We start from the raw sequence: 284,942 nt of genomic DNA, 5'->3' as shown, positions 1-284,942 counted from the left end.
TCCTGACTCATTACTCCACGGCCTCGGCCATAGCCTGTAACTGCTCAGCCCCGCAGCCTCCCTGACTGCAAAATGGGCCTGATGATCTGATATTGTGAGGATTCGTCCTTTTCCTCCCCGCTAGATGGCAACCTCTGCCTGGACAAGAAGCTCCCCTGTCGATCACAGTGACCTTTGTAGCCTCAGAGAATATGCTCAATGCTTGGACATCACAGGCAAAAATACATGTTGTCTAAATGACCAAATGACAGTGCCTTTACACACGAGGAAAGGGTGCGACTGTCCACTTTGGGGGAGATAATGCAGTGCCATTAGGATCTGGTAAAGGATAAACTAAGGCATACTAAAAATTTTAAGGGTTTATTTGAGCAAAATCAACTCGAATTGGGCAGCCTCGAACTGGAAGGGGTTAGGAGCGCTCAGCCGATTGGAGCCATGAGAAAACATAGAGAAGGTGCTGAAGGGAAGAAAGGAAAGTATTTAATTGGCTCCAGCTTCAAGCCTTCGTGGCCGTTTGTAATTGGTTGTCAGCCTGTTGATGTTGTAACCCTGAGGCATTTCCAGGTTTAGATTGTGGTGAGCTTACCTAGGCCTCGCGGGCCTTACAGCCACCTCAGTCTCCTGTTTACTTAATTTACCGCATCTGACCTGTGTCCTAACCACAGGCTCCTGAGAAGCCGGGCTGGCCTACCTGCCCTCGCCCACAGTAACGCAACTCCCCACGCTTCCCGCTCACTACTCCGTTGTCAACATGCCCTGAGCTCCTTCTGCAGCAGAAAAGGTGAGTCTTTCCACTAAATGGGAGCCAGGGCAGGATGGGGTAAAGGGTGGGCTTCGGGTCAGATCTGAACCCTTGCTCTGCCACTTTCTGGCTCTATGACCTTAGGTGGTTTCTTCCTGCTGCAAATTGCCACACGCTCAACAGCTTAAAACAACACCAGTTTGTTATCTTACAGTTCTGTGGGTTGGAAATACGGCACAGCTCTCTCTGGGCTCATACCAGCATGTTGGCACAGCTGTTCCTTCCTGAAGGTTCGAGGGGAAAACTCATTTCTGCTGAGGACTGAATGTCTATGTTTCTCAAAATTCACATGCATGTTGAAACCCAATCCCAATGTGATGGTATTTAGAAGTTGGCCCTTAGGGAGGTACTTTGGCCATGAAGGTGGAGCCCTCATGAATGGGATTAGTGTCCTTATAAAAGAGACCCCAAAAAGATCCCTTGTCCCTTCTACCAGGCTAAGTCACAGTAAGAAGGTGGCTGTCTGAGATCCAGGATGTAGGCCCTCACCAGACACCAAATCTGCCAGGGCCTTGATCTTGGATTTCCCAGCCTTTCAGAGTCAGGAGAAATAAATTTCTACCGCTTCCAAGCCACCCAGTTTATGGTATTTTGTTTTAGCAGCCCAAGCTGACTAAGACAGTTTCCTTTTTTGCCTTTTTCAGTTTCCAGAGGCTGCCCACATTCCTTTGCTCATGGCCCCTTTGCTTCATCCTCAAAGCCAACACTCTGATGTTCTTCTATAATCACATCTCCCTCTGAGTCACCCTTCTGCCTCAGTTTTCAATACCTTGTGGTTTTATTGGGCCTACCTGGATAATACAGAATAATCTCCCTATTTTAAAGTCAGGGATTAGTAACCATAGTTCCATCTGACACCTTGATTCACCTTTACCAGGTAACCTAACATATAAAATATATTCACAGTTTGCAGGAATTAGGATGTGGGCAGCTTTAGGGGGGCATTATGCCACCTACCACAGACCTAGAGTAATTATATCACTCCTAAGAATCCATTTCTTTATGAAGTGGAGTTCCTCCAATAGATGGAACAGAGATTAGAGATGGTAATTATATCAGTCATCTATTGCTATGTAACAAATTACGCCAAAACTTAGTGGCATAAAACAATATTATCTCACATTCTTTATGAGGGTCAGAAATTAGTGAGCAGCTGAGCTGAGTAGTCTACTGTGGGCTCTTTCATCAGGTTGCAGTCAAGACATCGGCCAAGGCTGCAGTCATCTGAAAGATTGGCTGGGGCTGAAAGCTTTTAAGACGGCTCCCTCAGTGGCTGTTGGAAGGATGCCTCAGCTCCTTGCATGTCGACCCTTCCAAAGGGCAGCTGGCTCACCCTAGATAGAGTGACCCAAGAGAGCAAACTAGATGCCTCAATGTCTTTTTTACCGAGCCCTTTGGAGCTATGCACCCATATTACCTATTTAAATAATTTTTCAAAATAAATAAAAATTACCCATAACATTACTTAGGTTGGTCTACTTCAGAAGTTTCCAAGCATTATCAGCAAAATCCTTTCCTGAAATAAAATTTTTCAGAGAATCACAGTATAGCTACCAGATACAACGGCAAGTGGCTCCAATGGGCGCAAGGCCTGAGGACCATCTCTGCACCTCTTCCTCCTCAGGGTATAAGCCTCTGGACTCAATCTTTTATCTGAGCAGGGACTTCCTGACTTTCCATAGCTGGAAATAAGAGCTTTTATGAGATTTAAAATGGTAAAGAGACTACTCTCCCTTCCTCCCAGAGTCCTTTCTTTTCAGTGTCCCTTCGTTAGGAAAACATTCAATTCTATAATTTTTTTAGTATGAAAGTTACAAACCTTCAAAGGAAGAAAGGAAAGATTAGTCATTTAATTTGAACAGTTTATTCCCAATCTTTATTCACTGTGCCCTTAAAACTGTGTACACAGAATGCTATGCAACCCGAGTGCCTAAAACAAGTGGGAGTCTTGTCCTATCCCCCCACCCTTCCCCTTCCTTCCCTATACACCCCCCACCCCACTCAGGATTAGCCTCAGAAGCCCTTTAGACAGAAGGTCAGCCCCACCTCTCAGTCTCAGGTTGCTGTAGCACTTACTATGCCCTGGTGGTCACCTACAATTTGCAGCCAGTCAGGCCTGGGTTTAGATCCCAGACCTACTACTTAATGATTGAATTTGCACAACTCACTTAACCTGTCTGAGCCTTGGTTTCTGCATCTGAAACTTGGGGACAGTGCCCTCACCATTGCTGGGCTGCAGTAAAGATGACATATGTAAAAACCCAGCACACAGAAGGGCCCCAATTAATGGCCTCTTGCCAATACAGGACTCCCGCCTTTACCTGCTTTTCCCAGGCTTCCTGGCCTGGGGCTCCTGGAACGTTAGCAGGATTCTGGTTGACAGCTTGCTTTTCAGAGTCTTTAATTTTTATATTTTTCAAAATAATTTTTTTAAATTTGGTTAAATGCCCTGGCAGGTTTGGCTCAGTAGTTGGAGCGTAGGCCTGCGGACTGAAGGGTCTCGGGTTCCATTCCTGGTCAAGGACACATACCCAGGTTGCAGGCTCAATCCCCAGCCCCAGTCAGAGCATGTGCCAGAGGCAACCAATCAATGCGTCTCTCTCTCATCGATGTTTCTCTCTGTCTCTCCCCCTCCCTTCTCTCCACTCTCAATTTAAAAAACAAAACAAAAAACAATGGAAAAAGATCCTCAAGTGAGGATTAATAAAAAACAACAAAAAAACTTAGTTAAGTTCATTTTTTTAAAAATTAGCAAAGGGAAAAAATTTCCCCACCATTGTGTTCACAGTCACTGAGGCTGTTCTGGGTACTCTGTCCCACCTCCCCAGGGCTCCGCTCACCTCACGTGCTGGGCAGATAAGGACTTTTAATCCGTTTTGCTTTGTTTTCCTGAAGATCGTTCCTGTAGGTACTTCAACAAGCCTCTGGTACCCTGTGAAATAGTAGAAAATATATATTGGCCTCTGCCCCCGGTTCCTGGCACAGAGCTCTGAAACCCTTGTAATATCCTAAGTGATAAGAGCACTAGGAGCATCTTTTGTTCTAATATTTGGCCTTTGACTCCTTCCTGACACACAGCTCCTAAGTCCCTTGGAATTTCCTGGGTGATAGGAGTGACTTTTGTTCTGAGGCAGCTCTGGCTGGGCTCCTGGTCACCCGAAAGACCAAGCCATGATGAGAAGCTTAGAATTTTCAGCTCTACCCCCGTCCTCCAGAGGCGGGGCTCGAAATGGAGTTAATAAGTGATCATACTTCTGTGAAAATCCCAATAGTATGGGGTTTGGAGAGCTTCCAGGTTGGTGAACTCAGGTGCGGGCAGAGTGGTGACCTGGAGAGGGCATGGGAGCGCCGAGCCCCTTCACACACACCTCGCCCTCTGTATCTTTTCCATCTGGTGGTTCGTCTGTATCCTTTATCTTATCCTTTTATAAGAAACTGGTAAATAGTAAGTAAACTGTTTTTCCTGAGTTCTAGGAGCCACTCTAGCAAATTAATGGAACCTGAGGAGGGGGTCATGGGAACCCCCAATTTCTAGCAGATGGGTGAGAATCACAGCTAGACTTGTGATTGGTGTGTGACCGGAGGGGGGGAGGGGGTCTTTTGGGACTGAGCCCTTAACCTGTGGGACCTGCTGCTTTCTCCAAGTAGATAGTGTCAGAATTCAGTTAAATTTTAGGCCTCCCCAAAGTGTCAGCAATGATATGTTCTGTGTGAGTAGTAAGGGAGAAACATTGGAGAGAAAGACTGGCTTTCAAATGCACACCCACAGAAAAAAGGAATACCCCCAAACCATCTCCCGCAGTCCCATCGCTTTCAGTAGCCCAGGACCCTGGGCAGTGGGCTGAGCCTGGGTGGAGCCTGTCTCCCAGGCTGCTGCGGTTTAGAACCGGCCTTCCTCCCTCATTACTAGCCCGGTGGTCCAGGTGCAGGGATCATCCGGGTCCACTGCTTTTTAAATGTCCTGGTTCCACAAAAAATCTATTTTACTTGGAGACTTGGACATAACAGTCCATCCAAGGGATGAAAGGATGTGTCCTTTTGACACCAAGGAACCTACAAAATGATAGAGAAACGAAACACATCCAGCATTAGGCCAGCGCCCCAAGGCCACTTCCCTATGTTGGAAGGTTTCCAAGAAATAGCAGGCAGAGACCCTCGGTGGCCACAGGAAGAGGTAGGGCGCAGGGGTATTGTGACATGCTCCGGGGAAGGGCAGCTTTCCCGCTTGGCCAAGGGAGGCCTGGGCTCAGAGGTGCAAGGGAGCCGGACCAGACATGGAGCCCCCCGGGGCGCCGCAGGACGGGCGGGCCCCGCCGCAGCCACAGGCGGCCACCCAGGCCATCGAGGGCCACGGCCAGGTGCTGCTGCTGGGCGAGCTCTGGCAGGACGCGCGCTTCCTGACCCTGCAGGACATTCTGGAGCAGACCCTGGCCAGCGGGCCCGCCGGGCCCTCCTCCACCCGGGCCGCCAGCGGTCACAGCAGCTCCAGCAAGGGCTCCAGGCGGTGTCTCAAGCGCCCCTGCGACAGCTCTTTGAAAGGCACCGACGGCCCCGCTGCCGGCCCCGCTGCGAAGTCCAAGCGCCCCGCCCAGAGGCCGCCTATCCACAGGCTCCAGGCTGAGGACCTGCGCGAGTGCGAGCCCGAGGCCGCGTGGGGCTCGGCCGGTGCGGCGGCGGAGGATCGCGCGGCGGGCTGCCCGGAGCCGCCGGCGGCGCGGGAGCGCGCGGAGCCGGGCGCGCGCCTGCTCCTGGTGCTGTGCCGCGCGTCGGTGCTGCGCTCGCAGCTGCCGCGCCTGCAGCTGCTCCTGCAGCAGGTGCACGCGCGGCACCGCCGCCCGCCCGCCGCGCTCGTGGGCATCGTGGTGCAGCCCGCGCGCGACGAGGAGGCGGAGGCGCGGCGCCGCATGGAGACCCTGCTCCGCAGCGCCTTCGCGCCGCGCGGCCGCGCCGTGGAGGTGCACACGGCCGTGTTCAGCCCCAGCCGGCCCGAGGGCACCCTGGACGTCCGGCGCGCAGCCAGCCGAGCGCACAGTGTCGCGGCGCGGGGCTGCGTCCCCCTCGTGGAGCGAGGGACTCAGACGGATGGTGAGGGGCCTGAAGGCGCGGGGTGGGAGCCCCAGGCTGCCACCGACGTCCCCAGGGTGGGAAACTCCAAATACAGAGGGAGGCCTGGGCCCTGACCCCGCTGGTCCCAGCAGTGGACAGGTCCCTAATGTCATGGTCCCTCTCCTGGCGCTTCCACACACTGTTTGGGTGAAGGTGAACTAGGTTTCTGTCCCCAGGGGTGCTGGCTGGGATAATTTTGGGTCAAAAGTGTTCGAATTCGTTTAATTTGTTGCTACACTTCCCACCCACCCACGTGCCCCTTTACCCCCTTGCTCAGGACTGGGAATCAGCCCTTGTAAGGGACAGATTTGGGAGTTTGCAGGCCCCAGGCCCAGCCCCTCCTCTCCAGGCCCACTTGGTCCTTGCTTGGTTCCCCAATCTCCTCCCCCAAGGGAGCCACAATTCCAGTGAAGCAGCCTCTGTGAGCCGGGCACTGTGCTAAGCTTTCACCTCTACTCCTCACAACCTCAGCAAGGTACTGGCTAAGAGCAGCTGGCAGACTGTACAATTCTTACAGCCCTCATGGCCCTTCCTGTCGAGGAATCCAGGCCTGTGGCCCCAGAGGGGTAACCTGTGGGCCTAAGGGCCCAGGGCAGCAGGCTCTTAAATGAGCACCAAGTGCCTTCTGTGGCCAGGAGCCCCTCGGGGCAGCGTGGGGAAGAAGGAAGTGCTCTGTGCAGGGTGGTCCCCTGGGTTACTGAAGGCTCTGCCACTGCCCTGCTGGAAGCCAGAGCTAGTTGTCCCCTCTGTGGGCTAGCTGCCCTCCTCACATGTGGGGGCCAAGGCCAGTGTCTGTGTTAACATCGAGTTCTCAGATGTTAGCTTCAAGACAAGTGTTGACTCGCCTGTTCTCAGATGTTAGCTTCAGGACAAGTGTTGACGCGCTTATTCTGGGTGCCCAGGATGCTCCCAGAAGGCCAGAACCACTAGGGACAGTCTGGTCAGGACCTTATGCTGATGACCTAACTTTGCATGCCCTTAGACTCTTCTCACTCTCCTAGATAATCCTCAAGATTTTCCCATGGTTGCCAAGCCTGGTTAGGGAAGCCTTTGACTATGGACTGTTCTAACTGCGATCCTCAGCCAAGGCCAGAAAACCCTAGACCACCTTTGAAAACAACCCCTTAGTAATGCAGTCTCTGAGGTGCCTTGTCCCCCATCATCCATGCCCACCCTGTGGTCAAACAGTTTCCCGCTTTCTTTGTCTGCTTTCTGCCCTCACCTTCGAGCAGCTTACATTGAGCTCTTTCTCTGGACATTGGCCCTTCGTAGTCTCCACAGTGTGGGAGTGGGGACCGCCAGAGAGGACAAGGGTAGACGCCCTTCTAACACCATGCAGAATGGGATCTGGGCTCTGAGAGGGAGAGGTGGCTTCCAGTTGGAGATCCTGAGAAAGGCTTTACGAGTTGATGGGTCCACTGGAGATGGATCTGGTTGATGGGAAGTGTCCTGACATGGAGGTGGGGGTGGGGGACTGCATGGAGGGGGAAGGGCTTCCACAATGCAGGGAAGTCACCAGATTTCCAGTGCTCATGGCTGGCTAGCTAGAGCTAGACTCGGCAGCATCAACCGGGGACAGTGGGCTGTGACTGTGCGATAAAGGAGTCAGGCTTCAGGCTAGGAAAGTGCTCCAGCCAGAAGGCAGAGAGCATGAGAGATGTCCTAGCAAAGAACTATGACAGTGCCATTCTTCATTGTCCTTCTGGCCCAACCTGGTACTCCACCAGTGCCCTCCCCTGCTTCTTCAGACCACCCTTACTAAGGAACCCACACATATTTTCTCTACTGCCATAGAAAAACTCCCACTCCTCCCAAAGCCTGGCCCTCTGTGTTTCTTCCATTGCTCTCCTGGGGAAGAGGGACCTGCTTTCTGTGCCCTTTTTGGCTCCTTGGTGTGAAATTAAATGCTTCTTTCATTCCTACCAGGACATTCTACCCCTGTGGGTCTACACCCATTTAATTAATTTAAACCAGTGGTTCTCAACCAGGGGCAATTCCCTCTCTCTCTCTCTCTCTCTCTCTCTCTCTCTCTCACACACACACACACACACACACACACTGACATTTACCAACATCTGTAGATATTTTTGGTTTCACAACTTGGAAGGAGCAGTAGTTGCCACTGGCATCTTGCGGGCAGAGGCCAGGGCTGTTGCTAAACTTCCTACAATGCTCAGGACAGCCCCACAACAAAGAACTATCTGGCCCAAATGTCAATAGGGCTGATTTAAACCAGGTTGAGTCCTGGCTGGTGTGGCTCAGTTGGTTGGGCGTTTTCCCATGCAGAGAGGTAGCCTGTTTGGTTCCCTTCAGGGCACATGCCCTGGTTGTGGGCTCAATCCCCACCCAGTAGGGGGCGTGCAGGAAGCAGCTGATCAATGTTCCTCTCCCTCTCTCTCTAAAATCAATAAAAACATATATATTAAATAAAACAAAAACGGGGGAAGAAAACAGGTTGAAACCCTCAGTCAAAATCCCGTTGGTGCCTGAAAATCCAGTTTTGTGGAGATAAATGCCTTAGGAGGTGTGACCTGTCTGCCAAATCTGGACAAGGTCCCTGACTGGGTTCCAGTCTCTGATTCTGAAGTGAGCCCCCGGAGGGATCCATTGCTCTTGACTTCAGGGAATTACCACCTTCTTGTAGCCTCACCTGCTCTCTGAATTTCCTCACACCCAGGTTCAACCCAATTCAACCCAGTGTATTGATCTGAGCTTCCCTTCGATGCCCCCGAGCTGTGTGACTTTGGAAAGTCATTTAACTTTGAACCTCAGCTTCTCTGCAGAAAGAGAATCAGCAAGGTCTTTTAGGCTCGAGAATCTCCAAAATATTTCCCGTCATTTCACAATTCACGTCAGGCCTGACCTTGTGTGGAGATTCCTCCTCGCCAGGTCTACCCTAAACCCTCTCCCAGGGCCGGGGTCACCCCTGACTCAGGGGCTGCCGGGGGAATACTCACCACCTCGCGGTGCACTGACGGCCGAAGCAGAGTCTCCTCACGTGAACAGATTTCATGTTGGAGTCAAAATGTGAAGCTTAAGGCTGTCTTTTTAAAATGCTTTTTTCTCTCCCACCCTAAAAGGAAAATCACACTGTTGACTTGGACAGACTCATAGTCTCCCAACTGAGCCAACGGTTTGGGGTTCGAAACGTAGTCTGCTGTGGCTGGCCTAATGAAACCGAGAAAAACGTGGTTTTCCAGACAGCCGTTTCATGGTTAGGGGAAATGCTTTTGCCAAATGCAAGGGTTCTTATTGAAGTTGAGGATCCCCAGCCCCTTCCCGCAGTGGGGGAAGGCAGGTTGGGGAAGAGGTGGAAGCTAGTCTCTGAAGGTAATCTGGGGGGAAAGCTGAGATGGTAAGAGGCCGTGGGCTTTCCATGGACCCCCAAGTCTTCAAGAAAGTTACCTAAAACACAAAATGCATGTAAAGCAGTGCTTTGGGTTTGGTTTTTGGCTTTCAGTTTTTCTGGTATGTGGAAACCAGTGACAGGGCTGAGCACCACAGCCAGGGTGTCTTAGAGCGAATGGATAGCTCTCGGGGGACCCAGGACACACCAGCAGGGAGGTGCCTGAAGGAGGCACTCCAGTTGCAGAATCGTGAGGGACCAGGTTGTCATGGGCTCCACGGCCAGGCTTAACCCAGGTTCTCCGGGGGGTCTGACAGCTGCCCCCTGCCCATCCCAGTAGCTAGGGAAGGAGGACAGCAGCCTGGGCAGAGAAGGCTGTCCCCGGGGCACTGCCATAGGAGCCACCCTGGCGTTTGTGACCTCACAGGAGGGGTGTGGGTGACCTTCCTTTGTGGTGCCTCGGTCCAGCCCAAGGCCAGAGCGCTCCCCCAGGACAGAGGCAAACGGCCCCTCCAGGAGGGAGCCGGGAGGTTAGGCAGCTCCATGTAGGGCCACATCTAGGGCGGGAGACCCACCATGAAGAAAGGCAAAAAGAAGAAGCCAGAGTCCAAACACCGGGGCTCCACCTCACGGCACTGTAGCTCTGAGTCCACCCCCCAACAGCAGCAGAGCTCTGAGTCCACCCCCCAGCAGCCCAGCTCGGGGTCCACCCCCCAGCAGCCCAGCTTAGAGTCCACCCCACAGCAACTACTGAGCTCTGAGTCCATCCCACAGCAGCCCAACTCGAGGTCCACCCCACAGCAGCCCAGCTCGGGGTCCGTCCCACAGCAGCCCAGCTCGGGGTCCGCCCCACAGCAGCCCAGCTTGAAGTCCACCCCACAACAGCCCAGCTCGGGGTCCATCGCACGGAGGCCTGTGCCCCCGGCCCTCCCAGCTCCCCAAGTCAGCCAGTCGGCTCAGGGCCTGCTGGCTCAGAACACCGGCACAAAAGCATCCCCTGGATCCAAGAAAGCAGGTGAGCAGGTTTCTAGCTCCACAGTCCTAGCCTTCCTGCTGCTGGAGCCCCAGGGTCACCCCGAAAGCTGGTTCTTACTGGGCAGTGACGCATGGTTAACGTGTATTCTGGAACTGTGCTTGCGGAGCGTGAGGATTTTCAGCTTTGTTTTTACCAGGAGACCAGGACTCCCAGGGGCTGTCGTTCCTCACCATCCTGAGGCTCACTGAAGAAGGCAGCCGCACATCCGTATTAACACCTAGCGTGGCTCTGTGGCATTTCTCGCTCATTAGAAATCAGGGTGATGTGTGTGGCTGCTCAAAAATAAAAACCAAGGATGCGTTGATAAAATTACATGGTTTGGGACCAGGGAGGTGGCCATTCTGCTCTACTCTGTCCTCATTAGGCTATCCTCGAATGCTATAAAAGATACCTACAATCTAATCCAAAGAAGAAAGGCCAGGTTGATGTGAGATGAGAGAAGCAGGGGGAGGCAAGAGCCACTTGGTGTTTGAGATTTGATAAGAGAAGTTGGAGGAAATCTGTCAGGGGGAAGATGTGAGTAGACTTTTTCCACATTGTCCTCAGATGTCTAAGGGCCCACGGAGAGAGTTGCCAGTAAAATACAGGACACCCAGTTAAATGTGAATTTCAGATAAACAACAAATAACTTTTTTAATTAAAAAAATTATTTTAGTGTTAGTGTGTCCCAAATATTGCAAGGGCATCCTGTGTTTTTATTTGCTAAATCTGGCAACCTTACCTATGGAAGACAGAGGGAGATTTCTCTCCTCAACATTAAAAAATCTCCAACAATCAGCTCTGTCTGACAAAGAAATGGCCGTCCAGGAAAAGTGGTCCCCCATCTTCTTGAGTAGCCAGAGTCTGAATGAGCATTGGATTGTGTAGAAGAAATTCAAGTGGAGTTCAAGAGGTGGGCTGGTTAAAACTACTACTAATAATAATGGTAATAGCTAACTAACATCATCACCAAGCATTTACTGTGGACCCAGCATTCAGCTCAGCCGTCTATGTTAATTTTCTCATTTAACAACTCTATGAAGGACATACTAGTATCACCATCTCCGTTTTATAGATGGGGAAACTGAGGCTCAAAGAAATCAAACAACTCACTCTCAAGCAGGCACTGGTAGCACTGAGGGGAACCTCAGTCTATTCTGACTCCACAATCCTTGCTCTTAACTGTAGCCCCAACCTTCTGATCCCAAGAGGTGTAGTGGTCTCCCCTGGAGGAAAACCACCCTTCTCTGAGCTTCTCCTGGATCTACCGTGAGCCAGTGTCCATGGCTCTGTGGTCCTGAGCAGGCCATACTCCCCAGGCCACAGCGTATCCCTTTGGGATAATGTGGACATAAAATAAACAAGAGGTGTGCGTATATCCAAGGTATCGCTGTGACATGATATTTCTGTGGGTAGGAATCAATCCGTTCTTAACATCTGAAAGCGGTTAAGATGTTAACCACTTATAATACATACAATTATACTAGGTATTGTATACATTATGATCATCCCCCACTGAGCTAAACATTTCTGGATTGTGGCCTTTAGAACTGATATCTGTAGAAAACAAAACTTGACATTCCCAAACCTTTTAATGAATGCATGTTACTCACCCCCATAGGGAGTTCTACTTATGGAGGTGGCAGAGCAGGAAATGGTGGTGGTTCTGCAGTGGTTCTGATGGACTCCTCCTCTCCTGCCAAAGGAATGTTCTCCCTTTGAGCCAGAATGGGAAGGAATGTTGGCTATTAGTGATAGGGGCCTTGAAATAAAGGATGCCATTTCCTACAATCCGAATCTTCTGTATGCAGAAAATACTGTAGCTCAAGAAAATACAAGTCCTCCACTATAATCAAAAGATGGACATTGACAAGTTTTGGTGAGGCTGTGGAGAAATCGGAAGCTTCGCACACCACTGGGGGGAGGTAAACGGTGCTGCTGCTGTGGGAAAGTCTGGCAGTTCCTTGAAGGGTTAACCACGAGGTTACCATAGGGCCCAGCAAGTCTGCTCCTGGGTAGATGCCCAAGAGAATTAAAAACATATGTCTACACAAAAACTTGTACATGAATGTTCACAGCAGCATTACTCAGGATAGCCCAAAAGCGGAGCCAACTCAATGTCCATCAGCTAGTGAGTGGATAAACAGCCATGCAATGAAATACTATTTGGCAATAAAAAGAGTCAATATGCTGATACATGCTACAACATGGACCGCCCTCAAAAACAGTAGGCTAAGTGAAAGAAGCCAGTCCCCAAAAGCCTACATGTTGTAGGATTCCATTTCTGAAATGTCCAGAATAAGCAAATCTATTGCCAGGACCTGGGAAGAGTGGGGTACAGGCAATGACTGCTAATGGGCATGGGGGTTTCCTCGGTGGGAAATGAATGTATTCTGGAATTAGATAGTGATGATAGTTGCACGCCTTTGTGAATATACTAAAAACCACTGAACACATTAAAGGGGCGAATTTTATGGTATGGGAATTATATGTCCTCTTCAAAAAAAAATTCAACTAGAAACAGGAAAAAAGATAAATTCTTGCCTTTAGAATCTCTTCCTTCCCCAGTCCAGGAAAAGTATCCATCGCGGGCAAATCTAGGCAAGAAGTGTGCTGAGACTGCCCAGGCTGACCACTGGCTTCATGGACCTTTGGTTGGAAGAATCCACAGTTCCCTCAGGAAGCCAAGGTGGAAGTAGCTGCGAGGGGAGGCAATTATGTGCCAGAAATCATCTTAAACAGCAGAGGGCTGTCTCTGAGTCCCGCTGGGATCCACTACACAGGACAGAAATGGAGATAAGTTAGGGAAAGTCTTCCAAGGACAGTAAACTGGAGCAGCAGTTGTCATCTGGATGAACCAGTGAACCCCACAAAAATGAGACGTGGCAGCTCCAAGTGCGGGAATCATGGTGCCACCTCCCTCGGCGGGGCAGTCATCTGCTGCCACCACTTCCTCCAAATTCCGCAGAGAGAGCACTGAACCGAGGGTTAGAAATCCTGAATTGAGGCCCACTTCTTTGATCGTAGGTCATGTCCTTCTGAGCCTCAGTTTCCTCATTTGTAAACTGAGAATAACAATATTCCGCCTCACAGGATTGTTCTCACAATTAAAGGAGACGCGTGAGATGTGAAGCTCAGAGCACCGTGAGGTGCAAAACCTCTGCATCATTGTTTTGATTGTGCCCAGGTCGCAGCAATCTGCGATACGCCAGTTTCCCACGCCCTTCGTTTCTCTCCGTGTCCTCCTGGCTGTCCCCGAGCCTCCTGGAGGCCGGGCGGGGGCAGAGGGGGTCCCTCACCTCTCTCTCTTTCTGTCCACCCAGGGCCTCCGACTCGGGCGGGCCCGCGCCCCTTCTGTTCCTGTACCACTTGCCCCGGCAGCTCTACCTGCTGGCGTCGCCTGGGCTTGTGCCACAGCCGCATCTTTGACGTCCTCCTGCCTCGGGTCTGGCTGACCGTGTCAGGGAGAGGATTCCCAAACCTCCTCACCTTCTACAGGTTCTGGAGCACGCGGAGGGCTGGGCCCGCGGGGCGTCCGGGTCCCAGGGCCAGGCTCTGCCCCGGATCCTTTTGCGGTCATGTGTAACTTCCTCTTGGGAATCCTAGGCCAAAAGGAAAGCCTCTCCCTCCGGTGGCCACAACCTAAGGTTTGGCACCAGCCCTTCCTGATCAGACCCATGGCACCCTCCTTTCTCAGAACACGGCCCCTCACAGCCCTTCATAAATGCCGCGTGACTCAGAGCTTTGTGACTAAATGTTCTGTTTGGGCGTCCGTCTCCTTCCGTGGCCCACACCCCAGCTGAGAGCTTTAGATTCTTTTCTTTTTAAAAAAACACACACATGTTTTTATTGATTTCAGAGAGAGGAAGGGAGAGGGAGAGAGAGAGAGAGATAGAAGCATCAATGATGAGAGAGTCCTTGATCGGCTGCCCTCTGCACACCTTCTCCTGGGGATCGAGCCCACAACCTGGGCATGTGCCCTGACCGGGAATCAAACCATGACCTCCTGGTTCATAGGTCGATGCTCAACCACTGAGCCACACCAGCTGGGCGAGCTTTAGGTTCTTGACCTGCATCTGAATTTCCCCTGGAATTTAGTCACAAATACTGACTGTAGCTCACATGCCCCTTTGGTAATAGCAAGACCTCGACCCATGCAGAGGATCTCAGGCTATTTCTAACAGCCCCAACAGGGAACAATACCCCCAGGCCGGTCTGTCCATGGCAGGGCACCCCCTGCCCCCAGCATCATCTGAAGTTCTGCCCTTCTTTGCCTTTTCCTAGAAACCACCAGGTGGAACCTTTTCCTGTGATGCCAGGCTGTGTTCCAGGGCTGGGAGAAGGGCCTCTGCCCACCCCTGGCTCTGGGCCCACTACAGCTCTGCTTGTACTCAGGGTCTTACAAATGCCCAGGGAAGAGGTCTTCCAATTGGTTATGTCATACCCCTGACCCAGGAACAGAGCCCACCCATCCCCTACCTTCCTCCTGCCCCTCTTCCCAGCCCCTCCCCCTCTCCTGCCCATCCTTGAAAAGCACCATCTCTTAGACCTATGAAGAGAAACAAACAGATACCCAGGTGTGTTGGAAAAACATGCCTAGAGCTAAAAAATACTCTATAACCTGGTAAGTCCCTGTCAAGGAAGGGCCTGCCCCCTCCCCCACACACACACACACTCATTAACTGTCTTCCAACACACTTAGTATTTCTGTCCACCTGGTGCCAAGTTGTGCCATGGATTCATATCACTTTAAAACCAACAAGTAGGAAAACCTAATCTGCACAGGATGCTAGGTACTAAGAGGGAAACCAGAACAGGGAACTTTATCCTTAAAAACTGTACAGCCTGCATGGTAAGCTAAGACATGCCCATTGAGAAACTAAGATGCGAGCCAGGTGATCTGTGTCCCATAGGAGATGTTCAAAGAACTTCAGGAAAAGAGATGCTCGCTCCTAAACTGGGGTCCAGGCAAACCATGTAGTGTCAATCATATCCGAGCTGAGTCTGAAAGGACCTTAAGATCCTCTATGGCTTATTTTAAAGGGAGAGCATTCTAGATGGAGGAAAAGGCAAGTGCAAGGCTCAGAATTAGGAGAGTGGAGGGGAAGGGGCAGGGATCCAGTCTGGCGGGGGTAAGACATATTCTGTGCCAATTTTAGCACCTGCTTCCATAATCTTTCCATTTCTCAGTGGAGCGGAATGCTGCCTCTCGGCTGCAAATACACATTCACGTTACATAAGAGCCGCTACTTGAATGGGATTTCTGTCGAAATGGTTATCGCATAGGTGAAAGCCTTCCTCACCATGGTTATCATGCTCATATGTCTTCCTTGCCTTCATGGTGGGTGTAATATGCGCTTCCTCGGATTCTTGGTCCCCAAATGAAGCTACCTGGTAGTACCTCCTCCACAGGGCCATTGTGAGGCTCGAGGAGACACGGGGTGTGAGGTGCTCAGCACAGGGCCTGGCACACGGGGGCTTTGACCAGCTTTGTGACCTGGCTCCCTGAGTGCCCCGGGGAGTTGGCGTCCCAGGCCAGCCCATCCTCAGATCCTTGGGTCCTGTGGTAGGGTGTTATTGGCAGGGGTGGGGGGAGTTGTGTTCCCTTGAGAGGAGGGTTGGTAACAGGGAGATGGGTATTCCTGCAATCCTGAGGGGACCCTCAATCTTCCCTTTCCCACAGACAGGCACTAGAGCCCAACTTTCTCCAACCTGTGGGCTTTCTACTTTGCTTCACAGACGATCTACCAGGAAACACTCCAGTCATCGTAATTCCCATGCTCCAAGCGCTCGGGACTGTGGCTGCAGCTCTGGGAGCCCTGGCAGCTGCCTACTTCGTCATTGAATCCTTGTGAACAAACCCCCAGGCTCATGGCCCAGCAGGTAAGTGGACCCTCCTGATGCCCACTGACCTTGGCAGAAGGAGCCCTTGGGCCGCCTGACTTGCCAGCCCTACGCACAGGGCTGATGGAGTGTCTGTCCCTTCTCTGGGGGGGCGGGGAGAGGTCTGTACTTTCTTCCTGCCTAGCAAGCTTTTTCCCTTTCCCTGTACCACACCCCACAGCCTCTCGCGGGGAGCTTGAGGACTGAGTGAGCTCTCCTGGACTCAGAGTGGTCTGACGTGGCTCTCTCAAGCAGCCCTCTGAATATTAGATTCATTATTGGGATTGTCAGGACAGAGTTCCCGCCCAGCTGGTGTGGCTCAGCAGCTGAGCGTCATCTCAAGCACCAAAGGTCACGGTTCCATTTTCCGCTCAGAGCACATGCCCAGGTTGCAGGCTCAGTCCCCAGCAGGGGGCATGCAGAGGCAGCTGATCCATGATTCTCTCTCATCATTGATGTTTCTATCTCGTTCTCCCTCTCCCTTCCTCTCTCTATAAAAAATCAATGCAAACATATATATTTTTTTTAAAAAAGGCAGAGTTCCCCAAACCCCCACTGATCTGGGATGGTTCTCCTAGTCACAGATACCAGACAGGAGGAAATTGAAGAGGTGAGGGCAGAGGTTCCCACCCTTCTTGGGGCCTTTCCTTGGAACTTGCTTCGTGCCTAGAAAGCTGTTTTCCTTTCCCAACATTTCAGGTCCTACCTGTCCTTCATGGCCTAGTCCTATTTCTTCCATAAAGCCTTCCTCCCACACTGCACCTCCAGTGATGTCTCCCACCTGTGTCATCACTGTCTCCAGCCCAGTCCATCCTGTACTGTGGATGATTGTTTTGTGTGTGTGTGTGTGTGATCTATCTCCACAACTATATTGCAAGATCCTTGAGGGCAGGGAGCATGCCTCACATGGCATCTTCAGTCCTCCCTGTTTCAGGCTGGGCTCCCTAGAGGCAGGGCCTGAGACAGGGTTTCGAGTGCACAAGATTTATTGAGGAAAAAGGGAGTGAGGGAAGCAAGAGAGGTCAAAGGAAGGAGCAGAGCAAGGACAAGGTCAGCTGAAGTCCAGCTTCAGCCTGAACCCACAGGTCTCTGGAGCATGAATTACGCCATAGAACTGGTCTCACCTTGAAGCAAGAGGCTTGGCTTTTTGTGCCCCTCTGTCACTCAGCCACTAGCAATAGGGGTGGGGGTGGGGAGTGCACGTCTTTGTGGAAAAACGCTCCCATTTGGCTGAACACAGTCCCTGGGGAAAGGGGCAGTTCTGAGTCCTTAGCAGCCAACATCCACAACTCACTGGAGCTGAACAAAGGGTGCACCAGTCCAGAAAGGGGATCTGGGCAGATGCCAAGAGCACCCACAGTTGTCCCCATTGTCAAGTCCACCCACAGGAAGTGCCTCATAAGTGATGATGGGGGGCAATAATGGCAGCCTTTCAACCACCCCCAGACCTCCACCAGCCACAGGAGTGGACAGGGAGTGGCCACAGTAGGGCACACGGTGTAGGGCACGCAGTGGGAGCAGATGAATATGTACCTCCCAGGGCGATGGCTGTGAGGATTAAATGAGGGATGTGCAGGCATGCGGAGCCTGGTCGCAAGGGTTCGGTGGACGGTGGCAAGTGGCGATGTGAGGACCGCACTTGAGGGCAAGCATTTTGTCCTAGAGTCTCCTTAAGGCAGAACCCACTGGTGCGAGTTCCGGCCTGGGAGCAGGCAGGCTTGGCCCATACCCCCCTTCAGCATTCAGGATTTCTGGGGCCTGGGCAGGTTCCAGAACTCGTGAACTGGTCGGTTTCCATGTGCAGAGAGGCATTTTAGATCGATTTAATAAGTGGATTATGAGTTTGATTACTTGGTGCACATTTCAGAAAACCTAATTGAAAATGGTAGTAAGGAGATTATCTCACACAACAATAGGACAGTTGGGAAGTGTCAGGGCTGGTTAAGTCAACAGTGTCATCTGAGAGTTGGGGAGGGACTTTTCCAGCTTTGGGCTCTGACACCCTCAGCAGGGGGCAGGCTAGTCTGTTCTGTGGGCAGATGGCTGGAGAAGCTTCCAGAATCACAGCCTCATAGCCTTGCGGCCAGAAGCAGGAAAAAGACTGCCTCCTCCTTGTGTCTCTTCTTGAGCTAAGAAGCTCTTCCCAAGAGTCCCCTTGCCCAGCATAATTGCCATCTCATTGGAGTGACATGCCCCTGAATTGGGCCTCATGTCTCTTCTCAAGCAAATTAATAGCATAGGGGCTGAATTATCATGGTTGGATTAGATCCACTTAGATCCATCCTCACTCTCTTCCCCTGGCCGGGGCTAGGGGTTGCTTCTGTCCAGGACAAGCCTGGGCAAAGGAGTGGAGCAGCGTAATAAAATGGGGCCCCTGCCAGGAAATAAGTGAGTGGACTGGGGGGGCAGCCAGCAGCAGCCTCTGCAACAGGAAAAAGCATTTTAGAAGGTGACATGGTAGCCAGTGTGAGATGAACCTCAATGTGCAGACCTGTTGGCTGACAGGCTGGAGACCTGTTGGCTTAGCCACTGAAGGTGCCCCTGAGGGCGCGAGAGTCTGTATGCATGGGGGTGGGGGTGCATGGTGGGGGTGCACTGTGAGTTCTGTAGGCTCAGCTCTTAGATCCTCAGGGAGGGAAACAGGTAGTTTGGTGTCCTTCTCAGTCCAGACAGTGAAAAACCATCTGATGACAGGGGCCAAGTCTACTCTCTGGGAAAAGATAGTTCTGGAATTTTCTTTCCTAAAGCTTGGTGCACCTACCTCTCAGCATCCCACCAGCAAAGGATGAGGCACTAAAACAGCAAGAGGCTGCTTCCTCTCTTCTTTTGAGCACTGAACACAGTAAAACTCCCCACCACAGCCAAGCTCTGGGGGAGCGAGGTTTCATCTTAGCTTCTGGGGGCCCTGGGGCGGGAGGAGGAACGGAAAGTGCCAGCACCTCTGAGTCAGGAGCAAGCCAGGCACTTTGCATAAGCTCATTATGGCCGAAGGGAAAAACGAAGTCTCGGGTGACTGTGTTTGGATGAAGGAAGAGTGCACACAGAAATGGGAGAAATGTGAATCCTAACTCATTTCTCTCCCCAGGAGGACCGTCGCTGCTGACCTCTCACCATGAGGCGGCAGAGCTGGAAAGCCACCAGCACTCCGGAGCCATGAAGCCCCTCGTAAGCTAAGGGCTCAGTTCTTGCTTTCCTTACAGGTCCAGCTTCCATCAGGGATCTCTCTTGTCACCAAAATAGAACAGTAAAAACATAAAAGAATTTTGTTTCTTGACTGTTTTACCCAGAGACACGAAAGTTGGGCTTGGCAAAGGACTTGGTAGGGAGGTAAGGGGGGGTGGGGGAGCGGCTTGGTGACTTCCTGAGGTAAACCAGGGTGGGATCCTGCCTTCCTGTTGGGGGCCACAGACCCAAGTGGAGGCAACTTTCTCTGCACGCTCACAGAGCAAACCGTTTCAGATTTTCCCACTCTAAAAGCAGGAGTTACACAACTTAATTCAATACCTAGCATAACTAGTCAACCCTACTTCTGTCCCGTGGTGATCCTGGTTAGTGGGGGCAGGAGGAATGTGCTGGCTCCTCTCCAGGCCTGCACCTGAAGAGGGGCCCTGTGCCAGGAATGCTCAGTGTCTGGGACTCGGCTTCATTCAGCCTCACCTGTGATGGGCAGGGGCAGGGGCAGGGCGAGGCCAGGCCTGCAGTCTGTAGTCTGTCCGGTGACTTGTCCTGCTGACTTCGCTGCACTCAGCCAGAGCCTGGATCCTGAGCAGCTAGGGCAGAAGTCTTAATTCAAGGTGATCCCAGGAAACACCAGTAAGGGAGAGGCATGTGAGACCGAAGAGGAAGATTCTTAATCCTGCTGGGGCAACTCTGGGAAACAGAACACACATCAGAGAGAAATTTCACCCGAGGAGATGGTTTATATACCTGTCCTGTCAGTCATCAGGAGGGAGGTGGTTAATTCCCCTGCACCTTGGGCCACTCTAGAGAGGAAGTCCCCAGGCAAAGAAATGCAGATGGTGGATATTGGAGGTCCAGAACCCTAGAGCAAAGGCCAGGGGATGTGAGGGGGGAGGGGGCGTGTAAGTGGGGGCAACCCTGAACTCGAGGAAGGGAGTGCACAGAGCCAGGCCTTGTGACCTGCTGCGCCTCTGTGAGCTGATCAGGCCAGGACCAGAAGGACAATCCTTGGGGGGGCAGAAGCAGCCCTTGGGGGTGTGACTGGGCAGGAGGCCAAGCCAGGTACGAAGATCCCAGAGCCCACTCACCACCTCCCAATCCCAAGATTTCCTTCCCTCACAGGCTCTGGTAGATTGGGAGAGGGTACCCCTGGAGTGAGTGACAGGAGGCCTTTCTGGGATGGCAGCCTCCCAAAGGAAAATGCTGACTTCCAAGTGGAGTGGGATCATGTTCTGGTTCCGTGTTGCAGGTAATGGTGGACGGGCCCCGGGGCTACTGCCTCTCATCAGCCTGGCTCCTCTCTGACCAAAGATACTCAGCTCCTTTTCCTGGCACATTAGTTACGTCCCCTTTTATTGTCAGTGTTGGACAGCCTACCCCAAACTGGTTTGAGCAAACGAGAATGTACTCACTCCTATGAAAGTCAAGAAAGAGTTCCAGATCAGTTGTGGCTTGTTCCAGGGGCGCAGACCATGACCCAGAACCATTTCTCTCTCTCTGCTTTTGCAGCCTTGGTTTCATGCTCAGGCCAGAAGGCTGGAGCAGCAACAGCCCCCAGCCTCTGAAGGTCAAGCCTGGCAGGGAAGGCAGCCTGTCTCCCAGCAGTGAAAGGCCTAGGACCAGGTTCTGAGTAGATCCTGGGTCCACCCTGGAACCCATGATCTGCTCAGGGGAATACAGTGCTCTGATTGACCAAGCTTGTCCTGCACAGCCAGCTTTGGAATTGAGGCTCAGGTCCATGGAAGGTATGAGGGCCGAGAGCAGGGAAAAGACAAAAACAGTAATTTTTGGTAATCTGTTCCCAAAAGAAATGGGAGTGAATGCTAGGCAGCTAAAAACAGCAGATATCTACTCCAAATGGGTTTGGGCCTGCGGCCAAGGCCCTGATACTCCCCTCCCTTCCCTCCCCACTACCACCATCACCACCGCTGGAGTGAAAGCCTGAGTAACCAGGAGCCAAGAATTCACAGCGGCCTGGAGCCGTGGGCCCCTGGTGGTTGGATTCCCCGCGGCAGCAGTGACCTGGGCAGTACTGCTTCCCCCCCCCAGAAGGAGGTGTAGGCAGTGCTGGTTATCACAGTTACTGGGGGATAGCACGGCTGTTAGTGGTGAATGCCTAGGACGGACCCCATGCTACAGATTTTTCCCACCCAAAATGCCCATAACATCCTCACTGGCAGCCACCACTGGGACTCACTTGTGGATACTCCCCTACACTGCCCTTGCATCGGTTCTCACAGTACTTGTCAAGGCAGGAGTTTAAAACTAGAAAGAGGAATGACCAAGTATATTCTGAACTCAGTGCAATAACCAAGGCTTCCATGGTTGTGAGTCTGGGGACAGCCTGGCTGAGGCGAAGCCTGTGGGCATCTTCACCAGGCTGGATTCAGACCTTGACTCTGAACATGGTCTCCAGACCACAGATTGGTTATTCTTGAGAAAATCGGATCTGTCTCAGTGGTCCATCCAAGGGTGGGAGAGATGCACAGGATGAGCCTGCAAGAAGGCAAAAGGCAGAGCCAAGTCGAGACGCCCAACCCTCCTGCAGCTGTCCATCTGGTCCACCAGGCTCATTGGCGCCAGGAGCCGAGGACCAGCTGGAAGGTCCTGAACTTTTGTGATACTACTGTGGTCTCCATTCTTTCCACCCCCACCTCCAGAGGACAACCACTCTCACACGGGCCGAGGAACCTGGTGGGCTACAGTAACCGGGATCTAGAGAACTGAACTGATAAATCCAGTCCTAGAACTCAGGTGAAACACCTAAGTGCAACCTCTTCCGTTTCTTACCTGGGTCCCAGGCACAGTGCCATGCAGGCCTGTAGTCACTGGTAACCCACAGGAGTTAGGACAGCTCTTTATGCTGCTGTTGCAAGGTTCAGCTTCACAGGAGACTCAATAAGACCCCCGTCCCTAAGCAACTCCTGCTCTGTATATACAGTGACAACAAATACATTAATAATATGTAGATTATATATGTTGTGAAGCCTCACACAGCCAGTCACAGAGACTCAGAACAGGAATTTGAACTGGCAAAGTGCCCTTGTCAGCAGTCCCAAGACGCATTCTTCGCCAAAGCCAGGAGAAATTGAGCTGTGAGCTGGCAAAAGGATTGGGACAGAGAAGGCTTGAGGCACCTCCTTGCTAGGAGTATAGCACCGTTTCCTGCCAAGAAGGAACAAATATATCTAAGGAAGAGAGCCAGTTGGTTCTAGCTACAGGGCTGAGGCAAGGAATCCAGGCTCAGACTCCAGGAGATTGAGAGCTAAAGAGTTCCTTTCAGATCTGGGGTGACTGATCCCAGTTAAGGAATGTGTAAAATAGGTGAATGGGAAAGCCCACTTCCACTGCATACAGGATGAAGGGTCTGGGTTGACCAGTTGACCAGCTCCACAAAAAAGCTGGTTCCCTAAATTATATATATATATATTTTTTTTTTCTTTCTTTTTACCCTTTCATTCTTTCTGCCCCAGTCCTTTTGCCTACCCACCTCCAATGTGCAAGATAAACTGCTTGTACCATGTTCTAAGGAATCTGGTTATACCCACAACGTTGATATTTGGACTGGAGAATGGCACTGGGGTTTGGTTTAGTTTTATCCTACGGTGCTCTATTCTGCAGGTATGGCAGGAGGTGCCTTTAATGCAGTGATAAGCCATCTTCAAAGAGGTGGCCTGCGTGGAATATTCCCAAGGCTACAATTGCTCAAAGAGCCCCAGGCTCCCAGGAGGCCCCTAGGTGAGGCCCTGGAGCTGGACAGAACTAAGGCACAATGGGTTGGAGGATTATTTAGGGTCTATTTTGCACTTTTGGTGATTACTATTTCATACATCTTTGGAGGTGTTGCTTTCTCTGTGGAAACAGCAAAAGGAAAGTCTTTTTGTTCTGATGGGATTAGGAATTGATTTGGAATAAGAAACTTCAACTTTCTTGCCCATTTCCCTTCATCTTACTTGGCAAAACCACAAGCTGGTTCGATCCAGTTTTCTGTCTCCTGTGCATGCGACTTGTGCAGCTGAACTTGGGGAGGCCCAGCCATGTGTGCCCCCAGATCACTCTCCATCCATGAGCTTAAACTCCAAGTGGGTTTCAATGCTGCCGGGGATCAAATCGCCTCACATTCCCCAAGGCTTTGTCTTGAAACCTCCCACACCCCTCCTGAGACTTCTAAGTTCCCCCCCAACCAGCCCCTATCTAGTCAATACCTGCACCCCTGCACCCGAGACAACGACTGGGTGAAGACAGACGCGCACCCTGCCTGTCCTGGAAACTCGCGTGAATGGAAGCGACCAGCACGCACTGTGTCCAGCTTCTTTTGTTCAACGTTGTGCTTTGAACCCAATTCATAGTCCTGTATGTGTTGACAATTTCTTTTTCTTCCTGAGTCATAGTTCCTGGGTGACCATATCAGTTGTATGTATCCACTTACCTGCTAATGGACATTCAGATTATTTCCAACTGGGGGATTTTAAAGTTGCTATGAGGATGTTTGTATAATTTTTTTTGCAGACTGAAGTTTTCATTTCTCTTTGGTAAATACCCAGGAATGAACTGCTGGGTCCTAAGGTTTACAGCTCGATATGAAGCTACCATGCTGGTTTTCGAAGTGGCTGCTCCATCTGATCCGTCTGCACCAGCGTGAGAGCGCTCCAGGCGCAGCACACAATCTGACCATTTAAAAGAGTAAATCGGAGCATGTCACCCTGCTGCAAAAAACCTCTAATGACCTAACAGCTGAAAATGTAAGGAACTATTATAAATTTTTAGGTGTGAAAATGTTATTATGGTTAGGCTTTAAAGTAGTTCTTATCATTCAGAGATACATGTGGGAATACTTATGGATGAACTGATGTGAGGTGAGGAAGGCAGGAGATGGGGTACAGATGAGACAGACTGGCCATGAATTGCTCGTTGTGGGACCTGGGTGATTGGTACACGCCTTCCTTTCTACTCTTAGGTTGTCAACACCAGAACCAGATGGAATTTAAGCAGTAGAGGCAAAATTCATTCAGGAACTGTTGCAATAGGGGGAGAGAGACCTCAGTGTAGCCCTGGGCTCCATTCCGAGTACAAGGACAAGCCGGGATATATAGCCAAGAAACAGGGTGGGGCCCCTGGATAGAAAATGACTGAGAGGAAACATGGGGGTAAGGGAGGGTCTGGCTAAAGCAACTCCACAGGACTCTTCACTGAGCAGTCAGGCTGAGGGGTGAGGAATCTGATCAGATACCGAGGGTGGTCAGATACCAAAGGTGGAGGATTCTGGCTAAACTGACCCAGCAGGATTCCCACAGAAACTGGACCAAACAGGCCAAGGGCGGAGACTGAGGTCAAGGCCCAGAAGAGCCTGTCAGATCAAGAGAGAATCTTCCTCAGCTTGCTCTTAAAGAAAGAGTTCTTTAAGACCCTCCAGGGGCTCTGCATCTCAGAGCAAAAGTTGGGTCTTTACAGGCCCCATCCTCTCTAACTGCATTTCCTGTGCCCCCGCCTACCCCACTCCAGCTGGGGAGGCCTCCCCGCTGGTTCTGGCCCGCGCCTGGCACCCTCCCCGCTGGCCCGCTGTGCTCGCCAGTCCTGCTCCTGGACACTGTTCCCAGATCTCCCGTGGCTACCTCAAGCTGAAGGCACTGAGACACAGCAGGTACAGGAGGAACTCAGTGCCCTTCCCCTGAAGCAGGCCATAGACCCTCATGTGAGAGGTGGCTCTGCACCCAGGGGAAAGGAGCAGCCTTATGTCCTGTTCCATTTTCTCACAACTTTTCAATCATCAAACTAGCACAAAAAGTAAATGCTCAGGTTTGTCTGCTTCCTCGGGCCTTCATTTCCTTATGAAGGCTCTGTGTTGCATAAAGCTTCTAGTAAATAAGTTTGTATGCTTTTCTCTTGTTAACCTGTCCTTTGTTACAGGGGCCCCAGGTGAGAACGTAGAAGGGTGGAAGGAAATGTTCTTTTTTCTCCCCTACATTGGCCTTCGACTCCTCATTCAAATGTTCTTTTCTCAGTGGGGTTCACCCTCACCACCCTGCTTAAAACCACACACCTCTCCCCCGTAGCCCTTGGTGCCTTCCATGTGTTGTAAAGTTTGCTTATTGCTTATGGTGATTATTTACTGCCTGTCTCCCTCCTCCAGCCTGTAAGCCCTGCTGGCCAGGGATCTCTTGGTGTATCATTCACTAAAACATTGCCAACTCCTAGAACAGTGCTGGCAGGTAGAAGGCAGTCTGTAATCCTTTGTTTGGGGTGCAAAGAAAGGAAGAGGGGCACAGAAGGAGAGAGGGAAAGGGAGGAAAAGGCAGAGGAAGAGACAAAGAATAGGGTATAGTGTGACATTTTTCCAAGGGAAGGAGGCGACATACAGAGGCATTTTGTTCTGCTCATTGGTTGTCCATTTTATGACCTTATTTGGTTATTTAAAATCAGAAATAAAATCAAGGGTAGTTTTTGGTCTAGTACATAAGCTGGTCTTAGAATAAACTCATCTGAAATGATGTCCCATGCATGCTGGTGGCTTCCCGGGGGCATCCTGAAGTTACACGTCTGGACCCCTCAGCTCTTTGGTCCCAGGTGCACGCATGAAACCTGCAGCAAGAATTGTGCCGTAGCCACCACAGGTCCCCACTGAAGTGAGAAGAGATGGAAAAGGAGCCCATCTGCTTGTGGGACTGAATCCCATACAAACACCAAACAGCCAGGCTCCACCCACCCCTCCCAACACTGCCCATTTGGCTACAAAGGTGCTCAGAACAGGCTCCCCAAGACGTGCCACTTGGCATGTGAATTCTTTTGAGCTGAAGGCAACCGAGACCATGCAGGTTCACTTAGAAACACTTACCTCTCCCTTAAAGAATTTAATGTGAGGCCTTGTCCATAATAACAGTTATTACCTAAAATAACTTTTTATAACCTTTTTTATAAGACAGGGCAAACTTCTAATTACTGAACATCTCTTCTTATTGTCCTTTGAATGAACTTCCTCCCCTCTGAAGTCCCAGGCGCCTGACCCCACCCCTAGATCAGAGTGTCATAGCTACTTCACGTTCCCTTTCTGTCTCTGAACCTCCCATGTCTGTGGGATCTCTGACTCTCATGCATGTGGGGTTCCCATCCGTACGTAGGTAATTAAATTTGGTCATTTTCTCTTGTTAACCTGTCTCATGCCTATTTGATTATCAGAACAGCCAGGAGAGCCTAGAAGAGTAGGGGAAAGTTTCTTCCTCCCCCACATCTACCCTGCCCCTTCCCGCAACACCACCTCCGTGAGGCGAGAGGAGGCCACAGAGCATGGAACAGCGGCCCTTGGTATCGGGAATCAGGATGCATGTTTACCTCATGCAAACCAGCTCCCTGGAAACCTGCAGGGGAGACTCAACACACACATCCCAGAATCCTCCCTGCCTCTTGGCAAATGTGCCTCCCCCCCCAGCAGCAGCTGCGGGGAATGCAATGAGCCTCCTTTCTTTTCTCCTGCACTGTTCACAGGGAGCAGCAAACACAGAAAGACTTCATTCATGGGCTCCATCGCTGGGCCTCTATTGAAAGTTTTCTGAAAATGCAAATTCCTCAGAAGTGGATTCTTTTAAAACACTTTAAAGTTGTGTATTCCCACTGAGAGCAGCTAAGCAGACCAAGACTTCCCTGGGCTGGAGGCTCCTTAAAGATAATATTTACATTCAAAGAAGAAACTCCAAACTGGCCAGAAAACAGAACTTCTGGCTGTGAAGTCAGGCTTGATGACTGCAAGGTGGGAATGTAGTTTCTAGGTCCTCACTCCATTGGGAATGCACTTGCATGAAGCCCGAATTTTTGTTCCCTGTGCCCCACCCCCACCTTGGCCTTGCCTCCTTCAACCTTTCTTTCATTCAGCACTGCCCAGCGCTGGTGCTCACATTAGTCCTGGAGGACTGGGCACTCAACAAGACAGAACTGTTGCCCACCAGACATTCAAATGCAGTGACCTGCACAAACCTCCACATGAGCCAACGCTCCCTTCTCCAGGGGCCCTGCGTCTGCCTGCTTCTTTCATCCCATAGGGCCAGGAGATTGTAGTTTCAGTCCCTCCTCAGAGGAATGGACCCCCACTGGGATGACTTGTGTGCATAAGCATTGGACATTTTAACACCTGTACTGGCTGAGGGGATTAGGGGCAGGGGGCCAATTCTCTGTTGTCAGAAACCTATACTCAGATCGTGCTTGAGACATCTCACACTGCTGACCCATCCTGGGCTGGGCAAGGATAGAGCAGGGGCTTAACCAGGGCCTGTGGCTCACAGCATTTCCTCCCTTCTTTACAAACCTTCATTAAACCTCTGAAGTTCAGGTAAAATTGAGATGCTTGACCCCCACAGGAACACCTACTGTCATGGAGATCTGCATTCCCAGTGCCCTGAGGGAAACCTGGTAGATAGCGAAGGGGAGCAGACTATCCCACCCCAAAATGTGTCACTTTAGCATCTGGACGACTTTGAGCCCAAAGCCGTCAAGACCCAGTAGACTCAGGAAAAAACTTTTTACCTCCCCCTTAACTGCCTAAAAGAATTTAGACAGGTGGCCTGTACCAGCAAGAGAGCTATTACCAGAGATACCTTTTTTTTTAAAATCTGAAAAACAATCTGCATGGCAGGGTGAATATCTGATTGCCAAACATCTTTCTCATCTGCCTGTGAGGGGCCCTCCTCCCCTGTGAAGCCCAAGTCCCCACCCCTGTCCTCAGCTCCGGATGGCTCATAGGCTTCAATGGCCTTTTGAGTCTCATCTCTTTGTGGGGCTCCTGCACATATGTAATTAAATTGGTTTTCCTCCTGTTAATTTCTCTTATGTCTTTTTGATTATTAGAACAGCTGAAGAACCTAGAAAGGAGAAAGAGACATTGTTTTCTGCCTCCACCTAGAGGAACTGAAGTCCTAGCATAGTGGGGCCCTATTTGGTTATCCAGCAGCTAGACACAGCCCGGGAGCCGCTTCACTGCCCAGCTCACAGCCCCTTGAGCCCTAAAACTTTCTGTCACACCTCCCCCACCCCAGCCTGGGGGCTCCCCCAATTTCCTTCCCCCGCAGGATCCCCCTCGCATTTAAGATCTCTCTCCCTCTATCTGGCTCCCCAGGAAGCCCATAAAATCTCCCCAAATGCCACATTTTTTTTGTAGCTCCCAAAACAATTGCCTTAAGAGAGAAGAGAGGGTGTGGAGGGAGAAAAGAAAAGAAGGAAAGAAGAAAAGTGATGGAAAAAGGGAAAGTCAAAGGTGGGGACAAGGGAAGGGGAGGGGAGGGGAGGGGAGGGGAGGGGAGGGGAGGGGAGGGGAGGGGAGGGGAGGGGAGGGGAGGGGAGGGGAGGGGAGGGGAGGGGAGGGGAGGGGAGGGGAGGGGAGGGGAGGGGAGGGGAGGGGAGGGGAGGAAGGAAAGGGGGAGACTGGGAAGGGGAAGGGGAAGGGGAAGGAAGAAGGAAAGCAGAAGATGAAAGAGGGAGAGGAAAGAGAGAGGAGGTACCACCACGGGACCGAGGCTATTCCTTGTTTTCCAAATCAGTACTTTCCCTACCAAGCACTGCTTGAGTGAGCATGAAAAGCAAATTGGTTCAGAAATCCTAGTTTCACTTTATATCTTGGTTGAAAACCAGAGAAATCAGCAAAGGCCTATTTGTTTTTTGATATTTTCTAGGGCATGGACAGCGAGGAGGAAGAAATAGTCTTGGCATAGGGCCTTTTTTTTTTTTTTTTTTTTTTTTTTAGGCCTTTGTAGATCCTGTTAATTTAATACCTGAACCTTCACCATGTAAACAGCTCGGGTGAAGATAAACTTCGCTGGCCCTGGACTCTGCCCTTAGTTCAGCACCCAGCCCCCGTCTGATCCATCCTCTGTCGCATCACTGGGAAGGTTGGAGTTGTTAACCTGTAGCCTTGGAGCCAGAGAATGAAGAGACAGGGCGTGTGGGTTTGAGACAAGCCTTGCAAGAAAGAACAAAAATAGCAGCACCTCTGAGAGCTCTTCCCTGGTTAGCGGCTGGCTTCCTCTCTTCCTCAAAGGGGTGGCTTCCACGGGTCAATTCCCTTTCCTTTCGCTTGGTAGGATTCCCAGGCTCTGCCACCCTCTGCCCACCCAGACTGTGCTTTGCTGGCACTGCCCTGCACCATTTCCTTAGACACGCATCATTTAAACAAGTGATTTAATCCATCTACTCACTTTTTTTTTTTTTTAATCTTCCCCCAAGGATTTTTTTTCATTGCTTTTCAGAGAGAGTGGAAGGGAGGGAGAGAGAGAGAAACATCGATGTGGGAGAGACACACCGATTGCTTGCCTCCTGCACACGCCCCAACCAGGGCCGGGGATCAAACCGGAGACCCTTCGGTCCTCCGGCTTATACTCTAAGCACTGAGCAAACCGGCCAGGGCTCTCCTCACTATTGTCCAGCACCCTACAGTATTTATTTCTCCATGTTGGAGCACTTTCTCTAACAGTGTTTTCAAGGGGGGCTCTGTGACAAACCTCCCACCCTCTGAATACCTGACAATTTAGCTAGAACTCAAAACCCAACTTCAAAGTTCTTTCTCTCTGATTCTTTACAAATATTATTCAGCTATCTTGTTACAGTCCAGTGTTGCTGATAGGAAATCCCAAGTCAATCCGATTTTTGTTCCTTCCTCGGCCCTCTGCCATCCAGCAGCCTGGAATACAGATGTGGTGCTCAGAAAATGCAGGTTGAGCGACGGAACCACTGAGCAGGTCCTGGAACCCCTCCCTCCCCGATTCCAACCCAGGCTTCTTGCTTCAGCCCCAGCTTTTCCGCCCTGGGCAAAGTCGGTACCCAGAGGCAAGAGGACATATTAACTAGAACCCCAACAAAGATATGGGGCCCTTCCCCCAAACATTGGCTGAAAACAACTGCCGGATGATCAGACTTAGGGCAAGGTTGCTAGTGCATCTTTGTATCCCCGCTGTTTGCACACAGTAGGTGCTCAAAAAAGGTTTGCTTTATTGAATGGGCATATGAACTCTCCAAGAGGAGATGGTTCAGCATAACTATAGAGGGCAAGACACAGGGTAACTAGAAGAGCAGATTGGGAGTTTTATGGTAAAGGCAAGAGCTGACTATTAACATGTTTTTGACCCAAAGGGCCTTGGGTCTATACTGTGTAATAGAAGGGAAGTGGCTGCTTCCAATGATGCAGCCACTAACCACACGCAGCTAATTCACATTTAATGCAAATGAAATAAAATGTAAAACTCAGTTCCTCAGGTGCACTAGCCAGAGTTCAAGCCCTCAATAACAGCCACACGTGGCCCGTGGCTACTGCTCTGGACAGTACAGAGAATATAGAGCACTTCGGTCATCACAGAATTTCTACTGCACAAAGCTGACCTAGACCCTTAGAACGAAAGGAAATGCATTCCTGCTGCTGGCCTGGCCAACTGGCATGCTGCTGACCCCTTCCTCCCCCAACGGAGATCGGAGCACCATCAGGCGCTGCTGCTTTAGGGGAGCAGAAGCAGAGCACTGCTCCCCTCTGCCTGTTTGGTTTACACCCGCCAGTGCCCAGGGCAGTGCCCTGCCAGTAGTAAGCATTTGTTGAAATAATGAGCCCTCAGTTCATTTTAGTTAAATACCAAAGGCCCAAAAGGTGAGTTAGGTGACGGAAGTCATGAAGAAACCCCTGCCTCCTCGCTCTGCTCACCCCCTTACCCCTCCTCGGGTGCCCACCACCACTCCAAAGCGGCGCAGGAGGCGCAGGCCTGACTCTAAACGCTCCTGTCCCAAAACCATGTGGACTCCACAGACGCATCCGCTCCAGGTCTCAAAACGACCTAACTTCTGAGAGTGTATTTGTTCACGTGATAATTTTCTGTCTTCCCCTCTGCGCTACCCTGAACCTAGTAGGCGCTTTTATTAAGTATTTGTTGGACGGATGGACAGATGGCTGGATGGGCGAACGCGCGGCCCAGATTGCCCGGTTCCCCAGCCCGGTCCGCCCCCGGCGCTGCGGGAGGCGCCACCCCCGCGGGGCTGGGGGGCGGGGAGGCCCCTGCGCGCGGCCCCCTCCGGGCGGGGGTCGCGCCCGCCGCAGCCCCGGGGGCGTGTCCTCCCGGGGCGGGGCGCCACCGTGCGGAGAGGCCCGCGACGGCCGCGGCGGGCGCACAGGACCGGCGCGGCGAGCATGGAGCGCGAGCTGGAGGCGCTGGCGGCGCGGCCTCCCTTCCAGGCGCTGGTGGAGGCGGCGGGCGGGCGCGGGCAGGTGCTGCTGGTGGGCGAGCTCTGGGAGCGCGAGCAGAGCCGCGCGCTGCTGCGGGACTTCGCCCGGGCGCTGTTCCCGCCGGAGCCGGCCGCCTGCAAGCCGGGCGAGGCGGCGGCCGAGGGCGCGCGGCCCGGGGCGCGGGGGGCGCGGGGGGCGCGCGGGCCAGCCAGGGCGCGCGCCATCCGCTCCGCGCTCGTCTTCGTGCTGTGCCGCGCGTCGTCGCTGGCCGCCGGGGAGTCGCGGCGCCGCCTGCGCGAGATGCTGCGGGACGTGCGGGAGCGGCGGGCGGCCGGCGCGGCGCTGGTCGGGGTGCTGGTGGCCGAAGCCGGGCCCGAGGACGCGGCGGCGCCGGCGCTGCGGCTCCTGGAGGCGCTGCTGCGCACGGTGTTCGGCCGCCAGGCGGGAGGCCCGGTGCAGGCGGTCGCCTACTGCCCCGGCCACCCCGCCTCCAGCCTGGCCGTCCAGGCGGCCGCCAGCAGGGCCCTGCAAGCGGCCGGGCCCGCGCGAACGGGTGAGCGGGCGCCGGGCCCGGGAGGGCGCGGAGGGCGGGGGGAGACCAGCGCCCTCCAGGTGCCCCGAGGTAAACGGAGGCCCGGAGCGGGGAGGTGCCCGGCACTGGTCCTCCCAGCCAGCGCGGTGCAGGCCTGGGCCAGGGGCCGAGTCTGTCCCGCAGGACCCTGAATGCGCCGGGGGCACGGCTTAGGAAAGCCGACGGGGCGCGCAGAAGGCGGGGCAGCTGGCGTCCGGAGAGGCTCGTGCTGGGCTGGTCAGAGAGCTGGGCGCTGGGGGGAGGGAGGCGGGGCGGGAGATGGGAAAGCCTCGGGCTTTGCGAGTTTCCCGGAGGGGTCAGGATGGACCTGGGCCTGGAGGGAGGGGGTCGGCAGTGCCAGGAGCCCCTGGGGCGCTGCGCAGCGAAGGATGCGGGGGTGGAGGCTGTGTGCGCGCAGCCGGGCACTGGAAGAAGGCAGAGCAGATGCCGGACTTGGAGGTGTGGGGAAAGGGTGCCAGGCACTGACTGAGGGCACAGGACTCTGTAGTCCGTCTTGACTACCCACCCTGGGTGTGCCTCCCTCCCTTCCCCTCACACTCCCCTGAAAGCTTGGGGAGGAGAGTGAGGGTCTTTTTCTGCTGCCATCTGCAGAAGGAACAGAATCTCCTCCACCCTGGTACACAAGGTTTTCCAGGAGCTTTCCAGTGTCCTCGGATTAAAATACAGACGTTAAGTACAGCTGGATCTGGCAAAGCTGGGAGACCTGGGAGCATTCTTTGCACTCCCTCCCCCCCCCCCCCCCCCCCAGAGCAGCACCTGCTCTTCTCCAAGCCCTTCAGCTTCCCTCCAGCCCCTGCCAAGCTTTCCTGTGGAGACAGAGGCTGTGCTCTGCCTCCCTGGGCACTGCTGTGGTAATCAGCAGGCCAGACTTGCAGGGGGGCCTTGTCCAGCAAGGAGACCTGGTACCTCTGATGTCACAAATGTCACAGACCTACCTGCCAGCCTGGCCTGCCAGGGTGAAGGCCATGCATCTCAGCTTTGAGCCTGCCCTAACCTTCCCCGCCCCACCTCCCATGCCCACAACCCCTCTCTGCTGAGTCTGTGGGGAAGTTGGCTAAATTTGAAACTCCACAACCTGCATCCTGAAAGATATGGGGGTGTCCTGAGGTGGATTGTCATTCTGATCATTGATACTTGGCCCCATGGGGGCGGGGGTGGGAATTTTTTACCCCCCATAATGAGCTGGTGCCTGGAAATTCTTTGAGCCCTTAGGTTCTTCGCCTCTCCCATTCCCAAGGAGTAGCTTTTAATTCCCCAGAGCCAGGCTTGCTCTGGCCTCCTAAGCTTTTGTACACACCTTGCAGTTGCCTGGAATGAAAAGCCGTAAAAGCTTCTTTGTCCATTCCACCTCTTCGCCTGACCAACCCCATCTCGTCATTCAGAACTGTACTTCCTCCTCCAGGAAGTCTTCCCTGACCTCCCTTTCTCCTTTGCAAGTTCAAAAGTGAAATCCCAAAACCCACCTCCGCTCTCTAATCTCTTACATGGTTTTGACACCTTCCCTTGTGTGTTTCATCACCACTGTATTCCCAGCCCCAGCCCCTGCCTGGCATACAGAGTCCTTGCCTCTTTTTTAGACACTGAATTCATCTCTACTGCTGTAAACTCACTTCTACTTTTATAAAAACGTACTAAACAGTATGAAACCTTTCGCTAATGACTAAAGGTCGTGAGTGTGATTATAACTCCCTGTCCACTAACTTCTTCCCGGCTTTGGCAGCGGGCCGCACCACACGTTCATGCTGCTAAGGCTTTGCTAGCAGTTGCATCTGGCTTTTTCAGGTCTCCCAGTCGCCCTCCTCACTGCCTCATGACTCTTCTTATACTTTTAGGTTGCCTGCCTCTTGGCATGCCCTTTTACTCAATTTATGCCTGATCCAGCTGCCTTTGGATTGAAAAACTACAAATCCAGTCTTGTTAGAACTGGGTGCAAATTAAGAGTAAATAAGCCTCAAGTAAAGAAAAATGAATAAGGATTTTCTGTGTTTTGGCTGCCTGGAGTCTTTTTTTAAAAAAAAAAACAAAAAACTGCATTACAGTTACCTTGCTCCAGATGGTTGGGTCTCTCAGGTGACCCCCAGAAAACTTAGGTGGTACTATAATAAGGAAACTAGAATCGACTTGCAGTATAAGTGTTTTATGTGTGATTATCAAAAAATATTAGATCTATTTCATTCAAACCAGAAGTCGAACCGGAAACCTTTTGGTGTACAGGAGGATGCTCCAGCCAACTGAGGGCCCTGTTTTTGTTTTTGTTTATTAAGTACAAAAACTCCGCCCCTTTTGCAAATCAGAATCCTTGTTTATAATCAGACAGTTGAAACTAGGGCAGTTGACAGTTGAAGCCCTTGGTTTGCTGAACAGAAAATCTCTCAGTCTTGTCAAGCACCATGTGACCTGCTGCCTCTGGGACTTTGTGTTTCTTCTAGGGGAAGGAGCCTGGGAGAGACCCGGCCTCCCAGCGCTGCTGGCGTGCTTCTCCTGGGGTCCCTGGAGCCGGGGGAAGGACCCATATGCCACTGCCCCCAGTGGCCCAGCTCAGGGTGAGTGTGTTGCTTCCTGCTCCTGGACCCTTGAGGGCCGGGTGCTTGGGATTATGGGAGTGGTCACATGCACAGGGACCTCAGGGAGAGAGAGGACCAACATGCGTGGAGCGCTGGCCATGTGTGCAAGGTGGGGGTGAGCAGTGTGAGCTGCTCCAGCCACCAGGAGCCAGCACACAGGCTCAACCAACAGGTCTCTAGCCCAGGAGTCTCCGCCTAGTGGAGGGGATGTGGGCCATGTGCGTAGTGAGACACATGGAGCTAGACGCATGGTCTCACGGAGCAAGCGACATTTGAGTGGGGGCCGGGGGATATTCTTGGGCAAGAATGGGAAGATTTGAAGAGGGAGCATCGTGAACAAAGGCTTAACAGAGCTGGGACCAAATGGGAACCCTGGGCCTGAGTCTCAGGAGTAGTGAGCCACTGGTGACTCCTGAGCAAGGGTGTTGAGACTAGGGATGTGTTTAGAGATGTTACTGGACTGGAGGAGCAGGGAGCCACCAGAGGCAGACTCAGCTAGGAGGGGACTGCATAGACCCAGGAGGGACCACGAGCGGCCGGGGCCCAACGGGAGCAGCGCTGGAATGGAGAGGAAGGAGCTCACCAGCCCGGGAGCCATTTCTAGGGTAGAATCATCAGGCTGCTAAAAGAAGGGGAGAGAGAAGAGAGAAAGATAGCGAGGTCTACAGAGGCGCTCCATAGGCTGAGAGTGTCGCAACCCAGGTAGGACTAGAGTCATTTGCTGCTTAACCACAAGAAAACATTCTGAGAAATGCATCTCGGGTGATTGCGTCGCTGTGCGAACATCGCGGAGTGCACTTACCCAGGCCTAGACGGGCTAGCCTACTGCGCGCCTGGGCTGCCTGGGACAGCCTGTCGACCTCAGGCCTTGAGCCTGTGCAGCGTGTTACTGTATGGAACAACTCAGGATTAAATCAAGCGCAAGAGCAAATGATGCAAGCGGAAAGAATATGCCCTAAAATAACGATACATAGTATAGTCAATATATAAACCGGGAACACAGTCGTTTATTATTATCATCAAGTATTATGTACTATACATATCTGTATGTGCTACACTGAGACAACTGGCAGCCAGTAGGTTTGTTTACACCAGAATCACCACCAGGCCATAGGAATTTTTCAGCTCCATTGCAACCTCATAGGACCACCATCGGATATGCGGTCCATTCCTGACCGAAATGGGGCGCTTGACTGTCCTCAGGGGAGCAGGTTAAAACCAGTTGAATGTACATGACCCCACCCCCAGAGTGCACTGAACAGTATAGCTGTTATAGAAAAAGTGAGTAGTACTTCAAAATGAACTTTTATTGTCTTTTTGTTTTGTAATCATTAGCTGATGTTATCAGTCTCCTATTGCCTCATAACAAATAACCACAAATTTAGCAGCTTAAAACAATGCCCATTTATTCCCTCAGACTTTCCAAGTGTCAGGAGTCTGGGCACAGCTTAGCCGGGCCTTCTGTTCAGGGCCTCGCAAAGCTGCCTCAAGATGGGCCCAGTTGCCTTCCTTTCTGGAGCCTGGGTCCTCCTTCCAGCTCACCTGGCTCTTGGCAGAATTCATTTGGTTGTCACTGTAGGACTGAGGTCCCTGCGGTCTTGCTGACTGTCAGCTCCGAGGGGCCCCGCAGTTCCCTCTTCTCCTTCGTCCTACGGGACTCCCCAGGCTCCTCTCACGAGAGTGACTCTCCATCACGTCTGTCAAATGAGGCGCCCAAACCAAGGGAGTGACTATCCTATCATAGTCACAGGTCTCACCCACGCTCGAGGGATGGCATTATGCAGGATGAGCACCCCAATGGGTGGGAATCTTTAAGGTCATCTTAGAAAGCTCAGCAAGTACAACAGAAGGAACACAAATATTAAAAAATCATTCATTGAATTCCATCACTCAAAGGTAAATACAAATCCATACTTGGGGTAGACCATTTGGTCCATCTATCTGTCTATATATCTTCGTAATATTTAAATTTTAATAAATTTGCTTCTATATAATATATAGATAATCTGCATCTGATATTTAAAATATTTAATTGCAGAAATGTTAACTTTGACTTTTCTATCATCATTTTGGGATATTGACATTGAAACAACCCACAGATCTTGATATTCATGTTTCCCCAATTTCACTTATAGTTATGTGTGTGTGTGTGTGTGTGTGTTTAGTTCTGCAGAACTATAGACGTCCTTCTGAATGCCCGAATCCCAGTATGTGGCGGAGCCACTTAATTCATCCAATCCTTTTGTTGGACTTCAAATCAGTTAGGATGTAACTGATTACAGTTACAGGTAAAGAAACCATGACTCAAACTAGCATAAGCAGCAAGGGCATTATCTGGCCTAAAAGAACGTCTAGGTGGATCCAGCATCAGGGCTGATTGACTCAGGGGCCCAGTGACCCCATCGAGGACTCAGGTTCTTCTCTTCGCGAGGCCATCCTCGTGTCGATTCATCCTTAGTCTGGTAGCAAGATCACTGCAGCATTTCCACTATTTATTCCTAATTATTTCCTTAGGATAAAATCCTAGAAGTGGAATTGCTGGGTCAAAGGGTATGTACGTTTTTAAGGTTTTTGATACGTATTTTGTTGTGTGTGTGTTTTTTAAGTAGATAGTCACTGGGGCCAATTTCCTCCCTTTCATTCCTAGCTTACTCACTCATAGACTTTACCTTCTGGTTGGGTGATTCCCTGTCTTGTGTTGCAGGTAACTCTCAGAAGCCTGAGGAGGAACTGGCGCTGACAGTCATACTTCCCATTGGAGACGGTGAGAACCCTGGAAAGGGGCCGGGAGCCTGTGACGGAGCCGTCCACACTCCCGCAGAGCCCGCTGGAGACTCGAGATGAAGCCTGGACCCCTGGGCTGCCCCAGCTCTGACCGGCAGAGTGGGGGCCGGCTCCTCCTCGCTGGGCCCCCAGGCCTCCACATTGACCTTGGAGTGGCGGTCATATGAAGGCCTCACCTTCCAGGGGGGTGCGCATGGAGGTTACCAGCAAGGCAGTGGGACTTACTAAGCTAAGCTGGACCTAGGAAAACGTATCCTCTGGGAACTTGCCCCCACCTGGCATTTGGTCACTGTAGTCACAGTGAGGTGGTTTTTTCTATGCCTTGGTTTCTCTGGGCCACTGAGACAGACGGCTGCCTGCTTTGAGGCTTGCGGTGCTGTGGTCTCCCGTGGCTGTGTGCACGAGCACCCATCATTTCGAAAGCTGCTGAAAAGAACTCTGGACCAGCAGTCATCAGATGAGGGTGGGCAGGAGCTCTGAGACCTGTCGCTCAACCAGCAGCACTGGAACTGTGTGCGTGTGTGCGTGTGGCGCGAGGGTCACTGTGACTGTGGGTCACCCCTGCATTTAGTGGGCACCTCACACTGTGTAGGACAATCTCCAACGGCACAGAATTGTTCCACTCAAAATGCCAACCTGGCACCTTCTCTTCTCCCTGTCAAATTCTAGGAAGAGTCCCCCGGAGCAGAGAGGGTTGGGCTTCCTGGGACCTTGGCTCCTGAGCAAGCCAGAATAAAGATTGCACTGCCACCTGGGGGCCTCGGGGACAGAGCCAAGATGCTCGGCGTGCTGCTGGCCCAGGACAGAAATAGCCTTGTGCGCCCTGAGAAGAAAGGGCCCTCTTTCTTCCTCATACTCACATTGACTTTCTGTGCCAAGCTCCTCTGAGAATACAATGCTGGGAACTGTCCATGGCACCAAACAGAAGGAAAGTTAGGTTATGAATTAATACAAGGGCATAGGGCTTGCTCTCAATCTCAGGTCCTAGTCCAAGGCCAAAGCCGACCCAGAGGTGCCGAGTGCCTGAATCCTTTTTTCTGTTTGTGAGTCAGACAGGGTCAGTGATGCTCCCTTAAAAGCCAGGAAGGCCATCTGTTCACTTTAGAGGGACCTCTGCATCACCTCCCTTGTCTTCCTCACCTACCCCTGGAGAAATCCAGTCTTTGGATTGGCAAAGACAGCTCCTGATTTCCCCTAGTAGGAAGTACTATCTAAGGGAAGTCGCGAAATTCATTCATTCCTGCCCGATTCACTCGGCAGACGTGCAGCTGTGCCTACTATCTGCCCAGCATCTGCCAGGTGCTGCCTGACTTCCTTGAGTTGTTTCTGCGCTCTCTGCGATGGTGCCAAATGTGGAATGGCAAACCTCCTGTGGCTCAGGGCTCTGCGATGTTGAGGAGGACCCTCGCTGCTCTATGCCTCCATTTCTTCTCTACAATGGGGAGCCTAGTCCCTATTGGAGTGAGGGCAGGTAGGATGACATCTTATCTGGGGTGGGTTGACAGCATGTGCCATTTTAATAATGCAGAACTATCTCGCCCATAGAAGGACCCAGCTGACTTCCTTCTGCACAAGAATGAACTCAATGGATTACTGTTGATTTTGTTTTAAAATAGGGGGACTGGTATTGTTGAAGCTGCTATATTTTTCTATTTATCCATTAATTTCTTTGTAATGATTTGGTTAGAATTTTATTATTTGGTTGTGGGAGGGAACTTTTCTTAAGGTAGAAAATTGTCTAAGGCAGAAATAACAGGCAGCAGCCTCTGCCGCATTGAAAAACTCAGGAGTTCATTGCCAATATTTGAAAATTTGCACATAAAAAAGCTTGTTTTCTGGGGAGAGGATGGGCATGCCATCATCTCTGTCTTGCTGTAATTCCACCCCGCACACTTGAGCCCCTCTCCCTCCCTCCCACCCCACCCCTCTACTGCTCTTCAGTCATACGTGCCCCCTGCCTGGTCCTGGCCCTGGTCCTGGCCCTGGTCCTGGTCCTGGTCCTGGTCCTGGTCCTGGTCCTGGTCCTGGCCCTGGTCCTGGTCCTGGTCCTGGCGGGCATTTGAGTTTGCAAGAGTCTGGTGTAAAGGGTGGTTTGCCTGTTTTTTCATTACCTTCAGTATTTCCTGTGAACAGTTGGAGAGAGAGCATCTTTCTTGACTGAGATTTGGGTTCTGCCTTCCAACTGACAAAGACAGGACCGAGATCCTTCCAGGCCCATCTCGGCTTCCATGACACAGGGCTAAGACAAGCACCATTCTTTAGGAGCCGTCTAGTTGCTCTTTTCTAGCAACTCGGTGCTGGGAGGGACCTTGATGGTGGGCCTCCTCCCCCAGGGCTATTTCAAGGCCTGAAAGTTGGGGTGGGCCTGTCTGAGAGTAGAGGCCCCAAATTAGGTCAGTGGTACCAGAAGCCATTGATGAGGGGCCTCTATCTGGTCACAGTCTGGGCTCTTGGGTACTAATCTTTCTAACAGGGCAGTTGTACCACTTCTGACTTGAATCGATGATTCCTTAAATCTAATAAAACCAAACAGTACCTCACTGTTGTCTAATCAAAAACACAGTGGATCTTCCCTTTATTGTCTTGAGGTGTTCCTCCTAGGAGCCCTGAGAGCAGGGCTTCTGGGCAAATGGTGGGAACCTCTGGGATAGTTTGGCCTGAAAGTCCCCCAGTCCACCCTGAGTGACATATCCACAACTTTATTGGCTGGGGTCAGAAAGTAAATATTTTAAAAGAGATTGTTTAAAATGGGTGGGGAACGTCCGGCCTGAGGGCCGTATACAGAATCATTTGGTCTCGCCCTGCCAAGACAACCATAGGCAGGACTCGAAATTCAATAAATGTAGGAGCTTTTCTCATAGCTAATTTTTAAGTTGATAATTTTGTATGGCCCAAGAGTGGTGTTATAAATACCCAAATGGCCCATGGCAGAAAATGTTTCCCCACCCCGGTTAAAAAGATAGCATTTAGCTTGGTATTTAATAGGGACATAGGTTTCATATGCACACGCACATGTTTCACATGATAAAATGGCCTTCACTAAGATTCAGTCCTTTTATAATATTTGTGTCAGTTTCTCTCCTCTCAAAGTATTTGTCTCCAAGATCAACCACACAAGAGGAGTTCCCAGGTTTCAAGCCAAAACCATGGCAAACCTGAGAAGGGGCCAGTGACTGTGGCCCCCAACCCTGTGGTCTAAACAAACCCCTTACCCCAGACAGAGAACCAGGACCCTCATTTTGAGTCCCAGTTGTAGAAATTGGGTCTCAGTCTTCTCACCCTGAGTTCCTTCTCTCCCTCAGTGGTCACTGAGGTCTTCTCAGAGTGGGGCTGGTCATTACTCCAACCCCACACTACTCTTACCCTGACCACCTACCATCCCAGGTCTACTGCCTGCTCCAGAAGTCCTGGCCACCAGGGCAGCCTCTCCCAGCCCCTTGCTCCCTGACAGGAGCAGGTCTCACCCCCAGCCTCTGGGCCTGGCCTGGTCTGGTCTGGACACGTGCCAGAACCAAAGAGCAGGCAAGACCCAGAAGCAGGTAACAGGGCCGGGGCCAAGTGGGATGTCGGAAGGAATTAGACCTTGGACGAGCCTAGACCAGCCCTGCCCAAGAGAAATCTAGGGCCAGGCACATAGGTAGCTTTAGATTTTCTAGTAGCCACGTTGGAAAAACAAAAAGAAACAAGTGAAATTAATTTTAATAATATATTTTATTTAGCCCAATATATCCAAAATAGTATCATTTCATCTGTAAATATTAAAAAATGAGACATTTGCATCTTCAAAAATCCTGTAAGAATTTTACACCTACCACCCAATTCAGATATTAATTTTTTATGTGAAATACTTGGTCTGTCTTTAGATTTTGTTAAATATGCAGTTGAGAAAATAGATTCACATCCTCAATTTGTTTCAAATATACTTAAAAGTTCTCCTATAACTGAATGGGTATCAGTCTTTAAGTTTCAGTGACAGAAAGTTAAATTGAAAATAAGTTCCCGAGTTGCACTAGCTGCATTTCACGTTCTCCATGGCACCCAGGGCTAGTGGCAAAGGGGTGGGATAGTAAGGGTCCCAAACACCAGGAACCTGCAGAAGACCTGCCTTGGAGGTCCTTTGTGGCTCCTCCCCCCCTGGCTGCGTACCCAGACCTGGCTAGTCATCCCAGACACCGGGCAAGCGGATGACAGTGGCTTCCAGGATCAACTCATTCCGGCCAACCTTCCAGTTGCCCAAGGTAGGAGTTGCCCTCACAGACACCATCATTAGAGGAGGGGAAGCCCAGCATCTCCCATGGCTTCCTTGGTCCCTTTGTGCCTCAGTGCACCCAGGCCAATTCCAGCCCTGGCCAGGCATTTCCCTCCCACCCAGCACCCACCCACGGGAGGGAGGGAGGGAGGCCTCTGCCTCTGGCTGCATTTCACATTTCTGCTCCCATGAGTAAATGTTTTTACCCTAAAAGCATGGGCCACCGGCCTCCTGGCCAGCCCCAGTGACGTAAGATCTGAGGTTTATTGAGCGCTGCTCTATGCCAGACCCTTGAAGAGAGCACTTCCCCTCACAGCAGCCTTGCCAGGAGGTGCCCTACCCGCCCCCCCCTCCCTCCGTGGCAGGGCTCAGCTGACCACGCGGCCACAGCGCTGCCAAGTGGCAGAGCAGGGACTTGATCTCGGTCCCCTGGCGCCGACGCCTGCTCTTTCCACCTGATCGCACTGTAGCTCAAAAAGCAATTGAGCCCGGTTCTTGACAGTTGGGCAGAGGGTGCCTAAGACCGAGGATTTCAATGCCAGGAGGCTGGGAGGCTAGGGTACAGGGGTAGGCGGTGGGTCGCCAGGTGCACGTCCCGTCCCGCGTCGCTCGCCGCCTGCGGAGCGCTGTGGCCGCTAGAGGGCGCGCGGGTCCGGAGATGCTCGGGCGCAGCCTCGGGCTGGACCCCGCCGACGGCGCGCACGCGGCACCGAGAGCGCCCCCTCCGGTTCCCTCCATCCCCCGACGGAGGCCCCGGCCACGCCCCGCCCCGCGTGAGCCCGCCGCTGGCCTGCTTGGGCTCTGGGACGTTTTGTGTCGCTCTTAAAATTGGAGGAAGGTAGTTGTTTATAAACAGAGCCCTCAGTAAGAATTCTTTCTGTGATTTTAGCGTGTCCTAAACCTTCTCTGAAAGTAAAGACAGCTTGTTTTAGGGTCTTGGAGACGGCAGGGGCTTCTGAGACAGAGGTCTGAGTTCTAGCCTGATGCCAATAGCTAACTGACACTGAGATGATTGAGTTGAGATGGGGCCGTGCCCTTCAGTACTTCCTTGCTCAGTTGGGACATGGGAAAAGAGATAAGACTATAGCTGTAGTGGGGTAAAGGCTGTAAGGGGACCTGTGGTGGAGTAGTCAAGGAGGGCTTCCTGAAGGAGGTGCTGCTTGGCTGGGACTCAAGCAAGTCATGTGAGACAGAGGTGAGGGGGAGAGAGCCTTGAAGACAGAAGGAAGAGCAGATACCAGAAGGTCAGACGCAAAGTACAGAGCCTCATGGCCACTCTGGGAGTCGCAGGAGTTCTCGATGGCTGGAGCGTGGCATGCCAGGGCAGAGGGGTGGGACATGAAGATGGGGGGTAAGCAGGGTTGGGTGAAAGCCCCAGAGGAGCTTGGAGAAGAGAGGCCTTGGCTTCCTTGTTCCCGCTAGTGCTTCTAGCTGGCCGTGCAGAATGGACTGGAGAATTGTGCGATGGTAGACAGGCAGTCAAGGCTGTTGGAAGCTGTCGCAGCTGGAAAAGGAGAGGGGAAGCCAAGAGTGAGTAATAGAACGACATGGGAACTGGGCTGGTGTGAGCGGAATTAAGACCGGATCTGCTGCAGACCTGGTCAAGGGTGCCTCCCAGGGTCCTGCTCCAATCGCTGATGGATGCCCCTCATCACAGTGAGATCAAGCAGGAGACACGGGGGGGGGGGGGGGATGGACAAGTGTGTGCAGCTCCGAGATGAAGCAGAGATGTCTGGTAGGTGTGGGAGTCCAGTGCTCTGGAGGGAGGGGAGGCTGCAGGGTACATTTCAGGAGTCACCCCCTTGTCCATGGCAATAGAAAGCATCGCTCTCTCACAGGGAGAACAGGGGGTGAGAAGATGGCTGTGGACGGAAACACGGAAGAATGAAGCATAAGAACAAAGCCCAAGATGGGGCTCAAGGTTTCGAGGAGCAGAGGCAGTGGTCGGAGTTGAGTTTTGAAAGTATTTCACTGATTAAATGGGATGGAGAGGGAGAAGCCACAGGCGCGGGGCGGCAGTCCAGGTGGGAGAGCAGCATCCCCGAGGAGAGGGGGGCCTCTCCCAAGGTTGCCGTGGGGCTCAGATGAGGTTGTGGCGATCACAAGCACAGCATCCAGCCAGAGATATGATTGTGCTCCCTTAGAAAAGGTCTTCTCTTTGAAGAGCGGAGGTGGCAAAGTGGCCACCTCTCCATTTTAAAACATTTGGAACTAGTCGCCAACATATTTTTTTAATTGAGTATAATTGGCATGAAACATCGTGTTAGTTTTTGGTATACAACATAGGGATTATATTGCAAAATGATTACCACAGTAAGTTAGTTGATGTCCATCACTGCACACAGTTACAATCGTTTTTTCTTGTGGTCAGAACTTTTCATTTTTACTCTCATAGCGACTTTCAAATATACAATACAGTATTGTTAACTACAGTCACGGGGCTGTACATTACATCTCTAGGACTTGTAACTGGAACTTTGTAACTTTCGGTCACCTTCACCCATTTTGCTAAAGTTGCCAACATTGGAAATTCAGAAGATTTCACATGACATTCTGATTTTTGGCTTTTCTTGGAAGAACCATAAGCTCTTATAGCAACAGCCCTGCATTTTCGCACAGCAACACTGCAGGAGCCGAATAGCCACTGCCCTCTCCATGGGGCATTCACTCTTCATTTTGCCACAGTCACCACCACCCCCTACTGTCTCCCCAGGTGTCCGTTGCAACTCACCATCCTGCTGAGCTAGCACTTTCTTACTCTGCACCTGCTTCACTCATTTCCACTACCTGTTGGTATTTGTTTGTGATTCCTCTAGGAATTTGGGGACCAGGAGTGTCTATGCGAGGGATTGGCCAAAGTGCCTCTGTAAAATGATCCTCAAAAACATCCACTCTTAAAGAGAAGTGCCTTTCTATCTCAGCTACGGGCTCTTCAAAGGTGTTTAATAATTACATTTAATATATTTTAACAACCACAGCTTAAGAATACTAACTTTTTAAAAATTCACACATACATTCAAAGGTGTTATCAACCAAGTTTTAACTGAACCACAAAACACTGGCTGTGCCACTAGGTTGCAGTGTTTTGAGAACTAAGCTTTAGCAGCTGCTGTCCAATTAAATGCAAGGCTAGTGGCTTTAAAATGCCATCATTGGCCACTAGTATTTGTCAGTGCTTTTTTAGAACTGTTGAGGTAAGTTGGCTATTAAAGCTGGTCTAAGACTGCACGTGGCAATCACAACTGCCATTTCAAATTTCTAAAGATGTGTTAAAAATCAAGAACCCGTAGCTACGGGGGGGGGGGGGGGGGGGGGGGGGGGGGGGGGGAAGCAACCGGGCAGATGGAAAGCAAAACTGGATATTTTCCCCCCTTTTGAAACTTTTCACTGTATATCTTTTAATACTTAACGATTTTTCAAACCATGTAAATGTACAGGATTAACTATTTCAAACATAAAAACTGTCACTGTTCAACTTTATAATAAAGTAATAATAGATTCTTTATTACAATAAAGCATTTCTGTGAGGGTTTCTTTTGAAGACGGGCTCTGCTTTTAAAATTTTTTTGATTATCACTTTTTTAGAAAACGGTCTTTGCCGCGTCCTTAGCACCCAAAGGCTTGGCTGGGTGGGCGCTGCTGCAGCGAGACCTCCCAGGCAGCAGGTGGCGCGGCACGCCCAGCTCGCACTTCCCCTCAAAGCCCTTTCTCAGCAATGGCGGGTGACGGGAGCGGGGGGGTCCTCTTTCTAGGGGTAGCCGTTCTGAAGCCTGATCCCAGGTGCAGACGAGTGTCCCCATCACTTGGGAACTCTGACCCCGAGGAGGGCTAGAGAAAACAGTGGAGCTCTCTGTGCATCCTCCCGCGAGGGCCGGGGCGGCGGTGGTGGAGCGGAAGACGTAGGGCCGGGGAGAACTCGTGCCAGGCGGCAGGCGGGGCGGTGGACAGCCCCGGGGCTGGCGGGGTCCTGAGCGAGAAGTGAGCCGGCGGCCCGAGGAGGCGACTGACTGAGCGGCGCACCGGGGTAGTGAGAGGCGCGGCGGAGCGTGCGGGTCCTGAGCTGACAGATACACTGCGGGGCCCGGACGGCGAGCGAACAGGCGGGCTAGTGCAGGGCGCAGCCATGATCACCTCAGCCGGTGAGTGCGACCGCAGCGGGCGCCAAAAGGGAGGAGCCGCCGCGCCGGCTTTTAGCTGAGTCAGGGCGGGTGACTGGGCACCTCCCGGCGGAGCGCCGGCCTGTGCGGCCGCTCGCTGCCCAAGGCCCACTCCCGGGCCGGGAGCTGGCAGTCCAGCCGGGCCTCTTTGCGGGCCCAGGACCCCCTCAGGCCCGGGGGGGGTGGGGATCGCGCCAGGTCGCCGGCCTCGGCATCCCTCCCGCCACACCCCCGTGCCCGGACCCGAGGGGCTTCCGGGGCCCTTCTCCTACCCCGAGGAGTTTTCCCTATTAATCCCCAGCCTCCCGAGATGGACCACGTGGGGGACCCCAGCCCCTACTCGCAGACGGTTGGGGTGGACGGCCCCCCCCGGGTGGCGGGGTCGTTAGGCAGCCTGACTCCTACCTAACGAACGCTTCTGGACCTGGCCCGGCTCCGTTCGCCTTAGAGTGAAACCTGGCGTTAGATTGGAGGCGGGTCGGTGCTGGGCCTCCCGCGAGCGTGTTCAGTGACAGCACCCGGAGGACTCCTGTGTTCGGCGAAGGCGGCTTTATCCTGAGAAGCAAGCTGCGGGGTTTTTGAGGCTAGGTGCTCAGTAAATACTCCGCATTGGAGAAAGAGCCCAAAGGTGTGCGGGGCAGGTGCGCTTACCTGAGCGCCGCATCCACGGATTGGTGTGGCGCTGGAGACTGGGACAAGTGGTGGCTTTTAAGCGCCCTCACTACCCATCGATTCGCTTAGAGCTGTCCGCAGCCTTGGTGCTTTTTCCTTGCCTGCCCGCCCCTTTTCTCGTCCTGTTTTATTCTACACTCGTCCCCCGAGTACTTTGTTGTAAACAGCCGGTGATCAGAAGACAGTAACTTGTCTTTGGATGGAGCTCAAACCCCCGTTTTTGTGAGGGTTGCCTAAAGAAATTGGTGGAGATGCTGGGAGGTGTCAGTCATTTTGAAAGATTTGAAGAGCTGCCACCTGTCCTTGGAATTAAGCATTTGTCTCCAAGAGATACAGATGGCTGGGAGATGAATTTTAGTTTAATAAGAGGAAGAGCTTTACCAGTCAGCGCTCTCTAAAGGTAAAATAAGCACTAAGTATCCAGCCACCTGTAAACGACGGCCTCGTTCTGTTTCATATGTATCCATTACCAGTTCTCGGCGGGCCTTCCCTCTTCCCTGGCCGCCCGTGACTGTAACAGCCTCAGGACTGTTTTTCCACCATTACTTCCCAACTGTCCATTCTTGTAGTGGTCAGAATATTCCTTTTAAAACTTGAATGACTTAATAGCAGTACTTTGCTTTAAATCCTCCAGTGCTTTCCATTGTGTTTAAAGTAAAACCCAGGCCCTTAACCAAAGGCCTCGCGGTGTGATTTCTGCCTTGTCTTGTGCCACTCTCTTCCTCGCTCGGGGCCCCCTAGTCGTACTGGCCGCTTCAGTTTCTCTCCTACCTCAGGGCCCCTGCACATTCTGTTCCTTCTTCCCAGGCTCCTCGACCTCAAGTTTTCTCTTAGCGTCTCAATCTGTAGTCTCAGCTCAAATGTTAGTATTTCCTGGTCACTTTATTAAAACATGCCACCCCTCTACCCCTTAGCTGTCCCCTCCCTTCATCACAGCCCTGTTATTACTTTGTTTACTTGTCTGACTACTGTCTTTCTCTCTGGTAGAATTTTGGGTAGGAAACATTTTTATAATCCTTAGAACATTACCTAGCCGATGGCCAAAGTTCAAAAGTATGTCTTGAATGAAGAAATCAGTCCCTGAGTGTTTGAAAGTAGAGGCTGAAAGAGCATTGGTGGGAATATAATACAGATAATTTAAACCTATCCAGCGTGGCAGGAGTAATGATTTTTAGGTCTCCTACCCTGAGACTTCTGATGATAGTATAGGGTGTATTTGTTACTATTATTTGTTACGGTTACTGGATTACATATCAGCTTCTGCTCCAAACCTTTTGTCACCTGTTTCCTGTCCTTTGGCTCACTTTGGCTTAGGATCGGCCCCAGGTGCTACACAGGCTAGCAACATGGTTCTGGTGTGGAGCAGTCCGTTTATGTGTTCATTTTATCCACGAGGCACTGAAAACACAATAGTGAGTAAGAGGTCAACATATATGTTAAGTTTTCCAAGAGGCTTGACAAAGAGGGAGTGGAGAGATAGAAACAGGTGTTTCCTGGAGGGGGATGAGAGACTGAATGGGGTTTGAGGTGTGTTTTTTCTTTTTTAACAACATAGGCATATAAAAGAAAATTATGCTAAAAAGCTTTAAAACCATAGTCTCCCACTTCTCTTTCCCCTTCCTCATCCCCAGAGGCAACCATTTTCAACTTTTAAGCAGTTTCTTCTGGAACATACCATCATATTTATAAATAATGTCCAAATATTGCTATAAATTGATGCAACAATTTTAAATACTATCTGCTGATTTCCTATTACGAGATTTTTTAGGGCCCGTAACCTTTCCCATTCCCTGTTCTTCCTACCCCACTCTAAAGGAGAGCTGTTTTGTTTTTAAGATGGGAAATATTCATGTATGGAATGTAGAATAGTTGATTTAGTTGTGTTTGGGGGACAATGGCTTTATTTCTAAGCCAGGACAACTGTGTAACAAATTAATCAGAAGTGAAACCAAACAGGAGAATATAGAAAAATCTATCACCTCTTTTGGTGAAAGCAATTTATAACACACTCTTGGTTGCTGATAGGGAATGGGGTAGCCTTTTTAGTATTTTGATGAAGTATTAGCTATTCTACATCACGAGTTTGCAGTCCTCCCTCCCAACACACACACACACACTCTCTCTCTCTCTCTCTCTCTCTCTCGATTGCATTCTTTAATTTGTCTTCTTTCCATGCTGTCAGTTCAGTCTCTATTCTGGATTTGTCATACCAACCTAGAAGTTCTTTTTATCTGCTTTTATGCTTTTAGAATAATAGTATGCCCTAACTGGCACCATGGCATAGTTTTGTTTGCTAAATTTTGTACCTTTTACTGTATGACTCTCTAAAGACTGCTGAATCTGTTTGGCAAACCTATACTTATCAGTTAGTAATGGTTATATTTCCTAAGTAAAGTTGCCTTGACACTTTTTAATCAAATCACAATTTCAACTCAGTGTTCTAGAATGATTTTAAGACCTACATGGTATATGAGAGACAGTGTGGTTTCCTTTTCTTTTATGGCCTAAGGACAATTCCCATATCTTTATTCTAATATTCCCTTTAGCATATGACTATATTTGAAGGTGTGTTTTTTGAAGAGGACAGTTGTTTCCTTTACTCTCCAGTGTTAGTGCTAACCCCTCAAGGCCACATGGGGAACACTGTGCTTGCGCACTTCAAGTCAGAATAAGTAAGATTGCTCATCATTTAGCAAAGCCTAGGTTACTTGTGATACGAAGGTGATGCCTTTATATCGGCATCTTGAAATAATTAAAATCTTGTATCCTGATGAGTCAGTGACTAAATATTCCCTTCTTTTGTGTATAATTGTATAACTGTTTGGTGTATTTTGTGAATAATTTTATTCTAAAATTGTATGGGAAAGCTTCCTGTTTTGGTCAGTAAATTAGGCTTTTGATTTTCAAACTAAGGCGAGCATCAGTATCACAAGGAAGGCTTGTGACCCCTTTGGTGGACCCCATCCCTACAATTTCTGATTCAGTAGATCTGGGATGGGGCCAAAAATTTACATTTTTAACCAATTCCCAAGTAATGCTAATGCTATTGTTCCAGGGATCATACTTTGAAAACCACCGAATTAGGAAAACAATGTGATATATGTAGTGTTATGAGGGTTTGATAACAGTTAATTCTTAAACTTCGAAATATAAACCTTTATAATTTTAAAGAAAAATAATCATTCCTCTAGTGAAGTCACCCCTCAGAAAATACTTATTTTTTCCAATAATCATATTTTTTACTAAGTTTCTGTCTTAGCATATATTTTATAATCATTATGTCTTTTGTCTTATAGCTGGGATTATTTCTCTTCTGGATGAAGAAGAACCACAGCTTAAGGTATGAGTTGAAGGAAAATTAATTGGGCTAAGTATGAATACTGTGAAACTCTTTAAATTTAGTGGTATCTGTATATCTTCCATCATTTAAAATAGCCATCCTGGCCAGCCCTTACCCAGTCATTGAAAGCTAGCCCCAGAGGACAGTGCTTTTTGAGAACAGCAGTGGGTTTTCCCTAAGTTTAACAAAGCTAAGGCAAATAAACCTCAACATAGCACTTGAGCACCTCCCACACACCTCTCAGTTTATCAACAGCACAAAAAATTTCTTCTGTGTCACATAGTTTAAAATTATTTTCATTTGATAAAAATTTGGAATATACTTTAAGTGGCTCTAGACTCCTGAATTCATTTACGTATAGTCAAACTAGCAACTGAAGTCAAACTTGTATGTTCAAAGAAAAAGAGTTCATTAAATTAAGGAATGACATTATATGGTAGCCTGACGTTTGATGATTGAAAACAGAAAGGAATTGTGTAAACTGAAGAGGAAATATAAGTCAGTTGGTAAATTTTTATATTTGTCACAGATTAAAAGTTTTAGTAAATGTGAGAATTTGGCCATCAATTCATTGGAAACTATTTTTTAAGGAAGTGTAATGGTGAATCTGTCTCAAAATTGAATCTTGGTTTTATCTTCTACAGGAATTTGCACTACAGAAATTGAATGCAGTTGTCAATGACTTCTGGGCAGAAATTTCTGAGTCTGTAGACAAAATGTGAGCATTACTTTATTTCTATAAATTGGGATAAAGTAGACCAACTTAACTTATCTATAGATGTGGGTCTTGTGGTTTATAAATTCATTTAGAAATTTGCTGCTACTGAATTGTGGCTTGAATATTTAGATTGGGGATTTTTAAGGAAAACCAGACTTTGAACTAGGCCTATACTTCCTATTCTTTCAGAGAAGTTTTGTATGAAGATGAAGGTTTCCGGAGTCGGCAGTTTGCAGCCTTAGTGGCGTCTAAAGTATTTTATCACCTTGGGGCTTTTGAAGAGTCTTTGAATTATGCACTTGGAGCAGGTGACCTCTTCAATGTCAATGATAACTCTGAATATGTGGAGACTATTATAGGTAATTATCTTCCATCTGCTAAAGCTTTATCTTGTCAGCTTCTTTCTTTCTTTAGTGTGTATAGCATTTTTTTTTCGGAATTACTTTTTGATGTTGCCACATTTTGTTTTAATTGGAAGTTCATCTTTCCACAATAATTTTATGCAGACTGAGTTTTTAGATCTAATTTTCAATTCTGTGCTTTATTATTTTTTATCATAATGAACAGTAATAATGATGCTTTATTATTTTTGTCATAGTGAACAATAAATTAATAACAGTAATAATAAAGACACCTCACAAAACATTTTAAGAATGAATCTAAGAAATGATTCTGAAACAGCTAACTTAATAAACACAAAGATAGATATCTCAGTGATTATGGTTCTCTCTAGCCCAATGAGCATAGTGTTATGAAAAAATTAAATCAGATTATTATCAGTAACAAGTTAAATGATAGTAATTTATAGAGTTGCTTCTAATACAGGAAACCATTATTGAGTATCTCCATTGTGCTAGGCACTGGGCCAGTAATGCTTCATACTATGATTTATTCCACAGCTGCTCTGTGAGGAAGGATCTAGCCCTGTTTTACAAATGAGAAAACTTGAGTTTCAATATGATAAGTACACATGGCTATTAAATAGGAGGGTCAGAATTTAAAACCCAGGCTTACTTCAGAACCCATACTGTTTCTACTAGTAACCATTGATTTCTCGTTTGCTTCTTTATTTTTGAAATGAGGGGATAGCACACAGGCAAGGCTTCTGGTTTTCTGTCTCAGCATTTTCAACCTTTTTTATCTCATGGCACACATAAACTACTAAAGTTCTGTGACACACCAGAAAATGTATTTTTTGCTGATCTGACCAAAAAAACAGGTATAATTTTTATTGATTTACAAAAAAAAATAATAATAGTAATTACCTTCCCTTTTTGCTCCAGAGTAACTTTAAAAAATCAGGTGCCTGTACTTGTATATAAGGATTTCTGGTACCAAGAATTAACCAATCAGACACAACCTTATTATGCAAAGTGACTAATAAGATACAACTCTATTATATAACCTATATATTTATGGTTCAAGACAGGATATTCACACCAGACGGCTATTGTTTTGTTGGCTGTTTTCATTTTTTTATTTGACAATCTAAGGGAAAAGAGGTCAGTGCTTCTGACTAAATAGTCAGGTATTGCATGTTTTAAAAAATTCTTGTAGTACACCAGTTGCAAATCGCTGCTATATCTTGTAAGTTGATCCAACTATTTAAGATTTTGTTCAAAGATTTTGTAGTTTTAAAAAGTATTTGGAAACTTCTGATCTAGTAGATGAAAGAAGAGACTGCATACCCTTCAGATACGTCTTTATGAAGAGCAAGCTTTAGATCATAGTTACAGAGAGCCCGAGGGTATGTTGTCTGAGTACAGTATGACTATTTTTTTAATTCCTGATTAAGAGGAATTGCATTATCTACCCGAACCCTTAAAAGGAGAGAGTTGGTATTCTTTCAGAAGTTGGGAAATGCTGCACAAGGTGGTCCAAAGGGGTGCTTTCAAATGTCCCTGAAGTTCTAAGTAGGATTCTGTTTTCATATTTTTAAAGTTTTTGCTTTGATGGTGTGAAAAAGGTTGCAAGTAACTTTACTGCTGTTAGATGCTCATTGAATTGGAGTTTTCATTTGTGGATCCTGTGGAAAGAACAGATGGTTTTATTTTATTTATTTTACTTTTAACCCTCACCCAAAGACATGTGTTTTTTTAATTGACTTTTAGAGAGAGAGGAAGAGACATGGATCAGTTGCCTTCCATGTGCACTCCGACTGGGGATTGAACCAGCAACCCTTTGTTGCACAGGACTGCGCACAAACCAGCTGAGCCACTCAGCCAGGGCAAGAACAAATGGTTTTAAAGAATAGATCATATATATAATTTGAAACTAGGGCACTTTTCCTACATTAAGTTATATGTGAGGAGTTGCACTTATCTCTTTTCTCTTATTTGAAGGATTTTTTTGATGAATGTTGATAATTCTTTCCAACAGTGATCAAGTGCTTGTAGTGGTGTTATTTTAAAATTATGCTCTATAAAAATTTTCTTTTTTATATATTTTTATTGATTATAAATTATGCTTTTAAACAGGACTGTTGGTCTGTATAGGGCTGTGAGGTGGTAGATGCCCTCTCTGTCTCTAAAACACTATTTATCATCTTTGCTTGTAGGAGGTGATTGTTGATCAACAGGTGTGTTCTGTTTGCTTTTCTTTATGTGGAAGTAGGGCTCACCCTTCTAGTGTTTTGTTTTGTTTTTAATCCTCCTCTGAGGATATTTTTTCCACTGCTTTTCAGAGAGAGTGAGAGAGAGGAAGAGAGAGACACATCAATTGTTTGTTTCCTGCACGTACCCCAACTGGGGCTGGGGATCATTGCCTGCCACCCAGCTGGCTGCATGCCCTGGCCACAATCAAACCCGAGACCCTTCAGTCCTCAGGCCGACGCTCTAACCACTGAACAAAACTGCCTAGGGCACACCCTTCTAGTTTTATGACAGTCAGAACAGATATTTTTTAAATATCAGAGGAAGTTGTGAGAGGTTATACAAAATAAAAATTGGGAAAGGTTTCCTGTTGTCTTAATATCATAAACAGTGTACATCCAGAAAATTAAGGACTAGTAAGTCTTCTCCCAGTTCTGATAAGACTTCTGCTGGGAATGATTCTGGGATATAGTTATGATATAAACCTGCTAAGTGAGAGCACAGATATAAAACTGGTACTTACCTTTTTTCTTCTCAGTGATAATCTAAGGAAAACTCCCTAAATTCTTTACTTCTGAGGTTCCTTTTTAATGCGTAGAGGTAATATTTTTCTTATTTAACTACATTTGGTTCAAAAAGCTTATATTAGGGCCTGGTAAAGATATTCTGCGACCAGAATTGTTTAAGGTCTGCTTTGTTACTGCCACTTTGTCTTATTAACCATATCTGAACCTGTATAGTTCTACCCGAGTGGACCTTGAATGTCATACATTTCAGTTTTTAAAAGTCCTTTGCTTCCCCCAAAGTATAGATCTATTATGGGCCATCTAATGGACAGCAGTTCTTTATGCTAGTTCAAATCATTTCTGTTTCCTGGGGCTATATTTTGCAACTGTCTTTGTACCCTTTCTTCTTTTTAAAGGAAAGAACAACAAGCCAGTGGATTATAGAGAGGATACTATTGTATATGGCATTCAAAATGGGTAGCTATTTATCTTCCATATGAAGGTGGAAGAAGGCTTAGGGAAATTTCCTTTTTTGTTTTTTCCTAAAAAGTTCAAAGTGTGATTGCAAAGTACTATAAATTGTAAACAAATTTAAGTGTTTTTTTAATCAAGTGCACTATTGGCACCCTTCAATATGTGGCCCCCTCCTCCCCTTCCACCCAAGTAATTGTGAATGTGAAAGCCAACTTGTGCACGTACACCATTGCATGAATTTTTAGACTCCTGCGGGGAGGCAGTGAATAGCTTCCACCCATCTCACACTGAAGCAATGACTATTTCAGTTGATGTACTACAATTACTGGAAAGGTTTTTGGAAATCTTTGGAATTGCCTTTAGAACCTGTGACACATTTGAGGTCATTTCACCATTATTGTACAAAGATGATTTAGACATAGTCCCTTCTGTGAAGGAGCTAATAGTTTCATTAATGTGAGGGAGTCTAATAATTTATTGCCATGTGATAATTGCTACAATAGTCTTTTTTAATATCAATAATAGCAAGTGTCTGTTTTTTTAAAGTGAAACAGCAACTATTTGTAGCCAACTCTGTTGAATAAGCAGCTTAGTTGAGTGATATAATTTTGGTCAAAATAAAGTAACAAGATAGAAATGTTTTCAGTACTATGGGCCTTGTTGGAATTAGTGTGTAGCCCTCCAGTGTAACTGTTATGAAGGGAAGAGTATTAATTTGAATGTATAACTTCTAGCATTTAAAAATTTTGAAATGTGCTCGTTACTCTATAGTCAACCCATAAGTTTTTATGATTATAAGTGTTGGCATTGTCCTTTCTAGTAGTTTGGTCCAATCAGAGTTATTTTATTTTCTTCATAGCAAAATGCATTGATCACTACACCAAACAGTGTGTAGAAAATGCAGATTTACCTGAAGGAGAAAGAAAACCAATTGACCAGAGGTTGGAAGGCATTGTGAATAAAATGTTCCAGCGATGTCTAGATGATCACAAATATAAGCAGGCTATCGGTATTGCTCTGGAGACACGAAGACTGGATATCTTTGAGAAGACTATACTGGAGTCGGTAGGTAGATGATGTGATTTTAGAGATTGTTTTTAAAATAAATTATAAAAACAGAATCTCGTAGGTAGTGAAAAGAAAATCTGGTTTAGAAATAATAAGGTGCTCTTTTGCCTAATGCTTTATTTTATAATTTATATAAGAACCTTGGCTGTGTTTTGTGTTCATTCAATATCTGCTTTGGTCTTACTGCATTTATTCCTTTGAAGTCTTGTGTGGGGAAATTGAATTAATTACCCTGACCTTTTTAAGAAGACTGTATTGATAAACTGCTGTATTATTGTACTTATGGCAAAAACTATAAACTGGATTCCTGGTTTGGGAATATTTTGCAATAATTATGACAACTGTAAATCACCAACCAAAATGGTCAGAAAGGTTCAAGACTGAGTTAGTTGGACATTGATCTGTATGCCATTTGCTGTTCTCCATTAGCTAGCTCTCTGCACTCCAGCCATTTTGACCTCCTCTCAGGTCCTAAATGTACCCTGCCTTGTTCCCCTTGCCAAAAATACTGCCTCATCCAAAATTATTTTTCTTTTTCTTTACCTGCTTTATTTCTGTTCAAGATCCAGAGTTCAGTTTAACTGTCACTTGTTTACAGATCCTTAAATCAATCCCTGCCACCCATACTCTCCTCAACGCCTGCTGCAAAGACTAGCTCCGATTCATTTGTTAATCTCTTGGAGCCCTGTATTTTTTTCATAGTGCTTACCACTATATTAATTGATCAATTGTATTACTAGGCAGTTAATATCTGTCTTTACCACCAGATTGTAACCTCTGTAAGGACAGGTATTTTGTGCCTTGTTCACCACTGCATCCCCAAAGCCCCAGGGCAGTGTGAGAAGCAGTGGTAAGATTCTTTTAAGTGAGTAAGGGAATGAACCACCCACTGTGATAAAATGGCCCGTTTTATACTGTTTTCATTTTTGTGTTGTAGTCTCTCCTTGTCTTCATGAGAATAGAATGAAAATACTTGTTTTCATTTGGTCAACAAAGACTTTTTTATTTTTGAGTGCCTACTATGTAGCAGACTATTCTAGGCATTGGAGATATCAATACCAATAAAGTTCCCGCCCGGATGAAACAGTCCATTGGAGGAATCGGCATCCAGGCAAATAATTACATGGGTAGACGAAGTAGGTTTACAGTTGTTAAATTACCACCCATCATTACCTAAAAGATAAATCATAAGTAAGGATATGTAATAATAATAATAATAATAATAATAAAAAGAAGACAAATAATAAAAGTAAATAATGTAGTAATTACTACTTTAATAATACAGAATAAACTGTTCGTGTATTTACAACTGTAAACCTTTTGCCCACCCCTGCATATAAGGTAAAGGGATGATAAATGTTTAAAAAAAGAATAAAGCAGAATAAGAAATGCATCTTACTTGGCATCCCAGTATACAGCTTTATATAGATATAACTTGTTTTATGAAACAGTACCTACTTTTATTGCTTATAATATAACTGATATTTTTAATTCGTATTTCATTTTAAAAAAATAACAAAAACACTAGTTTCATTAAGTTGATTTCATGAGACACTGATGAGTCATATCTCACTATTTGAGAAATACCCCTGTAGCTCTTCAGTATGCTTATTTATGTCGAAGGACTTTTATAGGTTGGTACCACAAATATTGGGCATGCTTTGGAGAATCAGAAGGAAAATGTACATAGTCTGGAGTTGAAATTTGCACCAGCCAGATGTGACAGCTCTCAAAACTTGAGTCACTTAGAGCTCAATAACAGTTCTGTCACATTTATGTTCCTGGCCAAGACTATAAGCAGTAAGTCATGGAAGAGTCTAGCAGCAAGATTGGAGACAGAAAGACTTGAGTAGACACAATTGAAAAAACATAATGACTCAGTATACAGACAGTTATATGTATCTTTTTAGAATAATTAATAGCCTTACTCTGTTATAGCGCCCTATACTCACGTAGTCCTAGATGATCCTGGATGACCACTATATGTATTAAATTGTTTTCCATTCATTTTTTCATGAAGACAGGGAAATATGTAACTTCCTTTTAAGATTGATATCTAAAAGGGTTTAAATCTTTGGCTGCCTAGAATTAGTAAAGAACATAGATTAAATAATTGATTTTTAAATAGGATGCTTCAGTAATCAGATAATGATGTATCTTTAAATTATTTCTTTCAGAATGATGTCTCAGGAATGCTAGCTTATAGCCTCAAGCTCTGCATGTCTTTAATGCAGAATAAACAGTTTCGGAATAAAGTACTAAGAGTTCTAGTTAAAATCTACATGAACTTGGAGAAACCCGATTTTATCAATGTTTGTCAGGTAATTACATTATGTTACATTACTTTACACTGTACTGCTGGGCTGTGCCTCACTACATTACATAATACTGTGTTTGATTACATTACAGTACTGTAATGGTTTCATATATGTATCTCAGTTGATCTTCACAACAGCCCTGTGAAGATAAAGTATGTAGTTTATATTCCTTTTTACTTATAAGAAACTGAGTCTCACAAAACTAAAAGCTTATTTTGTTAAAATCTATTCTTTCTATTCTTCCCCCCCCCCCTTTTATTGAATTTATTGGAGTGACACTGGTGGTTAACAAAATGATACAGGTTTCAGGTACACAATTCTACAACACATCATCTGTACACTATCGTGTGTTCACCGCCGCAAGTCAAGTCTTTGTCTATCATCTTTTATATCCTGCCCGTATTTTTTTTTTATATTTTGAAAATAATCCAAGCATTTAAGGAAATTTTGGAAACGAAGAAGGTTAAAAAAAGTAAAAGGTAGAAGAAAACATAAAAATAGTACCTATGTTATATCACTCTAGAAAGAATTTCAGGTGTAAAAATTATGTTTGGTTTCATTACCCAAACACAACCAAAACACATTTATGTATATATTTATCTCTTTTCATGTATGAATTTGCTTACACCTTTTTTAAAAATTCAGTGTAAAAAATCTATAAAATTAAAAGTGTATCTTTTCCTTTGTTTGGATCTTTTCTCAGAGGTGATGCATACGTATTTGTCCTTCACTTATTAGCACAGTGCAGCTGCTTCATTCTTTTCGGTGGCTATATTGTATTTTATTGGCTGGAGGTGCAAAGCAAGTTAGAAACAAAAAAACTGGAAAAGTTCCACATTTATATCACCCTAAGTCAGCTTAACATTTTAGTGTATTTCAGTTTTCTCCATATAGGTTTTTGGAGTTTTATTTGCTTTTAAGTAGTATTTAATAATTTTTAAATAGTTTTTTTAAATTTCTATAAAAAACAGTTGTCCTCTGCCTTCTTCCTCTGTGTATTTCAGTTTTATTCCTCAGAGAGAATTTTATTTCTTTTAGCTCTTATTCCTTGTGCCTTTAAAACTTTTTAAATTTATATTTTTAAAATATATTTTTGAACAGGTAATAATACATTCACGTGATTTCAAAATTCAAAAAGAACCAAAGGGTATGCAGTGAAAAGTCTTCTTTTCCACTCATCCTAGCTCCCAAGTTCCCTTCCCTGGAAGCGAACAGTATCAATTAGACATGTCCTTCAATTTAACATTGTTTTATGTTCTAACTCTTGTTCTCTTTCTTGACTATAGTAGTCATTTAGTGGGTGTACCTTGCCTTACTTAGCCAGTCCCATTACTTGCTACTTATTTTGTTTCCATTCTTTTCTGTTCTTAATTTGTACTAACTTTGATTATGTGTTCATTTTAAAATTGAGTTATTTGCTACTGAAGGGAACAAGAAAAGTTTAAATTAATTTTTAAAAGAAAAATTCTAACATTATTGGATAATTTTGTTAAAACATATGGCAGGTCATAAGAATAGTTAGAGAAATGTTTCAAAGTGGTCATTTTAGTTGCACCTTGTCCTGGCCCGGTACAGTACAATGTGTGTTAAATGAATGACTGACTGCTACAACTTATGGTAAAGCAGAAATTACAAGTTAAGGAGCACTTAAATGTAAATTATGGATAAGATTTAAAGAAGCCAAGATTTATTCACCAGCCAGTTACCGAAAACCGCTAATTGCCGGGCATGATATTCGGAGCTCTGAGTATAATTTGTACGGATTATCTTATGGAAGGCAGATTCTATTTTCAGGAAAACTTTATCTAGTGCCAGAATCAGAAGTAGAGTGCTAGATTAGATGGTTAGTCTGCCCCAGCTTGCCTATGCTTATATTTTAAGTTTTCCTATATGTTGACTGTTTGTCACTCTAAGTATCTTGTAGACAGTTTCCGATTATTGTGTAATTGTTCTTTATCTGCATTTCAGTGCTTAATTTTCTTAGATGACCCCCAGGCTGTGAGTGATATCTTAGAAAAACTGGTGAAGGAAGACAACCTCCTGATGGCTTATCAGATTTGTTTTGATTTGTATGAAAGTGCTAGCCAGCAGTTTTTGTCATCTGTAATCCAGAATCTTCGAACTGTTGGCACCCCTATTCCTGCTGTGCCTGGATCCACCAATACGGGTACTGTTCCGGGATCAGAGAAAGACAGGTATAAGAATCTTTTTCTGCATCAGAACTGAACAACCTTTATTTTATTTTGGGAATGTTCATAGTCTGCATATTTTAAGAATAAATTTTACCGTTAGCTTTCATAGATTGTAAAGTTTTATTAAAGCTGTTCTGTTTTGCACTGTGCTGGGCACATTAAGGAAAACCAGAGAAATGGACCTTTCTGGAAAGAAGTAAAAGTGATTTTATGACAGGGAGGGCCTGCCGGACAGCATGTGTACCATATAATCCAGTCAGTTACAAACCTCAGGACAGGCAGGTAGACTAAATTTCAGAAATTTAAGTTAATTAGAAATAAGAAACAGTCTCAGCTTTTTGTGCTTTCATTAGAACTAAATATGTATATGTCTTAGACTGCTACAGTATTAGATTTTATTTTCCTATATTTTGGTACACATTTAGGCCACTTATTAAAAATGTTTAAGTGTGTGTTTGCTGTCACCTGCTTCTTTTGACTGTTGTAAGCCTTTTTGCATTTCTGTATCAGCTTGGGATTGTGTTGAATCTCTTCAGTTTGGAGCAAACTGAAACCCTAACTTTATTGTCTTGTAATCCATAAACATGGTATTCTTCATTGTTTAGATTTTCTTTAGTTTTTCTCAGCAGTGTTTTTTAGATTATAATGCAGAGATTTTGCACATATTTCCCTAAATTTATTCCTAAGTATATTATGATTTTTGAAGCTGTTATAAGTGGTATGTTTTAAAGTTCAATTTCCAATTATTTGTTGTTAATATATAGAAATACAATTGATTTTTGTATATTAATGTTGAGTTCCATAACCTTGCTTAAATCAGTAGGTCTAATAAAATTTTTTATAGATCCTTTCATTGGACTTTCTACATAGGAATCATGTCATTTGTGACTAGATAGAAATTTTACTTCTTCCTTTATAACTTTTATACCTTTTCTCCCTTGTCCTGCATTGTCTAGAGTTTCCAGTACATTATTAGGTAGATGTGATGAGAGTGAACATCTTTACCTTGTTCCGATCTTAGTGGGTTAGTGATTAGTTTGTTTCTTTTTGACTTAAAATTTTTTCTCCTTACTGTCTCTTTTTCCTGTGCCGTAGTTATTTGTTCTCGTGTTCCTTCTGAATTAATCTTCATTTCTGAAATGATCATTTTTCCTCTTTCATTTCTGATTTTACCAAATTCTATTTCATTTCTGAGCTTTTCTAATTCTGATATATAATATTTTATACCTTGTGTAATTTTTTTAATGTCTCACCTTCTCTGAAAATTTTTTTCTTATAACATTTTATGGGATTTTACTTTGACCCTCTTCTGTAGCTTATCTTCCCTGAAATTAGTTTTCCTAAATTTTTACAAAGGAGGTTCATTTAAGAGAGGTTTTATAATTTCACTGCCCTCTAGAACTTCCTCTTCTGTTGTGTTGTGAAGTATTGAACAAATGGTGTCTTAAAGTTCTGAGGTCTCCTGGCTCTGCTTCCTTTCCCACTCTTGCTTGGGCCTCTTTTTCCTTCTGATTTGGATCCTGTGCTCAGCATTTCCTCCTCAGAGCACAGTGCTTGACTCAGAAGGGAGTAGTGGCTGGTAAGTTATAAGTTGTTGCAGCCCAACTGCTTCACGTCAAACTGGTCTTGTAAGCTGTTGGTGATATATCTCCACTTGACTGTGTTTTGGGAACTTGGGCTATACTTTGTCACCTGGTTTTGTTATATTTATAGCTCATGCATTTTGCTAACCTAGTTCATTGCTTTGTGTATTTTAATGAATATATTTGGAGGAAATTCAATATCTGTACCACCTCCATCTTATTAGACTTTTTAGTTTCTTAACAACAATATTTATTAATTTGGACATAGTTCAGATCTTCAATTTGATAACATCACCCACACATACTATTCAGAAAAGATTTATCAGATTAGTAACTGTTGGTTCTTTACGTTTTAGTGAGTCAATGGAAACAGAAGAAAAGACAGGTAGTGTGCTTGTAGGAAAGACACCAGAAGTGGTAAGTGTGCTTTTTGAAGTTGTGGTTGCTGTTTAACATATGGCACAGTACATTGTAAATTATTTTAAAATGTTACATACCTGTTTTTATGGAGGTTTATAATTAGGTTTTATACTGAAGTCATTTTATTTAATTTATCTTTTCTTTATCTTTATTATTGTTGAAAGTTTTACAGATGTCCTCCCTTTTCCCCCCATTGACCTCCTACACCCTACTCCTGCCCCCACCCCGGGCTTTCACCACATTATTGTCTGTGTCCATTTGCATATAAGTTCTTTGGTTATCTCTTCCCACTTCCCCCTTTCCCTTTATTATACATCAGTCTGTTGCATGCTTCAGTGTCTCTGGGTCTATTTTGTTCATCAGTTTATTTTGTTCATTAGATTCCGAGATCATGTGATACCAAAGTCATTTTATAAAACTGGATTTTCTGTAAAAAGTACAATTTTAAAGACTGATCCCAGGGAGCACCTAACTTAGGTGAAATCAATCTTTAGATTCTTACCAATGAGTGAACTCTTCAGAATAACTGAATTGCCTGTCATGGGGAAAGAAAAAGGTATCGCCTCTATATAAATGGCAACTGATTGTAGAGGGGCCAGTTTAGTTCTCTTTGTTTTTTTGTTTTTTAGTATTCATGGTGTATAGAAGAGTTGGCTAAATATTAGAGCAGCAATATGAATGGATATAAGTTTTTCCTTCATCAGGACTTTTGGTTTCTGATGCTCAGGTATATAAACTTCAACTGTTCTTCAACTGGATAGATAGTTTTGTTGATTGATGGCTTTGTAGTTCATGAGATCATATAGATGTGTTGATTAAAGGTGCTTTTGATTTTGTCAGTTTGGATTAGGTAGTTCCTCACCTAAAGTATAAGCTGGCTCTGTATAAAAGTTTTCCTTACATATCATCAGTAATTAGTTATTCTTTTACAGCTTGTTTTTGTTTTGTTTTGTTTTAAAATATTTTACATTGGAAGCTCATTCAGAATGAATTGCATTCTTCCATCAGGCTGGTATCATATCTCAGTGGTATCTAATAAATAAATTATACATGAGTTTTTTTAGATCTTACTGTTAAATAAGTTGTATGTATGAACTATGAATTTCACTGGTTATGGGCTGTTAAAATAAAGTGGCCTTAGTGGATTTCAGTAATATATTTTCATTCTTTCTTTGTTTGTTTTGGCAGAGTCCAGAGCCCAAGGATCAGACTTTAAAAATGATTAAAATTTTAAGTGGTGAAATGGCTATTGAGTTACATCTGCAGTTTTTAATACGAAATAACAACACAGATCTCATGATTCTAAAAAGCACAAAGGTAGGAAATTATAATGGAGGCTTTTTTTATATTTCTTTGTTGAATATAAGTACTTATATTTATTTCTTTTGTTGCGTTTTATTCCTGATTAAGGATGTAAGTTTTTGTAAAAATAACAATGGGAGAAACTCTTAAACTTGTTGAAAAAGAAAGAGAATTAATATTGATTGAGCTCCTATTTTTTTGCTAATCATTAAGAAGTTCATTGGATTCTCTTTTTTTTCTTTTCATTTTCTTTAGCTAACTTTTTAATGTATTTTAATATATACATGTAGCATTTGGATAAAAGGCATCATCAGCATATTGATAAAGAGTTTATGTGTCTGTTTTCCCACTGAACTGCAAACTTGAGAGCAGAGGTTTTTACCATATCATTGTAACTCTTGTTGGGATACTGCTCACAACAGTTATTAACATTAGTTTTAATTGTTGAACAGATAATATATTCTCCTGCTACAAAAAATGGTTGTGTGTTCATGGGTGAGCTTGCAAATTGTATGAATACTCTGCCAATGATAAAAACCTGTTTGTTTTTCTAAGGATGCAGTGCGGAATTCTGTGTGTCACACAGCAACCGTTATAGCAAACTCTTTTATGCATTGTGGAACTACCAGTGACCAGTTTCTTAGGTAAATATACTTGAAAGTTTCCACTTTGTACAGTCATCTTTAACAGAGACTTTGTTGACATTGTTACATGGATATGGAGAATTTCCCCTGCCTGCCAGCCCTGGATTTTAAATTTTATTTTTGCTATATTATATATTTTTTTGCATATGCCTACTTGTTTTTGTTTTTTAATTGAGGCTTTTTCTTTCATTTGTTTTTTAATTTAGCAATTTGAGGGAGAGGAAGGAGGAGAGAGAGCGACATCAATTTGTTGTTCCACTTAGATATGCATTCATGGATTGTTCCTTGTATGTGCCCTGACTAGGGATCGAACCTGCAACGTTGGTGTATCGGGACAACCCTCTAACCAACTGAGCTGCCTGGCCAGGGCCCTATTTATTTTAAGGCAAAATTAATTCTCTTCATTAGTTGGCCTGAGTATCAGCTTTTGGATGAAATATATTAAGCTCAGAAATTTAGTATAGTTTTGTTTTTGTTCATAGTGGAATTACATATTATTCCTTTTTAAAAAGTCCTCAAAACATTAAGAACAACTTAAGAGGTAAAAAAGAATCAGCAGTAATTTGCGTCCCATACCGTGAAATGATTTATAATAGTTCAAGGAAATTTTTTAATACTTTGAAGTCAAAATATTATAAAAAGCTTTATGGAATTTGTTTCAGTAATTTTCTTTTCTTACAGAGATAACTTGGAATGGTTGGCCAGGGCTACTAACTGGGCAAAATTTACAGCTACAGCCAGTTTGGGTGTAATTCACAAGGTAATAATACACTGATCAATGTGAGCAGGCATCAGCACAGAGTAGTTTTTCTGGAGTTAATAAAATATAGAAGTTTACTATAATTCATTCACAAGTGCATTTTGCTGGATCAGCCCTCTTATAGGGAAGGATAAATTAATATATTAAAGTACATATATATGTGTTTGTTTTTTAAAAAAGTGGAAATCCTTTTCCTATGAAGACTAAGCTATTTCTCAAAGGATGAATTGAAATAAGTTACTTGTATAGTCTAAGATGAATATGGGGAAATGTTATAAAATGGAGAAATTGAAGCATTTGTTTCTAAGGATGTGACTGGGTCTCTTAAAGGCTTTTCTCTCATTCAAGTGATAAAGTTGTGTAAGAGAGAGCCCCACTTCCTTCCTTCTCTCTTAGCAAGCGAGCATGCTGGAGAAAAGCAGTAATCATAGAAAATGTTAGCTCTTTTTCTTACTTTCTCTTACTGACACCTTTGTTGTGGCTCAAATTTACAGGGTCATGAGAAGGAAGCATTACAGTTAATGGCAACATATCTTCCCAAGGACACCTCTCCGGGATCAGCCTATCAGGAAGGTGGAGGTCTCTATGCATTAGGTCTCATTCATGCCAATCATGGTGGTGATATAATTGACTATCTGCTTAACCAGCTTAAGAATGCCAGCAATGATGTAAGTGTTAGATTGGAAAACTAAACTTTCATTTGTTAAGAGTCCAGAAAAACATATTTGCCAAATTATTTTAACAAATAGAAATTTTGTTATATTTGGGAATTCCCAAAACAGTGCTGTTCTCATAGAAAAATTTTTTTTAATTTCCTTTCCTTCTCTTTAAGCTAAAATTATGCTGCTCAGTCCTTTAAACCTTATGACAAGCAAAATAAAGTACCCGGTATTTGCAAAACACACGTTGCATTCCCACGCTTTAGAGGTTTATAATGTTACATAGGTGACCTTAGTGATCATTTAGTCTAATCCTATCATTTTACAGAAAGCTAAGGCCCAAAGATATTGCATATACTCTCGGGAATCAGAGTTCTTGCTTGTTTTGATCTTTGATAAGTTTTAAAATGTAAACTTTTGGAAAAACTTAAGTAGCCCTGCCTTATTTTAAGGTACCTTGAAACAGGATTTTAGACTTTAATGTTTATATTAGAGTAGACTTGTTTATTAGAATGCTTTTAGGAGAGTAGCTGAGTCAGCCAAAAAACTTTGTCTCCTTACTTCAGTGAAAAGATTGAGGCCAATAGAAACATCTGTCCTGGCTAGTAAACCCCCTATCCACAGATCTTATCTGCATTTACACATACCTTTACCTCATTTCCTCTGGTCTCAGGTAAAAACTTTCTTACCAGACAAAGCTTTTTGGTTGCCAACAACAGAAACCACCTCTGACTAACTTAAACAATGTTTATTGGAAGTAGTTTCTGTAATTAAAGACGTTGATGAACCAGTTCCCACGAAGATTAAGAACCAGGGCAGCTTTAGGGATCTAGATTACAGGAGCTAATGAAGTTGTCTCTTCAGGGCCCTCTGTCAGGATGAATGAGCTTGAATGTTTTTAGTCCTTGGGTCATTCCACTTAAGAAAGATTAAAATTCTAGAGGAGCATCCACTTGGCCTATCTTGGGTTATACATAGTCCAACACTTTAGCTAGAGGAAGATGGGAACTTCTTATGATAGTCCCACCAAGACTAATCAATGGGGGAGGAGGAGTCTTCAAGCAAGATTGGGATGCTATCACCAATACAGAGATGCTATGCACTCAAAAATGACAGGAGACAAAGTGTCCCTCTTCAAGTAAAGACCAACTCTTGCTCTTGATTCCATTTTCTCCCACTTTATTCACAGCTTTTTCCCATTAGATACCTTTTTCTCCTGTTCAGCCTCCCTCTATGCTGCCTTTCCTCCCAGCCCAGAAGCATATTCATGTCTCACCCACCCTAACAAAAACTTCCTTGGGCACTTGCTTCTTCCTCTTGTTGTCATCTTTCCCTTCCTCTTACATAAATGTATTGAAATAGAGTTGTAGTCTCACTCCACTTTTTTTTTCTAATTCACTTCTCAACCTATGGTGTCAGCAAGCACCATTCTTTTGAAACTGAAATTTCTGAGGTTACCACTGGCCGCCTGATTTTCAAATCCTTTGATCGTTCTAATTAGGCCGACTGCTCTACGTATTTATATCAAAATATATTTTGAAATTAGAATAAAAGCTTGGATTTTAAGTACAATGTACCACATCAATGGAGCCCATGCTTTTTCTCTAGATCGTTCGACACGGTGGCAGTCTGGGCCTTGGTTTGGCTGCCATGGGGACTGCACGCCAGGATGTGTATGATTTGCTAAAAACAAACCTTTATCAGGATGATGCTGTGACAGGTGAGTGATTCTTTCTAAACAAATTTTAGGATTACTTAATGTAACTATAATATTTGTTTTCTACTTATAATTTGTAGCCTCTTAAAAATCTAACGATTTCTGTACTTGAAGAGGGAGTGGATTTTTTCCGCATTTGTCAAACTCATAAAAATATGTTTTATGATATATAGGCTTTTAAAAATAGGATAGCCTGTGTGTCTCTCTGTATAACTGACTTTTGAAATACACATTTATTAGAATGATCTACTTGTATCATAGGACTATATACTGCTTGGTGATAATGTAGAAAAAATGTCATAATGTCTCCTTTGAAATCACTATGGTGCCTTCAGTTAAGATTTTAAAAGAAAATAGCTATAAATATACATCCACATAAAATATCCTCTTTTTTTTCAGATGGTTTGGAAAACTGCACTCAGAAACTAATGGTTGTTTTGATAGTTGATGCTAATTGCCACTTGCAGTAGGATATGTTGTACTGAGTTTATGTACTTTAATTTTTTGCTCACTAGGGGAGGCAGCTGGCCTGGCCCTAGGTTTGGTTATGCTGGGCTCTAAAAATGCCCAGGCTATTGAGGATATGGTCGGCTACGCACAAGAAACTCAGCATGAGAAGATCCTGCGTGGCCTTGCCGTTGGCATTGCCCTGGTGATGTACGGAAGGATGGAGGAGGCCGACGCGCTCATCGAGTCTCTCTGCCGCGATAAGGTGAACCCACTGCACCGGTCCTCATCTCCCCGCACTCCCTTACCGCCCAGTTAGCTCCACCATTCATGAAACACTCAGCTTCACTGGAACTTCCTCTGTTCCCTTCAGAACACCTAGCGACATTTGTTAATAAAACCTTTCACAAGATATATAAAACCCAATAGAATTTAGAAAAGAAAAACACTGATTAGAAGATGTGAACTGGAGTATTTTTAGGATTTTAAATTTAATGAAGATTTCAGATCAATGATTTTCAGATAAAGAAATCCAAAGTTTTTTAGAAATTTACAGGTTGATTCATTTTACTTCATTGTTTTTCATCAAAAAATAGTGCCAGTCTCTACTTACTTATTTGGATGAGGTTTTTCCCACTGCCTTTGTTTGATTTTCACAGTGGTATTGGTTATTATAAGTGGTCAGCAGTAATACTGTCCTCTTTAATCTGATTAAAAGAACCACTGCTATAATTTACAATAAAACTATTTTGCTCAACTATCAGACCTCCATGTCTCTTTTACTCAGCAATCAGTGCCCAAGAATTAAATGATAAAGCAAGTTAGAATGTGGAATAGAAGCAGGCTTCTCTGTTGTTCATTTGATAAATGGAAGTTGAGGGTCACAGGGCAGTAAGTGTTGATCTGAGTTTATACTTCCTGAAAAGTTCAAGACCGAACAGGCATGTTGCACAGAATGTTGGGAATTTCACGCAGTTAATTCCACTCATGTTAGCCTATGTCCCCGTTCATTTAGAAAATACCAACAAAAGAGTTTTTGAGTTCATCTTTTCCTGCCTAAAACGAACTCTCCCTGTGCATACAACTATACCCGTTAGTCTGTAGAACTTACTGTTTGAAATAAGTTGGTGATTGATGTTGAATTATTTTTTTTAGGACCCAATTCTTCGACGGTCTGGAATGTATACCGTAGCCATGGCTTACTGTGGCTCAGGTAACAACAAAGCTATACGACGCCTGCTACATGTTGCTGTAAGTACTGGGACGTTTTTGGGGGATGGGACAGAAGGGAAAGTTTGCTGATGGACCCTAAGTGTCTGATTGAGTGCAGCACCCATGCCACATGACCACCAACAGTGGTCTCAGGCTCTGATTCTCATTCACAGGACATTATCAGCCATATCCTAGCAGTGTGAATGAAAGTCCTTAAAGTTATTCAGGTGCAACTTCTGAAACCTATTTGAAAGGGCACCCTCATTGTAAGAGACAAGACCATGTGAGTGTGTGCAGCCACTTAAGGATCAGGGAATCCAATGAACAATAGGAACCACTTCTTTTCATAGCCTGTGACGTTAGCTTTCACATACCCCCAAGGGAAATGCTCTATTCTAAGAGATACATTTCACAGGAAAGCCAATGCCCGTGTTTTCCAAGAGGCTTTTTCCACTCAGTCCTCCTAATCCAGATATAGCTTATCAACAATAAATAATATTACCTGGTAACACAGTAGGCATTCCACATATGTCTTAGCTCAATAGATTTCTACTCATGGTGCTGGGAGAAGATAAACTCAAGGTCATCTTCCCATGCAGAATGGGTTTAAAACTATCATTAACTCCTTCCCATAGACACATCCCACAGTACTTATTAGTAATTTATCCTTTATCATTGCAGAATGTGGTACATTCTAAGTGTTTGCATTTTGCTTGAACCTTAGGACATAAGTTTTTGAAAATAACATTGAAGGAATGGTTAGATTTTCAGTGTAGCCCACAAAAGCTATAATGCAGCTGAAATAGTCTTTAAAAGTAGCCCTGAATCTTAAACACCACCAAGTTTTAAAACTTGTAAGCCCTGAAGTGGAGAAATTTTCAGACAAGTTTTTCTAAATTGGGGAAAGACATTCTAATAAAGGAATAACGTATCAGTGAGGTCTGACTTATGTTTCAGTGATGTGGGCCCCATCAGTTTGCCCCAGAATAGAATGCATGGTATAATGTAATCCTTTAAATGTTTTCTTAGGTGAGTGATGTTAATGACGATGTCAGAAGGGCAGCGGTAGAATCACTTGGGTTCATTCTATTCAGGTAATAATTTCTAACTTCCAGTTCCATTTGTATTCCATTTCTTTTTATAGTAAGTAACTAAACAGAAATCTGAGGCATATATTAAGATTAGTATTGTTCCCCTGAAAAAGAAGGAAATATGTCTTGGGATTCTGATAACCTATTTGAGAAGTAGTAAAATGACTTAATTATTATTTCTCTTTATTTTTTCATAATGTTTCTGCTTATTCACTTAATTTTTTAAATCTGAGTAACACCTTCAGTACTCCTCTTTTCATATGTATTGATAATTCAAATGGAATGCTCTCTTTTTCACAGCTTTATAGAGTTCATGAAGCTTTCATGAAGGCAAAAGGTAATAGGCTTTGTTTAAATGCAAAGGGACAAAAAATTGCAGATTTTAAAATATTATTTTGGACTTGAAGATTTGGAGATACCCTTGGCAGTATAGCATAGTTGTGATTAAGAGGACACACTGAAACCAATCTGCCTGTATTGAATCCTGGCTCCACCACTTATTAGCTGAGTAACTTTGGGCTTGTTACTTAGACTCCTTGAGCCTCAGATTCCTTGTCTGTGAAAGGTATAATATTAGTACTTATTTGAGAACAGTGTTTTTTGATGATTATCTAAAGCTTTTAGGACAGGCTCTGGCAATAGTGAGTGCTGTTTAAGTCTGCGTTAGTGTTAATTATAATAGTGGTGGTAGGTGCAGTAGTACTTCTTCCAGTAGTTCTCACTGTCTGCTTAGCTCCGATCTCAGATAACACTGTTTTGTTTTTATCTTAAATATAACAAAGGAGCCCGGCTTGGCTCGGCTCAGCCATTGAGCATCAACCTAGGATCAAGGAGATTGTGGTTCGATTCCCAGCCAGGGCACATGCCCAGGTTGAGGGCTCCATCCCTAGTCGGGGGTGTGCGGGGGCAGACGATCAATGATGACTCTCTCATCATTGATGTTTTTCTCTCTCCCTCTCACTTCCTCTCTCTGAAATCAATAAAGATATATTTAAATATATATATATAGCCCTGCCGGGCGTAGCTCAGCGGTTGAGGGTTGACCTAGGATCCAGGCAATTGGGGTTTGATTCCCGGTCAGGGCACATGCCCGGGTTGCAGGCTCGATCCCCAGTCGGGGGGGTGCAGGAGACAGCCAATCAATGACTCTCATCATTGATGTTTCTATCTCTCTCTCCCCCTCTTCTTTCCTCTCTCTGAAATCAATAAAGATATATTTTTTAAAAATAAGTAAATAAAAAATAAAAAATTATGTGTATATATATATAATATATTTATATATATATATATATATATATAAAACAAAGGAAAATTAAAAGTACTTTTAAGCTTTATTTGGACACTGCTTGTTACAGCATATTTGTGATGAGATTATACCATAAAATAAGTTCCCAGGGTACATGTTGGATGAGTCAAGTGTCTCATGTCCTTTTAATCTCTGGTAAAGATTTTCTACCCTGAGTTCCTGGGAGTGAAGCTTTGTTGTAAAGATTGGTGTATAACTTGAGAAATATTTATTGAATATCCACTGTGAACTGATTACAGGATCTTCTCCATTATATCCCAGGATAGGAAGCTATCCAATTACTGCAGGCCATAAAATATTTTCTTTCTATTATGGATAAAAATGTTGAGTGAAACAGCAAAGAACAGACCCATATGGCATGCTAATTGGTTTCTCCTTGTACCAGTCAGTTTTGTTGAGTGTGGTTGTTCAACCAAATACTAATGTTCACTGTGTTGTCCTCTAACCCCCTTTTGTCCAGTTTGTTCATGAAGACACTAGAGAGCCTTCACTAAATTCTAAACACATGGTATTACACAGCTAGTCTGGTACCTCCAAGACAAGATATGTGATTAGTGGCTTACTGTTTTTTAGTAAATCTGTAGATGTGTCAATTGTTCATTGATTCCTTTTCTAAGATCTCACAGAACCTATGTGTTAGGCTATTCTACGTTTTTTCAAAAGATCTGCAACAGAGTCCACACTTTTAATTTCTCAAATACTGTTTCTTGAAAAGATTCTTTCTGAACATTGGAATATTGTATTTAGTCATTTACAGGCTTGTACCTTTGCCATTTTCTGTTTTTCCTCAGATTTGTCAGCAGTGGTTCCATAATTGCATTGACAAGTTCTGTTTCAGGGAGGTGGTTCATTTCGCTAGAGACTTGAACACACTTAAGGCAGTCATTCTCCTCACCTGTTTTGCATTTTGACCCATCTCACATTACTTTTTATCTTTCTCGTCTAAAAATCATTCTCCTGGGAGAAAAGATGGAAGAAGCAAAATGGAAGTTGAATAGTTCTATTTCCTTCCTGTCATCTTTGATACGTCATTCTAGCCGAACTGTGACCCTTACCTTCTTATATTTTTGCTCTAGAGTTTCCACACAATTCAAAAACAAAACAAATGATTTTATTATTGCCATCCAGAGAGGTTTGCGTATTTTAAAGGTTTTTATCAGGGACCTAGATAATTTTAGTATAGAAAGCATATCTTCTAGGTACACTCTCAGTAACTATTGGCTTGTGTAAAGAACCCTACTCATGATAATCTCTGTTTTGTTTTTTGTCAGTATTAATTCTCCCTGTGAGTGACTTTGTATTTCATGTCATAAAATCAGTTGCCTAGTGTGCATATTCGCCATATAGGAAGTTGATGAGCTAATTGAAAACTTTCTCATTGCTCTCAAATTAACAAAATTCACTTTGCCCTTGGATTCCTGTAGCTCACACATGTACTAATTCCCAGTTTCAGCAGCAGATGTCTCCCATGAGTTGCTTTTATTTTCTTATTAACTTTAATATTTGGAAAGTTTACTGTCCTGTCTTTTAAGAATAGTAAATATTTTCTGATGCATCATCATTTACTTTCTTAATGGGTTCCATTTTATCATTTCTTCCCTGGTAGATGTTGCTTTTAAAGTAACTGCAGACATTTGGCCTTCTTGAACCATGTTTTAAGGATTTATTCCTTCATTTTTTGCTGTGATTTTTTTTTAACTTTTTAAAATGTGTACTTACTGAACAAAACATTGCAAACATATCAGTAAATATGTATTTGTACTTCAGCAACTAGTATGAAATTGTCTCTGTGGGAAACAAAAAATTCTTATGTGTATCATCTCCTTTATTCTCCGGATAGTCCAAGGAGTCGTAGTATTTTCTCTCTTTCTCCTGATGTCTGTGGGTTATTTATTCATAGTGTATATGATAAAAGTAGAAAATTAAATTGAAAAGCATTCTTGTCATTGAAATGAGCCTAATACATTTTTTATCTAATAATTAGGTAATTGTTGGTCCCATTGTTACCAGTCTAGTCAGCAGGTTTTATTATTATAGCAAGTCTTTGGTCAGTACTGTACTTGGCATTGACTGAAACCCAATTGGAATTGACCAGAATCTGAATTATTTTAATTTGACATTGGAAAGGAAAATGAAGAAAGAAATTAAAAGAAGCATTGGTCTTTACATAGTTGAAAAAATTTTCTATAATGGTGAACAAGTTAATGACCTGATATAGATCTTAAAATTAGACAGTCTTGGAGGTCCTTGGTCATCTTTGCTATGACTTCAGCTGTTACAGTTTGAAACTAAATAATTCTCGGTGTATACATTAATATGTTTTCAGATATGGATGGATCTTGCTAGATGTAAGGGAGATTCTTGGTGCAGGTATTTTAAAGCCACAAAAATAGGTTCCTTGAATGTAAAAATGTTGCAATCAACTACTGCCAAATGCATGAATTATCTTTACAATATCTCTATTCAAAATTGTATATCAATTTCATACATATTTTTGGTATGCTGTTCTCTATTTTTGCCTCAATATCTTTGTGTATAATTCTAGGTGCTATAACTTTCTTACTTTTTTTTGTGTTTTTCATTCTTTTTTCTACACCTTTGTTTTTTCCTTTCTATTAATTAACAAATATGGAATAGAATGAAAACTTTTTTTCAAAATTATTTTTCTAAAGAGGTACAACCTATTCCTTTTCTTTGAGAGTAAGACTATTAAATAGAGTTTTTATGTTGCCATAGAGGTGATTAACTTTTGAGATTTGCTTAAAAGTTAAAGTATTCTGAAATACAAATATCAGTTATGTATCAAAGTGGTAAAGATTTTGTGCTGTATTTCACTTTTTCAGAAGTAGTTTATGTTGGGGTTGTATTTCATTTTCTTAGAATCTTCTGGAAGTAGTAGAATGCTCCCATTAACTATAGAAAGATTTCTCAGCTAACTGTAAGCAAAAACTTTTTTTTTAAATCCTCACCCAAGGATATTTTTTTCCATTGCTTTTCAGAGAGAGTGGAAGGGGGAGTGAGTGAGAGAGAGAAAGAGAGAGAGACACACACACACATCGATTGGTTGCCTCCCAAACGTGTCCTGACCGGGGACTGGGGATCAAGGATTGAGCCTGCAACTGAGGTATGTGCCCTTGGCCAGAATCGAACCCAGGACCCTCAGTCCACAGGCCAACACTCCAGCCACTGAGCCATACCAGCTAGGGTGCAAAGACTTTTTTTTTAAACAGGCTAAATAGTTTAAATGTCTAATAATTAATTTTATATGTATGCATATGTTTAAGCACACACACAGATTTGGAGGCAATGTAGAGCATGTGGGAAAACAGTCCTACTCTAGATTGTCTAGGGGTAGAGCTTGGCAGTGTGATTGCCATCTCTAGTAATTAGGTTTCCTGAAACAATTATAGATACTAGATATCTTCAGATACATAAAATGCAGTTAGAGTGGTATTTGAAAACTTAATCTCACAAGACGTGGCAAGAATATAAATATTAACATATGCCAAATCCATCTTATTAGTGACTAGAACCAAAACTGAAAAGAATGGGGTTTTTTGTTAATGTTTTGATTTGTGGTTTTTTTAGGAACATAAATTATTTTACCTCTTATTTGATACAGCCTACCTGCTGAAAAATCTTAGACTGGTGGGACAAGTGCATAAAGCTTTGATAATTCAGGAATTAAATTTGTAAGATATACTCTTTTTAGCAGATAATATGGAGCCTGTAAGATCTATGTATTAGAACCAGGTTTTAGAACCAGGTTGTAGGAAAGAATTTTGCCATTTGGAGAATATATACCTGGTTTACTTGAGCTGAGCTTCTCAATAGCCAACATATTTCTTGAAGTAATATTTTAAAACTGAGTTGCACCCTGTTGCCCTGAGTGTGGCTCAGTTGGTGGGAATGTCGTCCAGTGCACTGAGAGGTTTTGGGTTCTATTCCCAGTCAGGGCTCATACCCAGATTGTGGGTTCAATCCCCTATCAGGGCACATATAGGAGGCAGCTCATCGATGTTTCTCTCACATCGATGTTCCTCCCTCTCCCTCTCCCTTCTCTCTCTAAAATCAATTAAAAAAACACCCTTGAGTGAGGATTCAAAACAAAACTGAGTTGTATGGAGAAGGAGAGCAATAGGATAATAGGTTGAGGCATGAGAAGGGGTCAACTTGAAAAGAAAAGGCTGAGATATGGCTGTCTTCACTGCACACCCCCTCAGCCTAAATTTATGAGAGTAGCATAAAAATAAAATAACAAAAGTAAAAAGAAGTGTCTACCATTTATAGAGTGCCCACATGTATTCACTCTCCTAAGAACCCTATGAAATGCAGATGAGGAAACAGGCTCAGAGAAATTCAGTATCTTTTGTAAATTCAATCTGGTAGCTAGTGAGCGACACAAAATGGATTTATTCCCAGGTGTAGTGATGCAAAATTGAATGATGAGAAGGTAAATCAAAAATGTTTGTGCCCGAAGTTCAACCAAGTCTTTGGCCAATCTTTGGCAGCCGTGGTCTCAGTTTATGAGACCACTGAAGTTTAGGTTCCTGGATTGAGGTCTAATGCCTCCAGTTTGCACATGTTCTTTAAAGAACATAATGAGGTTTAAGGTACCCAAGACTGATTTTATTTGTTTTCTCCCCCTCTAATACCCCCACCTCTGCTGAATACATCCCTGGTATGAGCCATTTAACAAACAGCTCCAGTTCTAAGACCCTATTATTTTGTATGATATCCAACTACTGTCCTCCCTACCCTTCCATCAAGGCAGTTTCCTGATCAAAGCCGGGTTGTGACTATGTCTAACTAAGCCAGACTGTAAATGGCTATCTTAACTTCTTATCTCCAGATGTGATCATTATACACTTATTGATAGGTCCCTGTTCCTATCACTGTTGTTATGCCTATGCTTTTAAGGCATTGAAGACAAGGATAATACTTGTTTTGTTTTATTTCATTTGTAGCACAGCTTTGCATACAAGTAGGAACTAAATAAATTCTAATGAAGACATGTTTTAGGCCTGAAATTTATTGATTTATTTAATTTTATTTCATTTGAATACCTCAGTGTTTAACCAGAGGACTCAATTATTTTAATTTGCAGCTGTACAAAATGATTTCTTTCATGTAGTAATTGTCTCCAAATAAAGAAAATTGGATAATCTTAATACATAACTCTTAGTGTAAAGAGATGATATGATACATGACTTAAGTCCTTTATATAATTCTTTGTACAGTCATATCCACTTCCTCCTCCTCCTAATCATTATATTGGATGAAAGCTGTGCCATTTTTTCTATACATAACTGACTTGCTCTTCACCTTTGTCACCTTCATTTTCGGTGAGAAGAAGTGTATCTAGTAGCATGATTGAAGAAGACTGAACGGTTGAACTTCGGAGCCTCCTTGGGCTCTGGTACATGGCAGGATTAATCCCATTTCGCATTCCACGTTTTATGAAAAACTTAGAGTTCTCTGCTGTTGGATTCCGGAAGATATTACTGGAGCATTTTCTACGAGTTTTTACAGATTTTGTGGCCCGGTAATTGCAGGTGATGTATCGGCCAAATGCATCCCTAAATGTCTTGTTGAAGAGGGTGTAGACCAAAGGATTCACTCCTGAGGAAACGTAGCCTATCCATACAAATATCTCCAGGAGCATTTTGAGAGTAGTCTGGTTGCAGGAATCACATAAAACTAAAGTTACATTTGTAATAAAAAAGGGGCACCACATAAGCAAAAAGAGGAAAAACACAATCCCTAGAACCTTTGAGGCTCTCTGTTCGTTGGAAATGTTCTGCAGTGACTTTTTTCCAGCAGTGGACATTCTTCGCATAAGCATATCGTTGCTTGAGTTGGGCAGAGTTTTGTCCTTGTGAGAACCATTCAGCATTGCCACCTTTTCAGGTGAGGAGCAAGGTGTTTCGTCCCTTTGGAAAACTGTGGACACAGTCAACCACGTTAGGCGTTGAGGTGGCTTGTTTCTGACCAAGTAAGTTTTCTTCTGTAAAGCATGGATAGTGAGAAAGTAGGTCACAATCATGATCACCAGAGGTATAAAGAAGGAAGCCAGTGAGCCGAAGAGCATGAAGTTGCCGAAACGCTCTCTTGTCATTTCACAAGTGATGTTATTTCGATTAACTACATCAGTTTTTATCCCTTTAATAGGGACTGGAACAGCAATGCCTAAGGAAAAGGAAACAAGATAAACTAAGTTAATTTTATGACCTTTGATTCTTAAATAGTTCCTTTTAGAGTTTATTTTAGTGATTTTATGTGGTTAATATATTGTAATTTCTGGTGCCCACAATACAGATTTTGTCAAAACACTTAATCAATGGAAGATTTGACACATAGAACCTAAATAAGCAAACCTGCTGTTTTTAAACAGAGATTGGCTCTAGTGATTTCAAGTTTGTAATTAAAGCGTCCCCAAAGCTATAATATTTTCATGGAATGGTAAAGAATGTCTTCATTTATTCTCCATTCCTCGTAATCTATACTTGTTTTTTTAATCTATCCTAGATTAAAGAAAGGGAATTCAGGAGAAGCTGCTTTTATCTTAATGTCCAAAGATCTAAGAGACTTCAGAGTATGTTTATGAAACATCTTAATTCTAAATCAGTATCTGTTATCTTTTTAACAGATAGTTTTATCTTTTGATGTTTGTGAATGTCTTTGACTCTTTTCTTTGTACTTCTTAGTGAAAACTAAGGGGTTCCTTGTTTTTAAAAAATGGTACTTAAAATTTTGAGAGTATATGAATTGTGAAATTTATTTTCAGGATTGAGTTCCTCTAATAGATATGAAAGAAATGTACCTCGTGCTAATTTTCTAATACTTTAAATACCATAAAGTAAATATTTAAATATGATCATGCTTGGTGAAGTAGTTTATTAGGAAGACAAGTAACACAAGGGTTAGTCTGAATCTTTTTCCTTTGAAACAGCAGATATTTAAAAATAAGTCTGAATTAATCTTTAGAAACCTCTAGAATCCTTGTGTTTTATGAATCTAAAAGTACTCCATTATCTGCACAGCCTTTTGTGATAGCATTAGACCCCTTGACGAGAATGTTTTCCTCAAACCCTTTCCAAGTGGAGGCCACTGCTTTTTCTACTTTTCCACAGGACTGCCACCAGAAAGAGGATTCTGTGTACTTACTCTTCTACACTAGGGGTCAGCAAACTGCAACTTGAGCGCTAAATCTGGCGTTCCTTCTGTTTTTGTAAATAAAATTGTATTGAACCAGAGACATACTCATGGTTAGCGTATTTCTATGGCTGCTTTTGTTCTGCTGCAGAGTTGAATAGTTGTGGCAAAGTCTGCAAACCCAACATATTTACTATTTTGCCCTTTACAGAAAGAGTTGGCTGATCCCTGCTCTACCCTCTTTACTTCTAGGTAATCATTCCACTGTTCTTTGCCCCCAAAACACTTCCCTTTTCAAGTCTATTTAATTCACTTATACCACTCTGTTCTCCATTTTATCTGCCAACCTCCAGGACATTTGTCCGTCTTGCTCGATAGCTCCTTGTTATAGTCTTCCTCTCCATTCTTCCATGGCTGTCATCTTCTATGTCTTCATCCCATGGATGACCCTTCTAACACCTTAATTTTACATTCTTCTCAACTCTAATTATTATTTGCACTCCTGAAACCTTTTATAAGTCCACTTAAAATTACCCCATATGTAAAATCAGGAACTCTGATAGTTGGGTTTCTTGCCCTGCCCCTCTTCATCACTTTAGAATGTCTCTTTGCTGTTACCTTGACCTCTGGTCTATCCTTCCTTCTCTGTTTTCACATTCCATTAACCTCATCAGGGCTCACATCACCTTCTCAAGGAGATAGGCTATTGTATTGACCAGCGTGTTGGTCAGCACAGCAACGTTTACGTTTCCGCTGGTACTTTGTATACCCTCACTTATTCTCCTTAGGACCTCACTGCCGCCATTGTCACCTAGGACACCTGCAAATCCAGAGGAAAGTGAGCTCTCTTCGGCACTTTGCAGAGTTTAAAAACTGAACTAACTCCATCATCTGCTTTTTCTTTTACAAAGTTACTAAATTGTCATTGGTCCTGCAAGACAAAGTGTGATGAAATGAAAAGAGCATTGATCTTGGCCTTGGTGCTGAAAAGCTGTAAGAATTCTTAAGCCAACCACTTAAAACCTCTAGTTTTTTTTCTCATCTATAAGAGAAAAGAGTAGATTTGTAAGATCCCTTCCAAAGCTGTAAATCTGGGGTCTTTTTATTGTTTTATTCCTGCATACTTGTAACTGTATTAGTCCAATCTATTTATATATCTTCCTTCCTTGAGCGTAAAGGTTCTCTTTCTTATCATCCTCGTAGTCTTAGTACCTAGCACATCATAGGTACTCAATAAAAACTTGATCAATTTAAAAATTCATGTTATCTGGCCTTGATTGAGGTAACACATCTACCAACAGGCGGTTTATATATTGGCTTGATCATATTTCACAGTTTCAGATGTTTTAATTCTTAAGAATGCATTTCTCCCGTTTTCCTCTTGCCTTTGCCCACTCTCCCGCCCTACCCCAGCACCTGCCTCCCGTGGTCTCTCTTTCCTCTTCCTCATTGCGGTGAGCTTAACAAAGACGTGGGTCGTTTGACATGAACTTCTTTAGGTTTCCTCCTTTCCACTTTAAATTTGGTAATTGTCACCTATTATCTCCCATGCTGTTTCCCTAGCTACGTTTTGGGGATCCTCTTCTGCTCTGTCAATCAGCCTCTGCCCCCAAAACTAGCCTTTTCTCACTGTTTGAAAATCTCCATTCTTAGTAGACTTTTCCTTGACCCTGCTTTCTTCCTCAGCCAGAGAAATAACACTTCTTACTTTTACCTCTAGACTTTTCAACAGGTTTGGCCCTGATATCATTATTTCAAGAATATAAGGTCAATTTTACTGTCTTGCTTTTTTGCCCCAGTGTTCTTATTCTGATTGGAGAGAAGTCACATCTTTTTCTTGCTTTTAGCATTCTAGGTCTCTCTTGATTTTTTTTCCCCCTCTTTGAATGTTTTATACCATGAAGAAGTGAATCTGCTCTTCAGACTTGAATGATCATAGTAATTGTTGTGAATCTGTTTGTTTCTCTGATACTAACTTATAAGAGGTTTGAGCTATTTATGCTAAGGTATTATATTATAGCAGCTGTCTTTGCATATTAAAGATGGGCATAGGGGCATAAATCAGTTTAGAAGAAATCTGATTTCTTTCTATAAATTGTTTCCAAATCATTTGCACCTCTCTTAAAACTTCTGATTTACCAGATTCAGAACACTTAGACAGTCATTTACTGCCTTTAGTAGGTGCATACTTGCTTCCATGGTGAATTTGATCTTTGATACCTGCATACGAAATACTTGGGTAGTTTTTTCTCTTTTCTATTTATCTTCTTAGATGTGATCTAAGATGCTTTTGTTGTTGTTTTAATATTTTGGGGGCATTCTCTGTGCTACCTAGACCTTAATGATCTGTTAACAAATATGAAAACTGTTTTTACTCTTCCTACACATCAAAAATCAGAGCAGGAAGGTCTCTCAGTAAACATGAAGATGGTTCTTTCTGAGTCCATGAACTTTTCTGCTTTTTCACACTTTTTTCTGATCGTATGGTTTAGAAGCCGTATGATGAATGTACTGGCATAGAAGCTTATGTTGATGTATCAGTAGGCTGCCTTGACTTCTTGTCCTGAGTTTCATGGCCTACCAGGCCTGGAATTCTCCTAGCTAACTGGAACCAAAGGCTATATACATGACCCCACATCCTGACATTCCCCACATACCTATTGAAATTAACCACACCGCTGTAATCTTGATGAATGCTGTAGCTCGTGAGTTATATTGATTGGCCTGGATTGGCTTTTTAATGGCTATGTAACGATCCACTGAAATGGCACAAAGATGCATAATGGATGCAGTAGAAAAAAGAACATCAAGAAATAACCAGGCAGGGCATAGAACAAGTGGGAGGGGCCACATAGCCTCTGAAAGAAAGAAAAACAACAAAAATGTGTCTTCAGCAAAATGGCAACCTTCAATCTGCAGTGTTTCTTCAAAAGTGCTACACATTTTTTAACCCTTTTGTTTATCTGAAATTTAATGAAAACTCTACAAGTTAATGTTTAACTTCAGATAATAGAATCAATAATATTAAATATACTTCTGTAGATTGTACCTTCTAAATACATTTTTATTGTTTTTATAATAATTACAACCCTTTTCTAAATCAGCATTGTAGCGTTATTTTTACCTTTGCTGTTTTGTCTGTTACTTTTGTGATCTTTTAAAAATTTACAGAATGTTGCACCAGGAACTTAACCTTGCTATTCAGATAAAATTTATTTTTAAGCTGCATGATGACTGCATTAAATGAATAGAAATCTTTTATACAAAACAAAAAGAAAAAAGACTTACCTAATTGCCTAAATCGATTCAGGTAATCTAAGAATTTATACAAATTAAAAACAATTCTAGACATTCTCAGTTATAAAGGGACTTTTTTCAGTCCATATACTTTCATTCTAAAATTATTTTTTAGTTAGTGTTAATTTCATAGGCTCAAGGTAAGAATGGTTTCTTACTATTCAGAATAACAGTAGAAGATTCAGTTGGTGTGGTAAGATAGGATAACTATTCCAAAACTTTTTTATTAGGAGTTTCAATTTGCTTTAAGAATTTATTATTTCTTTTATTTGTTGTAATATATTATGTCCAGCTTATTTCCATAAGAACTTATTATTTTAAATGAAACAGTTGTAGATTTACATAAAAAGAAAGAAAAGTGTATCTAAGAGTCAATCTATGGGAAATAAGTTATTAGATATTTGAACTAAATTACTGCTACTCTGGGACTCTAAATTTGACTTTTTCATAAAAACTTAAAGACAAAAGAGGGAAAACATTTAAATTATATAGCATTTGTTGTCCTACAAAAAGAAAGCACACAAATTTTCTCTGAAAAAAAATCACATTTTGTACCTCTTTCCCCCGCCCACTTCCAAATTAAACTCAAATAAGAATTTAATTTCAATAGGGTTTGAATAATGGCATTTCTATGGTTGCCTGAAATAATTACAAATTGATAATTATAGAAGTAAAACAAGTCTTAGATGAGTCTTAGATTATAGATAGTTCATTATTTATCTAAAATATTAGTAACAGGAAGCATTTATCTCAGTCTATTGAGATCTTGCTTCCAGGTGTATCCTCTCTGGCTTAAATACATTTTTTTTTAAATATGTCTTTGTTGATTTCGGAGGCAGGAAGGGAGAGGGAGAGAGACAGAAACATCAGTGATGAGAAAGTCATTGATCGGCTGCCTCCTGCATGTCCCCTACTGGAGATCGAGCCCGCAACCCAGGCATGTACCCTGACTGGGAATCAAACTTCAGTCTCTTGGATCATAGGTTGATGCTCAACCACTGAGCCACGGCAGCTGGGTTGCTCAAATAAGTTTTTATAAAAGTTCAAAAAAAAGTAGTAGCACAAGTGTTTTGTTGTTTACAATGAAGACTTGTATGCTTTAGATACAACCATGCCAAGGGGTGATAGAATTGCCATTCATGTACATAAGTTTTTCTTTGTCTCCCAGACAAGGTTCAACAACCTCATATGCATTGGCCTAAGTCTGATATCTTCCTTAGAAAAGAGGTCTGGCAATCATCTCAAGAATTTATACGCGTATTGGTTAAGACCCAGTTATTCTGTATCATTTAATATGAAATACAACTTTTAAAAAACACTGAGTTCTGCCTTTGTCCCTAGAGAAAATTCTATGGCTCTCTTGTTAGAGTTATTTAAGATATAAATGTTGGCTGTTTGTCAGATATTACATCTTTGGTTGAAGTAATTTCTCATTTCATTTGAGAAAGAGTAATAGAGATTAAGAGTATGTATTCTAGAGTCAGTTCTCCTGGGTTCAGATCATGTCTCTGTTATTTATTTTTATGTCCTCTCATAAAATGGGGATGGTAATACCATTTTTATAGGATTGCTTTGAGTATTAAATGCAATAATACATGTAAAGTGTTTAAAACAATGTCTGGCATAGAGAAAGCATTCAATAAATGTGCTATTATTGTTTGACAGAAACTGTCCAACTAGCCCAGCCATTAAAACACTCCTACTTAGAAACAGTAAGCCATATCATCAGTTTAAAATCAGTATGTTTATCTCCTGCTTCCGTCCAATTGAACCTAAAGCTGTACTTCAAAAACAGGGTATAAGAACATGTTTAAATGTTCAACTTTTAATTTGTCATGAAAGTATGCCTTTTACTAAAGTTGAAACTATTTTATATATAAATTGCCAAGAAACACAACCTGTATACGTTGCAATGCCTGTTTGTTTGTTTGGGGGAGGGTGCTTTGTACCTGATGTAAAATCCTGAATTTTTTAATCAGAAACTGGTTTTTAACAAACCAAAATCATTTCTTGATGAGAGAGATTCATTTGACCTGAAACCTGCTTACCCTTTGGGTAAGTTTTTAGTTTGGAAAGCCAAGTTATAGCATCAGTTTAGGAAGTAATTCACATCAATCTTTAAATCTGGGGCATAAGAGAGTTCCTTTTGGAGGACTTAAAAGACTTATTTTTAAAGCTATTCCTAGAAAGCTATGCCTATAGAGTTCACAGAGTTCATGAATGGATTGGAGCAAGACAAATTCGAAATAGTCCTAATACCCCAAAAGGATATCGTTTTCTAGTATACATTTTTTTAATCTCAGAAATGTTTATGTTTCTATACTTGCTTTCCAGGAAAGAGAGACATGGATAAGTACTTCAGTTTTTATTATGAAGATCCTGTTTTGTATTTGTTGTTTTTCCACTACATTTGAGCATATGAAATATTCTGGGGTTAGATGTCTGATATGATAGTGTTTAAAATGTTTCAAATGATTTAATACTTATGAAAATTTTTCGTTGGTTTTTAAATTTTCCACTTTCCAAAAATAAGTGCGTTTAATTGCTTTGTTCCTTCATTTAAGAATTGGGTAGAACAGCATTTCATTGCATAAATTAGTAACTGATTTTGTTTTTAATTTTAATATACATCTGTTTCATCTCTGTTCAGACTCACATCTAAACTAAATCACATATATTTAAGTATATAAACCCTTTTGCATACTGTACTAATTATTGCCAATTATTAGTGCCCATAATATCCTGGACCCTACTTAATTTCAACTGATACCTGCAATGTAAGATTTAGCATATCCATATTATAGGCAAGGCAGTTGAACTCTGATATGTTAAGTGGCTTACCTAAGTCAACACAGACCAGGATTCAAAGCCTGGGTGTCTTTCTTCAAACACCCTCCTAACCCCCCCAATCCTTTAGCTATTTTATACACCCTCTTTCAACTGTACCACAGATACTGTTTCAACTTACAGATCATGAGACATGGATTAAAATTTGTTATAAATAAACTGATAATGACAAATGGATGACCAAATGCTATATATTCTCTTTACATTCTGAATCATTTATTTAATGAGGAAAGGAAAAGTTTGGAGAAATCAAAACTTAAGCTGTAAATTACTAATTTGTGATCATGAATTTTAGGAATCTGTATTCAAGACAGTAACAAACTAGAACTGCATAATGAAGATATTAAGTCCAGTGCTCCTAGAGAGGGAGAAGTGACAGAAAAATTGACAGAGCACAACTCATTTGAAAGACCATGTTATGCCAGGAATCGTAATCTTGGTAAAATAAACAATATATAATCAAATATTATGTAAATCATTGGTGGAATAAAATAGTCCTCAATATAAACGCCACTTTTTAAAATTCAGTGCTCTCCCTTTTTTAAAACTTAATTTTATTCGAATATTAGCTCGTATAAATAAAGTCTTCATTGCTTTAATTGAATTTCCCTGAGATAACTAAAATCACTCATCATCATAGGGTAGTTAACTTTTTATGTGTATAGAACTAGAGATACTTTTGTTTGTACAGACATCAGAAGTTCTGAGGATTCTCTGCAATGAGAGAAAATACACAAAATCTGTTCCTACCATTTACAGTTAGAAATTCTTATAAATGCATTAATTTAGAAAGTCTTACTGATTGTTAGCATGTGAAAGGCTGTCAAAAAATCTTAGTATTTGAAGTCAGGTCTCTCTTTATAATATGTGCAATTCCTAATTTATGAATTCATTGTTTTGAAGTTTTTTAGAGGGCAGCATGCATTTTCTTCATATACTTTCTCATGAAATACAATTTTTTCAATAATGAATTAATGCAATAATGTTTTAAATAGTCGTTAAGTTCCCAGGTTGGTTCATTTTTTTAAAAAACCTAACCCTACTATACAGCTTAATTACTGATAGTAAAAGTGTTTGGGGCTATGAAAGAGTTTATTTTGTAATTTAAAATTAACAAATACTGGGTGTCCCAAAAAATATATACATCCTTTAACAGCTGATATCAATTTTGAAAATGAAATGTATATTAAACACTACCTTTATAATTATTCAAAGTGTGTGTATACACTCTTTTGGGACACCCTATATTTGAAAGAATGTAATATAGTTAAAAATCATATGTTATTTAGTACATAAACAGAAAGACGTTCCACACATGTTAAAATATGTTGGGTTTCCTGCTAACTTTTATTGCTAAGAATATCTTGGGCCCCAAAACTTTAAATAATATAACATTAGTTTCCAGTTGCTGGATACCTACTATTTTCCTGTGGAATACATGGAATTACCTCCTTTATCTGTTCTTGTGTTTCCTTTGTCACCTTACTTTAATACTATGGAACTTTGCCTTTTCAGATTCCTTAACTATTTAGCTGACAATTTATTAGTATATATCACAGTATTTTATGTATAGTAGATGTTTGATGTTTATGGACTCATGGATATTAAGTTAAAATTTACTTCCACATAACTCGTTCAATCTCATTTATTTAATATATCAATTAAATTTTATAATAGTATGAGATGAGCATTTTAACATTTTCTGTATGCCAGCAAAGTACAGCTTAAGGAGTATGATTTTACACATTAGGCCACTATTGTGTGTATGGAGGTAAGAGCTTGAATCCAATACCTGTATAATCTTTACTAAATATGCATAAATGTTCCTACCTAATCCTCATTTACTGTATTTCTTTTAAATTTTATTGAGAATTAAGATTGTCTAGGTTCTCCTTTAGAATAAGATTTCTTAATTGTTTTTCATGGTTATGTGTAGCACTAGATTATTCAAAAGATTATGTCTGACTTTATAAAAGGGAGGAGGGTGGGTAGGCAGCATGGATGATTAAAGAACCTGTTGAGCAGCAGAACCTTGTTCACTGCTTGCTCTGCCTCAGAAATTAATGCCTGGGTAAATGTTGGCTTAGAATGGGAAGTTTCAGCCTGTCACCATTCGATTATATTTGGGGGATCAAGTACTTAATTTTAGATACCTTTCTATAATTATAAAAATGTAACATTTCAACCTGAATATAATAGTTGGAATGGCATTTTTTCTTGACCTCCTAATATGCATTGTAGTTAAACAAATTTTACTCTTATAACCTGAAATATTTTTATCTTCACCATATAAACATAATTCCAAGAAGCCCTATTCTCACACAAATAATCATTTTTCTTGAGCATTTAATGAAGGGAATATCAATTTACACCAAGCATTGAATAAGTTAAATATCCTCTTAATGCTGATTCTCAGGAATCCTCATAATTCATCAGCAGAATTATTTGTGTTTACTCACATTCTATAACTAGAGATAATATACACAAATCAGAAACAACATCACTTTAATATTGTCTTTTCATTTTAACAACTTTCAGAGTCAAACTACATTTTTTTATTGTAATAATTCAGGTATTGGTCACTTATTTTAATAACCTAGAGGTCTGATTCCTCTTACATATATATCAAGGACATGAACGGTCAGAAATCATAAAAATTAAACACATGGGTCATCTGTTGGGACACTCTGAGCCAGACTATTTCCTTCAGCAACTAAACATAATTTTTTTAAAACATGACATGTGTAAGAATTGTGTTTAAGTCTAAAGTACACAAACTATAAAAAGATATAACAAGAAGTTTTAGAATAATTCTAATTTTATGGGGGTTTAGTGATTTAAATTGAAATTTAGTGATTCAAAGGCCGTATCAATAATTAACCTAGCACATAACTGTTACAGAAGTGTCCTAGCTATGGCTTTGTAAAGAAAAAAAATATTAATAATGGGAAAGTTGGAGTATATGTCTGCTCTTCACTATAAATTTTTTGGTAATATCTGCAGAATCTATGAATATTGCTAACTTGGATGACTTGTGAAATTATTTTATTAGTTGGCTAAGGAGGGAGTAGAATTGCTTCTAAGAAATTATTTTTTGCTCTTTAAAACTGCCATAGAAAACCTGAAACTAATATAATATTGTACGTCAACTGTAATTGAAAAATAAACTATGATTTAAAAAAGAAAGAAAACTACCATAGAAAATGATGAAAAATGAACTGTTTACTCACTGTATGTTTAAATAGTCCAGGTCCATCTTTAAAGATTAAGCAAGTATTCATTTCTCTAGTACTGTATCATAATTCTTTGATTTGATGACAGGAATAAAGTGAAATACTTGAAATACTTACCAAACATTATTGTCAAGAGGGCAGTTGGCATCACAAATATTCCAACCAGCAAATCAGCCACTGCCAGGGACATTAGAAAATAATTGGTAGCATACTGCAGCTTTTTCTCCAGTGAAACAGCCAGAATAACAAGTATGTTTCCACCAATTGTGGGTATTATCACCATGAGTATCAGAAGAGCTGACCAGCGTGGCTTGTTTCCCTGCTCCTCACCAATCTGTTTCATTTCCTCTGGTATCGATTCTGTCTGTAATCCAGACCAGTTAGAAGAGATTAAGTGATCAGATGAGCTCTGCAAAATGAGCCCAGGAATTGTGCTTTGTTTGGATATTCTGTAAGAAAGAGCCATTTGCTACTTTTCTGCGATTTGATCCAATTCCAGACACTGGTCAGCATGGTCAGTGACTGAACTGGTCATCTGCTTTTTTAAGGTATTGTACCCATGCCAGATACTTGAAGCCGAAGTTGATTCCTTCCAGGTTCTCTAAAATGAGAGCGTACATGCATTGGTCCATGTCTGTAGATAAGGCCAAGTGTTTAGTATTCTGCAGAGGCTCAGGTTTCAGAAGGCTTAGTGAAAGAAACCAATAGCTGTAGAAAAAAAAAAGACTTATTTATTAGTTTCTCTTTTTTTCCTGTAATGGTAGAGTTGTGTTAGAATTTGAATGTCATAGAGTTCTCCCTAGTTATAAAAAATATATGGATTGCATTATTTTATTTATTGTCAAAAACAGAAAAACACTTGAACTTAGTAGCCTCTCCCTTCTCAATGGGTCTCTTGTGCATTTGTGACAGTGCAGCCAGTTTCTACAAACATGTTCCTGATATTTCAGTTGTTACCTTTACTTTAGAATATGTACAGAAAGAATAGAAATGTCAAAGCAAATAGTTCTGAATTGAACTTTTTGGTACACAGTAGCCACACACCTAGAAACACTCAGCCCACCCAAAGTGTACCTTTTTTACCAGCTAGGAATTTTTATTTGTAGTTTGTTTTTTTCGGACCAGACTAATCTTAATACTGATACAAATGCTGTTTTCATAAAGCATTTTAGGACTCCTTTAGTTTGAAGAAGGAAAAAAATATAGGTATTACTAGGATCCAAATAATTGTTTTTAGTAATTTCATCTTTTAAAGAAAGCATGTTTCTGCAACAGATATTTTCCAAATTTATCACTTTTTGCCAAATTTGAACCAGTTTTTTGCTTGTTTGTTTTGAATAGTAATTTTTTTTCTTTACTTTCTCAGTTTCCTTGGAAAGGAGAGGAAGCTAAGAGGAAGATTAAACCATTTATTCATAAAATCTACAAATCTCATATTAAAATTTTTTCCTTTAACATTAGTAAACTTTTCATTTTGTTTTTCAAACTACTAAATAGAAATGAAAGATTATAGTAGCAAAATTTTTTAAGGGGAAAAAAAGATTAACTCTTTTATTATTTGTGAAACACTCACCTCTTATTTGCTCATTTCCGTTATCTGCTCAGACCGCTCGCTGCTGTGACTGAAGTCCTCCTCCCGTGGACTTTCTCTGAGCCTCCAGCCCTGGCACTTGAAAGTAGTGAAACTAATGTGTTGTAGAGCTGTAAGCGTGCCAGGGAGGTAATTTCCTCTTCGATACGTTCGTTTTTAGAGAGTAGCAGCATTCATTATAATTCATAAAACCACCAGTGAAATATGTTGAACCAGTTCATGACCCTTATTCAAGTTATATTGTTAAGAGCTCTCTTTAATATTTGGGAAATTATAATAAACTCTTGTCATTTTAACTTAAGATAGCTTTGTTTTGGATTAACCCTGGGCTGTTTTTCCCATTTGGGAAAAAATAAGATACAGTCTAGAAACTGTAGAGCTTTCATTCTGTGAAGAAGCTGCCCTGTGAGCCATGTAGCGATTTCTAGAGTTCTAATTGCTTGCAATGAAACAAGATTCTTACCCAGTTTTTTGTGCCTTTGCTATGGAACATAATTTGCTCTGGTTGCAGCCTTATATAGAAGAGCACAGAAAGGTCTGGATTCTACATGTATACATAGGCTTTAGCAGAAACTTTTTCATTGCTTATTTTTAAACAAATGGCCTCTGAATCTGAGAGTTGGTTCACTGGCAGTTTTCCCCCCACAGATATATTAGGGAAAGTATATGATACGTAATGAAAATATATTTCTGCCTTATTTCAGAAAATGGGTATAAAAATTTTAACAGCTATGTTACCTATGTTTTCTCTAAACCGTAACACTAGGTTGATACTAGAACTTTAGCATTCTCAGTTTCCTTTTGAAAAGATCATCATAGATCACTTGTATTTTAAAATTAATTACTTCTAGATCAGCAGTAGTATTTATACCCTTTTTCCTCTTCAAATTTATATTTCTTAGCTTGTGTGATTGTTACTGGAAAATACTTGGTTCATTTCAGTTCTGCTGAGCATTTCAGATTTTATTCAATGTTTGCTGCTTTTTTAAAACTCAAAATTCAATATTTTAGAAAAAATACTTGCTAAGAATTTGAGGTGAAAACAAAATAATACTCAGGAACAATCAGATGCCAGAATTTCCCCATAGGAATATGGAAATATTTTTAAATACTGCTTTATTATGAAATTACAATTTGATATCTGTGCTTGTGCAGGCAGATAGGGGGCTGCAAAACAAATAATGTCATATTGAAAATAGCAGCTCCGGTATATTCAGTGAAAAGACTTGTATGAAATAAACCTTCATTGATTTGTGCTTACAGATAAAAAATTTTTAAATATTCTGTATATTATAAAATACTACCATTATTACTATTATAATACTTTGTCAATACTAACCCCTCTCACCCACATTCACTCACTTTTTAAAAAAAAATCTTAACTAAAAATAGTTAAAATTAGTACTTGGATTATTTTTGAATTTTTAAATTAGTTTAATGGCTAAGGAACATAACTAGTTAGAACAACTACTTATTTGGCAACCTCAAGTTATTCAAAGCATAGCTGAGAATCAGAAAGAAAGCAAAATAATAATAAAGAAGTAAATAAAAGGGTAGACAATCTCAGTTTGCAACTAAACCATGTTCTAAAACTTCATGCATGTGAGATAGAAGGTAGCTTGTAAGTCCCTACTCCAGATCTTTTTGCTCTACGCACACACTCACAAAACCTCTCTTCCCTTCTTTAATGAAAATAACATTTGCACGTGGTGGTAAATCTAAATAGTCCAAAAGAATGTTCAGTGATAAATTCACTCTTGAGATAGTTTTAACGCACGTTTCCCTACCCACTCCAAAGTAGAATAACAAATTAAAAATTGGACAAGCACTTTGATAATAACAAACAGGGTCAACTGAAGAAACAGGAATTAAAAAGTATAGATGTGTAGGTCTACTCAGAGACTTACAGCTCTCATATAACTCAGCCTTCCACAACTATATGTGATAGAATAATTGATGTCATAGTGGTGACTCCCACATTTATAAGGAAAAGTTAAATCATCTTTATTCAGCTGTTTTGGGTGGCAGGAATATGTGACATGCATTTTAAAAAAAGAGTTCCAGCTAGGCGTGGCTCAACGGTTGAGCATCTGCCTAGGATACAGGGGATCTCGGTTCGATTCCTGGTCAGGGCACATGCCTGGGTGGCGGGCTTCATCCCCAGTCGGCATGCAGGAGGCACCCGATCAATGACAACTCTCTAATCACTGATGTTTCTATCTCTCTATCCCTCTCCTTTCCTCTCTCTGGAATCAATAAAGATTTTTTTTTTTTTTAAATAATAGTAAAATAAATAAAATTTTCTTTCAAAATGATTTAAAGGTCAAGTGACATTTCAAATATGTGGAAATTTCATTTGTGTAGAATTTCTCATTTACCAAGAACTCCAGACAAATTCTAATTAAAGTAACTTAAAGGCGAGATTCAGACTCTCTCTCTCAACATAATTATCACTGACTACTAACTTCATAAAACAAGAAACAACTAGATCTTATGTACACTGCTAGTCCTACCCCTCCAAAGAGGGGGAGGTGGAGAGGAAGGATGTGAGAGAATGCAACTATGTTTAAATGACATAAAGAAACCAATAGAGCAGATATGGAGGGAAAGAACAGAAGTTCAGTTGTAAACATTTTGAGTTTGACATTTTTTTAAGACATCTAACAAAAATACTAAGTAGGTCATTGAGCACCCAGAGGTTACCGGTTTCATTCCCGGTCAGGGCATGCCCAGGTTTCCGGCTTGATCCCCAGTGGGGGGCATGCAGGAGGCAGCAGATAGTTATCTCTCTCTCTCCCTCTCTCTCAAAAAAAAAAAATCAATAAAAACAAATTTTTTAAAAAAGAGAAAAAGAACATTCAGTGAGGTTGGAGAAAATCCAGCAGAGTGTGGTCTAGTAGAAACCAAGAGAAGAAACTATTTTTTATTATTATTATTTTAATCATCATCTGAAGATATGTTTTATTGATTTTTAGTATAAACTATGTACTGTAATTCCCAAATTTGTATCTCTAGTTTGGGCCTTTCTTCCAAATTCCAGACTCATGTTTGTTGACCTACTCAGTATTTTTGTTAGATGTCTAAAAACAATCTCAAACTCAAAATGTTCAAAACTGAACTTCTGTTCTTTCCCTCCATATCTGCTCTATTGGTTTCTGCATGCCATTTATACGTAGTTGCATTCTCTCACTTCCTACATTTTATTCATCAGGAAATCTTGTTGGTTCTTCCCACCTTCTCCCACACACACGTCCATCCTTCTCTCCCCCCTCCCCTTTGGAGGGGTAGGACTAGTAGTGCACATAAAGTCTAGTTGTTTCTTGTTTTATGAAGTTAGTAGTCATTGATAATTATGTTGAGGTCCATTAATTCATTCTGAGTTTCAAAATGGTGATGATATAATGTTATCATTTATTCATTTAACAACTTACTTTGAAAAAATTTTATGTATACATGGATTATATGCATGTATATGTTTGGATAAAGACTAATGTGCAGTTTTGCTTTCAGAAAATGTTTGCATTCTGATCATTGCTTAGATTCTTTTGTCCTTTTAAAGCTCCCTGCTAAAAAAAAAATTGAAATAAAGAATATTATGATTTTGTAATCTTGAGGAGGCTGAATGTCTAAGCTAATTTGTTAAAGAGTGAGTCCTTCCTTGTCTTAACACGTCCCTGAAGAATGTGTCAGAATTGGAACTGTTATTCGGCTGAGAAACTTCCAAGAATTTTATGTGCTTTTGAGTTTATAGTCCTCACGACCTATTATGGTCTTTATGGTAATCAACTAGGTAGAGCTCTGCATTACACTCCCAGTGTTTATGTTCCCAGGCAAAAATTTTTCTAAATCTCATGAAATTGTTAATGCCCTATTCTAAGTATAATTTTTAGCAAGTCGGGATCATAAAATAAATGAAGTGTTAAGATACATTTAGGATAAGGTCTTTGCTGTGAGTCTGTTTTCCCTAGAATATCCCTCCCTTGCTTAGAGGCAAGTGACTAAGTGTTCTATGTGCCATTAGCTCCCTAAAAGGTTGGTGAGGTAATCTGGCAGTCAGAACCCTGAATATAACCAGATTTTTTGGTTTAATATCCAACTTGCTTTATGTTTTGAATGAATTTTTGGGCATGAGTTACCTTACCTTTTTAAAAAATAAGAGTCCAAACTATAGCATGCTAGTAGCCAAATTCCTGGTTCTGACCCAAAGACAATTTCCAGTTATGCATCTAGATTTCAGTGGTTATGGTATAGTATTATACTTTACCACACTGCCAACTCTCCCCAGCATGAATTAAGTAGAGCAGATACCATTTTATGGGTAAAGCAGTTAAGGTTCAGATTGCCGCTCTGTTAATAAATGTCTGCACTAGAATTTGTACCCAGGTCTTTCTGATTCCAAGCCCATGTTCTCTCTACCACAACTGAAGACAAGGGAGAAAAGAGCAGAAGGATAATTTAAGGAATCACTGTATTATTTCCAGTGAGAAAAGATTGGAGCCTAAAACAGGCAATGAAAACAGAAACAAGATTTAAAGGTTTCACTTGACTTGGTAGATTAGATGTGGGGAGTGAGGGAATAAAATGATTGAAGATGTGAGTTTCCTGGGTGTGTAGATGAATGGTCATTGTGGGACAAGCAATTTAAGGGAAGCGTGCTCTTTATTTCTCTTTCTGTGTGGAATTCTGTGTTGATTAAAGTGTTTGTGGTGTATTTAGCTAATGATATTCAGTAGGTCCTTTGAAATTTAGGATGCTGCTCAGATTATTTGGAGTCTGTGGTTGATATTATTGATTTGAGAGAGAGGAAGGGAGAGGGAGAAAAACATGGGTGAGAGATAACCATCTATCTGCTGCCTCCTGCAGGCCCCCTACTAGGGATTTAACCCTTGACCGGGAATCAAAATGGGAACCTCTCAACCAGCTGAGCAACATCCACCAGGATGGGGCCAGGGGGGTTGTGTGTATTCTTAATTCCTTTGTCATTGTGTTCATCATGTGGCACTTGCCTAATGAGGATTATAAGTTCATAATTCTACCCTGAGGTTTATGGCCACACTAAATTCCCACTGTGATCGACCCCATGTGCCTAAGAACCGTGTTTCTGCCTATATACGTACATTTCTGTACTTTTTGCTCTCTAGTGAAGAGATAAGTTAGAATAAAGACACCATATTCTTGACAGCATATTGATTTATTAATATGATTTAACATTGAGGTTGCAGAAAATATTCAGTAAAGAAACAGTGGTTAATAGTCAGTATGTTGAAAGAACCGACTTCGTATGTGCAGTTTATGGTAGGATGATGTGGCAGTGACTAGTGCATAGGCCCTTGCACAATTCCTGCTCTGTGGAAGGTTTATGCAAATCGTAACATTGGCAAGATGACTGTTAGCTCCAAGCCAAGAAATTTTATTGAAACTACAAATCAGAACTGCTCTAGTGTGCATTTTATTGTTTTAAAGCGGCCTTCCCTAGACTATACGTGGTCTCCCTACTGGGAACTTCAAAGCACATAAAATTCAGAGACACTCAGCCCTTATGAAGTAACACTCGCAGGTTCTTGTTAACTCTACCTTCTTTTATTATCTAGCTGAATTATAAACTTAAGGGGTAAGAGGAGCAGTGAAGGGTTTGATTATTTCTCCCAGTGGTTAACCATTAGGCCTTGAACTTAGTAGAAAATACTTGTTGGTTAAGTCTCTAAATATAAATTTAGTTTGGCTCCCTTTGTCTTTTTACTAAGTAATAAAATAAAAATTATTTTATTTTTAGTACCTAGCACTGTGCTAATAATTTATGGAAATATAGAAGATACTCTCAGCTCTCGGCCCTTGAGACATGTGCAATCTTGAATGGTATTTGTAATTAATTAAACAAAATGCTTGAGCGTGTCAGAGAATTTGGGTATCAAACTATAGACAAAGCTTTAAGTTCTTAGCCTAACAGAATTAAATAAAAGTTAAGTGGATGGTCTGTCAACTACAAGTGGCAGAATAACTCCCAACAGTCTCTTTGGGTAATACCACTTTAAATTTTATTTTTATTTCATAGGAATATTTCTCATTGAAGCCATAGAATTTTTGTAAAGTGGAGCAGATCCTATGGTCTTTTTTGCAGGAGAAAGGGACCCCAAAGTATATGGTTAATTGAACCTTATGTAAATTATCCCAGCTATTTGTAGATGAAACAGAAACTTGAACATGGGTTTTTGACTGCATGGCTTCCTCTTATATAACTTATTATTTATCTCAGTGTGCATATAAGTTATTACCATATTTTTAGTTATTTGTTCATTTGCTTTTTTTATATTATTCCTGCAAAATAGTCAAGAAAAGTTTATCTCTAATTACAGAAAAGAAAATGTAAGTGACTTGCCTAATGTTATGTAGTAAGAAATTAGCGAACTAGGGCTGGAACCCAGATCTTGTTAGTATATTCCATATTGTTGCTATTAGTATTATTTCCAAGTTATTCATACTAGGAAACTTACTCAAACTGAGAACATTTTTAAGAAAGGGTGATGGACTCCGTTGTATGGGGAAATAATGCTACCTTCCCTTATAGCAAAATTCCACTCTCATAGCCAGTTTCATAAACTTGGCTCTGCTCCATTTGAAATTTGAATTTACCAGTCACTGGAGTTTGAGGCTAAAGAACAGTTCCAGCATTGAATTATAGATTTGAATTGGTCTGTAGGTGATAACTGCTTCCATTCACAATGGGATAGTCTTTGTTTTAATTTTTATTGAAATGTAAATATGAATAGTCTTTTTTAAAACAGATTCTATTGAAGTATAATATACATCTGAGAGCATGCTCATGATCATTACCCTGCAACTTGATGAATGTTCACAGCTGAATACATCTGTGTAACCAGCACCTAGTTCAAGATTATTACCAGCCTCCCATAAACTTTCCTTACACTCTCTTCTAATTACTACCCCTGTCCTGCTGCCCCTCAAGGGTAACCACTATAACAAGAGTCTTTTAGAGGTCAGATACTTCCTTAGTCAGGGTTGTCTTGTTTCTTTTCTTTGTCACAAACATAAGAGGATGACAAAAGAACAATTGCTCTATTACTTCTTATCAACACAAAAGTAATTGCTAAAGACAAAAGAATATCAAAATTTCCTCATTATCAACGCTTACTTGTTAGTTTAATATTCAACCAGGGTAATGCTGAGAGATTTAAATCTTTTATGCAGCCCTAGACGCATCTCAGGTTCCATTCCAGTCAAAGGCACTTACCTCGGTTGCAGGCTCCATCCCCTAGGAGGCAACCAATCGATGTGTCTCTCACACTGATGTTTCTCTTTCTCTCTCTCTCTCTCTCTCTCTCTCTCTCTCTCTCTCTCTCTGAAAAGCAGTAGAAAAAATATCCTCAGGTGAGGATTTAAAAAAATAAAAAAAAATAAAAAAATAAATCTCTTACGCAGCTTTGGAAATATCCTAGAATCTCTATAAATGACTTTTGTCTTCTGAAACAGAACACAGAGAGTAAGGAAATATAAGAATGCATGTAGAGCAAGAAGTGTGCACCCCCCGCCCCCCATGGTTATTCCCATCTATGGAGGAGGCACGAGGGAATGAGTAATTCTGTAAAGCAGAATTGTGATTGAGAAATCACTGATTCATTCTTCTTTCTTTGCACATATTCTCTGAATATTGAAGATAGTTTTATCATATCAGTAATTAGAATTCTATAGATTTTTAATTCTGCATTTTCTGTGTTAAATATAGATGTTGTTTCCCAAAACTTTAAAAAACTGGTTAAAATGCTCCCATCTTGACTTAAAATATGTTATGTATAACACTGTCTTCACTTTCTGTTTCTTTTTTTTTTTTTTTTCCACTTTCTGTTTCTTATCAGGACCCCTGAACAGTGCCCCAGTGTTGTTTCATTGTTGTCAGAGAGTTATAATCCTCACGTGCGTTATGGAGCTGCCATGGCCCTGGGCATCTGCTGTGCTGGTACAGGAAACAAGGTAAAGCCCAACACCAATGGGATCAGTTCTTTCCTGGCGCCAGACTGTTTTCCTTCACAGAAAAGTTTATGTAACAGCTGTAAAAATATGAGTGTGGTGTGATCTGTAAGACTTAACTTGCCTCACAAAGCTCCCCAGAACTTCCTTATTTTACTGTGCTGGATGGCTCAGAGCTGTTTAAGAACAAACTACCACATTATGAGGCAGAAAATGCTGTTGATTTTGGTTATTTTACACGTTTAATTTGCAGAATTAGTATTGTGGAAATCAAGGTTCTCATCTTAGGCCACCAAAATCAATTGATTCCTTTGGTTTGAGTTTTTGTTGTCGTTTTTTAATTTTTAGTAAATTTATTGGGGTTGGTTTGGTTTTAAGCAAATCATTTAACTGCTATTTGCCTATTTTCTCCTTACAAACTTAACGAGATATTTTTGTTAAGCCTTTAAAAGTGACAATTAGTTGGGTTAGACAAGTCAATGATTTGAAAACACAATTCATGAGATTCATAAAGAAATACATTATTATTGCTTAAATAAGTATTTTTGATTCACAGCAATAACATAATCATCATACTTTACCTTTTATAGGAAAAAATATCCTCAGGTGAGGATTATAAATAAATAATGTTTTCATTTCTTTTGGGTAAGAAATTCTTATATCACAATGTATCTTCACTTTTATTAGAAATGTCATTGGGTATATAAAATGCAGTTTATAGAAATTGACCTTCATATAGTTGGATGTTGTACTGAGTATTTCCCCTCTCAGGTCTTTAGTAGACATTTTTATCAGTCCTCATAAGTTAAATATGAATTAGACTTTTGTTTTCTTTCCAGATTATTCTAAACTTAATATCTAGGAGCAAATGTTCTTTGAGACACAGCATCTGACATGTTAATTCAATGAAAAATTTTTATTATTTATACTAAACAAGTCTGCCTTATTTCCAGATAGTTTGTATGATCTTCATATCAATATCTATCTGAAGTTTGGTGCTTTGGTTATTTTTGTTTCTTAAAAACCTGAAACATCTGTTTATTCTAAAATATATATTTAATGTTATATTACACCTAAAAGGTGAAGTTAATGTCTTTTAACTTGTAAGTTGGAAATTTGGTTATATTTTTATCATGACTACTTCATAAACAATATTGACAACATATGAGTAATGTTTGAAAAACTTACTCCTCTGCACAAAGTCATTACATTTTTTAATGAACTGGAGAAAGAAAGCATGTATCTGGTATGTGTAATATTTGTTAACAGCTCTCATTTTTAAAAACAAGTAAATATAGTCATGCAGCACATAACAATATTTGGATCCCATGAGATTATAATGGAGCTGAAAATTTCCTATCACCTAGCGATGTCGTAACCGCCATTGGTAAGGGCACCGCATTACTCATGTGTTCGTGGTGATGCTGGTGTGAACAAAGCTACTGCACTGCCAGTCCTGTAAAAGTATAGCACATACAATTACAGTAGCAGGCTATGCCATCTAGGTTTGTGTAAGTGCACTCTGTGATTGCACAGTGACGAAATCACCTAACTGTGGATTTCCCAGTGCATCTCCACATGTAAAGATATCTAAAGTCATTTCCCCCAAAAAAGAATTCAATTTAGTCTTCCTTTCTTTGGCCTTGAACAAAGGATATTTGAGAAATTACATACTTAATTAAGAAATAAATTTGATAATCTCGTAAACCCTTTTCCTCTTTCCCCCCAGGTTTATACCTAAGGACCTAATAAGAGATGTTATAAAGTGGCACTTAACAAAGGGTATTAGTGTTCTGCAGGGTGTCAGTAGAAGTTATATGGGGCGAAAGAGTTCTTGGTCACATACCGTGGACAAATCCTGGGAAAAACAAAAGTTCCAGCGGTTTCTTTAACGAGGCTTCGTGGAGCTTTTGTACATGCCTAGAGCCTTTAATATGCTATGTACATTTGAATCTATAAGAGGAGGTAATATATAGTATGCAGAAACTCCCAAATTATTTAATCAAGAAATCCTTTTTTCATACTACTGATCACATTCTGAAGGGTATGATATTGGGGAAATCCTGGTAACAGTTTGGAAAATCTCCATTATACATGGTCTTGTCAAGTGTAACCATGAAATCAATTCTAGTCCTATATGATTTAAATTTTTTTTTTAACCATTCTGCTAGCAAGCACAATCTTTCTTTTTGTTTTGGGAGTTTATCTTTGTGTTTCAATTTAGTTTTGTGGGGATTTTTTAGCTGATTGTCTCTGTGTGTTTTTTAATTTATCTTTATTGTTGAAAGTATTACAAATGTCCCCTTTTTTGCCCCCATTGACCCTCTCCACCCTGCTCCTGCCCCATCTTGTAAAATTATCTAAGACATTACCATACCCTGGTATTTGAAGGAAGTTAGATGCTTAATACAGGTTTTGAAGTCAGACTGACCTGAATTTGCTACTTAACATTTCTAACTCTCAGTTTCTCTGTTTATAAGGATTATTTTGTGTTGCTATTGTTGTTTTGTTTTTGTTTTATTTTTAGGATTAAGAGGATTATCTGGGATAACATATAAAGTACCTACTACTCTGTGCCTGGGAAATAATAGGTGCTTATCAACCATTAATCTCATTTTCTCTTTCTTTTTGACCTCTTACCTCCAGACAGGAGCAGTCGTGTTCTGCAAGCTTCCTTTTCACATACCATCAGTTATATTGAAACCTAAATAAAGAATACTCAGTTCTGAACTATTGCATCCAGTTTGTCTTAAATTAACTTGTTATTACAATGTCAGATGAAAATATTGGCTTAGAATGATAGTAACTAATTTGTAAACCCAGCTATACCAACTTTATTTAAGGATTTTTTTTTAATACTTTCAGGAAGCAATTAATTTGCTAGAACCAATGACAAATGACCCTGTGAACTATGTGAGGCAAGGAGCTCTCATAGCTTCAGCTCTCATCATGATCCAGCAGACTGAGATCACTTGTCCAAAGGTGAGAAAACAAAACAAACCTCTAGAATAGAGCTGGTTCAGGCTTTTCTTTAGTAATTTAACTTTTTTTGAGGAAATTTTTACATCAGATATGGTGAACACTGAACTCATAGGAAGTAAAAATGTTGGAGGATGGGAAAACTTTAAATATATAATGCATTTCTTACAGATTTATGGTCACTTTGTTAATTCAACTATATAGCCATACTTGAAAAATAGAATTCACAGGTTCACAAAATCATAAAAATCAACTTTAATTTTTGTCTCCTACTGTCCTTTTAAAATCTATTCAGTGGGGTACCTTGTTTCTCTAATACAGAATGTAAACTTGGGCAATACATACAGTCTCAGTTTAGAAATGACATTACCCTCTTGGGTGATCTGTTGGGCAGAGTTTCAGATGGCTCCAGGACAGCTTTCTTTCCCTCTTGACCCACACCTGTCCAAAGAAACGCTCCTGCATATTTTGCCCTTCTTGTAAGTGGGAGTATAAAGGCTCTTACTTTATGTACCACAAGTCACTCTACAATGACCCCTGGTCATATTAAGCTTTCCAAGTGGTCCCTCTGAAGCCTATTTTGTTGAGAAACAGAAAATGCATAGATCTTATTTACATGTACCAAAAATTACCATGTTTGATATATATTAAATAGATGTGATGGCTAGTGCAATAATTTTAGATCTTTTCATTCTTAACTTAAAATTTGGGCCATTAACAGCCTCATATTAATTCTGCTCCTATATGAGAAGCAGTCAAAAAATTGACAACAGAGAAAAAAACACTGGTATATTGTCTTCTGCCCCATCGAGCAGATGTACAGCATCCTTCTTTTCAGCAAAGTAGACTGATGTTGGGGGGGGGGGGGGCGGATAGAGGAGAAAAATTTCCGGAACTCATCGATTATTCATTCTCATTTTATGGAACTTTATTTAATAGATTTCACTTTCTAAACAGTTGCTATCATTTTGGTTTCCTTTATTTATTGCTTTTCTCTTTGTCAAAATAATTTTTAAGACATCCAAAAATTGGAATATTGCAAAGATAGCATCAGTCTTCTCATCCTGTTTTAATTATTGTCTTCTAGAACATAAATGTTTTTTCAAACAGACCACATTTCTTTCTGGTTTTTGTTTTAAATATAGCAGTTAAAATGTGAGTAGCTTTTGCATCTTTTATTTTTGCTTTTGATCTTCTGCCGATCTTTATCAGTTGGAGGTTATCCAATTGAGTAATAGCATTAGAAGAGGAAAGTTTAGCCTGGCCAGGCGTGGCTCAGCGGTTGAGCATCGACCTACGACCCAGGAGATCAGGGTTCGATTCCTGGTCAGGGCACATGCCAGGGTTGCGGGCTCGATCCCCAGTCGGGGGCATGCAGGAGGCAGCCAATAAATGACTCTCATCATTGATGTTTCTATCTCTTTCTCTCCCTCTCCCTTCCTCTCTCTGAAATTATTAAAGATATATTTTTTAAAAGGAGGAAAGTAGGCCATGGAATGCACCTCCCCTAATGGTAATATACAGATATTTATTCACTCTGACCTCACATGTCAGTTTCACATTATTTGTATTGTGAACAAGATAATGTTTACCATCTTTCCATCTCTGGTGTAGGATTTCATTGATTTTACAGTCATAAGCTCTGCGCCAATAATAGCAGAGTCCTTTGGAATAGGGAGGGGTGGGGTAAGGTAGGTAGACTGTAGTTTGAGAAAGCATTCAACTAGTTGTTCTAATAAGTAAAACTTTTTCATATTTAGAAAAAGTAAAAAAAATTAGTACTTTTTAATCATTCTAGAAAATATTGTTGAACCAAGTTTTAGCTGATGTGAATACATGGGGCACACTTCCATCTTCAGGTTGTGTCAGAATCTTGGGTATTGATTAAGAATGTTGAAGTACAGTAACAGCTAGTAGTTCTTGCCATTGACTTAAACTCGGTGGGGGAAATCAAGTTTTGTACCCCCAGTGACTACAAAAGCAAAACTGTGTATGATAGTATGAAAATCAAATGCTCTTTGCCCTGGCCGGTGTCTCGCAGCGCGTAGAGTGCCGAGGATTCCATTCCCAGTCAAGGGCGTGTACCTGGGGAGCAGAATTGATCCCTGGCCCCAGCCAGGGCATGTACAGGAAGCAACAAATCAATGTGTTTCTCTCTTTTCTCTCTGCCCCTTTTGCCCTCCCTCCTTTCCACTCTCTGAAAAGCAATGGAAAAAATATCCTCGGGTGAGGATTAGCAAAAAATAATAATAATTACATGTTCTTTCAGGAAACACTATCCCTTAGAGTGACATTGTACTCAACTCATAAATTCTTAAAGTTCTATTTCATTGTTTTCTGCTATTAAGCATGTGATAAAGAGCTTTGTGGACTATAGTTTCTGTCATTTCTCTTTCATCTGATAATTGCTAATAAGACAACATTGATAATTCTTTTGGAGTAGTATGTAACATTTTGCTGAAAAGAAAAAGCTGTTAACAAGCTTGAAGAGAATTTCTAAAGGCTACCAGTTCATGCAATAAAGTGGAAACACCTTGAAATCAAAAATCAAGTGTTAATTTCATCAAAACTATAGCCCTTCCTCGAAAGAATCCAAAAGGGACATTTCTCAGATATTTTTGTGAGATTTACAATGGAAATTTCCAAAGGAAATGTTTTTATGTAACCATGATACAGGTCACATCCTTTTACAGAATGCCATCTTAACACTTAGTTCTACACATTGTGGTCTTAGCTGATGTAACTCCAGTACATCTTCGCTTTTCCTCTGCCAGTTTTTTGCTTGCTCACTCTCACAAACTTAGACCCAGCAACACACATACACCCCTGGGTGATTACAAACTCAATTTAGAAAGCCCTTAGACCAGAGGCTCAGAACCATTTGACTAGAAAAATGTCCTTTGAACATTAACAGAAATAGGTCCTTGGAGCTGTTTTCTCTCAAGAACCCAACTCTTTATGGTGGATCTATTTTTTGGGTTTTTTTGTTACATGAAATCTACCTTTAGTAGTTATTTGAGCATGTACCTAGTGTCATCTATAGAATCATATAAAAATACACTGTATAAGAATGGATCTAGTGTTCCTCCTACCTAATATCATCTGTCCTATGGTCTGCTACAGGGAAGCTTCTCCCACCACTGAGAAGATATCCTTTATTGAAGTAGGATTATATTTAGTCAAGCTTGATAAGCTTTTGTAGTTCTAAAAGAAATCCCAGTTTGGGTAGATTAGGCTTTTGTGAACTATCATGGTAACCTATAAATATTTCTGTAGAGAAGTGTGTGAATTTTATAAGATGAAATTATAAGCATGAAATTTTAATATTAAATGGTGATACGTTATAGCATAACACATTTGTAAATAGTATTCTATATTACCATACTGTTGCCTTAAGGTAGGGACTTGGACTCTAACAGTGTCAGTAGTAATATAAAGAAAGGGCTACAAGCAACTACCATGAACAAAATATTACTAATAAAATTGAGAAGGGAGCGAAAACATTATTTGGGATATTGATAATGGGGAAATCATGAAAGCATTGACAGAAATATCTTGAAAGAAGAACAAAGAATTTTTACTTTAGGTATGTGGAGTTTGAGATGATAGCAATTGTGCTGGACATAAATTGAGGGCATAGCAAAGAATCAGACTGAGGAAAGAGATTTGAGAACTAGCCACACAAAAATTTAAAAGTGCGTAGCTCTTTATCTACAATTCCAAAATCAAAAAAACTCTGAAAAATAAGAGGTTTGTTCATTTCTGAAGACTCATTTGGCTATAAAACCTCACCCAATCAATATGAACTCATTTATAACCTTTATTCTGTTTAGTGTTAATATTTAAGCATTTTGCTGCTTCAGAAACATTGATTGTTTGATTATGGGACATTGCCTCCACACTCCACTGTAAGATATTGCATAATATATAGTGTATGTACCATGTTAGCTTTCTAAATCCTGAATTCCAAAATTCATCTGGTCTCAAGGATTTCATGAAAGGAATTAGAGACCTTTAGTTCAAATCATAAGAGCAGGTGTAATAGAAAGAGAAAAGAAAATACTCCAAAACTGATCCCTCATGTGCATCTGCAGTTCTATATTCAGGAAAAGAGAGAAAACTAGAAAAGAGAGACATAGCCAGGTGACCAGTACCAGCAGAATGACGCCAAGAAACTTGATTCCCTTCTCTCTCTTCTTTGTTTTTTCTCTGACCTCCAAGAGTGTTTTCCCCCCAGCAGAATAAGGTAAAGTTAAAAACGGGATGAATATTAAAAATGCATTAATTTGGAGAAGGTAGATTTTAGATAATCATGCAGAGCAGAATGCATGGATCACAGAGCTACCTAAAACTTGGTTATCCCTTCTGTGAGATTATTATAATATAAAGTGGGAAATTAATGTGATTTTTCTCCTGCAGATTCTTTGTCTTATGTGGGGGGCATACTATTCAAAACAATGAAATTGAGTCAGAAAATCCTGATCCTAGACATGATTGTAGTTAGTTGTTTGTGATCACAAGTAAGCCAATCATTTCACCTATCTTACTTCAGTTTTCACATTTGTAAAATAGAGGGAGTACACCAGATGATCTTGAAGTTGACTTCCAAATTTAAGATACTATCCTAACCTACAAAAATAATAATTACTTATGAAGAATCATAATAGTGAGAATTAAGCTACTGCTACATAAGTAATAAAATGTGAAGAAAAAAATTTAAATGATTAAAAACTAGTTTTTTAAGTATACTTAATATTAATTAGATAAGCTTATATATTTGCATTACATTGATTTTTTTTTTAATCTGTCAGTTTCACTACGTTTTCCTGTTGTTTGGGGTATAATTTTATATTTAAATTCTTCCTTATGCACATACTGTGCTTTGTCCAGTGTTCCTTTTTAGAAGTTTTTGAAATATTTTATAAACTTTTACAACATAAAATTTCCATCCTATATAAGGTAATGTAAGTGTTCATCTAGTGTTCATCTAAAAAAAGTTCAGAATCAAAGGAATTTGACCTGCTGAACCAAAATAAAAGCATCAAAGCTTAAGGCTTTTTTAAACCAGAAGAGAATTTTGTGATGATCTAATCATGCTTGGTTTTATAGTTAGAAAAAGTAAGGCCTAGAGAAGTGATAGTAACTTACCCAGACAGCTTATTAGAGCAGAGGTATTTATAAGCCAGCATTGTCTGAGTCTATATTATTCTGCATTGTGTCACAATGAAGCCTGCCAGACCAACATGAATGAAGAAGAGAGAGATTCTGAAAGAATGTTTAATATGTATAAAGCCATCACATTAGGAAGCTCAAATTCAGTATATTCTGTGTTGGGTGGATTTGGGGGAGCTCTGTGATTATGTTCTTGAACAAAAAGTTCTTCCTAGGTTCCTCCCATTTGAAAAGCACTGTGGGGCCCGGCCGGGCGTGGCTCAGTGGTTGAGCATCGACCTGGGATCCAGGTGATCAGGGTTCGATTCCTGGTCAAGGCATATGCCCGGGTTGCAGGCTCGATCATTGACTCTCTCATCGTTGATGTTTCTCTCTTTCTCTCCCCCTCCCCTTTCCTCTCTCTGAGATCAATAAAGATATATTAAAAAAAAAAATGAAAAGCACTGTGAGAAACAGAAGTGTAAGAAACATAAAATAGTTCTCTTATTGTTGTCCAAACAGTTTTAAAGGAATCACAAATACATTAAGGACATATATTTCATGAATATTATTTGCTAATTGTAAAAGTCATATATATTAATCTTAGAAAATGCAGAAAGGAGTAAAGAAGCGGACAGAACTTACCAGTAACCTGTCCTCAGCAAGTCGGCGCATGTTTGGTTCCGCATGTTCCTTTTCATAAGAGTAATTATTGTTACATAGCCTCAGAAATTAATGTGTGCACAATGAATCTTTACTGTATACATGAATACACTTAACCCAAAATATACCCCATGCAACCTCACTGGAGGGTAGTTTACTTTAGAGTAGCCTGGAAGGACCGTGCCTGCTAAGAAATCTGTAGGGTGGATGGTAAGCAGAGCAGCTACAATTCACAGAGCAATGAAAGCCTCACTGTTCCCTTGAACCATTTAAGCCTGTGAACCAACAGTGATGCCGTATGAACTTGTACTCAGCATTCCTTTGAGCCTGACTCATTCACTGTGGAACAAGGTTTGAAAACAACTGGTGCTCCCACACCAGAAAGTCATAACACCGTGGTCAGCCATGGAACTGTGTTGTCTTCAAATATGGTCCATATTCCTCTCTTTGAATGTTGTAAAATTCAGGACTCAAATTTTATTACCAATTGAGCAACCTGTTTTTCCAGCTTTAAAGTGACACAGCAAATGAATAGAATAGTCTGTAATTCTTTCTCTTGTTCCTTCAGGTGAGTCAGTTCAGACAACTGTATTCCAAAGTCATCAATGATAAACATGATGATGTCATGGCCAAGTTTGGCGCTATTCTGGCCCAGGGAATATTGGATGCAGGTAAATGTTTTTAAGTCTTTCAGATTTATTTATCTATTTACACTAAACCTAATAAAATAATTGTATGATTCATGCAGGCAGACCTGTACTGTGTTTCTCCAACAGTGTTATACTTGGTGGTTTCTGATCAGATTATGACTTGGATGATTAGGAGTGTCTGGGGGAAAATCCACAAAATTAATATATCAAAGAAACTTTTTTCTATGAGGACATCTGTACTCCAAAGGAAAAGTATTTTCAGTATCTCCCTCCAGCCCTTGCAAATCCAGTCTCTCAATTTCTTGTTCAGATGTTATGGGAAGCTCACAGTGAATGATGTTAAAGAAATTTTAAGAGAAAATCTATGGGTACTAAAAGCATACTTCCTAAATACACATCAGATGTAACTGTTTATAAGGGTGTATTCCATAGCTCCATTTGTTTTGGGGTGGTTGTCATTAAAGCCACCATTCCAGTATAAATTGAAAGTTTGGAAGCAGGTTCCTTACTGGAGTTTGTTTCCTGACCAGTGGCAGTAGTGAAGGTGGACAACCTTGTCTTGTTCTTGATCGTAAGGAAAAGGCTTTTAGGTTTTCCCCAGTCAGTATGATGCTAGCTGTGGGTTTATCATATATGGGCTTTTATTATGTTGAGGTATGTTCCCTTTATTCCCACTTTGCTGAGTTTTTATCATAAATGGATGCTGTATTTTGTCAAATGCTTTTCTGCATCTTTTGATATGATCATATGACTTTTACCCTTCATTTTGTTTATGTGGTGTATCACATTAATTGGCTTACAGATATTAAACCAACCTTGCATCCCAGGAATAAATACTACTTGATCATGGTATATTATCTTTTTAATGTAAAAAAAATAAATAAAAATAACTTATGGTGTAAACTCATAGAAAAATTTAGTAGAGTGTCTGCAGTCTGTCTCTCGGAAGTTAGTGGTGATAGAGAAGATCTGGAGAGGACAGCTTCAAAGGAAGCTGTTAGAACTCACTCAATGATTTGTTCTCTTCAGGGAGAAAATCCGAAGATTAAGGTTTACGATTCAAGTTTATAAAACTTTGGAAACACTGTCAATAGGATCAACTTTCCCTTGTTTTACAGTAAATCTCAGACTATTAGAACAAGAATCTAGTTTAGTTTCTAAGTCTGAAGAAAAGAAAATCTAGCTTCAAAACTTAGATCAAACACCACGTTCTCTACAAAGCCTTTCCTCTCCCCTCTATCCCACCCAGCCTTCACCCTGGGTTAGGTACCATGCTCAGCATCATGTTCCCAATAGTGCCCAGGTTTATTATACCTTTCATAATACTTTTATGCCTTCTTTTTAAATCTGTTTTTATTGATTTGAGAGAAACATCAGTGTGAGAAACATCAAGCAGTTGCCTCCCAAATGTTTTATGCCTCATTTTTAAATATCCTAGTTATCTGTCTTTTCCTCTTGACTGGAGGCTCCTTGGGATCTTTTTCAGTATTTTGTTCAAAATTTTCAGTATATGTAAGCATTTGGTGGATGTAGGGGATCTAAGAAAATCTAGATTATTGGTTAGAGAGAAGAACCCTGACTCTTATAAAAACTAAATGTTTTTCCCAGCTGGGCGTGGCTCAGCGGTTGAGCGTTGACCTGGGATCCAGGCGATTGGGGTTCAATTCCCGGTCAGGGCACATGCCCGGGTTGCAGGCTCGATCAATGACTCTCTCATCATTGATGTTTCTATCTCTCTCTCTCCCTCTCCTTTCCTCTCTCTGAAATCAATAAAGACATTTTTTTTTTTTAAAAAATTAAAAAAAAACAAAAACTAAATGATTTTTGGTTTAGCAAAATTAACACTCACTTCTTAACTCCAAGCAAAATATGAAGGCCTCTGTGAGATATTGAGATTCAAAGAAGTAAAATTGGAATTCACATTAGGATGGTGACTAGGCATAGATAAGTCCTATTTTTATAGGCTGTATTATATAAACTAAAAGATTTGTGTCTCAGAGTTCTAGGGTTCAGCACTAACACTGTTACCACATAGACCAGAGCCTGCAACACATCAGCCCATGGGCCAAATCTGACTTAAACACATTTTATTTTGTCTGCCTAGCAGAGTTTGCAAATTTTTGGATGAAATCCAGATTCAATTCCATTTTAAAAAACAAAATTACTTACTGACCCTAGATCTACACCCCTAGTAACATATCCTCTTTAAATAGAACCTGAACTTTCCCATTTGCTTCAACCCCCACTACTTCCAGCCCAAGTTTTCTCATTTGTTGACCTAACTGGTTCCTAAAGGCATTCAAGTTTACAACTGCTAATAGCTTCCTAGAATCTCAGTCTTACAAAGGTCCAATTAAGATCCAGCTGTCTAACTGACTCTTGAATCTTAGCTCTTGTTCACTAACTTTTAAATTTTCTCTACTCCCTCAGGGGTAGTCCTCTAGACAGTAGGTAGCTAAACAGGTCAGGTTCTAAGCTGCATATCTTCTCAATAGCCCAAACTTCTGATTAACTAGAATTAGCTCTGATTTCATTTTTTCACATATTGTGCTTTCTCAAAAAAAATTTCAGTTGAATCAAGAATTGAAGATTATAAAGAACTGGAGATTAAAATTTTTCTTTGGTTAGTGGTAGTATAAGTGCTCAAGTTTAAACCCTCATTTTGCCAACGGGGAAAAAGACATTCAAAGGGAAAGTGATTTGTCCAGTGTCACAAGGCTAGTTAATATTGGAGCTGCCTGCATTCAGATGGGACTAAAGCAGGAAATGTAAAACCAAGCAAACAGTATCTACCTCTCACCTCTTTGCTATTGTCTGCAAATATGTGTATTAAAATTTTACTTTTTATTAGTACATTAAAAGCCAATGTATAATACAGATTAATATTTAATTTAGCATATAGTTTTGACGTCCTACAAGCTTAAGTTTTCAAAAAATGCCTACCTCTCTAGAAAGAAGGTCTAGATTTACCTAGCCTAGTTAAAGTACAGTACTTTCTGTTTTGGATACCCTAGATAGCTCCCTGGCTAACTAATTACATCAACTCCATATTAGATTTTACGGCCTGTACTCTTAAAATAATCACCAAATGCTTCCCTAGTGCAGCACTTTAAAATCTGTATTATTACCCTTCCGGATTCAAGCTCATGGTCTCTCTCTCTCTACAGGTGGTCATAATGTCACAATCTCCTTGCAGTCCAGGACTGGGCATACCCACATGCCTTCTGTGGTTGGTGTCCTTGTCTTCACCCAGTTCTGGTTCTGGTTCCCTCTTTCACACTTCCTGTCCTTGGCTTATACCCCTACCTGTGTCATTGGCCTTAACAAGGACTTAAAGGTATGTTTGTGAGACCTCAGTTTTATAGTTTATCTTCTTCACTGTATTCTGTTCACCATCCACTCACAAGTATTTTCATGAAATTTTAAAGATGAGTTATCATCCCATCAATAAAATACTTCCCCTTCAGCCCTAGCAGGTTTGGCTCAGTGGTTAGTGTGTCGGCCCATGGACTAAAGTCCCAAGTTTGATTCCTGCCAAGGGCACGTACCTCAGTTGTAGGCTCCATCCCTGGCCCTGGTCAGGGCGCATGTGGGAGGCAACCAATCGATGTCTCTCTCTCACATCGATGTTTCTCTCTCTCTTTCTGTCCCTCTCTCCCTTCCACTTTATCTGAAAAGCAATGGAAAAAATATCCTTGGATGAGGGTTAATAATAATAATAAAATATTTCCCCTTCAAATTGAGTCATCACCTGTTGAGTGTGTGGAAGTTTTGAAAATGAAGTCTTCTTACTAACTTTGTAACCTTAGATAAATCTATTGAGAGGGAATAGTGGGGGGGGGCAAAATTTAAAAATATGAAAAGGCTTTATAGATTACTCTGATGAACTTTAATACTAAAAATCTGGGAGCTATTGAAGGATTTTATGCAGATAAATAATACGATGAGGTTTGCTTCTAGAAACATCATTCTGGTATCAGTGGAAATGTGTTACAATGTTATTGCAATAATCTGGGCAAGGAGAAAAGGACCTAAAGTAAATCGTAATAAAAAGAGTGAAGGTTTGCACAATGAGGTATCACTTCACATCTGTAAGAATGGCTGCCATCAACAAGTCAACAAACAACATGTGCTGGCGAGGGTGTGGAGAAAGGGGAACCCTATTGCACTGCTGGTGGGAATGCAGACTGGTGTAGCTACTGTGGGAAACAGTATGGAGGTTCCTCAAAAAAATTAAAAATGGAACTGCCTTTTGACCCAGTGATTCCACTCCTAGGAATGTATCCTAAGAATCCTGAAACATTAATCAGAAAGAATATATGCACCCCGATGTTCATAGCAGCACAGTTTACAATAGCTAAGATCTGGAAACAGCCCAAGTGCCCATCAGTAGATGAGTGGATAAAAAAGCTGTGGGACCTTTACACCATGGAATACTATGCAGCTGTAAAGAAGAATCTTGTACCCTTTGGGACAGTATGGATGGACCTGGAGAAAATTATGCTAAGTGAAATAAGCCAGGCAGTGAAAGACAAATATCACATGATCTCGCTTATACGTGGAATCTAAAGAACTTAATAAGCTGATGAACAGAATAGATTCAATGACATGGAAGCATAGATGAGACTGATGAATGTCAGGGATGGAGGGGGGCGAGGGGGTGGAGGAGGAGAGAGTAACCAAAGAATTTATGTGCATATATGCACAACCCAAGGACACGGACAATGGTGGGGAGAGGGATGGGGGAGGGGGAGGGGTGGAACATGTCATTGGGGAGAAAAAGGGACATCTGTAATATTTTAAACAAAAATAAAATTTAAAAATATTTTTTAAAAAAGTGAAGATTTGAAACAAGGACATGTTTCAGAGTAATTTGATGCTAGAGTATTTGATGGAGGAAGGGATTATTACTAAAGGGAAAAACAAAATAGAAATATCCCTTTGGTAGTGGCAGAAAACAAGACCAACAGTGAGGACCCCGGGAATCTGACAGAAACTAGTCACTTAAGTCAAGGACCTATCCCTGTCATCATACCATCCTTTTTTAAAAAATAGGGCTTGTATTTAAGTCTTTCTCAGTCCTATGGCTCTTCCATCACCTTTTTACTCTCCCATCCTCTCAGAGACCTTTTTGACCTGTAAATAACTCTTACCTGTGGCCTGCACTATGGTTTAAATACTCCATTAAGTTTTCAGAGTGGAAAAATTTTAGGCAGAACAATGGCTGATAAAGATTGAGTATTTCATTGAATTGATTTTCTCTGTATAGCTGTTCAGAAAATTATCCTTTAATTTTCAGTATTAGTTACTCACATGTGTAAATATTGAGCAGTTCTAGCTCTCAAAACAAGAACCTTTTGGTTTCCCAATCCCTAACCTTCAACATTGTGGTTAAGCGTCTTGTAGAATCTTACAGACTTTTTCCTCTGGCCCACAATTTTATGATCTCTGTTTCCATTCTTTACAATGAAAGTGGGATGGAAAGACAAGATTTCTTGTCCTAGTATATATGATGCTTATGATCATTCTTTATCAATGCAAACTTAGTAAACAGAAAAATTCAGACTAGAGAACTTTAAACCTGTTCAATAAGTGATGTGAAGCTGACTTTTCCATTAGGCTCATGTTAGAGTCTTGTAAGGTGTGATTATTAGTGTGGAAACTATACAAACTGGTATAGGTTTTTAGTGTGGTACAGGGAAGGGATATGAGTTAGATATGCAGGCTGGATAATCCAATAACACTCTAGAAAAAAGGTAATAGTTTATCTGATTCTCATACATAAGTGGGATTTGACCCACTGCGCAGGGTGCATGGTCAGTAGAGAAAAGATAAAGCGATGCCTGGATTGAAACTTCTGGCATCCCTTTGCATTTGTATGCTTGTTAAGAGCATATAATACTTAGTCTTGATATTGATTATTTTAATGGAGGAGGGAAATTCTTTTATTTCTTCAGATGCCGAAAGTTCAGTATAAATCAAACTGTAAACCATCCACGTTTGCATATCCTGCCCCTCTGGAGGCACCAAAGGAGAAGGAAAAGGAAAAGGTAGGCTCCTCACTCCTTCCAACAGTGTCTGCGCTCACACAGGAGCTACGAGTGTTTTACGTGGGTCTGCTTTCAGTACTTTATATTCTAAATTAGGTATTTCTTAAGTGGTACTTCTTATGGTAAAATATAACACCATATGAGACTGTAAAGTAAAAGCCCCTTATCTCTCCTGGTCATTCAAGTCCCGTATAGCAGAAATCACAATTTGTGAATTCTTCAAATGTTTTCTCTGTATATATCAGTACTTTTTATACCACAAAATAGAATCATTCTCTAATACTGTTCTGCTTCTTACTGGTTTCAGTTAAATAATTTATGTTTAAAACTTCAGTGGATATGGATTTTATGTTTTCCAAAGCTGCAAAGCCATCCCTTTATATGTATATCATTATCTGTCTTGCTAGTTCCTTATCTGGTAGGCACTTAAGGTTATTTCAAATTTATCTCTGTTACAAATGAAACTGGAACAAGATTCTTTATACATGTATATTTATGCACATGTACAGTATATCTATAGGTTAGGACCTTAGATGTGGAATTGCTTGATCAGAAGTAATGCACATTATTTACTTTTATAGGTATTAACTAAATTTCCTTTCAGAATGGATATAACCAATTTGTACTCCTACCAACAGTGTATGAGGACACTCATTTGATATGTGTTAAATCAAACTGGTAAATGAGAGAGCTGAAGTTTTCTCAGTAAAATTACTGTGTATGATACCTTGTGTTTAGGAAAGTGATTCTTTCTCTCAAGATAACGTTTCATATTAGCCAGTTGTTGATTATTTGCTGTAAATTTTTGTGTATATAGGGAAAATTAAATAATTGACCTAATTTGAGGGTGATGGGTAATGAATATCCTTTAATGACAATATCTTGTTTCATCAGCTAATCATTCAGACCCTAATGTTTCAGACCCTCCCGTTTAGGGTCTGAAACAAAGTCAGTTTAAATCATTACTGCTCAGCCTTTCACAGTCCTGGCTTCAGCTTTGATTTCAGTGAGACCCATCAAGGAGGATAATTCCAGACTAATTACTCACCCACTGCATATTTCCAGTGTAGGCACTAGGCCAGTGAGAATACTTCACAGCCAAGTGTGGGGGAAATTTGTGTTTTCCAGTGCTTCCCCTGTAAAGTAATAGTGGGTACAGAACTCAGCTCTTTCTCTCAGAAGCTCATGGTAGCAAATCCACATCCAGGGTTAAGTGCAAATTTTTTTAAAAGAGTTATATTGGACACAGATCTCCAAGGACTAAAGCTTTACCTGATGACCATAGTAGTAATTATGCAAGTAAATGCCCTGCTTGAGGAAACAGAATAGTACTGTAGGCCTGAGTTCTCTCCGGACTTGATGTTTACATGTGGACCAGGGGTCACAGTGATCTCCTCTGCTTGCTCCCCAGGTTTCCACGGCCGTGCTGTCGATCACGGCCAAGGCCAAGAAGAAGGAGAAGGAGAAGGAGAAGAAGGAGGAGGAGAAGATGGAAGTGGTGGGTGCGGCGTGGGGGTCGGGGGTGGTTCCTCGTCCCGCACGTTCAGGTTCCTCCTCGGTGGCCCATTACTGTGCCTTGCTCTCGGCTTCCTTTAAACAGTGGGGCTGTTCAGACAGAGAGACTCGTGCGAGTGTAATTGGAAGGACTGTAGAAAGTACATTCGTTTCATGGGGAGAGCAGACTGTTTCATGGTACATGTCAGGAATGGGTTCTTGGAGGGAATGACAACTAAAGGGGGCCATTTATTATGTAGGCCCTTGTTTCTGATCTCTGGTGGTTGAAAAACCTCTCACCCTCTTAAACCAAGTTAAATACCATTCTTACCCCCAAACAGAGTCACCCCCTCCCTCCTCTGAGTCTGATATTACTTTAGTTGTACCTGTATTGTATCTAATCCTAATTACCTTTTGTACCTAATAGTTGTTCAGTAAACTTACCAAACATTATTCAGTGATATGGAACAGAAGTGAACCTTTATTGGGCTATTTTTTTATATTTTCTAGGATGAGGCAGAGAAAAAGGAAGAAAAAGAGAAGAAAAAAGAGCCTGAGCCAAACTTCCAGTTACTGGATAACCCAGCCCGAGTTATGCCTGCCCAGCTGAAGGTTCTGACTATGCCAGAGACCTGTAGATACCAGCCTTTCAAACCAGTAAGTTACTGATGGCCCTTCGCTATATAAACACGGATATTAATCCATAGGACAATATAATATTGATAGGAAATGATAAATCTCCAAAGCATTGGAAAAAGCTCTTTAGCCTAATAAATCTCTTAGCAAAAGAGAGAACATTTTCTTCCATTCCACATAGGTGTGGGGGAACTTTTCTTTCTATAACCCTGTTAAATACCCTTCATCTACCAAAGGCTTACCCCATAGAAGTTCCTAATGCAGGATAGTGATTAGGAACATAGATTCTGGAGCCAGACATCCTGAGTGTGAATCCTGATTCTACCACTTACAGTCTTTGTGACCTCAGGTCACATACTAAACTCTCTCTGCCTCAACTTCCTCTACTGTAAAGTAAAAATTATCATCCCCAGCTCATAGGAATGTTGCAGAGATTAAACAATGTAATAGGTTAATACACAACTACTTGGAGCATTGAATTTTACAATTAGAAAAGGATTGTCATGCCATTTAATTTATTCTAAGGCAGAATGTTTCATGTAAGCCCCACCCTGTAATTGGTTATTGTTATAATTATTTTTATTATATATGGCAAATAAATAAACCTTTTTAATCAAAAAAAGAGGGGGGAGAGAATCATTACTAAAATCAGGGAACAAAGGGGACATTACTACCAAACAGAAATAAAAAGGATTATTATAAGCAATTACTATGAATTACTGTATGCCAACAAATTGAATAATCAAATTCCTAGAAGAACACACACTATTATAACTGACTCAAGAAGAAATAGAAAATCTGAATAGACCTATAACAAGTAGAGATTGAATTAATCATCAGAAAACTACAAAGAAAAGCTCAGGGCCAGATGATTTCACTGGTTAATTCTTTAAAACATTTAAAGAAAAATTAACACCAGTCCTTTACAAACTTTCCTAAAAAATGGAAGAGGAGGGGACACTGCCCATCTCATTCTGTGAGGCCAGTATTACCCTGATGGTAAAACCAGACAAAAAACTCACAAGAAAAGAAAACTGCACATCAATAATCAATGTTCCTGGGTTGGGAGATTTTTTTTTTTTTTAATATATATTTATTCATTTCAGAGAGAGGAAAGGAGAGGGGGAGAGAGAAAGATAGAAACATCAATGATGAGAGAGTCATTGATCAGCTGCCTCCTGCACACCCCGGACGGGATCGAGCCCGCAACCCGGGCATGTGCCCTGACCGGGAATCGAACCCCGATCGCCTGGATCCTAGGTCGATGCTCAACAGCTGAGGCAGGCCCTGCCGAGCTGGGAGATTTAATATTATTAAAATGGCAATACTCCCCATTTGATCTAATAGTCAACACAGTCCTTCTCAAAATCCCAGCCGACCATAGAAATTGACAGGATGATCCTCAGATTCATATGGAAACACAGGGGACCCAGAATAGCCCAGACAGTTTTGAAAAAAAAGCAAACACAAAGTTGGAAGACTTATACTTCCCAGTTTCAAAACTTACTACAAAGCTATAGTAATCAAGACTGTGTGGTATTGATATAAGATATGCATATAGATCAGTGGAATTAAGTTGAGAGTCCAGAAATAAATCCATACATTGATATAGTCAGTTGATTTTTTTACAAGAATGCTAAGACCATCAGTGGGGAAAGAATAGTCTTCAAGAACTGATGCTGGGGCATCTGGATGCTCCCTGCAAAAGAATTAAATTGGCCCCTATCTCATATAAAAATTAACTGAAAATAGATTAAAGACTTAAATATAAGAGCTAACATTTAACGCATTAGTAAGCCTAAGCCATGTAGCTATAAATAGTTCTTTCCATATGTTGATTATACTGCAAGATTTGACTTGGATTGTTTCATTTCACTAAGCATGAAATAAGTACAGTTATAACCTGGAGCCATTTTCCAAACTGTAGGCTATCCTTTTGTGAACATGGATATTTTCTTCTGTTTAATAGAACATGCATTTCTATTTGGTCCTTTAGAAGATTTGAGTAAACTTTTAGGCGATGGAGGATTAGGACAGTGACCACATACTCTGATTGTTCTTGGGTGAATATTGGTAGTAAAGGCAGGGTCTATTCATAAAATGGCTCCTCTTAAGAAAAGCAAGCTTTTTAAGGGCAAAAGTTATAGATTAATGTGTATGCATGTTGAGAAAAGGGAGATAGTTTAGAAATTCATGAAGGCACTACAGTTCTATAGCGTGGCAGGGCAGAGTCCTGATGAGTAAAAAATCAGATTAGGGTCAACTGCAGAGATGCTTATACGTATGCGAATCATTTAGTTAATGTTCTTGTGCTTCTTTTCCTTCCCAGTAATGTGCTTTGGTAGAAATATGTTTTTCCAGATGTGCCCTGCCTCTGGTGACTGATTTAATTACAGAGAGAGCAGCTGTCCATTTCCTTTCACACAGGCAAGCAAATAGAATGAGATTAGCACACCAGAGTCTGGTGTTTGAATTTACCTGCTTCCAATGTGTTTGGGAGAGGGCTTAATAGAATTGCTATTTCTTCATTGTCTTACATCACAAGGATTTGTAGATCAAAGTGAAAAACACTCAGATATCAGTTGTATTTAAGTTCTCTCTGTCTTTCTGAAATTGCTGGGCTTTTGATTTGTAGAAAACCAAAATGATGGTTTTCTCACATATAATAAAGTATCTACTATGAGACTAGTGTGCGTCTCAGAGTTTAATGTGCATACAAATCACCTGGAGATCTTGGTAAAATGCAGATTCTGGAGGTCTAGGGTAAGGCCAAGTTTAAGCATTTCCAACAAGCTCCCAGGTAATAATGATGCTACTGGTCCCTGACCACAAGTAGCAAGGTGTGGTAGTAGAATATAGTATTAAAATACCATATTTGGACAGTAAACATTACCCCTGCAGTCAAACTGAGGCTAGTACTGGGGAACGCTATTCTTAAACTGAGACGAATTATCCAAATAGAGCAGTACCACTTGTGCTACCTTCCAGAGCCACTGGGTTGTTTGCAAATACTCCTTATAGATTACGATTATCTTTATCGTTTGTATTCAGGCCTTAGACTAACCTGAAAGAATAGTTCAGGAAGATCTTAGCCTTCTCTTACATTGAACAGTCTGGCTAAGTCAGCAGATTAGCGTCACAGAGGCACAAGTGCTAGGTTTCCTGACTTGCCTAGTAAAGTGTAGTTCTGTCCCAGTTCTTTGCTTCCAGATTATTCAGGCAGTCTTAAGATAGCACTTTTCGAATGTCCACTCTGGACTCTGGAGCAGTCTGGAATGAGTGGCACTCATGCCTCTGTGTTCCCTGCCTGTGTTGACAGCTCTCCATCGGAGGCATCATCATTCTGAAGGACACCAGTGCAGACGCTGAAGAGCTGGTGGAACCAGTGGCAGCCCACGGCCCGAAGATCGAGGAGGAAGAGCAGGAGCCGGAACCCCCAGAGCCCTTTGAGTATATCGATGATTAAGGGCCCGAGGTGCGTGTGGAACAGAATTGTGCCTCCAGGGAAAGCTCTTTGTCACTTCTTCACAAAAGTTTTATGCGGGGACATTGTCTCACTTTTTTCTTTTGTGCTTAATCCCTGTTCACCTGAAGGGGTTAAACACCACCCGCCCCACACCCTTCTGACTTCTTGCAGTCCTAACCACCAATTCCCTTTGCTTTCTTTGACTCTACCCTATAGTGTACAGTCGATGCTGTTTGAAGTAGCTGGTCTGTAAACTTTTTTTTATAGGTTTGTAAGGAGGTAGAGAGCTTGCTTCAGAATGTAAATCTGCTCCGTACTTCTTTCTTCGAAAAAGCCTTGCTTCCCCCCTCACCCCAAAAGAAGTCAGCTAAACTGACAGTTTGCTCAACGATGCAGCTGATTTATGTTGAGGTGTAAGCTCCTTGTTGTAGATCCGTTACAGTTTGTGGGCCAGCACTGGTCTATAGATTACACTTTGAGTAGCACAGGTCTGGACTTCTCACTGATTCTTCTCTCCCTTTCCTTTGGCAATACCTTTGGCACTAAAAGCCTTAACATTCATATATTCTGTGAAACTATTGAACATCTAGTGTGTGTAAGACAAAGTGCATATAGGTACTTTGGGTCAGTTAGACCATAACACACAGCTTTGTCCAGTTGAAAAAGATTCTTATTCTGCCAGCATTCTAACAATGTTGGGGGGGGGGGGGCCTTCAGATGCAAAATATTGGAATAATCTAATTTCATAAAATTGTCATTCATATGTCCCCCATTTTTTTAATGACCATTAAAATTACCATCTTCACATATTTGGAGATGTATGAGCAAGGTTCCCTAATTCCACCCTAGTTCAAATATATTGTCAAACGAATAGGAATTTATTCAACTCTTTAAAGAAAATAAGAACAGTATCATTTATTACAAGAGAAAAATACATTTACTGTCAGGTTGCAGATCTAGCACGAGTGTTATACACTAACTAGCAGTTAATGAAAGCTTTACAGAAATGTGAGGTGTATGTTAAAGCAGAAACCCTGCCATTAGTAGGAAAATATATTCAAGTCTCTGAAAGACAGTTTGGACCTTTGAGAGAGGGTAATTTATACTCACTTCCTTGCTATCTAAACTTGCTCTTGAAAATGCTCTTTTAGAGAACTTATCTTTTCAGGAAACCATGATGGTTTCTTCAGCTTTTGCAGCCAGTATTCCTACCATGAGCGCTCAGTCTCTGCAGAATGACTCGAGTTAGCTCCTTCCTTTCTTTCACACACCTGACTGAAACCCCTGATTAAGTCTTTCAAGGCAGTTACTACAAATGGCTTAGAATTTGTTAGTTGGAAATTAGATTCTTGTTAGTTTTCAAAAGGATAAAATATTCAATCCAATAGAAGTTTGAAAATGAGTCTATCTTAGCACAAACCGTTATATTAGGACTGCATAGGCAGAGTTAAGGGCTAGTTTCAGACTTCAACAGCTAGTAGTTTAAAAGACAACAAAATGTTTTTAAAATAAAGAATGACCCTGGCTTCCCTTCCCCAGGATCTCATTGCTCATCTGAAGAAGGTTGTCCAGGCTCGTGCTGGAAATGCCTGTGAGGAAGTTCATGTTGAGACCTGCTATTCACTGCATGTATCATTGCCTCTGCGCCGACCTGAAGAACCCTGTCTCCAAGTCTTTGGTTGAAGAGAAGATATATGACTATTTAGTGTGCTCTTTCACAGAACTTGGTTTTCAAATAAATATATTAAAATCTCCAGATGGACAAGGACTTTTTATTTACTTGTTTTTCAGCTGGATTTTGAATAAATGGGTCTAATACCCTGCACCACCAGCACCTCCATGAAATGCTTAAACTGAAAGAGCCTAAATCCTTGATTGTTAGGATGAATATGCATGACTTTCATTTTATTTATTTATTTTTTTAAGAATAGTTTATTGATTTTTAGGAAGAGAGAGAAACATCGATGTGAGAGCACAACATCCATTGGCTGCCTCCTGTCCTGCACGCCCCCCACTGGAGATCCAGCCCACAACCGGGGCATGTACCCTGCCCGAGAATGGAACCGGCAATCATTTGGTGCATGGGACAATGCCCAACCAACTGAGACACACCGACCAGGGCACATGACTTTCATATTGATGACAAAGTTAAAACTATTTTATAGATTATTTGAAAAATAATGGAAAAAAATAAGAAAGAAAAAAAATCAACCCTGGTTCACCTTTCCAAGAATTTTTTTTTCTTTTCTAAGGTTTTGAGGGTGTGGGGTGCCATCACTTACTGAAGAAGTCCTTTTAATGATCCAAGAGAATTGTAGTCTGTTTAGGCAATTCAGGCACATTTTTTTAAATAACCTCTGCTTGTTTCCTGCTTTTGACCTTGTTAAGGACAATAGATATAAATTATTTAGTTTCATATAGCTACAGAATCTGATAATGTACCTTTTTTCATGTTTTTTTAAATTGAGGTATAATTTAAATGTAATTAAAATGCAGAAATTTGAAGTGTGTACAATTTGATGAAGTTTGAGAAGTACACATTTGATTTCTGTATTACCAGGCCTTTGTTGGATGCTGGGCTTTTGAAATAAGCAGACATGATTGTTATTCTGACAACTAACCCATTTTGTGTTCTTGACATATGAAATGGATCTCTGACTTATTGGGATGTGGCGATAAGAGCTAGATTTGGGGGGCAGGGATTGGTTGTGGGGTTTTTGTGTCTTGGCCTTCAGTCATATAAAAGTAGGTAGTTTCTAACATTTATGCATGAGTGGTTCTTTGCTCCAACCTTGATTCTTTCACTTCTTAATTTGGGATTATAGCCTGTTGAGTCTGATGGGGTAAAAAACTATTCTTAGAGGGAACAAACTCTTGGGTAGGTAGGTCAGCCCTGATACATTTGCCTACCACAGCTTTGTTGTTAGGTCCAGGTCTAAAGGTTACTGATCCCAAAGGATGGCTCACTCATTGGTTAATTTCATTGTATCCCCTCCTTTGTAAATTCCTTATTTCCTCAATATCAGATGATTCTATAAAAGAGATTATCTCATTTCCTAGACACTAATTAGCTATGTCCTTCCTGTTCAAGCTCCTAATATTGCTTGCATTTCAGACAGAGTTATCTCTAACATTTCCCTTAATATGTGAAATGTTTAAAAAAAACAGAAATCTCTCACTGATGTCACTGTCCAAAATTGAGTAGTCTGGGAGAGGTGGTACATTCACTGGCCTCGGGCCAAAGTTATTGAATTTCTTCCAAAATAATAGACTGAACTTCAGAGAGCCAGGCAACACTAGTTCCTGATACACAGTACAATTTAGAATTTATATTTTGGTCTTAAATCTTGAGGTTCTAGCTTTAAAAAAAAAACAAGCTATAAAATAAAGTAAAATGGCCACTTGGATCAGATTATGATGAGACTTTCTGATGGTTTTTTCCCCCTAGATTTCCTAGGAATGCATAGCAATGAGAGCTAACCAAGAATCAAAGAAATCCAAAGTGAAATAAATCATGTATGAAGACAGGACAGGAGCTAGTATTGACACATTCTGTAGAAGAAACAGGAGAATGGCTGCAGTTACTCCCAGGTGATGTCTCTATGGCACAGTCAGAACTGAAGCCTCGTGGGATGCACGGATGGGAGGAAATTGTTTGATTTCTTGGGCTGGACTTAATCCTGGAATTGTCTTCCCAGCACCCAGTGTTTCCCCCTATTGTTCCTGTCACCATGTGTCAGGTGTGGCTTATCTTCCCCCACGTTAGTCTTGCTCACCGTCATAATCCTGGCACATAACGTACGATTGCATATTCACTGACTACCTGTATGGTCCAGAACAGTGAAAGCCACAGGGAGCACTAAGAACAGTTGGAACAGCTCCCAGGTGCACAAGAGGTGATGCATCCATCTGTCTTCGAGCCTCCTCCCCGAGGGTCTAAATGTCCTTCCTATTCCTCTTCTGCAGTGACCATCACTTCTGCTGAGGGCTTTTTCATTGGTTTTCTTTTTGGGAACTGTGCTTTCCTTCGTGTGTAGGCAAGATCATGTCTCTGAAACCTAACCAATAAGATGAGAAGAAATGAGCTTGGGCAAAGAAGGCCGTGTGGCTTTGTCCCAGACCCTTCCCAATCCCCTTGTCTTCATAAATGAGACAACACTTCCACTTTCTACAGAAAATCCCTTAGGGGTGCTTAGCGCGATTGTTTCTAGAGCTCAAGTTCCTTTCCTACTGCAGGGAAACAGAAAATACAGGCTTTCTCGCCACTGTCTCCAGGCCAAGCCCCAGTTATGTAAACATGATATAGCAGAGTCATAACAGATGCTCTGTTAGTTGACTAATGTCTGACCCATCGTTGGCTGAGAGCCATTATTGTCTCAGGTCTTATAAGACTGGCCCAGGACTTTCAGAGGTGCAGAAGGCGGTTTTGTCCCCCAGGGGTCTGGTCTGTCCCCCAGGGTTCAGGTTTGTCCCCTGTGTATGCCCGGCTGGCTGCCACCGAGAGTGTGGGTTTGTCTATATTGCGTGCTTGGCCTGCCAGGGCCAAATAAAGGAGATGTCTCCTCCTTTGGCTCCACAGTCTTCTTCGGATTGTATGGATCTAGAGTAAACCTCCCTGGCCCTGAGTGGCCACTACAGTTGGCATGATCCATCGCCCTTACACTTGGCGTAGTCCTTGGCATTACACTACCCTCTCATTTTTTACAATTAAAAACGTAAAGGCCCGCCCTGGCCAGTGTGGCTCAGTGATGAGAGCATCGGCCCATGTGCCAAAGGGCCAAGGGTTCAATTCCCAGTCAAGGGCACCTCGGTACGCATGTGGGGGTCAACCAGTCAGTGTCTCTCTCCCCTTCTCCCCCCAAAAAGCAATGGAAAAAATATCCTCAGGTGAGGATTAACAAAAAAATAAAATAAAAGCTTAAGGGCCCTTCTAAACCAAGCTGCATAATGGAAAGATAGTGGACTTTGGTTCAGATCCTGATCTTGCTCCTCAGTGGTTTCCTCATTGTATGGAGGAAATGGCGTCCACCTCAAAGTTGCCACAGGGATCAAATGATAGTGGCTAATTCTTCCGGGCTCACTAAGAGCTGGACACAGGACACAGCCAAGCACCGCACGTGTACCGTCTCATTCCTCACCAGCTCTCTGAGGAGGGTGTTGTTGTCTTGACAAAATCTATGTTAAAGAACCCAACCCCTAAGTAGGCATTCACTGAATTCTGTTTGAATCCCAATGGGATGGCCTAAGTCCCCATTTCACTGGAGCGAAATGGCCAGTTCAACATCAAAGACCACTGGATGTTGTGTTGAATTTCAGTTCAACTTTGCATTAAGCTGGTCTCTGGCCTCTTTTCTGGGCTTGTTTGATCCAAACAGGCAACAGACAAATGGCAAATAGCCATTTCTTTGCCTATCCCATATCCACAATCAGCTCCAAGTTGGTGTCTTCCTCCATACTCCTAAGCCACTGTGCCTTTTCAGAGAGGGACTATCAACAGAAGCAGTATTTCCAAACACCCCCAGCCTCTACAACACAGCCCTCTCTCAGTGGCATTTCCCATCTGTTTGCTGGGATCTGCACGGTTCCTTCAGAGCATGCGCTCAGTGTTTTCCAAATCAAGGCTATTTATTTATAATAAAATTGCATCCGGGAGGTAATTACCTTCAAAGGTCTTGGGCATTGCACAGAGCCGGGACTTGGCAAAGAGTCGGACAGAGATAAAGCATTTCCCGTCAAGTAGTATTCCCATGACCTGGTGTGAGCAGCCTCTGACTCATGCCACGATCTTCTCTCAGAAGCCCCGATTCACGTTCAGAAGATTTAAGAGGTTTACAGGCGTCCAAGGCTTCTGCTTTTGCAGGGTATGAACTAGCCTCTGCAAAGTAAGGGCGGGCAATGGGTCCCTAAGCAAGTTCCCTCCTTGGTTCCTGGATAGGAAGGCAGGTGGGGATATTCACTCCCACCTCACCACCAGCATCAGTACTCGGTCTCCTCTGAGCAACCCTCAGGCACGTATGACACGTGGTTGGCACTGCGGTTCATTGTTTTCCCATGGTTCCCTACATGTGTAGGATTTTCGTTTTCCAGCCAGTCTATAAATAAGCTCCTTAACAGCAAGCCCCAAAGTATCCCCCAGAGTCTGTGCCACAGTGTTTGATAAATAACGCCTATTGGTTTCAAGTTAAATAATTGCTTCAGCTTGGGGAGTCTGATGATGCCCTTGCTCCTAACTTACTTTTCTCCATGGCACTTACATGTTCATTTAATGTCAGTCTCCCTCATTCACATATAAACTACATGGGGACCAGGGGTTTGTTTTTGATGACTGCTGTCTTCTTAGTGGCTAGAGCAGCAGTCCCTGGCTTACTGTAGGCATTCAGTAAGTATTAGATGGACAGATGGAAGGATGGACAGATGGGTGGGTGGACAGATGAGAGTGGCAGCCGTGCATGTAGCCCCTGTGTGCTGGGCACTCTGCTTACCAGTTTCTTCACATTACCCTTCTCAATGTTCACAGGTCTGTTGCAGGTAAATATTATTATCCCCATTTTACAGAAAATGAGTCTTAGAAAGGATAAGGGTACACAGTAACCCAGGTCACGCTGACTACAAAGCCTCTTTCCTTTGGGTTTGCTTTTGTTTGTATTTTAGCTACTGTGGCAGTGATTCAGCACATGTGGAGTCCAGCTCAGAAATCCAGCGAGGTTAGCCGGCGTTCAGATGATTCTGATACAGACGGGCCTGAGACCACGCTGAGAACCACTGTCCTACGCAGAGCTGCCTCCAGAAGACCTGAGTCCCCTGGCTGTTTAGATGGGGTGTGGATACGGGGACAGGGAGGACCCCAGAACCCCTCCAAAGCATAGCTATCAGCAAAAGCCCTCCTTAGAGGATGTCTCACTGCCAATGGAGGGTGAACATACCCAGAGAAATGAAATCTATGGCAGAAAGTGGGATAGGTGTCTGTAGTACCTCTGCTATGTGGCACCAGGCCTCCTGCCTTTCCTACCCCCAGGCTCTCCTACACTTACCACGGAAATTGCGATTCACCATCAAAAAGGACTTAGTGTGTCTAACTCTGGCAGCAGCCCATTGTGGGAGATGCTTCTTCCTCTCCTTCCCAGAGCCCTGGGGTGGCCTACTGAGGAGCCAAGAGGTTAGAAGAGCCAGCAGGGGCAACCAGGATGCACCACTTACTCTGAGAAGTAGCCCCCTTGTTTGCCCCTGAGACTCGGTGGCTTGCAGTGACCCGGGGTGACTGATGCCATTGCATTCCTTGAGCAGACAGTGCCTGTGAGTGGACGCCGTGTAGTTAGGCTGGCCCCACTGCAGCCTGGACATGGGAGCTCAGCCTCTCCGCTTTCAGGGCTTTAAGGGTAACTGCGTTCGATCCGCCCAGTGACACCTCAGCCATCAGCAGCAGCAGGTGAGAGGACCACGCTCTAGGGGAGGCGAGGACAACAGGGCCAGATTTCCCCTCAGCAGACAAAGGGCCGCTGGAGCCAACATAGCAGAGGCCCAGGGGAAAATAATTTCATTTTTCTTAAAATAATTAGATCAACATATATTTGTAATTTCAATAGTCTTTATGAGGAAAATAGACTTCCTTACATGTATTTTGTGGTTTAGAAATGTTTTTCTTTTTAATGCGGACAGGGAGTAGTTAAAGGTCCTAATCCAGCCCTGAGCAGAGCCGCTTAGTCTGTGCTCTTCCCTTGCGTCTCAAACCGCTGGTTCAACGGTCACGCTCTGGCGGCGGAGCTGGTGCTAAGGAGGGAGACTGATGAGCAGTGTGTCTCAGCGAAAGCCACTGGGACCAGGCCAGCTGGAGACTTAAATCCATAGATGGCTCGATTTAGCTCAGACTCCTGCACCGGTCAGAGCAGGTCTAAGACAGGCTCATTCACGCATTCATTCGCCCGTTCTCCAGAGACCCGCTGGAATGTTTGCAGCCCCGCCGCTGTTTGCGTTCCTTCTGGTAAATGTCTGTACGTGCATTTGTCGCTGAGGGAACTGGTGACCTCCTGGCTCAGCCCAGAACTGATTTACTACACTCCTTCCGTGGGCCACCGTGATTGGTTCAGGGAAGAGCACGCAGCCCAAGTCAGGCTGGTCGGAGCCACCAGGACCCAACTCTGGGGCATCTGTTCTAGCCACTGGGCACCACTCGCTCTGACATGGCCTCAGCTGAGCCTCCACCACGTGAGCCCCAGTGTGGCTCCAACCCATCGGACCCGAGCGAGAGGCAGGTGCAGATGGAATCGTGAACCCAGCCCTACCTCTGCCTCCACACTGCGAAGTTCCCGGAGCAGTAGGTTCTCCTTCGCTTAAACAAAGCACAAGCTGCGTAGAGTTGAATTTGGCATTTGATACCAGAAGAGGAGGGGCGCTATGGGCTGAACTGTGTCCCCTCAAAATTCGTATGTGGAAGTCCTGACCTGCAGCGCCTCAGAATATGACTGATACGGAGAAAGGGCCTTTCCAGAGGCAAAGTTAAAATGAAGTCACGAGGGTGGGCCCGAATCTGAAATGACTGGTGTCCTTACAAGAAGAGATCAGGACACGGGAGACCACGGGAGACCACGGGAGAAGGCGGCTGTCCGCAGCCAGCCCTGTACCTTGACCCTGGACTTCCGGCCTCCAGGACTGCGGTACATTCCTGTTGTTTAAGCCACAGGTCTGCGGTGTTTTGTTACGGCAGCCCTGGCAGACTCACACGGGGTTCACCGGCGGAAAGATGAGGCGACTGAATGGGGGGCATGGAAGAGGGGAGTCAGGGTGAGGAAACCATTGCCGTCATCTCCCAGGCAAATGAGGCTTGAGCCAAGGAGAAGAAGGTAGCAATAAAGAGAAGAACATGCACATGGATTTGAAAGAAATTTTAGGCCAAATCGACACAACTTGGTTACTGATGATGCCTAAATGAAGAGAGGGACATCAAGCTTCTGGCTGGAAGCTGATGGCTCCACGCTCACTAGGGGAGGGAGAGAAGTGGTGACTGTGGACTGTACTTGTTTGTCCTTTCTGCGTCCTGTGCATCGCCCCCCAGCAGGCCTGGCCTTTGCTGTTGGCCGCCTCTACCCTGTAAGGCCATGTGAGTGCTGAGCAGGCAGAGAAAATGAATGGGCTCCCCTCACTGTCACCTGCAGCTCTCAGGGCTTCTCTGAGAGCAATGGGTGGGGGCTGCACAGGGCTAGGGGCCATGCAGCTGCCCAGGAGAGGGCCCCCTGGCTTGGGCTTCGATGTGCCCCCTGTCCCTGAGGGGTCCTTGATCAGAAGATCAGAAGTGAGCCAGACTTTGAAGTGCAAGAAAGGGACATTGCCTGTCCACAAGCCCTGTTACTTCCCTCTAGACATGTGTACACACATTTTCATGGTACAGAGGGTTCTAGAAAATGTGAGTCAGGACAGACCAGAGCTCTTAGGGCTCTTGGGACCAGGATGAAGGGCAGGGAGAGAAAACTATCCCTTGTCTTGGCCTTTTCCCCGGATCTGTGTTCTGGGTTTGGCACTTCCAGCAGAGATGGCAAAAGGCCTGGCTGGTTGGTTGTGTGGCCACAGCTGGCCTGGTCTGAGACCTGGCCCTCTGAAGACCCAGACAGCTTAGACACAAAGACCTGGATACTGCAGGGCCGCCACAGTGCACCTTTAGCCAGGGGGACCCCTGAATGTAGCAGTGGTCCTCCACTTCCCCAGAGAGCCAGGGCCAGCCTCCTGATGCTCCCAGGACCCGTCCCCAGGCTCCACCTCTTAGACCCATCACTGGATGCTTGGCTCCTTTGCTTGGCTCTCTCAAACCAGAGTGCTCAGCACAGGAAGTGCTGCTCAGCAGACACGCGACCCATCCAGGCAGATGTCAGCTGCTCCTCCTCAGGCTCCAGCAACCAGGTACTCTCTTGGTTTTTCACCCGGTGCCCATCTATAAAGAGAACTCAGCTTGCCGTGGCCCGTGTAGCATCATCCTGTGCACCAAAAGGTCGCTGATTAGATTCCCAGTCAGGGAACATGCCCAGGTTTCAGGTTCAGTGTCCGGGTGCTCATGGGAGGCAACCAATCAATGTTTCTCTCTCTCTCTCTCTCTCTCTCTCTCTCCCTTCCTCTCTCTCTAAAAAATCAATAAAAAGAAAAAAGGATTTTTTTAAAAAGGAGACAGAATTCAGCTCCCCCTTCAAGGGCCCCCATCCAACAACACCCCCCACAGAGGAATGTGCAGATGGCGTGAGCGGCTCTGAGGGGCTATATTAGCATGAATTAGATTTGACCACAGGTCTCTGAACACCCAAAGTGATAGCCGCTTAAATGAGACAGATGTTTGTTTCCCTCTGTTCAGCAAACGCGCTGGTAGCTGGTGCCGGGCTGGCCGCTGTCGATGCTTCCCCTTTCTTGTTTTCCTAGACTCAGTTTCCTGGACCTTCTCAAAGCAGGACAAACTCAGGGGAGGGAGTGACAACTTCACCAGAAACATCTCAGCCAGGACAAGACGCTGCTCCATCTCTGCCTGCTTCAGCCCCTCCCCCCGGATCCTGGCAGGCCCTCCTGGGACCCTATCCAGGCAAGGAGTCCCAAAAGGAGACCTGACTCCAAGTGGGAGGTAGGAGGGGGTCGAAGAGCTGGAGGCTGGGGCACGTGCCTGTCACCCTCCTGCTCTGCCCCCAAGAAGCCTGTGGGAGTCCAGACTCCTTGCAAGTCATCGGCTCAGCACAGGAGACTTTACCCCATACGCACAAAGCCAAGGGCAGGGTGCAGCCTCCTCAGGAAGCACTGCAATCAAAACGGGGTCCCCAGACTCCAGGGAGAGCCCTCCTGGGGGGCTTAGCTCTGCGCAGGCCTCCCACTGCCCTGGGCTCGCACGGTCCAGGCCCAGCCACAGCCAGTACTGATGTTCAGGCCGCGTCCCGGGGTGGGAGGCAGAGCCCAGGCCCTCCGCTGGGGTGCCGCGCCCAGCCCTGTCTGGGGGGCCGGCTCCACCTCCGGCCTCCCTGTGACGTCAGCCAACAGAGCCCCTTTGAGTCTAGACTGTGCGGAGACGGGTTTCTGTCCCGGCTGCGGGGGCTGAGGCCCGGGGGGAGGGGAGGGAAGGGCGGGGGCCCCACAAAAGGGAGGGGGGCCGCCGGGGCGGCTGGGCCGGGGCAGCTGCCTGCGTTTCTGGTCCTTTCTTCCCCCCGGGGTGGGGCCTGGGGGCGAGGGGGCGGTGTCGGGGCGCGGAGGGGGCCGGGGGCAGGGACGGAGGGAAACGCTGGTGCCCAGACGGCGGGGCGGGGCCGGCTGCGCCCCGGCGCGCGTGTGGTTTCTGGGAACCTGTCCGCGCCCTGACCGCGGGGCTGGCCCCGCCGGGCCGGGTTCCTGGAAGTGACCGCCGGGGGCGGGGGGCCGCCCGGGGCCAGGCCGAAGCCGACCTTCCGCCGGGCGGGGCGCAGGGCGGGCTGGCAGGGCGGGTGCCCCGAGGGTACCCAGGCCCCCGCTGGTCCCGCCTCGCCGGCGGAGGGCCTGCGCCGAGCCCCGCGCGAGGTGCGGCCCCGTCCTCGCCCGAGACTCAACCCCGGGGCTGGCTCGGCGCCCCCGCGCGAGCGCCCACCGCACCCCGCCTCCCGCTGCCCGACGGGGCGGGCTGGGGCGGCCTGAGAAGGTGCGCGTGCGTCTAAGGGCCCCGGGCGCTGCCGCCGCCGGGCGCGGGGACACGGGGCGCGCCTGGGAAGACCAGGGCACTTCCCACGGTCTCTCCTCGCCGCCCACAGCTCCGCCTGTGGCTCCCCGTGTCCGCATCTTGACTCTGAGCTCAGCCCGGCGGGGCGCGGGTCTCTCATTCCTGGGGAGGGTGAAAGGGGAGCTTAACGGGACCGTGCGCTTCCTGTCACCGGGAGTTACTTTTTATTAAGGTTAATCAGCTATTTACTTGGAAGCCCAGGTGTCAGCTTGTCTCACACACCCTCTCCAGCCCCTTGTAGGCCTGGCCGTGGATAAGTGACCACGGGCAGCGGGCCTGGGGCAGGCAGGCAGGACAGCAGGCGGGACAGGCTCAGTGGCTCGCAGAGACCCCACCTGAAGCTCTGCCTGCAAAAGGCGGGCCGGCCACGTAACCCAAGGTGTTCCGTGTGTGCCCTGTTCGCTGGTCCTGGGGGTGTGCGGACCTGCGGGAAACCACCCAAATTCATAGCCACCTTAGCATCACTCTTCCAGTTCAGGCCAACACACCCCACTCTCTCTGCTCACCTCACGTGCCCCGAAATGTGCGTTTTTAAACTTGCCTGGAAATAGTGATATTCCTTGAAAATGTTGAAGCGTCTGTATCTGGGACACCCCTGAGGAGGGCCCCAGGGGAAGAGCACTTGCTTGGAAACAGCCCTGGATCTAGATTTGCTTTTCCAGAAGTTCATTGGAAGGCCTGGGGCTTTGTCAACTTCATCCAGACCAGAGAACTATTGGGGGACAGGCAAGGACAGCACTCAAGGCCCAGGTGGAATTCTGGTCTCCCCACTTTCAGGCCCCCCTGAGTTACTGCTCCCTGACCGCTCCTTTGGGGGCTGTATTCCCAGCAGGGTGTGCTCTCCCTCCAAGAAATCAAGTAGCCTGCGGGACATACCAACACCCGGTTCCTCCACCTCTGCTGGAGACTCTGGTCCAGGAAGACAGATGGACCTGCATCCCCCACAGATCATGAGTTTTTGGACAGTAACCAAAACACAGCTTCTCTGGGAGGAAATTTTGTTTTTCCTAAGCAGCATCTTGCAGTAGTTCATCTTTAGCTCTGTGCCTTGTATTTCAGTATGTAAATTCCTTGTCCAACCCGCTGATTAAATCCAGACCCTGTGCTGGCTCAGACATGTTCTTGTTCCATGCGCCCCCTTCCGGAGCCGGGAGATAAACTCAGTCCCGCTGGCTGCCAGGTTTGTCCAAGCAGGTCAGCCTTATAGGGCTTAATTTTGGTGGCTTCACCCTCTCGTCCAACTCCAGGGTTGCCATTTACCAGGTCCCCTCTCTTGGGGGATTTGTACTCTCTTCCTCTGGTTTTGTCGCAGCCCTTTCCCTTGGGTAGAGACAGCCGTCAGGCAGTTATGTGCCTGCTACAGCCGCAAAGATGACTTCATTCAAGAGCTGTGTAGCAGGCCAGAGATGCATAGCTTCCCACCCCTAAGGAGCTCAAGGGCTGGGGCCCACAGCAGGCTGTCAGCTGCAGTAGACTCAGATGGGTGCCTCCCTCAATGCAGAGCTCACTCAGTCACCTCGATGTCCGGTGCAAGGCTGGTTAGCTCCCCTGAAGTATTCTGCATATGCCAAGAACTGAATTTGGTGTCAAGTTTTTCCCAGCAGCAATTATCTTGATAATTCTAGAATCTGAGTGATGGATTTATGCAGATTCATGAAATGATTCTCTCTACTTTTGCCTATGTTAGAAATTTTCATAATTAAACATTTTAGAAAGTCGTCTTGGCCCCACTGGCAGTTTGGGAAAAGTGGAGTGGTCAAGCAGGAACATCCCATTTAGGACCAATGGGATGCTTGGCAAGTTGAAAGAATTGGGAAGGTCAGGCAGCGGGTTCAGTGTACTGCTGTGAACTCTTGGAACCTGCAGAGCAGAGCTGATCTGGGTATTGCCCAGGTGAAGCTTCAGCCCTAAGCAGTTTTGCCTTTGTGACAAAAGTATCCTTTGTACTCACACCAGGTTAAGTACACTAAGTGGGCAGTGAGCTTTATCCAAGTCACATAAGGAAAGGTAGTTCTTTTTGGTAAACCACTTCCCAGAACAAAAACTGGTGGAGGGTTGTTTTTTTTAACCAGCACTGTTTTCCAGGAGCACAGGGCTCTGGTAAAGTACAACACTGCTAATCTGTAAAGTTGTGAAAACATTATCCACATTATATATAGATGTGGTGTGAGAATTAAAATAATCTGCCCTGGCCAAGTAGCTCAGTGGGTTAGAGGGGGGAAAAAATAAGGCCATATTTGGGATATGTGTATACTAAAAACTTATCTGAAATTAAATTTTAACTGGGTGGCCTGTATTTTGTCTGGCCAACCCCAGGCACACAGTGAGTTGATAATCAATGTTAACTTTATTAGGAACAGGAAGATTATTTTCAATACATATTACCTAGACAGGATGTCATTTCCTGCTAAATACAGCTTTTCTTTGAAGGCGATCTCAAAAGGGCATGGAGGGGGGGGGCCTGGGGGAGCTGGTCGCCCGGAGGACAGATGGTGGCCACAGACCACCTTGGGGCTTCTTCCAAGGCAGCCCCCCCCCCCCCCCGACCTTCTGCATGCCCTCTTCCCTGTCTGCACCTTCTTGGATGCATGGGGATGGACACAGATGTGGGAGGACGGAGGCTCCCATCCTACAGCTCGACGTCTGGGAGAGAAGGGCATTTTGCATCTCTAGCCACTTCCCCAGCCTCCGGCCCAGCGCTGGACGGCTTCAGTTCAGAAGTCCACGTGCAAGGACAGAGGATTTGCGCTCATTTTATTTATTTTTAACATTTATTGATATTGCTATATATATATTTATATATATATGTAATCCTCACCCGAGGCTATGTTTACTCGTTTTAGACAGAGGAAGGGGGAGAGAGCGAGCAGCACATCGATATGAGAAACATCAACGCTTCGGCTGCTCCCACAGGCAGCCCCACTGGCGGCAAAGCTGCAGCCTGGGTGTGCGCCCTGACCCGCAATGGATCCCGCAACCTTTAGGTGAACGGACGACTCTCAGCCAACTGAGCCGCCGGCCAGGGTTCCAGTTTTACGAAAACCCGAGTTTTCACGTGGGGGGGGGGCAGGGTTCTCTAAAACCCCTGGAAACTGCTGCAGTGGGGGGGGGGAACCCTGGCGCCCGGAGTTTAAGGTAGATCTTGGGCGACATTTTGGGTTCTAAAGGGGTCCGGGCTCACTGCAGAAAATGGGAATCACGACTCCCATGTCCGCCCGCGAACGCTACACAGTAATAATCTTCTCTCGAGGGGTCGTTCTCCCGGTGGTAGGTAGCCCCGGACTTCGCTTTACTCCCGCCCAGGAACGCGCGCCCCCGAGTTCCCAGAGCTCCGGCTTTTCCTCCCAGTAGGCTCCGCGCCGCCGCGCGCCGTGATTGGCCGCGCCTCCCCACGTGACGCCGAGCTGGCGGCGGCGGTTGCCCGGGCGACGGCCGGAGCAGAGGCCGCCGGGCCGGGAAGGCGCGGGTCCGAGCCGTGGTGCCGCAGGTAAGCACGTCCCGCGCCGCGGCCGCGCCGCCCGAGCCCGCCGCCCCGAGGCGCGGGGAGCAGCGGCGGGGCCCGGGAGCCGCGTCTCTGCGAGCCCTCGCCCCGGAGGCAAATCCGAGGCGCCACCTCGGCCGCCGCCGCCTCGCTTCTTTCTCCTCACCGTCCAAGGCTCCCTGCGGCGAGGGCCGCCGCCGCCCGGCCAGCCCGAGGACGGGCCCCTGCCTCCCGCCGCGGGCCCTCATCTTTGCTGCCACCCTTGGGGGCCCCTCCACCTGGGTAGCGGCGGCGCGAGCGCGTCGCCCGTCACCTCATCCGCTCACCCCCTGCCCAGGCCCCCCGTAGAGTCCGCATTTCATCCGCTCTGAGCAAAACCGGGGTGCCTGCCGCGCGCTCGCCTTCCCACGGCCTTACCCTTGGCCACAAACCCCGCTGGGGAGGGCTTCGGAAGCTGCCGGGCACCCTCGGGAGTGAGGCAGCGCTGCCTGGCCTCTGCGGGAAGCAGAGCAGCGGCTCTCAGACCCGGGTGTGCGCAGAGGTCACCCCGGGAGCTCGTGTATAAACCGTTCTGGGGCATGAGCCTGCCCTGACGCGCAGGGACGTCGGGGTGGCGCTAGGAAGTGCCCTTTGCACAAGCATCTGGCGAGTCTGATTCGGGTGGTCCAGACTTTGGGTAACGCTGTGTAGTGGGATTTAAGTTCCCACTTTGCCCCTTGCTAGCTGAGTTATTGGGGGCACCTCAGCCTCCCTCAGCCTCAGTTGCCTCACCTGTAAAAGGAGAATATAAATCATACTGACCTCTCAGGTTTATTGTGAAAATAAATGTGAAGCTTTTCTGCACGTTGCCTGGTAAACGTTAATCCGTCAGTAAATAAGCCTATTGCGATGTAAAGGTTTAGAGAAAAACTCTGTAATGTCTGAGAGTGTCCGAGTAATAGAAGACCCAACAGTGAGGGCCTCACCTTTGCTGGCAGAAGATCACAGCAGAACCCTGTTCACATGACGGTCACAGATGAATTCCCCTTGCCTCCTAATGTGACACACGGACAGCAGCCTGGGATAGGGCCCTGGACATCTTTGGGGGCCCTTATCCTGCCCACGACAGCCACCTTTTCGTGATTTCACAGATGGTTGACATGAAAGCTTTTGTTTTATATTTTTGCCTTGTAGAGGTTTTTGCTGGGAGAATTAGCAGTGACCTTTCAATATGGGGGATATCCTGGCTCATGAATCCGAGTTACTTGGACTGGTGAAAGAGGTAGGTGTGTTATCCCACAGGCCACAGAGAAAGCCCTTGGGAACTTGTAACGCTTGCATTTACAGTGCGGTAAATTCTGTAGTGCCCTGCCCTCTCTCTTCTGTCATCACTTCGCAGTTATCTGTTTTCCATCACAGCATTTTCCATGTTTACATTTTGTTTTCTTAACTGAAATCTTTTTTTTAAATGTTTTTATTGATTTTTAGAGATAGGAAGGGAGAGAGAGAGAGAAACATCAATGTGAGAGAGAAACATCAATAGGTTGCCTCCTACACACCCCCCGACTGGGGCTCGAGCCCACAACCTAGGTATGTGCCCTGAGCAGGAATTGAACCCGCGACCTTTTGGTGCATGGGACTCAGCTCAACCAACTGAGCCATACCAGGCAGGGCTAAACTGAAATCTTAAAGCTGCTTTTTAGAATTCTTTTAAAGAAAATTATAAAATCAACACATGGTTATGGTAAAAGATTCAAACAGCCTGAAAGTATAAACATTGAGTTTCTCTGCCCGGCCCCTGCAGTGACCACAGTTAATGATTTAGGGTATTATCTTTCCAGGCTTTTTTTGTATTCAAAATATATTCAGGTGTCTGTAGTTTGTTTTACAAAATGGGATGGTCCCACACACATTGTTCTGTAGCTTGTCTTTTGTCTGTCAGCAGTAACGTAGACTGAACATCTATCTGTCTCCCTGTGATCCTCACACTTTTGAATGCTGGAGAGCTTTTCATTCAGTGGCTGCACCGTAACTATTTCACTCGTGCCCATTAATGGACATTGAGGTGTCCCACACTGAAAGCTTCCAAAGGGTCGGGCCCACGCCTTATGCTTTCTGGTGTTCTCTACTCCTTTATTGTGGGGCTGGCATATAGCTGGTGCTAAAGAAACGGTTGCTGCTGCTTTACTGTGTGAGTCAGCTGTAGGTTAAGCATCGAGACGCGTGGCAGTGGAACAGGACGAGGCATGTACCTGGAGATGTAGCTTTGGGCTTTGTTGGAGTGATCCTGAGTAAATTCTTAAGGCTGTCACAGCTGAGGGGTGTGGACAAGCCTGGGGACAGCCACAGTTAGAGGAGGCGCAGACGGAAAAGTGTGACTGACAGTGTCAGGAGTAGCAGGGGAGCCCGTGGTATGGAGCGGGGCGCAGGGCAGGGGCGTTTGAGGATGGTGATCAGCAGCCCTCCGCTTGAAGACCACTGAGGGCATGGCTTATCTTTTCATGACTTTTCCTCTTAGGGACAGGCATTATTTCTAATCCCCCTGTTTCAAGTAACAAATTTCCAGAGACCTACTAGACCCAAAGCCATCAGGCCATCTGCCCATCACCCACCTTTTTCAGACTGATTTATTTTCTCTTAATAGTTACAGTGAGTCATGGAACTCACATTTTTCTTCTGAAAGCAAGCTTATTTTCTGTAAAGAAACATTTTCTGTGTTACTGTCTTTCTAGGCTTTTAGTGTGTGTATGGATAAGTAAGTTCCAAGTTGGATCCCGAGTTACTTCTCCCAAAGATGATAGCCTGTTAACCCCATTAGAAACGTGATAATATTGACGTGAAAACAGAACTATATATACATTTGTGTTCTTTTTTATAGTATTTAGATTTTGCTGAATTTGAAGACACCTTGAAAACATTTTCAAAAGAATGCAAAATGAAAGGAAAACCATTACCTAAAACAGCCAGTGGCTCTTTAAGGGACTCCAAATCATCAATAATCCAGGTAATGCTTTACTGGTTTTTTTCCATCTCTGTTGATAATCAAGATGTTCCCAACTTGTAAAAAATGCTGCTCTTTGAGAATGTTGGAATCTTTTCTGGGGACCTGGTCAGAGTGACTTTTAGACTCTCAGGTGTCAGTGATGAATTAGCAGTGTCGTCTTCTCATCTCTGTGCCCTTCCTAGGAAATGGGCAGTGACATATGATCTTTCACATACATTTCTTTGGAAGAAGGAAAAGAGGAAACCTTGCAGTGCTTAGGAACTGAGACAGACGTGGCCCTGATCCTCAGGAGTCTCAGGTTGTTAGTTCCAGGTACCAGGGACACAGTGATGAGGGGAGACTGGGGGAGGGAGCAGGTTGCACTGACAGGGCAGCATCGTGCCACAGGAAGCCAGAGCTGCTCTGTGAGTCCGAGTAAACTGCAATGGGCAGACCTTAAGGTTAGAAAAGACCTTAAAATCCCTTGTTTCAACCATTTGTTGTCTCCCTCCCATTTGTAACATTGTAGGTAAGTTCACCTTGAGGACATCCAGTGACAAGAACATACTGTTTCCTGGGCAGCATGTTTCATCTTTGCATGATTTTATTATTTTAATAAATTTATTCATTTCAGTATACCCACTTCCAAGAAAAATGTGAGCCTTGTTTGAGAAGCCCACTGAGTAACTGGAAGTTAGGCCACAGCCACTGCCTGTCTGCTCCTGGTCCCTGACTCCCCATGGCCTGGCATGGGGCACTGTAGAGGTGGCCTGCGGAGCTCCAGGTGGGGCTGCACCCTCTGCCCAGTGCCCCTCCGGCCTCAGTCACCTGGACACAGTGCTGCCACATAGACTGGGACTGTTAGGAAGTTCTTTAGATTCTACCTTGTACCTAAAACTGAAAACCTGTGCAGCAGGCATTTGTGATGGGTCAGCTGTTGTTCTTCTTGTGAGGCAGGTGGTGTGATAATTGCCATCTCCTTTCTCTGCTGGGTGGTGAGGTGGGAAGCTGTCTGTGCCCTGCAGTCACACTCGGGCTCTGAGGTTGGAAGGGGACCAGGCTGAGATCTCTCCTCCATCTCTAGCCTGGTTCTGTACCTGGAGTGCCCAGTCTCTATGGGTGACAGCTTCTCACTGTGCCATCTCAGCTAGACATGCTTCTAGCAATGGGGCAAATGGCAGTGCCGCCTCCCAGGCCTGGGTTCGACAGGGTCATTATGTGAGCTCCTGCCACCCGGGGACTTGGCACTGTGCTGCCAGCAGTTCTGATGTAGGAGGCTGGTTCTGCTGAGGCCTGCCTGGCTCTTGGTCCGGTCTGTGTTTATCTGCTGCTGCTGTGGGTCAGCAAGTCCAAAGGGTGACTTCACTGTATTCATGTGCCTGTGAGTTCTGTGGCTGCAAGTCTGGCCAATGCCTGAATCCTTCCACCTCAGGCCTTAAATGCCGAGTCGGTTTCTTATAAACCCAGATTTGATACTGCAAAGCGGGGAAAACCAGGGTTGGCCTGCAGGAATCTCAGCCTATGGAGCTGGAAGCCCCTGGGTCTCCAGTTTTCTGCTCCTTACCTTTGAAAAGGAGACCTGTTCTCCTCACACTGAAACCTGGAGTCTTGGGGTCTCCAAGGTGTTTGGGAGGGCTGTGAGAGTTTGGGGTGTTGGGAGAGCGGGAACCCCTATGACAGGTCCGTTCTAATGTCTTCTCCACAGAAGGACCTCCTTACTGCATTTGACAACGGAGCCCAGAAGGTGTTCTTCGGTTTGTGGGAGGAGCATGTTCCCAGCTCCATCCGGGATGGTGACTCCCTCGCCCAGAAGTTGGAATTCTACCTTCACATCCATTTTGCCATCTATCTTCTGAAACACTCCGTGGGGAGACCTGTACGTTCCCCGTCTGAGTAGTTGTTAAGGGAGACTGATAGGTGGTACGTTTTCCAGATGGGCACTAATTTAGTTTTATGACCACTGTACCGTACTGCCTGGGGTAGGTGTCTTGTGTTCTGATTAATGATTTTCCACCTCATTCCCAGCAGTTTATTTTCTAATTGACATGGAAAGTTAACAGTTTCTGCAATGAAAGCTACATTGTTTTCCTGAAAACTCAGCATATATAGATTATGTCTAAGTACATGTATGTAGACCACATATTGGTCATATGTTAGAAGAGGAGTTTAAGCATGAACAGTGGAAAATGGTATGCCTGTTTGTGCAAGTCTGAGTGATGAGTCTTTTCCCAGGTGGGGCTGGAGACATGCCCAGAGGAGAGGGCTCTGCAGGCTGCCTTAGCGGGAGAACCTTTGAGTGCAGAGCAAATAATGGAAGGGGATCAGGGCCAAGCTGACATTTGACCACGTGCATTTGGTTAGTGGCTTCTCCACACCTTACCTGCCGTCCCGTGGACTTCTGTTAACTTATTAAACTGTCAGGGGGAGCCAACGGAGGGGTCAGTGACGGAGAGAGCTGCTTTGCAGTGCATTGTAACCGCCATTCTTGGACCGCTGTTCCTTAAGATAGCACTCCTGTGGATGTGGTCAGGGGAGATTTTCACTTTCTTTGTATTTATTTCTGTTTTTGAATTTTTTCATTTTGATAGAAGATTTTAAAAAGTCAACATTATATGTTTTTTAATATGTCTTTATCGATTTCAAAGAGAGGAAGGGAGAGGGAGAGAGAGAGAGAAACATCAGTGATGAGAGAGTCATTGATCAGCAGCACGCCTCCTACTGGGGATCAAGCCCACAACCTGGGGATGTGCCCTGACCGGGAATCGAACCACAATCTCTTGGATCCTAGGTTGATGCTCAACCACTGAGCAACACTGCTGGGCAACATTACATGCTTTTTACGTCTGGTGGTCAGAAAGGGGCTTCATGATGAGGTGCAGTGAGATGCTTTGATTAGAACAGACGTAACCTGTGTATGAGGCTACGCGGGGCGTAATTGGTGAGGCCGAGTGGTCTGGGAAGGAAAGCACCAAATTCAGGGTTAAGAAGCTCAGCTCATCCACCCTCCTGATTGAGGCACAGGAGGAGATGGAAACCCTGGGATGGACTTGTCTTGCCTGGGGTTTCATATGGAATCAGTGAAGCAGGCAAGATCAACGCTCAGTTACCTTAATGAAGGCAAAGGATGTGATGTGGAAACTTCTGTTTCAAAAAACCATTCACCTTTAGAAACCTCTCCTAGGGAATCATGGGAGTGCACACAGATATTTATGGTCTTAGAAATGTGGAAACAATCAATGCACATATCTGATATGGGGAATTGCTTAAATACATTGTGATAGGCCCACGAGATGAGGTTTTTGTCCTGCCATTAAGATGCTTATGATGAATGGTAAGGATGTGAGAAAAGGGTAATAAAGTAAAAGGCAGCGTATTGAACACATGTCTGTTCTCTGATATTCCTGATAGTTTCATGAAGGGGTGAAATCGGGGGTGATGATAGAGTGACTGGAGTGCTTGCCAGGCTGTGTGGGGAGGCTGCCAGCGCCGTGGCTGGAGAGAGAGGCTGGGTGGATGGTGGGCTGCCGTCAAGCAGGGAATCTCAAGCGAGCATCTTCCCTTTCTTGTAGGACAAAGAGGACTTGGATGAAAGGATTTCTTATTTCAAAACCTACCTGGAGAGCAAAGGGGCCGCGCTGAGCCAGACCACGGAGTTCCTCCCTTTCTATGCCCTGCCGTTTGTCCCCAACCCTATGGTGCACCCATCATTTAAAGAGCTCTTCCAGGTGAGTGACGGCCTCCGACCCTGTCAGGTCCCAGGCAGCATTGTGGTGTTACCTTGTTTACGCTGATGGCTTCTGAAGGATACTGTAAAAAACTAACACTTGCTTTGTTACAGTTTAAGAATATTCAGATAATTTGCTTTAACAAACTTTCTTGTGCCATAAAATGTGATTTTTTTGGTTGCACCAAGACTTGTTAATCCAGACCGACATGAATATTTTTAATATACTAACTTCAGTGTATACTTTTCAGTACTTTTGCTCCTGTCTACATGTGTTGTTTTGGTGGTCATCACAGGTATGTTAGTGCATATGCGTAATAAAACCTGAAGTTAACATCTTTGCTCTCTTCCTGACCGTTACAGGATCTGAGAGCACTAACCTCGTCATCCCCTTTCCAATCTATGTGCTATTGTTGTCACGTATTTTAGTTAATTACTTTGACCCCAAATATTAGAATTTTTTGCTGTTCTATGCAATCAGTGTGTGTGTAGCTTTACCCTTACACCTGCCGACATTTGCTTGCTACCCCATCTCACATTGAGAACCTTCCGTCTGGGATCATTTTCTGCTCCACCTTAAGTATGTTCCTTTAAAATCCCCTTTGGTTGTAGACCCTTCTTTCAGTTCTTGTTTGTCTGAAAACGTCTCTACTGCATTCTCAAACGGGGTTCAGAATAGTAGGCTTACAATTACTTTCTTTTAGTACATTGAAGTTCCCATTGTTGCTATTTTGAAGTTGACCAAGTGTCAATTGCTGTTACTTTATAGGCGATCTGTCTTTTTTCTCTGGCCTTTAAGATTATATAATTTCGCCCGGGCGGGCGTGGCTCAGCTGTTGAGCATCGACCTAGCATCCAGATGATCAGGGTTTGATTCCTGGTCAGGGCACATGCCCCAGTTGTGGGCTCGATCAGTGACTCTCTCATCATTGATGTTTCTATCTCTCTCTCCCCCTCTCCTTTCCTCTCTCTGAAATCAATAAAGATATTAAAAAAAAAATTATAGAATTTCACTACAGTGTGTCTAGGGACACCCAAATGTTTTGTTTTGTGTTGTTTTTTAATGTCTTGATTAATGCTGGCCAACACAGCAGTCCTTTCCTGTGATTCTTTTTTGTGTATTGAGCACAGAGAGCCTAACACTGTGTTAGTTTCCTGTGGCTGCCTAACAGAGGGCCACCGATGAGATGTCTTAAAACGACAGGAACTTATTGTCTCACAGTATAGGACCTCAGAAGCCTGAAATCCAGGTGTCAGTCAGCAGGGCCAAACTCCCTACGAAACCTCCGGGGACCCCTCCCTTCCCTCTTCCAGCCTCTGGAAGGTTCAGTGCCGCTTGGTGCATGGCAGCATAATTCCAGCCTCTGGTCTGTCCAAAATCTCCTTTTTCTTATGAGGACACCATTCATGTGGGATTAGGACCCCACCCTGCTCAACTGCAACCTCATCCTAACTGCAGCAACCCCATCCCCAGAGACCTCACATCTGAGAATGGGACACAGTTCAACCCACAAAACACATATTATAAATAAACCTGTCATGCTGTGTCAGGAAATCACAAAATCTTTTTAAAATGTAAGACTTTTCTGCTTATCTGGCAGTATTTTTTGAAAGTCAGGTAACACTGGATGAACTGATTAACACGCTGCTGGACTGATTGGGTGGGGTGGGAGGCGTCGGTGAGGACATGGAGCTGGAGAGGAGCCGGTGGGAGGTCTGTGGGAGCTGGGTGGGCGCTCAGCGGTAAGTGGGTAGGAATTTTTACTGATACAGCTTCATTTTGGTAGAACTTCTTAGTTTGGGTGGTAGATATTTTTGTATAAAGATGGTGAGGAACATTGCCTTGGGAGAGATTGTTGCCTGTGACACTGTTTTCGTTCACCAGGGCGGAGTACCTGAGGGACTGTCTTTCGTCCTTACCTGTGAGCTTTACGGGAGCGAGGGCCTTTCTTGGGGAGGCCCTAGGTACCGTGCGATCGCTGCGTGCCTGCCAGCGCCTTGTACGCCTAAGCTGCACTGAATTCTTTTTGGAATTCAGCCTAAGAAGATTACTTGTCATGCTCGTGTTTAAATCACATGAAATATGCAAACCATGTACAGGGTTATTTTTCCCGTTTATGAAAGAACTCTTTTTCCTTCCCGTTGTGGGTACCTAAATTTTCAGTAAATGAATCGGTCAGTTGTCCAAAAACCTGCATTTTACAGCATCACACCGCTGCCAAACGTTGTCGTGCTATTTAACCGGAAAGGCACAGCTGGGCGATGCCGTCGGCAGTTAGTGACGTAGCTTTTGATTTTCCTTGTGTTTTCCTTCAGGATTCTTGGACTCCAGAATTGAAGTTGAAGTTGGAAAAGTTTCTAGCTTTGATTTTTAAAGCCAGTAACACGCCAAAGCTTTTCACATTATATGTATCCTTTCGAGGCCGCTGGAGCCCACCCTGGTGTTAGAGGAGCTCGCTGGCTTCGTCCTTGCGGGCAGGGAGGGGACAATGCTGCTTCCGCGTGTTCCAGGTGAATGAAGGGGGGGCTGCGCCAGGCCCATGAAGGGTCAGCTTCGATGGCATCAGGTCTCTGAGATGGGGTAGGGTCTCGTTTCATGTCATGTACTAAAAGCTGTCTTAATAGGAGAAAAAGTCTGTCTTTTGGGGAAAAAACTTGGAATAACTGTCTCTTGGTAGAAGTTCCTTCAACCACTTTTCAGGCTGCACGGCCCTGGTGCTAGATCACATGACCATGTGACTTGTTATTCAAATTGGGACTTTTTAAAAAGCAACTTTATTCAAGTGAAATTTACATACCATAAAAGTGTACGATTGAATGATTTTTAGCAAATGTTTAGAGTTGTGCAGCCATTATCATAACTCAATTTAAATGAGGTTGCTTGTGAAAACAAACGGGGCAGTGACTGGGCAAGGGCCTCTTGGGCAGCAGGTGAATGGAGACTGTCCAAGGAAGGGTAGGATGAGGGCCACCACCCCGGGAGGCTGGTTCCCAAAGCCTGTTAGTCTTTCAGGATGCTTGTCCGCTTTTACTATGAACAAGAGTATATCAAAAATTATTTCATAGCAAGAACATAACATTTGGAGTTGTAAAGTTGGTGTTGGTTCTAATAATGAAAATTAGTAGGCCACTTGCTACATAATACCTGCTTCATTTCTGACTCCAAAACAAAGAGCTCCGCACTGAGCTCTTTCTTGGTCTCTGCTTTGGCTCCCTCAGTCCTCGGCGGCTCCCTGTGGCCCATGTTCAATGCCTGAGCCTCACCTTGAGACTGTCCACCGTCTGGCTGACCTACAGCTCTTCCCTCTGCTTTTATAATCCTAAGGTTTTGTAAGGTGCCACCCTCTACCCACATACCATGACACCTTCGTATCCAATCCATTTCCTCTTAGAGTCCCATTGAGTTCCACAGAGAATGGCAGTTTTCAGCAAAATTAGGACTTTTCCAACCTGGCTTATGATTATTTTTGTACTCTTTTAAAAAGCATTTCTCAGCTTAAACTTAATGGTGCCAATATGTTAAGATTCTAAAAGAAATTATTTACATACTAGATCCTAAATGCCCATATTAATAATAGCACCCACTTTATAGAAATAATATGAGGATTGAGGTAACACATGGAACTTGCTTAAAATATTTGACACATAGTAAGCGCTCGATAGCTGTTAGCTGTTAATATTATAAATTATTGCAAATACTTGTTTCATCCTGTTCAACATTGGAGCAAATATACTGACACAGAGCAGGTAGCTATAAACACTATTCCTTTCTTTTCCCTGGTACCTGGAAAAACACATATCTTACATTGAATGTTGTGCTAGGAATCAGAGATCCAAAGGAAGGGCCAAGACCTAGTTCTCTTAGCCAAGGGGAGCTCTGAACGATAGAATGGGGGACAAGCAGACAGTGCGGGGTGGGAATCCTGGGGGGGACGGCTCGTGCCGAGCACTGCGCCGGCATGTTGGGAAGCTGTAGGGAGTCAGCGTTCGTGGAGCCGAGGGGCCAATACAGAGAAAGAGACAAGGCAGTGCCAGGTCATAGAGGTGTGGGTGAGGTCCTGCAGGTAATGAGGGGCCTTCAGAATGTTCTAAGCAGGAAAATAACATGCTCATATTTACATTTTATAAAAATCACTTTTTCATTCCTGATTATAAAATTGATCATATTCCTTGTAGAAAATTTTGAAAGCTCAGCAATGCATTTGTACACATACATACACCCCAAAGCATATAACATTTACAATAAAAAGGGTAGATACCTGTATGTATATATGTGTTTTTTAACATTTTTATCAAATGAAGTGAGCATTTTCCCCATATCTTAAATACTCTCCAAAAACAGGTTGTTTCCTCAAAAGTTAAACTGAGTGACCATGTGACCCAGCAGATCCACTCCTTGCTATACACCCAAGAGAAATGAAAGCATGTCCACCTGCAACTTGTATGCAAATGTTTGTAGCCACATTGCCCAAAATAGCTGGAAAGTACAAACAACCCAAACATCCATCAGCTGATGAGTGGATAAACAGTGTGGTTCATCCTCACAATGGAATATTATTTGGCAATAAAAAATGAATTACTGATTCATGTTGCAACATGTCTGACCCTTGAAAACATGCTAAGTGAAAGAAGCCACACACAAAAGGCTGCATGTTGTATAATTCCATTTGTATGAAAGGCCCGGAAGAGGCCAATCTGTAGAAACAGTAGAGTGGTGCTTGCTGGGGACAGGGGAGGGGAGGGAGAAGGGTTGGCTGCTAATGGGTGCAGGGTTTCTTCTTGGGGTGATGGAAATGTTCTACAGTCGATTGTAGTGATAGCTACACAACTCTGAATGTGCTGAAAACCATTGAAATGTACACCGGAAATGGCGAATTATATACTGTGTGCATTACATCTCAATAGAGCTGTTAGAAAATAATTAAGAAAACCCACACAAAACAGGTAAAAATGCCTTGCCTTCAGTCACATGGCCAGAGGTGTAGGAGCTGAGGTTTGCACCCCGGCAGCCTGGCTCCTGAGTCTTGATCGCAGTTACTGTGTGATTACTGGTTTCATCCCAGTCCCAGTTTCCTTAGGATAAAGCGTAGCACTGAAGTTACAGAGTTAAAGGGTGTGACTCAGGTTTGCGTTTTTAGTAGAACATTTGGGTAGCAGTGGGGAAGGCCTTGAAGGCGGTGAGGAGGCAGTTAGGGGGCTGTTAAAACAGCACAAGGCGTGGGTGCACACCGAAGTAATTGAGATGGAGAGAAGAGGGCTTGAGAGCGAGTCATCCAAGCAATGAGGAGTCAGTAACCCTCTTAGCAGTTTACAGCAGCATTAGGAAGCTGCCTTCGCCCCGAGGATCCTCTTCGGCCACGCTGCGGCTCTGCCTCAGGCCCCACGCAGGTGAGGTACCCCGGGGACTGCATCCTGAGTGGCCGTTTTCCTGAACTTCTTCTCCCTTATCCCAGAAGGAGAGTGGACCAAGTCACAAAGGTAAATCATGTTGATTAAAGTGTTTTAAATAATAGCTTTGCCAACTCAAGTTTTAAGTCATGAGATGGAGAGAATTCCGCGGACTTGGAAAATGAGAGCTCTAAAAGCCTAAATATTTATGAAGGGCTTTGCAGTCATTTGTGTCTGAGTCCTGGAGGCCACTCTTCAGGAAGGCTGGTATTTTTAGCTTCCGCTTGCTCGTCAGGTAACTAAGATGTGGAGAAATGAAGGGAATCCAGGCGCTGTGCCCATGTAATTGCAGCCTCGGAATTAGGAGACACACGGTGGGGGATTCATTTTAGTCTCTCTCGCTTTCACCTAAAGCTAGTCTTCAAAGTAGGAATTCCAGTCTTAATATTTTAGCATAAAATGATGGTTTTCCATGATTAGTCAGTCATTTGTACCAGAACTGTTCATTTGTCAGAAAGGTGAAAAAACTTTAATTAGCGTGACGTGGTCCAGAGTTGGGTTCGCTGCCTGAGTTTGTCCTTGGTACTGCGTTATGAAAACCACTTACATTGTTGTGCGGGTCAGGTGCTGGAAAGGGTGTGTGATGTGCTTCAGGCCCGGATGAGTGTGGCTGCGTCATCCTCAGTTCCCAGCAGGTGGAGTTTTACTACAGGAAATAGCACATTGGTAACTGAGTTAGCTTGTGGCCTTCCAGGGAGGTGACAAATGTGTGATGCTGTAGTGGCTTCAGATGAGAAGCAGTGTTTGTTTTTGTGCTCGGTAACTGTGCAGATTCCCTGCCCAGCAGTCCTGAATTCAGGTTTTGCCAGCTGTGCCACCCCTCCTAGAGCTCAGTGGGACAGACCCTCTGACCTTCATGGAGGAGCCACAGTCCTGTGCCTGAGCAGAGGAGCAGGGGTACAGATGCGGCCTCCTGGGATCCACATGGAATGATCCCAGGGTCCCCAGCCTGCAGCCTTGCAGCTCCTCGAGGTTGCTGTGCCCCTAACACAGTTATGTCCAAGGACAAGTCCCAGCCCGTCTCTCCAGCTCCTCAGGCCTGCTCCCTGCAGTGTTGGTCCAGTCCCCAGGCCCTGGCTGGGTGGGTCCTGTGCAGCTATCTCACATCAGCACAGCTGGATTCATAAACCAGGCTGGGCACTTGGGTCTTGCCCTGCAGCACCTGGACATGTTCCTTTGCCCACTGTTTCTCCTGCTGTGGCTGCCTAGGAGGCCACCTCAGGCCTTGTGGCACGGAACAACAGTGTCCATTTATTATCATCTTTTGTGGTCTGGGAACTGGGCTCAGTTCTCCCTTGGGGTGTCTCATGGGTACAAACAGAGCTGGGTGGAGCCGTTGCCGAAGCTTCCTCACCTCGTGCACAAGTCCTCTGGCTGGTGCTGACACTGGCTGTGGGCTGGGGTCTCAGTAGAGGCCCTTGACTGGACCACCTATGTGGACTCTCCATGTGGCCTGGGATTCCTCAGGGCACATGGTGGCTGGGTTCCCAGGATGAATGTCCCCAGAGAGAACCATGGAAGCCCTTTCTGACCCAGCCTCTGAAGTAACTCAGTGTCATTTCTGCTGCATTCTCTCCCTTAGTAGTGAACCCCTGGTTGGGCCCACATTCAGGGAAGGGGAACTGCATCTCACCTCCTGATGGGAAGGCATGTCGAACACTCTGCCGCCACGTTTCACAACCACGCCCGCCTGCGTGGGCCCCGGAGACGGCCTAGCCCTTGCTCAGCCTGCTTAGTCCCGGGCCCAGGGGGGAGGTGGTGAGAAACTGCTCCTCGCCTCCCGAGTTTCTCCGGCTCATCGCCCCAGCATCCCCTGCAGTTTTTGAGGCTAGCTTTCCACCGGGGACAGTTATGTCTCTGATAAGTGGCCCAGTTTTGCAGACAAAATAAACATGGGGGGGAGCAAATAGAAGAGACTATTCTGTGTTTTTCTCCAGGTTTTTAATTTGGAATTTCATCAAGGAGACCAGGGTTTGCCCAGCCGGGCATGGCTCAGTGGTCAAGCGTCGACCTAGGATCCAGGCGATCGGGGTTCGATTCCCGGTCAGGGTAATCAATGACTCATCATTGATGTTTCTATCTCTCTCTCTCCCTCTCCGTCCTCTCTCTGAAATCAATAAAGATATATTTTAAAAAAACAAAAAACAAAAAACAGGGTTTTCGAGCTTCTTTAATTTGATTTTAATTGAGTTTTTTTAGGAGAGCCAAGCAGAATCGAGTCTGATAGGCACAGCGTGTTTCTGTGGCCGAATATATCCTGAAATGCAGTTGTGCTGTGCAGATTAGAGAGTAGCGCCGCAGAGACTTGTACCAGGGGCTCAGCCCTGGGCCCAGGCCCAGAGTCACGGTACCCAGAGGTCACCTCTCTGCCCCCTCCTCCCGAAACTACAGCTACAGTGACCACAGAGACAGACATGCCTCCAATTTCATTTAATTCTAGATTCAGATGTGTTTTTAATTGAATGGTTGGGTGATATTCTGTGTCTTAATAAGGTTTCACAGATAAAGTGAGATTTTCATACTCTTGAAGGCGTCAGGAAAAGTGCTTGGGGTAGGAAATTCTCTCAAAAGGAATTACATTAAAAATGGTGTTTGGAGTGAAAACTTGGGTTGGCAGCATAGCATATTGGATTATTATTTTCACCTAGCCATCTAAAAAAGATACAGAAACAGTATCTTTTAGCATTTCTGGCATTAATTGATTTGGCCCCTTCAGAAAGTGAGCAACAGCTCATTTTTCTAGAGTTCAGAGCCCTAAATAATATTTTTAAAGATGGTGACCTATATTTATGGTTGTGAGTCATAACACTCTTCTTTAGTATTTGTGGATTAGCAAAACAGAGTTGATTTATATCTGAATTTGAAGAAGGAAGAGTATGTTTTATTGTGAAGACCAAGTAGCTGGTTTTAGATTTTTACATGAGGTTAGAAAAACAGTTCCATATTTTATTTATTTTTAAATATGTTTTTATTGTTTTGTGAGAGAAAGGAAGGGAGAAGGGTAGAGAGACAGAGAGAGAGAAACATCAATTGGTTGCCTCCCATATGCACCCTTACCAGGGGTTGAACCTGCAACCTGTATATGTGCCCTGGTAGGGAATTGAAGCAGGGACCTTCCTGTGCTGGTGCGCAGGATGACGCTCACCTGTGAGTCACACCCACCAGGGCGGCAGTTCCATATTTTAAAATGTATCATTTTGTCTTGAGCATCTAACGGATCTCAAAAATGAAATCTTATCTCTTTAAAAATTAAAAAGCAGCGCACCTAAAGAAGGAGGAATGTTAGCAAGGGGAAGCTTGACCAACTGTGGGGAAGGTCGCCATCACTTTTGTTACCATTTCATTGCTCACTGGAATGACAGGATTCTTTCAGTGTGCTCAGCTCTTGTTTAAAATGTGGGATGCAGTTCTTTGGACTTTTGAAATATGACGAATCTCAATAAATTTCAAAGACATGACTAAGCCAGTTTCGTTAAAATAACATGGAATAAAACATCTCCATTAAAAGCTGAGCTCTTGCATGGCAAGGGGTCTTGGCTTAGATTTCCTTGTCTCATAAAACATTTGATGGGATAAAAGAGGTAAAGTTCTGTTTAATGCTCAGAAGTAAAGTTGATGTTTTGGGCTATGACTTAAACAGTTTACATAATGCTCAGGTCTTTTTTGTCAGCAGCTAAGGTGTCTGCAAGGTGCTGGCTCTGGATAGCAGGCTATTTGGAAATGGTGTATTGGAAATGGTCATAAACGTGTCAGCCCTTCCTGCAGGCTGCTGGCAGTTGGATGTCTTTCCCATGAGACGTACCATATCTTGAAACTTCCACAGATTCCAATGCCGGGTTCCCAAGGCAAAGTTCCACAAACAGTCTCTCACATTTAGTTCATTGCACAGTGAGCTGAGGGGAGAGTTCCTTTGTGGGTCCCCTTTACCGAGGGACCACTTGATGACATTGATGTCTAGGAGGTCATTTGACCCAGCAAATGGGTTTTGGTTCTTTGTTCATTACCTGCCACTTGTATGTGTTGAGAAAGTTCACACAGATACTCTAAACTCATTACCACAAAATGGGATTATCAGAGTCCTGTAGAATTTTCATTGTTGGAAGTTCCAGTTTATATAATTTTGAATTTTATACATATGAAAATGCTTTTTTAATAATATTCAGAGTAGGGAGAAGGTAGTGATCCCCCCCTAACAATATTTAAGGAGAAGCTGGATAAAGGACCTCCAGGGATGTTCTCCAGAAGTTCAAGTACTGAATGTAAGTTTGTGCTAGGTGACCTTTCAAAGTTATCTTGCACTACTGGGGTTTGATGGGTGCTACATAACAATGGTAATAATAATAGTTCATTATGTGATATTTGGGGTCTTAAGAGTTAAAATATTTTACTTCTGGACATCAGCAAAAAATAAAAGCTTTTGAAATACAGTTTGAACGTGGGTGATCCTCACAGCTGTTTAGGACACAAATTAGGAGGAATGGATAACCTAGGACAGCGGCTTTTAAAGGTGTAGCATATGTCAGAGCCATCAGGGGAGTCTGTTGACAATATAGATACTCAGCCCCCAACCAGTATCCACAAAATCAGTCTCTGAAGGTGCAGCTTGATCATCTTTATTTCTGGAATCTTCTGGATTCTTGTTTTCTCCAGTGTCAGTCAAGCAGCCCTGACCTTTACTTAAAATGAAGCACTGCGCAGCAGTGATGAATTGTCCCCAAACAACCTCACAGGGCAGAAACAGAAAACGACGCAGGTTTGCCTCAACCATTGTGTGAGCTGATTGTAGAACGAAATGTTGAGTTTGTTTCTGTACATAAAGAGAACTAAAAGAAATTGCGTGGGGTGCAGTCCAGGAAGTAGCTTTTGTTAGGAAAACCAGAGAGGGTTTAGTTGAACTGCCAGAGAGAAATAAAAAATGAGTGAATGCAAAGCACTTTGTAACTAAATGTGGCATGAAATAGAAGCAAAGTGCTAAACACAGTGTCAAGTTCCTTGTTACAGCAAAATATGATAGTGGGCATGGTACTCCCCTGAGGGGAATATACTTATTTTTATTCTGTGGGGTTTTTTAATTGTTTTTTGTTTTGTTTTGTTTTGTTTTAATATAAATGTTTCCCTAGAAATGTTGCAGCAGCTCCACCAGCAGTTGGTAGAAGCTGAGCGCAGGTCGATGACATACCTGAAACGGTACAATAAGATCCAGGCGGACTACCACAACCTCATCGGGGTCACGGCAGAGCTGGTGGATTCTCTGGAGGCAACGGTCAGCGGCAAGATGGTAAGGAAGACCCCCAAGGGTTCACGTCTTCTTGAGATAAAGACGTATTATGGGCACGAACCATGTTAATATGAGATTCCTGGCCACTCCCAGCCATGCCCCTGCCTCTCACAAAGCCAGCGTGCACACAGGAGACCAAGCTGGCTTTTTATGCTGCTTGCAGTATTTTACACATTTTTTCCTGACATGTTATCTCCCGTGCCTTTATTTCTCTACCTGATTTTTTTCTTTCATATGTTTTTAATTGATTTCAGAGAGAGGAAGGGAGAGGGAGAAAGAGAGAGAAACATCAATGATGAGAGAGTGTCATTGATCGGCTGCCTCCTGCACGCCCGCCTCCCCCGCTGGGGATCAAGCCTGCAACCCGGGCATGTGCCCTGACTGCAACCTGGGCACGTGCCCTGACCAGGAATCAAACCGCGATCTTCTGGATCATAGGTCGATGCTCAACCGCTGAGCCAAGCCAGCCGAGCAAAAATTTAGTATTCTGAATGTCCATAACCCTAAAAATGGAATTGCTAGGTCAAAGGTTATGGGCTTTGATGGATATACCAAATTATTTCTCCTAAGATTTCAACAATGCCTACCCACCCTTGACCTCCAGCAGTGTATCCAGGTGTCTCCTTCTCCACATGCTTGCCAACACAGACATGATTATACTTTGAAATCTTTGCCTGTTTGTAAGTAAAACTTAGTATTCTGAATGCTTCAATGTACACTTCTTTAATATTTCGGAGGCTGAGTATATTTTCATGTGTTTCCTGCCCATTTATATTTTGTTTTTCAGTCAGTTTATTCATATCCTTTCCTCATCCATCTGTTTTAAGCAAGAAAGTGACATAACCAATTTTCCTTGTTAGAGAAGTGGTTCCAGAAATCAAAGGAGGAAACAGTATCAGGAGTAAGGGGTTGATCCGAAGTCTAAAAAGCCACAGAAAACTCTAGAAAACTAGAACTGAAAAGTGCCCACGTTTTCGACATTTAGAAGGGCATTGGTGGTGCTTCAACTTTCAAGAGTTAGAGCACAGTTTCCTCTCTGGCCCTTACACAGAGCCGTGAGACAGCTGTGACTGCCAGGGCGCCTCCACTGCCCCTGGGTGGGTCTCATCCTTCCACCAGCCACACTCGTGTCCTCTTTGCAGATCACTCCCGAGTACCTGCAGAGCGTCTGCGTCCGCCTCTTCAGCAACCAGATGCGGCAGAGCCTGGCTCACAGCATGGACTTCACGAGGCCTGGGACGGTGAGGCTCTGTGCCCCTGGCCTGAAATAGCATAACTAAAAAACTGACAGGGCAGGAGAAAGTAGCACTCAGAGTCCGCACCTCAGCTGGCTTTGGAGGTCTGTACGTTCCCAGAAGGAAAGAAGGCAGTTTTTAAGGAGCGAGCAGTTGGGAGACGGCCTCCTGGCCACCGGGCGCATTTGCTCACCCAGCGGAGCTGCTTGTGGGTGCCAAGCGCTGGCACCAGTGAGTGAATGGGTAGGAAGCGAAGGACACTCGATTCTCTTTCTAAGATTCTGGGAGTGCATGGGCTACAGTGGGGCTTCCTTTTTTCCTTTTTTAACTTTTTACTTGGAATAACTGCAAACACAGAAGAGCTGCAAAAATATCACAGGACACTTTGTATACCCTTCACCCCATTTAGCTGCTGGCAGTTTATCTACTGATCGGTTTGCTTTCCCTCCACACACACCCACACCCACAGCCACGATCTGTTTTCCAAACCATTTGAGGACAAACTGCACATACTAGGGCCCCTTACTCCTAACTTCTTCAGTGGAGTGTATTTCTTAATAGGGATATTGTCTTGTGGATCGTGATTATCAGCTTCGACAGATTTGATACCGGTTCCTTTTTCTTCCCCAGTCTGCATTTTCCAGGGTGTGAGGCGAGCCGTTCACGTCCATAGGGCCTTCTCCCTGCCTTGGTACCCAGGGCCATGGGCTGCGTTGTCGTCACCTCTCTTCAGCTTTTTTACCCTTGAATCTTCCCGCAGGCCTTCTGTGACTTTCATGACATTGACATTTTAGGGGAATATAGCCCTTTTCCTCTTTTAAAAATAGAACATTTCTCCTTTTGTGTTTGATTTTCCTTGTGATTAGATTCACGTTGGCATCCGGGCCACATGTTACATAGGTGATGTTGCGTCCTTAAGCGAGCTCATCTGGAGGCTGCGCTGTGGTTGAGGTTCCCAACCGGGGGAGGAAGTGCTTGTGTCTCCCGGGGAAGTTTTCAGAGTTCATGACCGCAGGGCCCTGGGGCTCATACCACCCCGTTGCCCAGTCCAGGGGCTGAGTGGGTGCAGCCAGGTGCCTTAGATTAGGAAGGAGGCGCCAGGGGATGCTGAGGCACCCCTGTGGGCCAGAGCCACAACTTTTAATCAAGGGTTTGCACATCAGCATTAGGATCGCCATAAAAATATTAGGGCCTTTTGTAGTGTTAAATAAAAAATAATTTATTCCCTGCCTCATTCTCTGGGAGATTTGAAGCAGCTTATTATTATAACATGAGAAAACACAAATATGAGAAATGAAAAAATAGAAAGTAAAAGTAAAGCAATTGTGGTTAGAACTCATAGGAACAGAAAGTAGACTGATGGTTTTCAGGGGCCAGGAGTGGAGCAAATGGGGAGATGTTGGTCAAAGGGAAAAACTTCTGGTTATAGATGAATAAGTTCTGGGGATCTAATGTATAGCATGGTGACTATTATTAACAGTACTGTGCTGTATACTTGAAAGTTGCTAAGAGAGTAGATCTTAAATGTTCTCGCCACAAGAAATGAAAGGTAACGCCATGAAGTGATGGACATATTAACTAGCCCTGTGGTGGTAATCCTTTCCCAGTGTGTACAGGTACCAGATCATCACATGGCACGCCTGAAATTCACACAGTGTTATGTCAGTATCTCAGTAACACTGGGGAAAAGTAAAGCGTGGTTAGAAGAAGATAAGCGTAGGAATGATAAAAGCCAGGGCTAAGGCTGGTACAAAAACTCGTGTCGTAGGTTGCTGTACACTTGGAGAGGCAGCACAGATCTGGCTCTGAGCTCTCCAGCGGCTCGTGCAAAAAGGGACATGTGAGCAGTTATGTGATTTACTTATAAAGGAAGAGAAAATATTTCCATAATATGTTACATACTGTTTGCTACATGAGTACTTGTGCTGCACGTGCAGCCTAGAAAGCACAGCAGTAAAATGAGTGTCTGCCACGAATTCCCAAAATAGACCCTTTCAGCGTCACTGAAGTTCCTGTGTGCCCTGTGGACGGTGAACTTTTTCCAGGTAGGTGTGTCACTATTATAATTTAAAACATTTTTAAGCACTTTTTTTTAAATCCTCACCCAAGGATGTTTTTTCCGTTGCTTTTCAGAGAGTAGAAGGGAGGGAGAGACAGAGAGACAGCGATGTGAGAGAGGCACATCGATTGGTTGCCTCCCACACGTGCACCAACCAGGGCTGGGGATCAAGCCTGTGACCCAGGTACGTGCCCTTGGCCAGAATCGAACCAGGGACCCTTCAGTCCGCAGGCCAACACTAACCACTGAGCCAAACCAGCCAGGGCTTAGGCACATTTTTTAAAGAACACGGGAGGTCAGACAACTGCTTCATGTGGTTATTCTGGTGCCAAGACCTGATGGCAGTTTCTCTCGTGGATCTTCGCAGAAAGGACGTGGTAACATGGGGAAGAGCAGGTGTCCTTGACCACGTCCCCGGGGCGCATGCAGAAATGGCTCAGAGCCGTGGGTTGTATGGGCCGCTCCTTGCACGGACACACGGTGTTCAGAGCTGCAGAGTATGTGCTTCAGGATGTGGCCACGGGCTTTTTAGCAGGCACACAACTTAGAGAACTGGCCATTTTTAAAATGTCAGTAAAGCACACAGACACTCGGGTTTCAGAAGAGGAACCTCCTCGTGCGCCCTCCCGGATGAGGGGCTTTAAGCCACACCCCTGACGCCTGGCTGGGTGGACTTCTATGTACACTGTACAGTGAAGTCAGTGTGGAGCAGAGTGTTTACAGAAAGGGATGGCTGTTCAGCAGTAATGAGTCTGACAGGATCTGTATCTAATAGGGCCTCTCCCTTCTTCCCTGCCCTCCATTTATTCGTTAATTTGAGGTTTGTGGTGTGAAGTCCCATCCTGTCTTGCATACACAGGAATGCCTGTATTTCCATGTTCCGATGGAGTGATACATCAGCTTGTTTAAAACTGCTGTCATGTTAATAAGGAGCAGTTGGAAGGGAGAAGGTGCACAGCATTGCTGACATTTTATCCCGTTAGAAGTGTACATCATTTGTCCAGAGCTAGTCCCACCCTCCTTCCTGTTATAGAGCCATGAAGGTGCAGATCCTCAGCCTTAGAAAATGGGAGAGGGGAAGAGCTCTGTTTACCTGGGCTCACAACCATTTTCCTTTTACTGAGCCATTAACTTAGGAACAGACAGTAAAAGCTGCCAATAATCTTTTATTGTCCCTAGGAGATTTGCCTACAAGATGATACAAAGCAGATGTGAGTCACGGTGAAAGTATAAAAGAGTATTGTCGTTGGTTAGGTACGCCTGAAGTTGATGCAGGATGTAAGATTTATAGTGTGTGAAGAGGGACTTGGGACATTTTAGGTGGGATGTCTAGTGACTAAACTGATAGGATTTGGATTTTGAAGGAGAAAGTTGTTTTTTTATTTTTTTAAGGGAATAAATTCTACTCTCAGTCCAAACAGTTTAATCAGTTTCGAGATCAATAGGTGGGCACAGCCCAGCCTCTTTTTTGGGTGGTCTTGCTCAGCATCGTCTGGGGGCTCTGTTGACCATCAGTGTTCTGCTTCAGCACACTCTGAGGAGGGGCTTGGCTGGGTCCGTCAGAAAACTGCTGGTATCCACAAAGTTTAGTGCCTTTGATACTGGCTTTTGAATCTGGCTGTTAAAAATCTGGCCTCCTGCAACCTCATTCACTGTTGAACCTTTAAAAGGGCTCAGAAAATAGCATGCTTCCCCCCACTGAGATCTACACCAGCTGAAAAAGAGAACGAAAGAATAAAGGGAGAAGTAGCTGAAAATGTCCTCATTGATCCTTACGAAGCTTATATTGGAGAATATGGATTTTATTTGTAGACAGGTTGGTTTCCCCCCTTTTCTTTTAATTAAAAATGATGTTTTATTCAAAGGTCTTAGGATTTGCAAATTGAAAACACAACTGGGGAATCCCCAGAGTGTTCCAAAAGAGAAAGAAAGTTAAGAGTTTTAATAGTAAAAAGCTACATTTGAGAAAAGTCAGTCCTGCATTCTTAGCCCACGGATTGGCTCAGGATGGTAGTCTCCCAGGTGGCTAGTGGTCTGGATAATGGGTGCCTGGTGGTCTGAAAAATCAAGCATTCTTTCTAAGCATGACAAGCAGTTATCTTAAGAGAGAGATGCATCTCCAGCACATGAACATTCTTTTTTAAGTTCTTCAGAGGTTTATCTACGGAATTTAGGTATACCCAGGAAACTGATGGTTTCCTACTTTTGTACCCTGGAATTAAAAAAATGTACCCACCCAGTCATGGGCAGCTCTGTCCAAGCCTCTCACCACCACCACCACCACCACCACTACTACCGGGAGCAGAACCGACCTGTGCTCTCTGAGAGGCTCCTTGCCCGGAGTGAGGGGGTCGGGCAGGGTGAGGGTAAAGATCACACTGGTGAGGCCCCACGGAGGAAATGCCGTGAGTGGGAGGAAATGTGTTTCCATTCTATCTAGCTCATGCCCAGGTAACTGTTCAAAAATCTGCTCCATTATTTGAGCTGGCGGTTAGATCCAGGTGTTCCCGGAGGACTGATAATGGGAATCATTTATTTATTTATTTATTTATTTATTTATTTATTTATTTATTTATCTTTTTGAGAAGAGAGCTCTCCCAAGGGCCTCTTCCAGTTTGACTGCCTTTCACCACCCTAACCTCAGTCCTTACCAATCCTCTGAGATCAACCTGCTTTCATCTGATCAGGAATCTAGTGATAGGAGTAAGAGGAGAAGCTTCTTCCTCAGGGCACAAGAGGTAGAGACTGTGTTTTCTAAGATTACACAAGTAATACATATAACAGTTTAGTAGTAAATGGAACAAAACCCAAGCCCCATCCCTCCCTCACACTCACTCCACATCACCTTCCTCCCTCGGTAACCCTGTTGACTACCTTTCCCACGCATGCTTCCAGACCTTCAGAAATTATATATGATGGAGGTTTTATTGTGCATAGCATTCTGCAGCTGTCTCTTAGCAGTGCCTTGGTAAGCCTTCCATATCCTTTTACATGTTTGTATTTCCCTTATCTCCTTGAGTTTTAATTGGGAACAGCATGGCTCATACCCATTATTCTAGCCGACATGTAGGCAGCCTTTATATTTTTTGCTGTTTCTAGTGATGTAACATGTGTCTTTGTGTGCTGCATATAGCATCTGAAAGCACCTTGCTCTGTCTTGCTCTTATTAGCCCCCTGTTTGCACTGAGCAAGCATGAGTGCAGAGACAGCCTGAAGGTGGAAACCTGAGCGTAGCTCCCTGGGTGAATCCCAAGGCCCACCGAATGGCACCTCTGGGTTTATGGATTCATTGGATGGGGGAGTTTCTATTTTAATGCATCTGGAAAAAATGGCCCATTTGTCTTTTCCTTTCTTCAACACTCCAGGTAGACCTCACAGGAAACACAAGTTAAAATACTCCCAGGTGTGAGAGCATTAAATATATTAAGGGCTCAGGGCCTGTGAATCTTAGAAGCATCTACTTCCAGATCAGTCACCTTTGTTAGCAATAAAAATGGGCAGGGGCTGGGAGGAGGGATGGGGCAGCCTTTTCCATGCTGGCCTCGCGCAGCTCAGGAAACTGACTGTGGCCTTGTTCTGCTGTGTAGGATTCTTCCTGAAGCTCCCTGTTGTAGGGACCATGGCTTTGGCTTGGCAGCCAACATCTTCAGCCCTTGGGTCCGCCCTTCTGTGGTTTTCTCAAGCCTTGGCAAGGCGCGTGCCCTCTGCCAGCATTGCCACCGCGATTCGAGGCAGCCTTTCTGGGCCCGGAGCTCGGCATGTCGAGGAGAAGCACACCTGGCTCCCTGTCCCTGCTGCACCTCACACACCAGTGCCTGTCACGTACCTGTACTTACCTTGGTGACGTGAGGACTTGAACACCTTTGATCTCAACCAGTTGGTAGAACGTTAGTGGCAGAGGGTAACTATGCCATTAGCTCAGCCCTTCCCCTGACCTCCAGGCCCAGACTTAATGTCACATTGTCTCAGTCTAAACCAGGCTCATCTTTTCCTTCAAATAGGTGGTCTTCCCCTCCCTTTCCCCCCCCCCGCCCCCGCCTCGTGTTTTCTGTCTCCTGAACGGCACTCCAGGGAGCACGTGGGAACCATCCGAGGCCCTCCCCTCTCCCTTGCCCTGTGTGCAGGCCCTCATCAGGATCTGAGGAGGCTTCCTCCCTTCCTCCCTGTTGCTTTATGTTTGTTCGGGCTTCTCTGTTTCTGTCCTGGCTTAAAGCAATGTTGCCCAATAGTCTCTGTCTCAAAGCTCTTGCCTTTCTGTCACTCACATAGGAGCCGGAGTAACCTTTCCGGATGCATCTTATTTATTTCTGCCTTCATGTTTCAGGAAGGATTTAGGTGCCTACAGGCATCTGATCATGCTACTCCCTTGCTTAATATCTGTCATTGCTTCAGGTCCAAAATGCTCAGCATGGAGTCCAGAGTCTTCCATGATCTGATGCCCCTCTATTCCCCCAGGCTCAGCTATGGTCCAGAAGCCCCGAGAAACTCCAGCACCCCAGCCCCAGCACCCTCACTGGTGTGGGTGTGCTGTGCACCATGCCCAGCTCCCTGCTCTCAGCCGCAAAGCAGGTGACCTCAGTGACCTGGTGAGCCCGAGAGGCTCCTGCCTAAGAAGCTTCTGTAGAACCTATGAGCACATTCCGACGCTCAGGCCCTCTCCACCTACTTAGTTCCATTTCCAAATCTCATTCCCAGTTTTCCATTCCAGCCGTCTGCTCCTGCACGGACAGCCCTGTAGTTCATGTTGTGTCGGTCCCCCTTCTTGTCACAGCGTTGGCATAGCAGCCTCCCTTCTACAGTGGGGATGCTCCTCTGGTCCTTCCATTGCTCTTCGGTTTCCTTACGTATCCCTCTGTGTTCTTTAACCTCTCCTAGTAATCATTCCCCTCACAGTCGCTTGCCAGGCGTCCAGCCTTCGCTGTGCCCCTGCTGCCCTTTAATTAAAAAACAAAAATCAGGGGTTAAAAAATAAAAAAACATACATGATCATGAGCCCTTTAAAGGCAGGCAGTGGTGACTCCCATGTGGGAACCTGCCCACTCTGTAGATCCTGCGGAGGGAAGCAGCAGAGAAAGGTCAACGGCCAGGGCCAGTGTGGAAACCAGGCCAGGATTCTGGAATGCCCGCTTTCGAAGTCAGTCTTTGCTCATTCACTCATACGACAAACGGTTGAGTGCCTCTGTCCAAGCACTGTTCCGGGCACTGGAGACACGAGGGTGACTTGCCTCCCGCTGTCATGGGGCTCAGTGTCTGCTGAAAGAGAAGGACACCAGTGACTGAAAGATAATCACAGACCAGCATGATAACTGGATCATGACCAGCTGCGGTCTGTGGTGACATCAAGGGCCCTGCAGATGGCTGAGATTTCCTCTCTTATGTAACTTTTTTTCCCCCTGGAGTTCTTTAAAACCTATTGCAAACATATAATTTTACCTGTAGATAATTCAGTATATATCCCTAACAGACAAGGGCTTTAAAAAACAAACCAGGTCATGACCACAATGCGTAATACAACCAACACTAATTTCCTGGTATTATGTAATAATGCCAAGGCGGTATGTGTGCAGATTCCTGTTTTCTCAAAATACCTTTTACACTTGATTTGAGACAGTTCAAACATGTGCCACACATAGCTTTTGGTGATTTGTATTTTAGTATATGTTTAATATAACATTGCCTATAGTGGCCCCAAAAAAGAGGGCCCAGTGTGAATGCCCATGAAGTGGGAAATGATTTGACCAATAGACAGGATTAGAGGGAGTGGGGTGGGAGGGGTATTTATTTTTTTCTATGAAAACTTCTATAGTGTTTGACTTGGTATGAAGTACACTGTGTTCTTTTTATTCTCAAAGATAAAATCTTAATAAAGAAAAGAACAGGATCATTAAATGGTTTTTATTGCTTCGTTCTCTCTGCTGTCTTTGACCAGACAGCTTTAAGTTTGGTCAGGAGAACCCACCCATTTTTTTTATAGATTGTTCCTTGGAGTGGAGTAGCCACAAGCCAAGGGGTGGGTGGGTTGGGAAGTGCATCGGTAGTGTATTGATTAACTTTGGCTTGGGCTAATTTTTAAATCATATGTGATTATGGTTGGAGAATTCTTAGCAAGTCTGTTGATTTTGTGCTACACAGTGATTTAGGGTCAGCGCATTGCTCTCAGTGTTTAACACAGCCTGTTCTTTTCTGTTTGCCCCCCCCCCCAGGCTTCAACCATGTTAAGAGCCTCCTTGGCACCCATGTAAGTAATTGCTCTTAGAAGTTGTTATTGTGGGACAGCTGTGGGTAAAACTGGAATTCAAAGCAACTTTAACAAGTATTCATCCAAACAGCTGAGCTCCACATGGATAGTAAAGGAAATACCAGTAATTATAAATAATATAGTTAAAATAGAAGACTCTCTTAATGTTAATTCTGTTTATTTTGGTGAGGTAGCATCCAATGGAAAAACTTGTTGAATAGTTCCTGTAGTATTCTCTAGAAATCAATTTAATTTACCGTTACAAGGCAGTCAGCAGTGTTGCAATGCCTAAAGTTTGTGTTCCCTGCTGAGGGGCCACAGGATAGCATTGTATGAGCCTGAGCATTTCTATCCAAACCTATTGTGTTGTCGCCATGGGGGTGTCTGACGCTCAGGGCCTCCCCCAGGCATGTGTGTTGCAGTAGCAAGGAGGCGGAGCACCTCTGGCAGGGATGTGGGGACGAGGGAGGGTTTGGGGTCCTCTGAGCCAGGCCTGGGGGGAGGGTGCTGTGAGGTTACTCAGACCCCTGAGATGGACACAACATTCCCCCTGCCTCTGTCCGGCCTGAGTCCAACGCTGACCCTGCGCTTGGTGCTCTTCAGATGGCGGCTGCGTCATGTGCTTAGGAGCTCACTGCTGGGGTAAAGTCCACTTCAGCTTCCTCATTAGTAAAGTGGGAATAGTGATAGTAACTATCACTGGATCGTTGTGAGGATAAAAATGAGTTACTGTGTACCAAGCAGTGCAGCTGGGGCCCTGGTCAGCTTTCCGTGTTTGCTCGTTACTCCCGGTGATCTGAGAGGCAGGGTCACCGCGGAGTGTGCAGGCAGGTAGCTGGGAGAGGCGGTGAAGAGGGCCGGCCACGGGAACGGGGGCTTGGTGGGCAACCTTGCTGGCAATAAATTTAATTGGCCTCCTCTGCCACAGAACATTATCAAACCTGGCTTTACAAATGGAACTTCTTCTGTCTAGAGCAAGAGCCTATTTAAATTTTAAATTAAAAATTTATTTTTTATTTTGAAATAATTCCAGAGTTGCAAAAATAATACAAAGACAGTCCCTGGGCCCTTCACCCAGATTCCCCAGTGTTAATATTTTACGCAAGCCCAATATAGTTATCAGATAAGAAAATGAACACTGCTGTAGGACCATCTAATCCACAGCCCTTGTTACCCGTTTGCCAGTGTCCCCTGTGTCCTTTGTCTGGCCAGCATCCAGTCCAGGATCACACACTGATTCAGTTGTCATGTCTTAGTTTCCTTTAATTTGAAATTGTTCTTTAGGCTTTTCTTTCATGGCCTTGACACTTTTGAAGAATACTGACCAGTTATTTATCAACTGGAATTTAAAAAGTATCTTTATTAGTTTTTATATTCACAATAGTATCTGCCTCAGGAAAAAAAAGTGTCAAAATAATCAGTGTGCCCGTGTATGAGGGTTTACCGTTTTTTGTGTAAAATAGGAGATGCTCCTCCCCAGGAAATCAATATTGAAATTAACAAAGAAATTAACACCGATACAGTACTGTTAACCAGACCACAGACCACATTACATTTTCATCTGTTTTTCAATACACTCCAATCTTCTAGTCAACAAAAGAACAAAACAAATTGTGAAGAACTTGTTTTAGTGACAAGAAATCGGCTGGTTCCTTTTGTTTCCAGCCGACCTGGAGCAGGTGCTGGGAGATCTGCACTGTGTACACCTCTGAACAGAGATCTCTTATCTGGAACCTGACTTCCTCTGAGGTCTTTACAGTGGCACCTCAGTTTTCGAATGTGATCCATTCCGGAAGCCCGTTCGAGTTCTGAAATGTTCAAAAACCGAGGGATCCACAGCCAACAGCTGGGCCTCGGGATCTTGCCCTCAGCAGAAGCCGCGTGGCATGTTCGACTTCCGAGGTGTGTTCGAAAACCGAAGCACTTCTTTCTGGGTTTATGGCATTTGTAAACCCAAATGTGCACCAACGGAGATGTTCGAAAACCGAGGTACCACTGTACTTGGAATCCTCTTGAGGAAGGTTTGCAAATTGTCCTCCTTCCTGCCTGTCTCACAGGTGGGTGTCCCTCACCACCTCCTCACCACGCCCTCTGCCTCTGTGGAGGGGCGACTGTGCACCTACTCTTCAGAGGTGTTTCCCGACCCCTGACTGTCCTCACAGTCTCCCAGCTCAGTCCTGCAGGTCTTAGGTAGAACTCCAGGGCCTGCTGATGCCAGTAGTCCTTGGGCTTCGCTCAGGAATGTTGGTGAAAGGTCATGACACCTCCAGGGCGATTCCTCCACATGGGGGACAGGGAGCCCTGGCCTAATCTGAATGCAGTGGTTTCCAGACCTGTTCAGGAAAAATGCTATGCAGAGCCCTAGTTCCTACAGCAGGAAAGGCAGAGTGAGCTATTGGAAGCGGGGTAGGGAGCCTGGAACCCAGGCCTCTCTGGAAGCCTGGCGTTAATTCTAGGAGCACAGAAGAAGCAGCCAGACCTCTGCTGGTCCATTCTGTCAGAGCAGCTCTAGACTGGGTGTCAGGGTCCTCAGGAGTATACTGAACATGCCCTTTGCCCACTTCTTTCTCTTTGAACTTATGCTGCTGTGTAGGAAACTGAAGGATGTCCCATTGCTGCCCTCCTTGGATTATGAGAAGCTGAAGAAGGATTTGATTTTGGGGAGCGACCGCTTGAAAGCTTTCTTGCTGCAGGCTCTGCGCTGGGTACGTACCTTTCCCACAAAGCTGAAAAAAAAGACTTGATTTCCTGGGCTGCTGCCTTACTGCATCCTTTCACCCATCTACTAAAAATCTTTCTTCCTGCTGCCTGCTGACATCAAGAGCTAAAGTGAAAACAGCTCTGAAGGTAGCCTTGGCCTGTCTTTAAAATCTCCTACATTGACTTCACCATGTCCATTGCCTTCCTGAGGTAGTTTCACATAAGCAGTTTCTAGGCCCTAGAGACTCCCCTGTCATCTGTCCCTTTCCTGATCAGGAGCCACACTGACAGCTGCTGGGGTCGGCGTGTCAGCACGGCATCCTTCTCACGGTGCACATCCACAAAGCCCTTGGTGTTCGCTGTCACCATGTGGCCACGCCAGCAGACCTCAGGGTGAAACCTACCATGTCTGTAAGGGAAAATAAAGTATAAATTGTTGCTTCTCGCCTCCTGTCTCAGATTGATCATGGTTAAGTCAATGTTCTCGGGCTCTTTGGTTTCAGACCCCTTTACTCTCTCAGAAACTACTGAGGACCCCAGAGAGCTTTAGTTTATGTGAATTTTATCTACCATTATTTACAGGGATCTTTAGTAAGATTTTCCTGCAAAAGCAAGGATATTGGCTCACTTGAGTTGCTTGGCTTTCTTACACCCTGACTCACTCTAGCCCAGCCCATGTGCACAAGCACACACCCATTTCACATGCTCTCTGGGCACCATTTGTCTTCCAGCCCTACAGGCAGTAAGTAAATTCTAACTTAACACAACACACTTAGGCTTTTCAAAATCCACAAAATTCTACCCAGCTACATAGACACACACACACGCACACGCACACAGCATTGCTGTGTCAGGCCCAATAGGATAAAGTCTAGCTTGTCGGTATGGCATTCGTTCAGAGCCCCTACAGCCTCCCTGTGCCCTCTCCTGTACGTCCCGCCTCACTGAGCTGGCCCCCACCCCCACCACAGTCACATCCTTGTGCTGGCTAACAGTCTGCTCATCCTTCAGGGGCCAACTCTTGAGCCCCTTTCTACAAAAAATCCTCTTCAGGTGTTGGCGAGCTCTCCCTTTTCTGCACACGCACAACCCAGGCATGTTTCCACTTTACTTCCCTGAAGATTTCATACGTGTAAATTGACTTCTACCCCCCACCTCGTCCACTTAAAAGTACATCATAATTTCTTATTAATGGACTGGTTGGCTGCTTACCTAGCTCCCCAGCATACTACTTATTTTGTTTGGTTAAATGTGTAGTTACTGGGACAGCTGTTTAAAACACACCCACTCCGTGAACATTTTCCTCCACGGTCAGACATATCACTGTTGCTTTTCTTCATTCCAGCGCTTGACCACATCCCATCCTGGAGAGCAGAGGGAGACCGTTCTGCAGGCCTACGTCAGCAACGACCTCCTGGACTGTCACGGTCACGGCCAGGTGGGCGAGCCGCAGCCCGAGCCCAGCAGGGCCTTCGCTTTCGCGGGAATGGTCCTAGCAGCTGGGGGGGCCTTCCATTCTCTGCATATTTTCAGCCCGGTGACTGAACGTCAGCCTGGGCTTCTGTTAGCTCCTTAGATCTGCTCTTCACCCTGGATGTCAGCCCACTTTTCACATCTAATACAGAGCCATGAACAAGTTAGATCTGCTGCACTCAACTGTGGAGCTCGGTTCTGCCATTTTTCCTTGTCTCAGATTCCCAGATCTTTCCCTCACCTTCGTTTACCATGAGTCCTGGGATTGAGCATGACTTAGGAAAGGTAGGTGAGCAGATTCAGTGTTTTTTCTTTCTTTTTTTCTTTTTTATTTTTTGAGGATATGTTTTTATTGATTTTTAGAGAGAAAGGAAGGCAGAGAGAGAGAGAGGGAAACAGATGTGAAAGAGGAACATGGACCTGTTGCTTCCCATACACACCCCAGCCGGGGAATCCACAACCTAGGTACGTGCCCTGTCTGGGAACAGAACCCACAGCCTTTTGGTGTACGGGACGATGCTCCAGCCACTGGAGCCACCTGGCCAGGGTGCAAATTCAGTGTTTTCCACCTGGGCCTGCCTTAAAGTGTGTCTAACACTGTATTTGTATGTGACTCTGGGCCAGATCGTTCTAGTGGGACAAGTATGGGGTTTGGAGTGAGACGAACTGGTTTCAGACCCCTGCCCTGCCCCCTGTTAGACGATACCTTTCATGAGTTCTACTTTGAAAGGTTCACTGTTTGGGGCACTTCTCGAGCCCTTTCAATCTGACAGCCTTAGTTCTGGGAACTTCTCTTGAGCTGGTGTGTTGGTGAGTCTCTGCTCTCTCTCAGTGCTGGACCTCTTGAACTGTTTCTCTAATTTTCTTATCTTTTCTCTCATATTTTTCTTTTTACCCCACTTTCTGAGAGATTTTTCTCATCTTTATTTTCCAACCATTCTGTCAAGTTTTTCATTTCCTTTTTTATAGCATTCTGTTGTTTCATGGATGCAATTAGCTTCTGATATCTCTAAGTATATTAGTGACAAATTTTGTTTATTTTTAGTTTTCTTATCCCTGCACAGTCTCATTTCCTCCGAGTTTGCTTTTGTTCCTGCACCCTGTTTATTTTGGCCCTATTTTCCATGTTAGAAACTTCCCTTGGGTTTCTGGTAGACCTTGGTTATCTCCTGATGTTTAGAGAGGGGGACTGAAAAGCCAGTAGGAAATTCTGAGTATGAGGGTAGGGCCTGTGGATGGAGATCCCCACTGAGGGTGAGCCAGGTGGGCCATCTGTCAGGAGCAGGTGGCTTCAGGACCTGTAGTTCTTCCACTCAGGCCAGTCATTTTCCTCCAGGGACAGTCTTCTGATCTCCCCCCTAAAGGGGAAGGGTCTGGTTGCCAGTGCTCTGGGAGCCAGGTAGGTGAAGAGGACTGGGGGTGGCTCTTTAGACACACACCCCCCATTTTGATGTAGAAGCCCTGCTCGCCTGGGCCTGTGTCCCCCATCCGGAGACCCTTACGTTGCCTTAGCAGGAGAACACCCAGCCTCTGGTGAGAGGAGGACAGTGGTGTAGGAGCAGCATGAGCTGCTCCTTCAACAGTTTTCATTCATTTGTTCATTCATTCATTCTTATTTTCCCCGCTCTCGAGCCTTTTGAGGGTAAGTGATGTAAGTGGGGTCCCCTCCTCATTGCCCACATGGAATTCTTGAGTCTGCCAAGTCTGTTTCCCTCTGTCTTCCCAATTCCAAAAGTGTGTGGTTATAATTTCTTTTGCTGTTCTCTGTGATCTTGAGAATTTGTGTCATTCTTAAAAATCCATTTACTAGAGTTTTACTGTGGTTTCAAGGAGCAAAATTGGAAGCGTGTGTTGGATCTGTCCTTCTAAGCTGGAAAAAGACCAATAAGAGCAAACGGTATCACTGACTTTGTGTCAGTCACTGTTCTAATGCCTTGTGTAATTCTTTTTTTAAATAATTTTTTATTTTTCAATTATAGCTGACACGGTATTATATTAGTTTCAGGTATACAGCATAGTGATTAGACGTTTATATAACTTTGGAAGTGACCACCCCAATAAGTCTAGTACCCATCATATAATCCTTTTAATTTAAAACTTTGAATAACTGATATTCATCAGATCAGAAAAAATCAGTTGGCAATCAAGGTTTCCAGATGACCTGCTTGGCTTTAGTCTCACCTGTAATAAATTCAGGCCGAGGGAGAGAGCCCCGGGCCGCAGAGGGGCCCTGTTGCCGCTCACTGTTCTTTGACTCCCTGTCCTTGCTCCTTTGTGCCCCGCAGAGGAGCGTGCTGCAGCTGCTGCGCGGCAGGAGCGACGTGGTGCGCCAGTACATGGCCAGGCTCGTCAACGCCATTGCGTCCCTGGCAGAAGGTGAGGTGCCCACTTTTCTGCAAAGTGAAGAGCTAGGTCTCACTGATGCGGTTTTCCCTTTAAAAACAGGTGCTCTCCAAGTTTTTTATAGATGATGTGTTTCCTCAGTTTATTCCTGTTCAGTGCATCTAAGGTTTTTTGTGAAAATTGGGTGTTGTCATGTTGCTGTTGACTGTGTTAGAACAAATGTTGATGGTTTGGGAGTTTCTTTTGTAAGCCTTCTGGTTTTGTAACTGTACTTTTTGGATTGCTTTCGATATATAACAGATAATACATTTTCTATAATTTTCTACTTCAGTAAATTAAGGTTGGTGACACCTTTAAAGCTGTTCCCAATATACATTGTACCATTTCCTGCAAAAGACCACAGCCTCTTAAATCAAGAGGATTTAAAATTTTCAGAGGTTACACACCACCATAACTAAATTGAAATGATTTTACAAAGTGTCATTAGTGTCTGAAGTTCTACCTTGTTTGAGCTCTTTTTAAAATGAATAAAGGGAGTTTCAAATTATGACTATGATGCTCCAAAAATGTGTCCATTCATTTATCTGTGCATTGATCCGTCCATCTAGCAAGCAGTTATCATAAGCCAGGGTATGCGCCAGGACCATCCATATATTACGATTGAAACTTATGTTCAAAATTAGCATCTGGATCAAGCCACCAAGTCCACATCAGGCTAGTGACAGTTCAAGCCATACTCTAGGGTTCAAGGTCTGGTTCCCAGCTTCTCTGGGCCATGGGCATGTCCAGAAGGAGCAAGGGGTGTGGCCAGAAAGCACTGCTTGGCTGCCTCTGTTGTAAAGACTAACAGCTCATGACCCGCAGGTTCCCCAGCCCGTCCTAGATCTGATGTTCAGGTTCAGGTTCAGGTGGATCAAGGACAGGGCCCCCCACAGTAGCACTGCGATGAGTTAGGTTTAGATGCCAAGAAGAGTGGTTTTCTGTCACTACATAGTTGACTGACTGAAACCAACTTTGCAGAAGAAATATGTTGTAAGTTTTTTAGAACCTAAAAGTATACAAACTCTACTTGTGTTACATGCAGAGGTTTTATAGAAAGTGGTTTTGGAGCATGAATGGCACACGAGATAAGCTCTTTCCCTAGTTAACTTGTTCGCCTCTGGCTGTGTTCTAGGTCGCCTCTACCTCGCCCAGAGCACAAAGGTGCTGCGGATGCTGGAGGAGCGGCTGAGGGAGGACAAGGACATCATCACCCGGGAGAACGTGCTCGGGGCCCTGCAGAAGTTCAGCCTCAGGTGCTCCCTGCAGCCCGTCACGGCGGCTCCTGCGAAACCAAGTTGGAGTTTTTATAAGCCACTATTCTGTGTTTATTTAGTCCCAGTGACAACCCAAGAAGCAGGTGATATTACTCAGCCAACACCTGGGGCAGGTTAGGTGACTCCTAAGAGCTAGAAAGCTCGTCTCTCATCCGCAAAACCGCCTTGCTCAGGCTGCTGTGGATGGAGGAAGGCAGTTTATTTATTTATTTATTTTTAAATATGTCTTTATTGCCCGGCCGGGTGTGGCTCAGCGGTTGAGCATTGACCTAGGATCCAGGCGATCGGGGTTCGATTCCAGGTCAGGGCACATGCCCGGGTTGCGGGCTCGATCAATGACTCTCTCATCATTGATGTTTCTGTCTCTCCCTTTCCTTTCCTCTCTCTGAAATCAATAAAGATATATTTTAAAAAAATAAAAACTAAAAATAAAATAAAATAAATATGTCTTTATTGATTTCGGAGAGAGAAAGGGAGAGGGAGAGACAGAAAGAAACATCCATGATGAGAGAGTCAGTGATCAGCTGCCTCCTGCACGCCCCCGACTGGGGATCGAGTCGTGCAACCGGGCATGTGCCCTGACTGGGAGTTGAACCGCAATCTCCTGGATCCTAGGTCGATGCTCAACCCCTGAGCCACACCAGCCGAGCAGGAAGACAGTTTAAAAGGGCTACTGTAGTCTCCTAACCAGGACGATTGTGTCTCAGCCTTCAGAGGTTGAGAGAGACCCATAAATGAAACCTGACAGAGCCTCAGCCTCCCAGTGGTGCACAGTCCACGTGTCCCACAGTGAGCAGTCACAGCAAGTAGGAGAGGTGGCTCTGTGGAAGGCAGGGTTGGCGCCTCCAGGACCCTGTCCATATGTCCCAGCTACACACCCTAGAGTCCCAGCCCTGACCCTCTCGTGACCTGGAACTGCTCCCTGTCAGAAATTTAAAGTCAGACTTCCCTTCTGAGCCAGGTCTGATGTCCTCACAGAGTGTTCTTTTTTTAATCAACAGCTTTATTGAGGTATGTTTTACATACCACCAAATTTGCCTATTTTAAGTATACAAGTCAGTGATTTTTAGTAAATTTACAAAGTTGTATAGCCATCACCACAGTCTAATTTTAGGACAGTCCCATGATCACAAAAGGAAGCTTCATGCCTGTTTACAGTCACTCTTTGTCCGACCCCTGCCCCAGGTGACTGTGACTCTACTTTCCATAGACTTACCTGCACTGGATATTTGATGTAAATGGAATCAGATAATGTGTGCTCTTGTGTGGCTGGCTTCTTCCACTTAGCGTAATGTTTTTGAGGTTCACCCACATTGTATACATGTTGTGCTGAGTAGCATTCCATGTGCAATAGAGCACGCTCATCAGTTGGTGGCTATCCGGGTGGTTCCCGCATTTGGGCTGCTATGCATGATGCCGCTGTGAGCACTTGTATGCGGGGCTTGGTGTAGCCGTGCTTTCCTTTCTCCTGGGTAGGAATCGCTGGGTCCTAGACTGACTCTTCCAGCATCCACACCCCCCAGGACCACCTCACATTCTCTTTGACTTTATTATAATTCTGGTACCTTGAGTCCTCAGCCCTTCCTGACAGTCAGTCCTCTTCTGAACGCACTTTTGTCCCATCAAGCGTGGGTGACCTGCCAGCCTGCCCCGTGACGTATTCTACGTGTGCATGTGCTTGGTGCAAAACAGTGGCAGGTATTTAGCTCCTGCTATTTGCCAGGGTCCTGCCAATGAGGAAAATCTCTTATTCTAACTCTGAATTGAAAAGAACTGTGAATAATCTCCAGAGTTGTTATTTTTTCAGAACATATAAACACTTCATTTCTGTTTGTTTAAAAAGATAACAGCTTGGTACTGACTGGAAAAATTTTAGAAACTCAATAGCTGTAGTTAAGTAACAACTAAGATAAGGTAAAAAATACTTTTGCCTGGTAAATACAGCTGTCGACTGCCAATTTTGCCTTTTCCTCCAAACAATCGTTTAAGCTTTCTGTTCTGGAAACGTGCTTAATGTTTTCACAGTTTTCCAGGGTCACTGCAATGACCGTAGAAAGTAGTTAGGCTCAGGGAGAAGGCCGCCCTCTCTGTACTCTAATAAATGTCACTGAGCAGGTGGGTGTGAAGAGCAGCACAAGCAGATGCCATACCCATGGTGGTCTCACTGTGACTTGTCCCCCAGGAGATGTGCAGAGCTATTCTGATTTTCAGAGAATTCAGGTGACTTCTCATGCGGATACCAGGCTTAGTGTTATCAGTTCTTAAGGCCGTGTGCTGTCAGGCAGCGTTGCACGATCCGACGAGGCACTGGATTTTGTAAGATGTGGCACCTGGACTTTGGGTGGAAAATAGTTCTGTAAATATTGTATTACCCAGGTTGTTAAATCATCCGTACTCTGTAGAGATCTGAGTCAAAATGGCATTGAGCTGGTTTTTGCTTCCCTTTTATGCTTTTCTTTATTTTTACACAGTAAAGAGCGTGGGCGCAAAGTGCCTGCACTTGATTATAGCAGACTAGCGTTCAGTAAAAATCTGTTTGTCAGTGAATTATTTCCATGGCTCTGCTTCCTGGGTTAAGTAGTCCAAAAGCTATCAATAAATATCTTAAATATCAGAAAGGAAACTTTCAAAGCAGGAGGTCTCCTCACTGTCTTGTCATTCTTTAAACTCTTAATAATACTTGCGAAAGGTAAAGAGTCTGTTGTTTCAGTTGAGTGGTTCTGACAGTGAGCTGTTCCGTAGCATCAGCGTCTCGGTCACTCAGCCTTCTGCCCTGCGCTCCTGCCTCCCTGCTGCCCTGCGCTGCTGTATGGAGTTTCTCGCCAGCTGGCCTGACCTGTGGCCTGTCTCCTTCTAGGCGCCCGCTGCAGACAGCCATGATTCAGGATGGCCTCATCTTCTGGCTGATCGACCTCCTGAAGGAGCCTGACTGCCTTTCTGACTACACGCTGGAGTACTCGGTGGCCCTGCTCATGAACCTCTGCCTCCGGAGCGCAGGTCTTGCATTCCCCCGGCCCCAGCCCTGCAGCCCTGGCTCCGTGTTGGGGAGGGGAAGAGGCCTGACCCTGGAATCTAATGACCCATGAGCCTGGTCTCCCTCGTAGAAAACTGGAGACAGGAAGAGTTTAAAGCAGTTCCAGCTGGGTATAAAGCTGTGAACCCCTGAGGCCAAAATACCACTCTGGCCTTGGAAAGAATGTGTGATAGCTACATATAAATTCACAAATATATATATACACACACACACGTATATATAACTACATGTATATATTATATATGTATGTAGCACCTGCATTAAGAGGAAATTAATTAGTTCATGTTTTTCTTCATTGCGTTATTCAAAGGTAGGAAGTTAAGAATTAGGATCGCTTTTGTCTGAAAGAGAATATGTTCCCAAGATTGTACAGGTTTAAGTCGGTGGCAGGCAGGGAGAGGCAACCATGCTGCTGCCCTCGCTCACCCGCTTCACCCCGAGGTGACGTGGGCATCACAGGTCATTCCCATACTTGATCAATAGAGGTAGTGATTTAGCTTTTTCCAGTCTCCGTCGCTTCTAAGTGCCCTGATCCCCGGGATGAAAGACGCTTTGGTCGAGGTGCCCAGTCCAGCTGTGCTGAGCTCAGCCTGAGTGCCCCGTGTTGGCAGGTTGCGGGATAAGTGGCTCCAGGCCGTTAGAGGCTGCTGCTCCCTCAGATGCTTTGTGGCCTGAAGTTCTGGTGTGGTTGACCTTACGAGTCAATGACTGTTTCCAGCTTCTGTTTTAAAACTAGCTGTGCACAGAGTCCTAGCTTTAAAGTATTTATTAGGGTCACAGTCGGCTTCTATTATTATCATCAGTTTATTTGCAGTGAGTGTTGTGGTGACACATGGAGTCACTAAAACACCTATATGATTTTGATTGTGAAGGTTTGTGCTCTCGTGAGGCAGGAAGCTGCTCTGTGACATGTGGACTCTCGCTGGAATGAGAGGCTTGTGCTCTGCCTGGAGGAAAATGACCCCATTTACCGAGCACAGGAGTGTGCCGGCCTGTCCTGTCACTTCAGTCCCCATCACCTGCTGGGGTAGATGTTCATAATCCTGAGGGATCCCAGAGGAAGAAACGGGCCCAGATTAGTTAAGTGACTCACCCATGGCTGCACAGCTCATAAGCAGAGGAGCCAAGATCTGTACTCAGGTCTGCTGACCTGGAACTGTGCTTCTGAGTTGACATGTGGCTCTTGTTTTGTTTTGTTCAGGGAAGAACATGTGCGCCTCGGTAGCGGGCCTCGTGCTGAAAGTTCTTTCGGATCTGCTGGGCCACGAAAACCACGAGGTACTCAGTCTGCGCTGCTGGCCCCGGGCTCGGGGACTGCCCAGGACAGTCACCGCACTCCTCCTCCTGCGAGTGTGTGTATGAGCTGCTTCAGAGCTCTCCTAATTTCTGAATCCTACGCTCGGGAGCAGGACCCCTTCCTGCATGCCACCAGCCCTGCCTGCTGGCCCCCTCCTGAGCCTGCCTTTTCTCCTTGTCATCCTTCCGGGCTTCATTCCCCCACGTGGACACTCCTCTGTCGTGTTTAACATGCGTCTGTGGACGTGTAGGTAGTCTGACAGCGTATTAGGATTGTGTGTGTATTTAGTTTGTATAAATAGTGTTGCAGCCCAGCTCTCATTACTTGTCTTACTTTTTCCCCTGCGTGTTTGGGACCTTTCTGTGTTGCTCTGTATGCTCTCTGTGACGGCCAGCTCACTCCTGCAGAATGGCCCTTGCTTGCAGCCCCCACTTACCCGCCACTCCCAGGACTGTCCACTTTGGTTGCCTCCAACTCTGCTCCACACTGGTTGGCAGTGGACATTCCCGCACTTGCCCCACAAGGGCCTGTGCCAGAGCCTCCCTGGGTGCACAGACACTGTGACAGCTGGCCCACCCTTATGTCAGTCTTACGTCCACTGGGTCAGAGTGAAGCACGTGGTTTCCACATGTCTGTCCCTGGTTCAGACAGTCAGCTCCCGTTCTGTTCATTTCTTCACGTTGTGCCGTCCAGGAGCCCCATCAGCTGAGAGGCCGGGTAGTGGTTGCAGTGTGTGCCCTGCCCTTTATATTTCAGACCCGGTGAGCTTCTAACTGCTTCTAGACCTGAATGAACTCTGTTCTCCATTTCTTCAGCTCAGGCAGTTGAAGCTGGTGGGAAATATATTCTGTCTGTAATAGCAGAGGTCGGTTTCAAGTGTGGGAACCAGATGTCAGCTCTGAAAACTGAATCACAGAGGATTCAAATCATGTCATGAACTGTTGGCAATGCATTTGCTTTGAAAATGAGCTGGAAAACCTACCTATACACATTTTAGAGCCTAGAAATATTTCGCTACCCAAATAAATGCTACACTCATGTGTTCTCTACAACATAGTTGTGTTCTTGGAGGACAACACCCAGAAGCCGTGAAGAGAAGATGCACATAATTGACCAGATGTACATTGATTCTTTTGTATGGAAAAAAGTAGCATAACCAAAGTCAAAGACAAGTGATATCCTGAGAAAAAATGTGACAAAAATTTTATATCCCTAATATCTGAAGGACTCCTATAAATTGATGAGCAAAATTCAAACAGAAAAGCCAATAGGAAAAAAGCATAAAGAATATAAATGGAGTAGTAAATCTTGATCTGTAAACATGAAAAGATGTTTAATTTTGCTAGTAGTCAGGGAAACAAAAATATAGATAACTCTAAGATGCATTTTTTACCCATTAGGTTGGTAAAAATTAAAAGTGAGGCATGCCATCCTTGGGGTACGCCCACTAAATCTCCTTTTCGAGTGAATTTTCTTTCTCCTAAACTCTAAGGGTCTCCATGAGACTTACAATTAGGGGAGCAATGGGCAGCAGCAGCTCATCCTGGGCTCACCCCATGAACCTGTCTCCAAGGCCCCTTTTCTCTGACTCTCCAGTGAGCTGACAGCAGCCCCTCCGTGGCTCACTTTCTTTCCCATACATTTCTAAAGAGCCAAAGCAGGACCCCCAGGCTCTCTCCTGTTGCTTCTTCTATCCTAGACCCTTCTTCTTTCACTGTCCACAGCTGTAATAAACATCCTCTTAAAAATTTGAAGACCAGTGGTGGGAAGTGACCCCATCCCCTGCTGTGGAAAGTGTGGGCGCAGTCTTCTCGGAAGGTGCTCTCTTTTGTGAGGCACCTGCATGCCCCTCATCCTGTGGAGCCTGATGTTGGGGTTACCTCTGTGAGCAAAACAGGGGAAACATAAGTACAAGTCTCAGACGATACCAAGTCCAGTCCAGTGGTGGAGGAGTGTGAGGGGCAGAATAGGAGCCTCCGTCGGGGGCTCAGGAAGGGCTCCCTCTGACGGGTCTGAGCCTGTTTTAAAGGATGAGTCAGCTTTTCAGAGAGACACGTGAGGAGTGCGCTCCAGCAAAGTGAGCTGTTAGGACCAGGGCCAAGGCCTGTCGCAGCGTGGTGTGGGGCATCCCCTGTGCAGTGTGGACTCTGCAGTGTGCACTTCATGGTGGCAGGGAGGGAGGTGGTAGAGGCCAAAGCCAGAAGGGTCCCATGTGCTGCACTAAGGAGGTAAGACTTCCCAGGTCGACCTGGCAGGTGTCTGCGGTAGGGAGAGCAGGGATTTGGGCACTGATGTAATGGTTGGATTAAAGGTGCATGTCAAAGGTAGAGACCCATCTGGAGATTGAGGTAGCCTAGGTCAGGGACATGTCTGAACAAGGACAGTAGCAGGCAGATGGGGAAGGAGTTCCCATCAAAGACAGTGTGGAAACTCCACAAGGGAGAGTAAAGAGAGCAGAATCAGGGATGACTCGGGGTTGCTAGCCTGAGTGACCAGGTGGCAGTAATTGTGCAGTGAAGCAGCAGGAGCAGCTTTGCGAGGGAATGAAGACTGGTTCTGACCTCTTTTGGCTGTCGCTGGGACATGCAAATGGAGACACTCACTGTCCTCTCAGCCGGAGGCTCTCAGGTGTGCTGTTTGATGATTGTGTTGTCTAGTATGTGAGAACTTGCAAATGACTGTTTTTTCTCCCCTTAAAGATACAGCCGTACGTGAATGGAGCGCTGTACAGCATCCTCTCTGTCCCATCCATTCGTGAGGAAGCGAGAGCAATGGTAAGAAACGTGCTGAGACACGTGTCCGCTTGTCAGCACCGCCGGTCAAGCTGTGAGGGCAGGGACTTCCTAGACCAGCCCCTTGGAGGGCCCTCAGCTTATGAACACCCGGAATTTTCAGTTTCCTGATGAGAGTCGTAGCTTTTATCAGACTCTCAGGAGATCCCTGGCTCCTTCAGTGATTAAGATCCACAGTGTTAGAAAGTTTCCAGCAAGTTTATTTTTGGAAAGCTGTCAACATTTAATTTAAATGACATTTAGATTTGGGGTTTGGGAAATGCTTATGGATTTCGCAGTAGCAGAAGCTTAGTGGGGAAATGGGGAAATCTGTCACTCAGATTCACCTCCGGGACTCCTGGAGGAGTTGTGGCAGCGGGAGGATTGGTACAAACACTCCTGGAACCAGCAGACGTTCTGATAGCAACCAAATGGAACAGAAAGGCTGGTGCAGGTGCCATTCGTCCAGACGGGGCTTGTGTGCTAAGTAGTGAATTCAGTCTTTAATGTGTCCACGCCAGCGCTGTGCTGGAGTAGGAAACAAGCCGCAGGTGGTTCATGTCATGTCTGGAGGTGACAGATGTATCTAGACCTGATCTCCAAACCCCTGGAGTTTTGTCCGTTTTCCTTACAAGTGAAACCAGGCTAACAGTGTGCGGATTAAATGCGACGATGAAAGGATTAAATCTGTTTCCACAGGATAAATTCCATTTGAGACCAACAAGACATGGCCTTCCATTTGGTTTTCTTTCTTAGAATTGTTTAGTCTTCTGGTTGTTCATCTAAATTGCATCGGTTACTCCAGAGACAAAAATTTATTTAAGAACCAGTCTGTGTGGTCATTCAACAGTGGGACTTAATTGCCTACTGTTTTTAAATTAAAAAATCTGCTTTCTCAATATAGAACAGGGGGAAATAAACTTGATTAAATTCTGCATTCTGGTCATTGAGGTGGCAGAGAAATTGTCAGCCAAACAGAGCACAAGGAACAAAATGTGTGGGCTGCAGAGAAAGAAGGGATGGGGTGACACGGAATAAAGAGCAGGAAAGGCAGCCCAGGGCAACGGGTGGGGGCGGAAGGGCTGGTGGTAAGGGGGCAGGGACCAAGTGGGGGAGAGACACGGCTCTAGGGCATTCGAGAGGGTGGCCCCTAGAGGTCATCCTGTCCGGGGAGAGACAGAGGAGGAGAGGGAAAGAGCCTCAGACTGTGACTACGTCCAGGGTCTCATTCGGCTGCAGTTGAGTCCAAGCAGGAGAGGAGAGAGTGGTAATTGGGCAGGAAAAAGGTTGAATGAACAAGGTCTGTAGGGAACCCCCACATGTTTGGAAATGAAAGTGTTGCTACTTGTAAGAGTTAAGTGCTTGTGTAACAAATACCCTAAAGCTTCCTGGCTTAAAAACTTTATCCCCTCAGTTTCTGTGGGACGGAAGTTCAAGAGCAGGTTAGATGGTGCTGGCTCTCGTTAGATTTTGTTTGTTTGTTTGTTTTTTAATATATCTTTATTGATTTCAGAGAGAGGAAGGGAAAGGAGGAGAGAGAGAAATATCAATGATGAGTCATTGACTAGCTGCCTCCTGCATGCCCCCAACGGGATCGAGCCCACAACCCAGGCGTGTGCCCTGACCGGGAATCGAACCATGATCTCCTGGATCCTAGGTCCATGCTCAATCTCTGAGCCATGCCAGCCGGGCTCATTAGGTTTTAGTCAGGACTTCAGCTGGGCGGCCAAGGCTTTAGTTAGAGTTGAATCTGTTCAGGTTTCCTTTTATAGTTTCTGACGTATGTTTCTAGGCAGCCTCTGATTTACTGAATTACGGGCTTTAAGAAGAAAAGTTGGGCCACTTAGGTAAAGGTGTAAGCAGCACAGGTCTCCCTCTGGCATTTTAACAGATGTTAAAGTCAAGCTCTGCGGGAACCCTTTAGCCTGAGCCGAGGAAGCTTCTGGACACAGGCCCTAAGCAGTTGTCTATTTCACTGTTTATGAGAGAGGCCTCTAAGGGAGGCTGTGGCCGAACTCGGAACCCTGAGGTTTCCCACATTCACTCTTATCCCTGAGGAAGTTTCTCGATTGATAAAGAAATCACATTCTTTTTGCATATAACAAGAATAATACAACCAGACAATGAGGGGAAAAGCATTATAATCTCTCCAGCTTCCATCAGCCGTGGCCGTGCGGGGGAGGGGGCAGAGCCAGTGCCCTCCGCCGTGCAGGTGGCGCCGTATGCCCACAGTCCCGGAAGGCAGGTTGGCCGTCTGTGAGGAACCACTAAAGCCATTTTTGAGCCATTTCTTTTCCTCTGCTCGTTCATGCAGAGACGGTGCTCCACCACGAAGGTGCTCATTTCAACACATTATAACAGTGTTGTTATAACCTGGAAGCAGTGTGAACGTCTGGTACAGAGGCATCGCTAATGAGATCATGGTCCTTTTGTTCCAAGTATTAATAGCTATTGAAGATAGTAATTAGGAAAAGTAGCATGAGGCAGTGTGGGAAGTTTCATCGTGTAATGAGAGATAAAAGCAGAATATGACGTTATAAGAACTCTGTTTTTGCAACTGCGTAAAGCATCTGTGTGCTTTCGGAAAACGACAAAGAATACATAAAAATTATTAGTACCAAATGCTATCATGGTGGTTTTAAAAAAAAGAGCAAAAAGAATTGTTAGTACTGAGCAGAGTTAGTACTTCTCACTGTGCATATATAAGAAAGTGGGGGGGGGTAGCTGAAACCACCCCATTGAAAAGTTTCCCCGCCTCCACAAAATGGAAATGCTCATGGTTCCTCTCCCTCGCCTTAGGGAATGGAAGACATCCTCCGCTGCTTCATGAAAGAGGGAAACGCTGAAATGACCCGCCAGATCGAGTTCATCATCAAGCAGCTGAATTCAGGTCCGTTTGGTGCAGGAACCTGTGGTCTATCCTTTGAATCTTTCACGCTTGCCCAGAAGATGCGAGGACACCCATAGGGGTCACATGTGCCTGGAAGATGAGAGGGCGCTCAGAGGGGTCACATGTGCCTGGAAGATGCTAGGGCACTTATAGGGGTCACACATGCCCTGAAGATGCGAGGGTGCTCATAGGGGGCTTGTCGTACCTCGGAGTTTATTCAGGAGCCCAGGTGAGCCCAGAAACAGAAGTTCAGCCAGGTAGTCAAGGCCACATTGTCACCAAATCAATGATCGCTCATCACACTTCAGGCTTATAGTCAACAAAAAGAATTCAAAAGCAATCACAGAAACACTTCTCTAACTGTAGGTTCTCTTTATGTGGGTCTCCCCCTCCTAATTCTTCCCCCATCTCCAAAGAGAGGCTTCCCCAAGTCCTAGAGAGGCAGTGAAGACAGATGCCAGTCTGTCACACCAGTGCAGAAAATGTGATCCTGCATTCATTCACTCCAGGAAAAGTCTGTTGCCACTGACCGCGTGGGAGGAGGTGGTCTTTCTATTTGGCTTCCTCCATTACCATGACAACTCGCATCCCATAATGAGCAGAAAAGGCCAGTGAAGGAAGCCTTAGATGGGACTGGGATGGTGGAGAAACTTTTAGCTCCTTCTGTGGACTCTTCACACCTTCATCCTGACTTGTACACGAGCTAAGGGCACCTGGCACTGCCAGCATCCAGGGGCCAACGTGTCACTTGTGTCCGTCTATCTGTCCTTTCTCGGCACCCAACAGTCCACATCACTGAAGGTCCAAGTGCACAAATCTGTTCAGCACACAAACAAGGTAAAAATGAATCTCTTGATCTCAACTCTGATCTCAAGTCAGCAATTTGACCAAGGCCAAGCAAAGGGAGATGCCAGGCTCCCTTCCCTGAAAGAAGTCCGCAGGTAGCTCCTCCAGCTCATGGTGCACAGGGCGACCCCACCCCAATTAAATCAGAACCTCTGTGGGGGCCCAGGTGTGAATGGTGTTTAAAGCTTCCAGGTGATTCCAGTGTGCAGCCAAGGTGGCAAATCCCTGCCTTGGAAACGGGTCAGGGGAGACATAGGAGAACCTTACAGGGCTCCTGATGGACAGGAGGCAGCCGGACAGCATCCAGGGTTTGAGAGCTCAGTTCCCTTCAGGCCGAGGGCCCATTTCTACCTGAACAGCCTTCCTTTGGTGTTTAGAAAGCAAGTATAATTCATCTTAAATCCAGGCAGGCAAGGTCTAGGACTTGATTTTCTGCGACAACTCAGATTCTGGCTTTGACGCCCTGTTCTGCTGGGTGGACATATTAAAAAAACAAACAGAAAGAAAACCTTGCCCTCAGTCCTGGCTGAGGTTGCTTCCCAACCTTCTCTGGGTGGACAGGCCTCAGCTTGGGAAGGTGGTGAAATGCTGGGAAAGTCATTCCCTGTCTTCTCCAGGGTCACCAGCTCTGCTGAGACCTCCCTCCAGAGCCAGAGTTCCTCTGTAGCTGTGGGGTCACGTGGGGGTTGGGACCCTCCTTCAGGGCCAACTGTTTCAGTTTATCGACACTCACCACGTCCATTTCCTGGTCAGTCTCCCACCTCCCAGGCAGCCAAGATCAGGGTGGGCCCCTCGCTCTAGCTCTCAGGCTAAAAAATATCTCTTTTCCTTCCACAAAACTGGCCCTTGGACCAACAGCCAAAGAATGTGGGGAGGGAGGGTTTCAGTTTACGTTTCTGTCGGGGATGTGCTTTGGCAAGTGGTTATCTGGGCAGAGCTGGGATGTGTAACCTGTGTGTTCAGGAAGGGCTTGGAAATACCTGCCTAACTCGGTAAGTTCCAGTTTCAGTAAATACTATCTAGAATATTTCCCTTTTGTCTCAAGCACCCAAGTTATTCTGTACCCAGAGATGATGGCCCAGGAGTCTGCTACTTGGAAACAAAATTAGAAAGTTGTGGGACATTTGGCTGGAGGACCAGACATAAGTGCACAAATACCTTAGCAAGTGTCCTCAGCATCACATCCAAACCAACCGACCAGCACTGCGATGGAGCTAGGAGGGCGAGCTGGAGAGCCCACCCAGTCCCGCTTCATCCTCAGGGGCAAACTAACAGCAGAGTAGGAATTAGTAGGAATTTACTAGTTAAAAGTCCGTGAAATGGCCCTGCCACCACCTGTGTCTGGAGTACTGTGCAGGAGGTGACGAAACACCCAGACAAGTGAGGAGCCATCATCAGTAAACATCGATCATCCATAAGCGGTGATCGTTATCAGAGTTGTAGATAAAATGCTGAGTATGTCTAGGGGAGACTGGTTGCTGCTCGGTGAGGAATCGGGAAGGTTTCATGGAGAGAGCAACTTCTGTGTAATGCCTGCCGGGTGCCCAGCCCTGGGCCAGGTGGTTTAAGTCAGGTGTGCTGTGAGATCCCCAACACCCTAGGAAGTAGGTGGTTTCATACCCATTTTACAGATGAAGAAGCAGGCTCATTCCTTCTGTGACTCCATTGTGCTACTAATTTATTCCTCCTTTGTAAGCTCTTTTAAGACCTAGCAGTGAGCCCGGCTGGCGTGGCTCAGCGGTTGAGCATCGACCTATGACCCATGGGACCAAGGTTCAATTCCTGGTCAGGGCACGTGTCCAGGCTACAGGCTCGATCCCCAGTCGGGACCGTGCAGGAGGCAGCTGATCAATGACTCTCTCATCATTGATGTTTCTCTCTCCCTCTCCCTTCTCTCTGAAATCAATAAAGACATATTGGAAAAAAAGGAAAAAAAAGACCTAGCAGTAAACCACAGGAGCCTTCAGGACCCTACCTGCCGTGACCACTACCTCTCTGGAAAAATCATGGGATTTACAAATAGTTGATTTGAATCTCAATTCTGTCACTTACGGGGAGTGTGACCATAAACAGGTCCCTTATGCTCTCTGTCTCCGTTTGCTATAAAATGGGGATAAGAGCCAACAAAATCTTTATGTAGCATGATGCCCAGCAGTGAGACTAGCTTACTCCCCCCCGCATGCCTCTGAAATTGTATGTTGGCTTTTAATTTTTCTCACGCTACTGCTAATGGGCTCTGATAAAAATGGAGAGATGTATTTAAAATTGCTTAGGACGCTATCAAACTATGGCAGAAATGGTACCAAGAACATGATTGCTTTGATGTCACCTAATTCTCATTAGGGTGTTTTGCGTCTCCGTAGAGGCCGAGGATTTTGTCGACCAAGGCCTCCAGCTGTGCGGAAGCCACTCACTGATTGTTCTTTTCTAGAAGAGCCCCCGGCTGCTGGTCTCGAATCCGACGATGATGAAGACGAAGATGATGAAGTGAGTTCAACCCTTCTGATGCCACATAGGGAGCTCATGTCAGGCTATTCTGAGTCCCTTCCCTGCCGTAAAAGTTAGTCCCAAAATGGAGATTTTTCTCCCAGCTGCTTTGTTCCCGGTTCTGTAGGCTGGAGTTCAGCTGGGGGTTTCTGCTGGTGTCATTCGGGGGATGTCACGTGGCTCTGCTCTCCGTGTCCAAGCTGGGCTCGCACCCTCTGTGGCCTCTCACCGTGTGGCCTCTGGTCACTCCGTGGTCCAGCCTAGACTTCCTTTCAGTTGGCCACTGGGCTCCACGAGGGAACAAGTGAAAGCGTCTGGTCCTTTGCTGGGCTCAGTGGTCTCAGAGCATTGCATCTGCTGTGTTCTGCTCAAGGTGCAACCCGGACCAGCCCGGGTGTGGCCGTCAGCCAGACTCCACCAGCAGGAGAGTCAGGGTGGGGGGCTGCTGGGGAGCTTCGGGGAGGTAGGCATCCTGCAGCTGACAAGGGGATGCCACATTCCGTGGCACTTGGGATTTGTCGAAGGTCAAAAGATGACAGGACTTCTTTGCTTTGAAGGGGCCTGAGCCTCTACCTATCTTCTGCAGAGGGGACATCAGGCACGAGGCTCACAGTGAGGATCCGTAGTGCTGAGGAGCGGAGCGCCAGTGCAGGGCGTGGTTCAGAGCTGGCAGGATTATCTGGTTTACTCTGTTATTTTGCATTCTTTTGATACGGTTTCCTGAGCTGTTAAGAGAGTGAAGGCTCAGAAGGAATGTGGGCGAGTCTCGGAAAGTGGTGTGGGAAAGGTGGCTCAGGCTGAAGTGGGATTTGCAGAAGTCAAGCCTTCTCACTGGTTTCCCTCCAGACCCAGAAAAAACGTACGCGGTGTCCTCTCAGTTCTCCATGGCAGTAAATGATTTGCATTGTTTCTGTTTTGTGGGGAGTGAATGCTGGGAGATGCCTTTTTATTTGGAGTTTTGGTCTTTCAGTTTAAAAGGTGTGTAGAAGCCAAGTTTCTGTTCATTGATGTTATCAGTTGGGCAGATAATTCATTTAAGAGCCCTCCACCGGAGAGGACAGCTGTGCTGAGACCTGCCAGTGACGGTCCACCTGCCATTTTCTTCACGGGCCGTAGGTGGCACCAGTAGGTGTTCTCGCTCGCTCGCGCAGCCTAGTGGGACAAGCGCGGTTCTGGACCTCAGCTGGGATCCAGGCCTGCACCGGCCCTTCCTCCTCAAAGGCGAACCAGAGAGGGGAGGGGACCAGCCTCAGGCCACCAGAGATTTAATGGCAGTAAATTCTAGTTTTGAACAGGGATCAGCACACTTCTTCTGTAAAGAGGAAGATAGTAAATATTTTGGCCTTTGCAGGCCACAGGGTCTCTGTTTGAACCACTCAAGGAGCTATGGACAATGAATAAATGGATGACTGTGGCTGTGGTCCCATAAAATTTTATTTATGGACAGTAACATTTGAATTTCATAGGATTTTTATGTGTCACTACATTTTTCCCCCAAATATTTAAAAATGTGAAAATTATTCTGAGCTTGCTGGCTTCCAAAAACAGGCCTCGTGGCCCGTGGGCCATCCCTTGCCCACCTGTGGAGAGAAGCCAGCTCCCTGACTCAGCCGTTCCCCTCAGGACTGTGATTAGACGCGATCAGACACCATTCTGTGCCTGGCCCTTCAATACTGTTTTAAATTGTATTTTGAGTTAATATCTTATTTAATTTCAAAAACTTTGTCATTGTGTCCAAAAGTTCTTCTCAAGACCTATTTTTCCCTTTTCTGTGTTACTGCTTTGGGTTGTTTGGTTTGGTTTTGTTGCTATCAACTCCTTTTTGTATTGCAAGGGGAAATTCATTTGGTTCAACTGTTCTAGTTAATGATGGAAATTCAACTTTTGGAAATTTCCCTATGGAAGCAATTATAGTCTGCCATAAATGAAGAAATATAGAGATCTTTTAATTTTCTGGGCTTTTCGAAACTCTATAGATTTTTATTTTAAGAGGGTAGTGTTTGAAAATACTTGTGATAACTAGAGTTTTCAGAAGGTTCCTATGAGTGGTTTGGATGGGAAATTGTAAGGGAAAGATCTGGCATTTGGGGCCATAACTCAACTCTTTGTCATGAACTCAGGACTCTCCCTCCCTCATGGTTCCCCGAGGAGTATTAGCTAGGGTGGCCTGTCTCTATTTTACTCAGCTTTCTCCAAGGGCAGGTGTTACTTTTTAAATAGCCTTTTAAAATTAGAAAGGAAAAAAAAAAAGTGAGAGATGCTTAAAGGAAAATTTCCAAGAATCACTTGAGCAAGTGGCACTGTTGTTGGAATGTGGCTGTCACCTCCCAAGGTGATGACTTTGAAGAGACAGCGTTCTCAGAGCGTAGAGTCATACGTCATCTTGCTCAGCAATGTAAAACTTTTTTTAATTTAATAGTTAGACCCGAATCACAGATAGCGGAGCTGCTGTTTTCAGTTGGTTGCTTCTTGCCTCCAAAGATACAGTGGCTCTGTTGGAGAGGGTCCAGCGGCTGAGGGCACGTGCTCACGTCACCTCACACTGAGCTGAAATTCGCACTCGCCCAGCCGGTGTGGCTCAGTGCAAGTTGAGCGTCAACCTGTGCACTAAGAGGTTGCCAGTTCAATTCCTAGTCAGGGCACATGCCTGGGTGTTGGGCTCGATCCCCATTGCAGGAGGATTGATCTCATTGAGGTTTCTATTTCTCTCTCTCCCTTCTCTCTAAAAATCAATAAAAACATATTTTAAAAAAAAGAAATCTGCACACTTACAATTCCGACCACAGATCCTGCTCCACTGGACACTCTTAAAAGGACCCCCAGGTGCAAAATCTAATGTTTTCTAATTTCTGAAAATGGAATGACTTGTTCCATTATTAACACTTACTTAACTATGACTGATATACATACATTTATGTGCCAGAATAAAAGCATTCAAAGGTAGACAGCCTTGTAGACTGTCCAGGACATAATGTCAAATGGAAAAAGGAAATTGCAAAGTAATGTGCACAGTATGATTCTATGTCAGACAAAAGTAAACATGTAAACACACATCCTTACGAACTATGTATGTGCTTATGTACCCGCGCAGCAGAAAGGTACGGGCGTGACACCCTCTTTGTTGACCCTGGGCGGGGTGGGAGGAGGTGTGTGGGTGAGAGGCGAAGAGAGGCCTGGCCGCGGGGCTCAGATTCGATGGGGTGAGAAGTGAGGCACGAGGGGCCCGTGCCGGAGGTCAGTTGCTGAGCGCTGTCGTAGACTGGTGGGCAAAAGCCGAACTGGGCGGCGGGGGAACAGTGGGAGGTGAGAGAATGGAGCAACAAGTACATCAGCTCTTTCCACAGATCTGGCTGTGAGCAGGAGAAGGTTGGATGGTAGCTAAACGGGGCATTTTTGTTTTGCTTTAATTTGAGGGGGACCTGAGCAGGTTAAAATGCTGATGGAAGGTCCAGTAGAGGGAGAGGCTGAGCGTTCACGGCAGGAGGAGGGAGAGAGGATGGCACCTGGGCAGGTGTTTTCATTATTTCCTAAATTGTTTCTTATTGTCGCGTGGCCCACAAGATCCAGACCCTTTAAACCTCCCAGGAAATAAAACCATCATTAGATAAGCTTGGACAGGACACACAGGAAAATGGACATGTGACAACTACAATTTAAGGGTTCAAACACATCTCATCTAGCGCTTTTATTGTATTATTTAATACAATTTATTTTTATATTAAATTTGCACTACATGTTCCCAAAGGAGTCCTGATTCCAATGTTCTGGCTTCAAATGACTCATGTTTCCTTATCACTGAGCCAGCCCTCAGGTCAGTAAAGACAAGCGTCATGAGAAGGTTTCCGGGGAATTGTTAGGCAGGTCGAATATGACAGTTCTCTGGGAATGGGGCCTTCTGGGTGCCACCTCCAGTGACTGACTGGCTGCTGGTTTTTGCTTTGATTGCAGGACCAGTGGTTTTCAAAGAGTGGGGGAGAGAGTGAGAGGAGTAGGGAAAGTTTTAATGCCCCATTTGTGCTCTTCCTGAGAGCTAGCCATTTTTTTCTTGAGTAAATGCTCCCCAGATTGTCTCAATCCTCTGGTTAATTTCCAGAGTTCTGAAGAAACTGATTTTGATAATTTTTGCCAGTGTTCGCCTTGCTTTTATGGAGGAATGGATTTTCGGAAGTCTCACTTCATAATTCCAGCTGGCGTTTTGCCTGTTTTGCACTTTGAGTAGCTCTTTTACCCATGCGTGATTCTGTACTTTTATGCATTGATCATTCAGAAAATAATGGTTTTTCAGTTTTTCAGTTCTTCTAAATGTTGCCATATTTCATTATAAAACATCCCCCCAAATTGCATTAGTTACTGCCCCAGCCCGTTTGGCTCAATGGTTAGAGTGTCAGCCCTCAGACTAAAGGGTCCTGGGTTCAATTCTAGCCAAGGGCACCTACCTCAGTTGCAGGCTTGATCCCTGTGGGGCGTGTGGGAGGCAACCAATCAATGTGTGTATCTCACATCGATGTTTCTCTCTCTCTCCCTTCCACTCTCCCTGAAAAGCAATAGCAAAAATATCCTCTGGTGAGGATTTTAAAAAAAATAAAATAAAATAAACTGCATTAGTTACTATCACCCCTGGTCTCTATAGAAAGTCTTTGGGTTTGGGGAAGCTAGCAAGCTCACAGTAGATACCGTCAGGTGGTTTCCTTGAAGTGACAGGCTCACCTCATTAATTTTTAAGAAAATATCTGCCACACACCCAGGTCTGAATAACCAGCTTGTCTGTCATTCTTTCACACTAAAATGGCATTCCAAGAAAAAAGTGCTTTGTTCAGCCAGCAACTCCAATAATCTCACAAGTGCTTTTCCTCAAGAAAACCATCATTTGCGTCCCATTGTTACACAGATGGGCCACAAGAGTCACAGTTGAGTAACATTAATTCCTGCTATTTCATCAAGGACTCTGTCAGATGAAACTCTGTCACCTTCCTGTCATCTACCTGTCTGTCATCTTTATCTATCGCGTGTCTGTCTGTGTGCCTGGTGGCAGTGGGAACACAGCGACTATACCACGGTTTGGTAGCATCGCCTAATAGACACTCAGGCACCAGAGGTCTCCCCTTCATTGCTTTAGCACCATCAGTGCAGATGCCGGGACAGTTGCTCCAGGATAAACCGTGAACGTCAGTCAGTGTGTTCAGTGCGTTAGTATCTCAGCAGCACCACTCGTGTTTGGTTGCCAAGCATTCCCAAAGAAGATCCTTGGCCCAGAGTTACTGTTGGCACTGGGTAAATGCAAGGCAAATAGCAGGTCCAGCCGTACTTCTGCAGATGACACCTTAACTCGGCATTTATGTTTGCAGCTTAGTCTTTATTCAACAAGCTACTGTTTTAGTGGAAAGGAGCACACTATAATTTTCTAACTTTCCGTCCAGCAGGCAGTCAGTGGTGTGAGCTGTACGAGGCTACTGTGTGTTTCTCCAACCATGGCAGTGCAATATGTTACCCTTCAAGGTTCTTCAGTGGCTTTGTTTTTTAAACATTTTTTTGTAAGAGGGGAATAATTTTAGTTTTATAGAAAAAAAATAATACAGAGATTTCCTTGGATACCCATCATGCAACTTCCATGGCTTTTAAATCTAGTTTGAAAACTTGTAACATTTTCAGTTTTTGACTTTTTAAGAAAAAATACATTTGTGTTTAAAATATTCAAGTCCTTTCTCTTTAAACTCTTACTAATTGGTCTCAAAATTATACCTCATCTTAACTGGCCTATGATACTATTCAGTTGTGTTCTGTTACATAAGACACAGTAGGGTAAATTATTGACATCTCTTAAACAGGGAAAGATAGCGTCCATATTTCTGTCTTTTATTTGCAGTTTTGCCCTCGGACTAGATTCCTCCCTTCCATGAATCAGAGAGCTTTCTGATAAGTTCGTTTCCTTTTTTTCAGCATTTTCCCATCAGTGTGCAGCTCTAGGTTAAGAAAGCAAGTCCTCTGCTCTCCCTTTTTAAGCCAGTGATCTGTCCTTAAAAACATAAGAAAAAGGTATTATGAACAAATTTTCTTATATCCTTTATCTTTTATTTTAGAATGAATGAGTCTTAAATTTTTAAATAGTAGTTTTAGAGAAATTTTTAAAACTTAGAAACTTTTTTTAAATTTTAAATATACCATTGCAGCCCGGCCGTGTGGCTCAGCAGTTGAGTGTCAGCCTAGGATCCAGGAGATCACGGTTCAATTCCGGGTCAGGGCACATGCCCGGGTTGCGGGCTTGATCCCCAGTGGGGGGCGTGCAGCAGGCAGCCGATCAATGACTCTCATCATTGATGTTTCTCTCTCTCTCCCCTTCTCCCTTCCTCTCTCTGAAATCAATAAAGATATATATTTTTTAAACTACCATTGCAAAATAAAGCAATAAGTGTACTTCTAGCCTGTTTCTGCAGGAGAAAGGAAAACTTCAAGATTTCAAAATAAGGATTTATTGGGTGATAATGAAGCATATCAGTAATAGATATGACTAAAGATAGACAGGAAAAGCACAGTAGAATTATTGAGAACAAATTCAGCTATGAAAATCTAGAAAATACAGGGATACTCAGGCATACACTACATTAGCGATCCAAGTTGTGGCGTCGCTGGTCACGCGGCCTTTAGACAACCTCATTAGATAAGAATGAAAAAGACAGGTCTTATTACATCAAAATAGTTATGTATTATTTTATGTTGTGTAATTATATAAAATATATACATCTATTATATCTGATATGTAATAATACATTATTGTGAACATAGTTTAGACTTTATAAACCTCCTGAATGAGTCTTGAGGCCCCCAAAGTCTCCCAGACCACACTTTGAGAACCATTGGTTTACACTTTTGTTGTATACAATGTTTATGAGTTTGGGTATCAACATTTTCTCTTTATAAAATAGATATGATGATTTTTCATCTTTTCTAGTGGCTGGAATTAGTTTTACTTTATTTTGTCTGATCGGTTCTCCTGCCTCCACCCCTTCCACCTGGCCCAGTGGCTTATGTGCATTTCTGAGGAAGGGAAGCTGGTCAGGTACGAGGAGGACAGCTGGTGGGTGGGTCTGCCATTGACCCGCCAGGTGGCTGCGGAAGACTCAGGCCCAGTGACCCTCTCACGTGACTTGTTGACTATGACACAGGAGGCCTGGACGTTTTCTTTTGTCTTAACCACATTTCCTAAAGCTGGGTCTTGTCCTTTTTTTTTTTTAATTCTTACCAAGGATGTGGTTGTTTTGTTTTGTTTTGTTTTTTTAAGAGAGAAAGGAAAGGAGAGAGAGAGAGAGAAACATCCATGTGAGAGAAACATCGATCAGTTGCCTCCCATACGCTCCCTGGCCAGGGGTCAAACCCACAACCTAGGTATGTGCCCTGACCGGGAATTGAACCTGCAGCCTTTTGGTGGACAAAACGATGCTTCAGCCAACTGAGCCACCCGGCCGGGGCCGGGTCTTGTTCCTTTAAAAAATTCCATGTCAGTACTTTTCAAGGTAAAACTTAGTATGATGCTCTCTTTGGGTGCATTTACCAGTACCAGGCCCTGCATGGGCACAGTATGCAAAGAAAGGGCAGCTCAGGCAGTAGGACTGAATCTGGCTTCACTGAGGATAATCAACATCAAAGCACTTGGCCCAGCTCCTGGGACATTGCCGCCCTTGGTGAATGTTAGCTCCCATTATTGCTGTCACGGTGATTATACACTGATACTGTCGCAGGTTCAGGCCCACGGTGCCTGGCTGCAGAGAACCACCCTAAGGTGTCCCTGCACCCAGCACCCCTCTGTGCTCTGGCTCTGGTGAAAGCACGGGTGCCAGAGAGAGCCCCAGGTGTTGTGAAATACAGTGTATTAACCGAAAATGTGAGGGTCAGTAAGGCTAACCCATCAGAAGACCATTGGCTTTGAAGAGCTAGTTCGTTACAGTTCCCGGGAGGGGCGGGCACGCCATGTCCCAGGGGCTGCACAGGGAAGCACCAGAGTCGGTTGGGAGACAGAAAGAGAGGGCAAGGTAGCCAACAGCCATTACTGTGGTTTCTGCAGTAAGGAGTGGGCCAGACAGGGTGAGCTGGTTTAGGTTGGACTAGTCTGAATAGTTTCAGTGGGCTCTGGGTAGACCCATGTCCCTGGGGTGATTAGGGCAGGTGGATAATGCCCTGAGTGTGAGCCGGGTGTTTGGGTGGGGTGGTTGGGTGTGGGCTCTGGGTTGGTTGGTTTGCATTTGAAAGGTGTGCTCCCCAGTGAGTTGTTTACTATCTCAAGGAATTGGCTAGTCCTGGGAAAGGTGGTCCTCCCAGGGTCAGGAAGGCCCAGCTGTCAGAGCATCAGAATAGAGGAAATGAAAGACAGGATTCATTCACGAGGCTCCCAGCCTGGCCTGCCCGACGCTCAGCCTCACCTCCCTCTTCTCCCTCAAACAGACTCTGCCGGCCTAAAGCTCAGGGACCTCACAAGGTCTCAGGCCCTCCCTGTGATTTTCCTGCCTCCTTCCTCCTGTCATTGCTGCTGCTGGGTTCCAGGGCTGGGACACCCTGCCATCCTCATGCTAGTCATCTGACCACAGATTCACACTGATCCCCTTCATGCTCACCCCAACTGATAAAGGCCAAAGTCTCTCAAAAGGGATTTTTATTTAAAAACTTAGCAAATTAGAGAGTGTTAGAGTTATTAGTTCCCAGATCTCAATGGCAGAGAGGGTGGGCGTCCCAGCCGAGGAACGCCATGAGCTGGGAGCACGGGCCTGACACCAACCCAGGATGGTTCACCTTGGCCCCGGCTTGGGGCGTGCAGAGTGGAGCCGGGGGAGACAAGGTTGGAAAGGTGACCTGGAGCCAAACTGCAGAAAATGGAGGACACTGAGTATTTGTGAGCCTGGGAGGAATTCCAACAGGGCTATGCCTTCAGAAGATTCATCTGGTGTAGGTGTTCAACTTAACTGAAGACCGGGGAAGCTTAGGAACACCTAGCAGTGCTTGCTGTGTGCACCCCAGGGCCAGAGCTTAATGAGCTCCCCTCCTTTTATTCCTCATGGCACTTTTGTTGAGTGGGTTCTATTTTTTGCCTTATTTTTGGATGAGAAACCAAAATTTAGAGAGGTTCAGAAACTTGTCACAGGGGCAGTAATTGGGGGAACTGAGGTTCAAACCCAGGCAGGTGTCCGAGTTGCGTGCCTGCCCTCCCACAGCACGCTCCAGGGAGAGTGGTGATGCCCGTGGCCAGGGCAGGGAGATACTCTGCAGTGGCTCCTGGAGGGAAACCCTGCAGGAATGGGTAACTGGCAGGCCTGCCCTGAGCACTGGAGGCTGGAACCTTGGACCCCAGAGAGTTGGGAGGATGGCGATGCCTGTAGCAGGTGGGGAACACGGCCTTGGGGTGGACACGTGACTGTGTAGGGTGAAACTTGATTTTGTGAGGAGGGTACATATCGTCCCCTGGCTGGAACAGAAGATGGTGGGACCCGGAACCAGCCAGTGTCTGAGCAGGCCTCCCTCGGGTGCCCTTGACATTGCTGAGAGCTTGGGCCACGCCTCCTTTCCCTTTGGCCACCTTCATACATAACCTGTGAGGTGCTGACCCACCCAAAGCTGGTCCGGGTGCAGAGAGCCACGGGTGAGCTGCTCTCCCGGAACCGCTCTGCTCTGCTGGCCCCGCCGTGGTCAGCTTGCTTGGCATGGGCGGACACACTTTTAATTCCATTACCTAATTGGCAAAGAACCGTCTGTCTTATGTCTGCATCACTTGTTGGGCCTTTCCATTATTTAACCATGTCCATAAAAAAACAGTGTTCCCAATTAAAGCTTTTGCCTTTTTCCTGGTTCTAAATTCATTAATTTCTGTAGCACGGCTCCTGCACTCTCAGACCCTGGCTGTGTTGAGCTGCCCAACAGGCTGACTCACGGCCACTGCCCCCATTTCCACTGCGGTTTCTATGGGAACAGACGTCGGACGGCCCAAAACAAGGTGAGGCCTCGGGGACACCTGGTGATTCTCAGGCATTTACACACCTTATTGTCCAGCATCTGTTTCCATGGAAGCAGATGCAGAAATGGTCGACCAGTGCTCTACAGTAAACCTTTTCTTATCTAACTTTTTACAAATACCAAAGCAGTGCATGGCTTTTTCCTATCATCACAGATTTTTAGAATAATAGTGCTTTTTGGTAGTGAGGCATATATATTCCTAATTTTGACCTGTTTGATAAATCCTTATACCTAAGTGCATTCCCCTAGCCCTACCCAGAGTTATCCACTTTGGCACTGTTGCCATTTTGGCTGGATAATTCTTTGTGGTGGGGCTGTCTGTACACTGTAGGGTGTTTAACAGCATCCCTGGCCTCCACCCAGGAGACGCCAATATTATCTGCCCCACCCCAGAGTCACGATAACCAAAATGTTTCCAGACATTGCTAAACGTTCCAGGGAGGCAAAGTCATCCCCAGTCGATGGCCACTGGCCTAAGTCAACATTGCAGAGACTCGCTCCATGTTCCTCTCTTAAGAGTTCTGTTGCTTTAGCTCTTAATTTAGATCTAGGATCATTCTTAGTTAATTTTTGTGTATGGTGTGAGATAAATATTTAGTGTAATAATTTGTGTGGTTGGGTTTAATTCTGCTATTTGCCATCTGATTTCTGTTTATCTCATGCATTTTTTCCTCTGTTCCTTCTGCCTTCTTTTGTATTAAACAGATATTTTTAATACATCATTTTAATTACTCATCTTTTTAGCAGTATTTGCCTTTTTTTTTTTAAGTTGGTTCTAGGGATTACAATATGCAGTTTTTACTTATCACAATCCACTTCAAGTTAATACAGAGCTGTTTCCAGTAAAACAGAAGAACTTTGCACCAGTGTGGCTCCATTTCTATTCCTCTTTTGTGCTCTTGTTGCCATTAGTGCTGCATTTATATTTATTATCAAGCCCGTGTTATAAGTTTTTGCTTTAAACAGTGATATGTCTTGCCCTGGCCAGTGTGGGTCCTTTGGTTGGGTGTCATCCCATGCACCCAGATGTCACTGGTTCGATTACCAGTCAGGACACATGCCCGGGTTGCAGGCTCGATCCCCAGTAGGGGGCATGCAGGAGGCAGCCAGTGTTTTTCTCTTCTCCCTTCCTCTCCTTCTAAAAATCAATAAACTATTCTCTAAATTAAAAAAAAAAAAAAAAGTGATATGTCTTAAAGAAATTTGAGAAAAGAATATACCTGTGTATCCGCACACGTGTTTACCAATCCCCTGCTCTCCGTTTCTTCCTGTGTGAAGCTACCATCTGAGGTCATTTCCCTTTCGCCCGAAGCACCACCTTTAGCACTTCTGGTCTTTCAGTTCTGTTAACAACAGAGTCTCTCGCTTTTTAAAATCTGGAGCTGTCTCTGTCTCACCGTTTTTGAAGGACACCTTCACTGCAGTTAGACCTCCTGGTCAACAGGTTTTCTCTAACCCTGTGGATGTGTCACTCTGTTGTCTTCCGGCGCCCACTGCTTCTGAGGAGAATCTAGCCGTTGTTTGTCACTTATCATTGTTTCCCTGTATGTGATGAGTTGTCTTTCTCTTGTTACTTAAAATTCTCTTTAAGATACAGTTTTGGCTGCCAGCAATTTGATGTGCCTAGGTGTGGCTTTCTTTGTATTTATCCTTTTTAGGGTTCATTGAGCTTCTTGGGTCTGTAAGTTACAGTTTTTCACCAGATTTGGAAGTGTTCATCCATTCTTTATTCAAGTATTTTCCTGCCCTGTGGCATACTTTAGAATACTCGCTGCTGTACAGCAGCTCTGAGGCTGGCTTCCCTCTCTTCAGTGTTTCTCTAGTCTGGCCTTTGAGCCTGTTACTGCCTGTTGATCCATCTTCTGGTTAGCTGATGCTTCTGGGGTCTCCTGTTCGCTGCTGAGCAAAATCCACTAAAGTTTCATTTCAGCTATTTTATTCTCAGCTCTCGAATCCCCATTTGGTTCCTTTTCAGGGTATCCATTTCCCAGTTGACATTTCCTGTTTTTCACTAATTTTTAGTGTGTTTTCCGTTAACCCTTGAGCACGTTTCTCTGTAATTCTTTAAACATTTTGATAATAGGTGCTTGTCTCCTAAAACCAACATCTGGGCCCACTCAAAGCTGGTTCTACTGGCTGCTTTATTTTTCCATGTTTCTTGGCTATGTCTAATGATGCCTTGGTTTGAAAAGCAGGCATCGTGGACTATGTCGTAGCGATCCTGGGTTTGTTGTGGTCTGCTGAGTGGTGCTGTTCTGTTTTAGCACGCAGTTAGCTTGCCTGAGCTCTGTCTGTGAAATTCTCTCCGCTGTGGTAGGCAACTGGGTGTCTCTGCTTTTCATCTCCCCGCCCTTCAGGGCTCCCCACATAGTTTTACTGTCAAGAGATCTGGGCAGAGATTGTTTACATTCCTCAGGCCAGTAAGGTTCCCACCTCTGCCACTTGAACTATGTGGGGGCTGAGGAATACATTGAAAAGTGCAGGGAATCTGCAAGTTTCCCCAAGCTTTTCATTTCCTTGGGGCTCCCTGGGGTTCTCTGTACTTTAGCAGCCTGTCCCGGGTGCAGGGGGTTTATCATCACAGTCCTCCCACGGCTGTCTTGCTTCCAGAGACCCCCCCCTCCCCCCCCAGTTTCTAGCTGCTCTGCTGCTTGTCCTCTACCAAGTCCGCACCTTCAGCTGGTACAGCTGTGGGTTTTCCTGCCTAAAATAGCTGGGAACTTGCCCAGGCACAGGGACCATGAATGCACCATTCTTGCCCAATTTCAGTAGCTCTGCCCCGGTGAGCAGACACTTCTCAAGCTGTTCTCGCCATTGGTCAGATTCCAGTGTCCTGAAGTGATTGTTTTTAAGGAATCTGTCACGCTTGATTTCTGTAGAGGGAACTTGCCTGGCCCCTCATGTTCCTACTGCTGGAAACTTCAGGCACTATTTTGGGCCCTGGGGACATAGCAATAAGTAAAATAGATATTCTATCAGGAGAAAGCAGACCTCAAACAAATAAGCCAGTAGAAATATAATATGTCAAATGGTGGCATGTGTGCCCTGAAGAACAGTGCATCTGGTCATGTGTCTGTGCCCTCCTAAGTCCAAGGTGACAGGGAACAGATAGGGCCCAGCATAGGAGCCTCTCTGTACCCACTCATCAGGTGGTTGTCATGAAAGAAGCATGTGTGTCAGCCTTGAGTTTTAACATCATCATCACAACCTGGGGGCGGACTAGGCAGATGCAGGCCGAGGTGTGCTGGGGCAGAGGCCCCTGGTGCTGCTGGCCAGAGCTGGAGCCGAGGCTGGCGGACAGTCAGGCTGGATCTGGGGATGAAGATCGGGGAGAAGAGAAGTCGGACACCCTCCGTGGGTAAAGGAGCAGAGGGAGGCTGCTCCCAGTGCAGACGTCTGGTGACAGCCGGCCTGTGAGGCTTTTCCTGAAAAACCAAATTCAGATCCCTGCTCTCCCCTATTACCCTCCTACACCCAGGAGCTTGAGAAATTAGCCAATTCTTACTGTTCAAACCTGCTTCATCCAGACTCTGAGGACAGTGAGGTTCATCTAGACGTTCCAGAACGTGCATGGTTTACTAATTAATTGTTTTTCCTCATGACGTCCTTGCCAACATAAGAAAACACCTTCATGTGTCAGGGGTGGGTTTGCAGTTCTGGTTGGAGGTTTCTTGTTAGCTAGCCCCACCCCTCCTCACTCAGGGTTGGGGGGCACACCTAGTCCCCGAGTCTCTTCTTCCATGACCCCTGTTTGAAGCGACCACAAGTCCTCTTGCCCTTGAAATGCATGGTGTCCAGACGCCGCTGTGAGGCTGCTTCCTCCCTCCCTCCCTCCCACCAGAGCTTGCTGCTGTCCCTGACTCCGGTCCTGCTGAGCCTCCAGGTCTCCGAGTCTGTGTCTTACGTATTTTAATAAGCTTGGCTTTTCACAGAGCATTTTGCCATTATCACCGCATATCTTGCTGTTTTCACTTAAACTTCAGAAAACATTTGAGCAGGCAAATTAAGCAGCTAAAGCCATGGGGTAGAAGAGCCAAAGAAGTAAAGGTCTTGGGGTTTTTCTGGTTTCTATCCTGTGGTTATTTCCCGAGCTGGGCTGGTGGGTAGACCAGCCATTGCCACCCTGATGTGTTTTGTGAATGGAGAGGTTGCTGTCTGGAACGACGTCTCAGCATCACTGCGCGTCCTCAAGGACTCGGGACCTGCTCCGTCCGCAGCCCTGGGCCCACACTCCCAGAAAGATGCGAAAGGGACATGGTCCGTTCCTCAGGGAAACGTTCACTGTGCCGCCTGCCCAGTCCCTTGTCCACCCTTCCTCTCCTGTGCGGAGCGTTTCCCCTGATTTTTACAAAGAGTGAGGTTTACGGTTCCATGTTCTAAGGTGTCTCAAATTTAAACTGTTGGTAGCAGTCTTATAATTATTTTAAGTGGAAAACACACTTGATACTTTTACTTGTCATATATAAAACCACTTGAATACATTCTGCTCTCTGCGTTATATCTGTAAGAATCTGAGTTTTCAAATGCATTTAGTGGTTAACCTTAGTTTTATTTTCAGGCCAATTGCTTAGAATCTGGTTTGTCTGGAGTATTATGTATCTAAAGCCTCCAGTTAAGCATCTTGTGTCATAAGGTCACCGAGCTGCCGTGGGGAAGCCTCGCATTAGAACACCTCAGTTCGTGTCACCTCGGGTGCCTTTTCTGCGAGGGTTCTTCGTTTCTTGAAGTAATCGGTTACCCCCAAGCTTTGCCTTCTGTAATCTGACTCCCGCCGGAGCGCATAAAGGCCAGTAATTTTAGTAAAATTCCTTCCCACAGTGGCATTTAAAACCCCACCCTAAGGAGGCATTTGTTCCGTATCCCTCACCTACTTCCTTCACTAAGTGGGTTGCCAAATATGTTTAGCTTGGAACTCAAGAGCTGGGAAAAGTTAGCGAGTGGCGGGGGTTTCACGCCTGCCCGGGCCTGGGGCACCGGGGGCATCGCCGGGCTGCCCGCCCTTGAGGGAGGCGTAAGCTCCTTCCCGCCCAAGCTGCGGAGCGAGGACCGAGGGCGCCGCCTCTGCCAGGCAGAGTGCTCACGGGAAGTGTCGCCCACTGTGTCCCCGGCGTGCCCACCGCAGAAGGTTCCTGCACATCCCCCATTGTTCCAACCCCCTTGGCCAGAGCGCTGCCGTCAGCGGGCCGGGTTCTCAGCCGCTCTCTGCTCACACCTCCCGCCACCGCACCTCGCGCCTCCGCCGCCCGGGTCGCTGGAAGCGGATTGAATAGGATTGAATTCGGCTCTTGCGTGTCTTTGTTAAATTGCACTTTCCAGCCCCGCTGGCCCAGCTCAGTTTACCGCCGCTCCTTGCGTCTCGGGAGCCTGGACGAGGCCTCCATGTCCTTTTTGCTGATATTAGTGTTTCTTAGGAAAACGATGACAGTGACTTGCTTATATCTATACAGCATACGGACTTTCAAAATCAGAGAACTTAGCACATTTTCTCCATCAGTAAGCCATGATTTTAAAGGAGTCAGCAAGACGACCTCATTGGCGGGATGGAGAAACCTAGGCACTGACAAGAACTGCGGCTTCCAAGGTAGAGCCTCAGGATGAAACCGTCTTAACCAGGAACCATCCACTGAAGAGTGACTTTCACATCCGTTTTCTTACATTTATGCATCTGACATTAACATGATAGTCTTGAAAGCACCAATGTATTTGCCTGTGCTTTGCCAGTAGAGAAGCGGTGGCAAAGCCAGCCAATTCCCCAAAAACAGTCATGAGTGGACGGCTCTGGCACCTGGTCCTTTCCCTAGCCTTACACTTAACACTGAGCTGCAGTGGGAGTCCGCTCTCAGTAAAGGGTCGGATACACTGTGGTCACCAGTTTGTATGTCGATAGGCTGACCTGCAGAGACTGTCTTGCACATGTATTTGTCGTCCAGGCTAAAGTACTTTTGCCAGCCTGGACTGAGGTTAGCCAGTGACCATTTATTTCCCATTGAAATGGCATGTAGACGTTTGCTTTGTTTCTTAGCGTTTCAGATTCCATCCTGGCAAGGAAGTGGCAGGTCACCAATGCCTCTGTGAAATCGTGATTCATATACCCATTTCCAATGGGTGCCGCCACGGCTTCACTCCCTGGAAAAGGGCTGAAATACGACCCCACTGCCCAGAGCACCTGCCACTCACTCTGACCACAGAGCCACTGCTTTTGTTCACTAGGGGCTGTCATTTTCCTGAAATAATCATACACTACACACACTATTTGATCACTGAGGTGTTGATAATTTAGTAAACTGAACTCTGCACCAAGGCCGCAGTATAAATCTTACCTGGCTGTCCCAGCACTGACCTGAGGGTCCCTAAGTGGAAATTCAGGATGGTGCGTAGCTAGCACTTGGCTGAGCTGCCTGCTCAGGTGAAGCCGCAGCAGGAGAAGGCAGCTGCCCTGGCTGTGGTGAATGAGCCAGGACTGGGGGTTAGATTGACCATGAACCCGGTGTTCCAGGGAGGACCAGCCTGGATTCTCTGATTAGACGGGATGGGAAGAGAACGGCGGGTGAGACCGTGGACTCCAGAATGCTGCTGCGGCCTCCTCTCTGTGCTGTCTGCCTTGAGCTCAACCTCAGCTAGGCACTGGGGACCCTTAGGCCTCGGAAAACCCAGCGAGTCTGCCTGGGCCTCCTCAGAAACAGGCCTCTACAGGGCCCCAAGGGGGGCGAGCCAGAAAGATCTGGGCAGAAAGAGGGTGCCCCCAGGCCAGGCTGTCACCATGGACTTGTCACTTGTCTTGGGCTCGGTTTCCATGTCAGACAAAATAATGGAAGAATCCAGAGAGTCATCGTGAGAGTTAAGATGGAAGGTGCTATGGAAGTGGAAGGAGGGCTCCTGATGGTTCTATCAGAGGCGCCACATAAATGCTCTCCGATGTGCGCTGGTGAGAGTCCATGCGGCCCCTGCCCCCAGTGAGACAGGCCGCCTGTCAGAAAGGCTCTGGGATGGTCTGGGCCTGCGGGTTCTGGTCTGCCTTTGGGGACCACCTAGAAGTCAAATCCCCTTTCCTTAAGACCATTTGTCTTGGGTGACACTGTCCAGTGATGGCAGATGGCGCTATCTGTGTCCTAAAATGAGCCTAGAGAGACAGGGCTGCACCTACCCCCCGCCATGCCCCACAGCCCTACCCAGAAGCAGTCCTCCCGGGAATCTGAGCCTTCAGATCCCTTGAAAACTGACTCAGATGAATCAAATCCACAAAAGACTGGGGCATCCAGAATGACTGGAAATTAGTTTGAAAATAAAACAGGGTACTCATGTTTGCAGAATAGAGCTTTCTCTTCCTGTTGGCAGGTTTAGAGGAGCCAAATTACAGGGTGTTGAGTGGACGACAAGGAATCAGGGGAAGGATTGGTTAGATGATCTTAAGGACCATGGTCACCAGGGCCTAATGGCCTGGGGCACCCCCTCCACCCCCAGACTGGGCTGCCAGCTTCCTCCAGGGCCCACCCAGCTCCCTTTCCCACTTCCACAGCAGGCCAGCGCCTGAGTTCAGATGGACACAGTCCTTCCTTAGTCAGTACCTCTGTCAGACACCAGACGAAGCTCTGGTCGATTTCCTACTGATCTTTATTATTTAACCCGCAAAGGACAGTGTGATCTCCGAAGTCCTAGCCGGGGGTGGGAAAGGACCACAGGGCCCCGATTACCCTGAGCATCACTCAGCTGGCTTTGATTATAAATAGGCATATAACATCTCATAGATGCTGTTGTTTTGTTTTTAACTCTTCTCTTTTTACAGTTGGAACTTCTATTTTGAGATAACTGTATATTCACATGCAATTGTTAGAAATAATAGAACAATCCTATGTACCCTGTACCCAGTTCCATCCAATAGTAACAGCTTGCAAAACTATAGTGTAACACCACAACCTGGACGTTAACATGGTACATTCAGGACCGTGAGCATCTCATTGAACCCCTTCCCAGCTGTGGCCATGGGTGTGTTCAGCAGGTACCCCACTTCCTAAAGAGGTGGGCTGGCATTCTGCCGTGCTTCTCATGAAGAGATGTGAGCAGAGGGCAGCCTGCCCCTGAGACCCTTGGAAATACAGACCCATTCGTAGCTGTGGTTGGGCTAAGGCCTTTGCATTTCGTGGCAGGTGCCTGCTGGGGGACTCACCCCTCTGGGAGCTTGTGGCAAGGTGTCCAGAGCATTCACCCCATGTCTCCTTTGAAACAGGAGGACCATGACACCATGGAAGCTGATCTGGACAAAGATGAGCTGATCCAGCCCCAGCTTGGAGAACTCTCAGGCGAGAAACTTCTGACCACGGAGTACTTGGGAGTAAGTACCACATGAAGGGTTTGGCGGTCCTGAAATAGAAAGGAGAGATGGACCATTGATGAATTGAGTGTTTGCCATAACACATGAGGGTTTGGTCTGGTCTCTTACGATACTGTGTTTATGAGAAGTTCCATGTTAGCCAGCTTGCTTCCAGTGGCCCTGAAGTGCATGGTGGCCCTAGCTGCCTGTCTCAAGGAGACCTGAGGATGAACAGAAGAGGGATTAGAATATAACTAAAGGGCACACCCCAGAGACCTTCATAATACCTGAAGGTCTGCCCATCCTTAGTAGTAAGCACCTACTTGTCCAGCTTCTTAATTTTTGTGCACCTTATGTGTTAGAAGGGAAGTCTGAGTAGAAGAAAACAGCAGTATTAAGTGATTGCAGTTAAAATATCCTTCACCCAGCCGGGCATGGTTCAGCGGTTGAGCATCGACCTAGGATCCAGGAGATCAGGGTTTGATTCCCGGTCAGGGCACATGCCTGGGTTGCAGGCTCTATCCCCAGTCAGAGGCATGCAGGAGGCAGCCGATCAATGATGACTCATCATTGATGTGCTCTCTCCCTCTCCCCTCCTCTCTCTGAAATCAATAAAGATATATTTTTAAAAATAATAAATAATAAAATATCCTTCTGCAAATTTGACAAAAACATATGACCATACAAAAGCACATTGCTAGGGCCCCCTCTGGATCCTAGAAGCTTTAGTTCCATCAGCTCCGTGGTAGTTCTGTCCCCAAGCATCAGCCCTGCATCCACATGCTTGAGTCTCTTGGTCATGAGATGCTGGGTGCAGCTCCTGGCACAAATTCATGATAAAGTTGGGGAGAAGGTCAAACATGTAGGCCAGCCAAATCCACCTTCTACAGTGCCTTTCCCGAAGCTCCATCTGGTGACCTCCACATAATTTTTACTGGTCAGAACTGGGCCGCATGGCTCCCCTTCAAGGGAGTCTGAGAAGGTGAGTATTTTTAAGTAGACACATTTTGTGCCCAAAAAAATCAGTACTGTTGGTCAACAAAGAGAATGAATATTGGGTAGACAGCTAGCAGTGTCTGCTTCAGCTTCCAGATTATTTTCTATGTGGATGGATGGATGATGGATGAATGGATAGATGATGATAGATGATAGATGATAGATAGATAGATAGATAGATAGATAGATAGATAGATAGATAGATAGATAGATAGATGATAGATAGATGATAAATTAGGTACCTGTAATTTCTTACAAGAATTCATACTGCTATATAATAAATATGTCATATTTCTTTAAGTGATTCATCCATACTCAAAAACACATCAATTGTTTGCCTCCCACATGTGCCCCAACTGAGGCCAGGGATCAAACCTGCAACCCAGGTATGTGCCCTTGACCGAGAATCGAACCCGCAGCCCTTCGGTGCGCAGGCCGACACTCCAACCCCTTAGCCACACCGGCCAGGGCAGAAATGTTAATTTTTCACGAAACCAAAATGTGTCCATCTTTTTCCCCTTCTTACTTTCAAAAGTCGTTCTTCTCCAGAGATGTGATGTTACTGTATCAACTGTTTTTGTCTCCTTTTTTCCATGTTTGATTTTTTAAAATTTGTACTGCTAAATGGTGTAATATGCAAACCTATGGGGGAAATTTGAATAATCTGTGGCACTATCCATCCTCATGTATCTGCAAAGCCTCGTATTGCTATAGATTGTTTATTAAACGTAGTAAGTTGTGCCTCTAGGCCAGCTCTCAGTATGCCTCCTCCAGCCCGCTCCTCTTCCTTCCGCCAGATCATGACCAACACGGGGAAGATGAGGCGGAAGGGGCCGGCCGGCGTGGAGCGGGGCGGCCACGAGCCCCTGCGCAGGCCCGTCACTCCCGGCGGCCACAGGAACGGGTACCCGGTGTAAGTTTGGGCTAAAGAGATCTATTTTCTTAAGCTCTGTTTTAATTAACTGCAATGTCAGGTATATGTATATAAAATTTCAAAATAAAATGTCCCTATTGAAAGCATTTATCCCTTTATTGTTTATCTTCTGGGGATTTTTTAAGGAGGTTGAGTGTCCCCACCCCCCAGGCCTCTTCTTCCCAGAAGTGAAGTGGTTGGATTTCAGCATCTCCAGGCCTCTTCCCGCCTTTCTGCAGGCGGAGCTGATGTGGGCCAGTGTGATTTCAAAGGAAAGGACCGGAGGAACAGTAGGTCTCCAGGAAGGACATTCGTTGTTTCTTTGCCGCAGCCTCTCACTGTAGCACGGGGCTCTTTGTTGAGATGGAGTATCACAGGATAAGACACCGAATCAACTTATATTTAGATGACTTTTTAAAGCAACTATAAGCATTTTTAGCCTCCAAGCTTTATTGATTCTTTGTAGCCTTTCTTTTACATAAACAGCACTTTAGTCTGGTTACCCAGAGCCTCTGGTCTCCCTGGTGAACCAGGGGCCTAGACAGACCCCGGTGGGGTCTGGGGGAGCCCCAGGCTGGGCAGTCCAGTGTGGGCAAGAGAGAAGCATTGCCTGTGGTCTGGGCAGCCTCTTTTCCTGTCTAGAGAGAGAATGCTAGCGAGAAACAGGCGCAAACAGTGGATTAGAGAGAGCAGGCAAAGAAAACCCTACATCTATTCATCAACACATAAGGGCCATAAAATATTTCAAGTGAATATGCCGTATTTTACTTAGAAATCCCCTATAGCTATGCAATATAGCTCTTTCCAGTTTTACTCCATAGTAATTTTTTAAAAATATATCTTTATTGATTTCAGGGTTGGGGGGGAAGAGAAACATCAATGACGAGTCATTGATCGACTGCCTCCTGCAGGACCCCTACTGGGGATCAAGCCTGCAACCCTGGCATGTGCCCAGAATCGAACCTCGATCTCCTGGATCATAGGTCCATGCTCAACCATGAGCCACGCCAGCTGGGCTACTCCATAGTAATTTGTAATGATGCTGGAGCTATGGCAACGAACAAAACACAGAAAGTGCCTGCTCTCGTGGAGCTCCCTGCACAGATGCTGGGGACGCCGGAGCCCCCAGCACTGGATCTTGCCGAGTTCTGTTGCCTGTCTGGGACCTGACCTATAATATCAAGGCCCATGCCATGGATCAGTACTCTGAGATCTGTTTGATTTTATTTCAAAACTAATCCTCATGTGCTTCATATTTCAGGGTTTTTATTTTTAATTAGTAATATACAAACATCATGCCTTTTTCTCTTAAACCTAAACCAATATTTTTTAGCCTATAGAAGAGTTGAAAGAATATTGCAGTGAAGAGCTTCCAGCTGTTAACATTTTGCCAGCTTTGCACACTCTTGCTCTCCTTCTATGTGCATAATATACATGGATATAATGTTTTACTGAACTGTTTGAAAAAAGGTTGCAGACTTTCAACACACATCTCCTAAGAATTAGAACATCCTGTACTTAACCATATTACCACACCTAAGAAAGGTAATATCAATTTAATAATATTATATAGTATACCAAGATTCCCTAATTGTCCACAAAATGTCATTTATATCTGAGGGGGTTTTGTGATCCAGAATATAGCCAAGTGTCAACTACTAGTAAATCCAGTATATAAACATCATATCTTTTTCCTTCCATCCCATGTAATACATTTTTGAATGGAGGAAGTAACAGGAAGTAATAAAATACATTTTGTTTGACATGGGAAAGAGGACATGGAATCGTCATTTTTAAAAATTAGATTCGATAGGCTGGTCAGCATGGATTGCGGTTGAGCATCGGCCTAGGATCCAGGAGATCGCTGTTCGATTCCTGGTCAGGGCACATGCTCAGATCGTGGGCTCAACCCCCAGTAGGGGACGTGCAGGAGGCAGCCAATCAGTGACTTTCATCATTGATGTTTCTGTCTTTCTCTCCCTCTATTCCTCTCTCTAAATCAATAAAGGTACATTTTTAATTAAATTCCATATAGTTCCCTAATTTTTCATGATAAACACATCATAGCAAGCACGTGCCCATCTGTCCTAGGAGTGGGCCCTACGAAATGGTGGTTAACCCTCCCCTGACGGTATTTTCTCCATCTAGGCAGAGTCCTGTGTCTGCTTGACTCCCTTTGCAGTGGCCAGCATGACATGTCATGTCTTTTCTGATTGGATGCATCTCTTGGCTTATCTGCTTCATTCTTGGAGGAAAAAAACCCAGAAAATTTATGCCTTAAATTGGTTGAAATGTCATGCCCCATGTCACTCAAAGCCAAAAGATAGAACAGTGTCTTAGAAAGGTACTAAGCCTCGAATCACTAAATTTTTGAGAGTTAACATGAGCAAGGTAAGAGCACTTCCTAGTTCCTGCCAATACCCTTAAAAGGGTTTAATATCTAGTAGCAGTTGAACAAAAGAATTTCAGGCACTTCCACTCTCTGTATTTGTTTGCGATGCTACAAGTGGTCAGCAGTCAGCTCCCTCCTGGCTCTCTGTGCTGATTGCTCCTTTTCATTTTACCCTCCAGGCTGGAAGACCATCCCGTCTCCCCCCAGACGTCCCGGCGAGCCAGAAACGGCTGCCTCCCGTCCCCCCCGAGGGCCCACCTTCCAGTGTGCAAGGCAGGCGAGCCCGGTGCTTCGGAGCCTCGCCTGTCGACTTCGTGCAATAGCCCGGGCAGCGTGCGGGGGCAGCCGGGGGCTGCTGACTTCTAAAAAGTATTTTTCAGATGCCAAAAAAAATACATATGGGTTGCATCAGAAGCGTACAAAGTATTTTCTTTAATTTTCAAGAGGAAATTAAAAGGATGTGAGCCAGATAAGACCCTAATCTCCATTCAGACGGGAAAAACAGCAGGGGAGCCGGTCAGACTCCGGCATGAGAAACACCTGAGAGCGGTTCCCCCTGCTCGCAGCTGGGGCCAGACGCTCCCAAGGCCGCGTTCGGAGCAGCGGGCCAGCCAGCCCCAGGGCTCGGAGAAAGAAGGCTGCTGGGGACTCGGGGAGGGTCTCCTGTGTGAGCGGTTCGAGAGGCTCCGCCAGCTTTGGTCATCTTTACATGTTTTATTAGAGCTGCAAACACTAATACACCTTCACTAAAAGGTAATTGGTTCAATTTATCCAAAGGTTTCTGCTGCCAGGGCGGAGATTTTAGGTGGTCTAACAGTTTTTGCCAATTTAACCTAGTGCCATTGAGTTTAAAATGGTTTCAAGTTCCATAGGCCGGAACCTCCAAAAAGTTGCCTTTAGGGTAACTTATTTATCAGTTACATCCTGCTTTTATCAGAATGACCAGCAGGGTGGCCCTCTGTCTCGCACTGGCTGTGAGCATGGCCCTGGCTCTGTCATGCTGTTGATTGCCAGGTGGCAACATCGGAGGTCGTCGTGGACAGAGGGCTGAGTGACAGCTGATGTTGGCGATGTGGGCGTTATTGTTATTTTCAAGAACAGTTGGAGGCCCTGGCAAATTCTGACTCCTCAGATGAAGACAGTGGGCATCCACCAGGGACTCAGCTTGGCGATCACCGGCAGTCGCCAGGGCCCTGCCTGCGGAGGCAGCCGCTGCTCACCAGCCCCTCCAGATGGGCGACCTGGGGCCAGAGCAGCTGTGCGTCCCAAGCCCTGCTGCAGGCGCACCTGTTGGCCCGCTCTGAACCGGAGACCACAGTCCACGTGTCCCATCCTCTGCCTGCTCCTGTTTTCTCAGGACTCCCCATCTGCCAACTCCCTTCCCGCCTCGGCGGACTCAGGAACACTGACCCCTTTGCCCTCCACCTGCCAGAGACCAGTCATATCAACCTCTGCCCACCCGCCCTGCCAGGCTGCCCCCAGCCTCGGGCCAGCACCTTTACTTCCCCTTTAAAATCCTTTTACTTGCCCTGGCCGGCTTGGCTCAGTGGTTGGAACATCAGCCCACAGACTGAAAAGTCCCGGGTTCGATTCTGGCCGACGGCACATACCTCTGTTGCAGGCTCAGCCCCAGTTGGGACACAGCCAACCGAAGTGTCTCTCACGTCGATGTTTCTCTCCCTTTCATACTCTGAATAGCAACAGAAAGAATATCCTCAGGTGAAGACTTTAAAAAATCCTTTTAACACAAGTTCTTCCCTGGGAGAATCCAAGCCTCGGGTTAATGGTTTCCCTAGACCCCCTCCGCTTCTGGTCTACAGTCTGTCCTTCTACCTCTCTCAGGCTTGTGCAGGCTCAGCCGCCCCAGGACCAATGTCCCTGCCCCAGCTGACCTCGCTGCCGCCATCTCCCTCCTGTCACCCAGCCTCTACATGAGGAAAGGTGGCCAACAGGCTTCGGCTTCCGTGCTTGGGATGCTGTGGGAGACTGCGGGCTGTGGCCAGGCTCAGCGATGCAAGCGCCCTGCCGGTGGGCAAGGAGAGGGAGGGCGGCGGGCTAGGCGGCGTCCCGATCCCACTGCCTTCCGCGTCGTCCCTTCCCTGCCCGGAGCCTCACCTGGCTTCCCCCGACCCTTCCCGCGCGCAGTCCTGCTTCTCCAGCTCTTTCTTCCACCTCTGTTCTCGCTCACCTTGTGCCCGTCCCATCCCGGCTTCGCCCAGCCGCTCCCACAGGTCCCCTGGCACACACGGCTCTCTGCTGAGCCTGGCCTCCTGGCCTCACCCCAGATCCGGCCTCCCTCCAGCATGACCTGCGGTCGTGCGCTCAGGAGGCCGCCTCCACGCCTGTGTGTCAGTCAGCACTAAGGTGGAACTGACAGGAACCTGCGGGACCCTCACTGCGTGATCAGCAGTGTAAGGCCAGAAAGTGGTGGTTTTTAATCTTCACTCAAGGATATTTTTTCTAAGTTGCTTTTCAGAGAGAGGGAAAGGGAGAGAGAAAAACATCAATTGGTTGCCTCCCGCACACGCCCCGACCGGGGCGGGAATCAAGCCTGCAACCCAGGTACATGCCCTTGACCGTAATTGAACCCGGGATCCTTTAGTCTGTAGTCTTACTGCTCTAACCACTGAGAAACCGGCCAGGGCGAGAAAGTGAATTCTTTTTCAGCAAAGGGCTGGGCCCCACAGTGCCAGAAGGAAATGTTCCCAAGAGGAAAAGCCAAGATGTGGCCCGAGGAAGGTTACTCTCAGTTCCCCAACACCAAGACTGTCTTGAATATCGGCATCACCGGCCTTGTCCCTGGCCCTGGAGCTAAATTGCCCTGCCCTGTCTGAAATGGATCACAGAGAGGAAGCCAGTACTTTCTCCCAGAAGCCTTGGGGGCACACAGAGGCTGCCCTCCAGCAGCTCCCAGCTCTCGCTGGCCGAGGGGCTGGGGAGACCTCTGCAGAGTGGCCTACAGCGGAGGGAAGGGTGACCACTATCTGGTGACTGAACCAGAACCATACAGGGTCTCGGGAGAGCTCAGCTTCATTCCTCCTTATAAGCCCACTGAGCAGAAAGCACAGACAAGCCGGCCCGTTGTCCATCGAAGAATGGATCAGAGACATTGAAGTTCTAGTTCCAGACCCAGCCCTCAGTAGAGACTGTCCAGCAGATAAAGCCACCCTTTGGGTTTCATACCAGAAACAGATTCCTTGTTTGGGTCAAAAGAGAGGTATTGGGAAGTCAGAGCTGTGCCCTTGCTGCAGGTTGGAGGAGACCATGGAAAGACTTTTATATTTAAGATAAAGCAGAGTCCACATTGCAAAGGTACTAGAGAGATTTTTTTAAAAACTGAAAGGGTTAAGGGAGCAAGTCCAGACTTCACAGCAGTGCTGGATATGGACCCCTTGGGCTGTAGAAAGAGAAGAGGGGAGGTGGGGCCAGAGAAGAAGGGGTCCGAGTCACCGTCCTGAGGAGAGCTGGGCAGTGTCGTGGGGTGGAGCCTTCTCCTGTCACTTCCCCTGAAGGTCTACAGGATGGGGGTGGGGCACCCCCCCCCCCCAGGCTCAGCTCAAGGCTGCCCCTGGGAATTAGGATAGTTCCTGCCCCGAGGGTGGGCAGAGGGATTCAGACCTGAAGGCCTCTGGGGCAACTCGGAGGAAAGAACCGTACCTCTGGGGCTGCCGGATTTAGCAAATAAAAATACAGGACACCAAGTAGAATTTGAATTTCAGAAAAACACAAATGCTTTTCAGCTTGTCTCCGTGCTCCAGTGTGAAATTCCATGTCTCATTGACCACAGGGCCCCCAGCCTGCGCTTCCCCGTGCTGGAGCCAAAGCACTCCCCACTGCACCCCAGGTTATAAGTACGGTGCATCGGGGGCTGCTTAGAGGGTTCCCAGGCTGCACAAGTAAACAAGTCCCCAGGGGCTGGCCCAGGACGTGCTTTTCTTGGCTTTGCAGCCCAGTGCAGGAAAGAGCATCCTCAGGAGCTTCCAGAACAGAAGTCCACTGAGCTCTCTCCCAGCCTCCAGGGACTCCAAGCCAGGGGAGTGGCTGCCAGGAGGACAGCAGGGAGAGCCTCACCTGCCCCCTCGGCAGCCCCCAGCCAGCCAAGGGAGGTGCCCCAGGCCTCAGGCAGCAGAGAAAAAAACAGATAGGGTGGGAGGTGTCCTGAGAAGGCTCCTCAAGGCCCAGTCTCTGACGGTGGAAGAGGGAGCATTTCTCTGAGGCCTGAGGAGAGATGCCGAGGTCGATACCCAGATGGATACTCGGGGGAATGCAGCCACCCTGCCTGATAACCTCACAGCAGAAGGGACCTGCCACCTGAGAGTTACCAGTTGTCAGACCAGGAGGAGGGAAAACTCATAAACCGCCTGCCCGAGGGACTGTTAGGTGAACAGGTTTGGGGGTTGTGTGATTTAGGGTGGCTTGAGGCCAGTGTCCCAGCCGTTTGGAGAAGGTGGGGTGGAGGGGAGAAAGGTGGGGAATGCAGTCAGTGAAATGGTTTGGCTCAGATGTCAGCTTCCTAAAGCAGAAACTGAAGCCCCCCCCAGGCAGGGGAAAAAAGGTGTTTTCCTCTGCACCAAAGGAACACAGACCGGCCCTCAGTGGGTCGCTCGGGTCTTTAGAATCTAGAGAGGACCTTTTCCATGATCACAGGCCCCTTCTCTCAGACCCGGGGAGACCTCAGGGAGAGGGGCCCCAGCTGCAGCCCATCTCCCGAGCGCCAGGCCCCAGCTGGCCCACCGCTTCCTCCCGACCACGTGGAGCCGAGCAGGCTGAGTACTCTAAGAAGCCACCCTCCTGCACGAGGAAACGGGACGACACCCCTGGAGTCTGAATTAGGGGCACTGTGCCTTGGTGACCGGTCAGGCCTCCTGTGCCCACGTTTTCATAAACTAGGCAAGTACTTCCATCAATGTGCCCACAGAGAGCCCCAGTGAGCAGGCCCACACCTCAGCCAGGGTCGGGCTGACGGCTGGATCAGCCCCTCCTTCCTTCAGCAGTGGCCCTCGGGAGCGGGGCAAGGCCGTGGGAGGGCGGCATTCCGGGACCCCAGGCCTGAAGCCACCCCACCCCCTGCAGATGGTCCCCCTCACAGTGAGAGAGGTTGGAGAAACCGGCCTGCTGGCCCTCCCCGTACTCAGGTCTCCCCCCTCCCGCAGGCTCCCACTAATGGAAACCCCACAGAAGCAGGAATTGCTGCTGAGTCTTAGAGGCCAGGGGAGCACCCTGAGCTCCCGCTGCTGCCGAGAATAGGCAGAGGCCTAGCAGGTGGCACCCACAGTGGAGAAAGGAGGAGGAAGGAGGAGGAAGCGGGGGGCTAGAGCCCTTTCCCTCAGGCAGCAGAATTGAGAGGGGCTGAGCAGGAAGGACTTTGGGGCCTAGACTGCAGTGGGCACCAGTCCTAGATATCTACTGGGTAGAGGGCGCAAAAGGTGACACAGTGAGCCAGAGCCTGGGGGCTGATGGGGGTAGGGGACCTGGGGGGCTGGGCATCTGGTCTCCTCCAGCCCAACACCTGACTGGCTGGGGACCTGGGCACCCACCTCCCTTACCTGGGCCGCCTCTGCTCTCAGTGGCTGTAGGTGAGCTCTGGGACTGGAAATGCCCAAGACCCCGCTGGTCAGGTTTCTCCAGCTGGGCACCCTTGTGGAGTGGGGGGCTCAAAATGAGAGACCTCAGCAGGTAGACCAGAGCCAAGGCTGGGCCTCTGCTGCCCCGGCCTCCTGGCTCCCAGGGCCAGCAGCTCAACCAGGCCAAACCTGCCCTTCTCCTGCGAGGGCCGGTTCTTTTTCTTCCCTGCAAATGCTGAACTCATTTCTGAGGTTTTTCACCAGGGACAATCCTCTCGCCACAGAAATAACTGTTTTCATAGTAGACAGGGGCCCCCAAGGGCCCTTTTTGTAGAAACATCCCCTTGTTATATACACAGTGCAGTTACCCAGTTGGCCCCCCAAGCTTCTATTGGGCACAAATGCCCCCTTGGGGTTAAGCCCATGGGTGCCCTCCCCTTAATGTCCATCACTCGAATTCAGCTCTCACGGGAGGGGCTGGGTTTGAGAAAGGATGGACAGAGGAAGGGTGATCTTGCTGTTCCATCCTCACCTCCCCCACTGGCCATCGCCCCTGCCGGGAACATCCCTGCCCCCAGCCTCCCCTTCACTGGGCTGCCCCAGGTATCAGCTCAGTATTCCTTCCTCTGTCTGGCCCCAAAGCCTAGTCACCCAGCCGCATTCCAGGGCCACAGAGCCCATTGTGTGGTCACGTAGCCCATAACCGGCTCCCAGTCCTCGAAGGCCCCTAGGGGCTCCGTGGAGGGTGTTTGTCCGTGTTCTCTCGCCCGGCCTGGAGCAGGCTCTTGACGTACTTGATGGCTGAATCAGTAGGAGGAAGGGGGAATAGTGGCTCTCTGCATGGCTTGGTTGGAGGGCATTTGCCCCTCAGCGTCCCCCAACTCTTCTCCCTCTGCCTTTAGGGTGAGGACAGCCCCTGCCCCAGAAGAGGAATTGGCTGGGTGGGCACTGCTCAACTGCTCAGAGCTGCGGGTTTGGCAACTGGTAAATTGGAAGCTTGCTCTCATTCCTTAACCGTGACTTTGAGGTAGTTAAAAATGTTTGCAGCCCCAGCCCCACTCCAGTGGCTTCCAGCACTGGTCTGGCTGTGGCCTTGCCTTCCCAGAAGCCAGGGAGTGAAAGGTTCAGACCCCACCGTCCACTGCCTCCCCCACCCTGCCTGTGGCCAAGGTTTCCTTTTTTTTTTCTATCTTGCTGCTTAGACTCCTTAGCATTGAGTAGTTGGGGAACAATAGTGTTAACCAGCCTTTTAAAATACTTTATTTTTAAAAAAAAGGTATTTATCCTGAGAAGAGCCAAGGTGCTTTCCCGTGAAATCTGTCATCCAGGCCCCGGGGGGCTGACCTGCACCTTGGAGTGTGCAGGGGTTGGTCCCCCCCTCCCCCCGGCCCCTCTGGGAGGGTGTGGACCTTACTGCCCAGGCGGTCACATGGCCTTGCCCTTCGCCCATCGGCCCTCCTGCTCTCTGCCGAGGTCCCGCTCAGCCAGGCTCTGTCACATGGACTGGAGCCCAGCTGGACAGGAAGGGCATTTGCCTGGACATTCCCTCCAGGTGGCCCGTGGACAGGCGAGGGATGGGCTCCTCAGATCCAGTCCTCAGCTGGGATCAGAATCAAACATTGTGAGAGATCCTGTCCTGCCACAGACAGGAAATGACTCTTCTGAAAATATTTTGGCTTTTAAAAAAAAAGGAAGGAAGAAATTTTTACATACGTCTACACATACGCTTTTCCCCCTCACATTTGTCCCAAAAGGATATGTGGCAGCTCACGATGACACATGCACAGTGCATCCAGCCAAAGAAACTGCAAGCTAGGAGGCCAGGGAAACTCGGCAGCAAGGGTGCATCTTCATTTGGACACCACACGTATGCACTCCGAGATTTTCCTACTTCGTGGTATGTTCTCTCCCCAACGCCCCGGCCCCTACCCCTTTCTGGGTTTTGCTATAGCCCTGAGGAGACACCCACAGCAATGACCCACAGCCGATAATGAACCCCAATGAGCAGAGGCTGCTTAGAGACCCCTGAGCACCATCAAGCAGAGGGTGGCTCGGGGAAGTGCAGGGACAGTGAGATCCTCTGCATGGGGATTATGACTCAGCAGCATTCCAAACACAGGTAGAGATTAAGTATCTCCAGGGGCCTTTTATTGCTCTTCCTTCCAGCACAATGTTCCTATTGATGAGCGGAAACCATATAAGCTGGTGGGCCCCTCAGCAAATAGTTACCTATCTTTTAGGGCCCCTCCCAGTCTACACATATATTGCAATTTACAATCTTTTCCTGTACCCAGCACCACGTGTTCCTGCAGCAAATGACTTTTTCTAAGTCATAGTGACTGCCGTCCTGAACTTCCTTTCCATGTGCTTTTTCCGCTCTGCCCTAATCTGGCCTCATCTCCTGCCAAACCTTCACCATTTCCTGGCTGCCCAGGCTGCTGAGCTCACCGTTCTGCGGGGAGGCTGACCCTTACCAATAGCCATCCACCCCTATGTCCCACGATGTCCTTCCCAGGGGGCCCTGCCACCGTCTCCCCTGCGGAGTTCAACGACTTTGGCCAGCACCCCCTGTCAGTCCTGCCTGCCTCTCCTGCAGCAGCCCAGGGTGGTTTGGAGACCCTCATGGGAGGTGGGTCTGGCCAAGCCCAGGCTCCCTGGGGCTCTGTCGAAGGCCACTTTCTCCAGTGCTAGTGGGAGAGGCCAGCCAGAGGGAGTCCGAGGGCACTCTCCTCAGCAACAGCACTACCCCGGCCAAGCAAAGGTCATGTGCTAGGGCAAAGAGGAGATTGGCTTTTAGGGTGTATTAGCCTTCCGCTGATTAGATGAGGCCCCACTCATATGGAGGGCAATCTGCTTTATTTATAAAGTCCACCTATTTAAATGTTAATCTCATCCTAAAAACACCTGCACAGAAGCATTCAGAATAACGTTTGAACAACTATCTGGACACCATGGCCCAGCCAGGTTGATGTGTAAAATGAACCCCCACAAAAGGGTTTTGATACACATTACCAAACTGCTCTGCTAAAGGAGGAGGGCCCTTTTCTGGTTGCCTTGGGGTTGGGAGATTATAGATTCCTGAGCCTTGCTGTTCAGATCTTTCTCGCCCTTTACTTCTCTCCCTTTACCTGCCCCCAACCCTGCAACTTGACTTTACTCCCATCAGCTTCAAGGCCCCATGTGGCGAAGCTGGCCAGCAGTCCTGGGTCTGCATAGGTTTCTCTCGCAACCCTGGCCTCCCTGTCCTGTGACCACATGATGGGACATCCCCAGGTAACCTCAGGCTGACCCTCTGCCATTCCCACTGCCTGAAACAGCTTCCAGTATTCACCCAAGTAGCTTTTACTTGTTTCTCTCAGTTGTTCCTTCTTAAAATGTAGTAGGGCTACATTTTTTAAATGGTCACAATGGTCATTTTTGTTATATACATTTCACTACAACTTAAAAATAATTAGTTGCTAAAATGATGATAAAAATATTGAGATTAAAATAGCAAAATAGGAAAAAAATTTGAATAAAATAATAGTGGGTAAGAAAGCATCAGCAAGGTGACTCATCTCACTGTCTTACCTGCAAGCCCAGACCCCCCCCCCAGACCCTGGAAATCCTGAACCTGAACCCACCCAAGGCCAAGGCATCAGCCCTGGCCCCTCAGTTCTCCTCCCATGGCCCCCAGCAGGCCAGCCGCCCTGGCTCCACGGTGTCCTCCACAGGGGTCTGCAGAGTAAGTCAACCTGGAGGGAAGGGCTTTGGGCTTCCCCTTGTGGGTCTCCTTTCCCATGGAAAAGTCCCGCTTCCCCTGCTCGCAGGATTAGGGTTCCAGCCCAGCTTCCTTGGCTCCAGGGACCTGCTCTTCATTGATCTCTCCATTTATGAAATTGCCTTTGGCCTCAGGCTCATACACAGCTAGTGGAGTGAGACCCTCCTGGCAGTGCCACCCACAGATAAGGCCCCTCTCTGTGGGGCCTGCTGTGCTCAGCCCTGAAACCCGGACCTGCCTTCTGGTGGGAGGCAGCTGCTCCGCAGCCTCCGGCCTCCTGTGGAGGAGCCGCCTGAGTGACTGAGGGACCGTCCCTGGGGATCCCCCCTCCTGCCCTTTTGCTCCCTGTAAAGATCACTTCTCCCTTTCTCTGCTCTCTCCCAGCTTCAGTCAGTTAATCACCTCCCTCCACTCCCCAACTGAGCCTGGACCTTTCTAAAGAGCTTTACCAAAAATAAGGGAAAACAGAGGAGCAGAACAAAAGATGTCATGTAAGATCAGTGACGCTCAGGATATGCACACTCCTGTGACTGCTGTCCCCAGCCCCCCCTGCCCCACTCCCTTCCTGACCAGGACTGGGCCCTCTGGCCAACTGGGGACCTGCTGAACTGGAAGTGTGGTTCATGGGCCGTGGCTGGGACACACAGCAAAGCCCCAGCCCCAGCCCCAGCCCCCCACCCAGCCCACGGGACAGGGCAGGCTGCTTCCTCACACAGGCCCAGAGGAAGCGCCCGCCGGCGATGGGGGGGCCCAGCCAGGAGAGGCAGGCAGGCCCTCTAACCAGGCCTGGAGCCCCCCACTAATGCGATAACACCCCGCAGCTGATGGGCTGGCCCGGCCACCGCCAACAGCGCTCGTGGCCCTGGCCGTGGAGAGCTCAGCAAGCAGCGGATTTATGTCCTGTGGCCTCAGCAAACACGGGAGCCTTTGCCAGCAAAACTCACTGGCCCCCGCACCGAGCGGCCTGCTTCCTGGGAGGAAAGAGCGTGACTAACAAGCCCTGCCCTGGCCGCAGGGCAGGTGACCCGGGGCAGGAAGGTCCTCTTTATTTTGTTTGCACAGAGCCAGTTGAAAGGAGGACTTGTGTGGGACAGAGGGGGCTCTGTATGGGGACCGCCTGGGTGCTGGCAGCCTGCTCTGGCTTTTCTCCTCCAGTCGCACAGGTAGTGAGCATGGTTTCTTCCCAAGGTCGCCGTCCCTCTGCAGGAGGACCAGCCAGCTTCTGGCCCTCAGCCAGCCAGCAGGTGACAGATGTGAGAAGACAGCTGAGTATGAGCCGCCGGGTGGCTTGAGGAGCTGAGAAGAGGACACCTCTCCAGACAGCCCAAGAGCAGGCCACCCGCAGCCCCCATGACCCAGGCTCCTTTTCTTCTCCCGGCTCAGCCAGACCAGGAGGGCTGGGGAGGCCGCACTGTCCTTCCCTGGTCGCCCTGCACACAGAGGAGGGGGCTTCACAGGCACATCGCTGCGTAGACATCGTGGGCCACCCACAAGGTAGACATCCTCCCCGGCCAGGCCCTTTAGTGGGGACATTGATGTCCCACTGGAGGTCAGTAAAAGATAAGCATTGCATTTTTTCAGTGGCCTTCTGACTCCTCGGGAGAGCAGGCAAGAGGCCAGGTGACCCACAAGGTGACCATAAATTTGTCACTGGCCGGGACCCTGGGTTAATCTCCTGAGTTCTTGGCAGGGGCACAGGCCAAGTTAGAACTTGGCAGTTGTGTGTCTGGTTCCAGGACCACTTCTTGATTCTGGGGAAATGTGCAGGCCCCTCTTCGTTCCCGGGGAAGGAGCTGTGGGAACACTCCTGCCTTCTTGGGAATGCCACCCTCCAGGCCATCTCTGGATCCCTGACGACCTGAGGAGGTAGGAAGAGAAAATGAGTGCTTATCTCCAGGGTTGTTGATACGGGCGACAGGAAAGGCCCAGACTGGGTCCCTGAAGTGGAATCACTTGGTGGTGAACCGTTGAACACAATGGAAAAAATCTTTCCCGTTCTCCCCAGTAAACCCACCCCCTTCAGATTCCTCAGATGCCACCGACTGGCACGGCCTTTTCTGCCTTAGCGCGGGAGCCGAGGACTCCAGAGACCCGGGGGGAGCGGGAGTCATCCCTTCCGCCCAGCGTGTCCCCGAGGTGAGGGCTGTTTCTCCCTCCAGCCCTCGGGTGAGCTAAAGTCTGATTTGCAAATGGCCATTTTGGGAAAAGAATAGACCGTCTTTTGGAGCCCAGGGGAGTATCCTGCTCAGGGTCAGACTACACTGAGCTCATCGGGTGCTGTGGCTGGTTCTCCGGGAAAGTAAACAGTGCCCGGGCCTCCGAGCCACACGCTGGAGAGCCCTCCTGCAGACACACCTCCACACCAAGGCTGACAGCCAGAGGGAGGCTTTTTCAAAATACCAACAACGTATCCATAAGCATCCCAGCCACCTGCTGGCCTCACTGAGTGCTCTGGGGTTGGACTGGACCGAGATCTATGAGATCTCTGGGGGGCGGGGCGGCCAAATGGAAGCTTCCCTGGCTATTGCTAGAGGAGAGCTTTCTGTGAAAGCTTTCATGAGCCAAAGAAAGGAAACAATTACCGTCAATTATTAACATGGAAAGCTTCTGAGCATTCCCAGACCCAAAATTCAACACATACAATGTCTTTATTTCACTCACTGTGACCAAAACACTTAATTGCATCCAGTTTCACGCTAAGGGTAATACCCTTAAATTCTTTCTCTCTTAGGTTTTCCTAATACCTCAGGAACACGTCTTGCTAACAGATGCACAGGCTAAACTGGGATAAAGCCCAGATGCTCACAGACACACTTCAAAGCTGTGTCAGCCGGGCGCTGAGTGTGGTTCCTGGGGGAGGAGCTGGCGGGGCCTCTGCAGCTCCGGCCACTGCCTCTCTAAAGGCTCCTGCCGGGCGCTAAGCCCTGTTTTCCCTCTTGGCCTTTTTTTTGTAACAGTGAAAATCCTCTTTGGATTTCTGTCGATTAGTGAAAACAGGTACTGGTATACGACTTCCATAGAATCTAACTTCGGAAAAACGGGGGATACCTGTACACAAATAAACTGAAACCCTTCCCAGGTCATCCAGAGACCTTACCATCCACTCCTAAGATCAGCCCACGAGAGCTCCCAACAAAACTTTTATTACAAAAACAGGCAGCCAGCCCATAGGCCAGAGTTTACCAGCCTGTTTTTAATATTGCATTAGAATGTTATTTATGTTGACTACTGAGCTTAGGGACACCCCCTTTCATTTTGTGTGCAAGGTGAATGTTCCCCAAGCCTCCTGCCCCACTTGGGCTCTGGGGGCTCTTCCTGGTCCCTGCAATGTGCCAACGGACTGGTGGCTGGGCCTGCCCATCTTCACCTCTCCAGACACCATCAGTGGCAAGTTGTGCTAAGGGGTGATTCCGTTCGCTTTTGCACATAAACTACTCCCAAAACTCAGCAGCTAAGAGTAACAATTTACTAGCTTTACAATTGTGTGGATCAACAATGGGGGCTGGGCTCAGCTGGGCAGTGCTATTGGGCTTGGCAGAACCCAGGCGGGCCTCTGTGGTCAGAGGGCAGGCAAGGGCCTCGCTCGTGGCTGGCAGTGGCTGGCGGCTGGGACCTGGGGTCTCCATGAGGCCTCTCCTCCTCCAGCAAGCTAGCCTGGGCTCGTCCACATGGCCGTCTCAGAGCCCCAGCCGCAGTGAGAGAGCTCAAGCCCAACTGCCGTTCACGTCTCCACTCACATCGCGTTTACTGCCCTCTCGCTGGCCAGAGCAGGTTACGTGGCCAAGGCCAGCGTCCGTATGGAAGGACAAAGATACAGGGAAACTGAACAGACAGGGCATGACCAAGGCAACCTACCACATGGAAGGTGTTCAGAACTTACCTCACTTCCCAGAACCAAATCTTCCAGGGTGGTTTCTCCCCTGTGGCGTGAACTCCCATCTTCGTTCAGTCCAACAAACATCCGTGGGGCTGTCCTGCACTGAGGTGTGGAGTGTCCTGATTTTGTTAAATTAATATTTGTTAAGTGGACCTCTGGGTGAAGGACTGCAGGGGACAGTGAAATAGAGAAGTTAGTTACAGGAAAAACTGAGGTGATGAGTTGGATGGTGAAGGCACTGCGGTCGGGGGGGTTGGGAGTGGGTCCTGGAGAAGAAAGGGGGCAAGTTGATGGTATGAGCTCTAAGAAGGGGGGCTGGAGCAAAGGCCAGGGAGCAGTGGTCTGGAGGAGCCCTGGGAGCCCGGGAGCCACCAGGCCCGCCTCTGGGACCTGAGCAGGATCAGGGGGGGCTGAGCCCGCCTGTGGCTGGTCACTACACTTTCAGGTGTTAAATAAACATAGCCATTACCAAAACTCAAATTATATCAACTTACAATGGAACAAATTCTATCAAAAACAAAGGGAATAAATACTCAAAACTCATCCTTTTCTAATTATTTTATTACGTTTACCATTGTCCGTGTCCTGGAGGTGACATATCTGCTGTATCTGAACTGGAGAAATACGCTATATGATGGCTGCCACGCATCTCTTCCCAACTCTGTGCTCAGTAACATCATTTAGGTCGTTTGCAACTGGCTGTACTGGGAATATTTACACCACAAAAATTGGCAAACATGACAAACCAGGGCTTCCCCCTCTTCCCCACCAACCAAAACCGGTCATTAAGCCTTTCCCAGCGGAAGGGGTGTGCATGGAGGTGCAGCCTGAGGCAGAACTTTGGATGGACCAGGGACCGTGCTAGGGACAGTGTGGGCCTCCTAGAGTGGCAAGCCCAAAGGGTCACGCGAGCAGCGGGCCAGCAGCTACTCTGGAAGGCTCGGCCCACATCTGTTTCTAAATGTCCCCAAAGTGCCAGCATCTTTTCACTTCCAGCTGTCACCTTACAAGAGCTTGCAGCCTTTCTCCCTGGGCTGTGTGATAACTGAGGACTGCCGGGTGGCTAACCGAGTGTTCCTTAGACACCTTCCCGCTTGGCACACTGCTGCTCACACTTCCACTATCTCTCTGTGCAGCCCAGAAACACACCCATCCACGTGCTGAAGGGTGTGGCACTGCTCCCAACTGCCAGTGACTGCTCCTGCCGGTGACCTAGAGGTCCAGAGGGACAGGGCCTGGGTTTACTGGGACCCTTGGTTTACTTGCAGAAGACGGGGCATAGAGCCTGGATAAAGTCCTGAGCCAAAGGGAAGAAGAGTGGGGCAAAGGGGACTGAGTCGCCTTGAAACAAATATAATATTGTACGTCAACTGCACTTTTTTTAAAAGGTGCCAGGACGTGAGGTGGGGACACTATCCCCACTCCCAGGTGGCAAAACTGAAATGCTGGCTTCCAGTGGCCACGTCCCTGTCTGCAGGAGGGGAAGCAGGGGCAGTGGCCTCACAGAGTCTCTGGTGGCACTTGTCTCCAGCAACACCCACCCTTTTGCGTTTATCTGGGCCAACAAATCCCTGCCTTTTATCATTATTTTTTAATGATTCTTCAAGTTGGGTGTCACTTACTAGTGACCCAGAGATTTGAAACTAAAACAATGACTCTCGTTGCCTGGACTTGCGGTTGTTGTCGAGTGTTGTGCCAAATGGTTTCCAACCTCCCTTCGAACCCCGCCTGAAACAGTAGCAGCGCCGAGCGTCTGGCACTGGGTTCTGAAATGCGTCATTGCGCAACGCAGCCGGCCTCCCACCCGGCCACGGCTCTGCCCCTCGGCCCAGGTCTCGCGGGGAAACAGCATTTAGCTGGGTCCCTTCTGCTGCTTCAGCCGCAGACTCGTCTCTCGGGAAGTTCCAGACCACTCCCTCCTTCATTCTTGTGGAACAGCTTTCCACCTTCATTGTTTCAAAATGGCAAAAGTCCCCTCTGTGGCAGGTGTAAATGCACGACTAGGGAGGAACAAGTGAAGTGACCATGAGGCCAGGTGGCTGGGGAGTAAAGGTGGGACCCATGGTGATGCCACAGGGCCATGGTCACAGTTTCCTGGGGGACCAGACCCTCTCCATGGCCTGGGTCCTGAGGGTTGAGGATTCTAAGTGACCATAAGGCAGCAGCAGCAGCAGGCCGAGCAAACTGAACCGCACAGTTCCAGGTAATAGTTGCAATTAAATACAACATTCTCGCTCACCAAGGTTTCTCTCTCTCTCTTTCTCTCTCTCCCCCGCCTTCCTCTCTCCCTAAAAAATCAATAAAACCATGTTTTAAAAAAATTATTGGTGCCTGTAACCAAATCAGGGGAGGCAGGGTGGCACCAGTTCTCAGGGTCCATATTATGTTCCTACTGCTGCTGTAACCAGTTACCACAAACTTAGCAGCTTAAACGACTCAGATTCATTCCTTCACACTTTTGTAGGTCGGACGTCCAGGTTGACTCAGCCAGTTTTTCCGCTCAGAATTTTACAAGGTTTAACTCAAGGTGTTGGCCAGCTGCGTTCTTATGGGGAGGCCCAGAAGAATCTGCTTCTACCTTCATTCAGACTGTGGGCAGAATCCAGTTCCTTGTGATTGTAGGACTGAGGTCCCCTTGCCCTCACTGGCTGTCAGCTGGAGGTTGCCCTTAGCTCCCAGAGGCCTCCCTCTGGTCTCTGGGCCACGAGTGGGTCCCTATATTTCAGAACCAGTGAAGGCTCATCAAATCCCTCCCCGGCCTGGAATCTCTCTCCCTTTTGCAGCATTTGGGCTCTTCCAGCCACAGAGGGTTCACTGCTTTCAAGGGCTCTTGTGATTACATTGGGGCCCCTGGACAATCAGGCTCACTACCCTATTTTAAAGTCTGTAACCCTAATTACATCTGCTTCCCTTTTGACCGAAACCTAACACAGCCACAGGTCCTGGGGATGAGGTCATGGACATCTTTTCCAGAGGGACCCTATTTTGCCAACCACAGCGCCTCTAAGCCAAGCTCCACCCTTTCAGAAGCCAGTGTCTGTTTTGCTGAGTGTTTGTTCTCCCACTGCCTGCGACAGAGGTGCCACAGGGTAAATGTACCACGTTTCCTCAATATGTTCAGAGTCCCACCCTCCAAAGCCCGCGATTAGAGAGCAAAGGAGTATTCCTCTCTCAGTTCCTCTTTCTAAGTCCCCAGGGCAGAGCCCTGATGGGCCCATCGAGGGTCACAGGCCCACCCTTTGGGCTGAACAAGCTGTCAGAGTGGGTGAGGGCAAAAGGGGCTATGATGGGCCCAGCCTGAGACTAGAGGGAGAGGTGCTGTGTACAAAACCCAGAGACTAGCGAAGGGAGGGTGCTGTGAGCATCGTCATATGGTGCCCACCTGTGGACCCCTCTCCCAGGCGCCTGCTCAGCCGCCTCATCCTGTTCACTGTGATTCCAACGAGGCCCATCGTGTTATTAACCTTCTTTACCAAGAGTGGGTCTCAGCCCCACCACTTGCTAGCGGGCTGGCCTTCCTCTGAGCCTCAGTTGTGTCCTCTAGAAAATGGGAACAAGAATCCGTGCCTGGCCAGGCTACTCAGGGCCGCTGGGGAAGCAGACGGGAAGGTATGTGAGAAGAGTCTTTATGGGACTGAGGAGGCCCCTGGGAGGGACGGCAGGGCTCTGAGTCTCACTGGCCCTTGCGGCTCTGTGCCCTCGATGGTAGCAGCAGCATGGCGACAGCTCTCCAGATGGCACTGGGGGGAGTGGGCCTGCCCAGAATGCACCTGGCCAGCCTCTGGGCCCTGAAAAGGCAGCCATTCAGGACTGGTTTGGACAAGAGCCTGGTGACGAGAGACAGGAGCCCTGTGCCCTGCAGAGGAAGGAGCCTCTGCCAGGCTGGGAGGCCAGGCTGGCTCATAGGGAGGGGGAGGCACTGGGAGGAAAGACTAAGCTAGTGTTTGAGGCCCAGGGGCTGAAAGGAGGCTGTGTGTGCCCAAGCCAGCCGCCTGGCGGGTGGGGATATGAGTCACTGGTGGCCTGGGGGGAGGGGCAGCCCAGCTGTCCAGGATGAGGGGCACAATGCCCACCTGAGTGTGAATGCATGTCAGTGTGAGTTTGAATGTGTGTGCTGGGGGTGGGGCTGGGGCTTTGCAAATCTGTCTGGGTCGCCCAAGGCTCCCTGTGGTGGGCACACCCAGTCCTCCAGTGCATATGGCCCAGGCAAGACTGCCCTCCTCCCTGCCAGGGTCTCCTCCAGGCAGCCGTGCTGGCAATTTGTTCCCTGGGCCATTTAACAGACAGGCACCCGCACCTCCCCTCCCCTGTGCTGCCAGGAACCCAGAAAGGCCTGTCCCTGCCCTTGCTTGTGTCCTGTGTGTTGGGACAGGTAGAGGAAGGACATACAAACATGATGCCAGCCAGGGGAAGGAGCACCTACTCCGAGGGTGGGGCCATTGGAGGAGGGTTTTTAAAGATGAACAGGAGTTCATTCACTCAGTGCAGAAGGGGGCGGTACATTGAGCAGAAGAAAGCTGGGCTCTTGGCGAATGGGAGAAGAAAGCCAAGGTGGCTAGAGTAGCCCTGGGAGTAGATGCGGGTGGTGGTCAGGGCCTTTGGGCACTGCCAGGAGGCTCCTGGAGGCAGGGTGGACACAGACTTGAGGACCAGGAGCAGATCAAAAGAGGCCACTCATGGATGCAGTCGGGGCCTTCCTGGTCCCGAGCCTGTCCCCAGGTTCCCAAGGGCCTGCTGTGCAGGGTTTCACCAGGAGCAGATGAGCTTCCATTGCTGCCGAGCCTCCACCCACCTTCCTCCAAACTGGCACAGATGCTGGTTCCTGGGCCCTTTTAACTGACTTCTCTCCTCCACTGCGCAGCTCCAGCCCCACCTGCCTGGCTCCCACACCTGGAAGCCCTGCGTGGACCTGGCTGCCCCAGACCAGCAGTGGGAACTCAGGCATAGAAAGGGAGCCAGAGAGTGCTCACCCCCGAAAGAGCTCTGTCCACCCCACAGTGGCCAGCCTGGGGCTCCTCTCACCCAGGAGAGGAAGAATTGTCAGGAAAACATGTGGAGGCCACGCAGCCACCACCCTTTCTTCTTCCTTCTAGGGCTCCAGCTCTCGGAGGGTCTGTTTGGGAGGTGATTGAAGAGTCCAAGGGGCAGCCCTGGCCAGTTTGGCTAGTGGTTAGAGCATCAGCCCGTGGACTGAAGGGTCTCTGGTTCAGTTCGGGCCAAGAGCACATACCTCGGTTGCAGGCTCGATCCCCAGCCCTGGTCCAGGCACCTGTGGGAGGCAACCGATTGATGTGTCTCTCTCACATCGAGGTTTCTTTCCCTCTCTCCCTCTCTTCCACTCTCTCTGAAAAGCAATGGAAAAAAATATCCTCAGGTGAGAATTAAAAAAAAAAAAAAAAGAGTCCAAAGGGCTTGGGCTAGCAGGAAGATGCTGGCATCTCTTCCCCTGCTCTCTTTTTTTCCTGAAATGTTTTTAATTGATTTTTTAGAGAGAGAGAGAGGGAGGGAGGGAAAGGAAGATTGAGAGAAATATTGACTTGTTCCACTTATCTATGCAGTCATTGGTTAATTCTTGTATGCGCCCTGACCTGGGATCGAACCCTCAACATTGATGAATCAGGACCATACTCTAACCAACTGAGCTCCCCGGCCAGGCAGGGCTCCCCTGCCTTCTTGATAGCAGCAGCTTCCTCTGAGGGATCTGCCCCTTTCAGGCAGTTCCTGTGGGGCAGCTAATCCCAGGGCCCTGCCCCAACTGTTATGGTTGTAATTAACTAGTTATTAATATTAATAAGGGGGGAAAGCAAGGGGAAGTCAGACATTATAAGCATGGTCACTTGGGAAGCTTCACCAGAAAGCTACAGCTTCATACAACGTTGTTCCTCCAAGGGAATTAGCACCCCTCCCTTCCCCCACCTGGCACTGGATTGTTGGGGGGAGAAGGGGAGATGGCGCATGCACAGTGAAGTCAGGGTGGTGCAGGGGAGGGGCTTGCCTGTCAGCCTAGCCTGGGGGACAATGGATTGGCTGGGGGTGCACCCCATCAGAAGCGTGCGAAATCTTGGAAAGTTCACTGATTAGTTTGAAGAAGCTCCTGGTTAAAATCCCCCAAGAGATCCCCGCTCTTGCTCTCTTGCTCCATGACCTGCACTCGCCCATATGTTAGCAAGTTCTCACGCCACAGCCATGTGGCCTCAGCAGCCACACGGCCATGGCTGTGCAGCCTCCACGCAGGATGCGGGACCGGACTGTACTTGAATATGGAGCAGAAACTATGGGCCGTGACTGTTATTCTGGCCCTGCTGGAGACACGGTTGGACTTTTTCCATGGCAGGCAGAAGGAAATGGAACATTGGAAACCCAGGGGTTTATTTCCACCCGAATAAATATTACTCATCCCCCGTGTGAGTCTCAGGAAATTCTCTTCCACACGACATCGCAAGAACTCCACTTCCACCGACAACACAACCACAGAAGGGGACACATGACTCAGGCCTGGCTAGTCACACTACCCCAATCCCCCTAGACATGATCATTGGCCCAGGTTTGGGCACGTGACTAGAGAGAGAGCAATGACAGTCCTTCCCTGGAATTTTATATATGGAGGTTGGGAGGGGGAAAAACTCTTTCCTCTGGGGTCCTCAAGATAGAGTGAAAAACACATGGGGCCGCCTGCAAGCCTGCCTTTCTCCTAGTTGTGGAAGAAGCCTGTGGGTGCAGGAGAGAGACAAGAGGTAGGTGGACTCTACAGGGGGGTGGGTTGCGGAGGGAAGACAAGGGAGAGCAAGGGACAGGGGTTTCCTGACATACAAGCAAATAAATTCCTTTTGCTTGAGCTACTTTTTTTTTTTTTTTTGGTAATATATATTTTTTTATTTTAGAGGCAGGGGAAGGGAGGGAGAAACATTGATGTGAGAAACATCAATCCACTGCCTCCTGCACACCCCCTACTGGGAATCAAGCTCGCAACACAAGCATGTGCCTGGTCTGGGAATCGAACAGGCGACCTTTCGGTGCATGGGACAATGCCCAACCAACCGCGCCGCACCAGCCAGGGCTGCTTGAGCTTTTCTGAGTTGGGTTGTTGTCACTCGCACCCAGAGGTGCCCTGGACACCCCAGCCTCAGCCAGCAGCCTGGTTCTCCAGGGTGCACAGGAATGCCCCAACACCTCTCGTTGTCCCTCTCTGGCTTCCTCAGGTCCCACTCTTTGCCCCTCTTTTCAAGCTCCTAGACCCACCTCTGCTTCCTCAACTGACACCTGCTTCACTAGGAAAAGGGAATTCCTCAACCTTCGCCCTCTCTGCCTCCAGTTTCCTCCAGAGCTACCTCCCCATTCTGTCGTCCCTCTCACCAGGCTCACAGGAGGAAGTGTCCCTCTGCTGCCCCTTGCCCACTGCTGACCAAGGGAGCTGGAATCGGCGGGCTCAATGCCACCTTTACCAAACCTGCCTGTACATCGCAATCATCTGGGAAACTGAAAAAATACAATTTCCCAGGTTCCATCGGATTCTCCGCAGGCAGGCCCTGGAATTTCAATTTTGAAACTTCTTACTGGTCAGGGCAATGTCACCTTCCTAGTTGTTGGGTCGGTCTTGGCTCGGTCAGGATTTGGCCATAGAAGGGCACCTCGGCGTCCCTGGCAACAGGGTGTTGTCAGTTGTGTTGCTCAGATGCGAAACATGCAAGGAACGCCTTTTAACTTCTTCCCAGCCTCTCACCCCTTGTGATTGGGGCTTCTCTTTGACCCAATCTGACCCAATCTGCCCTTGGGTGAGGGCACCTCCCAGACCCCAAACCAGACCATCCATGCTTTGAAACCCTGTCCTCCCTGCCCACTGAGCTCCACCTGCCCCAACCTCTCTGCTAGCTCCTTCTTGGCCTTTTCTCTTCCTCCTCTGTGTGCTGCTCACCCCCACCTCCTACCCCATGCCTGGGCAGCCCCTCCCAGGGTGCCCTGCAGAATGCGTCAGGTTCTCCAAGGACCAGTGGTAGGTGAAAATGGTAGGCTTCACCCCACACCTCCTCCCCACGTGGCATATTACAATGAAATCGATGGTATCCCACTTAAAGCATCTATTAGCAAGAAGCACAAAACAGACTTCCCACCACTGCCCAGGAGCCCTGGGGAGCCCCACCCTCTGTCCTTTGCAGAAAAGCACCTCTCTGGGCAAATTCAAGGACACAGGCCAACGGCTGGCTAACCCTCCAACTAGATCATTCTATGAGGTGTCTTGGACCAATCAGAGAGAGTTCTGGGTCCAGGAACGGCTCTGCTGGGTTGCTCAGGCATGGCAGAGGGGCCTGTGCAATATTTCTTGCTTGGCACACATCTTTAAGGACATGCTTGACGCTAAGGGGAGATGGCTTCTGACACTCCAGTGCCAATGAACAGGCCTCTGATGCAGGTGTATGTAGCCCACCACGCAAGGGAAGCACTGGCTGTGGCTGCCCTGGAGGGCAGACTTCTGCTCAGGGCAGCTCTCCACCAGCAGCCACTGCCCAGCACCGCTGGGTACCTGCCCCTGTGGATGGCAGTCTCTCTCCAAGGCGCCAGGGCTCCTCACACCCAGCTTTCTGGTTCTCTCCCCCCCAAGTCAGCCTCACATTGTCAGGTTAAGGGCTGATTCAAGGCAACCGCTGCCCATCAGATGTCTTCCCACATCCAAGGCCATGGCAGCTCTTTGGCCCCAGGTGAGCCTCACTGTAATTGCATCAAACCAGCAGGGTCTGGTTTATTCCAACTGGTTCTGGAGGATGGGTAGGGGCTGATATACTAGACTGTGAGAACAGCGATGGGGAGGAGGAAGGGGGAGGGAAAGGGGGTTGGGAAGGGAAAGTAAAGTGCAAAAGAGGGTGGGGAAGAGGAAAGGGGGAGACGGAGAGGGAAGGGAGAGGGTGGGGGAGAGGGAGGGGAGAGCAGGAGAGGGGGAGGGGGAAAGGGAGAGAGAGGGGGAGTTTCTTGTGTTTCTCCAACATCAGGCTTCCCTGAGTTTCCTTTTCCAGGGCAGAAACCTCAACCTGAGGGGAACAGAGGACCTGGTGACATCTACTCTGCCTCCACCAGGGCTTGGGACTCCTGCTGCAGGCCCAACTTCTCCCATCCCCACCCCGCATAGACCAAACGACCCCTACCCCTACCCCACCCCCCACTACCCTGATCTCCAGGTCCTGTAGATTCCATCTGCCTTCAGCCAGGGCTGTGGGCAGGGCAGTTTCCATCTACAGACTGACCGCCGCCCCCTTCCCATTGGCCCTGCTCAACCACCCCAGCTGTGGTCTGAGACAGTCCGCAGGAATCTGCCAGGGCTCTGCCCAAAGGGAGGGGCCAACAGCCAGCAGGGCAGCCTGTGGGGCTGAGAGTTGACTAAGGCCTCCAGGTCCCACATCCCCCACCCCCACCGCCAACCCCTCCCCTCCCGCATCAGGGACTATTTAATCCATTCCCCCCGTCTGATTTCCACCTAGGCACAGATGAAATGAGCCCATGATGACAAACTGTACCACTGGCAGACATTCAGCTGACCTTGGGTGGCTCCTCCATCACCACTGCCTTGAGCCCTGGAGGGTTCTGGGGCCTTGTGGGTTGGGTTATTAATATTAACAATAATAATATTAACAGCAGCCAGCTTGTCATGATGCCACCACATAGGAGCCACTGATCTGCGTGCTTCACGTGTCATCTCATGTAACCAGTGCTCACAGGAAATTGAGTCTCAAGGGGATAAGCCACCAGCCCCTAGTGACAGCCGGGAAGTACAGAGCCCTCCTTTTTGGTCCCCAAACCTGGGCTCAAAACCCCTTCCCAGGGAACAGCTGTGTCTGCCCCTCACCAGGCACCTGAGGAGACCCCACAGCTCCCGGGTGAAAGGTCAGCGCTGAGGCAGGGTGTCCCCAGCCAGGCCTAGCCCTAGCCCTCCCTCAAGACCACACAGGGTGAGGGGGAGAACCCAGAAACCTGGGCAGTGAGGCCCGTGGGATGGGAGGTCAGCAGGGTTATGAGGGGGAAGGTGCTGGTCCCAGGGTTTTCTTGTGGAATTCTTCCTGGAAGTCCCTTCATCTTCCTTGATTGGAGCTTACAACATCCGGGGAAATTCTATTGCACCCTCCCTCAAGGGCCCTTGAGCCTTAAGTCAAAGGCAGACAGGGCCTCAGGGGCCTGGGGCCCAGTTCAAAAGCAGCTCCCTGTCACTGCTGCCCCCGAGAGAAGGTCCCAGAGGTCCCAGAGCCTGCCTCGGGAGCCAGGCCAGCCTCCTGGGCTTGCTTTCCCCTCCTGGAACCTCTATTTCCTCCTTTGTAAAGTGGAAATAACAATAGTGCATGCCTGGGATTAGGTGAGTCAGTCCCCAAGCAGCCTAGAACTGCCCTTGGCTGGCACAGAGTCGTTGGTCACGAACGATGGCTGTTACCCGACTGTGAAATGAGGGCTTCCACTCCGATTCTAAGGGCATGTTTTAAGGTCCTACTGCGACCTCCACACGGAACAGGACTAGAACAGACCTCTGGGGAAAAGCAGGGCAGTGGGAGTTTTTACCTGTTGGAGAATCCTGGAAGTCACCTGGGTGGGGGCACCCACCAGCCCAGGCCCTCCACGCCGTCCAGGGCAGCCCACCCCAGGAGGAGCTGGGTCTGGCACGCACACAGGCAGATGAATAAAGGCTTGGGGTCAAAAAGGGCTTGGGGTGAAATATTTATAGATGGATGGGGGAAAAAAAGGCGGTTGAGCCGGGCAGACAGGCCGTGCCCCCTGGTGCGGGGGTGCGGGAGGGGGGCTCCGGGGAGGGGGGACCCAGGCGTGGAGAGGGCGGCCGCCTGGGGACGCGGAGAAGGGTCCTGAGCCCCTGTCTGCCTCTGCCCCTGCCTCCCCCTCCAAGGAGAAGTCCGAGGAGACTCAGGGGGAACTGCCCGCCTCCCGCACCCCCTCTTCCCGGCCTGGGGGAGGTGGAGGATGGATGGTGCCCGGTTCCCACGCGCCCAGGCGGGCTGTTGGCCCCAGGGACGCTCCGCCGGGGCACCCCCGCGCCTGGGAGCGCAGCACCCCCGGGCCCGGCGACCGCGGCGGCTCCGCGCTCCGGGGCCTCGGCTTCCTCCGCCGAGAAACGGGCGGCTCCCGGCCGGCGGCGGCGTGGAGGCTCCGCGCGGCGCGGCCCGGCCCGGGGGCGCCGAAGGGGTTAACGCACCTGGGCCGCCGCCGCCCCTCTCGGCCCCTCCTCCCGCCGCGCGCGGTAAAGCGGCGGGGGCGCGGCCCAGCCCCGGCCCCCGCCCGCCGTCCCCGAGCCGCGCGCCAGCCGTGCCCCGCGCTCCGCCGCGCTCCGCCGCCGCCCCGGCCCGGGCCGCCATGTCTCCAGGGTGAGTGGGCGCCGGGGCCGTCGGGCTGCGGGGCGGGGACCTCGGGCCTCCCCTCTCCGCGAGGCCGGGCGCGGGAGACGGGCGCGGGCCGTCGGGGGCCGGCGCGGCCGCCCCGGGACGCACGGCTCGCGCGGCGCCGGCTGGAGATGCCCGACGGAGCGCGGCGCCCGGCCCGGCCCCGCAGCGTGCGCGGGCACTCAAGGTCCCGCGGGCAGCCGGGCTCCTGCCTGCACTCCGAGGGCCCCCCGGGCCCCCGCCCCCGAGGCTCCCCCCGCCCGGCCGGAGCCCGGGCCCCGGCTGGCGCGCCTCCCCCTCCCTCCCCAGAAGGGCTTTTTCTTACAAACCGAGTGGGCGGCGCAGGTGGCGCCGGCCCTTGGCGGAGGGGCCTGCCGCATCCCCCTGCCCTGGCGTGACCCCCCTGGACTCCGGCCTCCCCATCTGGGGTGGGGGGGCTTCCTTGAAACCCTCTGGGCTGGAGCACCCGGCATTCTGCTCCCCCACCCGCCCAGGGTCGGTCTGAGGCCACACCCCCCCACTCCAGTACCTGAGGTGACCCGGCCTTCCTCCAACCCCCTGCACTGGAAACCTTGGGACCCCACGGGAAAGCATCACCCCCAGAGTGTGAGCTGAACAGAGAGGGGCCTGAGGTCCATCTCTCCTGGCAAAACTCTAATGTCTGCTTCTGAAATGGGTGTGATGGGGTTACCTGGGCACGCAGGGTCCCTGGAAGGTGGGGGTTCTGCATGTGTTCCCCTCTCAGGGCAGTAGAGCATCTCTCCTAGTGCATGTTAAGGGAGGGAGCCAGGCTGGGGCTTCGGGGGCCATGGTCATGCTAGGAGGTGCCCTGGGCATTTTTTGTTGGGTCGGATGATGGGATGGAGGGAAGAGGGACAGGCTTCTTCAGGTCCCGAGTTAGAGCCGGCTCCCGGAAGTCCCCCAGATAGTAGTGAGCTTTCAGGCTGCGGAGAGGTCCTGTCTCTGCCCCTCCCAATGGTTCTGCACAGGAAATGAAAGTAAACACGGTGCTTACTGGGGGGCAGGAAACACCCCGGGGGACTCCACCGGAGGTGTCCCTGTAGAATCGCAGCATCCCTGACTGCACATCCACTGCATTGCCCGGCACTTTAGCTAGAACTGCAGTCCGTGCTGTCCTCATTTCAGAGAAGAAGAAATCGTGGTTTGGAGGGGTTAAGGGAACCCCCTCAAAGTCATTTAGCTTGTAAGTGGCAGGGCAGCCCTACTCCACAGTGCTCTACTTAAGCTCTGTGCTGTGTGGCTCCCTGGTCTTGGAGGAGGGAGGTCAGGGTGGGAGAAGAAGCAGAGTCCTCCTCCCACCACTCAAGGCCCTGGGACTAGAGTCCATGCCCAGAACCCATTGCCCATCTGGGACTATAGTTCCACACTGGGAGGATCATGGGGACCCATCTTTCTCTGTTGCTCCCGCCCCTAGGAAGAGAATCCTCTACAAGAGTGTGTGCCTGTCCCTGGCCCTGCTCGTGGCCATAGCAGTATTCCAGCGCAGTCTGACCCCCAGCCAGTTTCTGCAAGAGCCTCCACCACCCACCCTAGGGCCACAGAAGGTCCAGAAACCGAGTGGACACCTGGTGAACCCCAATGACTTCTGGAAGAGATCGAAGGATTTGGTCACCCCCATGCCCATGGCCTCATGGGGGCCTCAGGCCTGGGACGTGACCACCATTAACTGCTCAGCCAATATAAACTTGACCCACCAGTCCTGGTTCCAGGGCCTGGAGCCACACTTCCAGCAGTTTCTGCTCTATCGCCATTGCCGATACTTCCCCATGCTGCTGAACCACCCGGAAAAGTGTGATGGCGACGTCTACCTGCTGGTGGTTGTCAAGTCGGTCATCACGCAGCATGACCGCCGGGAGGCCATCCGCCAGACCTGGGGCCTGGAGCAGGAGTCGGTGGGCAGGGGCCGAGGCGCCAGGCGCACCCTCTTCCTGCTGGGCACAGCCTCCAAGCAGGAGGAGCGCGCCCACTACCAGCAGCTGCTGGCCTACGAGGACCGCCTGTACGGCGACATCCTGCAGTGGGACTTCCTTGACAGCTTCTTCAACCTGACCCTCAAGGAGATCCACTTCCTCAAGTGGCTTGACATCTACTGCCCCAGCGTCCGCTTCGTCTTCAAGGGCGATGACGATGTCTTCGTCAACCCCACCAACCTGCTGGAATTCCTGGCTGACCGGAGGCCGCAGGAGGACCTGTTTGTGGGTGATGTCCTGCAGCACGCGCGGCCCATCCGCAAGAAGGACAACAAGTACTACATCCCCGGGGCTCTGTACAGCAAGGCCACCTACCCGCCCTACGCGGGCGGAGGTGGCTTTCTGATGGCCGGAGGTCTTGCCCGGCGCCTGCATCACGCCTGCGACACCGTGGAGCTTTACCCCATTGATGACGTCTTCCTGGGCATGTGCCTGGAGGTGCTGGGCGTGCGTCCCACGGCCCATGAGGGCTTCAAGACTTTCGGCATCTCGCGGAACCGCAACAGCCGCATGAATAAGGAGCCGTGCTTTTTCCGCTCCATGCTGGTCGTGCACAAGCTGCTGCCCGCCGAGCTGCTGGCCATGTGGGGGCTGGTGCACGGCAACCTCACCTGCTCCCGCAAGCTCCAGGTACTCTGACCCTGGCCGGGCCACCAGCGTCAGCTGGAGCTGCAATGCCAGGGCGGACGGAGCCTTTGGTCCCCTGCAGGGCAGTGGAGGGTCTGGGCCTTACGTGCTTCTGGGTGTGGTGGGGCACAGGTAGCCAGAGGGGGCCTCCCTGTGTGGACACTCTCCAGAAAGAGGAGCCGAGGCCCAGGAAGTTTGGAACTGCCCAGACTGGAGAAGGTCACCGGGGGAGCGAGGCTGCTGGCAGCCCTCCTAACCTGGGTTCTTTGCCTCACTCTCTCTGACCTGGGGAGGCCCCGGTGGCCTCTGAAGGAACCCCATGCTCAGGTACCTGGGCTAGGCCAGGCCCTGGATGGCTCTGTGGCTGCCCTCTTTTTTCACAGAAGATTCTCCTCCGGTGAAATGCCTCAATGTCCCCACGGGCCCACCCAGCCCTTTCAGGAGCTCAACCCTGTGCAGGCTCACAGTGTGCCCCGCCCCAGTACATGCCTCTGGGTCTCCTGGAGACAGAGCCTTAGAACACCCTCGGCAGCCCTCCCTTCCCCCAGACCTGCCTGGAGTTGGCTGCTCAGCCTCCCCTGCTCCCAGGTGGCTGCGTCCTGTGATGTTCCATCCCCTTCTGGAAGCATAACCTGCCGCTCTGACTACCTCAGCGATCCTCAGAACCTCGGGATGGACAGCAGCCCCCACCCCACCCCTGACGCAGGGCCAAAGAGCAGTGCTCTGCCCCCTAAGTCATGGTGCTGCCCGACCAGCCCTAGCCAAGGGTCCTCCTGCGGCCCCACTGAGGCCTGACTCCCTGGCTGGAAACCAGCCGGTTTGGCCTTGGAAGTGGACATACCTCTATTACTGTGAAGTTTTATTTATGAAGAATTTAGAGGGAGAAGGCGCCAGGCCTCAGGAGATGGTGGTGGTCTTCCCTTCCCTCAGCCCAGCAAGACACCTCCTCCCTTGGCCACTCTGACCCACCCCCAGGGCACCCCGGTGCCCCCGCACAGCCCCCTCCAGAACCCTGCTGCTCCAGGGCCTGACTGCTCAACATTTGCCCCTGTGAAGGCCTGGAGTGGCCCTTGGGGGCCGCCCAGCCCAGGTTCAGGGGCCCCTGGGTGGGTGGGTGCAGAAGGGTAAAGACACCTGGGAAAAGACGGAATTGACTCTATTTTCTCAATAAAAGGGGACTGGTTTTTTTCTGGTATGAAACTTCCTGTTCCTGTTTCCATCCGAGGGCCTGTCCCGGGCCTGGGTTGCCAGAGATTTCTGAAGACACAGCTCATTCCTTGTTCTGGGCTGGTGGGTACACAAGAACCCCTTGAAGGGCCTTAGAGGGAGGTGAGTGCCAGGATGAAAGGAGAGGCCACTAGGGCCAGAGTCAAAGATGTTTCCTGGACTGGAGGTGGGGTGAGGTGCGGGATGGAGGGGGGCTGCTTCAAGCTAACAGCGCATTCCCCCGGAGGGCACAGCCAGAACTGACACTGCGGTGGATGTTACGGGAGTGGGGTTGAGTGGGGGCATGCAGGGGCTGACAGACCCCCTCGTGGCCCTTCAGTCAACCTGGACACATTGATAAGTTTGACAAGAAGCGCTGAAACAGTGGCTGCGGGGGAGGGGAGAGAGGGTGTCTGGTGTGGCGGGAACCTAATGGGGTGGGGAACCTTGGCCCTAGCTGCTTTCCTCCAGGGTGGGAGGGCAGCCACCCCAGGAGAAGGGTCACTGGGGCTGTGATCAGCAAGCCAGCACATCCCTGCCTGTGCCCAGCTCGGGGATCGCAGAGTGGGCCCGGTGCCCCAAGAGAGTCATGCATGGCTGTCCCCCAGGCGAGTGATAGGAATGGCTGGACCCTAACATAACACATCTTAGAGTGTAGAGGGGCACGAGACCGAATGGGCATCACTGCTGCCCGCTGCCTGGTCTAAGCCCTGGGAGGAGAAACAGGCACATTGCTGCGGCTGTTTCTTCCTCCTCAGTGCAGATCCCGCACCTCCCCTTAGTCATCCGGCTCCGGAGTTTGCAGGGCCCAGTGCAAAATGAAAATGCAGGGCCCCTGCTTTAAAAAGTTAAGAATTTCAAGATCACCACAGCACAGAAGCCAAACACAGCCCTCCCGAGGTGGGGCCTTGTGACTGCGCCGCCCTGTGGTCCATCGCTCACCCTCAGAAGCCAGGCCCTGCCCGGGCTGCAGGAAGCAGAGCCGGACTTTGGGCCTCTGCCTTCCCAGAGCTCAGTCCAGCGAGGGCAAGAGCAGTGAGGGACAGCAGGAGACTGGACGTGGAAGGGCCACTGGCTCAGGCCCAGGTTGGGTCCAGAGGCAGCCTTGTGTTCAGCTGCGACCTGAAGGAAGAATTTGGGGCAGAGGGGAGAGCCGAAGAGATGGGGCAAGGTGCTCCTCAGAGGCTGGGGCTGGGGTGTGAAAACGGAAAGCGGCTGGGGTGCGGGTTTTGGCAGGTCTGGGTTGCAGGAAGGGGTTCAGACTTGACCCTGAGAGCAGAGGGGCAGCGGCAAGCAGCAGGGGCCCTGGATGTGCACCCTTCCCTCTGGGCTGTCCCCAGCTGGCCCCGTGGATGGGAATTCCCTCAGCCTCTGCCAGTGGGGGGCCTTGCTCCTGACCCTGGGCAGGGGTGTGCTGGTGAGAAAGGCTCATGTTGCTAAGAGGTAGGGTGCCTTCTGCAGGCACTGAGGAGCCAGCAGCTTCCAAAGCAGAGAGAAACAAGATCAGACATTCACACCCCGGTCCCCCACTGGGGCTGGGGAAGCAGCCAGTCCCAAGTCCCAGGAGCATCAGGCTGGGAGCATGGAGCAGGGCCCAAGGCCTGCCCATCACTGTCCCCCAGTTCCTCTGTCCCCTTAGCAGGAAGGGGGTTCCATGAAAAAAGAAGCTAGTGACTGAGAGGAGAATTGCTGGGCGCTCCCACCCTAAGCCTAGGCCAGCCTGTCTGGAATACCCCAGCCGACTGCAGCCTTCAGCCAGCCCCAGGCCTGCCTCTGGCCCAACCCAGTCAGCCCTGGTTTCCTCCTGCTGCCTAGGATAGTGACCTGGCTGCTTCCAAAGATAGTCCTGGCCTTTCCGAGGTTTGTTGTTGATCATCTTGGGAAACACACACACAAGACATTCTGGAAGTTTCCGGACCCTTCAGCATTTACAATCTTGATTCCCAGTAGTAATGATAATTACTGCCATTTTATGGAGCATTCAATATGCCTGGCACTATGATAAGCCCTTGACATGTATAATCAAAATAACCATAACTCAGGGCATAAATATGCCTACATTTTAATCCCCCCTGGACCCCTATTGGCAGGAAGTGAAGGGGAGTAGACTATGACACCCCAAAATTTGCCTCTCTGGCATAAGGTTTATTCTGAGCTGGTTGTTTTTGAGAAGTTACTCTTTGTAAGGGACGGTTACATTTATAAAGGAAACCTCCATTTTTAAATTTCTCTCTCTTGTACCAGGAAGAGAGGGTTTCTAAATCACAAGAAACTCTGATCAATGAAGAAGGCAGAGACTTAAATGTGTGACTTGACAACTTTATCTTTGGGCTTTTCCTGGTAACCTCCCAGAACTGGCCTCCCCCCACCCAACATCTTCCTTTTGTCTTCAGCTGGTATTTGAGCTGGTGGCTTGGGCCATTTTGGGGAATTTCTCAGTTTTCCTGGAGGTCTCAGCTAAGAATCCAGAATGGTAGAAATAAAATTATTTTTCCTCCTTACAAAATCCTACTTCTCCCCCTTGGAACCCGCTCACTCCCAAATTGCCGGGAATTTCAAGGGCTTCCTTAGTCCAAACAGCGTGTTCTCTGGAAGTCTGAGCGGGACTCTTCAGTGGGGTGGCCCCCTCCACACAGTGGCACTGTGGAGCCCAAGCAGTCCTGTAGCTTTTTAGGTGCACCTGCCCGCACAGGCTGTGGGGGGAACACATGCTTCAAACACAAATGTGGTCCTCCTCTTGCCAGGCCGGCGTGGCTCAGCGGTTGAGCATCAACCTAGGATCCAGGAGATCAAGGTTCGATTCCACAGGGCACATGCCGGGTTGTGGGCTCGTGGGGGTGTGCAGGAGGCAGCCGATCAATGACTCTCTCTCTGATCATTGATGTTTCTCTCTCTCCCACCCCCTTCCTCACTCCGAAATCAATAGAAATCAGTAAAGATATAATGGTCCTCCTCTTAATCGTGGTCACCAACTCAGCCATCCTTCCCCAAAGAACAGGGGTGCAAATAACAGAGGTGCAAAGGTCCTGTGGCTCCCAGTCAGCTGCAGAGTTGGCTGGGGAACCCAACAAACTCACTCAGGCTGCGAGGCCTTCCTGACAGTAAATGTTAATCAATCCCCAACCTGAATTTGGGGTTCAAGGAGCAGGTTGAGGGGAAATGGATCTCAAGCTCTTTCCTCCCAAGGCCCTCGGCTTCCGACCCAAAACGCTTCCCCTCCTCCCCTGCCGCCAGCTCTGCATTCCAAGGGGCCTTGCGAAGGTGTGGCTTTGTCAGGTCACAAAAGGTTCGGTTCCACCCCAGGGCAGCGGGTGCCCTCTCGGCCACATTTACATAACTAAAGGAGACCACTCAAAGAACCCTCCTCTTAACAAAGAAAGCCTGGTCCCCAGGTGAATGACTCTATCCATGTAAACTGTGGAGCAGGAAGGGAAATTTCTAGAACCCCATTATGCACAACAATCAACTTTAAAACTGGGGCTCCCAGTTATTCAGTGCACAGCTTGAACTCGTGTATGTCCTTCTAACCCCCCACACACCCCCACGTCTCCGTTTTTTTGTGTGTTTTTTTTTTAATTTATTGATTTCAGAGAGAGGAAGAGAGGGAGAGATAGAAACATCAATGATGAGAGAGTCAGTGATCCGTTGGGGATCGAGCCTGCAACCCCGGCATGTGCCCTGACCAGGAATTGAACCGCTGTCGCCTGGCTCCTAGGTCCATGCTCAACCGCTGAGCCACGCGGCTGGGCTCCCCTTTTCCTTAGTGGTAACCTCCACGTGTATTTTGGGGTTTTATTAACTTTCGTATTATGCCGATGCTTGATTGGAAATTTAGTAATTTTGTTTCGCGGAGCTTCCATTAACTGCCCCTCTCCCCGTGGAAAAATCAGTTTTGCCTGTTTGCAATTCAATTCCTTCGCTCCATATAAATGTGTGATTTTGACACCTCCTGTGACAACCCCCGTTCTAGCATCTGTTTGACCTCGTAAGAATAAAACTCATCTTAACCTCGTGCTCATGATGAATTTATAGTTCTAAAAAGTGTCTTTTAACAATTGCTTTTATACTAAAATGAAGACGGACACATTAGGGAGTAGATGCACTTGTTGCATATCATTGCAATACAGAATTTGCATCTTGGAATAAATATCGCACCTTCCAGCTGAGCGTGGAGCTCCAGGCTTCCCGGAGGGCTCGGCCCGCGGCTCCTTTGAAGTCCCCGAGCAGCTTTGGGAAGCGCCGCGCCCGGTCCCCAGCCCGGCGGGCTGCGCGCAGGGTGCGAGGGGCGCGGCCTGGGCGGGTGACCGGCGGCCCGGCGACGCGCCCGCGGGAGGCACCGGCCTGCGCCGCCGCGGGTGACCTACGGGCAGCGCCCCGCGCCTGGATTTCAGCCGGGGCGGCCGGATCCAACGAGAGGGCGGGAACCCTGCCCAGCCCGGGACTGGCATCGCTGGGCAGAAAGGAGGTGCTGCAGGGTGTGGGCGTGCGAGGTGAGGTCGGCTCAGCCCGCCACGCCGTGGCCGCCGCCGAACCCCTGGGCTTTAGTGGGGGCCATCGCGCTCTGCGTCTGGAGTGGGGGTCAGGGATGGGGGAATCCACTGGAATCCACTGGCGTGCGCGTCGCGGCGCCTTGGGGTCCGCACCCCGAAGCGCGGCGTCTGCCGACGGGACCTCCCTGCAGGCCCTCGCCCGTCGGCCGTAGGGGGCGCCCGGCGGCTCGCAGACCCTGCGGACCGTTTCCCGAGCGGCGGACGGGGGGGGGCCCCGGGCTAAAGCCCTGGGAGCCGGGAGGACGGGTGCAGCGCAATCCCAAGAGAGGGCGTGGAGCGCCCCCAACTGACCACGTAGGGCAGCGCGCCGGGACGCTTTGAGCCGCTTACGTCTCGTCTGAAACTTGTACCGAGTCATCCGCGCCAAGGGCCTGTGTGCCTCAGAAATGCTGCCGGGGAAATGCCGCACGGCTTCGCGGGAACTGTTTCCTGGGGGCCCATGGGATTCCAGGGGCTCTGTCCTTTCCTTTGGGCTCATCTGTATAAGGAAGGTTTTCTAAGAGAGCAGGTATCACTGAGTTGAGGGGTAAAGTTTAGGAGATGGAAGTGTACCAAGATCTGGACAGACATGGTGGCTTTGGAGGCTGTGAAATGGCTTTGAGGACCTCAGAGTCCCCTGGGGGTGGGGTGAGGCAGGGGGCTTATTCAGGGGAAGGAGGAATGATTCTTTTTTTACCCACGAAGGAGGTGAGAGCAGCCCCTTCTGGTTGACAGAAGTCACTGTGGCCAGCCCAGCCTCCTGGGCCTTCCTAGGTGAGAATGAAGGCCTTGGCTATCTGGAAATAGTTGCTGTCTTAATTGTTTAGTATCTGAGCTCTCATTGACAAATCATACAATAACCCATGTTTTATAAAAGCTAATATATAGCTAACATTGGTTAGGATATGTTTGGTTGCAAGTGACATAAAATTCAGCTCAACCTGTTTGAAACTTTAAAGGAGACTTGCCAGCTGGGTGGGCTGCCAGGGGCAGCCGCCTTCAGGGTTGGTCTGATCCAGCTGCTCATCCAGGGTAGAGATGCAGGCAGATGCAGACTTGCTGGAGCCGCCTGGCTGTAAGTGATGGGTTGAGGTCTGAGCTCAGGCTGCGGGGCCGCAAAAGCTGCACATTAACCACCACTTGGAATCATGCATGTGGTCTGGAAGGTCTGAGGCAGTACTAGAAGTAGCTGACCATCCTCCACTCTAGCTGCCTGCTGTTAGCTAAAACTAGCTACTGGTTGAAAGGCCAGACTCAGATCAAACCAGCCCAGCTCATCCAGACCTAGTCAGACATTTCTTGTTAGATATGTTTTGTGTAATTTGAAGTTGTATTGTTTGGCACTTAAAAAATAGAGTAACTGCCAGACCGGCATGGCTCAGTGGTTGAGCGTCGACCCATGAACCAGGAGATCACCGTTCCATTCCCGGTCAGGGCACATGCCCGGGTCGTGATCTTGATTACCTGTGGGGGAGGTGCAGGAGGCAGCCGATAGATGTTCCTCTCTCTCTCCCTTTCCCTTCCTCTCTCTCTCAAATCAATAAACATATTTTTTAAAAATAGAGTAACTGATAAGTGTGTTTTTTATAATGAAGACTTATGAGCCATCACAACACCTAGAGGTGTCCTGCCTGCTCCTTGGAACCTGTGCATGTGATGAGATATCACACCTAAGGCACCGGTGACCTTAAAACAGGACAATTTACCCAGGTGGACCTGATCTAATCCGGAAAGCCTTTAAAAAACCAGAGAGCTTTTGCCCAAGCCAGTTTTGCTTAGTGGTTAGAGCATCGGCCCTCAGACTGAAGGGTCCCGGGTTCAATTCCTGGTCAAGGGCGCCTACTTTGGTCACAGGCTCGATCCTCGGCACCAGTCGGGGAACGTGCAGGAGGCAGCCAATCAATGTGTCTCTCACACTGAGGTTTCTCTCTCTCTCCCTTCCACCCTTCCACTCTCTCTGGAAGCAATGGAAAAAATATCCTCAGGTAAGGATTAAAACAACAACAATACAGTTTCCTCTGGACAGCGACAGAAGTCGGAGAGATTCGAAGCAGGATAGGAGTCCCTGTGCCATTGCTAACTTGAAGATGGAGGGGGCCAAGTGACCAGAAATGAGGGTCGCTTCTAGAAGCTGAGAGCAGGAAAGGAAACGCGAGTGAATTTCAGTCCTACACCCGAAGGAACTGAATGCTGCCAGTAACAAAAGCGGGCTTGGAAGAGGAGCACGAGTTCCCGATGCCATGCAGCAGCCAACGCCTGGCCGGCAGCCGAGCAGAGGACCCGCTGCAGAGCGGAGAGGGCCGGTCCCGCCGGCACCGGCGAACACTGGACACCGGGACCTGCAGTGCAGAAATAGCGGCTTTCACTATGATGGCGCCACCAGGAGATGCCTCAGAGCCTGAACTTCCCGGAGGCGAGGGACAGATTCTGTAGGGCAAAACCACAAGACACGGTGGGTTAGGGTTTCAGGTCCTGCTGGGAGCTGCTTGTTGGAGGTGAGGTAGGGTGATTGATGAGTCATTTCTTCAGGTCCTGAGGACAGCTCAGAGGTCGGTTCCGGTTTTCCTCCGTCTGGTCTCTGGGAAAGTAGCCAAGGCTTTGTTCCACCTTAGGGCTCAGGAGATGAAACATAACTGTTATCTTTAACCTGCAGGTCCTGACCCTGTGACCATCGGTCAGGCCCAGGCTACTGGCTTCTGCTGCCTTGGGGGTTGCTGAATCATAAGGTGCCTGGTTTCAGACCCAGCCCTGCTGTACTGGTCTACATGTTGCCAGAAAAACAGAAGTAGTGAGAACCCTTACATGCTATGCAATCAACCTAGAGTAGATTAAACTGATGAAAATTAAAGACATGAGATTAACCAAAGAACTTACATGCGTATGTGCATAACCCATGGACACAGACAATAGTGTGGGGAAGGCCTGGGCAGGGGATGGGTGTGGGGTAGAGGGGGCAGTGGGGGAAAATGGGACATCTGTAATACTCTCAACAATAAAGATAAATTAAAAAAAAAAAAAAAAAAGACATCTAAGACCCAACGCTATCACAAATAAGACTGAAACAAAGCTCCATATCAAACTACCACACAGCTTGTGACTTCCTTTTGTGCATGAAAATTTTACCACACACGAGCATTAGAAAGAAAGAAAATGTGAAGAATCTCCCAGAGCAGAAGCTGGACCACTGACCTCTCTGTCCATGAAACTAAACCAGGAATCATCCACAGAAGTAGCCCAAACCACAAGAACGGTGACAATAAGCCAAGGCTTTGTCTTAAACTGTTGTGTCAGAGAGGAAGTAAAAACTACAATGGGACATAGTGTTGAACACAGGGTTACCACATAATTGTGCTTAAGGGGGTAACGCCGATTTACGTCACTATGGCTCCAAGGCTGTTTCAGGCTGGGCCTTGGCCCCAAAGCAGTGGCTGTGGACCATTGTGCAATTTAACAACCTTAAATGCATTAATTATTTTAAGGGGGGAAAAATACAAATAACTGAACAAATGCTCCCACTCAAAATTTTGGGAAAAGAACTTTAAAACAGACTAAAGCAAAGCCAGAAAAAATAAATAAAACAGACCTAACAAAGATGAACGTTGCATTTAATGAATTTGAAAGCAGTCAAGTTGATAAATTCAAAAGTAGATTCTTTAACAACAATAATAACCAAAAAGCATTGAGATAGCTGCCCGCTGCAAATTTAATAAAAGCAGAGAGAAGATGAATATAATTATGAAGTTGATGTCATTAATGCAGATGAAAATGTAAAATTATAAGAATTACAATTCTCATTTGAATATGTGAATAGATTTTTAAATCTTATTGAAAGTTATGGTTCAAATAAATAAACGAAAGAAAGAGACTCTAAAAGGAAAAACCCATCTGCCTCCATAAACGAGGAAGGATTCAAAAGCATTATCAAGCAATCACCTTCCTAGAGCCTCTGGAGACCACTGGGCAGTAAATTCTTTCAGACTCCCAAGAAGCAATTCATTCCAGCCTATATAGCCCATTTCTGGCATGGAAAACTCATCCTATGAAGTAAAACCTGGGTCCCAAGCCCAGCAAACAGAGCCCAGCGAATTTCCCTGACTCCTGCAGACTGCTGACAGCCCGAGTGCCCCTCCACCTCCTGGTCTTGTAGGTCCCAGGTACTTGGTTTCCCATTTGTCCCTAAATCCTATTACTCGATAGTCCCCCTTGTCAAAAGCAGAGCAAGCCTTCTCTTTTCAGAATTATCTCTGGGACCCTCCAAGGGGCTTATCTCCTGGATAATTCTCACCACAGCTGGACTCTGTTCACTGTCCTCCTGGTCACCCTCATTGACTTTCCGATGGATAACTGGCCCTGGCCCACCACCCTGTACCTCCAGGGCCGCTTGCATAGCCCATGGGCATTGCTGAACAGCTGCAGACTAGAAGGCCCCGTTGGGGACCTGTTGCATGCTAGGCCTGACTCTGGGAGGCTTTGGGGACAGGGAGTGGACAAGGCAGTCAGGCCATCCTTCCCCTTATGGAGACTGTAGCTGCTCCTCCCACCCCTTCCTGAGCTTTCTCACCAGCGCCTCTGAATCTGCGCCTGAGATGCATCTCCCCTTCTCATGTCTAAGGCTGGGGGTGGGGAGTGGATCCCACAGGAGGGTTGCTTGGGTCTCTGGGGGAATGTGGCTTTTTCTGTTTTGCCACAAAACTTTTCCTTATTCAGGTTGCAGTCACTAGTGCCTGACAGAAACCCAACCCCAAACTAGCTAAAAACTAACAAACAAACCCTTTTAATGGGTGTAACACATCTCTAGGGTTTCAGGCATGGCTGGATCCATGCGTAAATGATTGCTCTTCATCAGCTCCTCTTCTCTTCTTTGAGTTGACTTGATCCCCAAATGAGGAAAGATGGTCCCAGGCAGCTCCAGACTTAGGTGGTCCTTACAACTAGCACTCCCAAAAGAAAAAAATGAGTCTCGTTTCTGATATTTCTGGCAAAAACTCGAAGGATGGGTTCCCCAAAGAAAGGTATGTTATGAGGCAACAAAAATGATAGACTAAGCCCACAGAGCCTGAGGGTAAAGTTGACCCTCACGCTCTGCTCAAGATCTGACGCTTCCTACCCGTGGGCCCCAGGTGAGCCTTGCCCTCCACCACTCCCCTCCTTACAAGACCATGTTTCTCTTGGGCACTAGTGATCCTTCTTGCAATCTAGCTTCCATTCCTGCCCACCAAAGTCCATCAGGATTGTTTATTTGTGGTCACCCCCAATTTAATTTTTTTTAAAAATTGCTTTTTAGAGAGAGGAAGGGAAAGAGAGAGAAACATTGATGTGAGAGCATAGCATCCATCAGCTGCCTCCTGCACTCCCCTTACGGGGGATCAAGCCCACAACCTGGGCACATGCCCTGACTGGGAATTGAACTGGCAACATTTTGGTGCACAGGACAACGCCCAACCAACTGAGCCACACCAGCCAGGGTTGTTTTTTGTTGTTGCTGTTTAAAAAAAAAAAAAAAAAAAGGAAGGAAATAAAAAGAAACAGGCAAAGAGCATGAGCCCCTAAAGGGACACCTGGACTTAAGTCCTGGGCCGAAGGGCAGGACCTGGGCCTCGCACCCCTGCAGCTGGCTGGGTGCTCCTGACCCACAGACCAGCCGCCCTTCTAGGTTATGGATGCAGGACCTGTTGTCCTCACAGTCCTTGGCCAGCCGCATCTCAGGGGTGCTGCACGGAAACCAGTGGCCTACAGAGACCCCGAACTCCAGGGCTGCAGCTTGTTCTTGCTTCAGACAGAGCTTTCAAAGTGCTTGTGGTGTTGGAACTGCCCGTTTCCTGGCCCAGCTCCCCATGCAGGGGCTGGGCTGGCAGGCGCGGACGTCCCGGTAGACAGGGCCTGCTTTGTCCCTGGGCCCAGGCTCTGTACTCGGGACCTGTCCAGGCTTCCTCAGCTTCCCCGGGCCTCCCCTTTAGCCAGTGTCGCTGCCAGCACTGGGCAGGAAGAGCCGCGCAGCCGTGCAGAGGAGACACAGGAAATCTGTGGGCTCCAGGCAGGCTTGGGAGCTACCAGGCTTCCCTTGACCTTTTGGGGAAGTTTCTTTGTTTCTCTAGTTGGTCATTTGATTTTTTAACTATTTACTGACTTTTTGAATATGTATACGTACATGGGACGAAACAATAGACAATATAACGATGAAAATCTCCTCTCCCTCCTGTGTACCCGTTACCACATTCCAGTCCCCTGCGGCCACCCCTGCCCGCCTGTGGATGCTTCCTGAGGTAGTCTGTGCCCACTCAAGCACACGTGGGGCTGTTACCCTTTTTATCTTTTACACACTTAAAAGTGAATCTGCCTGGCCGGACGTCGCTCAGCGGTTGAGCGTCAACCTGGGATCCTGGCGATCAGGGTTCGATTCCCGGTCAGGGCACATGCCCGGGTAGCGGGCTTGATCCCCAGTCGGGGGCGTGCAGGAGGCAGCCAACTGGTGACTCTCTCATCATTGATGTTTCTCTCTCTCCCTCTCCTTTCCTCTCTCTGAAATCAATAAAGATATGTTTAGAACAAACAAAAAAAAGTGAATCTGAGCCCTGGCCACTGTGGCTCAGTTGGTTGCGCGTTGTCCCGAGCGCCAAGAGGCCATGGGTTTGATTCCCGATCAAGGGACATGCCTGGGTTTCAGGCTCAATCCCCAGTAGGGGGTGTACAGGAGGCAGCCAATCAGTGTTTCTTTCTCTCCTCCTCTAAAATCAGTAAAAACTTTTTTTTTTAATATATCTTTATTGATTTCAGAGAGAGGAAAGGAGAGGGAGAGAGAGAGAGAGAAACATCAGTGATGAGAGAGTCATTGATTGAGCCCACAACCCGGGCATGTGTTCTGACCAGGAATCGAACCTCTATCTCCTGGATCCCAGGTCGACGCTCAACCGCTGAGCCACGCCCGGCCAGGAAGTAAAAACATTTTTTAAAAAGTGAACCTGAAAGGTCATCCCACCTGTCTGTGTGGAGTTGCCACACCCCACCAGAAGCTGCTTGGTGTTCCAGTCTGTGAATGAGCCTGATGCGCAACCAGCCCGAGAGGACGTGATGGATCAGTCATTGTAACATCATCCCCATCCCGTCCCATGTCCCCGGAACTTCCTCTCTATCCAGTATGTTCTAGGCTGAATTCTGTCCGTGAGGGACACCCTCACCAGATCTGGAAGGCTGGAGGAAGTAGAAACCATTGCACCCCTGTAGCAGCTGTGGGAAAGCCATGAGCGTTGCTGACATCTTTCCTGGGCTTCTGGGGTGCCCCCTGCAAGACCACCACTTTAGTGCAGCAGGCAGCTGAGATCCTTGGTGACAGCTTCCAGCAGCTCCTGGTGTCCTCCTGGGATCATCTGCTGTGGTCCTGCTGGCACCTGGGATCATTGGTGACACCTTCCCCGCCATCCCCTCACTTCCAGGGTCTTCCTGTCCTTTCCTCTCCCAACCCCTCCAATGCTTCTCCAAGCCCTAATTCCTTTTATTAATTTCTTTCTACTCCACTCAAAATACCTAGAATGGCTTCTGCTTTCCTTATTAAACCTGGACCAATACAAACAATACTGCTTGCATGTCCTTGTGCATGCTCATGAGCACATGGACCACCCTATTTGTAGCAGAAATTCCTACAAGTGACATTTCCAATTTAAATTTTGACAGTGCATTAGTCAGGTGGGGATGGCATAACAAAGTGCCACAGGTTGAGTGATTTAAACAACAAATTCATTTCCTCACAGTCTGGAGGCTGGAAGTCTGAGATGGAGGTGTCAGCAGGGCTGGATTCTTCTGAGGCCTCTCTCCTTGGCTTGCAGATGCTGTCTTCCCGGATCTTCACATGATATATCTTTATTGACTTCAGGGAGAGGGAGAGGGAGAGGGAGAGGGAGAGGGAGAGGGAGATAGAAACACAATGATGAGTCATTGATCAGCTGCCTCCAGCACACTTCCCACCGGGGATTGAGCCTGCAACCCCGGCATGTGCCCTGACCAGAAATCAAACCGCCATCTCCTGAATCATAGGTCGATGCTCAACTGCTGAGCCACGCCAGCTGGGCTAAACTTCCTCTTCTTGTAAAAACACCAGTCATATCAGAGTAGAACTCCCCTAATGACCTTTTTACTTGATTATATCCTTAAAGACCCTACCTCCATATACCATCACATTCTGAGGTACTGGGGGTTAGCAAACATACTGAAACCACCTGAAACTTATTTTAATGTAAGGTACAAGGTACTAACATCGTATTTTCTCCAGGCAGGTGGTTATTCAACTGTCCCCGCACTGTTCCTCCACCAATCCGAAGTGCCATGTTGATTATATACTGAATTCCCAGATGCATTTGGGTCCATTTCCATGCATCCTATGCACCAGCCTATTGAGACCTTCTCAATGGTCACTTAAATGGACTCAAGTCTCTCATATATTAAGAACAAAACCAAAACCCCTCTTAAACCCCTCCTTCAATCCTATGATCCTGTTCAGCTCCCGCTATTTACTGTGACCTTCACAGCCAAGGTCCGTCTACTTACTGTCTCTGTGTTCCCAACTGCTGCTCACTCTGTAATCCACCGCAGTCAGCTTGGGCCCCCATCAGACTATGGTCGGGAGGAATGGGGGACTCAGGGCCATTCCTGGTCCTTTAGCCCATCTACCAGATTCTGACCCACCACAGGTTCAGTCAACGTCATCAGAAGGAACAGAACGTGGCTCAGGATACCCATTTTCAAATAGTTCCCAGTAGGGGGAGCTAGAGGTAAGTGACCAGTCAGGAGTCTGGGGTCAGGCGAAGATGCTGAACAAAGCCACATTTGCTCCAAGCTCCTGAAGAACCAGCGGAGTCTGCAGGGGGAGTGCATGGTGGTCGGTGGGAGGGCAGCATGTGACTCCCATCCATAAATCAGGCCCTGGGTCCAGCTACCTGCCCCAGCTTTTTCCCCACTGCCAGTTCCTCCCCCAAGTCAGTGTTTGACGGAAAACTAGGGACTGTGGCCTAGTCAGGTTGACACATCAAAAGACCATCACAGTCTCCAAAAGAAATATTAGTTGTAATATTGTAATACTGAAGATGGACAATTGTCCAGTTTCACTTTGAATGATGAACACGACAGGACACAAAAGCCAGTGTTTTTGCTGTGAACAAAATTTTTAATTTGTGCTTAAGAATGGAAGAATGTAACCAGCAAAACAAAGTGCATGACACGTCCTGAAAATGCATAAAGATGCAGGGGGTTTTGTGTAAGGAAAGCGCAATTCAAAAAGGCTGGAACACTTCCAACACTTGGCTTGGTTATTTCACAAGAAGTTTTATTAAAGCATCCTCTAAAATCACCAGAGGGCCGAAGGAAAATCTCCCACTATTACGGAGGCATGAGAAAGTGTCAGGACGTGTGCACAGAAATGACTGAGCTACTGTTCTGGATGTGATCAAAAGTAAACATTGGAAGCAGTTCCCTCCTCAAATGAAGCACCGTGTTCTGGGTAGATGACATTTGACATTTTAAAGCAGGTCTTTCAGGAAGCAGCCTCGCATCCCAAAGGCGACTTCTTGCTCACGCTCTTCCTCACTACGGGCATGCTGACGCTACCGAACGACTCTTACTTTGTGAGTTGCCTTTGCAAACGACAAAGGCCATGAACATTTTGGAAGTTGTAAAAAGGTTTGCCAAATAAAACTCTGCCTGAATAGAAAAGGTTCATTCTCTGCGCAGATGGGCCTCCTGCAAAGCTGATTTTGCAAACTTATGATAAAGCTCCCCTTGTCATCACTCAATACTTTTTACGGACGTGCACAAGCAATAAAGGCTTTTTCAACATTCTGAAAGATGTTTTGTTGACATTCCTAAAGGTCATCAACTTTATCAGAAGCACGTCTATCATTGCACCTGAAAAAGTTTATCAGGAAATGGGGAAACAGTAATTTGAAGCGCTTCTCAGTGGCTTTCGAAGGACAAGTTCTAAAGCATTTGTTCAGACTGACAGCAGAAGTCTCAGTTTTTCTGAGAGGAAGAAAGCCCAATGCTGGAAAGCCTTTAAAGAAAAAGACTGTATCCTTGGGTTGGCTTACTTGGCAGATACTTTCAACCACCTAAATGAGATGTCTCCTGCCCTAGCCATGCACCAAAAGATCACCAGTTCTATTCCCAGTCAGGGCACATACTCTGGTTTTGGGCTCGGTCTCCAGTAGGGGGCGTGCAGGAGGCAGCCCATGTTTCACCCTCACATTGATGTTTCTCTCTCCCTTTCCCTTCCTCTCTAAAATCAGCAACCGTTTGTGATCTAGGAAATTTATAAGTTCTTGGTACTGCTGTCCACATGGAAGAAAAAAAGAGCCAAGGACAGCCTTGCAAAGATCAAGTGCTGGGGAAGCGCTTTACCAGACACACCGGCCACACAAAGCTGAGAGCCAAGGAGTGGGAGGCAGGAGCATAGTACTTCCCAGTTTAGCAATGAAGGGAAGAGGGAACAGCTTGGTGGGAGGGTCAGGGGACAGTCTCTTTTTGAAAAAGGAAAGCTTTTGGCACTTTTTAAAGCTGAGAAACAGAGATTGAGATACAGAGACAGTGGGCCAAATGTGGATAAAGGGAGAACTCAAAGAACATAGTCAATGCATTTTAGTCCTTGGATCCAACTGGAATCCACTTCTGGGATTCTGCAGCCTCTCTCAAAGCATCCTGAGGGGACTTCCTGCAGATTCCCAGGCCCTATCACTAATCTGAGGGAGAGTCTGGAGTTCAAGACCCACTGGCCTGAAGCTAATCTTCAGGCTTCCCTGACACCTCCGGCAGGTTTCCATTCTTGTGGATGTGCTGCCACCTGCTGGAAGAATGACAAAAGTAGCGACAACCATTTCCTGAAAGGGGCTGCTTTCCTAAAATGGCTGCAAAATCCTCATCCAGCCCAAACCAGAAACCAGACAGGTACCAGAGGCCTGGGGTGTTTATAGGGCTTGACCCTAGCTAGATGGAGCCCTAGCATGCCTCTCCGGCCCTCCAGGGAAGCCACCCTCCATCCTTCAGGCCACTGGAAACCCACACACTTCTGGTTGGAACTGCGAGTTAACAGGGCTGGGCTGTTTCCATCCCTTAATGGGGAGGAAGGAATAGCAGGAAGAGCCTTAACTTTCTGCCCATACTTTGGGCACAGTATCAGCATTCTTATTGGAGGTGAACACCAATCTAATGGCAGGGCAGGCATCTTATAGCACAGGCTCTACCCTAGGAGCCAAGAACTCCTGCAACCGCGGACTGCTATCATGTCAGGCTCAAGCCTTCCTTTCCCCTGCCCTCAGCAAGGGAAGCCACTAAAACCCTCCTCTTAACAAGCACTGACTGCTGGGCCTGAGCTAGCTGCAATCCCACTTCATGCTCCTAAATAGCCAAACTGCCTATTAACCTTTATCCGATGAAAGGGAACTTTAGTTCCCGGCAAGGAGTGGGTCCCGCTGGCCGAATTTAAATGCTGACGGAATTTAAATGCCGTCTTTTAAAGGTTAAATACTCAGAAACCTAAGCATATACGTTCTTTTTTACAGGCAAAAGGAAAGAAACCATTATTTGTATAGTTGATCCTGGAAAATACATGGAGTTTGTATGATGCTATCTTTTAAATGCCGTCTTTTAAAGGTTAATTACATTCTCAGGTTTACTTAAACCTACAGGCCTGCCAATAGCTGAGCAAAGCAGCCAGCCAGAGCAGGTACCCACTTTGGGAGAAGGCCCTACAGTCACTTTTGAAGGGTCCCAGAACTCCCAAAGACCACTCCCACTCGACAGTTTGGGAGGAATTGCCACTAATGAGAGATAACTTGACATGGTTAGTTCTAACTCCACTCAGCCTTAAGAGCTAAGAGACTTAAAACCATGACATGCTTGATGGGCTCCAATTAATTGGAGCTTTTAAGTCTAGAAAAATACAGGCTGCCAGTTCATTTGGTCTTGGTTTCCTTATCAGAGGACAGACCTCCCCCTAGCAGCACCAACTTTCATTGGTGCTCTTATCTATCCCTCAAAAGCAAGCCCTCTGTCCAGCTCTAAGTCCTTAGTCCTTGGAACAGGCCTGGTGGGTGGTGCTGTGCACAGGCTTCGATTTCCTCATCCCACTAGCAAACACCTCAACCAAGACGAAGTGAACTACCCACTTACACCCCTTATGTTGGCTGCACTGTAAGTTCACTGAATTCTACCAGTATTGCATTTTGATTTCATTTTAACTAGTCTGATTAGTGAACAGGTAGTTGAGTCTACCAGCTTTTGGGGTTGGCTGTCTGGGTTCAAAATCTCAGCTGTACCATCTGGGAAACCCTTTTTCAACGAAATTCACATTAGTCCCTTGACCTGGACATCGCATTGGCCTTCAACTTTTAACACAAGTAGGGGGTAGGGAATACTTGATATATCAGATAGAATGTCTGGGTACTATACATAGTACAAAACCAAAGGCCTTTCTTGTAGTTTAACCTGAGGTCACTGGAAGACTTACAAAAAATATCAGGTCCATCTATTGGATTGGTAGTTTCCCTCCCCAGCTTCAGTCCCAAAGCTCTCATTGGTCCATTCATCCAGCATGAATTCTACTAGCTAGTGACTATTCCAGAAACCATGCTCTCAGCTGCTAAGGAGTCCTAACCAACGGGCTCCTGTCCCTCTTTCCTGAGCACTTGTCAGGACACACTAGATCCTCACGCCGGCTCCAAGCAGAAGCCACAGGAGACTTCCATTTCACCAAACTTGTGACTGGGGCACTTGAAACCCAAGCATCAAGCATTTCCCCTGGGGGGTTGGGTGGACCTGAAGTGGCAGGGCTGGGTTTGTCATGCTCCACCTTCAGGGATATTCCGGGAGAAACACTCTAGGAAGTACAAGTCTGGCACCAGAGTTAAGGACTTTTAATTTGTCCCAAAGTTGCTGAAGCAAAATCATGATAAAACATTCTGCTTTCCTTTATAACCCCAACACAAAAAAAACTATTTGTAGGAAAAAAATGGTTTTGTACATGGGAAGAAACAATATAAATCCGAAACTTACAGATAAGGGTTACCTCTATCACTCATCTCTTTAAAAAGTTTATACGAATATCCAGTCAAAACCAGCAGGGTCACTGCCTTTGAAATGTCACCTAAACGGGTTTCCAAGTAGACCACAGGACTGTACTGTCTTGGAATGTCCTCAGAAGGCTCTGTCGTTGTCAGGTAACAGAGTAAAAACACCAGAGTCCTTTCTTTCAAATGGAAGAGGGAAGGACAGGGATAGAAGAAACTATTCAAACTTCGTCTTCTTTCCTTGTGGCTTGTGGTCTCCTCCTCCGCCTCTGCCTCCTCGGAAGCCGCCTCGACCTATAGGAAAGGAAGACGTCATTAAAGAACAGACGCAAAGCCGCCAGGTCTCCCTTCTGTGATCATGATCACTGATGAATGCCAGCGTCACAATGAGGCAGCCCTCTACCATCCTTACCTCCAAAGCCTCCCCGGCCTCTGCCACCAAATCCACCTCGGCCTCCTCTGCCACCACCTCGGCCTCCAAAGCCACCTCTGCCTCCGCCGCGACCCCCGAAGCCACCTTCACCCTTAGGTTTGGCCCAGTCCAAAGTAACTTTATTTCCATCAATTTCACCATCTTCCATGGCCTCCTTGGCGGCTTTGGCATCTTCCTCACTGTTGAAGTCTACAAAACCAAACCTAAAACACCAAATGAGATGATCCATTAAAAGCAGACAGATACAGAGGGAATACAGCGGAACCTTTGCTCTCAAACTTAATTTGTTCCAGAAGGCTGTTTGAGAAGCGATTTGTTCAAAAAGTGAATTCCCTCCCACACTAGAAATAATGTAAATTAATCTGTTCCAGACCACTAAGTGATTCTGTTTGAAACTTCCTTATATACAGTGTCTTATGTACTGTTGAATCTGCAAACACACCCTTCAGTTTTCCTACCTCTTCAATTGCCTATGACCATTTTTTTGTGAGCACTTTCATACACTTAGCAACATCAGCACACTTGATGTCTTTATGTTTTGAAATTGTGCTAATCGTACACATTTCACCAGCAACAAAAGCAAAAAAGACACAGAAACATTCACAGCACAATTCCTGAGATGGAACATGGGGGGGATGGGGACGGAAGGATGGTTTAGAGGTAAACTGACTTGCAGTCTCTCCTCTGTGGCCTGAGAGATGCTTTTTGTCATGCTGATGTATCAGCATGAAAGGGTTGTCAGGTCCCAGAACTGCAGTTTTGTTAGAAAAAGGAGACAGTTTTTTCCGTGAACTTGTCAACAACATAACTGTTTGAAATGAGAGATGTTCGAGAACTGAGGTTTGACTGTAAGTGCCAAAGTTAACCTCATACACTGGACAGTGAAAGTAGCCTTGCTCAATTCAGAAAAGACCCAAATGGCAAGAGTAGCTCTCTCTGGAAAATTGAAACTGGGTTTACTGACAGTATAAATGCCAGAATGTCTCACAAAACAGCAGAATATACCTCTAAAGACAGGAGGCAAAATAATGCTAGCTCTGTGAATTGTCTCTTCTTCTCGTGCGAATCCATAAACTGCCACAAAGCGACAGAAGGAGCTCAATGAGAAGACTTTAGATGGGAGGCACTGTACCTTCCTGCACCTTACCCTTTGGAAGAGCCTGTCTCCCGGTCAGTGACTATCCTTGCCCGGACAGAGCCATCAAACGACTCCTTCAGTGTCTCCTCTGTAGTCTCCTCAGACAGACCTTTGACAAACAGAGTTTTGGATGGCTCTGGGGAAAAACAACAACAAAAATAACCCTTTACTTAAAATCACAACTCATAATGATGACATGTTGGATTTATGTTTAGAATTACTGGCCAAGAATGCTCATTGTAGCAGAACCTGAAAGTGTCTCCACGAGAAAAAGAAGGTAATCTTAGCCAACTGATGCTTAATGAAAGCAAACGGCTTAAATCAACTGCCACCCTCAAGTCTACCTTGACCACCAAAAGCAGCTGAACTCCTTCCTGGTCTCAGATCTTCTATGGAAAGCAGGAGAGCCAACCCAAACAAGAGACAGTAGACCTAAAGCAGGGAGCCCCAACCACCACACAGGACAGTAAACCATGATCAAATCTGCTGCTCAAAGCTGACATGGCTGGATCAGAACTTGACTATCTAGAGGAATTTTCTTAGGAATTTCATCAATTAGTTCTCAGATAATCAGTCATCATATCCAGTGTCATTTACTCAGCAGCAACAGAAAAAACAAATGTTCACCTCTACATCTGACAAAGTTACAGCATGGCTCTGAGGAGAGGTATGCCCCAACCACAATATCCTGGTAATTTTAACTTACGGCTTCTTGCATTAGGCGATCCCCTGGGTCCTTGCAATTCCAGCCTGATTGCTCTGCCCTCAATTTCTCTTTTATTACAGGAATTTAAAGCTTCTTTCGCATCCTCGAATGAAGCAAATTCTATAAATGCATACCTGAGGATGAACAGTCAATATTTAGAATAAGTTACCAAGCTCAAGGCTCCTCTGCAATCATAGCTGATGCCACAAGCTTTTCCTCAAGCACATTTTATATTGATTTCTAGCTAAGATGATTCAGCTTGTGACAGCCAGGGAAACGTGATTATACAGTCTTATAGCCCATAAAAGACAACATTAACATACAAATTACTTTACCCTTTAGATTTGCCATTTTGGTTCTGGGGGACTTTGATAAAAGTTGCCTTCTCAAATACTTCCTGAAGAGTTTCTTCTGTTGCACTGTAGGAAAGGTTGCTTAAAACCAGAGTTTTTGATTCACCTACAAATAAGTACCAAATTAAGACCATGAAACTGGTTCACAACTTCAGTCACAGCTCTATCTTGTTCTTAAGAATTTATGCTTGGCAGTTAAAATGCTAATGTTGATGCAGATGAATCCCATACAGAGTGCCTCAATATACCGAGTACCTATTATGCAGTTATGTCCTGCTTCCTTCCATTCCTGTTACTCAGAAGTGTAAGCTGACTACTGGTCTATATCTCCCTAGAACAATATTCTCACTTTAAACCATACATGATATAAATAAAGCATAAAACATACAACAGAAATTAGACTTGTCTATGTCTAACTTGCAAAATGATTTCATACAGCTCTCATTCAAGACAGGGAATTACCATTACAAACAGAGGTGTAACTTGCTTAGGATCTACATCTATATCCAGTCAGTCAGTCAATTTAAATAAAGTTCAAAGATGCAAAGGATTTCTCTCCATCAATCCTGGAACCATGAAGGAAGCCTATACATTCTTACCACTCCAAGTGCTGTTCTTCCCACCTCTATGGTCTTGATTTTGACCTTTCTCTCCGGTATAGTACAGGGAAATGGATCGCCCATCTATTTCTGTTCCCTGCTTTTCTTCCAAGGTTTTCTCTGCATCAGCTTCTGTCTTAAATTCAATATAAGCAATCCTGCAATGGCGGGGGGTGGTGTAAAAAAAAAAGAAACCCACACAAATTCATTTGATTTCTAAAACCATATTAATTCTTAACACAGATGTTTTAATCTCAGCAATATGACCTTGCTTTAGTTGAGTACAATAAAAATGTCCTATTTTATACCAATTGAATTGAGGTTTCTGCCACTTCCCACTTTTCAATTAAAACTTTTCTCCCAATACACAAGTTTGCCAAGTACTCCTAGACAGTGTGTTCACGCGGTGAGCTTACCTCACCGCAAAACAATTGCTATCACTTAAAAAGCACGCACTATACACTAGGCACATTTCTTAACACTTCATACACATTAACACATCTTTTAAAATCACTCTGAATTAAGGACATTATCCCCACTACACAGATGGGAAATTGAGGCATAGAAGTTATAGATTAATTTTCCCTAAATCATACACCGAAGAAAGTTGGATCATTTTTCATAAATCAGAATTGCATTTAAACGCCTAATATTCCAACAGACATAAAACATACCCTTTACTCTTTCCATCCTTGCTGACTAATCTGATCTCCATAGCATCTTCAAACACTTCTTTTAATTCGTCCTGAGTAACTTTATAAGGCAGATTTTTAGCCAAAAGTGTTCTTGCATCTCGATCTACATAAAAAACACAAAATGAATGGGATGGGTTAAAAGACCTTTTTTCTCCCCCACCAAGATACCGATCAGTAGAAAAGTTGTTTAAGAAATAATGTGAGATCCTACAATGTATAAGACACTCTAATAGTATGGAGACACAGCAGTGGCAAGACACAAGCTGCTACCTGGGCAGCGTGGCTCAGAGGTTGAGCATCAACCTACGATCCAGGCTCTATCCCCAGTGGGAGGGCATGCAGGAGGCAGCCGATCAATGACTCATCACTATCCCCCCCCCCCCGCCCCAAATCAATAAAGATATTTTTTTTAAAAAGTGAAGTAGAACACTTTTAAAAAGTCATGAACACACATAAAACATGACAAAGTATATGAAGGATTCAAAAAGAATAGGGATCTGATCTAGTTCCAGTGAGGAAAAGCCTCTCTATATTAATGCAGGTGTACAGGCATACCTTGTGTTTTTATTTTCTGCTTCGCTTTATTGTGTTTTGCAAGTATTGCCATTTTTTTACTAATTGAAACAAGACCTTCCACCAGCAAAAAGGCTGCAACTCCCTTGAGACACTCGCTCGACTGCAGTGGTCTGAAACCGAACCCACAACATCTCCAAGGTAAGCCTATACATCTAAACAATTATGTATTTTTAAGTATTTTAATTGATTTAGAAAAGAAAGGAGAGGGAGCAACAATGATTGGCTGCCTCCTGTACACCCAATGGGGATGGAGCCTGCAACCTGGGCATATGCCCTGACTGGGAATTGAACAGGCAACCTTTTGGTGTATGGTATGATGCCCAACCGAGCCACACAGGCCAAGGCTAAACATTTATTTTTAAGTCCCTTCTTGCTTGCCTAACTCGGGAATTTTTAACACCAGCATTCAGTGTCAGGCACTGTTGTAAACATTTAACATTATCAGTACCCACAATAACCTAAAGCGGTACATACCTTTTTTACTGTCTTTCCCCTTTGGTTTTTCTAGTTTAATTTCATTGCCAAAGACTTTTAAACCAGTGAGTTCTAAGGCTTTTTCCAGGTCTTCAGCAGATTCAAAATCCACATAGCCAAACTTCCTTTAAGGTGAATAAAGCAAAGGACAAAAATTACAGGTTTTAAAAAAACAAAGAGCCACATTAACATGTATTTTAGGCACGTAACACCAATGTGATGGTGCAGGCAATGATTAAGTTAAAAAGCAGCTACTCTACTAACAAAATACAGTCAGGGGATACAGAGCAAGATACAAGTACCAAGACCTGATGCAGGTTCACTCTGAGATTGTCTTTATTAGCTATACTGCTCATAACTAATAGCTAACAAAAGAACCTGTTCAAGCATTAAGATAGGTCTGGTTATTTGGATCTAATAGTTTTAAATATATATTTTTAAGTATATCTTTACTGATTTCACAGAGGGAGAGGGAGAAAGAAACATCAATGATGAGAGAATCATTGATCGGGCAGTTTTAAGTATTTTTAAGAATAAAAGCATATAGCAGCTTATTAAAAATTACTTTGTGCCCATCCAGCCTGCCTCAGCAGTTGAACATCGACCTATGATCCACATCGCGATTGATGCCTGGTCAGGGCACATGCCCAGGTTGTGGGCTTGACCCCGCAGTGGGAGGCATGCAGGGGGCAGCTGATCAATGACTCTCATCATTGATGTTTCTATCTCTCCCTCTCCCTTCCTCTCTGAAATCAATAAAGGTATATAGATATATATAAAAAATTTACTTTGTGCTATCTCAAAAGTTAAGGGAGACTATGGAAATTTCAATTTGGGGGTTTTCCAATTTGGTAATCTAAATAACAATTCATTAATGTCTAAACTTTGAAGACACATTCATGCTTAAGAGTAAAGGGCTAAGGTTCTACAAAGGGATGGGAAAAAGCATTAGCAGACCCAGGAATACTATGGCTTAACTTCCTCATACGTACCTAGACACACCAATTCTGACATCGACAACAGCGAGATCGTTTTTAGCAAAAACATCACTGATACCCGTTTTTAATTCAGGAGCAGATTTGCTGAAGTTCAGGTTTCCAACAAAGAGATTGAAAGCCGTAGTTGGTTCTGTGGCTGTACAAAAAGTGAACTCAAGTTAATCTAATTTATAAAGTATGGCATGAACTTAGTTCCAGTATAAATTTCTATACATAGCACATCAGCATACTGCAATGTAACATCAGGTTTCAGTATTAAGTCCCTTTGTTGTTCATCACTTGTGCTATCAGGCGCCACTCCCCACAATTCTGACAAGTTACCTTCCACTTTCTGCTTCTTGGCTTCCGGAGCAGCTTTCTGTTTGGCCATTTCCTTCTTTCGTTTTCCAGGTGCTTCTTTGACAGGCTCTGAACAAGATTTCAAACAATCTGTGTCATCCATAAATAGCCACACGTATTCAAGTACCTCATTTAAATAAATCTTACACTGCCTGGCAGGCGTGGCTCAGCGACTGAGCATCAACCTAGGATCCAGGAGATAGCGGTTCGACTCCTGGTCGGGGCACATGCCCAGGCTACAGGCTCGATCCCCAGCAAGGGGCGTGCAGGACGCAGCCGAGCAATGACTCTCTCATCATTGATGTTTCTCTCTCTCCCTTCCTCTCTGAAATCAAGATATATTTTTAAAAATAAAAAATAAAACTTACACCAATATACTTCACAATCTAGCTCAGTTACCTTCCTCCTCCTCCTCTTCCTCCTCGTCGTCCTCCTCGTCATCATCCTCATCCTCCTCCTCGTCGTCGTCATCGTCCTCCTCGTCATCATCCTCGTCATCGTCTTCATCCTCAGCTGTGCTCTTGGCCTTCACGGGAACAGCTTTTGCAGGAGCTTTCTTGCCTTTGGCTGGTGCAATCTCCATAGGTTCTTCTTCAGAGTCTGAAAGAGAAGCTACCTAGTCAAAAACTCACAAGAATGATCCCCAAACCAACATTAGTTCTAGATAAACATAAAGGGAAAAATACGTAACACAACACTGTGTGCATAGCTGTTACGGGAGGAATCAACAGGTTACTTGGAAACAAAACCCTGCGCTACCCAGACTGCTGAGGCTGTGCCCCCCACACCCTTCCTCGGGGCCAGACCATCGCTCAGGCACCACCAGCACACGGCGGCCACAGAATCCGAGCACTTCTAGCCCACCCCGCGGTGCCACGGAGGGAGCTGTCTGCCCTGCCGCCTCCCCAACCTCGCCCCTAATACACCCTGCAAAAGAGCCCAAGAACCACTGACAGAACTTACCGTCTTCCTCATCGTCCTCGTCATCCTCATCCTCGTCATCGTCGTCGTCATCATCATCCTCTTCGTCGTCGTCGTCATCATCGGAGGCAGGAGCAGCACTGGCTTTCATCACGGCCGGCTCAAATTCCTCCTCCTCCTCTTCCTCCTCTTCACTGTCATCATCATCGTCGTCGTCGTCGTCGTCATCATCACTGTCATCCTTCTTCGCATTCTTGCCGTTCTTTGCTCCCTTAGCTGGGGTGGCTGCTCCTTTCTTACCAGGGGTCATGACCAGTGCTTTGCCTGGCAGGCCTCCCTTCTTGCCAGGTGTGGCTACTGCTCTGGCTGGAGTAACTGCTGCCTTTTTGCCAGAAACTGGCATAGCTGCTACCTTTTTGCCAGGGGTGACAACTGCTTTCTTGCCTGGTGTGGCAATCTTTTTTGTTGGGGAAACCATCACCTTCTTTGCTGGAGTTGTGGTAGCCTTCTTGCCTTTTTTCTGAGGAATGATAACCTCAAGATTAAATAAAAACAAACATGAGTCTATTTTCAAACTCAAAAAAGGGAGCATTGGTCCCCATAAATGAGTGTTAATTCTGGCACTGCCTCTGGTTTAAGATCACATGCATTAGATATATGCTAGCCACGTTAAACTACAGGGTCATGTTACATGTCCTTCTGTCTACCTGCGAGGTCGGTCCTCATTCTCATGTAGAATGTCCAATCATAATGAACCCTTAACACTGCAGATACCACTGGACTCAGACCTGTGAATTTCTGTACCTCACCATACTCTAATCACTTCAGCTTTGAAGCAGCACATCCCAAATGGACTCTGAAAGATAAGACTGCCTGGATCCCATCTGATACTGTATGGGCCCAGGAGATTTTAAGCCTCAACTTTTTTCCCCTTCTGAAAATGTTAACAGCACCAATGTTACATGTTGTTTTAAGGATTATGAATTGATTTCTGTAACTAAAAGCTCTGTTAAGTGCTATTAAACCATTTGGGGAGGTGGTACAAAGAGTTCATTAAAAGCTCGGTCTTAGGACCAAAGATATAAGTATCAAATAGGCTGGACAGTCTATCCTTGCAAAATTAATACAAATTAAAGGAGCAGTTAGCTCCATAAAAACATCATCTACATTCAAGTCACACTCAAAGCTGTTTTGTTGACTACCAGTTTTATCAAGTACTGTGTTAAAACAAAACTTTTAGTTGTCTTTACAGTAAGCAACAGTAGCCAGGAGTACCAAAGTGTCATCCTTGGCACAAAGGAAGGTGGCGTTCCTCACTCTATATAACAACACAGTGACTAGTATTGCAAAACTCACACAAAGAACAGAGACCTGCTTGGAGGCTAAGAAAGGAATCTGGTAAGGCTAACCTCAGACCTGAATATAATGCTCAGCACTGCCACATATAAGACAGCTAGCTGTCCAGGCTGTTTCCTCATCTAGCACGTGGGGCTAACATGTTGAAACTGGAAGTGATTTAATACATCACCACACTAAGCCCTGCAGAGTGCACACAAGGAGGAGCCTCCATATCTTTTCTCCCAAGCTCATTCAAATACTTTCCCTTATGGTATTTTGACAGGTCAATGAAGAGCTTGTGAAACACTCAACCGTTACAACAGGACATGTATGAATGAATATAATCTTATTTTTGCCAGTATTTTCAGACACACAATACCACCTGTTTTTCCTCTCCACTCTGCATTAAATTGTACATAATTACCTCTTCTCCACTGCTTTCATCTTCTTCATCTTCTGACATTTCCTCATCTTCACTATCATCTTCTACGTCCTTGGGAGGAGGAGCCATTTTCTTGGGGTCACCTTGATTTTTACCAGCCTAAAACAGACCCAATTATTAGCACAATACACCTCCCACATTTCAGACCACTCACATTTTGCCATCCTTCTTCATATACGATTCAATCATCTTCCTTTCTCAGAACCCACTTTTCATTCTGTTAAATATCACAAATTAACATAAACCAACCTTACATAGAAAGACAATTTCAAAGAGATGATCTCCCTCTTCCTGTTGCCTTCATTAAGCACACTCATTTTAAAAATTATACTTCCAGAATCTACTCTTCTATCAAGCACAGTTTCTCAATACTCAGTAGCCTACAACGGGACCATTTTAATGGCTAACAACCCACAACCCTTCACCTGGGGGGTTAACTACCTTAAAAAAAGCCTTCAGTAAATTCTGGCACCTTACCCCACCACTCTCCTCTGAATTTAAATCAGGGCAACTTAAAAAAAATTTTTTTTAAATCACATCTTGTCTTAACTATACCTCTTGGCCTTACAGTTCTCCTTTCCCAGGGAAACCCCGCCCCTTTGAGAACCACCGGGGCCACGTGGGGGCACTTCGCCAGCCACCATGTGCGTGCAGCCCGGCACAGAAAGCACGCGGCAGGGCCTCCTTCCGGGGCCCACCTCACGGCCAAGACCCGATAGGCTGCAGGCCTTCAAATGAACAAATCCCGCCGCTCGCCGCGTCACGGCACAGTCCCCCTCCGGAGACGCCGGGACCCACGCGGCACGGCCCACGTGGCGGGCCGCCCGCCGCGGCACGTGCGTCAGGAGGCGGTGCCCCGCTCGCGCCAGTCCCAGGAGTTTGGCCTCATCCCTCCACGCCGGGGCCCAGTGCCCCCTCCCCACGCTCAGTCCCTAATCTATCCCCGCAACACCTGCCGAAACTCTTCACTTCGCCACCAAGTAGCCAAAAGCCGCGAGACCTCCGCGCTAACCACGCGAGACTTCCCGCAGCATGGCGCCCTCGAATGCGCCCGGGATGGCGCGCAGGCCCTCCTCCTCGCGGCGCCGCGCGCGCGCTCCCCAGAAAACAGGCCCCGGCGTCCGTGCTTGCGCGAAGAAGGCCTCTTACCTTTGCGAGCTTCACCATGATGGCGGCGTATGACGACGGTGTGTGGCGGGTGAGTGGCGCAGATGAGCCCAGAGGAACCAAACGACGTCGATGGCGGCCGCTGGTACTGAAGAGCCGGAGCGCGTACGTTTCGTTACCAGCTTGAGCTCGAGACTGAGGCAAAAGACTGAGCCTGCCCAGTAATCGCCTCTGGAAAGACGACGACTGTGCCCGCGTGACTCAACTTCAACCAACCAGAGTTAGCACTGACCCCACTAGCCAATCGCGAATCTGTATGGAGAACGTCGCGGGGCGGGCCCGGGGTGGGAGTGGGCGGGCCAAGGCCGCGAGAGGAGAAGCTGGAGATTCCGTTTCGGCGCCCTGGGGGGGGGGTTTGCTTTGTGCATGGCCGGCGCTGATTGGGCGGTGGGCGCGCGGTCCCGAAGTGCCCCTCCGCGGCCTGCGTTCGCGGAGCCTGCGCCGTGGGACGGGCATTTTTTGGCGCCCCGGGTGCCGCTCTCGCGGGCTGCGGGTGCTCGCCGGGTCCTACTCCGGAATGTGTCGGGAGCCTGTGGACCCTGGCGGAGATCCTCGACGTCCCTGTCCCGCGCTCCACGCTCAGCCTCCCGGCTGCGGGGAGAAGAGTTCGCCCCCGTTTCCCCAGCTTACGAGCCCGAGACCTAGGTTCACGTCGCCGGAGCCGGAGGCCCACCTTAGCCCAGGCCCAGAAAATCCCCTCGTCCGCCGGCGACTCCTTCCCGGGCCACGTGCCTGCAGTTGCGTCCTGGGAGCTGTTATTAAAGGCAGTCGCACATATTCGTGAGGTTTATTGTGGGCAGTGCACAGCATCATAGTTAATCTCAGGTAACCTCGGGCGCTGGGTATCTTCCAATGGGGAACAGGCTCGGAAAGATAACTTTCTGGTGGTCACAGGGTGTTACAGCTGTGGGCTGAACGGGAAAGGAACCATGCCTTGGACCGCTCACAAGTGCTCTGTTTGGAATTAAAGGACCCATTAAATGTGGTGGCTGAGAAGCCGGTGCTACCGGATGGTCCAGGAGGTCAGAGAGGCAAGGGAAAGGTTCCCTTGATGGACGTACATAAGATTCTTTGCCGTCTTTTGCCAGTTATTCCTGTAGGTCACTGGGGACAAACTGAATCGGTGCTGAGCTTAACCCAGAGCTCTTGCTTCAGTTTAGAGCTTGCCTAGGATATATCCTGGGCATCTGGTACCTCATTGTTACTACAAAACCAGTATACCTTCAGCTATGACGATATTTCCCCAGCTGAACTGATGTTCAGAATCACCTCTGGAGAGTCTAATTAGAGAGGTCTGGGTTGGAGCTCAGTATTTTGTATTTTAACAAAGGCCTGTGGGGATTCTTGTGCGCTATCAAGTTATTTTGCAATTACTAGTACACTCCCGGGGCTGAAGGTATAGGAAACCCACAGCTACCCACTGGGGCTCTCTGATCAGGGAGGAAGCTGGGGCCAGTTCAGTGGTCTGCACCCTGCTTTCTGAAAATCTCTGGAGAACCCCCGAGAAGGTTCACATTTTGAACTCTGGGACAGGGGCTAAGAGGACACGTGCTGGGTAACAGGATAGAAAGAACAGCATGAGCTAAGGCGTGGTGGAATAGATCCTGGTGTTTCCAAGCAGTCTGGCACAGAGCAAACCTAATGCACTCATGGGAAGAGCCTGGAGAGATGAGCAGTGGGCATGATCAAGTGACAGGGACAGATTTTAGAAATACTGGCACGGCTGGCTCCTAGTCATTCAGATCTCTTAAGAGGACTTCCCCAACCCAACCCAATGAAAGGTGCCACCCAGACTCCCTATCACATCACTCTAAGTTTTATACAGGTACTTATCAATACCTAGCATGTTTCTTAGCTGTTCATTGTTGGTTTGATCCCTCCCCAGCCATGAGAACACGGACTTTGTTCTCTGCTATATTGCTGGAGCCATGGCGAAAACTCTTTGTTAAATGAATGAATGATGTAAAAGCAGCAGTGGAGAGAGCCAGTGCAGCTTAGTGTTCAAATGCCTTGCTTGGATCAGTCTGTGATAGGAAAATAGTAAAGTGCAATACTCATATAATACCTACTAAGTTCCAAGCACTATTCCAGTCTTTTGCATATTAATTTATTTGCTCTTCAAAATAACCTTTAAAAAGTTATTACTGTTTTACAAAAATGGGGGGGAGGGCATAGAGAGGTAAATTAACTTGCCTAGGGTAATACAGCTAATACGTGGAGGAGCTAGGATTTAAATCAAGACCTTGTTCTGTCATCACAGTTTCTTTATAAAATGGGGATTATAATAATTCCTGCCTCTAGAGTTGGTATGAGTGTTAAGTGAGATGCTGTATGTATTTTTTTGAGGGCATATAACAAGTCCTTAATATTAGTCATTGTTATTACTGACAGACTTGGTGACTTGAATAGGGGGAGAAGGGATAACCTATTTCTATCATCTGTTATATGCAAGGGTATGCCTAAGTACTAAGCATAAGGCAAAGCTGGGTCAGATCCATATCCTCAAGGGTTCTAAATCTGAGAGTTTAGAAAGGAAGCCATGGGCTTCCCAAGTGCCCAGAAACTTAAGTAAGGCTACCTCCAGTTTTACTCTCTTGCCACCAGTATCCAAATGTTCTCCCCCATTTGCATCCTGTCACAGGACAGTGCCAGAGGAAATCTCTAGTGGATCCTTTCAGATTCAGTCAGTGCACTTACAAATAGGTGTATTTACTACCTTTAATACTATACACACTGTCCTGCATGTGCCCTTCTTTAACTAGATTTATCACGCAACTCATTCCACATTAGAGCCTGCAGAGCTGCCCTGTTCTTTATGACAGCTACTGTTCCCCATGTGAAGGTCATCCGTTTAACCAGTCCCCAATTCTGGACACTTAGGGTTGTTTCCTATGCTATGCTATTACAAGCTGTCATAGTAAATAACCTTTTGCATACTTCATTTGCACATTACAAATTAGATCTGTACAACAGATACACGTTTATAACTTGAATGTAGAAGAGCTGGGTCAAAGGATGTGGCCTTTTACCTTTTGATAGATGCCCTCCCAAGTGCCACCTTTGGTTGGGACTTTTGGTGGCAGTTCCAGCTGAGAATGATCCCAGCTGTCCTGACCAGCTGGGGATATCTGCTGCCCCAGAGCCGTGGGGCTGACAGCACTGTACACTTTGGAGGAGGAGAGACCGGGTGGGAAGAGGTGAGGCTACCACATCCCCTAGACTAAAGGCACTACTGTAATGCTTTTCCCTGAATTTTCACACTGGGGAGCTTGGCCAGCCCCTGGCCACCTCTCCTGCCTGCTGTCTGGCACAGCTCATTGCCTTGGCCTGGCCAGCCCTCATCACGCACAGCACCTGTCTGCAGGGAGGAGCCCACTCTGGACATCCATGGGCACTTCTGGACCCAGAAGCCCCGCCGGCCAGAGTGGCCTCACATCACCGTGGGGTCCGACAGCCACTGGAGGAGGGGTGCAGATCTTCAAGAGGGTAAACTACAGTCCCCAGATCCAGACCTTCAGCAACCCAGTGCCTTGGTTAGGCTCTCACCAGAGAAGAAAAGTCCCATCAACGTTGGGTCTTCACTTCTTTTAAAGAAACTTTATCTTATTTTTTATCCTCACCAAGGATACTCTTCCCAGTGCTTTTCAGGGAGAGACATCGATGTGAGACACCAATTGGTGCCTCCCACACGCACCCTGACCTGGGCCAGGATCAAGCCTGCAACCGAGGTACGTACCCTTGGCCAGAACTGAACCTGGGACCCTTCAGTCCCTGGCCAATGTTCTAACTGCTGAACCAAACCGGCTAAGGCCACACTGGGTCTTTAAAACAGAGGGAGTTTCGCCACCGGGACCTAAGGCGCAAGCAGGAAGCTGCTGCCACCCGCACACTAAGGTCCAGGAAAGATTCCTCCACTGAAGGCAGAGCCACAGTGGAGGGTCCAGGGCTGCTTCCTGGTTAGCTGCCCAAAACAGAGGGTCAGAGGGCACCGCACCTGGCCTTGAAGGGAATTCAAAGCCCCAACTCCAGTGCTCCATGCATGCCTGAGGCCAGAGGCCCAGGAAGTCTGCTGTGAGGCTGGGAAGATGGGCAGAGCCAAGTTCTCCTTACCAGGCAGGGCAGCTTCTGTATTTTTGGGGTTCCTTGAGGCCTTTAGATGCTGTCCAGAACTTTCAGCCAGATGCTAAAGGGCGATCTTAAGCTCTTCCTCCCTTGCCAGGCCTTGCTTGGCATTTAGGCCAGCGTTAAGATGCACAAGGAAACTGGGCCTCAGGGGCCAGAGTCAAAGGACCTGGCCTTTGTCTCCTGGAGGCAGCCTGAGAAGCCTCATCTACCAGCTCCAAGACCCAGGGCTCAGCCCTCAGCTCCCCAACTGCTCCAGTGACCGGGGACCCCTGAGCCTGCTGGAGGAGGGGTGGTCATGGGCCCAGATTCTCACCATCCCTGAGTCCCCTGCTGCACCTCCTGGTCCAGGCAGATTGTCAGCTTTCCCTTCTACCTACAGAAGGTTGGGCCCTGCTGAAGAGAAATCCTGTAATAACACAGCCCGGGGTTTCCAACTGTCCTGCTCAGCAGCTGCTCAAAAAGTCTTCCAGGAGCTGTGACTGGATCTTGCCTCTGGTTTCCTTCTCCCCAGCATCTATTCTGGGTCTTCTCTCCAGGGCTCCTCATCTCTCCCCCTCCCCCTCAGCAGTTACCTATTTTCCATTTCACAGGGAAAAACAGACCTCCCCAGGGCGTTCCCACCTTGGGATTTGCATACAGCCCTGGTCCTTAGCTTTTGGCCTCCAGGCCCCAGGATATCCTCTAAAACAATATCCTTTGCTCTAGCTGGTTTGGCTCCATGGTTAGAGCATCAGCCCGCAGCCTAGGGCATGTACCTCTAGATCAATGTTTCTCTCTCCCACTCTCTCTGAAAAGCAATGGATTTTTACAAAAAGATAATTTATGCCTCACACACATTAGGATGACTATTATAAAAACAAACCAAAAACCCCATAAAGAACAAGTATTGGTGAGGATGCGGAGAAATTGGAACCCTGTGCACTGTTATTAGAAATGTAAAATGGCCCGGCTGGGCGTGGCTCAGCGATTGAGCGTCAACCTAGGATCCAGGCGATCGAGGTTCGATTCCTGGTCAGGGCACATGCCTGGGTTGTGGGCTCGATCAATGACTCTCTCATCATTGATGTTTCTATCTCTCTCTCCCTCTCCTGTCCTCTCTCTGAAATCAATAAAGATATATTTAAAAAAAGAAATGTAAAATGGTGCAGCTGCTTTGGAAAATAGTCTGGCAGCTCCTTAAATGGTTAAACACAGAGTTAACATATAATCCAGCAAATCCACTCCTAGGTAGATAGCCAAGAGAGACGAAACCATATGTCACATAAAAACTTGTGCATGAATGTTCATAGTAGCATTATTCATAATTGACAAAAAGTCAAGTAAAACAACCTAAATGTCTATCACTACTAATGAATAAGCAAAGTGTGGTGTACCCATACAGTGGAATATTATTCAGCCATAAAAAGGAATGAAGTACTGATACATGCTACAACATGGCCAACGTTGAAATCAGTGAAAGCAGCCAGATGCAAAATCCCAGATATTTTCTGATTCCATTTATATAAAATATCTAAAATTAGCAAGTCTTTAGAGACATAAAGGAGATTACTGCCTTGGCCGGGTAGCTCCATTGGTTAGAGCATCGTCCTGATGCGCCAAGGTTGCAGGTTCAATCTCCCGTCAGGGCATATACAAGAAACCACCAATGAGTGTATAAGTAAGCGGAACAACAAATTGATGTTTCTCTCTCTCTCAAATCAATAAATAAAAAGAAAGGAGATTACTGTTTCCAGGGACTTGGGGTGGAGGGTGGAATGGAGAATAGCTGCTAAAGGGTATGTTGGTTTCTTTGTGAAGTCATGAAAATGTTTTAGAATTAGATAGTTGTGACGGTCATACAACTTTGTGAATATACCAAGAAAACACTCAAGTGTACACTTTTGTGGACAAAAACAGGGGTTCTATGGAAAGTAATCTCACAGGGTGGCCTGATTATAAATTCCTTACTGGGCAGTTCATGGTGAGTAGTCACCTACAACTTTTTAAAAAATATGTTTTTATTGATTTTAGATAGAGAAGGGAGGAGAGAGAGAGATAGAAACATCAATGATGAGAGAATCATTGATCAGCCTCCTCCTGCATGCTCCCTACTGGGGATCAAGCCTGATACTGGGAAATCTGCCCTGACCGGGAATTGAACCAGGGACCTCACAGTGCATGGGATGATGCTGAACCTACAGAGCCACACTGGCTAGGGCAGGCCTACAACTTTTTAGTAAAAGGTTTATCTTGGCCTTAAGCAAGTCCTGTCCATTGTTTCTGCACATCTAGGTTAACACACATTTGAAACAACCACCCTTAAGGAAGCACATAATTGTTACATAATTAACTATCCTATAATCTAATCCCTGCCTTGCTTTCCTACCTTCATGTAATTTTCTTTACTTTCCTTAATTTCAAGTGCATAAAAAAAGCTCCAAAACTGTTATTCTCTGGAGCCTTTGAGATGTTGATCCCCAGCATGTTGTCTGTTTGGCTCAAATAAACTCTTATAAAAAAGTTCTCTAAGGTTCAGGCATTTCTTACATTGACGCTTTAAAAGGGTGACTCTTGCCCGGCCGGGCGTGGCCCAGCGGTTGAGCATCGACCTGGGACCTGGGTGATCAGGGTTCAATTCCCAGTCAGGGCACATGCCCGGGTTGCTGGCTCGATCAATGACTCTCTCATCACTGATGTTTCTATCTCTGTCTCTCCCTCTCCTTTCGTCTCTCTGAAATCAATAAAGATATATTTAAAAAAAAAAAAAAAGGGTGACTCTTGCCCGGCCGGTGTGGCTCAGTGGTTGAGCACCGACCCATGAACCAGGAGGTCACAATTCAATTCCCAGTCAGGGCACATGCCTGGGTAGTGAGCTCAGTCCCCAAGCTGATCAATGATTTGCTCATCATTGATGTGTGTCTGTCTCTCTCCCTCTCCCTCTCTCTGAAATCAATATAAAAAAACATAAAAAATAATGAATAAAAAGGGTGACTTATGGCATATAAATGATATCACAGTAACAAATTCCACATAAAAATATATGAACTTCAAGGAGAAATACAACTCTCACTGAACCATGACTATTATTTGCATACCTGCAGTGGAAACCGAATCAGGAGTAGCTTGGCAAACATGGAAGGCCAACTACCTTCACAATATACCCAGAATCCCAGCCCTCCTCACCATCCCACACGACCAAGACAGTAAGATCTATTCCCAACTTCCCCCTCTGCTTTCCAGCCTCATGGCTTTCTTTGAAATTTCCAGATTCACCCAGCCACACTCTCACTTCCAGGCCCAGGTCTCACTTCTCTCATCTGAGAGCGTAAGTGTGGCCATTTGATTCCCATTGCTTCCTCTGAGATCACCAGCATCTCCAGAGCTCCTCGTGGGGAGCTGGGCCTGGCCTGGTGCCTGGCAGAGTAGGAGCTCGGCAGATGTTTCTGGAGTGACCTGGAGTTAGAGCCTCATTGAAGAGATGCCATTTAGGCTGAGACCATAAGGGTACCTGTGGGGGAGGGGAGAGTGCCCTGGGCAGGCACAACAGCTTGTACAAAGGCCCTGGAGAGAGAGAGAGGGCTGGTGCCTTGTTGAGGACTCAAGGGAGATGGGCTTGAAGATTGGGGATCAGTCAAGGAAGAAGATCCCCAGCAGATGGGGCTAGAGAGGCAGATAGAAGTTTGAAAGACTTGTGCATGAGACACCTTTCGTTGCAAGCAGCTGCTCAAAGCTGTTTACATACTCAAGGGGATTCACTGGCTCCAGCATTGCAAAGTGCTGGGAACCCTGACTCGAACTTCAGGGCTGACTCAATCCAGCAGCTCAAAGATATCATCCTGGACTCCCTTTTGTGTCTTTCTTCCCCCACTTCTCCATGTCAGCTTCATGCTCAGACCAGCTTTCATCATGTGGCAAAGTGCCTCTTGCTGCAGTTCAGGTAGTAAACCTCAGGTGTACTCATCCTAAAGTCAGGAGGGAGATAGAAATACCCTTCCCAACTGCCCCAGCTAAAAAGAAGTCCCCTCCACTGCCCTTGGGCTACAGGCCCACCCTGAAGCCAGGTAATGGCATTATGCTGAGTGTGGGCCTGGGCCACCACCCCACCCCCAGGCCACAGTGTATCAGCACTTGGGCCAGTGGGTATCCAAAGAACAATGAGGGGAGTGGCTAGAAAAGAGAGAAGGGAGACAACCATAGTAGTCAGAAAGCCCAAATTCTTCATTTCATTTCCTCATCTAAAGGGGGTATCATCTCTACTTCGTGGGATTGTAAAGAACAGAAAGGTAAGTGCTGCCATCATCATTGAGGTGCTTTGGCTGATGTAACCTTGGGCAGAATGCCACTGCCTCCAGGTGTGTGTGTGCCTGCGCCCAAGCTGTTTTCTGTTCAGTGAAAGGAAAGGCTGAGTTGACCCAGCGATCACTAAGCCAATTTTCCTGCTTACCCAAAGTCCTTCTTTCTGAAGGGAGGTACAGTGGCCCGGGGTGACCAGCAGGTGGCAGCGCAGAGGCGATTCCTGGCTCAGGTGCAGTTCCAGAGCCGTGGATGGGTGGAGAAGGCTGCAGCCTCTCCCAGGCTGATCCAGTCCTTTCTTGGGAACCCAGACTCTAACATGCCAGCAGGAGTGGCTTCGTGAGCATTCGACTCACACTTAGAAAGGCCCTTGGATTAGTTTAATGCTTTGCTTTAAGCAATATGGTTTCATTGAGACCATAACAGTTGTACAGGAACCCTGCATTTTTGTTTTGCACTAGGCCCCAGAATTATGGAGCAGGTGGCAGGGTTCATCCTGCCTAGGGGATGCCTGTCACTGCTAGTTCCCACAAGTGTGCTGGACCCTTCTTCCCTTTGCCATGCCATTTCTCAGGCTCCCCAAGGCTCCTGATGCTGCTTGTCTCCACCAGCTCACCCTCTGCTGGGAAGCTGGAGAGGATGGGGACCCTATATGTAGTTTGGAGTGTGGCCAGCTACTGGGTGAAAAAGGTGAAGAGATTAAGAAGTGCGAATTGGTAGTTACAAAATTGTCATGAGGATGTAAGATACAGCATAGGGAATGGTGTAATAACTATGCATGGTGCCAGGCGGGTACTGGAAATATCAGAACACTCTGTAAAGTATATGATTATCTAACCACTATGCTGTATACATGCAACTAATACAAAATAATATTGAATATAAACTGTAATAGAAAAATAAAATTTTTTAAACTAGACAAAGGAGTTGAATGGACATTTCCAACAAAGGTATACAAATGACCAATAAGCACTTGAAAAGATATTCAATGCCCATGATCATTAGAAGGAAATGCAAAACAAAACTATGATGAGCCATTAGGATGGCTATTAAAATGACAACAAGGAACAGAAAATAACAAGTGTTGGAGAGGATGTGGAGAAACTGGAACCCAGTCCCGCAGCCCCCGTTCCCTCTGGCAACCTTCAGTCCGTTCTCTGCATAGACGAGTCTGTTTCTTTGCCCATTTTTAATTGGGCTGTTTGGGTTTCTGTTGAGTCAGAGGAGTTTAGTTTTTATTACAAATGATGTAGGGAATCATTGGAGAATGTTAAGCAGGGAAGTGATGTGACCTAATTTGGGTTTGTTTTATTATTTGGTCACTTGGACTGTTAGGTGGAGATTGTTTTGAAGGCGAAGTGATTATAGATGGAGAGACCACGGGCAGATTGTAAATGGAAGGCGAGCAGGACCTAGAAGGCAGACGTGGGTTGAGGGAAAGGCTTGTTTTGGATTCTTTGGAAAAAACAGCAGCATGAACAGGACACTGGTGGCATCAGAGACTGGCCAGCTGCTCATCCCACTCATTCCTCTTCTGGGATGTGGAGCTGAGTATATTCCCAGACTCCCTTGGGATTAGAGCTGTGGTCATTTGACCAAGTTCTAGCCAAAGGTAGTGGTGAGCACCACCCAGGCATGTGCCCTGACTGGGACTCAAACTGGCAACCTTTAGGTGCACAGGACGACGCCCAACCCTAACCCTAACTCCAACCAACTTCGTGACACCAGCCAGGGCAGTATGATTATTCTTTTTTTCAAAAACATATCTTTATTGCCTGGCCAGGTGTGGCTCAGCGGTTGAGCATCGACCTAGGCATCCAGGAGATCACGGTTCAATTCCTGATCAGGGCACATGCCTAGGTTGTGGGCTCAATCCCCAGTCGGGGGCGTGCAGGAGGCAGCCAACTGATATTCACATCATTGTCTCTTTCTCTCACCTTCTCCCTTCCTCTCAATATAAAAATCAATAAAAATATTTTTTAAAACTCTCTGCCATTTTAACCTTTACTTTTGAAATAATTTAAAATGAACTTCTGTGATGCCCTAATTGGTTTGGCTCAGTGGTTAGAGTGTTGACCTGCAGACTGAAGGGTCCCAGGTTCGATTCTGGCCAAGGGCACGTACCTCGTTTGCAGGCTCAATCCCTGGCCCTGGTTGGGGTGCGTGTGGGAGGCAACCAATCAATGTGTCTCTCTCGCATTGATATTCCTCTCTCTCTCTGAAAAGCAATGGAAAAAATATCCTTGGGTGAGGATTTAAAAATAAATAATAAAATGTACTTCTACAGTATTTTAATAAAAAATGGTAAAATTACTGCTTTGGAAGCAATACCATTTAAAATGTTACACAGACTCAGTCAAGAGGAAAAAAAAATCAGTGAGAATTAAGTTTGGGGAACAATTAACCTGCTTGGCTCATAAGCACAAAGATAGAAACAATCAATGTATAATTTTCTGGGAGAAAACTCTGATTCTGGTCCTATGGCCAGCAGAGGTCAGTGTCCACTGAGACGCCTCATCAATGAAGCGAAGCCTGAAGACCCAGACAGGGATCACCAAGGCAGCTTTCTGAAGGGCGGTATTGTCACAGAAAACCTCCAAGAGTGATGTCAACAGCATTCAGGGCTGACCCTTGGTATCTTTCAGCCACCAGCCAGGAGTGCCCCAGAAGAGGATTCTTCACCTTCCTCACCCTGGACCGACTCGCTGTTCTTACCCTCATCCTTGTCGCTCATTTCTCTTCTCGTGCTCCTGCAGCTTGGCACTCCTCTTGTCTTTTGGCAACTTGGCTCAAGTGGCTCCCTTCCTACGTGGTGATTTTAATTTCTCAGCGAACATGGGAGCCAGAGGCATTTTTATCTCTACTTTCTTGCCTGAAGCAGTAGCAGCCTTCCTACCATTCCTCTGAGGGATGACAACCTGGAGAAGAAATAGCAACAATGAAAGGACGTCTCCATGTCCACGCAGTTACAATCACACTGTACAGTCAGCAAGGCTAAGCAGGCACCTATGTCAACATCTAGGTGGATCTCTCAAGGACGAATCTCTGTGTAATAAGGGAGCTCCCAGCGCCAGAATCATCTGGCATGCTCATCTAAAAAAAAAAAACAACACCCAGAAAATTCTTGGCCTTCACTTGGATCTGTCAAATCAGAACCTCTCCAAGGAGGGTCTAGGTTTCTAGAAGTATGCGAGCCACTGCCCTAGGAAAAGATATCAAGTTAAGCACTATTTAGGTGGCTCCACATGCCTACAGAGTCCCAACTCTTTGCATGCAAGTGAAATACTAAAGGGGAGCCCCCCCCCCCCCCGGCAACTGGAGCATACACAAGAATGAAAGCCAAGCCCCAAAGATCGGATCTCATGCTTTCTAATTATACCATCAATTTCCAAACCACAGCTACTAATAATTGGGTGGTATTTTAACACTAAGTGACTAAAGATGAAATTTTGCGGAACATTAAATGAGGTCTCACCACACACAAAAGGACAAAATGAAGACTATGGGTGATGGAGGGACATGTGAAAACACGGTGAGAAGACAGGTAACTGCAAAACAAGGAGAGAGGCCTCAAAAGAAACCAAACCTGCCAACAACTTGATCTTTGACTTCTGGCCTCCAGTTGTTTCAGCCACCCAGTCTGATATTTTATTATGGCAGCCCTAGCAAGCTAATGTAACTAATATGTCAATCCACATCATGGGAAGAAATAAGTAGTATGATGCAATTAGCATTACTGGTTTTGAAAAAAAACTTATAGGCAGATGAGGGACCGTTCATCTGGCATTGGAATGATGTGGGACCAGAGAGTACATGTGAAAGAGACTAGGGTTTGAATTAAATAATTTCAATGAGCCAGTATTAGGGCATAGTTACCCTAAAAGTTAATCTAACTGAGATAGTACTACTACATGCTGCCCCGATCAGAGTAAACCATTATAGGCACCACATTTTAAAAAGGAATGACCAAGGGTTACCAGCATAAACAGTCTACAACCCTATCACATGCATTTCAGCTTAAGGGAAATATAATGTGACGACTCCTGTTTTCTCCCAAGTTAACACAGTCTGGGTTCCAAAACAAAAAGGTGCACTCACCAAGCATTTTCTGGCTCTGACTAGTACAGAAAGCTAATGCATGCATTCCGAACATCACAGCACCACAGATGCTCTCTTAACCATGTCTACTAACTATATCTATGGCTGGATTAAATGACAGGCTCAATTCCAAATCAGATTCGCTACCTTGATGCCCACGAAATACCAAGGTTCAAGTAAAATATTAACAAATTGAATCAAGCAATATAGTAAAAAATATTGACCAACTATTGTTCCTTTTACATAACACTGATATTCAATTTGCTAATATTTTGTTTGAAATTTCCGTATTTGTGCTCATGAGCGGTAATTTTCTTTTCTAAAAATAAACGCTCAGATTTCGGTATCAAGTTTAGGGTGAAACTAGTTGGAAAGTGTTCATAATACCACTTTTTTTAAAAGAATGTCTTTATTGATTTCTGAGAGAGGAAGGGAGAGGGAGAGATAGATACATCAACTATGAGAGAGTCACTGATCAGCTGCCTCCCTCACGCCCCCCACTGGAGATGGAGCCCACAACCTGGGCATGTGCCCTGTCCCGGCATGGAACCTCAAGCTCCTGGATCCTAGGTCGATGCTCAACCGCTGAGCCACACGGCCAGGCTCACAATACCACTTTTAAGATTAAACAGTGCAGTTTAACTGCTTTACTCTGGATTCTAATTGTTGACATTTACAAACTATTCTGCTCCATGCTGTATAAATAATCACCTCATCTCTACTGCCGCTGTCCTTATCGTCTGACATCTCATCTTCCCCGCCTTCTGTCTCCTGTGGAGAAAGGCTCATTTTCTTCCGTTAACTATTTTTTCCTGCCTAAATTGGACGAGATTTATTAGGCACCTCCCAGGGCCTTCAACATCCCACGCTATGCACCTCTAGCATTTGCAAGTTTCCATGTGTCATAAATTCGTGCTAGTACTCATCATAAAGTTATTTCCATTTGGAATCTTTTACTCACACCAGCGAATACCAAAATATACAGAAAAAGGTCATTTTTGGTATATGTTTGTAGGTCACGACTCCCATACTTTCTCTTCTGCCACGGTCTAGAAATGTAAACTCCTAAGAAAGGCAAGATTCCAGGAATTCCTCCCTTTTCCTCTTAATCTGCTTCACCACGCGTTTTCAAATAACTTTTATTTTTTAAAAAATAGTAATTCCACTACCGACTGCTCAAATGCAAGAACACAGGGCCAAAATGACGGCCTCGTACGGTTAGAAGGCTGGTACCTACACCTCGAGCGCCTTCACCTTCCCGGAGCCAGGACTGAGGGGCCCCTGGCGCGGCTCCCACCGCCCCCCATCGACGTCCACGGCACCGGGGAGCCTGAAGACAGAACCTACCACCTTCCCTGCGCAGGCGAGCCCGGTCTCGTCCCTGACGAGCTCCCCTTTTAAGGCTACGGCGGGGGCAGGGCTCCGCTCGCCCCGAGCCCCGCGGGTCACCTCGCGCAGCCGGCGCCGTCCGGGCGCCCGTGGGGAGCTCGCAGCCGCCCCGAGGCGCCCTCCGCTCCCGCCGCTCACAGCCCGGAAGACGCCGCCACCGTCGCCGCTCCCTAGGCCAATCAGAGCCCGCGCCGACTCTGGGCCAATCCCGAGCCGCGGCCCCAGAAAGGGGCGGGGCATCCAACCCGAGCCGCACGTGCCCCCCAGCGGGCGCGCTCCGTGGTTGGGGGCAGCGCGAGGTGGGTCCCCTTGTCCCGGTCCACGCAGGGCCCCAGGGGTTCGCCCCGGGTTAGCCGGAGAAGGGGCGCAGGCTCCCCGTAGTCAGCGGCCCTGGCGGGCGGTCACACCGCCCGGTGCTCCCCTGCCGGCGGGGCGGGAGAATGGCGGTGATAAAAGCACGTCCGTGGTGCGCTCGCGAGCCCCGCAGGGTCGGTTCCAGGCGCTCACGCCCGCTGGCCCCGTTAGGCCGCCACGCGCGCCGCGGGCTGTGCTAGTGCTGTCGCGGTTTTCACCCGAGGAGGAGGCAGAGGCGTTGCAACGCCAGACGGAGCGGAGACCGGAACGCCGGGCGGTGGGACTGAGGGGTCGGCCTCTGGACCCCCGGCGCCGCCCCTCGCCGCAGGGACCGAAATGGAACCGGTGACCTCCCGGGTTGTGGAGGATGCTCAGCCTCCTGGGCCGCCCCGACCGGGCTGAGGGTCATTCTTAAGACACCTGGAGCAGAATCCATAAATGAAATTAAGATGTTTGACCCCACTACAGTTCAAAACTTCTGGATGCAAGAGTCTCTTTTAAACAAATTTAAAATACAAGGAACAAGTTGGGAAGACATATTTGTAACATATAAGAAAAATTTAGTATCAGAATATAAAATATCTACAATAAGAAAAAAAGTGGGCAAAGGGTCTGAGCAATTTTCAGAAGAAATTTAAGTAGCATGTAAAGATATGGAGAAATGCACTGCTCTACAACTAACAGAAATACAATTTTGAAAAATAAGATACTGTTTTGTATTCATCAGGTTAAAACATCAAATAACAAGTGCTGGGGATTTCAAGGAAACTGGCAAAAAGGTAAATTGTTATACTGTAGGGGAGGAAATACATCTTTTCCCTCCACCCTTCTAAATTCTTGACGGGGGCCCCCAAAACAAAAGACAGGTTAACGAGAAAAGTGTTCATTTTTTTTTTTTTTTTTTGCATACAGATTCATTTCATGTAAGTTGTATGTCACGTGGGAGCCTCACAAGGATGTGAAGACTCAAACTTCAGTGTTTTTCTGCTAGGTTGATGAAGAGTGGAGAGTTGTGGAAAATGTGATAGGATGAAAGGGGTACAAGCTTAGTAAACTGGGGAAGCCCATCCATGCAGATTCCTCTCGGAGGCCCTCAGTCTTGCAGATAAGGCCGCTCCTCTCCTCCAGGTGTAGGGAGGGTGCCTCTCCCAGGAGGATTCCATGCCCTGCTTCAGGGGAAGTTCAGAAGGCCCTCCCTGCACCCGCCATTTCTCAGATTCCTTCTGCTCAAAATATTCAGTATGCCAAGGGGCCTTATTTGGGGGTAGCGTGTCCCGAACCCCGCTCATTACAAACACCTAGAGAGAAATCTGGCAATTTTGAGTCGAGGTAAAAATTCTCATTCCTTACATTTAGGAATTGCACTTCTAGGTATCTAACCTCGAGAAGTAGTCACGCTGATGGAGAGACAAATATGTGAATCTTTACTGCAAACTTTAAAAACAGTTTATTATGGATATTTTCAAACATGCATTAAGTAGAGAAAATGAAAAGTGAACCCCCTTTTACCCATCACCCAGCTTCAAAACTTCAATGTTTTTGCAGTTCTTTGCTTAACTGTTCCCTGCCCCACTTCCCTACCCCCTTCTTCCTCTCCCTCTTTTTTTTTTTTTTTGCTTGAGTATTTTAATGGGAATCCTATCATTTTGCCTGTAAATACTTCATCATGTAACTCTACAGGATATTGGCCTTGATATCTGCTCCTAAACAGCCGTGGTTGTCCGGCTCTGCCTTGTGCAGGAGCTCGAGAGGGTGAGCCTGTGCTGAGGACGTTTTGACTGTCAGAAGAATGTCAGTGTTTCTCAGATCAAATTCCTTAAATCTGTTCTCATCTTTCTTGCTTCTTAAAAAAGAGAGATCATTTTAAAAAGAGAGAGAGAGAATGTGAATGATTATTAAGTATTACAGACTGTAGTTTGGGGCTTTACAAAAATAAATGAAAATATCTGCTTATCTTAGATTTAATCCTTGCTTTAAAAAAAAAAAACCTGTGGTAAACTACACAACAAAATTTACTGTCTTAACCGTTTGAGCCTACAGTTGAATATTGCGTGAGAACATTCATACAGTTGTGCAACCAGCCCCCAGAAGGGGGCCTGGGGAGGCGGCCCGTGGAGGTGGGGAGGGAGCAGGGCAGGGGTGGTCAGGATGCACACAGTCATTTCCGCCTTGGGAATCTGCAGGGATCTGTCGGTTTCACTACAGCAGTGGCTTATGCACATGTGCAGAAAACATCAAAAGTTTGAGTGTGGCACTTAGAATGTCAGGGCCCCTTTCATTTTGCAAACGGGGGACTGAGGCCTGGAAAGGTGAGGTGATTTGCTTGATGCCGCATAGCTAGGTGGCAACAGGGCTGAGATCCAAACCAGGTCCCCTAGATCCCTGGCACCCCTGCCACCCTACAGCACCACCAGGTGGTGATCCCAGAGCAGAATAAGCTGACTGGGGCTGGGGAAGAGTCAGGTAGGAGGAGGGTCCCAGGTGCAGCCAGGAGCTAGAGAGGGATAGAAAATGGGAAGGGAAGGTTGGGCCCTGGGGGAAAACATTTCAGAAACTGGTGGCAGGAGTGGGGATGTCCCCAGACGAAGGTATGCTGTGCCAGTTAACCGACTGTGATGTTCCTGCAGGGAAGGACTTTAACTGGGGGCCCAGAGGTCTGGAGGGCAGCCGGTACCCTACATCCCTTCTAGTACATGGTAGGGTCGGGAGTCACTGAGGTGGCTGCATGGGGATGGGGCACAAAGGGGGACAGGCATGAAGACATCCCCGAAGAAGAGATCAGGTGTGGCTCCCAGAGCTGCATGTGATCCTCTGGCTCCCCCAGGTGAAACTGCTTTGAGGCGCCTCTGCAGAGGGAGGGGTCAGCCTCTTGCAGGCCCTCTGGGCCACAGTTCTCAGCCAGCGGGTGGGTCTTGCTGCCCAGAGAGCCCAGGTCATACACAGTGCTGCCTGTGGTCACCCTGCTGAGGCTGCGGGAGCTGCTGCGGAGTCTGTGGCGACGGCACCGGGTCCCCAAGCACAGGGCTTCGCGGAAGGTGTCTCGGAAGCGGCTGGACATGAGGCTGTAGAGCACGGGGTTGGCGGCCGAGCTCAGGTAGAAGAAGACCCCGGAGACCACATGCACATACTGGAAGGCCAGGAGCAGGCCCTCGGTCCAGTGGGACACGGAGCTCCACATGAGGCGGTCGATGTGGAACGGGGCCCAGCAGATGCCAAACACCAGGACCAGCACAACTGCGGGGCAGAGGGGAGACTGAGTGCCGGCCGGAGCCCCGGAGCCCTCTCAGCTGCCTGCCCTGCTCCAGCTGGGTCTGTTCATTCTCCCCTCCCCTCCCCCTCCTATTTCACAGGCCACCCATGCCCACTGTCCATCTGGAAGCTTCTGGCAATTTGCCTGCCCTGGCCGCACACCTTTCGGAGAGGCTGATCTCACCACTGTCGCTGATGGGCAGTGGGTGTGTGCCCTGTCCCTGGCCACAGCCGACTGGGCCAGGCATGGACACTTGAGCCAAGCTGGCCCAGCCCGACTGTCACCATGGAACTTGGAACTGGGTGACTCTAAGCTGTGGGTACTGAGCCCCAGCGTGTTGCAGACTGCAGCTAAGGCCCACGCTGGGTGCCCACACAGGGAGCGTGCTTACTGATGGGTAAGCAGAGAGAGGCAGGAGAATGGGGCCCATGCCTGGACAGCAGTAGATGGAGGTTAAGGGGCCAGGGACAGATGGCAAGACAAACACACACACCTCCCCTTGCCGGCCTTGGCCCCAGAGCCATCCCAGCCCCAGCCGCCAGCTCTCCAAGGCACAGCTGAGTGTCCTGCCCTGCACTAACTGCCTGGTACTTGAGAGCCAATGTCCCCACCCAGCAAAGGACAGGACAGGCTGGTCACTCTTTCTCCCCAGCTTCCTTCCAGCTAATCTTAACCAGCCATGACTTTTGTGGGGCTCTGTCACTGTGTCTGCCTTGATTTTCGCGTCTTTCTTTTTTTAAAAAAAATATGTTTTTATTGATTATTTTAGAGAGAGAGGAAGGGAGAGGGATAGAGAGATAGAAACATCAATGAGAGCGACACATCATCAATCAGCTGCCTCCTGCACTCCCCCTGCTAGGGATCGAGCCTGCAACCAGGGCATGTGCCCTGATTGGGAATTGAACCCGGGACCTCTGGGTTCATGGGTCGACGCTCAAGAACTGAGTCACGCCGGCCAGGCTGATTTTTCTTATTTCTTGTGTTTGCTCAGGTGACTCTGTCCTTCCCCTGTAGTGTCTTCCCTATCACAGCCAGTGAGGTTTTCCTTGTAATCCCAGATTTCAACGTCCCCAGCACACAGCCTGCTGCACAGTAGGCCTCCAGAAAGTGAAGGTGGGGGAGGGAGGGGGAGGGAGGGAGGGAGAGAGGGAGGGAGGGGGAGGGAGGGAAGAAAGCCAGAGCCCCAGGCCAGCAAGCAAGGCAGCTTTAAGGACACACGCCCCCTGCCCAGGGTGAGAGACATCCCAGCTGAGCAGACTCGGATCCTGTGATCTGGGGGAGTCTGAGGCAGGGGGCAGGGGGCAGGGGGCAGAGGCCAGTTGGTCTATAGTGCAGGCTTCACAGTGCAGAGCTGGGAGGCAAGCAAGGAGCTCTGGGGGATCACAAGTGACACCACACTCTGGGACACTGTTCCTAGGAGGCAGGAGGGGTGGGCCTCTCTCTGGAAATGGCAATAATCCCACAGCTTTGACCAAGGCCTCACCAGCCTGTCCTGCCCTGGCTCACCCCATCTACCTGATTCAGGCCTTGCTGAGGTGGGGTGAGATGGGGCAGAAATGAATGACTGGCTTAGTATCAGTTTGTCTTGCTTCCCCAGGGCCACTGTTTTTAAAAAAGGGCCAGGTCTAGGCCACAGTAAGATCCAGAACCTCAACCCAGCTGGGCGTGCCCAGGCTAGCCCCATTCCACACTTCTATCCTGATTCTCCTGTGTTCTGCACTCGGACCCTCACAAACACAACTCCTGACAACCCTTTTTAGACAATGGTCGCTCCTGTGGTCCCCAGACATAAATGGAAGAAATTAATCACCTTGCTTCTCTGGCTCCCCCCAGATCCCGCCATGTGGTTCTTTGGGGGCTAGTCACTTCAGCATCCTGTCATTCTGGCGTGAGGGTGGGCCATGACCTAACCCCACCAATCAGAATCCTTCCCTGGAACTTTTCAATAGCCACTAAGGAAAGAGAGCAGTTCCTCAGGAAAGCCCAGGAGCTGGGACGCAAGCAAGGAGCTCTGGGGGATCATGCCTTCCAGGCTGATGTAGGGAAGGACAGAGCCAAGACATATTTAGAAGCCAAGAGGGGGGACCCGGAGGGTCCAGACTCCATGAGCCACTCTGTCATCTTGGTGCCCAGCCACGTCCCCTGCCCTGTCTGTCGTGCGGTTCCATGAGCCAGAAGTGGCTTCATGGGTGTCCACCTGTGCATTTGCACAGCGCCCCCAGTTTAAAAGGGTTTAGTGCTCTACTGCTGCTTGACATTCTTAATAATTTTGAACAAGGAATCTGAATTTTCATTTTGTACTGGGTCCTCCAGATTATGTAGCTGATCCTGCCATCAGCCATTACCATCTATCTTTGGTATTAGTTTTTAAAAGAGTTTCCATGCACGTGCCCACACACACACACACACACACACGCGCGCACACACACACACACACACACACACACAAGGTGGGGCGTGTGATTCCGAGCCGCACACTCATAAACTCCATCACAGCCCCTCTCCCCAGGCCTAGAAGCCCAGACTCAGACCCAGTGCCTCGCTCAGGCCCTCTTCCCAGCAGCAACACTTACACAGCATCTTGGTCACCTGGGTCCGGCTCCTATCCTCCAGCCGCTGGAGCCTGCGGCTGTCGCTGGCCCTGGCCTTGCTCTTGGCCCCCTGCCTGAGCAGCAGCCCCTCGCGCCTCAGCCGCAGCCCAACGAGCAGGTAGAGCACGCTGATGGCGGCCATGGGCAGGCAGAAGAAGAGCAGAGTGGTAATCTGCATGAGCAGGTGGTACAGGGCCCTTGAGCCGACGAGCATGCACACGGCCGAGCCGGGCACGGTGCCCCGGCAGGGGACATGCAGCTGCTGGATGCCGTGCAGGCTGGTGTTGGGCAGAGAGCAGAGCAGGGCCAGGCCCCAGACAGCCCCGAGCATGCGGCGCACGTGGGCCTGGGTCATCACCAACCTGGCCTGCAGCGGGTGCACCACAGCCACGTAGCGCTCCACGCTCAGGGCAGTGACGTTGAGCACAGAGGCCAGGCAGACGGTCTCAAAGAGCAGCGTGCGGAAGTAGCAGCCGCCGGCACCCAGCAGGTAGGGGTAGTTCTGCCACATCTCGTAGAGCTCCAGGGGCAGGCCCAGCAGCAGCACCAGCAGGTCCGACACCGCGAGGCTGAAGAGGTAGTAGTTGGTGGGCGTGCGCATGGCCTTGTGGCGCAGGATGACCAGGCAGGTCAGCCCGTTGCCCACGGTGCCCACCAAGAAGATCAGCAGGTATATGACACAGATGGGTGCAAACAGCTCCGTCTGCTGGGGCCCCAGGTACTTGAGTTTCAGCTCCTGGTCAGTCAGGTTCAAGTCCTCAGGGTGAAAGAGCCCCAAGGCCCTACTGCTATTGCAGGGCACGGGGCTGCTTTCACTCTGGGAGGACACATCTTCAGGGAAGATGGAACAATTGAGGCAGAAAGGAACCTGTGGAACAGAAGACAGAGACACCCAGAGAAGTCACTCAGGGAAGCCTGGCTCTGTCGTAATTCGTCAAACCAAAGGTGCCATTATTTTATGTACCGCTGAGAAAGAAAAACCTCTGTCATCCATTGTAAGATGCATTACAACTTCAGAGATGTAAAAATGTACATCTTGAAAATGATAAAGCTCTGGTTGAATTGTTCAGTTGGTTGAGCATAGTCTCATGCACCAAAAGGTTGCCGGTTCAATTCCCGGTGGGGGCACATACCCAGGTTTCGGGTTCTGTCCCTGTTGGGGTGTGTATAGGAGGCAACTGATTGATGTTTCTCTCTCTCTCCCTTCTTCTCTCTCTAAAATCAATAAACACATTTTTTTAAAAAGATGAAAAGTGGACTTCAATTTTAAATTTCACGATCTATTGAATCCTTTGACTAAATGATGAATCCTCTTGTGCCTGGGCTTTGCCATCAGCGGTCTCCCCTGGGATCTCTCCCTTTTCAAGCCACAGACTTTGGGACAGGGGCTCATTGGGGCATCTGTAAAAGGGCACAGTGCTCAGTATCTCATGGTCTTCAAGAACAAGGCCCTGGAGGCAACTGCTTGGGTTCAAATCTAGCCTCCCCAATCCTAGGCTGTTTGACCATTTGCCTGGTAACCTCTTTGTGGCCGTTTCCTTATTATGAGGCTTGAGGGAGTTTAATCCATGAAAGGTATTAACACAGGGCCTGCCTGACACACTGAAGGGCCAGGTTATCAGCATCTCACTGAGGGGACCGAGTCCCGGAGGGGATCAAGGGCTAAAAACGATAACGCTGATCCAAAACTTGGTTCTCATTTCTGTTTTCCATCACCTGAACTGGTAGAAGTTGAAACGTTCACCGCCCTTAACACTGCCAGTTCTAGGGCTCCCTCTCCTCTCAGGCTGCCCGTCTCTGCCAGTCCACCATATACAGCGATTAAGAACCAAGGCCATGATGCTAAACAAAGTGGCCTGGATCAAACGCCAGCCCTGTCACACTCTAGCGTGACCTCCCCTTACTGTGCCTCAGTCTCCCTATCTGTAAAATGCGGGTGTCAACAGAGCCTACCTTATAGTTTCTGTGAAGATTAACTAAGACTACACATAAAGTCCTCAGCGCGCACCTGGTACATTCTGGGTGCTCTTTCAGTGCCTCACTCCCCCTGGAAAGGGGGGGCAGCCCAGGGGAGGGGGGGCAGCCTCAGCCTGTCCCTATGAGCCTGTTTCCCAAGCGCCCCCACCCCCCCAGCAACTGGACTGTCAGGCTCCCATCCTGGGCCTTGTCCCTCTCTCTCCAGCCCTAAGTCCTCTCTGCAGTCGGGGCTCGGGGCTCGGGTGGCGGGTGTACCTGCACCACCTGTCAGCTTTCTTTTCCAGGTCCTTCGCTCTCCCAGACCCCAGGCAGTCTTTCTCCTCCCTCCCTCCCTCCCTCCCTCCCTCCCTCCCTTCCTCCCTTCTTTCCTTCTTTCTTTCTCTCTCTCCTTTCTCTTCTTTCTCTCTCCTCCCCCCCCCCACAGTGAGATAGTGAATTGGGCCGTGGGGCGCCCCGCGCGTTCTGAACCCTGAGCCTCTGCTCCCCCAGCCCCGCCCCCCCACGCCTGACCCCGCGTCTGGGGACCCAGGCGCACTTTCGTCCGCCCAGACCCGGCCTCTGCCCGCACCCCCGTCCCCTCCCCCGACCCCGAGGTTTGGGGCCGAGGGCGGGAGCCGCGGGGACGAGCGGCGCGGCTGGACCCGCTGCCCGGGAGGCTCCGCACAGCCCTGGGAAGGGGCCCCGCGCCGAGCCCCGCCCCGCGGCGCGCGCGGCCCGCAACCAGACAGAAGTAAGCCGGGAGGCGGCGAGCCTCGCGGAGACGGGGCGCCCCAGCAGGGCCCCCCGACCCCCACCGCCCCGGGGAGACACGCCCCTCCCGCCCCTTCTCGCCCCAGCCCCGCGCCCGCAGCCCGCAGCCCGCACGCCTACCATGCCGTCGGCGGCCCGCGAGACCCAGCGGCAGGGGCGCACTCGGCCGGCAGACGCGTGTCCCGCAGCGAGCGGACGGGCGCACTGGCTCCGCGACGGCGCGGGCTCGCCGGCAGCCGCCCCGCCCCGCCCGTCGGTGGCCCGGGCGCCCCCCCCCCGGCCGCCACCAGGGGGCAGGGCCGCCCCCGCCGCGGGACCCGCACGCCCGCCCCAACCGCGGCGGTCGCGTTTCCGAGAGTTGGGCCCGCGCTTCCAGGAGCAGCCCTATCTGCAGGATCGCGCACAGCAGCCCATTTCACAGATGCGAGAACGGCCTCAGAGAGGGGAAGTCCCAGGGGTCTGCGCCTCACGCCTTGTTCCCGCCCTGCATAACCCTTTCTCACGGGGTCCCCCGGCTGCACCTCCTCCGACCCACATTGGACCTGCCTTCAAGGACATCCGCCAGCCCTAGTTAGTGCACCTCCTACCGGCCCTGCTCCCTCCCTCCGGCCCAGGCCCCAGGCAGGACAGGTCTCCGCCCCTCTCCCTCGGGATCATCCAGGCCCTGCTCCCCCCAGGACCACCGTGGAGCCTCCACGCTCCCTCCCGCCCCTCCTCCCACAGCACAGTCTTCCTGAGCCCACACCTCTCCTCTGCTTGCATCCTTCTGCAGGGCCTTCTTTCTGGAAAAGAGCACAAGTCTGCCCTGATGCCCGACCTCCCTGGCCCCCACTTGCCTTCCTGGGCCCCCTCACTAAATTCTCTCACCCCCAATACCCTTCCTCTCTCCCACTCAGATGCCTCTCCTGCCCCTCTCCTCTGACCTCAGGATGTCCACAGGGAGAGAGGGAAGAGCCAGGCATGCTGGGACCCCCGCCTCCTCCTGCTCCCCCAGGTGGACACAAGTAAGCCCGGCAGGGAGCACCTTCCTGCCCCGCCCCCTCCTCTGACCAGCTCCTTATCTGGAAGTTATTTCATCAGGAACTCACAAGGGGGCTTGGAAATGCAGACCTCACAGCCTAAAACTCTGGCTCTCCGGCCTCTTCCCAGGGTCTGATTCATTCAGTCTGCCAGAGGTCTCAAACACCTCCCCAGAGCCCCCGGCCCCACAATCACACTTTGAGAAGCGCTGGGAGGGGTAATGCACAAAGCCCCAGGCCCCAGAAAGGCTGCGGGGGATCGGGCGACGCTGTGTGAATGGGAAGAGGCCCAGCCCCCTGTGCTGCAGTTCCCCTCCTGTGGAATGTGCTAACCACTAACCACTGTTTGGTTAGCGCATTCGGTAAAAATTCAAGAGTTCCCTAGTTGGGGCTTGGCGCCCTCCGAGGCAGTACAGCGTGTGCTTGCAGCTGAGACGACGTTCCAGAGACGGGAGTTTTATTATTTTCGTTCTTGGGAGACACATTGCTTACATGTTCTGTGCCTCAGTTTCCTCATCTGTGAGATGGGGGTGACAGCAGACATACTTCATGGGGTTTATGGTAAGTATTGAATGAAACAAAAGATGCATCACCCAGGAGGCCCTTAGCCAGCTCTTGGTGACTATTTTCCTGTTTCTTTTTCAATTGAGGAGAGAGGGGGAAGGAGAGAGAGGGAGAGAGAGGTGTTGTCCCACCTGTCCGTGACTCATTGGTTGCATCTCGTATGTGCCCTGACGGGGGATGGAACCCGCAACCTTGGCGTATCGGGGCGATGCTCTAACCAGCTGAGCCACCCGCCAGGACTGGCTGTTTTTCATATAAGCGAGAATAGGTGCACGTCTCAGAACCTTGGTACATTTCTGAACCAGAGGAAGTGACTGTCAATCATTTCTTCAAGGTAGTGAGAGAATAAGCTGGAGGGCTCTCTCTCTGTCCCCTGGGAAGGGGGGTGTAGAGAGAGAAACTGAAGGACACAGAGGCCCCGGTCGGCCGGGCCCTTTGTATACCGCGCG

General features: G+C 46.7%; 8 protein-coding genes and 1 long non-coding RNA gene across 13 annotated transcripts; 5 read left to right on the top strand and 4 right to left on the bottom strand.

Moving 5' to 3' along the window:
- Positions 1 to 9,830: 9,830 nt before the first annotated feature.
- SPATA3 (spermatogenesis associated 3) lies at positions 9,831 to 19,398 on the top strand (the record flags this gene model as incomplete). The annotated part of the gene is made up of 4 exons (XM_081142858.1): positions 9,831 to 10,269; positions 13,593 to 13,767; positions 16,009 to 16,152; positions 19,238 to 19,398. 3 exons carry the CDS (start codon positions 9,831 to 9,833, stop codon positions 16,112 to 16,114), a joined length of 720 nt encoding a protein of 239 aa, XP_080998984.1. The 3' UTR covers positions 16,115 to 16,152; positions 19,238 to 19,398.
- Positions 19,399 to 31,449: 12,051 nt separating this feature from the next.
- LOC308559592 (uncharacterized protein C2orf72) lies at positions 31,450 to 40,007 on the top strand. The gene is made up of 3 exons (XM_081142496.1): positions 31,450 to 32,066; positions 34,535 to 34,648; positions 37,374 to 40,007. The coding sequence occupies exons 1-3, from the start codon at positions 31,478 to 31,480 to the stop codon at positions 37,511 to 37,513; spliced, it is 843 nt and encodes a 280-aa protein (XP_080998622.1). The 5' UTR covers positions 31,450 to 31,477; the 3' UTR covers positions 37,514 to 40,007.
- Positions 40,008 to 45,654: 5,647 nt separating this feature from the next.
- On the top strand, positions 45,655 to 119,828 carry PSMD1 (proteasome 26S subunit, non-ATPase 1). The gene is made up of 25 exons (XM_081143270.1): positions 45,655 to 45,841; positions 49,828 to 49,871; positions 50,516 to 50,589; positions 50,779 to 50,948; positions 55,020 to 55,225; positions 57,406 to 57,549; positions 59,515 to 59,741; positions 61,678 to 61,738; positions 62,930 to 63,058; positions 63,599 to 63,687; positions 64,369 to 64,447; positions 64,942 to 65,115; positions 66,715 to 66,826; positions 67,339 to 67,535; positions 68,426 to 68,521; positions 69,512 to 69,576; positions 96,874 to 96,988; positions 99,851 to 99,967; positions 106,347 to 106,449; positions 109,596 to 109,765; positions 112,386 to 112,478; positions 113,890 to 113,976; positions 114,483 to 114,629; positions 117,928 to 118,083; positions 119,614 to 119,828. Exons 1-24 carry the CDS (start codon positions 45,826 to 45,828, stop codon positions 118,072 to 118,074), a joined length of 2,862 nt encoding a protein of 953 aa, XP_080999396.1. The 5' UTR covers positions 45,655 to 45,825; the 3' UTR covers positions 118,075 to 118,083; positions 119,614 to 119,828.
- On the bottom strand, positions 75,844 to 89,156 carry HTR2B (5-hydroxytryptamine receptor 2B). 2 transcript variants are annotated; one of them, XM_081142699.1, is made up of 4 exons: positions 88,985 to 89,156; positions 87,529 to 88,119; positions 80,692 to 80,892; positions 75,844 to 77,068 (listed from the first exon to the last, which is right to left on the bottom strand). In XM_081142699.1, the coding sequence occupies exons 2-4, from the start codon at positions 87,875 to 87,877 to the stop codon at positions 76,179 to 76,181; spliced, it is 1,440 nt and encodes a 479-aa protein (XP_080998825.1). In that variant the 5' UTR covers positions 87,878 to 88,119; positions 88,985 to 89,156; the 3' UTR covers positions 75,844 to 76,178. The 2 variants fall into 2 exon arrangements, with proteins under 2 accessions (XP_080998825.1, XP_080998826.1); XM_081142700.1 differs by lacking the exon at positions 80,692 to 80,892.
- Positions 119,829 to 133,165: 13,337 nt separating the features above from the next.
- On the top strand, positions 133,166 to 207,270 carry ARMC9 (armadillo repeat containing 9). Of its 2 annotated transcripts, none has more exons than XM_081142780.1 (22): positions 133,166 to 133,265; positions 134,433 to 134,520; positions 136,117 to 136,242; positions 137,927 to 138,097; positions 139,791 to 139,946; positions 142,262 to 142,354; positions 145,399 to 145,423; positions 150,514 to 150,671; positions 151,814 to 151,912; positions 160,169 to 160,203; positions 162,797 to 162,908; positions 164,249 to 164,341; positions 166,662 to 166,752; positions 167,894 to 168,014; positions 170,893 to 171,032; positions 172,271 to 172,347; positions 175,066 to 175,140; positions 177,937 to 178,027; positions 181,305 to 181,360; positions 199,578 to 199,682; positions 201,455 to 201,570; positions 204,142 to 207,270. In XM_081142780.1, the coding sequence occupies exons 2-22, from the start codon at positions 134,470 to 134,472 to the stop codon at positions 204,326 to 204,328; spliced, it is 2,178 nt and encodes a 725-aa protein (XP_080998906.1). In that variant the 5' UTR covers positions 133,166 to 133,265; positions 134,433 to 134,469; the 3' UTR covers positions 204,329 to 207,270. The 2 variants fall into 2 exon arrangements, with proteins under 2 accessions (XP_080998906.1, XP_080998907.1); XM_081142781.1 differs by having other exon boundaries at positions 181,308 to 181,360; positions 204,142 to 204,429.
- Positions 207,271 to 228,422: 21,152 nt separating this feature from the next.
- On the top strand, positions 228,423 to 232,335 carry B3GNT7 (UDP-GlcNAc:betaGal beta-1,3-N-acetylglucosaminyltransferase 7). The gene is made up of 2 exons (XM_081142779.1): positions 228,423 to 228,511; positions 229,962 to 232,335. Exons 1-2 carry the CDS (start codon positions 228,501 to 228,503, stop codon positions 231,154 to 231,156), a joined length of 1,206 nt encoding a protein of 401 aa, XP_080998905.1. The 5' UTR covers positions 228,423 to 228,500; the 3' UTR covers positions 231,157 to 232,335.
- Positions 232,336 to 249,757: 17,422 nt separating this feature from the next.
- On the bottom strand, positions 249,758 to 260,333 carry NCL (nucleolin). 2 transcript variants are annotated; one of them, XM_081143244.1, is made up of 14 exons: positions 260,087 to 260,333; positions 258,920 to 259,036; positions 257,200 to 257,692; positions 256,636 to 256,836; positions 256,219 to 256,305; positions 255,892 to 256,033; positions 254,900 to 255,024; positions 253,829 to 253,952; positions 253,155 to 253,312; positions 252,538 to 252,661; positions 252,203 to 252,336; positions 251,506 to 251,632; positions 250,338 to 250,561; positions 249,758 to 250,219 (listed from the first exon to the last, which is right to left on the bottom strand). In XM_081143244.1, exons 1-14 carry the CDS (start codon positions 260,102 to 260,104, stop codon positions 250,143 to 250,145), a joined length of 2,151 nt encoding a protein of 716 aa, XP_080999370.1. In that variant the 5' UTR covers positions 260,105 to 260,333; the 3' UTR covers positions 249,758 to 250,142. The 2 variants fall into 2 exon arrangements, with proteins under 2 accessions (XP_080999370.1, XP_080999371.1); XM_081143245.1 differs by having other exon boundaries at positions 257,200 to 257,677; positions 260,087 to 260,240.
- A 10,442-nt stretch (positions 260,334 to 270,775) lies between these two features.
- Positions 270,776 to 274,138, bottom strand: LOC308559926. The gene is made up of 2 exons (XR_013999221.1): positions 273,947 to 274,138; positions 270,776 to 271,419 (listed from the first exon to the last, which is right to left on the bottom strand). It is a non-coding gene; the product is annotated as an uncharacterized lncRNA (long non-coding RNA).
- A 1,819-nt stretch (positions 274,139 to 275,957) lies between these two features.
- Positions 275,958 to 284,059, bottom strand: NMUR1 (neuromedin U receptor 1). 2 transcript variants are annotated; one of them, XM_081141836.1, is made up of 3 exons: positions 283,999 to 284,059; positions 280,166 to 281,051; positions 275,958 to 277,576 (listed from the first exon to the last, which is right to left on the bottom strand). In XM_081141836.1, exons 2-3 carry the CDS (start codon positions 280,782 to 280,784, stop codon positions 277,029 to 277,031), a joined length of 1,167 nt encoding a protein of 388 aa, XP_080997962.1. In that variant the 5' UTR covers positions 280,785 to 281,051; positions 283,999 to 284,059; the 3' UTR covers positions 275,958 to 277,028. The 2 variants fall into 2 exon arrangements, with proteins under 2 accessions (XP_080997962.1, XP_080997961.1); XM_081141835.1 differs by lacking the exon at positions 283,999 to 284,059 and adding an exon at positions 283,031 to 283,106.
- Positions 284,060 to 284,942: the final 883 nt, after the last annotated feature.

This window comes from Miniopterus schreibersii (genome assembly GCF_964146895.1).
Source record: "Miniopterus schreibersii genome assembly, chromosome: 7".
In the NCBI taxonomy this organism is placed as follows: Eukaryota; Metazoa; Chordata; class Mammalia; order Chiroptera; family Miniopteridae; genus Miniopterus; species Miniopterus schreibersii.
This window is presented reverse-complemented; position numbering and strand designations above follow the sequence as displayed.

Coding starts and splice junctions, on each gene's coding strand:
- LOC308559592 (XM_081142496.1), top strand. CDS start 31,478: ATGGAGCGCGAGCTGGAGGCGCTGGCGGCGCGGCCTCCCTTCCAGGCG. Junction 32,067..34,534: donor GGCCGGGCCCGCGCGAACGG/GTGAGCGGGCGC, acceptor TGTTTCTTCTAG/GGGAAGGAGCCTGGGAGAGA. Junction 34,649..37,373: donor CCCCAGTGGCCCAGCTCAGG/GTGAGTGTGTTG, acceptor CTTGTGTTGCAG/GTAACTCTCAGAAGCCTGAG.
- PSMD1 (XM_081143270.1), top strand. Junction 50,949..55,019: donor ATATGTGGAGACTATTATAG/GTAATTATCTTC, acceptor TTTTCTTCATAG/CAAAATGCATTGATCACTAC. Junction 106,450..109,595: donor CCAGGGAATATTGGATGCAG/GTAAATGTTTTT, acceptor CTCTCTCTACAG/GTGGTCATAATGTCACAATC.
- HTR2B (XM_081142699.1), bottom strand. CDS start 87,877: ATGGCTCTTTCTTACAGAATATCCAAACAAAGCACAATTCCTGGGCTC. Junction 80,893..87,528: donor CCTCTTGACAATAATGTTTG/GTAAGTATTTCA, acceptor TCTTTCTTTCAG/AGGCTATGTGGCCCCTCCCA. Junction 77,069..80,691: donor GGTGTGGTTAATTTCAATAG/GTATGTGGGGAA, acceptor CCTTTTCCTTAG/GCATTGCTGTTCCAGTCCCT.
- ARMC9 (XM_081142780.1), top strand. CDS start 134,470: ATGGGGGATATCCTGGCTCATGAATCCGAGTTACTTGGACTGGTGAAA. Junction 150,672..151,813: donor CAACGGTCAGCGGCAAGATG/GTAAGGAAGACC, acceptor TCCTCTTTGCAG/ATCACTCCCGAGTACCTGCA. Junction 168,015..170,892: donor CTGCAGAAGTTCAGCCTCAG/GTGCTCCCTGCA, acceptor GTCTCCTTCTAG/GCGCCCGCTGCAGACAGCCA.
- NCL (XM_081143244.1), bottom strand. Junction 257,693..258,919: donor ATGAAAGCAGTGGAGAAGAG/GTAATTATGTAC, acceptor TTTAATCTTGAG/GTTATCATTCCTCAGAAAAA. Junction 250,220..250,337: donor AGGCCGGGGAGGCTTTGGAG/GTAAGGATGGTA, acceptor CCTTTCCTATAG/GTCGAGGCGGCTTCCGAGGA.
- NMUR1 (XM_081141835.1), bottom strand. Junction 277,577..280,165: donor CCAGGTGACCAAGATGCTGT/GTAAGTGTTGCT, acceptor TCTGCCCCGCAG/TTGTGCTGGTCCTGGTGTTT.